Here is a 288358-nt window from a genome sequence, read left to right as displayed (position 1 = left end):
GCTACCTTTTTTTACTAGGAATACTTAAATATACTATAGTGATAAATATATGGACACCAGACTGATGGGACAAAATGTTGTACATCCTATCAATAAAACCACCACCCCAGAACTATTACAATAGTATTTCAGCCAATTGAGGTTCAGCAGCAACCATAATATGGCTATTATGTGTAAGTTACTCAAGTTGTACAAGTCATTTTTCCGTGCTACCTGTTTCCTCACAGCATAAATCACACACTTATTTCATTCAGCTCAGACCTCGTGTACCATTCATGGTTCATGATAACGAAAACTGGTTTTTCCAGTATTGGTTTAAGTTACACTAATCCATCAGCTCACTTGTTTTCAAAATGGTCTGGGGTCAAATAATTGTGGTAAACTGTAGTTAGTTATAATTACATGTTCCAGGGATCATTATGCACTATCAGTCAATGATGTCGAATGAGTCATTTTGCATCCATGTCAGAAATTAATTTGTACATATGGTGAGATTCTGCACATTTATGACACATAAAGATAACAAATGATATACAAATGTGAATTACTAATCCCTACTCACCTTCTTTTACACATTACCATAACAGAAATTCTTTGACAGAAGAGAATGAGCTGTCAAGAAGAAACATTTTCAACTTGTTTTCAAACATTATTTTGCTGTCTGTCAGACATTTTATACCACATGGTAGGTGATCAAAACATTTTGCTGCAACACTGTACCCATTTTTCTGCTAGAAACAACATTTATATGGACTAATAAAAGTCATTTTCCTTCTGGTATTGTTATTGTAAGGATCACCATTCCCTTTGAACTGGGATGATTGTCTATAATAAACTTCACGAAGTCCTTAAACGGGTGTCTACAAGATGATCATATATGAGCATCACTTATTACTGTTACATCACGTTGTTGAGAAATGATACAGGCCCTGCTTTCTTAAAGATGAGTTTCCAAAGAGCATTATTCCATACAGTACTATTGAATTAAAATTTGTAAAATATGACACCTTACTGATCTGTGTGTCTGCCAGACTTACAATTATTCTAACTGCACATGTGGCTGTTTTAGTAGTTCTAAAATGTGCTCTTTCCAATTAAAATTCGAATCACTACAGACATGTAAGAATTTTATGTATCCAACAAATTTACTATTGTTCAAACAAATTTCGGGCTTGCAGCCGGTCGTCGTTCAATACTTCGCACGGTATTAGAAATGGGTACCTGCCAGTCATCTTCAGGTGAGCCATTGCAGACTAGTGAAAACATCCTCCGTTCCGCAATATATAGCAATAGGAAGTCTGCTATTACTGAGCAATGTATTTCTACTGGACATTCAATGTATGAGAAATCAATGATTTTGTCCGCATCAACGTCTTTCTGGGACTCCATTATTAAAGAATCCGTAGAAATATGACTGGTGGACAATCTGTTAAACCGTGACAGTGGCTACCAGCTGGACAGTGCATGGAATCCCATCATCTCCACGATTTGCTCTAATCGTAGACGACAGAGTGCGCCGACGGCTGCGGCAAACAGCAACGCAGAGGGCGGCTGAGTTCCGCTATTCCACCACGGGGGGCACTGCCGGTGGGCAGCGTGGTTCGTCTATCAAGTTTTCCATGCATGCGCAGAATAGTTACAGTACACTACATATTGCGGAATGGAGGATGTTTTCGCCGTCTAGAGGGTTGGATCCCCTCCTCCGAAAACGTCAGATTGCAAAGCCGGGCTACTCTCAGGGTGGAATCTCCGTCTTGCTGTTGCTGTTGCTGTCTGTCTGTCTGCCTGCCCGTCACTCGCTGCTGTAGCTGCTCGTCCGTCCGCCTGCCTGCTCGCCATCCATCGTCGTTGCCGCTGACTGCTGTCCATCCGCTGCCGCCGCTGATGCCTGCTGTCCGTCGGTCTGTTCATCACCTGCCGCCGCCGCCTGCTGTCCGTCCATTTGTCGCCTTCCATCACCGCTGCCACCTGCTGTCTGTCTGTCCGTCGCCGTTCAGCCACCATGAGTACTCCCACCTCCCCTCTTCTACAGTCACTTCCTGGAGTGCCGCCCCTGGCCTCCCTCCTTACACCTCACCTTCCCTTCCCCCACTTACTCATTCCCCTATCTCCTCCCCTGCTGTATAGCCCCACCTCTACACCCTTGCTCCAGCCTCCACACCCTCAACAGCTCCCACTACTACCCCCGCCCTCACATACACCTCTGTTGCCACCCCTCAGGTGGTCGGCCTTCCCCCATCTCACCCACCCCGTCACTTCGTCATCTGCCTCTCCCATACACATCACGTCACGCCGAGCCACCGTCGCAACCACTGAACCGGCTGCTTCTCCCGGCACCTCCACTAGGCCACAGGGATCAGCCACCCACCACCTCCCTCTCCTCCCCGTCCCTCTCCCCTCCTCCCAGCCTCCGGTCTCCAAAAAACCCCACAAGCACATCATTACCGACTCTGCTCCCGCCACTTCCCACAATAAGTCGACACTACCACCCCCTCCTCCTGTCGTCTCCAGGGGCACCACCCCTCCTCCAGCCACCCATACCCCAGCCCCCACCCTCCACACCTTTGTCCTGTCAACTCCTGATCCTAAGTTCCTCGACGCTCGTACCTTCACCGTGGAGATACGAAAGTACTTACCTGATCTCCCAACTCATTTCCCGCAGGTATTCAGTCCTTACCGAGTCCCCGTCCCCTCCTGTCACACGGACCTCCTCTGTGGAAGTTATGTTTGGCCCCCATGCATCTCTGACACCCTTCCTTTCCTCTTCCACTCCTCGTCAGCCCCAGCCTCCCCATCGCCCCCCCCCCCCACCTACAACGCTGTGATCACCGAGCTCAGCCCGCTGATCACAAAGGATGAAGTGTTGGCGGAACTGAACTCCTACCCGGACCTGGAAATCTGCTCTGTCGGCCGTATCCACAATGCCTCTGGTCCCACCTACCTCGTGCGGGTCTTCTCTGAGTCCGTCCCCTCCATTGACCATCTCCTCACCCAGGCTGCCGTGATATACCACCATCGCCACCCTGTTGAATCCTCCCCAATCCTACCGTTGCCAGCGGTGCCTGATGTACAATGACCACCTGACTCCCAACTGCAACCCCCCCCCCCCCCCCAACTGTCCCCATTGCAAGGCCTCCCACTTTCTTAAGAACTGCCCCAACCTCACTGCTCCTCCTTCCTGTAACACCTGCAGGTGCCCCCATCCCACCTACTCCCACAAGTGTAAAGCCAAACCCCCTCTAGCCACCCCTGAGCTTACAGTCCCTGTTCATCCCGTTAATACCCCTGTTCACCCCAACAATTCCCTCCATCCGCCCCCCCCATGGCCGAAAATGTCATCTGGTTCCTTACCCTTGTAGTCCAAAACATTCATCCTTTTCAGTGCCCCCACACCTTCCAACAGATCTCCCTTGCCGCTCGCTCCATTTTCCACCTGAACACCTTTGCCGCTTACTCCCACAACCGAGCCCACTTCACCTTCACCCACCTCGATACCCTAGTTTAAGCCTTTTCCCTTCCCTCTCTTCCCGCCATGGCGCAGCATGAGTATCGCATTCTCTTCCAGAACATTCGATCTTTCCGCTTCAACAAATACCTACTCATGCACACCCTCACCTACGACCAGGTCGACAACTTCCTCTTGAACGAAACTTTTCTCCAGCCCCACCATTCTATCCGCACCTCTCCCTATAAACTCCACCGCACTGATGCTCCTGGTCCTCGTGCACAGGGTGGAGTCGCGATTGGTCACCTTAAGCATATCCCTGTCCGGCCACAACCTCTCCTCAATGACCCCAATGAACACCTTATCCTCAGCGTCTTCTTCCTCTACCTCACCATTACCTGTGCCACCATTTTGCCACCATCTATGTCCGCTCCACTGCTCCTCTTCCTTATGACTTCATCTCGCACATTGACCGCACCTTCTCCACCTATGTGATTGCCACTGACCTCAACATCCATAGCCGCACTCCTGCCGCCCTTCAGTGGTGGCATCAGTTTCTCTCCACGATCCAAGGTGACCTCGTTCCCCTTCTCCAGCACACCCGACCCGAAAGTAACTCCACCCCAGATGTTTTCATTGGCTCCACCAACATCCTTCGGTGTATAGGCGTCACCGTCCTTGACCCCACATGTAGCAATCCCCTCCCCGTCCTTCTCACCATAACGTCTGCTCCCTGCCCCCCCTCCGGCTCCCCACCCTGCACTCCACCCAAGGTCGTCCATGACTACCACCGTACCAACTGGGATGCCTACTGGGAATCCATCTCCACCCAGGTCGAAAGCCACCCTCTTACCTATCGCCATCCTGATGACATCATCCACGCCTCGTCCTTCCTTCAGAAGGTAATTACTGACGCCGTGGAGGCCCATGTTCCTACTAAAACCATCCACCCCCACCGTCTCCCTCTCCCTCCGTGGGCTGTCCTCCTCCTCCGTGAATCCCGCCACCTCTATCACTCCTTCCTGTGCACTCGTGACAGGGATACACTCCAACGCCACCGGCAAATACAGCGACACATACACAACCTTATTACAGCAACGAAATGCCGAGACTGGCGCCAGACCTGCACACGACTCAAGGCCACCATCCCTATCTCCTCCAAGTACTGGTCTGCCTTCCATCGCCTTACTGGTTCCCTTCCTGCTTCCCACTGCCCCCTTCTCCACAATGATCGCCCCCTTCCTGACAATCTCAGTAAGGCCAACCACTTCGCTTCCCACCTTTCCGAGGTCTTCTCCATCCCAGATGATCCCCACTTCGATTATTCTCTTTTCCCCACCGTCATGGAATGTGCCGATACCTCGGTCACCCCACTAGCTCCTAGTCTCCAATACTTGGGGCAGTTGCCCCCTTCCGTCATAAACACTCCCATCACAGCACAAGACATTAAACTTATCCTCCAGTCCAAATGCAACACAGCCCCTGGTCTCGACTGTGTCACCCACCGCCACCTTCGAGAAAGCCCCTATTTTTTCCTGACTCTCCTCGCCCATCTCTATAAATTCATTGTCTCTACTGCCTTCTACCCTGACTTGTGGAAGACCTCCTGCGTCCTCTTATTCCTCAAACACAACAAGCCCCCTTCTGCCACCTCTTCCTATCGTCCCATCTGTCTCACCTCCATCTTCAGTAAGGTCTTCGAATCCATCCTCTCCCACCGTACCCATTAGCATCTTACTCAACACCATCTCCTCCCCCTTACCCAGTGTGGCTTTCAACCCTCCTTCTCCGCTGAGGACCAACGCCTTAACCCTGTTCACCTTCTGTCCCTCCAGCTCAACTCCCATCACTCCGCCATTTTTGTTTCCCTTGACCTCCAAAATGCCTATGTATATGGCATCCCGGTCTCCTCTTCAAACCTATGCCTGCCTATCACATTTGTCCATCTGGTCGCCTCCTTCCTGTCACACCGTCCTTCCTATGTCACCCTCCACAACACCAACTCCCATATCTTTTATCCCACTGCCGGCCTCCCCCAGGGCTCTGTCCTCTCCCCTCTCCTTTATCTCTTGTATATGGTTGATATGCCCAAGCCATCCTCACCAGTCCACCTTCTCCAATATGCTGATGACACCACTTTCTTGGCTCTCTATCCTACCCTTCAACGGTCCCAACATACCCTCCAAGCCCACCTTAACCAGTTCACCTCTTGGTGTAACCAGTGGTTCCTCCGTCTCAACCCCTCCAAAACCAAGGCAATCACCATAGGCCGCACCACCCGCTCCTTTTGTCTCCATGATTTCTACCTTTATGGTCGTCCCATCCAGCTCACCCCCATCCTACCTTGGCCTCACCCTCGACCGACACCTCACCTGGACCCCTCATCTCCAGACCGTCCAGCAGAAAGCCCATTCCCGCCTTCTGAAAGTCCTGTCTGCCCGGACATGGGAATTGCATCCTTCTACCATCCTCCACACCTACAAATCCCTCATCCGTCCTATCCTCTGTTATGCCAGCATTGCCTGGATCTCCACCCCCACCCGCTTTTACAAGGACCTCCAAATCCTTGAACGCCATGTGCTCGGCCTTGCCTTCCTTCCCCCACACGGCACCTATATGAACAACTCCTTCCTCACCTCCTCTTGTTCCTCCAACATCTCCGCATCTGTCACATTGTCCACATACTTGATCCCCCCCACCCTCTGGTTTCCTCCTTCCTCTCCACCCCCCGCCCGTTGCTGCGCATCTATCACTGTATCCCTCCCTCTCTCTACCTCCACCTCATTCTCCTAGATGATGAACTTTGCCGTGACATCTACGCTTCCTTCCCAACTATAACCTGGCCTTGTTCCCCCCCCCCCCCCTCCCCAGGGCCCCTTTTTCCTCCCCCCTCCTTCTCCCAGAGCAGATTTTCCTCCTCCTGCCCCCCCCCCCCCCCCGAGACCATGCAGCCCATCCCTGCCTCTTTCCTTCCCACATCCCTCCATACCTGGCCCTCTTGGTCGCACCCCCCGCCCATCTCCCCCCTCCCTTCCTTGCTTCTTCCGGTCTCCCTCATCTCTTTGCACCTGGCAGATCCTCCTCCTTGATCATCGGCAGTGTGCCACGTCAGTGTAGTGTTTAGTGCTGTTCCTCCTGTGCGTCAAGAGGTTGACTTTAATTGTGTGGTGCCTTGAGGTTCACTGTCAGTGTTTGTTATGTGCTACACCATCTGTCGATACTTTTATGCTCTGGTCATACTGTGCCTTGCGTTCTTTTAATTGTCACAGTGTGTGGTTTTTCTGTGTGCGCTACTTTTTTACAGCTTTTATCTCCATTTTACAGTCGCCCCTTTTTTGTCTATTGCCTTCCATGATGTTCCCCCTTTTTTATATCTATGTTCACAACATTCTCTCCTTTCTATATTTTTAACTGTCCCCTATTGTTTGTTTCTATGTCTTTCGGCTGAAGAGCAGTGCACGTGCTGCTGCCAGCTGGCCCCGATGGGGAATTGAAAAAAAAAAAAAAAAACAAAAAAAAAAAAAACAAAAAAAAAAAACCATTTTCGTCATTCTGCGACGGCACACGTGAAGATGACTGGCAGAGGCCCAGTTGAAATATCGTGCGAAGTATTGAACGACGACCGGCTGCAAGCCCGAAATTTGTTTGAACAGTCAATTCGACAGGAAAATTTTAAAATTCAAACTTATTATTTCCTCCTCATGTGTTACACTAATCGCTGGTTTAGTAGCACTAGAGGAGCAGAACTGAATAAGTTGTTTCTTTTTAAAATTAGTGTTTGCTGATCTCATTACGATTGATATCTTTAAAAGTACTAAAATATGCAGTGTCAATTACAATTATTTTTAGAATTAAATGTTACTGATAATGGCAAAGCACAATATGCACATGTTTGATTAATACACAATGTCATTTTTCATCCATGGCATACCACTTACTGAACTGCTCGAAAATAATGAAACTTTTAATTTAAAACCTTAACATCTTCTCGTAGCTAAACTTACTTCACGCCTCATCGTAACATTTTCTTTAACTATCATGAATAACATTTTACAAATGTGTTGAACCTACTGTTTACCGTTGATATGGTTTGCTGTGATATAAAAACTGGGAAATTAAAAACTCGTTTATACTCTTCACATTACAGTAGCGTGTCTGTTACGGTTTTCATGTATTGCAATTCCTTGCCTAAAGTAATATACACTACACGCGAGTAAACAAATAAATTAGATACTGCACTATAAACAGACATGACAATCTGTTTTGTTGGCTTAGTCATACTACAGTCTAACATTTCATACGTTGTATTTATTGTATCTTGCAAAACTTACCACAAATAAAAACAACGGTTCGTCAAGACTTTCGCCTCACAACATTATGCAGCACCGTAGCAATTTTTATCTCATATAACTTCAAAGTAGAATACTGCATGTCTTTGCTACCTGCCATACGCCTCAGTGTACATTAAAACTTCTGATCTACGTTGATAGGTGAAACTTGTACTTACTGCATACAACAGAGTTTCTTTTGTCTGCTATCAAGTTGCTTTACACATTTTCGTCAGCCAGATTCCGATTTTTTGCTTTATCTGTCTGCGCTGGGGAAAATGCCGCCAAAGGAATAGCACTGTAGGTTTATTTAACATTAAACTTACGAAAATACACAACATATCCTATATTCAACGAACAACGTATACGACTTGCGTGGCTACAGATGTTGGGAACTGCTCAGCACCGACTCTTATGAGCTGTGCGCTGCAGAGTGCAGACGATGGAAACACCATACTTTGCAGAATGCGGGTCGGACTGCCATCTGTCGGCGACACCAAGCAACACAGCATTCAGGAGCTTCTCTCTAAACGATTCGATTTCATTCTGCAATTAGAAGATTTCCATGAGGACGTTGGAAGTGACAAGCATCTCCTTCGCTTTAAAAATCATTTTTTTTGTCATGTGTTGCTATAAACATACATGTCTTCTAACAACTTAGGAGAAACATTTTTCGTGTATAGCATTATTTGTGGTACACTGTTCTACAATTGTGTCATCGTCAACTTATATGTCATGTATCAAAACATTATCTTTGCCAATTTTTGCAAGGTTCGGATAACTTGTTCCGGACCGTTAAGTCGATTGTTCTGAAATATTGTAGAATGGAGCTGGGTGCTGATTGGCTTACGTGTTGAAAATATGGAAGGGTTCACTGCATATATACTAGAGTTGGGCAACGCGATTGTTTTACATGATTTCGATTCCTACGATTCAATATCACATTGCCAATCGATTCGTACGATTTATTCTAGTCTGCGATGACACGATTCTTACGGAATGCTAAAAGTTGTACATCTCACTCACAGATGGCAGGACTTGTCTGAAATTGTCAATAGGGTTAGAATCTAACTGTGACATGATAAGATATGCTAGAAAATAGTTTATTTATGAGTAAACATGCATATGACGTTACAGGTGTGATTTTCGATTTATACATGTAATGCCTTAATTGATGAAAGGTCACGTTTGATTTGATTGCATCTATTCTTTAATTTCAGTATGCCAGGTAAGAGGAGTCGATTTGTGCGAAATGTGGTGCATAATTACTTGGTATGCCAGTTTGGTTGTGTGGCTTGAACGTATCTAACTACAGACGTCTGTTTTATAGTAACAAAATCTAGCAGTGAGGCAGACGTGGCTTGACTCATATCATCCCATGTTTTTTTGTGCTAAGATGTCTTTCCAAGTCCACATCACCCTTGTAATTCATAAAGCAGCTGGCAGCCCTCCCACAAAGCAATTTTAGCTTAACTTTCATTTCTTCTTTTTGTTTTTAATTTGTCTGAGGACTTGCCGCTATCACTGCTATTTACGTGAGAAGACGACACCGCCAAGTGTCAGCTTGGTTTTCACGAGTAATTTGACGGCCCACGAACTTCGTTTGTTCGTTCCGAGCTTCCATTGTTCACACGCATCCTCCACTTGACTGCCATCTGTCGGTCGTAATCATTCGGCACGACTCGGCATGATTCGGAAGTTGCCATCGAAGCATAGCGTACAAAGAATCGATGAACCGTTGGAGCTTGGAGACGTCCACGGCCGCCTGAATTAGAGGCCGGTGGACTGAAAGGTGGCAACGTTACATTAAGGCCTACCGCATGGCTGTGGTTATAAGGTAGCGAATGGAAGCAGTTGTTTACGTACTTTCGCGGCATCTGTTTTATCCGACATTCCAGTCTAATTATGCTATACAGGACTCTGCAAAAATTATAGCAAGTAGTCGTGACTACAGTCTAAGATGTAACACAATGTAAGTATGCAATTCTGTGACGTTTGTAGTGTTTTTACATGTATATGTGCAAGTGTGCTACGCGAACGACTTTCGTCTACACAATTGCAACAAAAGTTCTATATTCTGGATACAATTTGAAAATAAAGTTTTGAACTCATAAGTTTAGTATCAGAATCTTCTCTTAAGTGATTCTGTGTTAATATTATGAATATTTCTACACATTTGATTCTATTTGAAGACTTGTGGTTCGTGATATCCAAGCAGGAGAAAAAAAACAGTCTACTCAAATTCTCATTTACTATTTTTACATAACAGTATTTTGATTTAAGATGTTACCAATTAATGCATCATTCTATTTGCAGATGCCAGAAAAAAGCAGTTACTGGTTGGCCAAGGAGTTGAATCACACGTTTCTCTGCAAATATTTGTAACAGATTCATGTTTCTATGGAAGGCCACTTACTGATATCTACAAAAAGCCGGTTTCCATTATGTTTAACATATTGTTAATTAATTGTACAAAACTCCAAAATGATCATTTAATATGTTCCAAGAAGGAGAGAGTTAATAGAAAATTTAAAACACTACATAACTTTTGACACAAAATTATGAAACTTCTTTCTTACCCATAACCTCAGTCCTTAAAATGCTCTGATTAGTACTGGCAAGGAGGAGGTGGCCACTATGAAATAAACTTTAATGCACTGATAAATTTCAGTCATGCTTCTTACGCAAATCCTACAGCAAGGTCCCCAGTTCATTCTGACTCAGAAAGACGTGTGAAAGTATTTAAATAGATTGTGTATGACCTGTGATTTTTTAAAAAAATCTAACATACTTATGAACAATACACAAAAAACGTTCGTTAAAAATTATTATTATGCCACCCTCATATACAAAGGTGTGAAAGATATGTTGCAGCTGACAGAAACTTTTATATTAGTTTGTCATTTATATAGGAAGGAACACGACAATACATTCCAAATAACAGACTGAAATAATTGCAAGTCTGCAAATAATATTAGTAGGCACCTCACAAAATTGTTTGCTGAACTTGTACCTCCAAATCTCGGGTAAGAAACGTCATAATATACTGCTATGAAGCACATGTAAGTTATCGTTGCGAGGAAACGAGAATGAAATGCGTAATGCCGACATAAAGTCGGCGTAATGCTGCGAGAAATTAGCTTATTGTTGTTATGTATAGGGACCAAATCTACAGAAAAAGAAAGTGATTGCGTATTTATGTCTGACACGTTGTCTGCATTCGACGAAATCTAAACTTCAGTCTCGGCCTAGCTGGTCACGCTAGCCGACCTGCTGACGTCACAGGCTACGACGTTGTCAGCTCGACGTCTCCGACCTCTAAGACAGGCGGCCGTGAATCGTCACGACTCGGGAAAGGGCAATCGTTCTTACGATTCTATTTGAACGACGATTCGTCCGTATCACGATTCGATTTCTACGATTCTTTATTTAGAGTCGTTCAAATGAACGACTCATTCACGAATCGCAACAACTCTAACATGTACAAAGAAACAGTAATGATTAAAGTTATTTATAAAATACACAAGATACATTCTTCTGAATACGTCATTAATTTACAAGAAAATTACAATAAGATGTTTACTGATTTCTATTCACATAATTTCACAAAGCATTTATAGCTCTTCATCTAAGTATGGTACTCTTCTAATGTGTAGAAAGGGTGTTTTACTAAAAATTTCTTAAGTTGGTGTTTCAGTTTAATTGTAGGAAGAGCCATGACTGCACTAGGCAGAGCATTAGCTAATTTCATACCTGCGTACTGAGGCCCCTTTCCGTTAAGTGCTGTCCTGTTGTTGCCAATGTAAAATCTTTCTTTATTTCTCATATTGTACTGATAGAAATCTGAATAAGTGTTTGGGTGCAGTCTTTTCACAAGCAATATGGCTTTTAGAATGTATGTGTTTATAACAGTTTACACCCCTGTTTTTGGAAACAAGTTGCGATAAGATTTCCTATATTTTGCTCCACAGATTATTCTCACACCCGTTTTTTGAAGAATGAGTAGCTTATCTAGATTAGCTTTGGTTGTTGCCTCCCAAATTTCAATACCATAGTTCAAGACAGAGGAGAAAAGAGCATTGTATGCAGTCCTTAGGACTACAGTGACTTTACAGAACTTGCCAATAGTACTGACTGCAAAAATATTTTTTGACAACTTAGTTGGTAGGTAGTCAATATCTCAGGTTGCTTTGGATTGTTACACCAAGGAATTTTACACTAGACTCTTTCTTTACCAATTCGTTGCCAATGTATGATTTAATTTCATTATTCAAACTACTTCTCTTTAACTCCATCAAACATGTTTTACTGGTGCTTCCACTTATGTGGCTTTCATAAAAAACTGAACAATTTCTATTGTCACATTATTACACGTGGCCTCTAATTCATTACATGATTCCTTTTTACACACAATGGGCGTGTCATAGGCGTACAGAACAATTTTGGAATTTATAGTACAGTATTTAATATCATTTACATAGATCAAGAACAGAAGGGGGTCCAACACCGAGCCCTGGGGCACGCCATATTTTATGTAAGTGATCTCTGATTTGTAGACACCACTTTTCGTTTTAAGCAAACTAAACTGTTTTCTATGCCTTATAATACAAATCAATCGATTTGATTATTTTTCTGGTTGTCAGATTCGAATGCCAATAGCTGTCGAAGCAACCCTCAGCTTTTGAATAGTATTCACATTTACATTAAGTCCACTGGCAAATCTTTTTGTTGAATGTCAAAACCTGTAATTCAAGTTTCTGCAAACTTCTCTTTGGGGCAATTCAGAAGTTCAATGATGGAAACCGTGTTGAGTTTACAGAAAAACCGCCCTCGTCATATTTACTCTTCTCTTTACTTGCTTTCCTGGCCACCCAATTAGCAGCTTCAGCTTCTGTAAACATAAAAAAATGATTTTTAGCTTCTATGACATTTATCTGTATCTTGCTTGTGAGTTACTTTAGTCTTACTATATTTGACTTCAGGCCAAAGACTAGTTTGATGCAACTCTCCAAGCTATTCTATCCTGTGTCAGCCTCTTCATCTTAGAATAACTGCTAACCTACACCTGGAATCTGCTCAATGTATTCATCTCTTGGTCTCTCTTTACTCTTTTTACATCCCACACTTCCTTCTAATAATACACTGGTGATCCCTTGATGACTCAGAATCTGCTTGTCAAATCAACTGATCCCTTCTTCTACTTAGGTTGTGAAAGAAATTTCTTGTCTCTCAGTTCTGTTCAGTACCTTCTCATTAGTTATGTGATCTACCAAACACTCTTCTGTAGCACCACATTTCAAAAGCTGCCAATCCCTTCTTGTCTAAGTAGTTTGTTGTCCATGTATCACTTCCATAAATTGCTGCACTCCAGACAAATACCTTTAGAAAGCGTCGCTTGTCATTACCAGTCTAAATTTTATGTTCTCTCCACTTTGGCCATCATCAATTATTTTACTGCCCAAATAGCAAAACTCGTCAACTACTTCCTGTGTTTCGTTTCCTAATGTAATCCTCTCAGCATCACCTAATTTAATTCGCCTACATCCCATTATCCTTATCATACTTTTGTTTGATGTTCAACTTATACTCTCCTTTCAAGACACTGTCCATTCCGTTAAGCTGATGGTCTCTTAGAGAATTACAGTGTCACTGACAAACCTCAAAGTTTTTATTCCTTCTCCCTGAACTTCAATCCCTACCTCTAATTTTTCTTTGGTTTCCCTTACTACTCGCTCAATGTACAGATTGAATAACATTAGGAAGTAGGCTACAACCTTGCCTGACTTCCTTCTCAACCATAGCTTCCCTTTCATGCCTTTCGAAACTTATAACTGCTGTATAGTTTCTGTAGAAGCTGTAAATAGCCTTCCACTGCCTGTATTTTATCTCGATTCCATGTGGCTTTCAAATACTGTATTCCAGTCAACATTGTCAAAAGCTATTCTAGGTCTACAAACGCTACAAACGTAGTTTTGCCTTTCCTTAACCTATCTTCAAAGATAAGCCATTGAGTCAGTATTGCTTCACATGTTGCTACATTCCCTGAGATCCAGTCTGTTCTTCTCTGACATCAGATTTAGTTTTACTGTACATCAATGAAATCGACGAGATCACTTTGTCAGATTGCACACGTCTGTTTGAAGGTAGTTGTGATAAACTGTTATTTACTAATTGATCCCAGACAGAGTTCCCACAGTGCTTGTATTTCAAGCTTGTCTGATAAAGTGGAGTCACTAGGCTTGTCTGCAGTGTTGCCAACAGTAAAATCGAGCTCCCCACTAGTTTTAAGTGCAAAAACCACCAGAAAACCACTAACGAAAATGCCCCTGCTCTAATAATCACTAAAATTTGCACAATTTTTTTAAAATTATTATAAAAGAAAACAATAAGTATATTAGCAATTAGAGTCCTTTATTATTAAACAACAAAGTATTCGCAGTCATAGATGAAAATACAAAAAATAAATGAACAAATCAAGGTCAAGGACATACAAAAAGTTATATAACAACAGATAATTATTTAAATGAATTCATCTTCTTCAGATAAATCATTTTTGTCTGCATCATCATCATTGCCGGTTTCAGATTGATACGATTCTTTGGTATCGATTTCTTTTACAACTTTTATTGGAATTTCATATTTGTTGCTGCATTTTTCTTCCAACCTCAAACCACAGCTTATTCTCAATATCGCAGTTGAGAGACTTATCTTCATTCTAGTCATTTGCTTGTTTTTTATGACATAGATATTGCTAAATAGTTTCTTAATATCAGCATTGGAATGAGGCAGTATTAGGATAGTAATCGCAAAAGTCGCTAATTCCTCATTCTGGATTCCCCTTGAGTATCGTTGATATACAATACTACATTGCAATTTTTTTTGTATCATTGGTCTCATTCCAGTTCAACAAATGAATTTCTCACCACTGATCATCCATTCTTGCTATAAATTCTACTCTTTTATTGAACCGAGCCATTATATCAATTAGATTTCCTTTGTTGTGATTAAGTGCTTGTTCAACATTTATTCTCAATTTTTTTATCAACATCATATTTTGTGGCGTACCGCTTTTTATTTCTTCAGACTTACTATAAATGTTATGCACCGATAATGCAACATCCCAGATAACATCTTCGATCGAAGAAATTACGAATAATTTGAGTAAGAATATTTACTTTATTTGCAGGTAATGGAACTTCCCTGACAAGCACATCTATCAGGATAGGGCAACTCATCAAAGAGTTTGGTGTGATCTTTATCTTTCGACTTGAACATTTTATTGACTCTGTTTATTTCATTGGATAGAAAAACGAAGTTAATGCTTAACTAATCTCGTTCATGTACATAGCGTTCAATAACACTGGCATGTGACACCTTTCGCGCATTTTAGCTACGGAAAAATATGTGTTTAACTCTAGCCATTGCGTCTATATTCTTGGTACAGCGGATTCTGTTGATAATCACCTTATCTGGCATGCTTGAACTATTTTTAACAGTTTCTGTCCATCGTTGATGGTCATGTATAGCTCCTTACAAACAGATTGTGTGGAAGAGGAGCGACTAAACCAATCGTATGTCTCTTTAATTAAAAACTCCAAATTTCTCGGTAAACATTCTTTTGCAACAACTGAAACAGCCAGTTGAAAGGAATGGCACAAGCAACTTGTTAAAATCAGGTGCGGTATCAATTCTTTCAATTTCTTATTTACTCCAACCATGACAGAGGCATTAACTGTGCCAACGCCCATTAAATTTTCAAGTCGCAAATCGAATCGCTTCAGCATTATACTCATGCAGTACAGAAAGGTCAAGGTATGTAGATACTATTTTGGTGTAATTTACTGTAATAAATTATACTTAATCCCAAGTACTTATGTACAGCAATATCAGTAGATTCATCAGTTAGTGAGGTAAATGGTTGATCATTGCAATCTTGTTTTAGAACGTCAGTGAAATGCAGTGCTAATACATTTTCTATAACTGAGATGCACTTAGTCCGGTGGAGCTGAACTTTTTCGATATTTTCTTCATGACTGTGATTAATTACCTCTCCCAAATTGTCAACTAAAAGTATTCTAGCATTCATGACTGTGAATAATGCAAGTCTTGCTTCTTCGTTTCTTTTATTCCCAATGGGCTCTGACTTAAGAGAAATTTTAGGCTGCATAGTTACAACCTGCAACAATTTACTTAATCAAAGAGAGGTCAAAGATGTAAAACCGATCAATGAATGACTAATCAATTAAAAAAGTTTCTTACCTTTTTATTTTGTAGACGCTCCTTTGACGTCCCATGAGACTACAAATCTCCATAGTAACTCCTTAAAACTGTACCACAAAATTTGCACTTCGCTACCTGTCCTATACTACTTTCAATAACTTGAAGCCGATATTGTAAATGTGGGTCCTGAAGCCAAAAATCCGGTAACTTTTGCGGATCCGCAGTCTGGAACCGTGCGACTGCTACGGTCGCAGATTCGAATCCTGCCTCGGGCATGGATGTGTGTGATGTCCTTAGGTTAGTTAGGTTTAAGTAGTTTTAAGTTCCAGGGGACTGATGACCACAGCAGTTGAGTCCCATAGTGCTCAGAGCCATTTGAACCATTTTTTTGCAGATATTTTGGTTTGGGCATTGTTATACACGTATGTCACAAAATAATACCATCCACTGAAAATCACAGTTGCATAGTGCATACCACAAACGACGACAATTGAGTTACTTTTTCTGCACATCTGACCTGATGCACAAGGCGTGAGCCAACAAGCGCTCAATGGTTACTCGAAACTACAGCTGTCTTCCCAGAAAAAGTTAAATACTCCTGAAATCAAATAAAGTAGAAATAACATATTTTGAAACATATAAATGGCTTAGTGGTTGAGAGATCGCATTTTCAGTAACTGGAACGGAATTCTACGAAACCACTATTAAATACAACACCCACTATAAGCAATATTCCGCCACTTAAAGGAGGGTAGAAACCGCTAGTTTTAATGGAAAATCCATTAAGTTGGCAACCCTACTTGTCTGTTGCGTAGTGTTTTGTTGTGAGGCACCAGTGATGCAGAGGCCTGTAGGACGAGACATTATATTAAAATTTTGTGCACTTTAATGTACTTTATCCTAAAGAATTTTAATTATACATGACATTATGTTCCTCTATTTAGTTCAGTAGTCTCAGGTTATGTATGTTATTACTCCCTGAATATTTGAATCTTCCACTCAAAGTTGTTTCTAAGATTTAGGGAAAAATCCAATAGAAAGTGGAAGACTTCAGAAATGACTTCTAAAGTTTCAAAAGACTGTAACTCATTTAATATATGCTAAATTTTTTTTTATTTTTAGTCACTCAGAAGCATCCTGCACCATACTGTATATCATCCTCTTGATCTTGTCCAAGTTTTTTCTTCTGTCTGGACTCCTTAGTGGCCAACTGTGGTGCACACTCTGCTTTAACAATGAGAACCTTGTCCATCTGTTCAAGTTCTCTGATGCAGTTTGCTTCAGGATTAATTCCCATATCCTGTAGCACTTTCACCCTACCTGATGCAGTTAGCTTCATGATTAATTCCCATATGCTGCAGCACTTTCACCCTATCGATGTTGCTATCATTAAAAGCAATAACAGCACCACTGACCTCCCCACATTAGTGTCTGCATTCCAACAAAAACATTTTTGGTAAGCGAGTTCATATAAGAGTACTGAATGACTCATTGGGATTTTGAGTCTGACAATGCAGACACTTCTACAGTAATTCAGGATTTGTCGGGTCTCTGTAAATAGGTTTTATAATATCCTTGACTGCTGATGAGATGGAATGGTTGTTGCTGTATGAACTGTCTGATTACTGGGCATTGCAGTAATTGCATCATGAATCAGGTCCAGGAGGCAAAGGTGGTGTACTGGTTTTTCATCAGTTGACAGTCTGTGGAAGTAGGTAGTCCATACTGCCTGCTTCATTTTCAACATATTCTCTGTATCATTTCCAATGGCCATCCCATAGTACTGCTGTAATTCATGAATCATTTTGTCTGACACCCTGTCTCTTATCGTTTCACCATCAGAAAAGTTTCTTGTCTCTCAGACTTTGTTTCAACTTCCTCAACCTTGTGCCCATCCTCTTCTGCACATGACCTTTATAACACAGCAATCCACAGCCTTCTATATAAAAAAAATACCGATTTTATTAGATCTTGAAGTAATGCACATAAAAATTTTAATGTTTTTAACTGGTGTAGACTATATTTAAAAAAATAAAATGAAATACTTCTCATGTGAGTTTATAAGTGGTATATATATATATATATATATATATATATATATATATATATATATATATATATATATATATATAATTTTATTAGGAAAATTGCAAATTTTATAATGAGATAAAAATCCAAAAATGTGAAAAAAATTCCGTTCTAACTCCCCGTAATCAGTGTAGGTCTAATGGTAAATTTGCAGACTGTAAATGAGTTTTAGACTGCTTTCTTCAGTGGCAAACTGTCATCTGCTATTTGTTTCCAAACACAAATCTCAAATTATATATGTTGTCATTCAGAAAGCTTAACACTGAAACTGTCAACAGTAATTTAGCCCATTTACTTACTCCATATCAAGTTTAAATCCATATAGGACTTCGACATTTTTCTGAATAAGGGTTCTTCATACTCCATAAAAGTCAGATTCATATATGGATTCAGTTGCTGCTTTATAAATTAGGCCTTCACATGAAACTGGTGACACACTTCCTCCATAAGCGCAATATTGAAAAGCGATATGTGTTCTTTTTAGACTGTCATTTGAAAGTTACTGTGGTGTTAATGATTTGCAGAGGGATAAGAAAAGAATGGTTTAACTTTACAAAGAGCTGTCCGAGAAATTTAAGATGGCGGAGCATCTGATTTGTGAAGCAATATTTAATATGATTTTTTAAAAATTAAAACTTGTTGCTACAGAAGTGGGTGGATGAAGATAGGTGATCAGTTTTTATTGTCGAAAGTAAGAACACATTCACTCTCAATCATACATGCGCAGGTGTTGCCAATATCTGTACATTGGCGGCTCACTGTAAACTTTAGCCAAAAGACTGCACTTCTGAGGTGAATCGCACAAAACACAAAGGTGATAATGAGGAGCTACTATGTCCCAAAAAGTAAATTTTTCAGGAGAGGCAGAAAACGTATACCGAGAAAATATTAGATTAATTTTTACGAATTTTACACCACATACTCAGGTAGGGCTGTTGATCAAAATGTGTTTAATACAAGGAAACTGTTTTTTGTATTTTCAAGCTATGAGAACTTTAGTGAAAGACAAAATGCGTTGGGTTTTGTTGGACAATCTGCCTTTTGATGTAAGCTATTTGGGACATAATGAGTTTTAATTAGTTTTCAGTGACATAGAACTGGTAAAAACACGCTTTAATGGTTTGAAAACACATTTTTTGGATTCATTAAAACATTTTAACACCAGAAGTAGGAACAAGAACGAATTTTTGTCCATTTACAATAACAAAATTCATAATATTTTCCCCAAAACAGGCTCCTCTACTAAACAACCACAAGTAGGATCTTGGGGAATAAGTTCATTACATGAGTGAAAAATTCAAGTATTTTCTTTTCTCTCCAGTTGTTTCCATATCTGAGGCTTAGTAGTTTTTCCACATTGCCTTTCTTTTTTGTTTCAACCTCATCAATAATGACACTTTGGAGATATTTGGTGCTTTGTTCAAGATGTATCCATGCTTACCTAATGGCAAATGGCGCTTTGAAGGATCATCAGATTAGTATGTGTTGCGCTTTTTGATTTCCACATCAGTTACCCTTTGACCTACCATATATTCCTTCAAATGGATCCTTATCAGATCACTTATCCCATCTACAGACCTCAAAATTGTGCTTACTTCCTTGAAATCAAATATTTCGCTGTCTTTCCCTAAAATCCTTATTTCGCCCACTTTTTCATGAACATCCTGGTACATATTGGGAGTCAATATTTCTAAAATTTCACTGAGTTTCTTTTCTACTCGCCCAAAAGCTCTGTCAGAAGATGAAAAGGAATGTCCTTGAACTGGAAAGTAGAGAAATATATCAGTCACATGCACTGGAGGTGCTTTGAATAACCAGAAAGCAATTGTATTACTAATGTGCTGATTTTTGTTTTGGCCAGCACATCAATACTTGGAGGACCTTGCCCCCCTTCTTGCAGCAGTGTACCGTAGGTCTCTAGAAGAGCGTAGCGTTCCAAAGGATTGGAAAAGGGCACAGGTCATCCCCGGGCAGAACTATAGACCTATATCTCTAACGTCGATCAGTTGTAGAATTTTGGAACACGTATTATGTTCGAGTATGACTTTTCTGGAGAGTAGAAATCTAGTCTGTAGGAATAGCATGGGTTTCGAAAAAGACGGTCGTGTGAAACCCACGAGACTCAGAGGGCCATAGACACGGGTCCCAGGTAGATGCCGTGTTTCTTGACTTCCGCAAGGCGTTCAATACAGTTCCCCGCAGTCGTTTAATGAACAATGTAAGAGCATATGGACTATCACACCAATTGTGTTATTGGATTGAGGAGTTCCTAGGTAACAGAACGCAGCATGTCATTCTCAATGGAGAAAAGTCTTCCGAAGTGAGAGTGATTTCAGGTGTGGCGCAGGGGAGTGTCATAGGACTGTTGCTATTCACAATATACATAAATGACCTGGTGGATGACATCGGAAGTTCACTGAGGCTTTTTGCAGATGATGCTGTGGTGTATTGAGAGGTTGTAACAATGGAAAATTCTACTGAAATGCAGGAGGATCTGCAGCAAATTGACGCATGGTGCAGGGAATGGCAATTGAATCTCAATGTAGACAAGGGTAATGTGCTGCAGATATATAGAAAGATAGATCCCTTATCATTTAGCTACAAAATAGCAGGTCAGCAACTGGAAGCAGTTAATTCCATAAATTATCTGGGAGTACGCATTAGGAGTGATTTAAAATGGAATGATCATATAAAGTTGATCGTCGGTAAAGCAGATGCCAGACTGAGATTCATTGGAAGAATCCTAAGGAAATGCAATCCGAAAACAAAGGAAGTAGGTTACAGTACACTTGTTCGCCCACTGCTGGAATACTGCTCTGCAGTGTGGGATCCGTACCAGATAGGGTTGATAGAAGAGATAGAGAAGATCCAACGGAGAGCAGCACGCTTCGTTACAGGATCATTTAGTAACCGCGAAAGCGTTACGGAGATGATGGATAAACTCCAGTGGAAGACTCTGCTCGAGAGACGCTCACTAGCTCGGTACGGGCTTTTGTTAAAGTTTCGGGAACATACCTTCACCGAGGAGTCCAGCAGTATATTGCTCCCTCCTACGTATATCTCGCGAAGAGACCATGAGGATAAAACCAGGGAGATTAGAGCCCACACAGAAGCATACCGACAATCCTTCTTTCCACGAGCGATACGAGACTGGAATAGAATGGAGAACCGATAGAGGTACTCAGGGTATCCTCCGCCACACACCGCCTGGTGTCGTGCCGAGTATGGATGTAGATGTAGATGTAGATCCATCCACGAGCAATCTGAGAAATGTGATAGATGCGTCAATGGTCAGTTTCTTTAAGAAATCGCTGATGGCCGAGGAATTTTCTTGTGACCCTCTATTGTCTAGGTTTCATTCCAAATGTAAAATTTAGGTTCGGTACCTGCCACATTTTTTACACAAAAGGAGTACAGAGATATCTGTCTTGTATAACATGCCTCACCAATACGATAATAATCTCCATCTCAGCACAACAACGTTTTTGCGTCTGACTTCCATAAGTCTAACAGACAGAATGATAAACGTTTATACACAACAATGCTGTAATACTTAAAACTAATATTAAATTGTCATTGTAGCTCAGTTTAAAGGTTTCGCTTTGGTCCACCAGTCTTACATTGTAGTCAACATAGGTTAATAAAACAAAATAAAGGCAACTGTTAGACTGAATGCAGTTTGATTCAATTATACTAAAGGACAAAATGCTATTTGTCGCATTTTCTACTTTTCAGCGCTGTTTTTGAAGGTATAAATGCGTTTGGAGACAATCTCATTGCAGGAGTGTGTAGACTGGTTAATAATATACCGGATTTCATATCAAACTCAATATTGTCCACCAGTGCACATAATGCGTTTTCAAAATTTGCTCCTCATATACTCGTACATAGTAGTGTCTCAGCATACCATGTTATCTCAGCTGCTTGCCAGTTTAGAGATTAAAGCACTCGCAACTTTCCAAATAGTGGAGACAGTGAGTGACCAAAGTGAAGTTTGATGGAAATTTAGTATTATGAGTATTCACCTTACTCAGACTGTGTATGCCCAATATATAAAAATCCTAAAAATTAGTGATGTGTTAACTTTGTCATCATTGACAGAGCCACAGGAGGTGTCTACAGTTTCCAAAGGAACTGAGAAGGAGTGCTGTCTCCTAAGGTACCATAATAATTGTGTCATCATTGACAGGACCACAGTAAGAGTCTATAGTCTGCAAATGAACTGAATAGGTTTGCTTTCTGCTAAGATAATAATTTTGGACACTTATGAAGGTGCTTACTTCAGTTATTACATCTGGAAACATGTATTTAAAAAATTTTTCTCACGATGGCTGCTAGTGTATTTTGCCACATTGTGCCAAAACTGTGGATTTAGAGTGATAGAACATAATTTCCTCAGTCTCTGTTCTGAAACAAGCTGTTTCATGATGAACATAGTATAGATGTATAAAAATTTGTTTGAGAGGGGGGCATTGCCTGTTCCATTCGAATTAATTGTGAAAACGGTATTAACCAGCTGATCAATGTACCCAAACACATTTTGCCATGTGGTAAAAAGCATTGCTAAAAGCTGCTTTCAGTGAAAGTTTTTAAGAATGCTGCACACTCAACAAAGTAATTTGGATACATTACGGCTGGTAACCTGATCCCTTGAAGTAATTGGATAGAGCGGTACAGTAAATGAAAGGACATTTCTTGATGGTATTAAAATTTTCCATTGCTTGCTTAAGTCATAATAAACCATACTAATGATATGATATTCATTTGCAATCTGATCAACATGTCAACATCTGAAAACAAAGTAACCCATTGTGGAAGAAGGATGGATCTGATATTCGCTATGTGCACAGTGCGAAAGTGTGTACTTATGGTCATTGTCATACATGCGACAGCAGAAATATTTTGAAACACTCTGCTGCTTTTTTATGTGTGGACATGGAAGGTGAATGTTATGTAAGTACTTGCGTTGTTTTCGGTCCATATGGTAAGACCTGTACATAGTGCAACAAATTGCTTTTCTTACTGTACAAAGTAAGCTGTTAAAAGCAAAGCTGGATGCCCTGTGTAGTAACAGTGAGATCAGTATTGCAGCATTCTAGCACAATTTTTGGAAACCACACCAATACATCTAGCACCCAAGAATCATCTGCTGTTCTCTATGAAATTACAGTTAGAACAGTCTGGAAATTAATGGCTAATACAATTTTAAAGACATCACTCATATTACAAAATGAAAGGAAGTCTGCAGGTACAGCGTTTGTTATATCCTGTGGTATATTTAATTATAGTGCGCATCTATAATGAACTGCTTTTTAAATTTTTAATCATGGATATGGTATATACAGTTATTTGTTTGTTGATGAACTCATTTGTTGAAATATACACAGCTTTGATATTGACAGAGGAAACAGTTGAGCTCTTAAAAAAATTTTCGTTTTCTCTATAAGCTTTTTTACCTTTGGGTGAGTGAAGATGCAATTGGTTGCGACAGGCAGAATTGCATACACCCTTGAAATTTACAAAACACTTTAACCTGTAATGAAACAGGTGCAGGTATTTTTCTTTAATTTGTTTTAATACTGCTCATATGTCACATTTTGGTCAAATATTTTTAGCGAGGCACACAAATTGATTTTTTTATGCAAAAAGTGTTTTTCAAAGCAATTAGCTTCACTGGCTAATCACTTGTTGAAACAAATTGTACATGTGTAGCTGCAAGAGAGCACGTGTTTAGTGAACTGAGTCACAGATTTTAGTAGTAGATTCTTTCATGGAGTCAACATGTCCTTTTTTAAGCTAACATATTCTCTATTTTGAAAGATTATAATGTAAGAGAAGTTCACCAACCTATGTTAACAACAATCTCCCATTGTCCTTTATGCTTCATACATTGCAGACCTTTATACGTAATTGTAGCTGTTTTCAAGATACGATAAATGGCTTCACACATGCACTATAAATTTACTTCTTACTGTAATAGGAATTATTTGCTTTCAATAAGTCAGTGATAAGAAGGAATATAATAAGAAATAAATGCTAAGATTTGTGAGGTGCTCTGTGAGGAAAAATTACATTATTCCCGCAATTGTTCTAAACATTCTGTAGTAAAATTGCAGTGGCAGCAAATTACTAAGGAACATCACTCTCAAGAATTCAGCCATTATTTACGTCAAATATTTACATCAAATTTACAATCACAGCACCAGTAGCCTTTGTTTTTGACAGACATTAAGTGTTACATTACATTGTAAACAACATTACTTGTACCCAACTGAATCAATTTATTCATTATAATAAATTTTGGTCACTACAGACCAATGTTAAGGTTATAACTCATGAAGAGATGTGCCTCATGTTATTCAGAATGTATTCAAAAGCAACTGTAATGCCCAATTAATCTCTATTTACAACTAATTACATTAGATTCCATTTCCTTGTCATTGAATGTTACAATTATGTTTGAATACATTCTGAATAACATGACTAGATGTACATAATGTATCATTATCTTCAAGGTGGTCTAGTGACCAAAGTCGATACAGTTGTGTACAAGTAATGTTGTCCAGAAAGATCTTAATAACTGTAAATCAGCACTTTTCAGTTGCTCAGTTCTTAACAGTTTATCTCTCAAGCTTCCATTTTAGTGTTCATGTGCCAGATGACTGAAATACACACGACACAGTTAATTAACTTTGAAGACAAGTAAAGTTTGAAACACAGGAGTAGAATTTATGAAGGTTGTCTGCGTGCTGCCATCATTCAAGAAGTCAATATTAAAATCGACTCACATTCCAAATACCTTAATCTGTAACGAGCGAGGTGGCACAGTGATTAGCACACTGGACTCGCATTTGGGAGGACAATGGTTCAATCACGTGTCCAGCCATCCTGATTTAGATTTTCTGTGATTTCCCTAAATCGCTTCAGGCAAATGCTGGGATGATTCCTTTGAAAGGCCATGGCTGATTTCCTACCCCAACCTTCTGGTGAGATTGATGATCTCGCTGTTTGGTCTCTTCCCGCAACCCAACCTAACCCCTTAATATGTGGTGATTTTCAAATAGACCTTTTGAATGATGGCAGCACCCAGGAAATCTTCATAAAGTTGATGAATTCTTTCAACCTTCATTTGTAAGTAAAATCTGCAACTTGAATCACATCCCATAGTAGTAGCTGTATTTACCAAGTAGCCACTAACATACAATGTGTTTCAAAGTCTGTACACTGATAGTTCTCAGATCACAATGCTATAATTATAAATGCAAAGTTACCACATAGGGATGCCTTAGTCAAAAAATTAAAGAATATTCTAAATTTTCTATCCCATATGAGTAAAGAAAACTGGTAGTCAGTCTTCCAATCACAAACAGTAGATAATAAGTATGAAGCCTTCCTAAACATTTTCTTCTATTACTTCAGTTACCATTATCCTTTAAAATTAAAAAAAGATATTCCTGGTTATTCCAGAAAGTGGATTACTTCAGGAGATATCCTCCAGAAGAAAGAGGGAGCTTTTCTCCCTGTGTAATACAAACTTTGGCAAGCACGTTCATTTTAAGAAATACTGTAGTCAAGGCAGCAAAAAAACTTCACTGCGATATACTTCTCAAAAACTCAACTAACAAAAGTAAATGTACGTGGCAGATATTTGAGACTGATACAGGTAGTACTAAAGATGCTACACGTAGCAGTTACCTAGAAATAAATGGAAGATTGATTACTAACAAAAAATAAATGGCTCATGAATTTAACTCTTCCCTCTAAAATTCTGTTGAAAACTTTACTAGTCATTTAAAGATTAACACTATGCCAGCCCGACTTGCGAGCAACCCCTACCACTTCACTGTTCTTATCACCAACCACAGAAGTGGGAAACGAAATTACAATCGGCTTCTTTCTGCTGGACAATACGTAATCCCTTGTTTCCTTATTCACAGCTGTTCAAGTATAATACGAAAGCCTCTATCACATATCATTAATTCTTCATTTTTTGAAGGCATATTCCCTAAATTACTTACCATAGCAAAAATTATACCAATACACATAAAAGACTCTGAACAAGATCCCAGTAATTATCGGCCTATAGCAGTCCTCTCTGTATTTAGCAAAATATTTGAGTATGTGGTGGTTGACTAACTAAAACCGTTTCTGAATAAATATAGTACACTTTCTCTAGCTCAGTATGGATTCCAGGAGGGGAAAACAACAGCAGATGCTGTTTATAAATTTCTAGATACAGCTCTCACTCTTGTAGATAAGAAACAGCCAGCTGTGGGGGTGATTCCTTGGTCTTACAAAGGCCTTCGATACTGAAAACCACAGAACATTATTACAAAAAGTACATAAATACAGTATATGGGACACTGCTCACAATTGGTTTGCAAGCTACCTGCTAAAGAGAAGACAGTATGTGCAGTTATGTGAGGTCACCCCTTCAGGAAAATCCACAGTTCCATGTTCTAATATGCAAACCATAAAACATGGTGTCCCTCATGGTTCAGTTTTAGGCCCAATCCTATTTCTTGTGTTCATTAATGATTTTCCTCTTCACCTACTTACTTGCAATACTTGCCTTTTTGCCAACAATATCAATATTCTGATTGAAGCTGCAGTCAACCAATGTACAGCTCTACTTCTTAATGCAAAAAAGACTAGGTCTAACATTTCATACAGTCCAGAACGGAAATCCCCTGTTCCAAAGAAACAAATAGGTGGGAATAGTACTGAACTGGAAAACTGTAACTAAATTCCTTGGATTATCTATCTCTGATACTCCAAGCTAGAAAAGGCACACTGACAGCTTAGCTACTATGCTAAGTATATTTTCTGCTTCTTTCACTCAGGGAAGTGAAGAGTATAAATATCCTAACATCAGTGTACCATGCTTTTTTTCACTCAATCCTAACATATGACCTCATATTCTGAGGCCACAGTTCTGAGTCAAATAAAATATTTAAGGGAGGGGGGGTTGATGAAAAACACACACTTTTTCAAAAGTGCACCAAATCCACAGTTTTGGAGATATGGCAATGAAATTTTGTACTACACTTTGCATGAAAGTAACACATTTACATATAAAATATTGTGAATATATATATTCAACTTTTTTAAATGAAATTACAAGTTTTATTTTCAAAAAGTAATGTATGTTCCTTTTTCTCAGAAAGTATTCAAGATGTTTCTACAAAAAAATTCACTGTTTAATCTCTTTATACGCTGTAAGCTTCCCTCATGAGGTTTTTGGAATAGGGCAAATAAGAGAATTTGATAAGTTTTTAATTATAATTCCACAAGTACACTATTAAATTCAACGAAAATTCCAAGCGATTTGCCCCATATCTCGGTTTGAAATCTGAATTTCAAAATTTCCTCTTGAGACAACGTTTATTAGGTTTACAGAAATATGTTTACAAAATTTCATAATTCTACCTTTCATAGAATCTGAGGAAAAGGTACATAAACTTTAAAAAACAAACTTTTCGTGTAACGCAATTCAAAGTTCAACCTAACTATTTCCTTATGTCACTTTTTCAGTAGGCTCCACATTTGTACTCTCGGTCGTCTTTCCCTTCACAGCTTCTCTTTTGGTTTCTTGTTGTCTGTCTTCTTTCCTTCACCAGGCCTTCAACTGACTATTCAGCTACAGAGAAGTGATGAAAATCTATTTTTCTCAGGATGTCTTGAGTAAAATCTCCTATATTGAGGCTCATTCTTTCTAATACCTTAATCCTCCCGACGTTCTCATCATTAAATATAATAACTGCATCATAAGTTGCAATTCTGACAACTGTAGCAGATGCAAATGTGTTTCTAGCGCATCGTTTCCATATGAGTGAATTTATAGACTCATTTTGGGTTTTGCCATGAACACACTTTTTGAGAAGAGGATCAGCCAGAGATAATCTATAAAACAAAAGAGTATGTGTGATGCCCTTCTAGATGAATCCCGCACATGTTTGGTTGAAAGTAATACACAGAATCGTTGTTCACTGAGCTAGTATTTAAGTGCTGCTTCAAAACGTGGGCATGGCAGTGAGGCCGCATGACACTCTTAATTACATTTCAGGCACTTTGGATGCAATTTCAAGCTTGCTGTGTTGGTCGAGCGGTTCTAGGCGCTTCAGTCCAGAACCACAGTGCTGTTAGGGTCACAGGTTCATATCCTTCCTCAGGCACATATGTGTGTGATGTCTTTATGTTAGTTAGGTTTAAGTAATTCTAAGTCTGGGGGACTGACCTCAGATGTTAAGTCCCTTAGTGCTCAGAGTCATTTGAACCATTTGCAATTTCAACATTGAATCTTTGGGAAGTTATTGTCCATGAGTTGTAGTAACAAATAAAAAGTAAATCTAAAATTGACATTTTTGGACAATTTCATCAACGCCCCCCCTCCCTTAAACTCCCAAAGAAAGCTGTCAGGATAATGTTATTTAAAAAGCAGAGAGAATTGTGTAAACAACTATTCCAAAAACTAGGTATTTTTCTACTTCCATGGCCGTACATATTGCAGATACTAAGTTTTACTAAGCTAAATATTGGCATCCTGAAGCAGAATCAGGACTATCACCAGCACAACACTAGAGGGAAATACTTGTTGACACAGTTTCCCCATTCCATCAAATTATATGCTCTTAGTGTAAAATGTATGGGTATCAAACTTTCTGATCATCGACCACTAAACGTAAAAAACATCAACAATCCGGCACATTTTAAAAGAAGGCTTAAATCGGTATTATTAAAATACTGTTTTTATAACTTACCTGAATATTTTGATTGTGATTTTTCTATGTCGTATGTTTGTACACTTTTCTTTCTGTACTATAATATATCTTCAAAATGTAAATTTCAGTAAGGTTTTACCGACTGTTAAAATTGATATAGTTGTATGAACTTATTATATTTATCTAGTAAATCTTAACTATTGTATAAATTGTGTAATGCTTATGTGTACTTAATTTGATTTTAAATGAATCCACAAATTTTAGTTTTAATTTAAGCCTTGTGGGATTGTGTAAGTCTAGGTTTATTTAATTAAGTGTTATGAAGTTTTTAGATGTTTAACAACTATAATGACTTATCCCATATCATGTAGTACTCTCTGCACACAAAATTATTTAGTGGATCAATAAAGACTGAATGAATGAATGAACATTTAGCGCCTGTAATAAATTAAAGAAATTCTGAAAGAATTCACTTACCATCACCAAAGATTGTTTATACCAACATTCATGTTATAGACTACTTGGGTCACATCACCTAACTGCAACTATTTTCCTATCACTAAGGTAACAACCGTATCTCCCATGGATCAATGAAACACATTAAATGATTTAATATTGAAGTCTCTTCAGAACACATTACCATTACATGCAGAAGTAACAAAAATGTTTGAATTCATTCATAAAGATAAGAAAACATTTCTTAATCTACAGAGGGAAATATCTGAATACATTAGATCAGTCATTCCCAAAATCAAAAAGAGCATAAATATATGGCAACCATTATGTTGTACATAAACCCACATTAATATCATACACATAGTTAGCAGCAGAAGAAAAAGCATGAACAGACATATTCAACAAGACAAGAATGTATGTACAATCCAACGAACAGATGTGTAACATTTGGAACAAGTGGGTGAGTTATCTTTACACACACAATAACAGAAAAAATCCCACCTGGAAAGAAAAGATACAATAATGCTTTTATGTGACATTTACAAACCTTAAGTTGAAGACTATTCAACTTATGTGACAGCATTATTTGGTGATTTATCTTATGAAATAATATAGATTATCACAACAAGAATGGTCAGGTAAGAAACAATGTTTTTTTTATATTTCATAATAAAAATACATAGTTAGTAGAAATCCTTACGATTAAATCAGGGTGGAGGAGATATCTTCAACAAACTTTCATCAGGAGACCAACAAAGTAAGAAAAAAGTCCTGTTGCTAACTAGTAGCTATGGAAGAGGTGTGGGCCAGTTCTTGCAGGAAAAAGTAGGTGAAAGGTACCAGGTCACATGTTTTTTTAAGCCCAGTGCATGTCATAGCCAAGTGACTGAGGATGTAGGATCACTGTGCAAGGGTTTTACAAAGTAGCATCATGTTATGATAGTGGGTGGGGCGAGAAACAATATTGATAGGGATCAGGGCTACCTGGTAAAAATGCCATCTGCAATGAACCATAGACATGTTGACTTGGTTCCTGCTCTCATACCGTGTGATCGGCCCCACTGAACAGCCCTGCCAGCAGGATCAATATGTAGCTAGATCAGCTGCTTCAGGGACCTACTTTGTCAGGCATAGGTTTGGTTCCTGTTGATGCTAATGTTAGATGGGACTTCACAAGGTATGGCCAGCATCTGAATAGGAAATGGAAGGGTAAACTGGCATGGATGACAGCAAAATATTTAAGGGGTGGGTGGGCAGGCACAAACTCAAAGGAGTAACTCAATTTTAGGCTAAGAACTTATGCTGCTGGGGTTATTGCAAATTTTTGTGATAAACATATGAGTAAATTAGCTTACTATTCCGATTTTCATTCACTGCTTTCATATGGTATCATACTTTGGGGTAATTCATCATCGAGAGAAGAATTTTTCACTGCACAAAAGTGCATAATCTAAATAATATCTCTAGCCCACCCAAGATCACCTTGCAGGCATTTATTTAAGGAACTCTTTTCAGAGAACCTTTGCAATACATATATTCACTTACGAAATTTGTTGCAAATACCCCATTCCTATTCAAATATAATAGCAAAGTGCATAGTTACAATAGTAGAAGAAAGTATCATCTTCAATATTCTGGGTTAAACCTGACTTTGGCATGAAAAGTGGTGAATTATGCTGCCAGGGGTGAATATTGCTGCCACAAAAATCTTTAGTCATTTGCCCAATACATAAAAATTCTGATAGATAGGCAACCAACATTTGAATTTTTAGATATGAAGCAGTAACTGTAAAAAATTGTGTAATAAAAACTTATGTTAAACTGATATGTTCCTCATCACTATGATATGCTGTATTCATAAACTATGGAATAAGTATTAATCTAATGTAATATAACCAGCAGCTCAGTCAAAAGGTATAGCGAAATCCCATGTGCTGAGTAACACCACTGATGACAGAGGATGAATCTGGTGCAAAACCCCCTGTTGCTTACTGCCTCAGTATACGCACTAAGCTTGTCCTACGCAGTTTTTTTTTTTAGATTAGATACAAAAGTTTATTAGAAACATCAAACGCGAGGCGAGGCAGAGTTTCATTGGCAAAGCTTTTATCAATACTGTTGGTAATTGTGACAGCTACTACAATGCCAGCAGAGTATAGTTGTGGCTTATAGTAACCACAGGTTATGTGCCTGGCTTGCTGACCATTCGTGGAGACAGAGGGCATGCACAAAATGCAAGTGGCTATTCGATGCTGAAGAGTACTGTATATGCATTTCTGAAAACCTTGCACTTAGAAGCAGAATAATGGAAAGACGCAGAGCTATTGCATGGTTTCCTTACTTGCATTTAGCATAGACATGGTACCAGCTACTATTTCCATTGGCCTAGAGGTCTTGATCAATGGCCTCATTTTCTGCATAGGATGGTGTGGCAAATGGATGTTGCTTCTCTCCGCATGTCTTCCTTACTGATTGCAACTGCCTCTGAATCTTGCGTGCCTCATTTGGTGGGGTTGAAGTTCTGGAAAAAGGGGATCGACAAGTTCTTTTTGTGATACAATGCCTGCCCTCATTTCGTTAATTAATTTGTTAAATGATGCAAGGAGAGACAGCTGTTTCGCTGTTAGCACTTGTCGCTGACTGTTGCACAATAGCCAGCCTGTCTTCCAAAACAGCTCAGAAGTCAACAATGCTGCCAGTAGCAGAAGTCTGCTGAGCAACTATTTGTGTTTACTCTTACAGAGATGACTATCTACTGAACCTGTCTTGCGTAGGGAGCTTTACAGTTCCTTTGCTGATTTTCACTGCATGAACGTGTCCACAGAGGTTGTCTTTGATCTAATTGTCTGTGCATGAACAAATGTAACTGTGCTTGCAGATCTGAAAAGAATTAGATTAACACATTATATGCACATGTGGAAGAACATATCTCACATTGGTATATATGGTTATTACATATAGGAATTTAACTGTTGAAAGTAAGTGTACATACCTTGCACTCAGGGCAGGACAATGGACATGCAGAGCTCTCTGTACAGATGACAGTATGTGGGGGCCAATCAGAAAGGGAGTATACATGGCGTGTGCCATCTGCAACACAGTGTATCAATTTCATTTTGATACCACAACCTCTTCTGTGACTCTTACTTATTTCAGCACTGCATGTAGTTTTCTTGTTCCGTTACACAGCCTCATTAATGTTTGAAAAAGTGAGTCCCTCATTTTGTGCAACAGGGCCTGGATACATTTAACTGACGTGTTATTTCTTTTCTTCAACAAGTACGAGTATGCTTTGCATCTAAGAACATATATGTATTAAGGCCAAGTCCAGTTCTGTAGCTGTACACCCACAATTGTGACCTTCATGCATATCTATCTTTAAAGTGAGTGCCAAACTCCTCAGTTCCTTCCTCCTCTGCACAACAAGTAAGAAAACCATTCAGCAGCTCTGAGAATTTCTCCCTCTCTATCTGTAAGTGCGAAGTTTTCAAAGCTTTGCATACAGTACCCTTCAGCATTGCATTCCCATGTACTTTTGCGCATATATTCCATCTCCAAGCACAATCAGTGTGCCAGGTACATAATAACCTATGTTCACTATGACCCATAACAACACTCCAGGCACTGCAGCAAACAATTTCTAATGAAACTGCCTTCTTACCTTTGTGTTGATGGTTCCAGTATATTTTTTACTCTGCTCGAAGAAAACTTGCATGGACTTTTGTCAGTAGGTGTACTGAGACAATTAGCGACTGGGCATCCAGCACCAATTTCATCCACGTTCAATAGTGCAGCCATATAAAATTTATACTATCATAAAGTCACTTTCTGATAATTTGTTTCCATGTCTATTACTGTCAGTGCCCAGGGCTTTGTAATAAATCACAGGGGAATATTTCCCTAGGCTCTGCTGTTGTTTCACCCACAGCTCAACACTGGTTGCATCATCTTGATGTGACCACCGTTGTCCAGCTTGTACTATTTCCTAATATTTCTAATATCTTGTTTGTTTAAAAGATGAACTCTTCTAAAGAATCCGAATTGAATGTTCTCTCTCACTTTCTTCAGGATTGTAGTATTGGGAACACCTTGGGCAATTAATTTAGCAGCCATTGCCCTGTCAACTGTGATCAGATGTAGGCTACCCACGGAGAGGCTGTGTCCTGTGTGTGTAATGTAGAACTTAACATTAACAATGTTAGATGACACATTTTTTACTACCAAACAGGCAGGGCAGATGTACGACCAACTTTGATTGAAGATTCCCTTAGCTTTCTGCCTGAAGCAGTTTTGTAAGCATATCCTGAGCAGTGTCAAATAAAATAATTACATTTCTGTTTTCCCCTTTGTCTTATGAACGAAACTTTCTCTTCATCTTCCATCTGTCGCTTCCACAGAAAGAACTCTGAAAATAAAATTACAATGCATAAGAAGTGCAGTCGTAACTACAGAATTTATGTGTTATTCTGAGGGAATAGTTTAGATAACACTGAGTAAGGTCATAACATATTAGCAGCTCAATAATAATTGAGGCTATCAGCGCAATAGTGGCTTAACCCACATTTTTGGGAAAAATGATATATTCACACAGAACATCACTTTACGCCCTACCATTACATTTTACAATTACCAGACATGTATTTGGACACAATGTGGCAGCGACAGTTGTTGTTGATGCACCGTGCAGTGCTGCCATATGAAATGGGGCGCAATAGTGGCCTATGCCAGTTTATTCTATGCCGGTGGGACAGCGTACCATTCGTCATAGAGCACGTTATACCAATAGAGCCTCCTCCCAAGATTATTATGAAGTGTCTGGTACCACATTTTTTTATATGCATCTGAGTAGTTATCGGACGATTCAGTGCTTCCTAAGGTCTTCTATGTGTATCTTTATAAATATCATTCCATCCAATTTGATAAAACACCTAATATTTTTAGTAAACACATATAAAATATTTAGGAAGGACGTACATTATCAAGATGCTCAATAGATTGTTATCATTAACAAAATTATGTACAAATGCTTAATTAAACATCTAATTGAGAATTTGAAGTAATAAATATTTATCAACAAATGTTGAGAGGCTGTGGAAATGTTGGTATAAACAACTAACACTTGTAATTATCATAACTGCAATTGATTAATGAGTCAACACAAAATACCTCATTCAGATTCAAATAAAAATAACAATTATTGTCTAGTGATTCGTTATTAATTTTTCGGTAATTCATTTTAATTAATAATGCTTGTAAGTTATGCAGATAGTTATCTCTGGTTAGTTACACTACTGAAATTTACTAAACTCTAGCATATAAGACAACAAATGTGTACCATACCTGGCGAACTATGATGTGTATAATTCAAATAAGTGTTAACAACAAACTTTGTTCAATCATTAATTAAGAAATGAAAATAAAATCAAACTACTTGATGAAAGCAGATTGTAAATTAGTTTTCCCACAAAAAACCAAAGATGAACGTAAAATAATATGTTACCGCATATTATATGTTATAACATGTAAAAATATAACAGCAGTTAGATTAGGTGAAATTGTTTTTACTTCTGAGTTACATTTTGTAATAAATTAACAATTTAGTAATTGTTAAAAATTGCATTTAAAGCGATATAGCGATTCTGTGGGAGGCCAGTCAGTGAAGTCAGTCAGAGGTCACTCAGTCAGTGTTTTGTTTACATGTGGAGTGTGCAGTTCGGTTGTCAACTAATGTAAATAAATTTTGTGAAGCTTGAAACTTTCGTCTTCAATCATCAATGAACCACAAGGCAAACGCATTGTAAGTTAGATGTTAATGATCTTATTAGAATGTTACATTTGGTGGAGTTGAGCTGGGACTGATGTTTGAAATGTGGAACTATGGTCAACAAGTGATGCTTTCAGGTGAATGTAAGACGACTGCCAAGCATAATTTATTTTGAAAAAAAATGTGTTATGGATGTAAAGAAAGAACTGATGTTGCCACATGGAAAGAATTGGTGAGAATAAAAAGGACAAAATTCTTGAACAGCACCATCAAACATCAGGTGAGTAACAGTTTATTCTTTTAATTGTGTACTGTGACAGTGATAAACATGTTTTGTATTTTACTATAGGTGATAAAGGGAATGTAAAAGTGAATGTGGAAAAACTTGTAGGCAGTAAACATAGGATCAAGTATCACTGAAATATCGTCCAGCAGAAATTCAAGTGTAGATCGAAGTTATGGTGGACAGGATTCTAGTGAAAATGTCACCACGATTACTCCAATTGCACAAGGAAGAGTAAGCAGAGATGGTTTGTTAATGTTATTAATACAACATATGAAAGAAGTGAAGGAACATATGGAACAGATTGAGGATATTGGTCAGTAAGTTTAGTCAACAATTCAGTGAAAAAATGGCAGAATTAAAGAATACTGTTACTGAAAATACTAATCAAATAAGGGAAATCCAGGAGAGTTTGGCAGCACTAAGAATTACTGTTGAGATAGGACAGGGTGAACTTAAACATGTAGCAGCAGAAAATTCTAAACTTATAGTAGAGGCTGTTCAGACTAGTGGAACCTTAGAAGAAAAAGTAGAAGCTTACAAAAGGAAATCTGAGTGAAAACTTACAGACATATCCAATCAAATAAGTAATGTAGAACTGAAGTTTGATGAAAAAATAGATTTGTGTAAAAATAACGTTGTAGATTTAAGTAAGAATGTTGTAGAATTAAAAAAGGGTGTAGCACAAAGAAATATTGTTAACAATATTAATTGTTTATGGGGTGGCATACCTTTAAAATGCATTCCAGGAGATGGGAAATTGCATCCTGTTGATTTTTTACAGCATTGTCGGGATAATTTTAGTATGACATGACAGACAATGTTAAAATTAAATTTGTTAAGTGATTCTTGCATGGAGAAGCAATCTCATGGGCCAGTCCGAAGGTAATTTCTACCATGTCATATGATGAATTTGAAAGAAGGTTCTTAAATAAGTTTTGGTCAAAATCTGAGCAAACTAGGATTAAGAGTGAGTTTTTGAATGGTTGAATGTATAGGGAAGGCGATGGTAGCTTGAAGTGTTTTTGTGACACCCAGTTGAGGGAGTTAGTACACTCAGAGAAAACTTTTGACGATCTAATACAGATGATGCCTTAAAAAGGAGATCACCGAAAAGACTACAGTGGGAGTTGATTTATGGGCCAGACGATGCTGTGGATCAGTTCTTGAGGTACATAGACAAATTTGATAGAGCTTCTGAGAGAAGTGGGAGGTTTAATAATGGCAGAATTGGCAATGAACGACCACAGAGGGGGGGGGGGGGGGAATCACAGCAGTAATCAAGGCAGGAATCGGAATAATAACATTGGTTACAATAAAAGTGATAATAGGTGGACCATTTGGACCAACCGTAGGAATGGGGATGGACACAGAGGACTTGGCAACATGGAGAGACCCTGGGAGAATAGCAACAGACAATTGGTTAATCACAAATCAAGATGAGGCAATTTAAACTGGTGGATACCTCATTGGGAGCCTATCAGTTTGGGGTGAGAAATAAGTACCAAGATCAGACCAAACACCACCAGCCTAGAGACATCGAAAATAATTACAAAATATTCGAGTGGAAATGAAAGAACTAATGTAAGAAGAGCACATCAGAGTAGCAAATTACAGTTTGTCATTAACTTCTGGAAAAGTATGAACGAAAGTGTTGAAGATAGAAGTATTAGCATCTGTAAGAATGTAGAAGAGCTTCTGTTAGAGGAGGAAACTATCTCAAGTCTATAGAATCAGTGTGGTGAAGACATTTGCAAAGAAGATGTTGGTTCTGATAGTAATCTTGATGAGTTAGGATTAGGTAAATTAATGGAGGGTGAATCTATCCCTGTTAAGCACTTAAGTGATGATACTTGTACTGGTGTACTTGTCAACAATTCTGATGATCGTTCTAAAGATGTTGTAGAAGTGTACAGTATTGGGGATGATAGTATGTGTGGTAGTACTGATAGTGAAAGTGACAGTAGTAGTGATGAACGGCAGGAAGAATTTCATGGCATGGTGTATATAGAGGTTAAAGAAGATTTACTTAACAGCGAAGAAGAAGATGCCACTAATATTTTTTGAAGAGTATGAGGACCATATTGTACCGAAGGAAACTGGGACAGTATCATCAGATAAGGAACATGTGGACAGCCATCATGATTTACATGTGATGCTAGAAGCTTTATGGGATACTTTCAAGGGCTATAGCGACTGACAGAGTAAAAAGGGTCATCTATTTGTGAAGGACAACATTCCAACTGAAAAGGTAGAACCAGTCAGCAGGCTTAAAGTAAGATCATTCCTGTGAAAAGTAGACAGTGTGTAAAAGAGAGACATGACATCAAGCAATCAATTGATGTAGCTCTGAGTAAAATACAGACAAGGAAAAAGAATTGTGCAGACAAAAATGGTGTAAATGACTTGGACTTTTGAGAGATTGCGGATGATTTATTGCATGAAGATGAGGAAAGCAGGAAGTAAAAGTTTTAGAAATGTGTACTTTTACAACACTGCCAGAAGAGTGAGGAAGCAATTATCTACATGTGACAGGTGACTGAGGGTAAAAGTTAGTAACCAGACCTGCAAAGGATATATGCAGAACATCTTGCCAAAAGAACAACTACAACCTGTATCAGTCGCTTTTCATGGATCTTTGGCTAAGGCTAAAGGAGGATTTTGTTACATATTTGTCATTGCAGATTGTTTTTTTTTTTTTCAAAACGGATTTAACTATATCTGTAGAAGAAAGCAACAATTAAGAACTCCTTTTTAAAATTAGAAGAGACTATTTGACAAAGGTAGGACAATCGAAGAGCATACTTTCTGACAATGGACCACAATTTACTTCACAACGTTGGAAAACATTTTTTGAGGATAAGAGCAAAAAACCATATTCTGGTATCTGCTTACCACCCATTAAGCAATCCAACTAAACGCTACACGAGAGAAATAGGGAGATTATTTAGAACTTATTGCAACAAAAATGATGTAATTTGGATAGAGTACATACACAGCTTTGAAGATATTCTTACCAGCTTACAGCATTTGTCTACTGGGTTTTGCACATATGAAATTAGGTATCACAAGAAACCACCAAATCCGATAAATGAAATAATTGAATAACCCAGCATGTAAGGCTATGAGTCCACAAGAAAGAGAAGAAATCGTCAAGAAAGGAATGGAGTCATACAATGAATGCTTTCACGACCGAATGTTTCAGCTGCTAAGAATTCTCCAGGTTGTATGTCCATAATCCATGGAACTCTACAATCCCTGACGTTTCGTCCAAGGCTATGTTGGACTTCTTTGGAGGTGCTTTTGGTTGTGCTGAGTCTTGACGACTAGATAGTCAGTTGGCAAGACTCAGCACAACCAGAAGCACCTCCAAAGATGTTCGAGGGACCACAGGCATACAACAGCGAAGAATTCTCAAAGTAATTGAACCACAATGGAAATTGAGGAAAAACAGATACCAGTATGATAAGAAGTTGAAACCTACAAATTTTGAAATTGATGAACTCGTACTGGTGATGTCACATAAAAAAATCCAACGCTGTTGTTGTTTTTGTTGTTGTTGTGGTCTTCAGTCCTGAGACTGGTTTGATGCAGCTCTCCATGCTACTCTATCCTGTGCAAGCTTCTTCATCTCCCAGTACTTACTACAAAGCTACATCCTTCTAAATCTGCTTAGTGTATTCATCTCTTCGTCTCCCTCTACGATTTTTACCCTCCACGCTGCCCTCCAGTACTAAATTGGTGATCACTTGATGCCTCTGAACATGTCCTACCAACCGATCCCTTCTTCTTGTCAAGTTGTGCCACAAACACCTCTTCTCCCCAATTCTATTCACTACCTCCTCATTAGTTATGTGATTTACCCATCTAACCTTCAGCATTCTTCTGTAGCACCACATTTCGAAAGCTTCTGTTCTTTTTTTGTCTAAACTATTTATCGTCCGCATTTCTTTCCATACATTGCTACACTCCATAAAATACTTTCAGAAAAAGACTACCTGACACTTAAATCTATACTCGATGTTAACAACTTTCTCTTCTGCAAAAAAGCTTTTCTTGCCATTGCCAGTCTACATTTTATATCCTCTCTACTTCGACAATTATCAGTTATTTTGTTCCCCAAATAACAAAACTCCTTTACTACACTATGGGCCATTAAAATTGCTGTACCATGAAGAAATGCAGATAACAAACAGGTATTCATTGGAAAAATATAATGTACTAGAACAGACATGTGATTACATTTTCACGAAATTTGGGTGCATATATAATAAGAAATCAGTTTCCAGAACAATCACCCCTGGCCTTGATACGCCTGGGCATTGAGTGAAACAGAGCTTGGATGGCGTGTAGAGATACAGCTGCCCATGTAGCTTCAGCACGATACCTCAGTTCATCAAGAGTAGTGACTGGCGTATTGTGACGAACCAGTTGCTCGGCAAACATTGACCAGACGTTTTCAGTTGGTGAGAGATCTGGAGAATGTGCTGGCAAGGGCAGCAGTCGAACATTTTCTGTATCCAGAAAGGCCTACAGGACCTGCAACATACGGTCGTGCATTATCCTGTTGAAATGTAGGGTTTCACAGGCATCGAATGAAGGATAGAGCCAAGAGTCATAACACATCTGAAATGTAGCGTCCATTGTTCAAAATGCCGTCAATGAGAACAAGAGGTGACTAAGACGTCTAACCGATGGCTCCTCATACTATCACGCCGGGTGATATGCCAGTATGGCGATGACGAGTACACGCTTCCAGTGTGTGTCACCGCGATGTTTCCAAACATGGATGCGACCATCGTGATGCTGTAAACAGAACCTCGATTCATCCGAAAAAGTGATGTTTTGCCATTCGTGCATAATCTCAGGTGGTCATGTCTGGGATGCAGCATCAAGGGTAGCTGCAGGCACGGTCGCCGAACTGATAGTCCGTGCTGCTGTAAACGTCGTCGAACTGTTCGTGCAGATGGTTGTCGTCTTGAAAACGTCCCTATCTGTCAGGGATCGAGACGTGACTGCACAATCCGTTACAGCCATGCGGATAAGATGCCTGTCATCTCGTCTGCTAGTGATATAAGGCCGTTGGGATCCAGCACAGTGTTCCGTGTTACCCTCCTGATCCCACCGAATCCATATTCTGCTAACAGTCATTGAATCTCCACCAACGCCGGCAGCAATGTCGCGATACGATAAACCGCAATCGCGATAGGCTACAATCCGACCTTTATCAATGTTGGAAACGTGATGGTACGCATTTCTCCTCCTTACACGAGTCATCACAACAACGTTTCACCAGGCAACGCCGGTCAACTGCTATTTGTGTATGAGAAATCGGTTGGAAACTTTCCTCATGTCAGTACATTGTATGTGTCGCCACAGCCGCCAACCTTGTGTGAATGCTCTGAGAAGCTAATCATTTGCATATCACAGCATCTTCTTCCTGTCGGTTAAATTTCGCGTTTGTAGCACGTTTAGCAATTTTAATGGCCAGTAGTGTACTTTAAGCGTTTCATTTCCTAATCTAATTCCCTCAGCATCACGCGACTTCATTCGACTACATTCCATTATCCTCATTTTGCTTTTGTTGATGTACATCTCATATCCTCCTTTCAATACATTGTCCATTCAGTTCAACTGCTCTTCTAAGGCCTGTCTGTTGCCGCCATAGGAACTGTGGCCAACGACGTCACGGTCAGGGCGCGCATGCGCGAGTTGGTTGGTTGGTTGGGTCCGTGGATACAACAAAGAAAATTATACAATGATTAGTTTATAAAGGAATCTAACAATAAAATGAATGGCTTGTGGACAGTTGTAAAAAATGAAACAAACAGTAAGCAGCATGTTATAAACAAAACATTAAATCTAAACTAAAATGATGAAGTCACTGGCGTATTTGCAGTGTCATCGGCGAACCTCAAAGTTTTTATTTCTTCTCTATGGATTTTAATACCTACTCCAAATTTTTCTTTTGTTTCCTTTACTGCTTGCTCAATATACAGATTGAATAACATCAAGGATAGGCTACAACCATGTCTCACTCCTTTCCCAACCACTGCTTCCCTTTCATTTCCCTCGACTCTTATAACTGCCATCTGGTTTCTGTACAAATTGTAAATAGCCTTTCGCTCCCTGTATTTTACCCCTGCCACCTGCAGAATTCGAAAGAGAGTATTCCAGTCAACATTGTCAAAAGCTTTCTATAGTCTACAAATGCTAGAAACGTAGGTTTGCCTTTCCTTAATCTTTTATCTAAGATAAGTCGTTGGGTCAGTAGTGGCCCACGTGTTCCTACATTTCTACGGATTCCAAACTGATCTTCACCAAGGTCGGCTTCTACCAGTTTTCCCGTTTACTGTAAAGAATCCGTGTTAGTATTTGGCAACTGTGACTAATTAAACTGATAGTTCGGTAATTTTCGCATCTGTCAACACCTGTTTTGTTTGCGATTCGAATTATTATATTCTTTTTGAAGTCTGAGGGTATTTCGCCTCTCTCATACATCTTGCTCACCAGATGGTAGAGTTTTGTCAGGACCGGCTCTCCCAAGGCCGTCAGTAGTTCTAATGGAATGTTGTCTACTCCTAGGGCCTTGTTTCGACTCAGGTATTTCAGCGCTCTGTCAAACTCTTCACGCAGTATCATATCTCCCATTTCATCTTCATTTACATCCTCTTCCATTTCCATAATATTGTCCTCAAGTACTTCGCCCTTGTATAGACCCTCTATATACTCCTTCCTCCTTTCTGCTTTCCCTTACTTGCTTAGAACTAGGTTTCCATCTGAGCTCTTGATATTCATACAAGTGATTCTGTTTTCTCCAAAGACATCTTTAATTTTACTGTAGGCAGTATCTATCTTACCCCTCTATCCATCCCTGCTTAGCCATTTTGCACTTCCAGTCGATCTCATTTTTGAGACGTTTGTATTCCTTTTTGCCTGCTTCATTTACTGCATTTTTATATTTCCTCCTTTCATCAATGAAATTCAATATTTCTTCTGTTGCCCAAGGATTTCTACTAGCCCTCATCTTCTTACCTACTTGATCCTCTGCTGCCTTCACTACTTCATCCCTCAAAGCTACCCATTCTTTTTCTACTGTAATTCTTTCCCCCATTCCTGTCAATTGTTCCCGTATGCTCTCCCTGACGCTCTCTACAACCTCTAGTTTAGTCCTTTTATCCAGGTCCAATCTCCTTAAACACCCACCTTTTTGAAGTTTCTTCAGTTTTATTCTACAGTTCATAACCAATAGAATGTGGTCAGACTTATCTGCCCCTGGAAATGTCTTACAATTTAAAACCTGGTTCCTAACTCTCTGTCTTACCATAATATAACCCATTTGGTACCTTCTAGTACCTCCAGGCTTCTTCCATGTATACAACCTTCTTTCATGATTCTTGAACCAAGTGTTAGCTTTGATTTAGTTATGCTCTGTGCAATATTCTACCTGTCGGCTTCCCTTTTCATTTCTTACACCCAATCCATATTCACCTACTATGTTTCCTTCTCTCCCTTTTCATACTATCGAGTTCCAGTCACCCATTACTATTAAATTTTCGTCTCACTTCACTATCTGAATAATTTCTTTAATCTCATCATACATTCCATCAATTTCTTCGTCATCTGCAGAGCTAGTTGGCATATAATCTTGTACTACTGTAGCAGGTGTGGGCTTTGTGTCTATCTTGGCCACAAAAATGCATTCACTGTGCTGTCTGTAGTAGCTTACCTGTACTCCTATTTTTAATTCATTATTAAATCTACTCCTGCATTACTATTTGATTTTGTATTAATAGCCCTGTATTCACCTGACCTAAAGTCTTGTTCCTCCTGCCACCAAACCTCACTAATTCCCACTATATTTAACGTTAACCTATCCATTCCCCTCTATTAAATTTTCTAACCTACCTGCCCAATTAAGAGATATGACAATTTCATCCGTTATTCATTTTCATGAATTCATTGTAATTAATGATGTTTGTAAATTACGCAAATATTTACCCCTTGTTAGTTGCACCACCCAAATTTACGAAATTCCGGTATTTGAGGAAATATGTATGTATTTAATTTATGTAACCTGGTGAAGCACGATGTGTATACTTCGAATAAATCTTAGCAACAAAATCCATACAGTCATTAATTACTAAATTAAAGTAAAATCAAAATAATTGTTGAAATCAGATTGTGAATTAATTTTCACACATAGTGTAAGACCAAGATGACGATAAAAATATTGTTATTTGACAATTATATTTTATAACCTGTACAAATTGTAACAGCAGTTAGTTTAGATGAAATTGTTTTTACATATAAGTTACATTTGGTAACAAATTAACGATGGTATGGTAGCGATTGTTAAAAATCTATTTAAAGCTATGCAGAGATGCCATGTGGGTTCAGTCAGTCAAGTTTTGTTTACATCAGGAGTCAGTGCAGTTCAGTTCGGTTTAGCTCAGTTTCGTCACTTGTTTTGCACGTCAGTTCAGTCGATCAGCTAATGTTTATGAATAGTGTGTCAAGCTTGCAATTTTCGTGATGTTCTCAGTATTCGCAGCATCCACAACACTGATGGAACCACAGGGCACCGCAAGATATGTCGTAACTTTTAAACATCGTTACACGTCAGTCTGCACATTGTCAGAGAAACGTACTGTGTGCAGGATTCAGGCTTGCCAATTTAGTCAGATCACTCCCGACAGCAAAATTTAAAGCCAGACTAGAAAGAATATTGATCGCCAACCCAAATTAACCACTAGATGAGGATCTCTATTTTGCACAGAATAAAGGCATTTTAGTATAGGCCTCATTATTTATGTACTGTATTGTATTGTATTGATCAAGGCAATCTAGCATTGTACAGTTGTACATATGATACTGGACAGGTCAAGAGAACATATTTGCAAGTAATTTTTAATAAATTGATTTTACATTATTTTGTAATGAGGAAATTATCCATCTTTAAGAAAACAGCAAATACACATGTTGTATAGTAAAATACAAACAGCTAATACAAATGTAATAGTAAAATAATCCAGTAAATTTCATAGACATGCACAGTATATAATTTTCAGACCTAATTGAACATTTATTATAAAATTGTTTACAATTTTAACCCCTTTCAAAAAAAAATGATCAACTGCATAGAAGCATTGGTCCAAGAGATATTTTTTAACTTATATGTGAAAGCTCTTGGTTTCTTTGTTGCTTTGATTTCATTTGGTAAATTATTATACATTTGTATCCCAGCATTTAGAACACTTTTTTGGCGGCAGGTAGTTCTGTACTAAATCATACGTAGGTCAGATTGCTGCCTTGTTGCATATTTATGAACATCTTCATTGAATTTTAATGTGCAGTCACTGTTTAACAGGTATGACTCGACAAATGAGACGATGTTATAAATGTAAGCAAAGCATGATTCGTTATGTCTTAGGTTACATATTATGTGTATTGCTTTTTTTTTTGCATTTTGAAAATATATCTACTTGCAGGTGAGTTCCTCCAAAATATGATTCCAAACTGTAATGTAGAGTGGAAGAAAGCATAATATACATGTATGAGAACAGATTTTGTGACAGATTTTTTGAGTATCCTTAAAATGTAACACACAGTTAACAGCTCTTTTGAGATATAATTCGTGTGAGTCTCCCACATAGAATTTTCTTCAAGCCATATGCCAATAAACTTGACAGTGTCCACACACGTAAGCTCTTGGTTATTTAGAATCACACTGGGCGTTTCTTGTTTTTGGGATGAGAGTCTGAAGTTGATGTACGTTGTTTTCTGCATATTTAGAATCAGTTTGTTATTGTTGAACCATTTGCTGAGTGACGACATAAGCAGTTTAATGTTTTGGTTGTGGTTCTCTGTATCAGTACCTGTTATTAGTGTACTCATGTCATCAGCAAATAGTGTGGTATGTCCTGTAGCAAGCTTCGTGCTTATGTCATCAATGTATAGCAGAAAAAGTATGAATCCCTGAATTGAGCCTTGTGGCACACCATATCTCATAGGCATTGTGTCAGAGGAGTTGACAGTACATTGATGGGTGGTTATATTCTTTTTTTTGAAATTAATTTCACATTTTTAAATCTGTTTGACAGGTATGATTTTAACCATTTGTTTGCAATTCCTCTTATACTTTTACTTACTAGCGTCTTAAGGAGTATGAAATGGTCGATTACATCAAAGGCTTTGGATAAATCTAAAACGATACCAGTCGAGATTTCCTTATTATCCAGTGCTTTTAAGGCTTTGTTGAAATAATCATAAATAGCTGTGGTAGTCGTCTTTTCTTTTCTAAAACCATGCTGGTGCTTTGTTAATAAGGATAGTTTACTAGTAAAGTCTCCCAATCTGGTGTAAAATAATTTTTCAAATATTTTTGAGAATGAGCTGAGTTGTGCTATGGGCCTGTAATTGGCTACATGGCTACATCATTTTTGGGTCCCTTTCTGTGAAGTGGTGTAATTTTAGAAGTCTTTAGAAGGTCAGGGAAAACTAAATTTGTAAAGGATGCGTTTGTTATGTGGGTTAGGGGTTCAATAATGGATTCTCCTCATTGTTTTACAATATAATCAGGAATGTTGTCACTGCCACTGGAGTACTTATTCTTTAGTCCTTTTATAGCTGGAAGTACTTCAGTATTGGAGACTTTGTGAAGAAACATTGATGCCTGTACTGGTATGGTTTCCGTTAGTGTTTGGTGTTGTGTATTTCTCTGTGGCAGTTCTTCTTTATCAGGTTTTCTGATAGTTTGCTAAAATAGTCATTAAAACTATTTACTATATTTTAAGGATCTGATGTGACTTCATCATTTTAGTTTAGTTTTAATGTTTTGTTTATAACATGCTGTTTACTGTTTGTTTCATTTTTTACAACTGTCCACAAGCCTTTCATTTTATTTTCAGATTCCCTGACCGTGACATCGTTGGCCACAGTTCTTGTGGTGGCAACAGGCGCAGCACACTGAACAGAAGGGTGTCGAGGTCCATATACACGACACTTGTCCGACCCCTGATGACGTACGCAGCCCCTGTCTGGGGATACGCTGCGCTCCTACAAAACAAAGTACTCAAAATCATAAGCAATGCTCCACGATACACGCGCATCGCGGACCTTCACCGGGAGTACAGACTTCACACTCTCACGGAGGTAATCCACAAACTCACCACAAGACTACGCAGAAACTCCAGACATTCGCAGAACCCGTTTATTCTGAATCTGGGGAACTACGACCCCCAACCATAGATGGAAACATAAAAGACCAAAAGACATACTTGAAAGGACCAAACATCTATGCCTAAGTATACGCAAACATAACGATACAGGTGAGCCCCTGTTAATCAGACGCCATTACTGGATATCCAGCTGGAATACACTGCTGAATAACTGGCACCACGTAGGGAAGCTGTACCGTACACTGCATGCAGACAAGCTCCACACATCCCCCACACAGTGAGATGATCTATGGCCGATCTCCCACTACTGTATTACGATCTTGATTGTTCCAGGAATGTAGCGGCTGTAGCAACTGGGCTACATCGCCATCGCTTGCCATGGTAATAATAATAATAATAATAATAATAATAATAATAATAAAGATTTTATTGTCTTTAGGCCATTACAGCAATTGAAAACGTCAAATGAAGTTACAATTTATAATACAGAGTGATAAGGTATTGACTACTGAAATATTTTAGCTCATATTACAATAAATGTACAGTAGGTAATCTGTTGGATTACTGCATTTTACAGTTGAAGAATACATTGATATCATAGAACAGGTGGGCAATAAACCATTCATGCTGTCTTTCTTTGAATGTATGTTCAGGAAGATCCTGTATAGCGTGTGGCAGCTTATTAAATAGTTTGTGCCCTGTGATTTCATGGCTATTTATTGATTTTGATAGTCTGTGGTAAGGTGTGTATATGTGTTTGATGCTTCTTGTGTTGTAACAATCTACATTTTCTCTACGTTGCACATCTTGTAGGTTCTTCTTCGTAAAGATTAAGATATTGTATATATAGAGGTTTATTACTGTCATAATGTTTTGTTTAGTAAATAAGGGTTTGCATTGAGCCTCATGTGAAGAATTTGTAATTAACTAATGGCTTTCTTCTGCAATAATAGGATGTCATGTATATGACTACAGTTGGCCCACAAGATAATGCCATAGGATATTATACTTTGGAAAAATGCAAAATGAGGTGATCTAATGTATGTTTGAGGTACACAATTTCTGAGTTGTCTTAATAAATAAATTACTCTAGATAGCTTACTACTAATATAGTTTACATGTTGGCTGCAGGATATCTTTTCGTCTAAATAAACTCCCAGGAATTTAACAGAACTAGGATCATGAGATAATGGCTTGTCTCTTAGAGTGAATATTATCTGCTGAGTTTTATTTTCATTTAGCAGGAAACCATTTGCTCTGAACCAATATGCTGCATGAGTGAGTGTATTTTCAGCACAGGTTTTAAGATCATTAAGATTGTTTGTTACTGCTATGAAGAAAAGTCGTATCATCTGCATACTATACAGTGGTGGATCTAATAAATGAGGGGAGGTCATTGATGATTATCAGAAACAGGAAGGGCCCCAGTACATGATGCATGATACCCATACTAACAAATCCAACCTTGCACGAACTATCGCAGTTAGTAAGCCACTTCTGCTGTTACTACCCATCCCACTGTCGCAGAGGTTTTTTTCCCACGGCACAAGCCACGGCACTTTTTTCCCGTCTACTCTTCAAATCGCTACCCTCACTCGTGTTTCGTCCACTACCTATCACCTGATGGACCGTGTTAATGCGTAGTCTTACCCAGATGCACGGATAACATCACAGCCCAGCATCCTGTGATCCACTTACTAGATAACTAACAAGTTTACGGAGGTGACGGTAGAACTTTTGGTTTGGTCACCCCGTTGGTGCGGGCGTGGAGGGGTCCCATATCTTGTTAAAAGGCCGTTGGCGGCTCACGGCGTTACCGCCGACGGAAGAAGTCGCGCCATGGCTGAGCTCAGGTCCGCAGAGCCCTCTGCCTTTTGCATATAAGGAAGAGCGCTGGCCCCGAGATGTACAGTCTATTGGCGATTGTCTGTTGCTAGCCTATCGTGGAGTTTATAGCGGAGCCATTGTAGTGTGAAGAAAGATTAAGGAAAGGCAAACCTACGTCTCTAGCATTTGTAGACTTAGAGAAAGCTTTTGACAATGTTGACTGGAATACTCTCTTTCAAATTCTGAAGGTGGCAGGGGTAAAATACAGGGAGCGAAAGGGAATTTACAATTTGTACAGAAACCAGATGGCACTTATGAGAGTCGAGGGACATGAAAGGGAAGTAGTGGTTGGGAAGGGAGTGAGACAGGGTTGTAGCCTATCCCCGATGTTATTCAATCTGCATATTGAGCAAGCAGTAAAGGAAACAAAAGAAAAATTCAGAGTAGGAATTAAAATCCATGGAGAAGAAATAAAAACTTTGAGGTTCGCCAATGACATTGTAATTCTGTCACAGACAGCAAACGACTTGGAAGAGCAGCTGAACAGAATGGACAGTGTCTTGAAAGGAGGATATAAGATGAACATCAACAAAAGCAAACCGAGGATAATGGAAGGTAGTCGAATTAAGTTGGATGATGCTGAGGGAATTAGATTAGGAAACGAGACACTTAAAGTAGTAAAGGAGTTTTGCTTTTTGGGGAGCAAAACAACTGATGATGGTCGAAGTAGAGATGATATAAAATGTAGACTGGCAATGGCAAGGAAATCGTTTCTGAAGAAGAGAAATTTGTTAACATCGAGTATAGATTGAAGTGTCAGGAAGTCGTTTCTGAAAGTATTTGTATGGAGTGTAGCCATGTATGGAAGTGAAACATGGACGATAGCTAGTTTGGACAAGAAGAGAATAGAGGCTTTCGAAATGTGGTGCTACAGAAGAATGCTGAAGATTAGATGGGTAGATCACATAACTAATGATGAGGTATTGAATAGGATTGGGGAGAAGAGAAGTTTGTGGCACAACTCGACAAGAAGAAGGGACCGGTTAGTAGGAGATGTTCTGAGGCATCAAGGGATCTCCATTTTAGTATTGGAGGGCAGCGTAGAGGGTAAAAATCAGAGAGGGAGACCAACAGATGAATACACTAAGCAGATTCAGAAGGATGTAGGTTGCAGTAGGTACTGGGAGATGAAGAAGCTTGCACAGGATAGGGTAGCATGGAGAGCTGCATCAAACCAGTCTCAGGACTGAAGACCACAACAGGAACAAACTGATTCGTGACGCAGTTAACTCAGAATGTGCTAGACATTCACGTAAGGTGACAGATTTTGCGGATCCCTGATCCCTCTCTACACCAAGTCGTATCTGTCTTGGAGAGTAGACATGCGTGTGAATGTGCTCAAAATAGTTTTGACTTGCCTACCGTTTGTCGTGTGTCGAACGGACGTTGCGTACAACACACCGACCGTCGTCGGGGGCAGTTGCCGCGTGCACCGAATTCTCCCAATCAGCAAGGCTGAAGTAGCTCGCATCCCCGCCAACAGCTTTTGCGTCCAAACAGACAGTTTGTTTCTTCGTGGGCACCTTTGAAATCGTGCCCAAACTATCATGTGCGTCACCACCGCGAAAACTGCCCATCACGTAATTATTCTTGCTAGAATTGTGGACAGGTTGGACATGTACAATCCGTGTTCGAACAGCATAAACGGAACTCAATTGCTTCTCGTGCTTCTGACACACACACGCTGTTCATGCTATTAGTTCGAAAGACAACAGTGTTGAAGACAGTGTTCGGAAAAATGGTTTGCATAGTAGTGTCAATGTAGTTAATAGTGGCTCTGTGGAACGCCGGCCGAACAAATTGTACATTGAGTTGCACATTGCTCCACATCGCGTGAAATTTCAGTTGGATACAGGCTCTTCCATTACACTGATAGCCGGTTGTATGAATTGCTGCTAGGAAAGCCTAAACTTGCTCAACCTTCTGCTCCACTTATGGCATATAGTAGCGAACGTATTATACAGGGCTATTACAAATGATTGAAGCGATTTCATAAATTCACTGTAGCTCCATTCATTGACACATGGTCACGACACCCTACAGATACGTAGAAAAACTCATAAAGTTTTGTTCGGCTGAAGCCGCACTTCAAGTTTCTGCCACCAGAGCGCTCGAGAGCGCAGTGAGACAAAATGGCGACAGGAGCAGAGAAAGCGTATGTCGTGCTTGAAATGCACTCACATCAGTCAGTCATAACAGTGCAACGACACTTCAGGACGAAGTTCAATAAAGATCCACCAACTACTAACTCCATTCGGCGATGGTATGCGCAGTTTAAAGCTTCTGGATGCCTCTGTAAGGGGAAATCAACAGGTCGGCCTGCAGTGAGGGAAGAAACGGTTGAACACATGCGGGCAAGTTTCCCGTGTAGCCCCCGGAAGTCGACGAATAAAGCAAGCAGGGGGCTAAATGTACCACAGCCGAAGGTTTGGAAAATCTTATGGAAAAGGCTAAAGCAGAAGCCTTACCGTTTACAATTGCTACAAGCGCTGACACCTGATGACAAAGTCAAACGCTTTGAACTTTCGACGCGGTTGCAACAGCTCATGGAAGAGGATGCGTTCAGTGCGAAACTTCAGTGATGAAGGAACATTTTTTCTTAATGCTGAAGTGAACAGACACAATGTGCGAATCTGGGCGGTAGAGAATCTTCACGCATTCGTGCAGCAAATTCGCAATTCACCAAAAGTTAACGTGTTTTGTGCAATCTCACAGTTTAAAGTTTACTTCCCCTTTTTCTTCTGCGAAAAAAAAAAAAAGAAAACGTTACAGGACGCGTGTATCTGGACATGCTGGAAAATTGGCTCATGCCACAACTGGAGACCGACAGCGTCGACTTCAGCTTTCAACCGGATGGTGCTCCTAGCACTTCCATCGTGATGTTCGGCATTTCTTAAACAGGAGATTGGAAAACCGATGGATCGGTCGTGGTGGAGATCACGATCAGCAATTCATGTCGTGGCCTCCACGCTCTCCCGACTTAACCCCATGCGATTTCTTTCTGTGGGGTTATGTGAAACATTCAGTGTTTAAACCTCCTCTACCGAGAAACGTGCCAGAACTGCGAGCTCACATCAACGATGCTTTCGAACTCATTGATGGGGACATGCTGCGCCGAGTGTGGGAGGAACATGATTATCGGCCTGATATCTGCCGAATCACTAAAGGGGCACACATCGAACATTTGTGAATGCCTAAAAAAACTTTTTGAGTTTTTGTATGTGTGTGCAAAGCATTGTGAAAATATCTCAAATAATAAAGTTATTGTAGAGCTGTGAAATCGCTTCAATCATACCCCTGTAGTACTGGATACATGCAGCATGCCAGCACAATTCCATAATATGACCAGGACAGTTCAATTGCATGTCGTCGCCGCACGTTCGTGCGGATACATTTTTGGACTGGGCTGTTTCGATTTGTTTGGCCTCAGCATCCGAGACCTCGTGTTAGCTGTCAGTGAATGTCCTACTCCTGCTGCTGTTGTTCCTCTTTGTGAAGAGTTCCCCGATTTGTTTGGCAGTGGTTTGGGCCACGTATGTGATTATGTTGCACACATCCCGCTTGTAATAGATGTAGTGATCGTATGTGTAAATATTACTTATAAAATTAAGTAAAGACTTGGTGAAGGAAGTTACAGGGACTCAAGCACGCTAGCAGATACACGGAAGTGGAGCAGGACCGCGGAGAGGTAATCGCCCGATCGAGTATGCGAACCAAGCAGTCAGCAGTCTACTGGGGGCGTCGTCCGGAGGACATTGCCCGCCCCGCTGGAAAGCAGGGCAGACTCATCAGGAGCCAGCATAAGTCACGTGTACGATACACGAGGGAACCTTCTAGCATCGAACCACAGTCACTGTGCTACAAACGTCACGTCGTCAGCAGGAACACGAAATAAATACCCCGGAAAGAGGCAGCTCCCTTTCGAAGTTTGCAGCTTCTTCTGAAGTCTGCTGGGAGTCTGCTCGAAGTCTGCTGGAAGTGCTGGTCAACTTATGGAGTACGCTTGTCATGTTCCGGAAGCCTCGTGACGTTTGCTGGGCGTGCTGATGTACTCCCGACGGTACGCATGAAGAAGAAGCGGCAGCTATGGAGGTCGTAGGACAGCATCGAACCTGATAGCAGCGTCTAGTTACCACGACTTGCGAAGAAAGAAGAAGATGTCGTCCCTTCGCCAGTAAGTCACAGAAGTCAAGTCTTCGTTCCGAGTAAAGTCATTAAAGTCGAAGTCTCACCAATAGCAACGGAGGGAGACGTATAGTGAATAACCCGGGTGACTGGAAGGGATGCGGCCGTACCAGTGAAGTCACCCGTGAATTGGGAAGAACTCCAGTTCAATGGACGCCGCCCAGAGCCGACGAATCTGAGAACACGGGTTCGCTCCTAGCACGAGGCAACTTTCGTCATCGCAGAAGCCGGCCAGCCGCCCGGAATTGCAGGCCAGTATACTCGCCGGCACACAGTCTTGCTGCGTAAGCAGCGCTTGCCACGTGCGGCCGTCGTCAGCTGCTGTTTCTGGGGCATTCCTTGCAGTCTACGTTAGCATCCCTCGCCGCCGCCAGCACCGAGGCCACTACGCCGTCTTGCTACGGAAGCGCTGAACCACGCGAGTAAAGTAAACCGGTTGAAGTCCGCTGAATGCACTGTTGTCAAGGAAATGTTTGTCAATAAATAACTCTTGTGAGTAAGGGATGTATTATTGTACCTCATCCCCTGAGCCAAGGGAAGAACCCATGTAGCCCAGCTCTCCATGCCTGACAAGTGACAAGTAATAAGGATAACAGGAAAGAAATAAAAAGAGACTCTACACGCTGAAGGATAATGCCCGACCAGGTTTTTCCAAAGCAAGACCAGTGCCTCACACATCGCGCGACCAAGTCGCAGAAGAACTCCATTCTTTCCAAAATGAGGGAGTCATTGCGCTCGTTAGTACCAGTCAGTGGGCCTCCGCTTTAATTGTACTAAAGGAACCCAATGGCTCCTTGCGTTTGTGTGTGGACTTCAAGAGTGCAGTGAATCCACAGACAATTGTCGATGGCTATCCTCCCCCTCGCCCTGAGGAATTAATGGACAAACTGCACATGGGCCGATACTATTCCAAGATTGATTTGCGGGATGTGTATTTGCAAATTCCTTTAGATGTACCATCCCAGGACATTTTTGTGAACAACACTCACTTGGGTCTCTTTAAATATTTCCGCCACCCCTGTGGCAGCTCCTCCACCCCTGCAATTTTTCAGCGCTACTTGTCGCAACTGACTGTCAAAGTACCTTTTCGCTCAAATTATCTGGACGAATTTAATTGATGAAAGGAGAAAATACAAAAATTCAGCAAGTGAAGCAGGGAAAAAAGGATACAGAAGTCTCAAAAATGAGATCGACAGGAAGTGCAAAATGGCTAAGCAGGGATGGCTAGAGGACAAATGTAAGGATGAAGAGGCTTATCTCATGAGGGGTAAGATAGATACTGCCTAAGGGAAAATTAAAGATACCTTTGCAGAAAAGAGAACCACTTGCATGAATATCAAGAGCTCAGATGGAAATCCAGTTCTAAGCAAAAAAGGGAAAGCAGAAAGGTGGAAGGTGTATATAGAGGGTCTATACAGGGGCGATGTACTTGAGGACAATATTATGGAAATGGAAGAGGAGGTAGATGAAGTTGAAATGGGAGATATGATACTGCGTGAAGAGTTTGACAGAGCACTGAAAGACCCAAGTCAAAACAAAGCCTCGGGAGCAGACAACATTCCATTAGAATTACTGACAGCATTGGAGAGCCAGTCCTGACAAAATTCTACCATCTGGTGAGCAAGATGTATGAGACAGGCGAAATACCCTCAGACTTCAAGAAGAATATAATAATTCCAATTCCAAAGAAAGCAGGTGTTGACAGATGTGAAAATTACCGAACTATCAGTTTAATAGGTCACAGCTGTAAAATACTAACGCGAATTCTTTATAGACGAATGGAAAAATTAGTAGAAGCCGACCTCGGGGAAGATCAGTTTGGATTCCGTAGAAATGTTGGAACACGTGAGGTAATACTGACCCTAAGACTTATCTTAGAAGAAAGATTAAGGAAAGGCAAACCTACGTTTCTAGCATTTGTAGACTTAGAGAAATTTTTTGACAATGTTGATTGGAATACTCTGTTTCAAATTCTGAAGGAGGCAGGGGTAAAATACATGGAGCGAAAGGATATTTACAATTTGTACAGAAACCAAATGGGCAATTATAAGAGTCGAGGAACATGAAAGGGAAGCAGTGGTTGAGAAGGGAGTGAGACAGGGTTGTAGCCTCTCTTCGATGTTATTCAATCTGTATATTGAGCCAGCAGTACAGGAAACGAAAGAAAAGTTCGTAGTAGGTATTAAAATCCATGGCGAAGAAATAAAATTTTGAGGTTCGCCAATGACATTGTAATTCTGTCAGAGACAGCAAAGGACTTGGAAGAGCAGTTGAACGAAATGGACAGTCTCAGGAAGTCGTTTCTGAAAGTATTCGTATGGAGTGTAGCCTTGTATGGAAGTGAAACGTTGACGATAAATAGTTTAGACAAGAAGAGAATAGAAGCTTTCCAAAAGTGGTGCTACAGAAGAATGCTGAAGATTAGGTGGGTATGTCACATAACTAATGAGGAGGTATTGAATAGAATTGGGGAGAAGAGGACCTTGTGGCACAACTTGACTAGAAGAAGGGATCGGTTGGTAGGAAATGTTCTAAGGCATCAAGGGATCACAAATTTAGCATTGGAGGGCAGCGTGGAGGGTAAAAATCGTAGTAGGAGACCAAGAGATGAATACACTAAGTAGATTCAGAAGGATGTAGGCTGCAGTAGGTACTGGGAGATGAAGAGGCTTGCACAGGATAGAGTAGCATGGAGAGCTGCATCAAACCAGTCTCAGGACTGAAGACCACAACAACAACAACATCATCTGGACGACATTGTGGTTGCCGGTAGTACCCCAGAGGAACCCTTACAGAATTTGCGCCACTTGTTTACAGTATTGTCGGAAGCAGGGCTCAAAGTGAACAAGGAAAAGTGTGTATTTTTTTGTACAGAAATAGAATATCTCGGATATGTTATCAACGCACAAGGTGTACATCCCTTGCAGTGCCACCTTCGTGCCATTTCCGGGCTTCCTTCGCCTAGGAACTAGTCTGAGCTGCAATCTGTGTTAAGCAAGATTACCTATTAGCGTAGGTTCATACCCAATGCTGAGCAAATAGCTGCCCCCTAGCACCGATTACGTCGGCGCAATGTTCCGCTTGTGTGGTCGGCCGAATGCCGAGAGGCATTCCCGAAACTGAAAGCAGCACTGTTGAGTGATCCTTGGCTTGTACATTTCGACCCTTCTAAACCAGTTGTCCTTGCTGTGTATGCTCCATCCTATGGGTTAGGTGCAGTGTTGTCGCATCGTGTCGGATCAGCTGATCACCCAATAGCTTTTGCTTCCAAATTGCTCACCACCGCACAACAGAACTGCTCCCAAATTGAGAAGGAAGCCTTAGCCATCATATATGGAGTAACGAAGTTCCGTGAACACTTGTACGGCAGGAAGTTTTTTCTCGTGACGGGCTATAAGCCGTTACAGACGTTGTTCCATCCTGCAAACCTGGTCCCCAGTACCGCTCAGAAATTGCAGCGGTGTTCCTTGTTATTGTCAAACTAGCAGTATGAAATTTTGTATCGCCCCACATCTCGCCATTGCAATGCGGATGTGTTGTCTCAGTTGCCAATCGCCCATGACACAGCTTCTGATGAATCAGACATATTTATTGTCACATCGACTCTCAAGACAGTGATGTCGTACTTAGTATTCCTCTGGACCTTCGCAAGATTGCACGGGCCACAGCTTCGGATGCTGATTTGAGTGAACTTTTGCATCTTGTTCGCACGGCACGGCCACGTTCGCCGAAGAACATTGCAAATCCCATGATGCGCCGTTACTTTGCTCAACGCCACGACCTGACAGTGCAAAGTGATGTTTCGCTCCTTCGGTCTCCGTCGGGACAAACTCGTGTGGTGATTCATGCGTCTTCGCGACGCAAAGTTTTGCAATTGCTGCATCAGGGCCACTGAGGAATGGTACGCACTAAGCAAGTTGCACGCCAGCATTGCACATGGGCAGGAATGCACAGAGATATACAACAGTTAAAGCGCTCAGTGCCGTTCGTGCATCGAACACCAGTCAGCCCCGCCCCAGAATTTTTGTTTCACAGCCCATACCCTCTGCTCCTTGCCAGCGCGTTCACCCCGACGTTGTGGGCCCATTCTGGGGTTTAAGAACATCGCAGCACGTCAGCAATCGTTGGTTAATATATTTAAAAAAACTAGAAACCCGCCTCGATTGCGAAAAAGCACCTAGTGTTGCCCTAGGTTTTGGCGTAGATAACTACACCTTCTTCAGAACAATAAAACCCACAAGTGCCTAAGGAGACCTTTTTCAGTGATTAAAAGAACACCGTAGCTATACATTTATAAACGAAAAAAGGGGAAAACACAAACAGTACATGTGCGCCAAGTCTAAAGTGTTCATGGTGTAATCTCCACCTCAGACCGGCCTATGTTCGATGGGCCATGACCCGCCATAAACTAGACCTCCGGCTTAGTCTCAGCGATCTCGGAGATGAAGTCCTCGATCATCCCGACGAATGCATCCTACAGGTGATCGTGGATGCTGCCTGTCCGTTATGCTCGTTTTACACTAGCAAGTTATTGCAGCAATTTACTTGCACGGAGGAACTTGCCACGCGGTTTGCGCCAAGTCGACTTGCGACCGTAGCAGTTAATTGCGCAAGTGACTTGCTGCACGTTTTCCGCTTCCAGTGTGAACACCATGCAAAAATTATCTGCAAGTAACTTGCAGCTTTTAGGATTTATTTCTATTTCCTGCAAGTGGTGGTGGTGGTTAGTGTTTAACGTCCCGTCGACAACGAGGTCATTAGAGACGGAGCGCAAACTCGGGTTAGGGATGGGTTGGGAAGCAAAATCGGCCGTGCCCTTTCAAAGGAACCATCCCGGCATTTGCCTGAAATGATTTAGGGAAATCACGGAAAACCTAAATCAGGATGGCTGGAAACGGGATTGAACCGTCGTCCTCCCGAATGCGAGTCCAGTGCTGCAAGTATGAAGCGCAAGTTATAGTAAGTATGTCGTCTGCATAACACTCATATTTAACATTTTACTTAATGTGGTGACTTAATTTTATGCAACCATCTTAAGTATTATATGCAAGCAAATTTCAGGAATGGGGGAGTAACGGGAATGGATGAAGCAGGATACAGAACATTTTATTGAAGCCGCGGAGGGCTACCCCGAAATACGGAATGTGCATAATCGAGACTTTAAGGATAGAGTAAAGAAGATGAGCGCATTGAATGAAATCGCGTCGATATTAATCTGTGAAAGAAGTACACAGAAAAAGTAGCATAACTTCAAGACACAATCCCTTTGCCAACTGCATCCACTCGCTTGTTGTTTTAGGAGCCTAGCAAAAGACGATGTGTAATTATTATATGTTCTATTTACTTAGCTTCTCTCTTTCCATTTTATGAACATTAGAAAAAAAATTATAAGCATATCATTCTGTAAAATGCAGTTTATTTCAATAAAAAATTAATTTAATTGTTGTGTTTTCACATACCTTCAAATAATTTTCCCTTTTCAAGACGTTAAAAATGGCTCTACATACATCGAGTACGACCACAGAAATCGTGCAGACGGGAATATGAAACAAGTACATTAGGGACTTGTATGAGTCTCCTACAAAGAAAAGATTTCAAAATTCAAACTTTTATTGGTTGTGTGTTTCACATAAATAAATTAAATGCCTATTTTATTCTTAGCTTACCGGTAGCTATAAATCATAGAGTGACTAGCAAACGTTCCTTTGCTGAAATAGCAGTAACAAAGTTTGTGTCTCGTTTTGGTATGACGGGCGCTATTAACATCAACAAATGATCCAGATCATTTGAGGACATGCTGCAAAAGTTTTCAGAAGTATCCATGCTCTCGATATTAAGTCCTTGCAAAATGTTATTACAGGCACCATATAGCGATCTTCTCATTATCTACTCTCTAACCCAAATACTTTCTTTCTTTTTCACGTTTTGCATTACAATTACAAGAGCTGCAGCACATCTCACCAGCCTACTTGTCATTTTACACTTCGGCTCACACATGTAGTGGTACTGAAAGCATATGTAAACAGTATCAGCAAGTTGTTGACGCAAGTTTCTTGCCAAACAACGTATGGAAAAGAATCTTGCTTGATTCTTGCGCTGCTGTGTAAACACAGCTGCAAGCGGCTAGCAGTAACTTGCAGCAATAACTTCTGCAAGCGACTTGCTAGTGTAAACCCAGCTTTAGCCGAGCGCCGGCCACAGAAGGGGAAGGGCGGAGCCTCCTCGGTTGCGCCCTGTCGGGAGGGTACAGGAGGGTCGTTGGGTTCCGTCGGTTATTACGCCGCCATCACCTCTTCTTGCTGCCGGATCTCGGATATGCAGCTGCAGTCCCTCCGTTCACGTCGCGCCGCTCCATCGTGCTGCCATCTGGCGTGCGCTGCGCAGTTCTGCTTTCGGTCGCCGCGCCGCTGACAGGTGGCGCAGCGGTTGCCGGTGCAGCTAGCTTGCGCCGGCCTGGCGCTCGGGTCGGGCGCACCGCGGCTGTTGTTCGCCGCGCCGCCAACAGATGGCCCGGTGGTCGCCAGCGCCCCGTCGCCGGCGCGAGACACACGTCGTGTAGCTTGCGCCGGCAGGCCGGACCCATTAGCTAACCCCGGGCCACCGTTACGCGGACTGGGTGCCCGACGGTCGCTAGCAGATAACGCTGTGGTCGCAGAGATGGTTGGTCTAAACTCCGCCGGCCTGGCGCCTTCGAGTGTAGCTCGCGCCCGCCTGGCGCTCGGGTCGGGCGTACCGCGGCTGTTTGGTTGCCGCGCCGCCAACAGATGGCACAGCGGTCGCGAATGCCCTGCCGTCGGCGCCAGGCACACGAGGTGTAGCTCGCGCCGGGGCGCTGCTATGCGAAGTGGGCGGTATGAAGCGCCGTCGCTTCGGAAGCGGCGGTCTCCGTCCTGCAGCACGGCATTCGTCTCTCCGTGGAGTGACTGTGTGCCGCTCGCAATCTCTAACAGCGGCTATTAGAAGCACTGCCTGCCTGAGCGGGGCAGAGGGAAGACGGCGCGTGTACGTCTGCGACCGCACGAGCACCACACCGTCCGGTGCATCCGCCGTGCGCGCGGCCTTTGGTCCATCAATCAGTGGCGCGGTTGCGGCTTGAGCGATAGCACCACCGGTCGCGGAAAGAGAGGCAGCCTGCCTGCCACCGTCCACCCGCATCGCAGAGCCACCTGTTGGAGGCGTAGCGAACCCGGGCGGCAGTCCCAGGCCGACGACAGATGGCGGGCGGGAGGCGCCAGCGGCAGCCGCGCCACTTGATATTAACGACCTCCCGACGGTGCCACATGTTACTGCCAGTTTCTATGGCGACGACACAGCGCTCCTGGCTGCAGGCCACCTCGTCAGAAGGGTGCAGCGCCAACTAGATTTAGTGGACCACTGGACCCACATGAACAAAATAACGTTCCATGCAGAGAAAATCAAAGTTATTGTCTTCACACGTCGGAGACCCATCGTCAATGAACGCCTACGGATATCAGACCAGCCACTCCCCTGGGCAACAACTGAAAATATCTTGGTGAGCATCTGGATGCCAAACTGCTGTATAGTCATCACATCATAGAGAAGAAGACGTCTGGCCTTAAAATGCTGGGAGCTCTCCTCCCATTTCTGAAGAGCTCGTACCTCAGCCAACGCACGAAATTCCAGTTGTACCACGTCACAATCCAACCGTCTATTTTGTATGGATCGACCTCTTGGGGTACTACGTGTGCCACTAACTACAAGAAGTTACAGGTTGTACAAAGCAGATGTCTACGTTCGATCACTGGAGCCCAATGGTGGATCCCAAATCGTGACATTCATCGAGCCTTAAGCGTATCTTACCTCTCAGGGAAGGTCAAGGAGAAGGCACGAACCTTATTTCGAAAGTTGTACATGATACGTGACAGTACACCACAAAATGGCTCTGAGCACTATGCGACTTAACTTCTGAGGTCATCAGTCGCCTAGAACTTAGAACTGCTTAAACCTAACTAACCTGAGGACATCACACACATCCATGGCTGACGCAGGATTCGAACCTGCGACCGTAGCGCCTAGAACCGCACGGTCACACCGGCCGGCCAGTACACCACAACTCACCACAGTAGGTACGATAGAACCCTTACGCAACCACAAATATAAAGTACCGAAGGCGACAGTATTTGATCCTCCGTAAATGATATCCCTACGTAGTTTTCCATAACTTAAGTACATACAGACCTTTAGCACTTGTACACACGTTTTCAAACACACGCGAAAAGTAGCGAGTTAAAGGACCCTTCTGTGTGCCCAAACTAAAGCTGAAAGAAGAATAAACAAATAAAGAGAAAATTTTTACCCTTTCCATTCCCTACAGAAGCAAAAATCAGCGAAGTTGATCAGACTTCAGCACCACCACCGAAAAAAAATAAAAACCGGTCGCGGCGAACGAGGCAGCCTGCCTGCCACAGTCCAGCCGCATCGCAGAGCCACCTGTTGGCGGCGTAGCGAACGCGGGCGGCAGTCCCACGGTCCCGCGGGAGGCGCCCGCGGCAGCGGCACCACGTGGCCAGCCTACGCCACTGGGTGCAGAGGCCTTTGCCAGACCCTGCGCCTCTGGCCGGAGCGACGCGTTCGGCGGCAGGCGTCGGCAGCGAGCTGCCCTCGCCTCCCGAACTTGCGCTCGCCACTCGTGGCCGACGTCGCACAGCGTATCGGCGTGCGCACACACACAACTCGTTCGACATGGGGCAGCAACCCACCGCCGTCCTGGGAGTCGCAGACGCCTGCACACTCACGCAGGGTGAGGGCAAGGCAGCCTGCGAGACCACCACGCTGCTGCGAGCCAGGACAACACCGACTCAAAGGAAGGCTTCGGCGGTTGTTGGTGGCGTCACGGCGGACGCCAGGTCTGTTGCAGGCAGAAACGCCCGGGCCTGCTTATCACTATGAATCTCCTATTTTTGGACAAAATGCTTGGTATTGTTTTGAATTCTGCAGTTTTACTTAGATGAGAGACTTTCTTGCTATCGTAAAGCTACAAATAAAGATCGTAGTTCTGTATTACTGAATCCTGTCGAAACAAACGTAGATCACTATGAGAAGATGCTTTGCCCCATTGCAAGCTTCGGAAATTTTACATTCCAGTAACTATATTTACTTGATCCATTTTGCTATCGAAACTTACCCCAACCCCCTTGCAATGAACTCGTTTCTCTTATTCATTTATTTATTTTAGTTTGACACCGTCACTGGAAATGTGAACTAATTTACATGTGTAAACGTCCAACTGTTACCAGTCATTAGATTGCCGTCGTTTTCAACGAAAGGAATTCTAAACAGGAAACAAAATAGCTTCATACATCAAAAATACAGCTGAGCTTAAACTTTTTTTAAACATGCACATTAGAAAAGATAAATATTCCCCTCTAGCAACTGAAAGGAGGAACTTTACAGGATAAAAAAAAAATTTGATAAATTAAGTATCTCTGTTTCGCCTCTTCTTCTGTCCCCCACCCCCTCCCCAAACGTGTACAATCGCAAGATATTTCATTAACATTCAGTTGCTCCTCACCCCATAGTCAACCAAGATACCTAAAGAAGAGCACCAATATGTTCACAAAAAAAAATTCAAATGGCTCTGACCACTATGGGACTTAACATCTATGGTCATCAGTGCCCTAGAACTTAGAACTACTTAAACCTAACTAACCTAAGGACATCACACAACACCCAGCCATCACGAGGCAGAGAAAACCCCTGACCCCGCCGGGAATCGAACCCGGGAACCCGGGCGTGGGAAACGAGAACGCTACCGCACGACCACGAGATGCGGGCAATGTTCACACTTCCTTGTAAAAGCAACCCAGTACAAACGTAACTTGCTCAGATTTACAAATAAGGTAAAGAAGCACGAATTCTGTTGCGGCTGAAGTTGTTTTTGTATGTCAATCCTTAAAACAGGTGGAAATTTAAGTTCAGGAGCACACTATTTCTTAAGAAGTGTAGTGAGTTGCAGAAATCTCACAGAACAATGTGTGTCAGAGAGGGAGACACCACCATTATGAATATGCCTGCAACAGACCTGGCGTTCGCCGTGCCTAGCTGGCGTGACGTCACCAACAAGTGCCGGGGCCTTCCTTTGAGTCGGTGTTGGTCAGGACCGGCGCGTAAGTTAGTCCTAAGTCCAGCCCGTCTGTCCTACTAGCTTCTACATCTACATCTACATCTACATCCATACTCCGCAACCCACCTGACGGTGTGTGGCGGAGGGTACCCTGAGTACCTCTATCGGTTCTCCCTTCTATTCCAGTCTCGTATTGTACGTGGAAAGAAGGATTGTCGGTATGCTTCTGTGTGGGCTCTAATCTCTCTGATTTTATCCTCATGGTCTCTTCGCGAGATATACGTAGGAGGGAGCAATATACTGCTTGACTCCTCGGTGAAGGTATGTTCTCGAAACTTTAACAAAAGCCCGTACCGAGCTGCTGAGCGTCTCTCCTGCAGAGTCTTCCACTGGAGTTTATCTATCATCTCCGTAACGCTTTTGCGATTACTAAATGATCCTGTAACGAAGCGCGCTGCTCTCCGTTGGATCTTCTCTATCTCTTCTATCAAGCCTATCTGGTACGGATCCCACACTGCTGAGCAGTATTCGAGCAGTGGGCGAACAAATGTACTGTAAACTACTTCCTTTGTTTTCGGATTGCATTTCCTTAGGATTCTTCCAATGAATCTCAGTCTGGCATCTGCTTTACCTACGATCGACTTTATATGATCATTCCATTTTAAATTACCCCTAATGCGTACTCCCACATAATTTATGGAATTAACTGCTTCCAGTTGCTGACCTGCTATTTTGTAGCTAAATGATAAGGGGTCTATCTTTCTGTGTATTCGCAGCACATTAAACTTGTCTACATTGAGATTCAATTGCCATTCCCTGCACCATGCGTCAATTCGCTGCAGATCCTCCTGCATTTCAGTACAATTTTCCATTGTTACAACCTCTCGATACACCACAGCATCATCCGCAAAAAGCTTATGTGAACTTCCGACGTCATCCACAAGGTCATTTATGTATATTGTGAATAGCAACAGTTGTACGAGGCTCCCCTACGGCACACCTGAAATCGCTCTTACTTCGGAAGACTTCTGTCCATTGAGAATGACATGCTGCGTTCTGTTATCTAGGAACTCCTCAACCCAATCACACAATTGGTCTGATAGTCCATATGGTCTTACTTTGTTCATTAAACGACTGTGGGGAACTGTATCGAACAGCTTAACACGCCATCTACGTGTGAACCCGTGTCTACGGCCCTGTGAGTCTCGTGGATGAATAGCGCGAGCTGGGTTTCACACGACCGTCTTTTTCGAAACCCACGCTGATTCCTACAGAGTAGATTTCTAGTCTCCAGAAAAGTCATTATACTCGAACAAGTTCCAAAATTCTACAACTGATCAACGTCAGAGATATAGGTCTATAGTTCTGAACATCTGTTGGACGTCCGTTCTTCGGAAACTGGGATGACCTGTGCCCTTTTCCAATCCTTTGGAACGCTACGCTCTTCTAGAGACCTACGGTACACCGCTGCAAGAAGGGGGGCAAGTTCCTATGCGTTTCGGGCCGACGTCACTAAGTATTATCTCGGAGATGTAAGATCTTGGTGTGACCCAGAGATGTATTCTGGCCAAGATAGGAAGAGTCATATTCTTATGTTAGCCCCGGTGGAGACCCAGACGAAGCTGGCTGGGGGGGGGGGGGGGGGGAGGGAAGGAAGACGAGCGGAGTGGAAGGCTGGTACGTCGCTACCACCTCTGCCGCCGATGTCGACAGCAAAGACTGGACACACACGACACCGGTCTGCATCTGCCTCCCTGTAGATCACTGAGCCTCGATCGAGGAAGGGCCATATGGGCCCTGAGCTTCTCGCAACCCTCAGTCATAATCGGGAAAAAAGAGGGAGAAGTATTCAATGCAGGGCAGGTCCGGCAGAAACACCAGCAGTTTCTGCCCTCACAGCAAGGCCGGCCACGTTCCGGAGCCTGCACGCTGCAGCTTCGTCATATTCGGCTACTGGGAGAGCAATGACTGGAGAGAATACATCGCATATCAGTGCGTATCGTATCCGACCTTACCAGCATTAAGCTGGTAAGAGCAGATATTTTTACTACACTTTGATCTTAGCCAAAAGGAAGCTGTGTATCGGACCACACTCGAGTATTAGTTAACACGTCAGTGCATGTCTGCGAAATGCAAAGAGTGTGATCCGCTGATATGTGACCGTAATGTGAAAGAAATGTGCCTGTTATCGCATGTACACTGCAGCGGAGAAATGAAAATGTGTTTATAAGTTACGTACAAGTAAATACAGATTCACAGCTTATCGGATTTTACCTGTTTCTTGACCATGCTGTGAGTGACGTGCTTATTGCGCTGGGGACAAAATAGGTAGCATAAAATGTTATACACCTAAATAGTAAAAGCAGTATTTCCGTAACACATTCCATAAACCATCAGGTACAGCCGTTGAGAGATGTTAAACATGGACATTGCTTACGAGAAATAGCATTTGTTGTCGAGTAAGCAGCTCATACTAGGGAAAAAAACAAACTTAAGAATAGTGTCATGGTAAGGCTATTAATTTTTATTTCATGTGATACGTAAGATTCCAGTGCACTTATGATGAAATATTAGTTTACCAAGAGCTGTTACTTGTGTTTAAAAATAGATATGTTTTCTAGATTATGCCTCACAGGAAGTTAATGCCTTTTGCAGTCTTCTCAGTTAATTGTTAAAAGAACTTCTCAGAAGAAGCAGTTATTGATATACATTTTAGTGGTGGTTTGTTGGCTACACATAGGACAGCTAATTTTGTATATTAATAATACTTTCTATGATCATACAAATGATCATGCAAAAACAACTTTGAAGGATGATGAAAGAAACCTCCAAGGGCACCACAAAATTCTTTAAAATAACTTCTTCCTGTGTTCATTATATCACAGTTAAATTAGTAAGAATGTTGGTGTGTTGTGCCTGAATAATGAAATGCAATGTCCTCACACAAAACTATATATTGATTTAAGAATAATGGGTAAATAATTTGACTGCACAAGAAACAAGGAAGTTTGCTATGGGGTGCACGGCTCACAGAGCAAGAAAGAAAAGCAAATGACAAGCTGTGTTACAAAGAGTGTTATCTTAAACTTTTCACATTATTTCAAATTTTCTTGCAATTTAACTATGCACACTTCACAGCTGAATGAAATATTTCATTTTGTATATGAATCTAGTTCTTATGGACTTTCTTCTCATATGGCTGCCACTGTCCAGTTTTTGAAAATTTTACCAAAAATTGACAAACAACTGAACACTATGAAGCTTTTCATAAAGCATTCTTGTAACCATTCTTACTGTGACAACATATAAAAATTTGTTCTGCACCCTTCCAGTATCACAGTACATCTACATCTTGAACCACATAATGCAAGATAACTGTAGATTTGATTCAGATGTTCAAATGATGAGAGGTGTAAGGTATTTAGTGCGCTACACGGTTTTGATTAAGAAATTGTCTCCAGGAAACACTTGTTTTACTAATGCTAATGCATCTGGTATCCTGTAACTAATGACAACATAGGATACACTACTGTCCCTTGATGCCTCAGAACATGTCCTACCAACCGATCCCTTCTTCTGGTCAAGTTGTGCCACAGACTTCTCTTTTCCCCAATTCTATTCAATAACTCCTCATTAGTTATGTGATCTACCTATCTAATCTTCAAAATTCTTCTGTAGAACCCCATTTTGAAAGTTTCTATTCCCTTCTTGTCCAAACTATTTATCGTCCATGTTTTGCTTCCACACATGACTACACTCCATACAAATACTTTCAGAAATGACTTCCTGACACTTAAAACTATACTTGACGTTAACAAATTTCTCTTCTTCAGAAACGCTTTCCTTGCCATTGCCAGTCTACATTTTATATCCTCTCTACTTCGACCATCATCAGTTATTTTGCTACCCAAATAGCAAAACTCATTTACTACTTTAAGTGTCTCATTTCCTAATCTAGTTCCCTCAGCATCACCCGACTTAATTCGACTACAATCCATTATCGTTCTTTTGCTTTAGTTGATGTTCATCTTATATCCTCCTTTCAAGACACTGTCCATGCCATTAAACTGCTCTTCCAAGTCTTTTGCTGCCTCTGACAGAACTACAATGTCATCAGCAAACCTCAACATTTTTATTTCTTCACCATGGATTTTAATACCTACTCTGAATTTTTCTTTTGTTTCCTTTACTGCTTGCTCAATATACAGATTGAATAACATCGAGGAGAGGCTACAACCTTGTCTTACTCCCTTCCCAACCACTGCTTCCCTTTCATGTCCCTCGACTATTATAACTGCCATCTGGTTTCTGTACAAATTGTAAATAGCCTTTCGCTTCCTGTATTGTACCCCTGCCACCTTTGTAATTTGAAAGAGAGTATTCCAGTCAACATTGTCAAAAGCTTTCTCTAAGTCTACAAATGCTATAAACGTAGGTTTGCCCTTCCTTATTCTAGCTTCTAAGGTAAGTCGTAGGGACAGTATTGCCTCACGTGTTCCAACATTTCTATGGAATCCAAACTGATCTTCCCCGAGGTCAGCTTCTACTAGTTTTTCCATTCGTCTGTAAAGAGTTCGCGTTAGTATTTTGCAGCTGTGACTTATAAAACTGATAGTTCGGTAATTTTCACATCTGTCAACACCTGCTTTCTTTGGGATTGGAATTATTTCATTCTTCTTGAAATCCGAGGATATTTCGCCTGTCTCATACATCTTGCTCAACACATGGTAGAGTTTTGTCAGGACTGGCTCTCCCAAGGCTGTCAGTAGTTCTAATGGAATGTTGTCTACTCCCGGGGCCTTGTTTTGAATCAGGTCTTTCAGTGCTCTGTCAAACTCTTCCCGCAGTATCGTATCTCCCATTTCATCTTCATCTGCATCCTAATTCATTTCCAGTACATCACCCTTGTATAAACCTTCTATATACTCCTTCCACCTTTCTGCTTTCCCTTCTTTGCTTAGAACTGGGTTTCTATCTGAGCTCTTGATATTCATACAAGTGACTCTCTTTTCTCCAAAGGTCTCTTTAATTTTCCTGTAGGCTGTATCTATCTTACTCCTAGTGAGGTAAGCCTCTACATCCTTACATTTGTCCTCTAGCCATCCCTGCTTAGCCATTTTGCACTTCCTGTCGATCTCATTTCTGAGACGTTTGTATTCCTTTTTGCCTGCTTCATTTACTGCATTTTTATATTTTCTCCTTTCGTTAGTTAAATTCAATATTTCTTCTGTTACCCAAGGATTTCTACTAGACCCCATCTTTTTTACCTACTTGATCCTCTACTGCCTTCACTACTTCATCCCTCAGAGCTACCCATTCTTCTTCTACTGTACTTCTTTCCTCCATTCCTGTCAATTGTTCCCTTATGCTCTCCCTGAAACTCTGTACAACCTCTGGTTCTTTCAGTTTACCCAGGTGCCATCTCCTTAAATTCCCACCTTTTTGCAGTTTCTTCAGTTTTAATCTGCAGTTCATAACTAACAAATTGTGGTCAGAGTCCACATCTGTCCCTAGAAATGTCTTACAATTTAAAACCTGGTTCCTAAATATCTGTCTTACCATTATATAATCTGTCTGATACCTTCTAGTACCTCCAGTATTGTTCCATGTATACAGCCTTCTTTTTGATTCGTGAACCAAGTGTTAGTTTATCTGTTATGTATTCACATATCTTTACAGTCCCCCAACATATGATCAGGGAAGTCTTATAGTCAGATGGTCTATGTTTTTGATGTTATACTTTGGCATATTCCATATCCAAGAAAACCATCACATTTTTGGTTCTATAGAATGAGAACTGAATCTAATGTAGTAAAATCCATACGAGGATGTTAAACATGGCTTCAGTTATCAGCATAGACCTGTAGCGATTTCAGTTGCTAAGCTGAGTACCTAATGATACCACTGGTATTCATTATGAGTTTAATATGTTGATCATATCTGTGTACACCCAATTCAATTGATAAGTAACTCCTATGGCTATAATTTATATGTAAAATATTGTCAGGGTAGAACAATTGTCATATCTAATGGCTCAATGAATGCTACTTTTATGTCAGATCTCTTGTTCCACTGTTGAATCTTCGAATTTTGGGTAATGAACTGGCAAGAGCTACATACAGTGCCATATATACAGCCAAGCATTTTAAATGCATGTTGAATCGTCAGAGCTTGAAGGTGAAACTGATGAGTTAAAAGCCTTGTTGAATTTGTATACCATTACTTTAATATTTCCGTTCCCCTCAAAAGATTGGTAATGCAATTCACAGTAAGGACTGTACAGTAAATTAACTCTTGAGCAACAGGAACACCCCCCCCCCCACCCTTTAAACACACATACTGTAAGCTGTGGTTCCGCCTTCTACAATACTTTACTCCCTTCCCAAGGACTGCACACTTTTCATGTCTTTACACATTACTGTTACATCAGTGTGCAAATTTTAGTCTTTGTATTTTATCCTTGCTACCTTCAGAATTTCCTAGTGTATAGTCCAGCCAACAGTGTCAAAAGCTTTCTCTCTATCCACTTGTAAGATTTTTCATAGGACCAATACTGCCTCATGTGTTGCTACTTTTTCCAGATACCAAAGGGATGTTTCGTGAAATCAGTTGGCAGCTACCAGTTTTTCCCCTCTTTAGTTAATTTGTGTCAACCATGACTTGCCACACTGATAGTTCTGTAATATTTACAACTTTCAGTGCCTAGCTTTCGTGGAATAATAATTATTACTTCCTTCTGAAACGTGAAGGTATTTCACTTCTCTTACCTTGCATACCATGTGGACTAGTTTGACTTGCTTGTCTGTCTGAAGGATCTCCACAAATGTGAGGGAATGTCAACTCCAGGTGCCTTGTTTGTGTGCAGGTCTTTCATCAAAAAATGGCTCTGAGCACTATGGGACTTAACATCTGAGGTGATCAGTCCCCTACAACTTAGAACTACTTAAACCTAACTAACCTAAGGACAACACACACTTCCATGCCCGAAGCAGGATTAGAACCTGCGACCACAGTGGTCGCGCGGTTCCAGACTGAAGCGCCTAGAACCGCACGGCCAGGTCTTTCAGCACCATGTGAAATTATTCTCTTAGTCTATCTCCCACTTAGTCTTCATCTGTCTCCTATAATATTATACTCTTAATTTCTCTTGTTATAGTGAACAGGTGAAGAAAGAGCCCATATTCCAACTTTACTGTTTTGATGAATTTTATATGCAATCTAATGTACCTTCGGTTAAAGGTAAGTTAAACAATCCCCATTCTTCCTGCTGCAATAAAAATATTCAGAAAGAATATGAACACTCTGAATGCCTTGACACAAAGTGTATTTTTTCGGTAAGTGTTCCATAAATGAAGGTAGTTACCAGTCCTTTGTGCATTTAATAAAGTTTTTCTGCTCTGGTCATGTAACACTAATGTTTTTGGTTCGTCTATTACACTTTGCTGTTACACAAACTGGATTCAAGACCAAGGCACTTGCAACCAGGTATTTATCATATCTCTACAGTAGGCTGCAGCTGCCTGAAATCTCCAGAGAGGATATGGAAAGAACTTAATCCAATGAAAGTGGCTGCTTATGGCACCCTTTATACTTTCGGGGAACCCTGCCTCCTTTTCACTAGTTTGTAAATGACTTTTCCCTTAATGTGGCACAAATCTACTCTTCCATCATAATAGTTACCAGCAACAACAGGGTGAAGCTGAAATAAGGTTGTTATACATAAGGAATATCAGTCACATATGATACGCATGTGAATTGCTAGTGTTTGTAACAGAAGAAATTTAATAAATCTAAAAGAAAAACTTAGCAGCAGAGTGCAAAATCACATGACATTCAAGGCTGAGAGGTTTCTTAGTTGCATGTGAAACATACCTTGAAGAATATACTTTGCTCCTGCTAAACTAAACCAGCTAAAGGGTTCAAAGTTCGACTGAGGCAACACCATTGCAGCATGTTTTGGTCGGCTTTGGCGAATAATCTTCAATAAAGACTTAACTAATTTTTATGAAGCTGGTATCTGTACAGATACCATTGCTGATCTTGCAGCTCTCGAAGAATGAAATCTAGACCTTAAGCTTCTTTACAGGCATTGATAATTAGGTATCTTCTGCACACAATTTCTGATCTGTTATTGCTACATTTCCCATGAAATGATGGTATCTTGCAAACACAACTTAGGTCACCAAGCTACAGGATTATTATACAGAAACAAAAAATAGATTCATAGTCATATTTTATTGGGAATTTACACATGATTACACCTTACCAAAATCAACGTTAAAAATGTTACATGAACTTAAATCCATCTTCCACACAGCAAATAATAAGCTTAAATGGATAATTTAAAATATAACTAATTTGACACAGAATAGCCTTCAAAAATTGTATTAAGTCTTGGAATAGAACAGTCTTGATGCAATCTGGTGTAAATTTTCCCATGGACTGAAGGCCAGAAATCCATCATAACTGAACCTAACAAATAAATTAACAACATTAAGACCAAGTAACTTAGTTACGCAACATGAAGATAACTGATACATATTAAGTTTTCAAGGCACAATTCCGAAATTGAATACTCACTTCTTTTGGTGCCCAATCACATTAATCACCAGCTGCTATGCCCCAAACTAATTTATAACTGAATTTAATAAACATTACTGGTATTCCAGTAACAGTAATTGCTTCTGTGTGGTATCTGCAGTAACTCTGCACAGTTATTATGAACATTAGAACCAAGGCGGTAGATCTCCAATATGTAGGTAACTGGTACACATTAAGCTTCCAAATCAATAAAAAAACTGAATACTTACTTCATTTGGTCCCAATGACGCTGCTGACCAGGTACCATATCTGTCACAGTGATACTGGACAATCTCACACGTTCATGAACAGGACAGTCTTCATCTTTTTCTCTGTTCCACGTGAATCACTAGACATGTATTGGAGCAAGTGAGAGCAAGTGCATTCTTACTTGGAAAAAGAAATGCAAAATCTTTCCTACATCAGTGATACGACATCTCAATGCCACTAAGATATATCTAAGTTCTTTTTTACACCTTTTCAACTGTCAACATTGTCCCATATTTGAATTAACATAACTTTAGTGTTAAAATCTTTTACTTCATATTTTAAAAATTCGCAAGTTCTACACTACCATCTTGTTTAATTCCTGAGAAAAATCTTTTCTCTGATGAACAATGAAGAATCCAGGATGGACTGCAACAATATTATGAAAAGGATAGTAGTTGCTGCTCACCAAATAGTGAAGATGCTGAGTCACAGAAAGGCAGGACAAACAGACTGTGGGACTGTCACCTTGCGCTTGCACACACACACACACACACACATACACACGCACACACACACACACACACATGCAAACGCGCACACACATATGTACCATCTATCCTTTTTATAATATTTTATCTATCGATAAAATCGAGTGATGCTGAGGGAATTATATTAGGAAATGAGACACTTAAAGTAGCAAAGGAGTTTTGCTATTTAGGAAGTAATATAACTGACGATGGTCGAAGTAGAGAGGATATAAAATGTAGACTGGCAATGCCAAGGAAAGCGTTTCTGAAGAAGAGAAATCTGTTAACATAGAATATAGATTTATGTATCAGGAAGTCGTTTCTGAAAGTATTTGTTTGGAGTGTAGTCATGTATGGAAGTGAAACATGGACGATAACTAGTTTGGACAAGAAGAGAATAGAAGCTTTCGAAATGTGGTGCTACAGAAGAATGCTGAAGATAAGGTGGATAGATTATGTAACTAATGAGGAGGTATTGAATAGGATTGGGGAGAAGAGAAGTTTGTGGCACAAATTGACTAGAAGAAGCGATCGGTTGGTAGGACATGTTTTGAGGCATCAAGGGATCACAAATTTAGCATTGGAGGGCAGCGTGGAGGGTAAACATCGCAGAGGGAGACCAAGAGATGAATACACTAAGCAGATTCAGAAGGATGTAGGTTGCAGTAGGTTCTGGGAGATGAAGAAGCTTGCACAGGATGAGAGTAGAGCATGGAGAGCTGCATCAAACCAGTCTCATGACTGAGGACAACAATAACAACAACATAGATACTTCAAAATTCAAATATGCAACAAAGTTTAAAATCGGAGACCAACATAAATACCTCATAGCATTCGATCTCTAGGATCGGAAATGACGAAGCTTATTTGTATTTTACATAGACAAAGAGCTACCTAAAATTTAAATGGAGCAGTCACTTCTTACCCTTAAAATGGAAAGTTATAATGTGTTTAAGACAGATCTTGTAAGGCTTTTGGCATCTTTCTTCTCTACTGTTTGTAAGGCTTTTGGCATCTTTCTTCTGTATTGTTTGGAAGTTGATGGCACTCATGATGGGAGACCACCAACTTCAGGATTTGCTAATTGCAAATCTTGCACACAGTTGCTGAGTGTCAAGTACTTTTTGTAATGTTTCACTGTTGTTGCAGTTGTATGTGAGATTGTAAATCTGTTTACACAGCTCCCTTGCTGCAAACTGCTGCAAAGGAATATTCAGGGTTTGAATGAGACCATCCATATTTGCTGCCTCGACAGCCTCCTCAACTGCTTCGTCACTGCTACTGCCTTCAAATGAAACTACTGAAGAGCCACTTCTGAAGTCAACCCCATACATTTTATCAAGGCAGATTAATGGGCTAGTCTTTTAACTTTCTGGCATTTTATCAAAACCCCACTCTGGGTAAAAAAAAATAAAGATTGCACAGAAATGCTTGTATGGGTATTTATATCTCCGAAAATCATCACACGTGCAATCTGGTATATCAAAGTTTACAACATAATTACAGTTTTTGGACTTTGCACTCTCCACACAAAATTAACCATGCGATCTCCTACTCACTGACCTTGCAGTTAACTAAACTTTTGCTGATTCGTATCGCTGCATGACATGTTTCACAAACTTGTTTGTTGTTTTTAATGCAAAGGCAGTGGAACATCTTTGTTATACACTTTGATGGCAGAATTCTGCAGACAGTACTTTCTAATTAGGCTTGGAAGAAACGGTTTATAATAACCTCAGTAAACCCCATTAAAGTCCTGTCTGCATTGTGTTTAAGGTAAAGGTGTTTTACAACCTTGTTTGTAGTGTCAATGGTTGCAAATCTGCCCTTGTCCTCATACGCTTTCGCCCATCTTTCACATACCGTTAGCCATTGCTGTTTAAAGTATGGTCATGCACGCTCATTTCTCTGAGAAACCTCACGTGTTCACAACTCTTCTATGTGTGCTCTAAATTCTCTCTCTGTTGGTGATTCTGAATTTCTTGCCACATATCCAGAAATGTCTTCATGTCATTTGGTGCATGTAGATTATCTTTTTTTTTCAACCATTTTCCCCATGCGTTTCTGATGGAAAACGCACAAGTAAACTTTTGTCTGAGGGAATGCTTGCTCAATTGCCTTTATCCCCAACTGAGAAATCAGTAACCCAATAGAGGGGATTCCAATCCTTGTTCCAGTCCTTGATAATGTCTAGCGCTGGATCTTGCATTTTCAACCCAAGTGGGAAAAAAACCAAATAACCCACATTACTCTTCACAGCTATAAAAAATAAAGAAATATCATATGTTGTTGTTCTGTATGTTGTGTCTAACAAACAACTATCCCCATACTTCTTCAAAAGATCTCTCTGGCAACTGCTCTGATAACAAAAAAGTAATGGTTTCACTTCTCCATTGGCTCCTGTACAATGTCTAACAAATCATGTCATTGCTTGAGTCTTTGTGGCCCTCATCAACCTGATTCTGCAGCCTAGTCTCGTCAAACAATACTTTATTTGTACCATATAGGGTCCGTTAAATGTGACTGCAAATAGTTTTCTCCATGATGTCAACAAATCTATCTAGAGCAAACTTAATTAATGACTTTGAGAGATGTCGTTCCAGTGAATGCTAAGTTTTTTATTTCCTTTACAAATGAAGGATATATGTACCCACTTGCTTTAACACTTTCAGTAGCATGTGTGTGTGTTCTTGCTGGGAAAGCAGTCAAGTAGTAACATAGGTAACTATTAGATAGACATGGCAATGCCAAATCCTTCTGTAGACTTGCAAGAATCTGTAAGACAAAAATGTATCAATTATTTAATTAAGAGCATTAAAAACAATAGATACCTCAAGTATGCTGTCAACTGATCATATAAAATTTTCTCCAAGCAGAACACCAAATTGGATACTCACTTTTGCCTTGGTATCCCCCTGTTCAGTTGATGAGTGCATACTGTAGTCAGGATACACCCTTATACACTTCATGTTTAAAGTAGCTGGGCAATTGCATTTTCTAGTATTCATGATCCTCAATCTCTTACGAGGAGTCACATGGTCTTCCTAAAGAGGGTAAAGAACTACTATAAAATTTATTTAATAAACTTTCCCTGTAAGGAACTTGTTCTATCTTAACACAGCATGATATTACCAAGTGCTCAGGTACACCAGACTCTACTTTTATAATATTTTGGCCCCAAAACACAGTGCCTCTACCACACACTCAACTGCAAATGACCCCGCACTCTCAACTGCAAAAGCAGAACCAAAAAAGGGGATAGGGGTTTTCCCTGTAACTGTTAATAATATACAGGGTGTTACAAAAAGGTGCGGCCAAACTTTCAGGAAACATTTCTCACACACAAATAAAGAAAAGATGTTAAGTGGACATGTGTCTGGAAACGCTTAATTTCCATGTTAGAGCTCATTTTAGTTTCGTCAGTATGTACTGTACTTCCTCGATTCACCGCCAGTTGGCTCAATTGAAGGAAGGTAATGTTGACTTCGGTGCTTGTCTTGACATGCGACTCATTGCTCTACAGTACTAGCATTAAGCACATCAGTACGTAGCATCAACAGGTTAGTGTTCATCACGAACGTGGTTTTGCAGTCAGTGCAATGTTTACAAATGCGGAGTTGGCAGATGCCCATTTGACATATGGAATAGCACGGGGCAATAGCCGTGGCGCGGTACGTTTGTATCGAGACAGATTTCCAGAACGAAGGTGTCCCGACAGGAAGACGTTCGAAGCAATTGATCGGCGTCTTATGGAGCACGGAACATTCCAGCCTATGACTCGCGACTGGAGAAGACCTAGAACGACGAGGACAACTGCAATGGACGAGGCAATTCGTCGTGCAGTTGACGATAACCCTAATGTCAGCGTCAGAGAAGTTGCTGCTGTACAAGGTATCGTTGACCACGTCACTGTATGGAGAGTGCTACGGGAGAACCATTTGTTTCCGTACCGTGTACAGCGTGTGCAGGCACTATCAGCAGCTGATTGGCCTCCACGTGTACACTTCTGCGAATGGTTCATCCGACAATGTGTCAATCCTCATTTCAGTGTAAATGTTCTCTTTACAGATGAGGCTTCATTCAACGTGATCAAATTGTAAATTTTCACAATCAACATGTGTGGGCTGACGAGAATCCGCACGCAATTGTGCAATCACGTCATCAACACAGATTTTCTGTGAACGTTTGGGCAGGCATTGTTGGTGATATCTTGTTTGGGCCCCATGTTCTTCTACCTACGCTCAATGGAGCACGTTATCATGATTTCATACGGGATACTCTACCTGTGCTGCTAGAACATGTGCCTTTACCAGTACGACACAACATGTGGTTCATGCACGATGGAGCTCCTGCATATTTCAGTCGAAGTGTTCGTACGCTTCTCAATAACAGAGAATTGCACAAATCCATTACCGCTGTTTTCTTTGTGCTGGCACTGTGCTGACTTTCATTGAGGTACTGAATTCAAAGATTAGCTAGAAAAATGTCTATGCAGGAATGTGGGGCTCTGAAATTTAAATGACTGCGATATTGAGTTTCCCATCTATATTTCCAGTAAGCTCAATTACATATTCAACTAGGAAACAACTTACATCAGTAGCACCGTAAATAACGCCACTTCATACAAATGTTGCAGCATGACCAAGTTTGGCCTCCATATTGAATTATGAGCAAATATGTATTGTTAATAGACGCTGAGTGAGAACTTTTTGTTCATGGCACCGTTGCTCAATAATAACTGTCCGGTAAATTAATACATGTTATGATGTTTTAACTATTACCACTTTTTAGGTGGCTGCTTAAGTACTGTGGATAATGTTGTAACTGTATAGGGATTACTGTATCATATCTGTAGACGAAGTCCGTCAGGATATAAAATTTTCTCAGCACCACACTGAAATTTTGATAATAGTGTAAGCTGTCTGAATCTTTAGAAATGCTCGGAGAATATGGGTCCTCATAGGGTATAGAACCTTAAGACACTTTGAAGCCCTCAGAGTTATAATTCTCTTAGAGGTGTTCTTTCACATCTACACTTTTCTCTTATTGCCCTGCTTGATTTTATTTTAATTTCTTCTATTGATGTGACTTTTACTTCAGATGTTGATGGCAGTGTGTAATTAAATCACTGATTTATTGTTCTGAGTTTTCCTCTTACAACGTAGAATTTGGGATGACGCGAAATGCCTTCTGCAGATGATATTTCAGTTCTTCTTCTGGCTGGTGTTGACTTCTTGAGGAAGAGGAATGTTGAGGTCTGCATATATAACCTTGTCTGGAACACCAATAGTAGAAATTGATGGTAAATTATTTTTAAGTTTGGAGTCTGTCAGTCAAATAAGCCTTAAACGTGCTATGTTATTTTTGTAGCTGCCAACTCCGCATTTGTAAACATTGCACTGACTGCAAAACCACGTTCGTGATGAACACTAACCTGTTGATGCTACGTACTGATGTGCTTGATGCTAGTACTGTAGAGCAATGAGTCGCATGTCAACACAAGCACCGAAGTCAACATTACCTTCCTTCAATTGAGCCAACTCGCGGTGAATCGAGAAAGTACAACACATACTGACGAAACTAAAATGAGCTCTAACATGGAAATTAAGCGTTTCTGGACACGTGTCCACATAACATCTTTCCTTTATTTGTGTGTGAGGAATGTTTCCTGAAAGTTTGGCCGCACCTTTATGTAACACCCTGTATATTATTAACAGTTGCAGGTAAAACGAAGCATTTCTTTAAGCAAATGCAGGGACATGTCCCTATACCCTTATTTGGTTCTGCTTCTTCAGGTTGTGTTTCTTAAGAAAGTTTATAATCCTGTTGTATATAACTTTCTCAACTATTTTGGAAAAGACAGGAAGGATTGAGACTGGTCTGTAGTTTTCTATTTTGTTGTTGTCACTTTAAAAAAAAATGGGTGTTACCTGTGCTGGTTTTAGTCTGTCTGGAAAGGTGGCTGATTCTATTATATTGTTGACTGTTACAGACAGAGGGACAGACACATTTTGGCTACAGGCTTTTAAAACATTAATATTTAGGCCATCGTGCCCAGCTGAATTAGGGGTTTTAGAGAGCTAATGATGTCCATTATTTCTGCACAGTTTGTGGGGGCTCGATATATACTATGGTCACATGCATTACCTTTAAAACTGTAGTGCATGTTTTTATGTTTGTCATTTATGGCTTCCCCTATGGAAGAAAAATATTCATTAAAAATATTTACAATTTCCTGTTGGTCTTTTATAAGCATGCCATTGTGGTTAATAGTAAAGTCCATACAGGATTTGTCATTGCAGGTTCTAAAACTGTTTATGATTTCCCCGATACCAGCAGTTATGTTGTGTGAGTTTTGAAGCTTATTTGCAACATAGTTGCTCCTGGTCTGTGTGAGTAAGTCCTTATAGTGTGCTTGATATCATTTGAAGGCTTCCTTTAGCTCAGGAATCTCTCTATTATTCATCATTCCACTGTGGAGTAGTTTTAATTTTTCCCTAGCTTCAGTGACATTACTATTTTCCTAAATATTTTTGTTTACATTTTTTGTTCATTTCATTTTTGTGATTACAACTGGGCATGTGGTTGTTATCAGAGCAGTAGTAGAAGTCAGCAGCAAAGCTATCATATGAAAAGTTATTATTTTCAAACCATTTTATATATGCAAGCATGCAGTTTAGTCTATTTATGATATCATTATACATTATTCTCTTAGTTACAAACTGTTGCTTTGTGGTGACAGTGGGGGCCTCATGGAGCTCAAATTTAAGCTGTACTGCATGGTAATCTGAGATGGCTAATTTTAAAACAGACGCACTGTGGGATAGGTGGCTCATGTCTGTTATTATGTTGTCAAGACATGTTTTACTATTGCCAATTTCTCTAGTGGGTTCCTGATTGAGCGGGGTCAGGTTAAATTCATTGCACAGGCGATGTAACTTTTTGGTGTTGACATTATATGTTAATAAATCTATATTTATATATGCCCTGTAACTATAATATTTACATGACCATTTGGCCCAGAAAATGTTGTGTCTATATATACAAGCAAATCAGAAAGATTTTTTTAAAAAAAAAGATACCTGTATTTGCTGCAGGTGGCCTGTAAACACTGATAACTTATGTTATCTCTGTCCCATGTTAAGTTTATTGCAGCAAATTCTGAGACTCCTTCCAAGCAGAAGGCACTCAAATCAGTAACACTAAAATTACTTTCATTTGCAGTGACAATTGCTACACCTCCCCCAGTCTTTTCTTTTCTACTGCAGGCTGTGCAGAATTTTATACACAGTGGTTGGACTAATGCTAATCAGAGCTTCACTGTACCAATGTTCAGTTACAACTAATATATCGGGTTTGTCAATCTGTGAAATTACATCTAGATCGTTATGCTTATTTCTAAGACTACCGAAATTTAGGTTTTACCTGCTGGACCACAGAGGATAATTTTGGATTAGGTCAGCAGGCTTTACAAGTTTCCCTAGCTTGCCAGCAGTGGCTGGTGTTGTGGCAGGTTTTGTTGAAGTGGGTTGTACCACCCCATGACAATGGACTTCTTTTCATCACTTTGTGAACAATGTTGCCTGACTTCCTCAGTAATTTGGCTACTAATAATCTTTTTGCCTCTTTTATTCATGTGCAGACCATGACATGTGTGCAGCTGCCTTTCTAGATAGCTGACATTTACTAGACACAAATTCTGAAATTTTTTACATAGAGCTTTAATCCTATCATTTTTTTATGAACTTCCCAGTTCACAATAGACTGTTTCATAAGATTAGGCCTCTGTGGAATGTTGACAACAATTTTCATAAGATCTGAAGATGGCTCTTTTAAACGACTATTTCTCATGCAGTATGAAAACTACACAGTTTTCAACTTATTGAGAAGAGTTTCCACCTGAGAAAGTGAGCAGTAGCATAAAATGATGGTAACTAGACTGAAGGTTAACTGGTAAAAATGAATGAATAGGGAAATTTTAGTCTTCACAAAATCCGGGTATTTAACGGACAAAGGCTTTCATCACATCTGATGTTTTTGACTGCTAAAGTAAGTAAGTGTTATGTTATTAACCACTGATGACTTATAAGATTTGGAGTTCAATTGCTTGCTCTTTTGCTTATATTCTATTGTTATTCACTGACCACGAATTATGTTACTGCTGACTTCAGTTAAAATTGTGATCATAAAATGTTCTTTCAGTTGTGATTATGATGAAAAATATTTTCCAGGCGCATATGAAGTAAAGTGACCTAGTTTTGGGGTTAACTGATCAGCGCTTCAGTTAACCCCACTACAAGCATGCATTGCCTTATGTCAACAGAAGATTTATTTAACATAATAATTAGGCGCTCTAAGAATTGCAGGTTTCATATACAAAGGATAAGACAATCACCAATGGAAGTTATCAAGTACAACTGAGTGAAGTTAATATGTCCATAAAAAAGTTTTTGTAGAAATTACGAAAAGATTTTTCTCCTAGAATTGAAAATATCAGTTTTATAGGCTGTCAAACTCATAACAAAAGTGGAAGAAAGACCTCTGACTACATTAATTTTCAATACAACATCCATTAAGCTTAATCACAAAATCTGCATGCATCTTCTCACATTAATTTGCGAAGGGATGGAAATCTGTAACAAAGACATGGGAAAGAGAACATGATAGGATTACAATTGCTCACAGAATTCATGAACCTTCCACTATATACATGAGACACTTCCATCAAGGACCACAACTTATGATTCTGCACACTTATCAAATGAAAAAAAAAGCATAATTTTGCATACTCTGCCACATCATACAAGCCACGAGCTGCAACTTATTGTCTTGAAGTCTTACTTAAATTATTGTATGATACAGGAAATTATTTAATGACATATAGAGCAAAATCAATCACGATCTGGGCTGGTTAGCACATAATTCCTCCTTATCACCGACAGAAATAAGATAGCACTTTTAAGGCTTATTTGACTGACAGACTCCAAACTTAAAAATAATTTGCCATCTATTTCTACTATTGGTGTTCCTGACAAGGTTATAGATGCAGACCTCAACATTCCTCTTCCTCAAGAAGTCAACACCAGCCAGTAGAAGAACTGGAATATCATCTCCAGAAGGCATTTTGCCTTATCACAAGTTCTACGCTGTAAGAGGAAAACTAAGAATAATAAATCAGTGATTTAATTACACACTGCCATCAACATCTGAAGTAAAAGTCAGATCAATAGAAGAAATTAAAATAAAATCAAGCAGGGCAATAAGAGAAAAGTGTAGATGTGAAAGAACACCTCTAAGAGAATTATAACTCTGAGGGCTTCAAAGTGTCTTAAGGTTCTATACCCTATGAGGACCCATATTCTCCGAGCATTTCTAAAGATTCAGACAGCTTACACTATTATCAAAATTTCAGTGTGGTGCTGAGAAAATTTTATATCCTGACGGACTTCGTCTACAGATATGATACAGTAATCCCTATACAGTTACAACATTATCCACAGTACTTAAGCAGCCACCTAAAAAGTGGTAATAGTTAAAACATCATAACATGTATTAATTTACTGGACAGTTATTATTGAGCAACAAAAAGTTCTCATTCAGCATCTATTAACAATACATATTTGCTCAGAATTCAATATGGAGGCCACACTTGGTCATGCTGCAACATTTGTATGAAGTGGCATTCTTTACGGTGCTACTGATGTAAGTTGTTTCGTAGTTGAATATGTAATTGAGCTCACTGAAAATATAGATGGGAAACTCAATATCGCAGTCATTTAAATTTCAGAGCCCCACATCCCTGCATAGACATTTTTCTAGCTAATCTTTGAATTCAGTACCTCAATGAAAGTCAGCTCAGCGCCAGCACAAAGAAAACAGCGGTAATGGATTTGCGCAATTATGCGCTCCAACTGATACTGCAATTAGAAAGAACTACGTAAAAATCCTGGGAAAATGTAGGATACAATTATGTGGAATACAGATGCCCACACTCTGGCAATCACATTGGTTGCAAATATATTTGCTTTTTATTTTCCTTTTGCACATCAGTTCCCGGGACCCGAGTCGCATTTTCATGTGTGTGTCTTCTAAAATATGCTTTTTACTCGAGACGATGTTTGTGTGTGAGCTGCTGCGATGTTCGGTTTCTTTTACTGTAATACATAGATGACTAACACACAAACGGCGAATTTTGAAACAAAGTTGCCATTAACTTCCTAAATAGCGATCATTAATTACAGTATTTTCACGTGAATATGTTGCACTAAAGATAAATTAACACTGGAACAACGCTGCACCTCACATCGAGAACAAAGAGAAACTGCACAGTACACAAAAAAAACCTCACTTAAAAATTGGAATCAGATCGCGGAAAGCGACATATGAAAGTTATCAAAATGAAATCTGAACTCGCAGCAGAAAAGAGTAATCAAAATGAAATCTGAACTGGCAGCAGAAAAATGTCATTTTCTAGAGTTCCTAATGTCTCTACAGGGGCACACTTTTGCCAAGCCCAATTCTAACATAAAATTATTATTACCTCCTCCAACGAATTACAACACCCTGAAATCAGGCCATCATCTGAAAGCTTTCAGAGCGTTTGCGGAAAATGGATTCATACACCTGACACACAACCTTATGCGATGCAAGGTCAGTAACTCAGTATGACAGTACAGAAGTGAAATGTGAAGAACATGGCAGACGCTTTTCGCGCTAACTCAATTCGATCACAGCTCACAGCTCTCGGCCAGTCGACAAGTGTGCAGGGCGTTTGCGTGTACGTCGTTTTGAAGTCACTTCCGAGTGGTTCTGGACCACAGTGATGCGTGTGTTAGGCTTCCCTGCAGACGACAGATCGCTCCTCAGGAAGCGTGTTGCACTGCCATCTGTCGGTGACGCCAAAAAACACTGGGTTCTGGAGCTTCGCTCAGTCCAAACGATTTGACTTCAGTCTGAAATTAGAAGCTTTCCAGGAGGGCGTTGGAAGTGACAAACATCTCCTTCGCTTTAAAAATAATTTTTTTTTCTAGTGTGTTGCTACAAACACACGTCACCCAATAGCTTTGGAGGATTATACTTCATATCTAGGATTATTTGTCATACTGTGTTGTACATTTGTCACCTTTGCAACGTGTTGGGCCTCTCCTTCATGATGATCACCCCTTCCGTGATAACCTTACTAAGGCCAATCACTTTGCCTCCTACCTTTCCGATGTCTTTACCGTCCCCCACGATCCCCAGTTCGATTATTCCCTCTTCCCGGATGTCCTCAAGCGGACTGACACCTCTGTCCTTTCCTTCGCCCCTGCTATCCAGTACTTGGACAACATTGCACACACCAAACTCAATGCCCCCACCACTACTTACGATCTCATCGCTACACTCCACACAAAACGCAACATCGCTCCTGGTCACGATCGTGTCACCTATCGCCACCTCCGTGGAGCTCCTGCCTCCTTCATCTCCAATCTGGCCAGGCTCTATACTGTGGTCCTGTCCACCAACTATTACCCCAACTTGTGTAAAACCTCCTGTATCCTGATGTTCCTCAAACCCGACAAACAGCGGTCCCCTGTCTCCTCCTATCGTCCCATCAGCCTTACCTCGGTCTTCAGCAAGGTCCTCGAATCCATCCTCGCCCGACGCATCCACCAGCATCTCCGCCAGCACCGCCTCCTTCCCGTTATCCAGTGTGGCTTTCGGCCATCCTTCTCTACCGATGACCTTCTCCTTCACCTCACTCATCTCCGCTCTGAACAGCTTAATTCCCATCGCTCCGCTATTCCCTCGACCTCGAACGCACCTATGAGCGTGTGTGGCACTCCAGTCTCCTCTTTAAACTCCTAACCTTCGCCCTTCCTATTAACTACGTCCGTCTGATTGGGTCCTTTCGTTTCCAACATCCTTCCTACGTCACCAACCATAACATGGATTCCTACACCTTTTTCCCCTCCGCCGGTGTACCCCAAGGTTCCGTCCTCTCCCCTCTTCTGTACCTTTTGTATATGGCGGACATGCTTCTGCCTTCACCCCCCATCCACCTTCTCCAGTACGCTGATGACACCGCCTTCCTTGCCCTCGCCCCCACCCTGCAGCGCTTCCAACACCTTCTCCAGTCCCATCTTGACCGGTTCACTGCTTGGTGCAACCAGTGGTTGCTCAAGGTCAATCCTTCCAAAACCCAGGCGATCCTTGTAGGCAAAACAACCCCTTCCTTCCGCCTGCTTGATTTCTATCTCACCATCTACGGCCGTCCTATCGCCCTCACCCCCACCCTTAAGTACCTCGGCGTCACCCTCGACTGTCTCCTCTCCTGGACCTCCCATTTCCGGACAATCCAAGCGAAGGCACGCTCCCGACTCCGTCTCCTCAAGCTTCTTTCTGGCTGTAATGGGGTCTGGACCCCTCCACCATCCTCCACACCTATAAATCCCTCATCCGCCCTAACCTCTGCTAGGCGCACCCTTCTACCTTTTACAAATCCCTTCAGATCCTAGAATACCATGCTCTTCGCCTATCACATCCATCTCCCCTCCCCCACTCGGATCCTGTACGACCTTATTCTGTTCCCCCCCTCCTCCTTTTCCTCGAACGAATATGGATCCTCTACACCTCCCGTAAACTCAATTCTCCTCATCCACTTGTCTCTCCCATCCTCTCCCACCCCCGCCTGCTGCCGCGCCTGTATTCCCACGTTCCACCTGCTCTCCATGTCTCTACTCTCCTTACCCTCTCCCAAGATGGCTTCCGCCAGCTCCCCCTCCCTGATGATGCCCTTCTCCCCTCCATCTACCCCTCCTACCAACTTTAATACTCCCCTCTCTCTTCCTGTGTTTGTTCCTATGGGCACCCTCTCTCCCTTCTCTCCCCCTGCCCTCCCTCATCCCTTTTTCTCCCCTCCTCCCTGAGCTTCCCCTACTCCCATACGTTCATTCCTCTCACCATCTCATGTGCCTTTGGCATCTCTGCTCTCCCCTCTCCCTCCCCCACCGCCTTCTTCCCCTCTTGGCAGGTCCCCAGACTCGCACACATTAAGTTCTTTTAGTGTGTGTGCCTTCGTGTTTGTGCCTCAGTGTTTTTCGCCGCCGGCACTCCATCGTTCACGTGTCGTCTCCGTAATCAGTGTCCGCGTGCAGTGCCATCAGTTTCTTTAGGTGTCTTCGTGTGTGAACGGCTATGTGTTAGTTGTTTCTGTGTCTACTGATTTTTGTCCCCCCCCCCCCACTTTGTTCTGTATACTCTGTGTCTCCATTGTATTTTCTTTGTAAAACTTGTGGTTGAAGAGCAGCATTGTGTGCTGCTGCCAGCCCACCTTTATGTAAGGTGTTAAATAACAATAAAGGATAAAAAATGTATTGGGCATAATCTGAAATAATAGTCACTGTTTATATACTATATTTTTGAAAGGTTTGGATTATGTGGTCCAAACTATCAAATAACAGAAATGATGTGGTAATGATCTGAGATGTTTCACGTTAACGGCGTTTGATTATCGTTGGGTAAATTTCGATGTTAGAACTCATTAACGCAATGTGGATGAATACCCTTAACTAACTTAAAGTGCTACAACTTCGGCAAAACACATATTGTTTTTTTGTCCCACCCACATCAATCCTTTTCTATAGTTATGTTAACCAGTACAAACAAAACAAAACAGACTCGTATGCCCATTGCTGTCAAAACAACCCTCAGTTTTGGAATAGTTTTTGAATTGGCATAAATGTCAAAACCCGTAACCCGAGCTTTTGCAAACATCCCTTTGGGACAACTCTGAAGTTCAGTGGTGGAAACCGTGTTGAGTTTACAGAAAAACGACCCAGGTCATCTTTACTCTTCTCATTACTCGCTTCCTTGGACTCACAGCTCAGCTTCTGTAAACATAAAGACTCATTCTTAGCTTCTATGACATTTATCTATATGTTGCTTGTAAACTACTTTAGTCTTGCTGTATTTGAGCCCGAAGTTTAGATTCAAACTCAGTATTTTAGCATCTTTCATTTTCTTGTTGTTCTGACCTTCAGTCCAAAAGACTGCTTTGATGCAGCTCTCCAAGCAATTCTATCCTGTGTCAGCCTCTCCATCATGAAATATATGCTGACCTACATCCTGAATATGCTTAATGTATTCATCTCGTGGTCACCATCTACTATTTTTACTCTCCACACTTCCTTCCAATAACAGATTGGTGATCCCTTGACGTCTCAGGAGCTATCCAATCAACCGATCCCTTCTTCTGTTCAGGCTGTGAAAGAAATCCCTCGTCTCCCCATTCTGTTCAGTACCTCCTCATTTGTTATGTAATCTACTAATCTCATCTTCGATATTCTTCTGTAGCACCATATTTCAAAAGCTTCTATTCACATCTTGTTTAAACAGTTTGTTGTCCATGTATCACTTCCATACATGACTACACTCCAGAGAAAAAAGCTTTCCTTGCCATTGCCAGTCTAAATTTTATACCCTCCCTACTTCGGCCATCATCAGTTATTTTACTACCCAAGCAGCAAAACTCATCAACTACTTTAAGTGTTTCGTTTCCTAATGTAATCCTCTCAGCATCACGTAATTTAATTCAACTACATACCATTATTGTTGTCATACATTTCTTGATATTCATCTTATATCCTGCTTTCAAGACACTGTACATTCTGTTCAGCTGCTGTTGCAAGTCCTTTGCTGTCTCTTAGAGAATTACACTGTCACTAACAAACCTCGAAATTTTTATTTCTTCTCCCTGGACTACTCTTAAATTTCCTTTGGTTGCCCTTACTGCTTGCTCAATGTACAGATCGAGTTACATCAGCAATATGCTACAATCTTGCCTCACCCCATTCTGAAGCATAGCTTCCCTTTCATGCCATTCAACTCTTATAACTGCATTACAGCTTCTGTAGAAGTTGTAAATTGCCTTTACTCCCTGTATTTTACCCTGACTCCACCTGAGTTTCAAATAGAGTATTTCAGTCAACATAGTCACAAGCTTTCTGTATGTCTACAAATGTTAAAAACAATATTTTGCTTTTCCTTAATCTATCTTCAAAGATAAATCGTAGGGTCTGTATTGCTTCACATGTTTCCATATTTCTCCAAAATTTGTTTGACCGTATCTCAATGAAATCGACAAAGTTCCCGTGTCAGACTAAGGACGTCTGTTTTAAAGTAATTGAGGTCTACTGTTCTTCAGTAATTGATTCCAGAAAGAGTTCCCGCAGTGTTTATCTTTCAATTCATCAAATAAAGTGGTATCACGAGGCTTGTCTGTTGTCAACCCTCACCACCCTGCCCTGCCTCCACAGGCCGTCCTTCTCGTTCGAGAGTCCCGCCGCCTCTACAGCTCTTGTACTCGTGACCGGAATACACTTACCCGCCACTGGCAATTACAAAAACACATCCTCAACCTGCTTACTGCGAAGAAACGCTGTGCCTGGCGCCACACATGTACTCCACTCAACACCATGCTTCCCATAAACTCTTCCAAGTATTGATCTGCTTTCCACCGCCTTACTGGGCCCACCCCCAGTAACCTCTCCTCCTTCATGACTGGCCATTTCCTGACAACCTCAGTAAGGCCAACCACTTTGCCTCTCACCTCTCTGATGTCTTTTCCATCCCCGATGATCCCAACTTTGATTATTCCCTCTTCCCTGACGTCATGGACTGTACGAATACCTCTGTTCCTCCCCTTGCTCCAAGCTTCCAGTACTTAGGCCACACACCACCATCTGTACTTTACATTCTCATCACTCCACAGGACATCAGCCTCACACTCCATACTAATCGCAACACTGCTCCCGGCCACAACTGCATTACCTACCGCCCCCTCAGACACTGCCCTCCCTCATTTCTTTCAGTCCTTGCCACCCTTTACAATGTCATCCTTGCCACTGGCTTCTATCCCGACCACTGGAAAACCTCCTGTCTCTTGATGTTCTCCAAACCCAACAAGCCTCCATCGGATGCCTCTTCCTATTGTCCTATCCGTCTCACATCGGTGTTCAGTAAGCTCTCAGAATCCATCCTTACCCGGCGCATCCATAACCACCTCCACCAAAACCACCTCCTCCCCAACACCCAATGTGACTTTGGACCTTCCTTCTGTGCCGATGACCAATTCCTCCGCCTCATTCATCTCCTCTCCCTCCAGCTTAACTCCCGTCGCTCCACCATTTTCGTCTCCCTCGACCTTGAAAAGGCCTACGACAGTGTCTGGCATCCTGGTCTCCTGTATAACTTCAAACCTACGCCCTTCGTGTCAACTACATCTGTCTGATGGCCTCCTTCCTCTCCCACTGCCCCTCCTATGTTACCATCCATAATGCCAATTCCCACACCTTCTACCTCTCTGCAGGTGTACCCCAAGGCTCTGTTCTCTCCCCTCTCCTCTACAAGGCAGATATGACCCAATCCCCCCCCTCTTGCAATATGCCGATGACACCGCATTCCTCGCCCTCGTTCCTACCCTCCACTGGTCCCAACACCTTCTCCAGAATCACCTTGAACTTTTTGCTGCATGGTGTAAGTATTGGCTCCTGAAAATCAATCCTTCTGAGATCCAACCCAGGCAATCATTGTAGATTGTACCTCTCGCTCCTTCTGGCTCCTGGATTTCTCCAGTACCATGTGCATCCGTCCTGTCAGCCTCACCGCTACCCTCACCTTCCTTGGCTCACCATTGATCGTTACCTCACCTGGATCCCTCATCTCTGCTCCATCCAGTCCAAAGCCCACAACCACTTCCGACTCCTCAAACTCCTCTCTGGCTGGACATGGGGGTTGCACCCCTCTACTATCCTCTACACCTTCAAACCCTTAATCCATTCCATCCTCTGTTATGCTAGTCCCGCCTGGATATCTGCCCCCTCCCAAATTCTATAAGCCCCTACAGATCCTTGAGTGTCATGCACTCCGCCTCGCCTTCCATATACACCTCTCGTCCTCCATGTGGATCCTCTATGACCTCATTCTTTACTCCCATCTGCTCCTATTCCTTGAACATATCTGCATACTCTACACCTCCCACTGCCTTGATCCCCCTCACCCCCTGGTTGCTCCTCTCCTCTCCCATCCCTGCCCCCTGCCACGTCTTCACTGTTAAGTCCCCCCTACCCTCCATCTTTACCCCTTTATCTCCTTTCCCAAGGTGGCTTCCATCAACTCCCCCTCCCATATGATGCCCTTTCTCCCTCCATTTATCCCTCCTATCAACTCTGATCCTCCCCCCTGCTTTCCTCTATCCTTATCCTGGGCTCCCTCTCCCCCCTTCCATCGTCTTTTTTCCCCACCTACCCTCTCTCTGCCCCCCTTCTCACCCCTGAGCCCTTTTGCATTTCTCTCCACTGCCTTCTCCCATTCCCTATCGCACCTGCCGTGCCCCTCCCCCCTTATGAGTCCTCCCCTCCTTTGCTTCCCCCCTTTCGTTTTTCCTCTCCTCCCTCCTTGTTCCCCACCCCCCATCTGTCTAGGTCCATCCTATCCCATCTGCCCTTGGCTATGGTGCGTCATCTTTGTGCCAACATTTTAGTGCAATGTTTACAGTGAGTGTTCAGTGTTGTGTGTCTTGTCCGAAGTGTTGTGAATGGACATCATCCTGCCACTGGGTGTGATTTTTATATTGCTTGTGAACGGAAACCAGACCGTCGCCATTTTTTTTTAATTTTCTGTTTACTATGTTACCTGTCTGCTTCCTGTGTATTTTATTAGCTTTGCCAAGCTTTTGCTTTATGTTTTAACTTCCCCCAATTTTCCGCCTTTTTACAATTTAAGTCGCCATTTTGTCACTTGCTTTTATTATTTCTTATTTACTTCTTACGTTTTAAAAAGTCTAGTGGCTGCAGAGCAGCATAATAAGCTGCTGCCAGCCTGCCCCCTTTGGGGGGGGGGGGGGAATCGAAATTTAATAAAGGGAAAAAAAAGAACTTGTCTGTTGCGTCGCATTTTGTTGTGGGGCACCAGCGATGCTGAGGCCTTTAGGAGGTGTAATGGCGGACACACCGAATTTGGCTTGATGGGTGTAAAGTGAGCGTCATTTATGTTGGCGGTCGAGTTTAGGTTCGTTCTGCGCATCTGACGTCACAAAACACAGCCAGCCAATGAACAGAGAAAGACGTTGCCAGATCTCGATTGCAGTGCAGAGCACGGAGGAGTGTGTTCAGTTTTAGAAACGTTCAGTCATAAATAAAGTAATAGAACAAAAGCAATGTCTTGATATCAGACTTTCTTTTATAGAAAGTTTGGAAAAAAGCATTCTTTATACCAACTGCTTCATATTCTATTAATTAATTAAACCAAACAAGCAATAACACTCCTAATTCAGGCGATAGCAAGGAAAGGTGTTTGTATCCATCTCACGAACCACTTTTTCGCAATAAGGAACAGCGGTAATTGTTTACTTCCTGTTGTACTTCGACGAAGCGTGAGTAATTCATAGCCATACCAACAGTGTTTGTCGATATTTTGCGTGATATTTTAAAGTCCTCCGGCAGATGTATTGAATGACGAGCTGTGTTTGCGTAATGGTTAAAGTGAATGGCTGCTATATAAAAGGTTATGAGGTCAAACGTTGTGCAGTGCTTAATATTTTCATTATTTAAAAACAATATCGAAGTGCATTACTTCACGAATTATATTCGTTTGAATGCGATGTTTTTAAATTTCTAGTGCTTTGTCTCTTCATTAGCCCTTTTGCTGCTGCAGACACGTACTCCCTGCATTCCGCGCTGTGCGCTATTTTGTCATCACTGCACTGCTCGCCTGTGCAGACACATCGTGTTCCGACTTCTTTGACACACTCACATTCGATTTAACAAAAACTATTTGGCCCAAAAATTTGATTTTACACATCTCCTTGACTGATACCTTCTCCCATAAATGACTTAATTTTGTTTCGATGTTCAATGCAGTTATTATGCAGCATTAAATATACTAAACCATTGCACGAAATTTTGAAGAGTTTGCACAGTAAAACGTCCATAAAGTATACTTTCCGTATGGTCTATTTTAGTTGCCACAATGTTGAGAATGAAAAGCTGCATAATAACTGTGTTGAACATCGAAACGGCATTAAGTCATTTATGGGGGAAGGTATCAGTCAAGGAGATGTGTAAAATCAAATTTTTGGGCCAAATAGTTTTTGTGGAATCTAGTGATAAGAGTGTCAAAGCAGTCGGAACACGATGTGTCTGCACAAGCGAGCAGGTCAATGATGACAAAATCGCGCACAGCTAGGAATGCTGGGAGCACGTGTCTGTAGCAGCGAAAGGGTTAATGTGGCCGTGGTGGCTTTACTTCATGAACTGCGCTCTACCCCCTAAACGTAATCTTGCGAACTGTGCTATATTATGGCTCTGCTTCCATTGGCGCGTGCGTCGTATGCAACTGGCAACGCAGCAATCTCCCGCGTCTGGGCGGGCATGCGCGAACCGCCAAGACAAAATAATTGAACCATATTGTAGGATAGCGACGCTAGATAGCACCAGCAGCCGGCGGTGACGAGCAGCCCGGCATTCATAGTATGGATTCCCACCGACAGAGGGTAGGTGCGAGCTGATGAACGTGCTACCTGCAAAACTACATTGTCCTGCTGCCATTGTCCTCCAGAGCACAGTGCAGCTACATGAACTTGTGCAGTACCCAAAACAGCTTTAGCGTGTGCGGTACGTAATTCTCTGTTTCTTTCAAGTGCATTCAGCTACAAGGTAAAACGTTTTCTTTGAAAGTGAATGTAATCTGAATGAAAAGGATGACTGATATAGAAAAAAAATCTGAAATACCCTTTCATATATATATATTATGTAGCGGTAAATATAAACGTTTTGTAAGTCTATTACTAAGTAAGAATAATTTGCTAGTAACAGATTTCTGTTGGACATCAATTTAGAGTACAGTAGAGTCCCGTTAATCTGAACTAATTGGGACCAGACCTTGTTTGGATTACTGATTTGTTTGGATTAGCCGGAATTATGGTCACGAGTTTCTAGAACGAAGTATACCGGGCAGATACATGGGCACACCATGGTAACAAATGGGAACCAGTGTAAGAACAGTGGCTCACTCTCACTCCCAGCGCCGGCCTCTGTGACCGAGCGGTTCTAGGCACTTCAGTCTGGAACCGCGCGATCGCTATGACCGCAGGTTCGAATCCTCCATCGGTCATGGATGTGTGTGATGTCCTTAGGTTAGTTTAAGTAGTTCTAAGTTCTAGGGGACTGAAAAAATGAAATGTCGTGTGACAAGGGCCTTCCGTCGCGTAGACCATTCGCCTGGTGCAAGTCTTTCGATTCGACGCCACTTCGGCGACTTGCGCGTCGATGGGGATGAAATGATGATGATTAGGACAACACAACACCCAGTCCCTGAGTGGAGAAAACCTCTCACCCAGTCGGGAATCGAATCCAGGCCCTTTGGATTGACAGTCTGTCGCACTGACCACTTAGCTACCGGGGCGGACAAGGGACTGATGACCTCAGATGTTAAGTCCGATAGTGCTCAGAGCCATTTGAACCATTTGATCTGACTCCCTGCCCTTGTTGTTGTGCATTGTTGAGACCTTTGTAGTGTCTAAGGTCAGTGCACTGCCAGTTGGCTCGCAAAGTGCTTGGTTATGTTAGTTATTGACCACTAGCACATGTAACAGTTGTATTCGTTCAGGTGTAGTGGTGTACATATTTTCGTGTTGAGTAAACGGAAACATACAATGTTAACTCTCAAAGAAAAAAATGAATGCTCTGAAGCGGATAGACAATGATGGGAATGTATCTAAACTGGCAACGAAACTGGGTGTTGGTAAAGCAACCATTTATGATTGGAAGAAGAACCGAGTTCAGCTTGAACAGTCCTGTGCAATGTTTTCATGAAAAACACTTGATATTCGGAGACTTTGAAAGAGTCTCAGTATAATAAAGTGGATGAAGCTCTTTTCCTTTAGTTTACGCAGGAAAGAGAAAGGGGAACTCCAAAGTGGAGCACTGGTTCAGGAAAAGGCTGTTTATGTGAACAAGTTAATGAATGGTGATGAGTCTTTTAGTGCGAGTACGGGTTGGTTGGACAGATTCAAAAAACGTCATGGAATCCGTCAGCTAACAGTTAGTGCAGAGAAGCTTTCTTCTGACCGTGATGCAGCGAACGAATACTTGGGTGAATTTGAAAAAATGATAAGAGAAGGAAAGTATTCTCCCGAACAAATTTATAACGCTGACTGGCCGTAATTTTAGGGCATTGCCAACAAAAAGCCTGGCATCAAAAGCAGAAGACCATGCTCCTGGTTTTAAAATTTGCAAACATCGTGTGACTTTATTAGCGTGTAGCAAAGATGCTGGTAATCACAAGCTGCCTTTAATGCTGATCGGCAAATCTGCTAGGCCCAGAGCTTCTAAAAACTGCAACACGAAGTCCCTGCCCCAGGGGCACCCGCGGATTTTTGTCTCACTAGGGGTAAAAAATTTTCACCACATATATACAGAGTGTTACAAAAAGGTACGGCCAAACTTTCAGGAAACATTCCTCACACACAAAGAAAGAAAATATGTTATGTGGACATGTGTCCGGAAATGCTTACTTTCCATGATAGAGCTCATTTTATTACTTCTCTTCAAATCACATTAATCATGGAATGGAAACACACAGCAACAGAATGTACCAGGGTGACTTCAAACACCCTGTTACAAGAAATGTTCAAAATGTCCTCTGTTAGCGAGGATACATGCATCCACCCTCCATCGCACAGAATCCCTGATGCGCTGATGCAGCCCTGGAGAATGGCGTGTTGTATCACAGCCGTCCACAATACGAGCACGAAGAGTCTCTACATTTGGTACCGGGGTTGCGTAGACGAGAGCTTTCAAATGCCCCCATAAATGAAAGTCGAGAGGGTTGAGGTCAGGAGAGCGTGGAGGCCACGGAATTGGTCCGCCTCTACCAATGCATCGGTCACCGAATCTGTTGTTGAGAAGCGTACGAACACTTCTACTGAAATGTGCAGGAGCTCCATCGTGCATGAACCACATGTTGTGTCGTACTTGTAAAGGCACATATTCTAGCAGCACAGGTAGAGTATCCTGTATGAAATCATGATAATGTGCTCCATTGAGTGTAGGTGGAAGAACATACTGACGAAACTAAAATGAGCTCTAACATGGAAATTAAGTGTTTCCGGACACATGTCCACATAACATCTTTTCTTTGTTTGTGTGTGAGGAATGTTTCCTGAAAGTTTGGCCGTATATATATATATATATTCCCAGATTTTATGTTTCTGAACCGTATTCTGCCAATAAATTGTTTTCTTACCTCTAATAATTGTTTAAGCGCTTAAAAATACTGCTCATGCAGTGAACGCAATTGGATTTAAATTAACAGACCACAAAAAAAACGGTTCACTACACCAACTGTGTAAACCTGGTCAAATTCACTTACGTTACTGTGAAAGCGTCTTTTATACACTTAACAATAGTGTTCTGCAGCTGCACAGTGTACTAACTAAGAACGATTCATTCATGTGATACAGCTCTATTTTGGAATATGCCTACGCATTCTGATATGGTTACTGAATTGCTATTGCTCTCTAACGAGCATTTGTCGCTTCACAGTAAGACAAATGTTTTCCCCTTATATGCAATTTAGAAAAACTGATGCACTTTTAGTACCATGACAGGGTTATGAACATAAAAAACCTATATTATAACCATAGTAAAACTTGTTGCCGCTATTTTCGTTTGGCCCTGTCCTAAGCTTTTTCTCTCTGAACTACTTATTTTCCTGCTATTAAAAATCGACATTCGGAAGTAACTGAAGGATATCTTGTTATCCTTCCCTTAAATCAACGTTTAGAAAACTCCATTCTCCTCTCATCTTAAATTAATTGGATGATGATCCCAAGTTATTCGGTTTTTCCTTCTCCTTTTCATTAGTCGACACAATAACAACACTTAGATTTTACTGTCTGTTCATTTCAAACAAAACTGTACGAATAAAAACAATGAATAATTTACATAACACATTAAAATTAAATGAATTGGTTTGGTGATGAAAGTACATTGTCTTTAATCTGCTGACTCGTGCTGTGGCGACGGTGATTTTACCGCCGTGTGTGTAAACACTGGACTTCTGGCAATGGCAACGGTCAATTGACCTGGCAGAAAATATCTGCTGTGAGTGCAACTGGCCTTAAAGACGTGGTCAGAAAGGGAGCGGCCTGGCGGTCCGACCTGTGGCCTTGAACAGCAACGGCAATGACCAGACCGCTTTTTTTTCCTTTACTGTAATTTTCAACACCTTGTACCACTGCCAGCAGTATAATACGCTGCTATTCAGCCGAGAGTAATACAAAATAAAACATAATGGAGGTACAGCTAATACAAGACAAATGGCGGGTAGAAAACCGTAGACACTGAGAAACAATATACACGAAGCCGTTCACACTGGACAAGAAAAAACACTAACAGCTGTGGGCACGGTGCACAAAACACAGACGACTGCGACAGCACAGGTGGAACAGTGGTGGTGTGATGACAAAAGAACACTAAACACAAAACAAAGGCACACACACACTAGACACTGATGGAGACGATCTCCGGCGTGAGAAAGTCCACTGAGCATGTACGAGTCCGGAGACCTGGGGGGTGGGAGAGGGAGAGGGGAGAGCAGAGATGCCACAGGCAGGGGAGATAGGCGGAGGGGAGGAAGGGAGGAAGGGGGAGGGGATGCCTGCGGTAAGAGGGGTGGAGGAAGGGGGATGGGGGGAAAAGAAGGAAGGGAGGGTACCCAGAGGAAAAGACACAGGAAGTGGGAGGCGAGGATCAAAACTGATGGGAGGGGTAGATGGGGGAAGGACATCATTAAGGAGGGGGAGCTGACACAGGAAGGGGAGGGGAGGATCAAAGCTGATGGGAGGGGTGGATGGAGAGGACATCATCATGGAGGGGGAGCTGGCAGAAGCCACCTTGAGAGAGAGTAAGGAGGGTGGAGATATGGAGACCGGGTGGGACGTGGGAATACAGGCGCGGCAGTGGGCGGGGGTGGGAGAGGATGGGAGAGACCAGCAGGTGAGGAGGATCGAGATTACAGGAGGTGGACAGGATCTGTATCCTTTCAAGGAAAAGGAGGAGGTGGGGTACGGAATGAGGTCGTACAGGATCCGTGTGCAGGAGGGGAGACGGATGTGATAGGCGAGGTGGAGAACATGGCGTTCAAGGATCTGAAGGGATTTATAAAAGGTAGCGGGGCAGAGATCCAGGCCGGATGGGCGTAACAAAGGATAGAGCAGATGAGGGATTTATAGGTGTGGAGTATGATGGAGGGGTCCAGACGCCACGTACGGCCGGAAAGGAGCTTGAGGAGATGGAGTCGGGAGTGTGCCTTGGCTTGGATTGTCCGGAGATGGGGGGTCCAGGAGAGGTGACGGTAGAGGGTGACGCCAAGGTACTTAAAGGTGGGGGTGAGGACAATAGGACGGCCATCCATAGTTGAACCAGTCAAATTGGGATTGGAGAAGGTGCTGGGAGCGCTGCAGGGTGGGGACAAGGGCAAGGAAGGCGGTGTCATCGGCAAACTGGAGAAGGTGGACGGGGTATGACGGCGGCGGCATGTCCGCCGTATACAAAAGACCAGGCCGCATCGTTGTTGTATATATATATACATGTGTCGGTCACACAGAGCGCAACTCTGGCCGGCTCGCAGCACCAGCTGACGTCGAGTTTCGACACAGACAGATTTGCAGCAGCCCGGAGAAGCTATTTGCATTTGCTGGCGCATTTGACAGCAATGGCGTGAGGCAGATCTTTGATACCACATTACACGTACAGGCTGCTATGTGGCAACTGATGCAGCAGCAACCGCTTTTGCCCGGGAGGCGTTTCTTGCCCCGGTCATCCGCCGTGCCCGACCCGCACAGGCAGGCTGCGGCGTTCTGTCTGACCAGGCCTTCGAGACGCTGAAAATCAGTTTTTATCTTTTCGGTATGTTTGTTTGGAAACTGGCACATCCGGGATATATTATAGGAACGAAGCCTGGAAACACGGGTGGTCCTTGTGACTTTTAAGGGATTGAGACCACTCATTTCTAAGTCATTACCAAACTATCACAAACAAGCCATCATTGTCTCATTAATCATCAGTCACGTATTAGTTACCATCTCTCTACAATATGCCATATCGATCAAATGCCTGGATGGTTAATGGCGTACCCTCGCTTGCAATACTGAAGTAAATGGCAACTGCCAAATGTTTCAAACTTGATACCAGTGTGGCGACTCCACGTGGTCATAGAGAGGAGACAAATAAAACTGGAAATGCATTTCCGAATAAAATTTGGCAGCTCTGCAAAGTTTAGATTCGTCTGCTATGCTGTATTCTTACCGGCAGACACCCTAGTGTCAGCCACATCGGTTTTAGAGGAATTCGCTGTCCCTCACACATTTGCTGTTAAGGTGTCTCATTTTAAGAGTTAATGTTGTGGGAATATTCTGAATTGCCCTCGTAAATGCACATTTTGAGGCACAACGCCATGTCAGTAAGTGCACCACTGCTGAGAGATGTTAATAGGTGCTTAAAATAAATAATAACAATTTCAGATTATTAAATAGGTAAAAATAAATTATTTTCTCTTTTTAAGTAAGAATAAATCGTTCATTTTCGCCTGCCTTAATACATTTTCTTGCTATTTACACTTTTCTCTGTTAGTCCCCTGAAAAGTGAAAAAGAAAACAGGGCTTTACTTTCTATTTTGTAAAGTAAAAACTAAATGTATACAATAATTTCCACAACCCATAACAGATTCATGTATTAACAAATTTTGTGAACTATGGTAGTAAGGATGATGTGACTGTTTTATTGTTACAAACATATTAATGTAGCTTGAAATACTGTTGTAAATTTAATATTAAGAACAAAAGAAGGCATACGATTGTGGAAATCGGTTCTGTGCACTGTTTCTTTCTGGCTCCGACTGCTGTTCGCTTCTGGCAATTGCTGATGTTGGTTCCGGATTGGCCGGGTTATTTGTCCAAGAAACATCGGAAGATGCCGGATCAGGGGGCGCTAAGCACCTGACTGACAATGACCCTGTTGGCTGCAGCACTGGAACATAATGCGCTAGGTTAAATGTATTTCCTCCTTTATCTGAAATACACTTAGAACAACAGTTGCACTTTGCTTTCCCACCACCTAAACCGGCGAAATTTCACTACTTTTACGCGATCGCGAGTTGCTAGCCATTGTATAAGAGTGAACAGAAGCAAAAACTGCTTTCTGAATAAAATAAAGAGGGATTTTACCTGAAATCGTACCAATGGCTACAGGTCACAGTTTATGTTTTGAATTTATAGGGTTATTATTCACAACAAAAATAAAATCTACACGAAAACTTCTGAATAATTACTTAACGTAGGTATATAGAATTTGTAACACCCTCATTCTGTTTTGCATTAAATTTTAAAAGAAACATAAAATTGGTCTGCATTTCGTTGGTAGCCCTAGTTTTCAGTCCATGAATACAACAAATAAGGTTTCACTTGGCGGATAAAGAGTTTTTTGGGCGCTTCATGAGAAAACGTCGAGCAGGATTAAATGTAATACCTATTTTATACGAGACAGGTTTCTGTGTTTATCTTTCCTTTGTCCCCTCAGACCATGATCTATTTAATTCTCAGACACTGTATGAGCGTAAAATGTTGTGTGCATGTAATTTGTTGATAAAATTATGAAGTATTACAAAGCTTTACTGTATGAGCGAGGCGAAGCGAGCGTAGCCGCGGCGAACTGGGCAACTTCGCCAGGCTTCCGTACTTCATGAATCAACTACTTCATTTGGACGCTTCACGGCACAGAGTGAAATGAATGAAGTAGTTCACGGGTATGAACGACTGTGACCCCTTTCTACTATAATACCTCATGTTTTACATCTTCCTCAGTCACAGGACAAGTTGCCTGCGCCTTCCAAAAATTGAGCAAAAGTAAGGCATAAACATCATTTCCAATTTTTTTTCTTTATTGTGATTTCATTCCCCTGCCCCATATGGGCAGGGGAGGGCTGTCAGCGGCACAGTCCGCCGCTCTTCAGCCGAGTGACACGACAATTAAAACAAGAATAAAATGATACATACATAAGGAGATAAAAAAGGGGAACATAAGACAGAGTAAGGGGACAAAATGGAGGTGAAAATACACTGACATGGAGACGTTCATGGAGGACAGTTAAAAAAAGGCACCAGAAAGTTAAAAAACACAATTGGTGATTCTTAAAACACAGAGAAGACAGTGAATGCGCAGGCACAGGTTAAAATTCGGCCACAGTAGTAAAAACACTCCAGAGCAACACACTTAAAACCCACTTGGAGCACACAAGACGAACAATAAAACTACCGAGGGAAAAGGTCAGAGAGTATGGAAAAGGAGGGGAGAGCAGGTGGCAGCTGGGAAGCGGCGGGATGTAGAGAGGAGGGGCATCAGTGGGTACACGAAGAGGCAGGAGACACGTGGGGTGGGAGAGGAAGAGGGAAGACAGGGCAGGAGGGAGTGCAGAGACACTGGAAGGAGGGGGAAGCCCCTCAGGAGGAGGGAGGGGAGAGAGGGAGCTCTGAGGAGGAGGCAGGAAGATGGGGCTAGAGCTGGTAGGAAGGGTAGATGTCAGGGCGAAGCTCATCATCCGGGAGGGGTAGACGGTGGAAGTTGTGTGGGGGAAGGAGATGGAGGGTGTGGAGATGGAGAGAAGGTGGGACACAACGGTAAAGGCACGGCAACTGGTTGGGGGTTGAGAGGATGGGAGAAACCAGGGGGTGGGGATCAAGGCGGCAGACAATGTAGAGCGTGCGGATGTGTTCAAGGAAAAGGAGAAGGTGGGGGAAGGGGATGAGGTCATAGAGGATGCGCGTGGGGGACGGAAGGTGGATGCAGAAGGCGAGGCAGAGCGCATGGCGTTCTAGGATTTGGAGGGCTTGATAGAACCGGGGAGGGGCGGAAATCCAAGCGACGCTCGCGTAACATAGGATGGGGCAGATCAAGGATTTGTAGGTGCGAAGGATGGTGGAAGGATGCAGACCCCACGTCCGGCCGTATGGTGGAAGGATGCAGACCGGAAGGAAGGATGGTGGAAGGATGCAGACCCCACGTCTGGCCGTATGGTGGAAGGATGCAGACCCCACGTCCGGCCGGATGGTGGAAGGATGCAGACCCCACGTCCGGCCTCCAGCCGTATGGTGGAAGGGAAGGATGCAGACCTGAAAGATGCAGCCCCCCGTCCGGCCGGATGGTGGAAGGATGCAGACCCCAGGCCGAATGGTGGAAGGATGCAGACCCAACATCCGAAGGATGCAGACCCCAGGCCGGATGGTGGAAGGATGCAGACCCCACATCCGACGTCCGGCCAGACAGGAGTTTCAGGAGGCGGAGGCAGTAGTGATCTTTGTTTTGGATGGTAAGGAGATGGGGAGTCCAGGTGAGGTGGCGGTCGAGTGTGAAGCCAAGGTATTTGAGGGTAGGTGGATAGGACGGCCATGAATGGAGAGGTAGAAATCATGGAGGCGAAAATCATTCCCAGTGAAGTTTGTCTTACATGTAGAACGCTAAAACACAAATGATGCTAGGTTCGAAGTATTGTCCTCATTAATTGTTGAGAGAATTGCGTGGTTGTAGTATCAGGCTGAAAGCAAGTAATTTAAAAATTGAACAGAATGTTTGTTACTTCTAATGTGTCCCAGAAAAACTTCCAATAGCAGACTGAAATCAAATCGCTTACAGCAAAACACTGGTCGTGACTGTTGCTTGGCGTCGCAGACAGATGGCAGCTCGACACGCGCCCTGGGAAGAATGGCCGTTCACAAGACCGCAACTCCCCCTACAGTCGGCAGTGCCCGAGTATTTGTAGCAGCACAGGTCGTGCACGTTGTTCATTTAACCTGGAACGTCTAGTGTATTTTCGTTATGGTGGGTAAACAAACAGTGCTTTCCCCAGACTAGGAGCGTAAGAAACATATGGCGTTCCTTTTGAAGGGACAGATGCAGCAAGAAGTCCCCCTGACGAAAATGTGCAAAGCAACCTGGTAGCAGCCAGAAACTCTATTGTGTGCAGTATGTACAACTTTCCTCTTTAAACGAAAATAACAAAATTTAAGGTACTCCGAGGAGTACAGCATACAGTAAAGACACGAAGCATTTTAACTTCAACTAACTCCTGCATGATGTTGTGGGGCTGAGGTCTTGACGAAACGTTGCTTTTCTTTGCGGTCAGTTGGAAAGATGACTGAGCCAACATGACAGACTGTCGTGTCTCTTTATAGTACGATGTCTAATTCTTGGAACACGCTTTTATCATTTGTTTACTTTCGTTTGGTGTATTATTAAAGTAAACAAGGAACGGCAATAAGATATGAAAACCATAACAGGAATGCAAATGTAACGTTTTTATATTACAGCAAACGATGTCAATTGCATATGGTAGGTTCATGACCTGTGCAAAATGTTGTTGTACATGACAGTTAACTAAAATTGCACACCAAGGAATGAATGTTAGCTACGAGGTACTTAATGAAAGGTTAAATTATTTTCAAGATCAGCAGGTACTATGCTACCGATGAGAAAGTGTCATTGTGTTTCACTCTGACATTGAGTGTAGCCACTAACAGTAATATTAATAAAGTTCTGTTGTTTTACATTTGAACATGTCATTTTGCTTATAAAGACAATTGCCATATACACCTTGGCAACTGGAGAACGTTCAGTGACATCAGATATAAGGAGATCTGGTAACACTGATTATAAAAGGACACAACATATTCAGTTTGGCACATGTAGCACATGTGAGGAAATATAAATAGGGCGGAGAACTAAAACTGCATCAGTGATTAGTGTAACACACAGTGAGGAAATACACTCCTGGAAATGGAAAAAAGAACACATTGACACCGGTGTGTCAGACCCACCATACTTGCTCCGAACACTGCGAGAGGGCTGTACAAGCAATGATCACACGCACGGCACAGCGGACACACCAGGAACCGCGGTGTTGGCCGTCGAATGGCGCTAGCTGCGCAGCATTTGTGCACCGCCGCCGTCAGTGTCAGCCAGTTTGCCGTGGCATACGGAGCTCCATCGCAGTCTTTAACACTGGTAGCATTCCGCGACAGCATGGACGTGAACCGTATGTGCAGTTGACGGACTTTGAGCGAGGGCGTATAGTGGGCATGCGGGAGGCCGGGTGGACGTACCGCCGAATTGCTCAACACGTGGGGCGTGAGGTCTCCACAGTACATCGATGTTGTCGCCAGTGGTCGGCGGAAGGTGCACGTGCCCGTCGACCTGGAACCGGACCGCAGCGACGCACGGATGCACGCCAAGACCGTAGGGTCCTACGTAGTGCCGTAGGGGACCGCACCGCCACTTCCCAGCAAATTAGGGACACTGTTGCTCCAGGGGTATCGGCGAAGACCATTCGCAACCGTCTCCACGAAGCTGGGCTACGGTCCCGCACACCGTTAGGCCGTCTTCCGCTCACGCCCCAACATCGTGCAGCCCGCCTCCAGTGGTGTCGCGACAGGCGTGAATGGAGGGCCGAATGGAGACGTGTCGTCTTCAGCGATGAGAGTCGCTTCTGTCTCGGTGCCAATGATGGTCGTATGCGTGTTTGGCGCCGTGCAGGTGAGCGCCACAATCAGGACTGCATACGACCGAGGCACACAGGGCCAACACCCGGCATCATGGTGTGGGGAGCGATCTCCTACACTGGCCGTACACCTCTGGTGATCGTCGAGGGGACACTGAATAGTGCACGGTACATCCAAACCGTCATCGAACCCATCGTTCTACCATTCCTAGACCGGCAAGGGAACTTGCTGTTCCAGCAGGACAATGCACGTCAGCATGTATCCTGTGCCACCCAACGTGCTCTAGAAGGTGTAAGTCAACTACACTGGCCAGCGAGATCTCCGGATCTGTCCCCCATTGAGCATGTTTGGGACTGGATGAAGCGTCGTCTCACGCGGTCTTCACGTCCAGCAGGAACGCTGGTCCAACTGAGGCGCCAGGCGGAAATGGCATGGCAAGCCGTTCCACAGGACTACATCCAGCATCTCTATGACCGTCTCCATGGGAGAATAGCAGCCTCCATTGCTGCGAAAGGTGGATATACACTGTACTAGTGCCAACATTGTGCATGCTCTGTTGCCTGTGTCTATGTGCCTGTGGTTCTGTCAGTGTGATCATGTGGTGTATCTGACCCCAGGAATGTGTCAATAAAGTTTCCCCTTCCTGGGACAATGAATTCACGGTGTTCTTATTTCAATTTCCAGGAGTGTATAAATAGGGTGGAGAACTAAAATTCTTACGTGTCTGTAGTGATGAAAATTTAAATTGGAAAGAGGACATTCTGAAACTCCTAAAACAGCTTAGCTCAGTCACATTTGCAGTTAGAATCAATGCAAGTCTTGCGGACACACTAATCCATAAGTTGGCACATTTTTAAACACGGTTTTAAAAATCAAGGAATATGCTAACTCACCGATGAAATTCACATTTACATAGTTTGGTTTGCAGATGAGACGCTATCAGTTCAGGACTAGTACGGTACGTCCTGCAAAATCACATAATGTAAAATCACGGTTAGAGCAAAACGAACAAAAACTGCCTCTAGATCGCACTTCTTTAAATCATTTATAACCTAAATACTTAAAATTTTGCTGATTATCTCCTTCTACAGGAAACTGATTTTAAAATTATCACGGCTTGTGTTGCCTCTTGGTTTACTTTCTGTTACTTTTTCTAATACTGATGTGAAATTATTATAAAAGAAATACGGGCTGCCCAAGGGAGAACTATAAAATGATATTACGTCGCCACCGATATCTTTGATTTCAAATGAGTGAGTGTCATATAAGTCTAGAGGTGAAGCCACAACACTGTCTCTTACAAATGTGCAGCTCCCTCCACCTATGAAGACTTTTGTTGATGAGTGATGCACTAGACTGAATTGTCATAACGCAATTGATTGTATTTTGAGAGACATCATAAAGTGTTCAACAATTCACAGGATTTGGGAATCCGAAAGTTCACTATTGATAGTCATTAAAAGTTCTAACTCGTTCAGCTTATTCTTAAGCCTATATATGTTATGAAAATAGATTTCGGGCAGAGTAATGTTTCACACTACGAGTATTATACGCTTCACGATAAGATTGTGGCACTGTGTTATTAGTCATAACAATGTTTGGATTTTTTATAGCATTACTGCGACTTTGCAATTTATTGAAGTTGTTATATCTGATCTTTTTTTGGTTTTGTAGCAGAAATCCTCCTCCTTTGTTGCAGGAGGCCTTGGCTTTGTGTCAGCACTTCCTGTGGCTGATGTTCTGGGTGCCTGTGCTGTGGCTGATAACGTCTGCTGTTGATGGAGGCGTTGGAGTTGCTGATGCTGATGGTCTTACTGCTGATAATTGCGGAAAATTCTGCCTTAGCTGTCCTTTATGGAATTTTTTTGTGGTACTGTTGACGTTGCTCTTCTTGATGGCTTCATTCGACATCAGATTTTTTTGTACAGAATCCACTTCTGCATATTAGGTTGTCAGTGAGAAACTGTCCTGTAGTTTTTATTTGCTTCTGTCGCTGTTTCCTGTGCTATCCTTGTTAGCGATATATGTGATGATAGTACTATTTACTTCTGGTTGTGTTGCTGTTAGCAACTCGTCAGTTCTCGTCAGATGTTTTTCTTTATATGCCTGGTGCTTCTTCTATTGATTGGACGTATTCGAAACTACAGACATCACACACGTAAATACAAATGCACTCTGACAGCCTTTAAAGATTATTTCCATGCGTATGCACTCTCTCTCTCCTCTCTCTCTCTCTCTCTCTCTATCTCTCTCTCTCTGAATATGGTGGCCAGGGACGCTACACAAGTAGTGTGCAACAGAAGTGGATGAAAACCGTGCTTCGATAGCTGCAGCAGTTACGGCAACTACTCATTTAAAGTGTCAGACAGTCTTTTCGGAAAGTATTTGTATGGAGTGTAGTCACGTATGGAAGTGAAACAAGAACGATAAATAGTTTAGACAAAAAGAGAATATAAGCTTTCGAAATGTGGTGCTACAGAAGAATGCTGAATATTAGATGGGTAAATCACATAAGTAATGAGGAGGTATTGAATAGAATTGGGGAGATGAGGAGTTTGTGGCACAACTTGACTAGAAGAAGGGTTCGGTTGGTAGGACTTGTTCTGAGGCGTCAAGGGATCACCAATTTAGTATTGGAGGGCAGCGTGGAGGGTAAAAATCGTAGAGGGAGACCAAGAGTTGAATACACTAAGCAGATTCAGAAGGATGTAGGCTGCAGTAGATACTGGGAGATGAAGAAGCTTGCACACGATAGAGTAGCATGGAGAGCTGCATCAAACCAGTCTCAGGACTGAAGACCACAACAACAACATGTGAATGTTTTATGTGCAGAAGGTAGTTTTGGCTATGTTGTTGATATTGCTGGTGTTGTGGAGATGGGCATTTATGCAAACTGTGAGTAATTGCGAAATTTTTCTTGTCATTAAACACTAAGTGAAGCCCATTTTTTTGTAGCCACTTCATCTGAGGAAGACATAGACGTCCGCTATAGTAGCATGGTTATATGACAACACTGCTCCTACTCAATAGCTGTTCATTGGAGAAATTGTGCCTTTCCATTCTGGTATGTCATGTCTGTATGGAATAGTGCATACATACATTTTGGTGTGCATCGCCATTTTAACGATGTCTGTCGTCACCATTTTTAAGTCTGTGGCTGCATTCATCATACCATACAGGCTGCCTAAAAGGATCAGACTGGCGGTCTTTTTAGACTTTTGTGTTCCTCTCGATGTTACGGGGAATGTTCTTCAGTTGGGCAATGATAATTAGAAGCTGATTTGATTTTCCTTTTTGTGAAGTTTTTGGGCCTTAGGAGAATTAAAAACCACATTCATTAAACTTTTAATGCAGTTTTAGGCCACAGGACGATTAAAAACCAACCCGGTTTTGCCTCAGGACAGTTAAAAATCGATCCGATCCGGTACGACCTTGTGTAGGGGATGGGCTTACCTAACAGCGCCACATCAGTTGACTGCTGAACTTGAGCAGTCATCCACATTGTACAGAAAGGTTCGGGTAATGTGCAACACAAACCACAGTCATCGTATTAGGATACATCAGCCATTTGTTGTTGACCCCATTTACATTAATACACTTACAGAGCCTTCTGTTGGTAAAAATGTTTGCTACTCTCCGTTCCTTGACGTTTTCCTTGTGACAATAACATGCTGTTCAAATTTGACAACATGCTGGCAGCGTTTTGAAACTGGAACTTTAATTACGGACACCGTGTATGTAAAGAGTCTTACATGCAGTATATAGCTGACAGAATTAGTTCTTGTTGCAGAAGACACTGGTATGGCAATTAATCCAAGCGTACATACAGAAACAAAAGAATGGTAAACATTCTGGAAAGAATCATTGACTGGTTTTCTGTGAATGGTAGCCAGTGTCTCTCGGTCTTGGCCTGCAGCGCAGAGTGCCAAGAGGATTCCCTCAGAACACGGGCTGTCAACTTCGTCAGCATGTGTAAGAAAACACAGCAGGAGGAGGATTCTCATACAGTGATTAACCACTTTGATGACATCACCTTGAAAGTACTGAGCAGCAGATCCAACTTTTGCAGCAACTATTGGAACTGGGCTCATTTCTGGTTACATCAGTACAGTGGACCAAGAAGCCGACACACATTCACCAAATGTGGCAGAAGAAACTCGATGGAAAGCCAGCAGGGTGGTCACCAGGACAAAACCTACAAACTGGAACAAATCAAGTGATCAGAAGTGTGCACTCAGTAGGAAACAAGAAGAGAATAGCATCATGTTGTTTACAACAAAGGAAGGGATATCTACAGTCTTTTGGCTGCAGACTAATTATGATCAGAAGATGAGTTAGTTACTGCAAGGCCCTGGTTACAGACTTTTGGAACGTGACTCTACAGACAAAGTGAACAAGAAGACTAGAAGCTATGAGAGGGCCACTGCTGCCAAGATTATATGGACTGTATAGTATTCATTACATCTGCATCTTCGGGGCATTTTTGCAACATCTCAAGCAACCACATATCATACGTAACTGATACAATTGTCAGCTTTGATGTTGTACCTCTGTTTGCTAAGGTACCAATGAAAGTCTCATTCGGCAGGGTCAGGGATTTTCCCTGCCTCGTGATGACTGGGTGTTGTGTGATGTCCTTAGGTTAGTTAGGTTTAAGTAGTTCTAAGTTCTAGGGGAACTGATGACCTCAGATGTTAAGTCCCATAGTGCTCAGAGCCATTTGAACCATTTTTTTTAACCTAATCTTCAGCATTCTCCTGTAGCACCACATTTCGAAAGCTTCTACTCTCTTCTTGTCGAAACTATTTATCGTCCATGTTTCACTTCCATACATGGCTGCACTCCACACAAATACTTTCAGAAACGACTTCCTGACACTTAAATCTATACTCTGTAACGTTGCGAGTCAATACGCGATACATTTACAGCAGTAAGCTACTTTGCAGAACAGCCCATAGCATTGGAGCCATTGGCTGTGAAGTAGACAGCCAGTTGTGTCTTAGCAATGACCCATTCGCACCTGTCGCTATGCTAGCCGTGGGAAGCGGTATCTGTGTCACTCCGAGCGACTGAATATTCAAACCCTTAAGAATCTAAATAAACTATATTAAATATTATTTAATATAGTTTAAAGTCTATACTCTACCTTTTGTTATTCAAGAGAATATGGTATATACATTTCAGCCTTCTATTTGTCGTAGTTTCGGAGTTAGAAGAAATTACCTCAAACACCCCAAACCGACACTTGGACTAAAAAACTCAGATAGGCATCATAACAGTTTGTCTTTTAGTATCATTTGAAATCATTACTGGAGTTCACAAGATGTCAGGTCAATTTATTTGGATTTTCATATTAAAAATGTTAACTACTTTTCATTTTCATAATATAAAATCCAGAAAAGTTTATTATTTAATTAATATCTATTTGTTTTGTTGTTGTGGAATGAATGAGAATGAGTGAGAGTTTGTAAGTTGGACATACGTAGAAATTAAATGTTGTATATTGTACCACATTATGCAACTGTGTAGTAGGAAAGTTGATTTCCCTTCATTGCTGATGACGTATGTCTAAGAGTACTTCCTTTTGTAAGAGGGCAGCCAGAATAGCCGTTTGCAGAGTAGCAGTTTTTTAAATTAATTGCCAGATTATTTTTCTTTTCGTTTGGTTTTGTTAAGCATTATATTAATATTTGCATATTGAAACGACGTGAATGCAGCTGGGAATAGTGACTGGCGTAGGACAGTTTTGGGGAGAGAATGATCTGGAATGATTGTTCTGATTGGCTGGTCATTTTGATCAACCAAGCAGAGTTTAGCAGTTCCCGCGCACTGCCAGGTAGTTACAGGCTGTGGGAAGAGCAGGACTGAGGAGTCGCTGGGTAGCTATTGAATGGGTAGGTCATGTTGAACGTGTCCGTTTGCATAATGTGTAAAATGATGAAGTTATTGGAATTTCGCGTCTGGATTGTGTTGCCGTAGAAGCAGTTGCATTTACGGACAGTTTTGTGAAGTTCAGAAGTTCTAGAATTGTTTCGTTGGAAAGATAAACGCTAGTGAACTTTTGGCCTTAGTAAAAGATTCCGCGTGGCATGTTTCGTACCATTATATGTAATATTTAGCGAGCAAATTCTTTAATAGAAATCCACTGAAAAGGACTGAATGTGAAACTCAGATATAGTAATGGAGTATTGACTATGAAATCGCGTAATTTTTCGGGTTGGACTTAATTACATTTCTGGCCTCCTTGCTAGTGTACTGGGTTGCATGAACTGTGAATTGAGGACAGTTATACTGTATTTTTCGTTAATTACATGTGGGCTGATGGCAGGTATTTTTTTAAAAACTGAAATGGAACAGAAGACTCGTTTCAAAATTTTGACATTTTACTGAGAAAACGAAGCAACCACTCTCCGCTCGAAAAGTTATATAAGAACTTACAGGATAGCCTGCTACCACAGTTTACACGGACTTTGCAACGTAAGTATTGATGGCGTTTCCTTGAAGGCTGCTTTTACGTCGTCAGCGCAGTACATACTTATGCAGAGAAACGGGCTGGTGATCTGCTGCTGTACTGAGGCAGCTGGAACAATCATCAGTTATTTAGCTCCCCAAATAGCAAAACTCTTCTACTACTTTAAGTGCCTTACTTTTGGAGTGTACAGCACGACGAACGAGCAAACATCAGTAACCCCGCCCCGCCGCAATTGGTTCTTTCTCGGCCGGGAAAATCAATACTAAAGATCAGATGTGTAGGAGCTTTATAAAAGGAGCAGTGTCCAGTCAACTCGTGAAGTATTCACATGTTTGGGTAAAGGAACTATGATAGGACAATGGGCGCGAGTAAAATGAAATATCGTCTAGAAACGGCAGCAAGTGGAATTTGGTGGCAAGCGACGTCAGCGGCTGCTGAACTTGGAGAGACGGCGTTTCTACAGTGGCAGCCAGTCAGCAGCCGTGTATGGAGTGCTGGCTGGCAAAACTGGATCGTTGTAAGCAGGGCCTGGTGTACGGACCCGCTGTTGCATCCCACCGTGTCAAAGACACGAAGAAAAAGTGTTTTGTGTGTATATGACAATGACAAAATGGCTGAAAATAATCAGGCGATAGTAGATGAGAAACTGAAGGTATCTTCTAATAATTTCCGGGTATGCAGCCGGATCCCGTCGACATTCTGCCACGATATTTCGGCCCAGAGACGTCCGGCCATCATCAGGTGAGTACACAACTACTGAAGAGCCCAGTTTTTTTTTTTTTTTTTTCCTTTATTGTGATTTTAATACCTGTGACAAACAGGTAGGCCGGCAGCGGACCAAGTATGCCGCTCTTCGGCCTCAGAGTATACACAGAACAGAGATGAGTGAGATATAAAAACAATCAAGACGGCGGGGTACAAACAGTAGACAAAACAGAGTTAATACGGAGTCGGTCACGTGCGTAGCACAATGGATAAAAGCGGAGAAACACGGTGCACAAACGCAGATGGCAGATGGCCACACGTGAACCAGCGGAGCACAAACGACGAAACACAAACACACTGCAGGAGAGTCGAGGCACAAACACATGCGATGGTCTTCGGCGTAGGACGATGAAAGTAACTGATGGAAGACAGCAGAGTCGTGGCCTGCCAAGGGGAAAAGGTGTGGGGAAGAGGAGAGAGAGGGGGAGGGGAAGATGCCAGTGGAGGAGAGGGATGGAGGAGAAGGGGGAGGGTAGGGGGAGTGGAAGCCCAAGGAGAAAGGGGAGGGGAGGGAGGGAGAGAAGGGAGAGAGGGTGCCCACAGGAAAAGGAGAGGAGAGGGAAGGTAAGGCTCAAAGTTGGTAGGAGGGGTAGATGGAGGGGAGGAGGGCATCATCAGGGAGGGGGAGTTGACGGAAGCCACCGAGGGAGAGGGTGTGGAGGGTGTAAAGATGGAGAGCAGGTGGGATATAGGAATGCAGGCGCGGCAGCGGGTTGGGGTGGGAGAGGATGGGAGAGACAAGAGGGTGTGGAGGATCAAGCTTGCGGGAGGTGTAGAGGATCCGTAACCGTTGAAGAGCCCAGGTGCAGTCGCGGTATTTATACCGATTCTCGCGCACGTGTTGACATGCGCGGCATAGCCGAGTTGTACGTGCTGCCCTCGGTGGTGAAAGTAAAAGATCATCTAGTCATTGAGTATCGAATGACGCTGTCTATTCCGCTGTGAATGTATAATTTTAATAACAGGATTCCAAGTTTTATCCAGTTGAAAGCCGTTGTCACGATTTATAAGATTATCGGCAAGACGTATTTCCACTGATTCCTTGATTACGGAATCCCAAAATCCGGCAGTAGCAGAGCACTGCATTTCATTGGGACATTCAATGGAATACAATGGAACAAAAATTTTAGCTCTGGTTTCCGGATTTTGGGATTCCGTAATCAAGGAATCAGTGGAAATACGTCTTGCCGATAATCTTATAAATCGTGACAACGGCTTTCAACTGGATAAAACTTGGAATCCTGTTATTAAAATTATACATTCACAGCGGAATAGACAGCGTCATTCGATACTCAATGACTAGATGATCTTTTACTTTCACCACCGAGGGCAGCACGTACAACTCGGCTATGCCGCGCATGTCAACACGTGCGCGAGAATCGGTATAAATACCGCGACTGCACCTGGGCTCTTCAGTAGTTGTGTACTCACCTGATGATGGCCGGACGTCTCTGGGCCGAAATATCGTGGCAGAATGTCGACGGGATCCGGCTGCATACCCGGAAATTATTAGAAGAACAAATACGCCGGGAAAATTTCAGAAGTCAACTGAAGGTATATTTGGGAAATGTAAACTATGAAGATGCTTCCATGACAACAGGTAATTTCAGTTTTGACATGTCACTAGCTAATTATAGTGGTTCACCTGAGCCGGTGTCTTCTGATTAGGGAATAGAAAACGAACTGATTACAGTGAAAGCCGATGCTAAATTTTTACCTGTAACTGTAAAAGAAAAGATACAGGAACCAGTGTCAGTTGTGGGGGAATCAAGGGCTAGTGTGTCGGAAATGTTAATGAATATTATGGCAAAAATGAATGGATTGGGCTCCGAAATTAAAACGTCATTAAGTTCTGAAATAAATGAATTGCATCCTGAAGTTGATCAGGGAATTAATAATGTGTCAGTTGAAATGGAATCCAAAATGGAACATAAAATTTCGAATGTGAGAGATTCGTGGAAAAATGACCTGCCTTTGTTTAGCAATAATATTAAAAGAGAAGTTGATCAGGCAAATTTCGAATGTAATACTGCTATTGTAACAGTGAAAAGTGAACTAACTTCACAGATTGAGCAAGTTTCTGAGAACAACCAGCAGTTAAAGCAACAATTACATTCACAAATAGATAAAATTCAGGAACAGATTCAAAATGTAGAAAAATGCTGTGAGGACAGTCATGTTGTCTTATAAAATAAAGAAGGAAAAGATGTATGTACAAAGTTTGGTTTGCAAGTTCCTAATAAAATTACCAGCATTGAAACCAACATCCAGCAATTCAGTACCAGTGTGAATAAACAATTGTGTAACCACGAAAATAGACCAACCAAGGTAGAGGAGAATGTTAACAGCAGTAATGGTTGTGTGGTATCTAATGGTGTCATAGAGGCACCTAAAATTGAGTATTTACATCATAGTCAATTTTTGAAATTTGATCCAAGTAAAATTGTTCACCCTAAAGAATTTTGGAGTTATTTTGACTAGGTTTTGCTAAATGTATGGAGTGATAAGCAGAAGACTGGATGCAGTACTTCAAATTTGATGGGAAAGGCAAGAATTTGGAGAACCTTGGCATCAGATAAATAAGATAAATTAGTTGAATTTAAGCAAGTCTTTTTTAAGAGTATTGGGGAAAACGGAAACAAATGAAGGTTTTAAATAAATTTAGGTTAAGGGAAAAGTATGATCCGCACAGAGAGGGCATTAAGAGATTTGTACAGAAATGGGTAACTTCTTTGTCAAATTTAAACGTCAAGGTTGAAACAGAACAAATTATTATGGGAATTGAAAACAAATTCCCATTTTATTGGAGGAACAAGATCATATCAGCTCCTCGGGATGATATTGATACGTTCGTTCACTATCTTGAGAAAGTAGAAAATATATTAAAAGAAGAGGAAAATAATAGAAGAGAATATAGGCCTCCTATTAGATCAAATGAAAACAGAGCCGAGGTACAGGTGAACGGTATGGGGATACAAAGTGGTAATGGTTACAGAGGTAGAGGTCGAGGGAGAGGTGCTGTTGTGAACAGGTTGAAAGACCACACTCAATACTTAGACTGCCGACAGGTGCAGTCACATGTAACAAATAGACACAGCCCGTTCGGTGACCAGAATGTCAGAGGCAATGACGTCATACAGGAGGGAAACGAATAGCAGTCTGTAATAATGCTAGCGTTTGCAGACTGAAGCAGTACAAATTACTCACTAGTGACACCATTTGCAAGAGTGGTATCCATGGAACATCATAGGAATATCGTTATAGAAATCGGGAGAGCAGTAAATGACACTGCAAAACAATTTGGCTATTTGGGAAATCACGTAGCATTTTGTGAAAGGGAAAGTACCAATAAAGATTACAGGAACCATGTTAAAGAGGTATATACAGAAAGTGAAGACTCAGGAGGTGGGGGTGAATCAGCACTGCAAAGCAGACGTAGATTTAACTGTAAACTGTGGAACTAATGTAATAACTGGTGAAGCCAGGTCAGAATTGCAGAGGGGAGAATATGATACAGCAGAAGCAGCAGTGAACAGATTAAATGAAGTAATCTTAGAAAGGGAGGAAGAAGAGTCGGAAGAGGAAGAAGAATGAGATCATTTAAACAATTCTGACAACGCCTTGGACAGGTTGCAGGAACAAAAATTATTATTGAGGGTGAGAAGTTAGAGAGGTGTTTTGATTTGTTTATAGTGGACAAGATAGTAAAAGCCGACGCTACTAACGGAGTGAAAGAGGATCCAGTTAAGGTATGTGCACTTTCCACAGAAGGGGTATGTTTTGACAGGCGTGAAGTACTGCAGGATTTGTTAAAATAGCCTGAGTCTGTAAACAGAAGAGAATATATTGGGAACCTATCATTGAAGTAACTGTATTTAAAGAAAGGATTCCTTGTTTAATAGATACTGGTTCTGAAGTTTGTGCAGTTCTCAGAATTTTGTTAATGCTCTCCCTGAAAGTAAGCAAACAGTCATAATGACAGTAAGGGGGCTGAAAATTAATGTGGCTACTGGAAAAAGTAAGAAGATGGTTAAACAGGAAATATTGTTACCAATCATTCCAAGTGGAGTACAAATAGAACTAATTTTTTTGATCTTTAATGGACGCAGTGTTCAGATGTTGGTAGGTGTCGAATTCTTACAGAAATATGAAGAATCGTTTAATTTTGGGACAAATGATGTGATTATTAGAGTAAACGAAAAACTGGTAGTTAACCCCTTTATAGGATAAAGACAATGTACAGACGATGAAGAAATTGATCCTTTCGATAAGATACTGTAGGGCCGCAAAGTTGATTGATGGTTATAATGAACGTGGAGAAAGGAAGGAAGTGGATCCTTCTGAGATGAAAAATGTCAGGATTAGGATTAATGAAAAACTAAAGGAATTAACGGAATTGTCAGAAGTACAAAAATAAGGTTTGAGACAAATTTTGAACAAGCATTGTGAAGTGTTTTCTGACCAACCCAGGCTAGTGAGGGATTATGAGTGTTAAAGTGGCTGCCCATTTTTTCCGAAAACAATTCGCTAATCCAGAAGTACCTAAGGAAGCAGTTCGAGACTTGATACAGAAAATGCTCGAATGGGGAATAATAGAAAAAGCGATTAGTGTATATAATAACCCATGGTTTGTTGTACCTAAGAAGGATGACACTATTAGGCTTGTCTTAGGGCACTGAAGAAAATTATATTACCAGAGAGTAACAGGCCTGAAAATATTGAGGAGCTATTACGCAAATTTAAAGGGGCATTTTTTTTTTACTTCTATGGATGTAAAGTGTGCTTACTGGAATCTACCTCTGGCTAAGGAATCCAGAAAGTACACAGCATTCCTGTTTGAAGGGCGATGTTATCAATATAAGATGGTACTTTTTGGTTTAAACATCAGTGTTTGTGCTTTTGTTAGGGCAATTTCACAGGTTTTACGTGATCAATTATTAAAGAGGATTACTGTTTATGTGAACGATGTATTGCTCTCAACTCTCACTTGGGAAGAACACTGCCTATTCAGAGACAAAGTATTAGAGGCAATTACAATAGGGGAATGAAACTGAAAGTGAACAAAACAGAATTCGTTAAGAGAGAAATTAAATTCCTGGGACATATAGTTAGTAGTGAAGGAATTATGCCTGAACCGGAAAAGATAAAGGCTATTAGTGATTATGCTGCACCAACAACATGTAAAGAATTAAAAGAAATGTTTGGGTTTTATCGCAAATTTTTGTCTGGGCATTTATTTAATGCACCTTCTTTGAGGGAATTCCTTAAGAAAAATATTCCCTATAAGTGAACCCAGCAGTGTGAAATAGCATTCGAAGAACTTAAAGAAGCACTGGTGAATAGTCAAATATTGAACCATCCTGATATTTCTAATCCTATTTGTCTGGGATCAGATCCATGTGGTTACGGTCTGGGGTGGAATTATTACAGATCGAAACATTTGGAGAAGAGCAGGTCTATAAAACGATTGCATTTTCAAGTCGATCGTTGCAAAAAGCAGAGAAGATTTATAGTATTTCTGAACTGTAAGCATTAGCCGTTATTTTCGGATTGTAGAAATTTGATCAATAGCTTTTGGGACATAAAGTTATAGGTTTTACTGATCATAGTGCTTTTATATATTTAAAAACTTGTCAACTTAAACTCATCAGACTGAGGAGGTGGTCTATGTATTTACAGCAATTTGATAATGGCATGAAATACATGAAAGGTTCTGTAAACATTGTGGTCAATGCTTTACCCAGAAGCCTAATAGAAAAGGAGCAGGAGGTAGATCCATTAAGGAACTGGGAATGTGGTGACATTTTGCTCATGGTCATTCAACTGCAGGAAGAGGGACCAATAGGGTGTATCTGTAAAAATCTCAGATGGGAACAAAATCAGGATGACAATCTGAAATTAGTAAAAAGTAGGATAGGTCACTCAGATTTTCCAGTGTTAGCCGAATATTACCAGATACACAAGGATATTCTGTTTAGGAGAGGAAAGAAAACGAATGAAGATTAGCGTATGTAGATTTATTAATTGATTTTATACACGGGAAATATGGACATTACCGGGTCCATAAGTGTATTGCTAAATTATTCAAGGTAGTGGTTTTTGACAGCATGTGATGTAGAGTTCAAAAGAGGCTAGTATCCTATGACAAGTGTCAAAAAGTACGAGCAAGTAACAGAATTATACAGGGACATATGTACTCTGTGGAACCTCAGAATAAACTAGATTTAGTAGCTGTGGATCTTTTCGGGCCTCTGCCACTTTCAAGGGAGGTTGTGAATATGTGCTTGTATTGGTGGATGGATTTTCAAATTATATGAGGTTTTCTCCTATTAAGAAGGCTAATTCCAAAGTAATTGTGAGTAAATTGGAGAAAGATTATCATGCAAACGTTAGGATCCCGAAAGCTATTTTATCAGATAATGGGACACAATTTATATATAAACGATTTGAAGAATGTTTGAATAAGAGAAACATTCCGCAAGGGAATATGTGTGAAAGGATAATGAAAGAGCTAAACCATCTCTGTAGAACATGCTGTTACAAGAAGCACACCTCTTGGGCCAATTACTCAGCATATTTCGAAGAAGACAACGCTTTGTATCGGCAAAACACTTACAGGACCCAACAAGCTGAAGTGACTGGCTACACTACGTTTGTTGGTCCCCTTTTGGAAAATTATTATGCACTTTAGGATCTTTACCAGATGGCATTGACTGAGGACATCCAAGAAATTCAAAGAAGGCAGCTCGATTTATATTAATGCGAAATGGACTCGTTGGAAGAGATGGTCATTAACACGAACGTATTTCTACGAAAACTTAGTCGCCAGCTGACATCTCAAAAAGTGAAAATACTTTCATAGCGAGAAACTATGGTGGTAATGAAATAAGAGAGATTAGAGCTCGCACAGAAAGATCAGTGTGTTCGTTTTCCCCACGTACTGTTCGAGAGTGGAACCATAGACAAATGGTTCTAAAGCAGTTCGATAAGCCCTCCGTCTGGCACATAAATATGAACGGCAGAGTAGTCATGTAGATGTAGGTGTAATACTTCTCCAAACTACTGGAAGGTGCGTGGAAGAAGTTACTTGGCTGTTGTACCACTGTTAGGTAGAGTGATGTTGTTGGACCACACCTCCCCCCCCCCCCCCCCTTAACACGCTTTGATATCTTGATTGTGGCGACAGTTTGGTCAGTAGCGTAGCTGATGTCTAGGTTAGGATGAGAAGTGGTAATCTGGTTGAGAGTTGATAAATGACAACTAAAGGTTGTGGTGTGCAGATGGACCTATAGTTAGCCTCAACAGTTAAATATGCACAACTCACTTCTCATCAGAAAAAGTAGAAGTGCAGGGTAAATTCCGAAAATCTGTATTAGATAATGGACAACGTTCCGACGAGTATTTTGATACGTATTATAGCCATATACAGTACCTAAATTAAGACAAATGCAAAGGTGTGGGCGTTCACTACTTATCTTATGGATACCTTTGCCAACACCACAATCTATATGCAAACTTTTTGCGTGTGTCTCCAAGTATCGCAGTTCGACTTTTAAGTGGAATATCTGTACATCCCTCTCTTTTCATTTGTATATGATCAATGTATAACCGAATCTTTATCAAGAATTACTTGGCAGAAAATTTAGGGCTATGGAATGGCTATAACAGCGACAGAGTGCAAATTCCAATGTGCTGTCAGAAGTTAGTCACTTACCAATTTGAAAAATGCATAACTAGTTGAAAGAAACAGCGAAGAAGTAATCAGTTTTCGCCCTTTACAGGCGGCAACATGGGAGTTCCGTTGCACTGAGAGGATCACCTGGCCAGAAATAGCAGTTAGCACAAGGAATGTCGGTTATTACTGAAGCTATCGCATATTAGTTATACCAGTATTTTTCATCTCCAGTTTAACCAGACACACAATACTGCTCAAAATAACCAAGGTCAGAAAGAACTTTCGATTTTTGATTGTTACCATTTCGAGCAATAAACGTAGACATCGAATAAATATTCAAAAATTCTAAGACTCTTATGCATTATTCGTTCCAAGGTACACACAATCGTTATATCAAATGAAATAGGTAAATGAAAGAATACTTAGTCCATCCACAGTCCGCTGCTTTTCTCGAAAAGTAAGGACGGGTTCACTACTTACTGATTTAAGTTTTTAAATGATTAGTGTTGCCACAACTTCCTTTCTATTTCATTATTTCATAGAAATAGCAAATAATAATGCTTTGTGTAAAATTTGTATCATTTCCTTTGATTATTTCGAATGAAAAACCAATTTTTCGTCAAATACGTTTTCAATAATTAATCGGAATTTGAATGCAACTGATCTTTGACAAAACCAAAAGAGCTCTTACAAAAAATTCAAATGAACAATTCAGATAGTAGACAAAATTCAGCATTATGTAGTAACACTTACGTGGAGTAGTTAAGAAAACAATAATTAATTAATCCACTGGACAACATTGAATATCTGTTCATAAACACTTGCTCCCTAATGTGTTGATCTGCAAGACGAGTTCATCTATATCATTCGAAAATGATACGTATCTTTTATAAGCCAAACTCGTTTTCTTAAAAAAAGTTTATTTAAAAATCCAAAATTTTAACACCACTCGTATGGCCAACAGAATTTCGGTTTCACAATCGGTTATCGGTAAAAAATAAAAACCCAGTTATACAGAACTAAAATACCGGTATCCATCTTATCGAGACGGTTTTTTGCATCTTTAGTTAGCACACTTCCTTGTTAGCGCCTGTCAGATGCTTCTTGTAACTAAATTCAGAGTAAGAGGATGAAAGGGCGTGTTATCTTTGGTACGATGCTACATGATGTGGATAAAGTATTTATAACCTACACCACTACTAATCGCTTTTAAGCAACCGGATGTTAACATACTTAACCCCTAATCACAGATCTCAATACCATATTTATATCTCAATTACGTGACAGTTGACGTGTTGAGTCTGATTTACGTATATACAAACCAAGTCCAGTAAAGCATGTGAAACTTTGTATCAGCACTTATGTTATTTACCTTACTGAGCTTGATCCACAAACATGTTGACCAAGCCCCTCAAAAATTGTGGATATTTTATGAAATTGTACAATACACGTATTACATCAAACGTCGCACATCATTTATAGCAGTCATCATGGAACGGGATAACGAGTGAGAGACTTTGCCGTAAATCGCTGAAGTGCAAGAACATTCATATGTAATTCATCAAATAGCTAAAATGCATAGCCATTCGGATGAGCTTTAGTTGAACTATTCTTTCATGAAACTTTAAACTGCAGTAATAAACTCTACTGCCACAATAGCCTATTATCGAACGGCGCGGCCGCCATGAAGCTTTTGACGTCACCAACAGATGGCAGTGCGGTAGCTGAGCGACAGCGGCAACCGTTTTTCGCGGTGGCGTGATTGCTGGATGAATTGGTGTTCCCACCTGGAAGCGCCATACGCTGGCGGCAGCCAAATGGTGCTTTGTTTGCAATATATTCTTCGATGTATTTCAAGATTCATGTTCCCTTTTTTCACCGTAAAGAGACTGGAAGAACTTCAAAATGGCACTGAGCACTATGGGACTTAACTTCTAAGGCCATCAGTCCCCCTAGAACTTAGAACTATTTAAACCTAACTAACCTAAGGACATCACACGCATCCATGCCCGAGGCAGGATTCGAACCTGCGACAGTAGCGGTCCCGCGGTTCCAGACTGTAGCGCCTACAACCGCTCGATCACTCCGGCCGGCTGGAAGAAGTACAGCCCATGATTGTTCATTGTTTCGTTGTGTAGTGGATAACATTTAGAAAACCAATGGTCACAGAACAGTAACTTTCTCTGGCTCTAATATCAACTTTTAGTATTGACAGTTGCAGTACCTAAATACAGGTCGCTAGAATGATAATACATTACCTTTTATACGGCAAACAGTGACTTATTATTGAAGACGAATTGCAGTTGATCCTGTGTTTGCGATATTGAGATCATATATTCTTATCGCTTTCAAACAATGAATGAGCTACTATGACCACACTCAGCTCCTCTATTAATTGACATTAACGTTTTCATAACGAAGGTAACATGTTATTCAGATAGTTAACGAACAGAAAAATTTAAAATGTAATGAGAGACTGGAATTCTGCACCAAAGACCGGAAGAGAAAACAGGACAACAACATAGCCTCGGGGTAAGGAATAAGTGCGGCAGGCAGCTGGCAGATTTTTGCACAGAGCGTAAATTTGATCATCGCTAAAATTTGCTTAAGAATCATGAAAAAGGATGCAAACGTGGAACAGAGTTTTCGAAACCAGTTTTTAAATTGTATTGCACGAGCAGATGCTGACTGACGATAATTTATTGATTATAATGTATAGAATATAACCACAGACAGCAAAAGGTAATTAAAGTGCTGCAATGTGAATAAGTTGTCGATACCCTTAAATGAATCATTTGGCAACGATTGGCAGAAACAGAGGAAGGAATACACTACGAGACGAATGGGTTCGTTTGGGAGTAGTAGTTGAAGACAGTAGAAGTAGAAAATGGAACATTGGCGCAGCAGAAATCCTCAGACAACAAACGATACACTGAATTAAACTGACAACACTGGAAAATGCTAAAACGCAGTGATAGGGAACACAGATGTCTAACGGTGATTTGGACAGAAGGTGCAAAATCGCAGATCACGAATAACTAGGAGGGGAATTCAACAGCCTTATAGTTTTCTTTTGCCCTTTCTTGCGTTAGGATTTTGCACCTGGATAAAATAAATGCGGTATACAGGAAAATTAATATTATAAATGCTTTGGAGTAATGAAGTGCAACGGTGCAAATATCAAGAGCTTAGTTGGCATTCCAAAACTACGCATGGAAGTGAAAGCTGGAATCTGTAGGGTGGAAGTATATTGGTGAGGGGCGGTATACAAACGTACTTGAGCACAATTTTCATACCTGAGATAAGTCTGAACACGAGAGACAGTACTGATGCTACCATTTCTCAGTAGACAGACAGAAGGGAAACAGACCTGTGTCTGTAGGACTTCTAGATTTAAAGTAAGCGCTAGACAAATGCGAGATAGACACAGGGACACGAGATTTTCTTTAAATAGTACAGAAACTGGACTAGAGTTGTAAGAGTACAAGGACTCGAATGGGAAGCAGTAGCTGAGACAACAGAAGCAGAGAGGGTATAAAATGCAGACTGGCAATAGCGAGAAAAGTGTTTCTGAAAAGGTAAGGCTTGCTGACATAGATTATAAATATAAATGCTGGGAAGTATTTCACGAAGATATTTGCATGGAGTGTAGCGTTATATGTAAATGAAATGTTGTGACGAGAAGACAAGGGATGATTTTGAAAGTGACGCTGCAGAAGGATATGAAAGACTAGATATGTAAATCTCATAAGTAACGAGGACATACTGAATCCAACTGGAGAGAATGAAACTTCGGCATAACTTGTCTAAAAAAATAGGTTGGATTGACAGGATATGTTCTGAGGTATCAAAGTACCGTCAGTCTGATAATGGAGCCGAAATTGTTGAGGGACGCCAGGCCTTAACAAAGGCAAGCAGATTCGAAAGGATGTAGGATCAGGAGTTATACAGAGGTTAGGAGGCTAAGCCCGCTCACCCACCACCGTTGCAACTGCACTGATATCGCTTCCACGCTTCCGCCTTCGGCAGCGGAGCTGATCTCACAAACACACACACACACACACACACACACACACATATATATATATATATATATATATATATATATATATATATATATATATATATATATATACCGATTTTTGGCTCGTATGTCATTTTGTATTACAGAATTTAATCTAATATTCGTTTCTGTATAGCCACTCTCTAAAGAGCGGTTACTAGGCTCACCCTTCATCAGACAGGTCAGTAACGTATTTGTTTGCTGAATGTCTGTATAGTATAGGCTCAAGTAATATATCACTTGTCATAGACGAGGGTCACTCAATACACATCGCAACACATTTTTTCCCTGAAAACAGATTCTTATTTTCGATTCCCAAACCCCATGCTATTCCTAACTCTTGTGGATACAAAACGTTTGAGCACCATTTCTTTCAATGGGGCACTTTACTGGGAGGTCCTGTGTCCCGGCACAGTACCACTCTACTGGTCAACATCGGAACCAACGTCATGCTGCGTCACTAACCTCCCCAACATCCACTGCTTCCTGTGGAGTGCAGCCTTCATTAGGACATTGGCTATTGATTGGTCTACTGTCTGCGAGGAAACCAGCAAACACACACCTCTGCTAACACTAACTGGTGGACGAGTGTCAACACTAGAAGTAGAGACGTCCAGTTGTCCAACGATTTGTTCGATTTTGATTCGTGGATCACCTCGAATGATAGTGTCCACACGTTCCAACATTACAGGTGTCTCAGCCAGCCCGCCCTCGGGACACCGGACAACTTTGTGTGACCCTGTTGAGACGATGACAGACGCTTCGCCCAAAGACTCAACATGCTTTTGTTTACTGCTGGATTTCCGTAGACATACTGCAAGCGCCTACGAATATCTCTGGGATGCTCGGTTTCCCCCCAAAAGAAACACAACTACACCTCTCTACTTGGAACACACTTCTGTCACAGATGCCATTTGGAAGGCTATGTATAGCATCACCACCTATCGGAACTTCGTGAAACTATAGGGACTGAGACGAGAATATTCCATGAAGGACCAAATAAATACCACATTTTTTCTGCCAATACTGGCAGAGAAAAATAGTTGGTGGCATTTCTTATTCTACACCTGTTGTATGTTTTGAGCATGCCCCCCCCCCCCCCCCCCACCATCACGACCTCTGAAAAAATCTCAGTGCTGTATTGAAAGTGGCTGTACTGTGGATGATGTAAGGCACAAATTATACGGTCTATGCAAGGAGTCGACAGATGTCACCACAATCCTCCAGAACATCCACCCGTTCCAGCGACCCCACACCCTCCAGCAGATCTTCCTCAAAGCCTGTTCTGTTTTCCACCTTAACACCTATGCCATCTATTCCCATAACCAAGCCCACTTCACCTACTCTCGTCTCGACCCCCTTCTCTACATTCCTGTCATGGCGCGACAACACCGTATCTTGTTTACTAACATCCGCCCCTAAAGGCGGAAGAATCAGCAATGATCAATGACATGAGGATGCAGAAGGCAATGGAAACCACTGCATTAAAGACACGTAACGTGTATCCACAGTATATGTGGCCTGTAGCTGAAGAAGTGTCATGATGATCTCTCCATTAGCAAAAGATTACGGAATAGTCCCCCATTCAGATCTCCGGGAGGGGACTGCCAATGGGGAGGTTACCATGAGAAAAAGATTGAATAATCAACGAAAGGACAATGTTCTACGAGTAGGGGCGTGGAATGTCAGAACCTTAAACGTGGTAGGGAAACTAGAAAATCTGAAAAGTGAAATGCAAAGGCTCAATCTAGATATAGCAGGGGTCAGTGAAGTGAAGCGGAAGGAAGACAAGGATTTCTGGTCAGATGAGTATCGGTTAATATCAACAGCAGCAGAAAATGGTATAACAAGTGTAGGATTCGTTATGAATAGGAAGGTAGGGCAGAGGGTGTGTTACTGTGAACAGTTCAGTGACCGGGTTGTTCTAATCAGAATGGACAGCAGACCAACACCGACAACGATAGTTCAGGTATACATGCCGACGTTGCAAGCTCAATATGAACAGATAGAGAAAGTGTATGTGGATATTGAAAGGGTAATGCGGTATGTAAAGGGGGACGAAAATCTAATAATCATGGGCGACTGGAATGCAGTTGTAGGGGGAGGAGTAGAAGAAAAGGTTACAGGAGAATATGGGCTTCGGATAAGGAATGAAAGAGGAGAAAGGCTAATTGAGTTCTGGAACAAGTTTCAGCTAGTAATAGCGAATACCCTGTTCAAGAATCACAAGAGGAGGAGGTATACTTGGAAAAGGCTGGGAGATACGGGAAGATTTCAATTAGATTACATCATGGTCAGACAGAGATTCCGAAATCAGATACTGGATTGTAAGGCGTATCCAGGAGCAGATATAGACTCAGATCACAATATAGTAGTGATGAAGAGTAGGCTGAACTTCAAGACATTAGTCAGGAAGAATCTATACGCAAAGGAGTCGGATACGGAAGTTCTACGGAATGATGAGATATGTTTGAAGTTCTCTAACGCTATAGATACAGCAATAAGGAATAGCGCAGTAGGCAGCTCAGTTGAAGAGGAATGGACATCTCTAAAAAGGGCCATCACAGAAGTTGGGAAGGAAAACATAGGTACAAAGAAGGTAGCTGCGAAGAAACCATGGGTAACAGAAGAAATACTTCAGTTGATTGATGAAAGGAGGAAGTACAAACATGTTCCGCGAAAATCAGGAGTACAGAAATACAAGTCGCTGAGGAATGAAATAAATAGGAAGTGCAAGGAAGTTAAGACGAAATGGGTGCAGGAAAAATGTGAAGACATCGAAAAAGATATGATTGTCGGAAGGACAGACTCAGCATACAGGAAAGTCAAAACAACCTTTGGTGATACTAAAAGCAACGGTAGTAACATTAAGAGTGCAACGGGAATTCCACTGTTAGATGCAGAGGAGAGAGCAGATAGGTGGAAAGAATACATTGAAAGCCTCTATGAGGTTGAAGATTTGTCTGATATGATAGAAGAAGAAACAGGAGTCGATTTAGAAGAGATAGGTGGTCCAGTATTTGAATGGGAATTTAGAAGAGCTTTGGAGGACTTACGGTCAAAGAAGTCAGAAGGGATAGATAAAATTCCATCAGAATTTCTAAAATCATTAGGGGAAGTGGCAGCAAAACGACTATTCACGTTGGTGTGTAGAATATATGAGTCTGGCGACATACCATCTGACTTTCGGAAAAGCATCATCCACACAATTCCGAAGATGGCAAGAGCTGACAAGTGCGAGAATTATCGCACAATCAGCTTAACAGTTCATGCATCGAAGCTGCTTACAAGAATAATATACAGAAGAATTGAAAAGAAAATTGAGAATGCGCTACGTGACCATCAGTTTGGCTTCAGGAAAAGTAAAGGCATGAGAGAGGCATTCTGACATTACGGCTAATAATGGAAGCAAGGCTGAAGAAAACTCAAGACACGTTCATAGGATTTGTCGATCTGGAAAAAGCGTTCGACAATATAAAATGGTGCAAGCAGTTCGAGATTCTGAAAAAAGTAGGGGTAAGCTATAGGGAGAGACGCGTCATATACAATATGTACAACAACCAAGAGGGAATAATAAGAGTGGACGATCAAGAACGAACTGCTCGTATTAAGAAGGGTGTAAGACAAGGCTTTAGCCTTTCGCTCTTACTCTTCAATCTGTACATCGAGGAAGCAATGATGGAAATAAAAGAAAGGTTCAGGAGTGGAATTAAAATATAAGGTGAAAGGATATCAATGATATGATTCGCTGATGACATTGCTATCCTGAGTGAAAGTGAAGAAGAATTAAATGATCTGCTGAACGGAATGAACAGTCTAATGAGTATACAGTATGGTTTGAGAGTAAATCGGAGAAAGACGAAGGTAATGAGAAGTAGTAGAAATGAGAACAGCGAGAAACTTAACATCACGATTGATGGTCACGAAGTCAATGAAGTTAAGGAATTCTGCTACCTAGGCAGTAAAATAACCAATGACGGATGGATCAAGGAGGACATCAAAAGCAGACTCGCTACTGCAAAAAAGGCATTTCTGGCCAGAGAAGTGTACTAATATCAAATACCGGCCTTAATTTGAGGAAGAAATTTCTGAGGATGTACGTCTGGAGTACAGCACTGTATGGTAGTGAAACATGGACTATGGGAAAACCGGAACAGAAGAGAATCGAAGCATTTGAGATGTGGTGCTATAGACAAATGTTGAAAATTAGGTGGACTGATAAGGTAAGGAATGAGGAGGTTCTACGCAGAATCGGAGTGGAAAGGAATATGTGGAAAACACTGATAAGGAGAAGCGACAGGATGATAGGACATCTGCTAAAACATGAGGGAATGACTTCCATGGTACTAGAGGGAGCTGTAGAGGGCAAAAACTGTAGAGGAAGACAGAGATTGGAATACGTCAAGCAAATAATTGAGGACGTAGGTTGCAAGTGCTACTCTGAGATGAAGAGGTTAGCACAGGGGAGGAATTTGTGGCGGGCCACATCAAACCAGTCAGCAGACTGATGACCCAAAAAAAAAACAAAAAACATCTGCTCCCTTCCTGCAAACAAAAACCTCGTCCTGCACGCCCTCACAACCCACTGTGTGGATGCCTTCTTCCTAAACGAAACCTTTTTCCAGCCCCAGCATACCGTCCACACAGCACCCTACCTCCTCCACCACTCCGATAATCCTCTCCTGATAGCGCATGGCGGAGTAGCCATTGGTCACCACCGCCAGACCCCTGTTTGGCTACAACCCCTCCTTCCTGACCCCACAGACCTGATCCTCAGTTTCTTCTTCCCTGGCCTTACCATTACCTGTGCAACCATCTATGTCCGCCCTAATGCCCCTATTCCTTTTGATTTCCTTTCCCACGTCGACCGTACCTTCTCCTCTTACATGATTGCCGCCGACCTCAACGTCCTTAGTCGTTCCTCCACCCAGTTGCGGTGGTGGCATCGGTTCATCTCCACCCTCCAAGGAGACCTGTTTCCCGTTCCTCAGCACACCCGCCCCGAATCCAATACCACTCCAGCTGTCGTCCTCTCCTACCATAACCTCCTCGACTGCATAGCGGTGGAAGTCCTTGACCCTGTTGGTAGTGACCATCTCCATGTCCTCCTCATGCTTCAGACGGTCGTTGACCCTATCCCGATCCTTGCATCGACCCTCCCCCGAAATACATTCATGATTATTCCCGTGTCGACTGGAATGCCTACCCAGGTCGATAGCCACCCCCTCACCTACCACCAACCTGATCATGCTACCCATGCCACCAACTTTCTCCCGCAGACCTTGTCTGAGGCCACGGAAGCCTGTGTCCCTACTGTCACCATCCACACACACCGTCCCACTTTGCCCTCACAGGCCACCCTCCTCCTCCTCCTCCTCCTCCCTCTGTGAATCAAGCCGTCTCTACTGTGCCTTCCTTCACACGTGTGATCTGGCCGCACCACGACACCACCGCCAACTGCAACGACACCTCAGAAACTTGCTCGCAGCTAAGAAACGCTGGGACTGGTGATAAACATGCACCCATCTTAATGCCATCCTTCCTATCAACTCGTCCAAGTACTGGTCAGCCTTCCACTTCCTTATCGGATCTAAACCCCCCATACTACCCTCTCCATCAGGATGACCAACCCTTCCCTGACAACCTTAGTAAGGCCAATCAATTTGCCTCCTACTTCTCCGATATTTTTACCCTCCCTGACGATTCCCAGTTAAGATTACTCCCTCTTCCCAGATGTCCACCATCGAACTGACACCTCTGTCCCTCCACTCGCTCCTGTCTTCCAGTACTTGGACAACATTACTCCCAATGAACTCAATGCCACCATCAGTACTCAGGATATCGTCAATTCACTCTGAATGAAATGCAACACCACTTCCAGTCAAGGTTGTGTTACCTATTGCCACCTACCTGAACCTCCCGCCGTCTTTCTCTCCACCCTGGTCAGGCTATATAATGTGGTCTTGTCCACCATCTACTACCCCGACCTGTGGAAAACCTCACGTATCCTGATGTTCTCAAACCCAACAAACCACCATCAGCTGTCTTCTCCTACCATCCCATCAGCCTTACCTCAGTCTTCAGCATGGGGCTGGAAGCCATCCTTACCCGACTCATCCACAAGCATCTCCTCCAGCACCACCGCCTTCCTGCTACCCAGTGTGGCTTTTGACCAAGCTTCTCTGCCGATGACCTTCTCCTTCACGCCACTCATCTCCTCTCTGAACAGCCCAACTCCCGTTGCTCCATCATCTTCCTCTCCCTCGACCTTGAGCGTGCTTAAGACTGTGTATGGCATTCCAGTCTCCTATTCAAGCTCCAAACCTTTGCCCTTCCTATCAACTATGTCCATCTGATCAGGTCCATTCTTTCCCAACATCCTTCCTATGTCACCATCCATAACACGGATTCCTACACATTCTACCCCTCCACTGGTGTGCCCCAGGGTTTCGTACTCTCGCCTCTCTTTACCTTCTGTATACGGCGGACATGCCACCACCTTCACCCCCCATCCACCTTCTCCAGTGCGCCATCGACACTGCCTTCCTTGCCCTCGCCCCCACCCTGCAATGCTTCCAACACCTTCTCCAATCCCATCTTAACCGGTTCACCGTATGGTGCAACCAGTGGTTGCTGAAGATCACTCCTTCCAAGACCCAGGTGGTCATTGTAGGCAAAATCACCCCTTCCTTCCGTCTCCTCGACTTCTGTATCACCATTTATGGCCATCCTGTCACCCTCATCCCCACCCTCAAGTACCTTGGCGTCACCCTTGACCGTCGCCTCTCCTGGACCCCCCCCCCCCCCCCCAATCTCTGAACAATCCAAGCCAAGGCACACTCCCGACTCTGTCTCCTGAAGCTCCTTTCTGGCCGCACATGGGGTTTGGACCCAACCCTCCACTATCCTCCACACTTATAAATCTCTCATCTGCCATCCTATGCTGCACCTACCTTACCTCGATCTCTGCCCCTCCTATCTTTTACAAGTCCCATCAAGTCCTAGAACGCCATACACTCTGCTCCACCTCGCCTATCGCATCCGTCTCCCCTCCCCCATGCAGATCCTGTATGACCTCATTCTGTTCCCACACCTCCTCCTTTTCCTCGAATGGATATGAATCCTCTACACCTCCTGTAAACTTGATCCCCCTCACCTGCTTGTCTCTCCCATCCTCTCCCACCCCAGTCTGCGCCTGTATTCCCACATCCCACCTGCTGTCCATCTCTCCACTCTCCATACCCTCACCCAAGGTGGCTTCCACCAACTCTCACTCTTTGATGATACCCTCATTCCCTCCATCTACCCCTTCTACCAACTTTGATCCTCTCCTTCCCCACCCCCTGTGTTTTTTCCCTAGGGCACCCTCTCCCTTCTCCCTTCCTCCCCCCCCCCATGGGCTTCCCCTACCCCCTACCTTGTTTCCTCCCCCTCCCTTCTCTGTCCCTGGCATCTGCACCCTCCCCTCTCCCTCCTCCCCCACCTTTTCCCCTTTTGGCAGGTTCCCAGACTCGTACACCTACAGGCAACATTCGCGCGCCAGATATCGTCGCCCTTGTTTGTGTGTGTCGTGTGTTAGTGATTCAGTGTTTCGTCATTGTGCCCCTTCGTTCACATGTGCCATTTCTGTCGTCTCTGTTCGTGTCAGAGTGCTGAACGTTTTTATTTGGACATTGCACCTGTGAACGACTTCATGTATTTTAAATTTGTGTGTCTACTGTTGCCTATCCACCGTGTTTCGTTTTTTGACGTCTCCAATTGTAACTGAATGTATTCTCTGTGGCCGAAGAGCGGTGTAGTCTTGCCGCTGCCGGCCTGCCTTGTATGAGGTTTCGAAATGACAATAAAGGAAAAAAGAAGAGTCTACAGAGATGTGGAAAGACGTGTTGTCTGTAAAATGTACTTAAGTGAAATAAGTGTACTGAAGCTACTCTAAATAACCAAAACTAACTTTCATAAACTTCCTCTCAATTGATTCATATATTGGTTCACATCTTTCTGAAATAACACCTGAAATGTTACACTGTGGGATTCGATAGCTATACTACTAGCTGAAATAAGTTTCCCATTTGGTTAATATACTTAACCTAACCATTAGACGATCTTTGGCAGAACTGACAGTGATGATTTAAATAATGAAGCACTGCAACAGGTACATACTGTTTCGCCCTGAGCACGACACATTGAGAATTTATTCCCATTAGGAACTGCAAAGGATTGCAGAGGTATTTCATGTGATGTTTCTGAAAAATCGGATAAAATAAGTCTGTCCTCTTAAAAGAAACCATAAAAGAAACTGCACAGCAGAAACGGCAGAACTCACACATTCAAGCATCTCACAAAATACCTAAGTACATACTTGCTGTTGATAATGAAAATAAATACTCGAAACGTGATGCGTTATACTCAGAGTGCAATTACTTCCTGACTTCCGTTTTAGCGAGTCGAGAAAGAGATTACTGCATAATAGGTGTGAACCAAAGCGTAGTGCAATAGACGGAGAAATTCCGAATGAAATGCGTTTGGCTGTGAAGAGAGCAATGTGTGATCGCTTCAGTGACTGCTGTAGCAGAATATCGTTAAATTATCTTTCACAAAACCCAAAGAGATTGTGGTCGTATGCAAAGGCTGTTAACGGTACCAAAGTACCAAAGTCCCTAGGAGATGAGATATGAACTGAAATTGAGGATAGCAAAGCGAAAGTTGAAATGGTTAACTCTGTTATCAAATTTTCGTTTAGAAATTAAACCCCAGGACAAATGCTCCAATTTAGTCCTTGTACCCCCGAAAAGGTGAGTGAAAGAAGTATGTAAGCAGTGTTGAAATACCTGAAATCGACAAAACTCGACAAAGGTCTAGGATACGCTGGAATCCGTACTAGATCCTATAGAGAATTTGCGGATGAGTTAGCCCGTCTCCTAACTGTAATCTGTTGTAGATCCCTTGAACGAAACACCGTGTCCAGTTCTCTCATAAAGTGACAGGTGACACACGTCTACAAGAAGGGCAGTAGAAGTTATGCACTAAACTAACGTCCAGTTTCCTTGACATCGATCTGTTGTAGAATCTTAGAACATATCCTGAATCAAACAAAGAGATATTTCGAACGGAATCACCTCCTCCATGCCAACCAGTGTGGATTCTGAAAACACCGATCATGCGACATACAACTCGCACTTCTCTCCCGTGACACACTAAAAGCTTTGGAGCAAGGCGAACAGGTAGATGCAGTATTTATTAATTTCCGAAATTATATTTGACTTAGTACCACAACTAAGCTTGATGTGAAAAGTACGAAGCGGAATCTGTGACTGGACTGAGGACTTCCTGGTAGAGACGGCGCCTGGCGTTCTCAGTTTGGAGTTCCCTGCTGCGTGGCGTAGCTCAGGGCATCACTTGATAGCGCGGTTGAACGGCATTGTTTCAGGAGGTGGCTTGGTTTCTGTTAATTTGTAATTATATAACACGAAAAATACCTTTGCTCTAATTTTTTAATCCATTATTCATTTTGTATTTCCGTTTGGAGACCCTTCTTCTATGGTACAGTTTGGCGTATCAAGTTGAAATTTGTCACACACTAAAGGTCGATGGTTCGTTGGCGTTGTAAAAGTTTTATACCTTTCAGTGAAGTCACTCGTAATAAGTTGGGCCACTTTTGTGACACGTTCTGATACTCGGAAACACGCACGGTCAGCAGTAGTGGCGTACTTTGTGTTGACCGGAAACCATGAGACATGGAAAGAACCATGGTTTCACAGTGCAATTAAAGGAAAGTATTGGAAAGCGTTTAATTTGTAGTTATATAAGACAAAAAATAGCTTTTGCCTGTTTTTTATGTGTTTTTCGGTTTGTATTTCCGTCTTTGCTAGGGTTTTTGTCCGGGACAATTCGGTGTATCAAGCTTAAATGTGCATCACGTGCTAAGGTCGATGGACGCTTGGCGGTGTACAAGTTTTAAACTTGAAAGCCAAGGCAGTCTGGAGTTATGGCCGTTTATGCGACATGTTTTGTAACACGAAGAGACGCGCCGTCTACCCCAGTAGCGCAGACCAGATTAGAATAAATTAGATTAGATTCGGATTTCGTTCCATAGACACAAAAATTGAGATGATTCTCGTGGGAAAGTATAATATAAACACAAAAAATATTTGGATGTAATAATTAATACTCCTACCATTTATCAGGAGATTGTTGAAATAGGTGAATAAATTGCGGTAAACTGGAACAGCTAATATTTACAGAACAGGCACTCTGTCAGAAACATTTTTATGCTTTATCAATAAATTTATCATAAAAAAATACCTCATCTAGACTGTTGTGACAAAGTGCTGTCAAAATTGAAACCTAAGAGGCATTTTTACTTCATCTGGCTAAACACACTCTGTTAAGATATTTATCTATAGAGTGGGAGTGGCCTATTAAAAAGTCTGTCTAACTCTGTTTAGTGCTTTATCAGAAAACAAGATTTTAATGGTTGCTGGCAATTTATGGAAAATATGTGTTCCTTAGTATTTGACCCCCCTTTGAACCAACGTAAGTGATTTTAGGTCTTTATGTATATTGTTCTTATACGTAGAGAGAAAGAGCAACAAGACCTCTTGAAATTGTACAAACTGATATCTGTGGAGAGATAGAACCCCCAACATTTAATGGATGTAGGTACTAAATGACAGCGTTAGATGATTTCACTCATTTCTGTGTAACCTACTTGTCAAGATATAAGGCAGAGGCTGAAAGGTTCATAAGAAAATATGTGTTAGAAAGAGAATATAGGTTCAATAGAAAACCATCAAAAATAAGATGTGATAAAGGTGGTGAATACACCAGCTGTAAGTTTAAGAATTGGTGTGAAGAAAAAGACTATAGTATTTTTTATAGCCATCAGGTCAATGGGAAGGCAGAGAGAATAAATCTGACAATAATGAACAAGGCAAGACCTATGATATTCGATAGCAAACTAAAGAAAGAGCTATGGGGAGAGGCAGTGCTCACAGATACATACTTAATCAATAGAAGCCCAACTATCAATCAAAGTGCCACAACAGCAGAGAAGTGGCTTGGGAAAAGACCAGATCTGTCGAGACTTCAAATTTTTGGATCAAAAGTTTTTGCCAAAAATTTAGGCTATTTGAAGAAACTTGATGTAAGAAGTAATGCATACATTTTTCTTTGTTATGCACCAAATGGCTACAGACTGTTTGATGCAGAAAGAAGAAATATTGTTGTGTCAAGAGGTGTTGAATTTGAGCAGAAAGTGACAAAATAAACTCTACAGAAGAATCAAGAAAATGAAATAGAAGACCATGAGAATCAAGGAGAAGAAAATCAAGAAGTAATAACATGCAATGAAGACACAAGAAACTACAACCTTAGGAAAAGAACTAGTTTGGAAAAAAACCTGTAAAATATAATTATTATGAAACAGCTTTACTTACCTATGAACAATGTATGAGTGGTCCATACAAAGAAAAATGGTTAATAGTAATTGAAGAAGAAAAGAGATCTCTTCAACAGAATGAAACATGGAAGTTGGCTAGTCCAGAGGAAGCAAAAGGGAAAGAAATCTTAACAAGCAAATGGATCTTTAAAGTCAAACATGATGGACACTATAAGGTCAGACTGGTTATCAGAGGTTGTCAACAAGAAAAGGATATAGATTTCAAGGAATTATTCAGCCCAGTAGTAGATATATGTTCATTGAGACTGTTGTTTGCACTTGCAGCAGAGAAAAGTTTCCATATGAGAGTATTTGATGTCAAATCAGCACTTCTCTATGGGAAACTGGATGAAGAAATTTTTGTGAAGATACCTGAAGGATACAAAGAAGCTGGAAAAATCTGTGTTTTGGAGAAAGCTCTGTATGGACTTAAACAAGCCCCATCCAGATGGAATAAAACTTTGACAGATTTCCTAAAATCAGAAGGACTAAATCAATTGAAATCAAATCAGTGCATAATTAAAGATGCAACTGAAGAAATGTACATGGTTATGCATGTTTATGATGGAATCATAATAGGAAAAGACTTGGAGAAAATTTAAAATATCTGAAAGAAACTTAAGAAGAAATCTGAAATGGTTGTGGTATTGTGTTAGAAAATCCATATATACTAAGAGAAACAAATAATGAACACAGAGGATGACATATTTTTACACCAAGAACAGTAAGCAAAGAAAGTACTAGGAAAATTCAATATGACTGACTGCAAGGCCATGCAGTCTCCATGAGTTCCAGAGGGAAAGACAAATGAAGAAAATCAAGAGAATGAACACATTGAATGTGCATATCATGAATCCACAGGAAGCCGTCCTTATTTTTAATGTAAAACCAGGACAGATCTTGGATTTACAGTAAACTATGAGAGCCACTTCACAGAAGACCCCAAGATAAGGGATTACAAAAATGTAAAAAGAACTCTTAAGTATCTACAAGGTTCTAAGAATTATGGTCTTTTCTATAAGAAAAAAGAAAGTGAAGAAGATGACAGTATTCTTCTCAATGTTTATTGTGATGACAATTATGCACAAGATTTAAGAGACAGGAAAAGCACAAGTGCATCTGCATCTACATCTACATCTAAATCCATACTCCACAAGCCACGTGACGGTGTGTGGCGGCGGGTACCTTGAGTACCTCTATCGGTTTTTCCTTCTATTCCAGTCTCGTATTGTTCGTGGAAAGAAGGATTCTTGATATGCCTCAGATTTTATCCTCACCGTCTCTTCGCGAGATGTACGTAGGAGGGAGCAATATACTGCTCGACTCTTCAGTGAAGGTATGTTCTCGAAACTTCAACAAAAGCCCGTACCGAGCTACTGAGCGTCTCTCCTGCAGAGTCTTCCACTGGAGTTTATCTATCATCTCTGTAACGCTTCCACGATTGCTAAATGATCCTGTAATGAAGCACGCTGCTCTCTGTTGGATCTTCTCTATCTCTTCTATCAACCCTACCTGGTGCGGATCCCACACTGCTGAGCAGTATTCAAACAGTGGGCGAACAAGTGTATTGTAACCTTCTTCCTTTGTTTTCGAATTGCATTTCCTTAGGATTATTCCAATGAATCTCAGTGTGGCATCTGCTTCAACGACGATCAACTTTATATGACAATTCCATTTTAAATCACTCCTAATGCGTACTCTCATGGTAATTTATGGAATTAACTCCTTCCGTTGCTGACATGCTATATTGTAGCTAAATGATAAGGGATCTTTCTTTCTATGTATTCACAGCACATTACACTTGTCTACATTGAGATTCAATTGCCATTCCCTGCACCATGCGTCAATTCACTGCAGATCCTCCTGCATTTCAGTACAATTTTCCATTGTTACAACCTCTCGATATACCACAGCATCATCTGCAAAAAGCCTCAGTGAACTTCCGATGTCATCCACAAGGTCATTTATGTATATTGTGAATAGAAACGGTCCTACAACACTCCACTGAGGCACACCTGAAATCACTCTTACTGTGGAAGACTTCTCTCCATTGAGAATAACATGCTGCATTCTGTTATCTAGGTACTCTTCAGTCCAATCACACAATTGGTCTGGGAACCCGTGTCCATGGCCCTCTGAGTCTCGTGGTCGAATAGTGCGAGCTGGGTTTCACACGATCGTCTGTTTCGAAACCCATGCTGATTCCTACAGAGTAGATTTCTAGTCTTCAGAAAAGTCATACTCGAACATAATACGTGTTCCAAAAATCTACAACTGATCGACGTTAGAGATATAGGTCTAGAGTTCTGCACATCTGTTCGACGTCCCTTCTTGAAAACGGGGATGACCTGTGCCCTTTTCCAATCCTTCGGAATGCTACGCTCTTCTAGAGACCTACGGTACACCGTTGCAAGAAGGGGGGCAAGTTCCTTCACGTACTCTGTGTAAAATCGAACTGGTATCCCATCAGGTCCAGCGGGCTTTCCTCTTTTGAGTGATATTAATTGTTTCTCTATCCTTCTGTCGTCTATTTCGATATCTACCATTTTGTCATCTGTGCGACAATCTAGAGAAGGAACTACAGTGAAATCTTCCTCTGTGAAACAGCTGTGAAAAAAGACATTTAGTATTTCGCCCTTTAGTCTGTCATCCTCTGTTCCAGTACCATTTTGGTCACAGAGTGTCTGGACATTTTGTTTTGATCCACCTTCCGCTTTGACATAAGATCAAAATTTTTTAGGATTTTCTGCCAAGTCAGTACATAGAACTTTAGTTTCCAATTCATTGGACGCCTGTCGCATAGCCCTCCTCACACTACATTTCGCTTCGCGTAATTTTTGTTCGTCCTCAAGGCTTTGGCTATGTTTATGTTTGCTGTGAAGTTCCCTTTGCTTCCGCAGCAGTTTTCTAACTCGGTTGTTATACCATGGTGGCTCTTTTCCATATCTTACGATCTTGCTTGGCACATAATCATCTAACGCATATTGTACGATGGTTTTGAACTTTGTCCACTGATCCTCATCACTATCTGTACTTGAGACAAAACTTTTGTGTTGAGCCGTCAGGTACTCTGAAATTTGCTTTTTGTCACTTCTGCTAAACAGAAAAATCTTTCTAATTTTTTAAAAAAATATTTCTATTTACGGCTGAAATCATGGATGCAGTAGCCGCTTTATGAACGCTGATTCCTTGTTATCGCCACTGGATTCTTTGTCCCTGCCACCCGTTATGAACGTTTGAGTCTCCCAGTCTATATCCAGCAAATAAAAATCTCCACCCAGAACTATAACATGGTGGGGAAATGTACTCGAAATATTTTCCAAATTAGCCTTCAGGTGCTCAGCCACAACAGCTGCTGAGCCCGGCAGCCTATAGAGACATCCAATTACCACGTCTGAGCATGCTTTAACAGTGTCCTTCACCCAAATTATTTCACATTTCGGATCTCTGTCAATTTCCTTCGATACTATTACACTTCTTATCGCTATAAACACGCCTCCCCCTTCACTGTCCAGCCTGTCTCTGCGGTATACATTCCAATTTGAGTTTAGGATTTAAATTCCTGTTAACGTCTGGTTTCAGCCAACTTTCTGTCCCTAGTAGTATGTGGGCATTGTGACTGTTTATTAATGAGAGCAGTTCTGGGACCTTTCTATAGACGCTTCTGCAGTTTACTATTAGCACATTAATACTGTTATTCGTTGTTGCATTTTGCCACTCCTACCTTGCCGCGTCTCAGGAGGTGTCTTGTCGGGCCTAGGGAGGGAATTCTCTAACCTAAAAAAAACCGCACGTGCACTCCACACGTACCCCTGTAGCCGCTTCCTGCGTGTATTGCACGCCTGACCTATTGAGGGGGACCCTACATTTCTCCACCCAACAGGGAAGGTCGAGAAATTTGCACCCCATATCGCAGAATCGTCTGAGCCTCTGGTTTAAGCCCCCCGCTCTGCTCCAAACCAGAGGACCGCGATAGGTTCTGGGAACGATACTACAAGTAGTTAGCTCAGATTCCACCCAGCGAGCGAGGCTCTGCGCCTTCACCAACTCCGCCAACTGCCTGTACGAACTGAGGATGACCTCTGAACCCAGACGGCAGGAGTCATTGGTGCTGACATGAGCAATAATTTGCAGTCGGGTGCACCCAGTGCCTTCTATCGCCGCCGGCAGGGCCTCCTCCACATCTCGGATGAGACCCCCCGGCAAGCAGACAGAGTGAACGTTGGCCTTCTTCCCCGACCTTCCCGCTATTTCCCTAAGGGGCTCCATCACCTGCCTAACGTTGGAGCTCCCAGTCACTAATAAACCCCTCCCCCTGTGTGCCTGCTCTGACCTTGCTGAAGGAGCAGCCACATGTCCACTCACAGGCAGAGCAGGCGATGCCACACGGCCAGCCTCCACATTGACCCTCCGCCTCGTGTGCCAATCCAACATAGTTCTTTATAATGGTGCTACCATTAGTTGGTGTTCCAAGAAGCAAAGTGTGACAACTACTTCATCAACTGAAGGAGAATACATTTCAGCAGCAAAATGAACCAAAGAAATAAAACACATCAATACCCTAATACACCCCCAATGAACCATGGACCTTGCCGTTGGTGGGGAGGCTTGCGTGCCTCAGCGATACAGATGGCCGTACCGTAGGTGCAACCACAACGGAGGGGTATCTGTTGAGAGGCCAGACAAACGTGTGGTTCCTGAAAAGGAGCAGCAGCCTTTTCAGTAGTTGCAGGGCCAACAGTCTGGATGATTGACTGATCTGGCCTTGCAACATTAACCAAAACGGCCTTGCTGTGCTGGTACTGCGAACGGCTGAAAGCAAGGGGAAACTACAGCCATAATTTATCCCGAGGACATGCAGCTTTACTGTATGAAACATGGAGAGCTGCATCAAACCAGTCTCAGGACTGAAGACAATAACAACAACCCTAATACAAGAGTTAGCCAGAAGAAAAGTGAAAATCATTCGTCATGTAGACAATCAAAGTGCTATCCAAATGACCAAATCAGGACAGTTGGTTAGACGAAGCAAACATTTTGATGTAAAATTTCACTATGTTAGCAAACAATAGAGAGAAGGTTTGTTCGAGATAAAATATTGTAATTCGGAAGAACAGTTAGCAGACATACTGACCAAAGCTTTACAAAGATCAAAGTTTGAAAAATTTAGAAATGCTATTATGAAACAATTACCATGACTGTGTGATAACGAAATTTGTAAAGCTTGTGATTTGTACTTTAAGGGGGGTTGTCGAAAGGTGTGGAGCAAGTAAAATACAATGTTCACTGTGTGTGCTTAAAAAAATGTCTGTAAGGTAGGTTGACATAGCAACATATCAAGTGTGTATAGTGCTTTTTTTACTTTGCATCTATTTATGTGTGTTATTACATTCACATAAAGTTACAATAAAATTTAGATAAAAATCACAGCATGCATATAGAGGCTACTCTTATAATCTAAACTTTCTTTTACACAAAACAAGTTCCCTTCAGGTTTTCATTTTATTCTACAAAACCAGTCTGTATACATTTTTTGGACTGGTAATACTCATTCTGTTGCCAATGTTCACATAAAAAGAGAATTAAAACATACATCCATTACTTGATGCTAAGAAGTACTGTTTATATCGGCAACTTTATTTGTAAATGGCAGTACATTCTGGTGCACAATCCCAGTGTGTGTGCATCGTTTAGTTCTGCATCACTTTTTTTATGATACAGTCTACGTCCCCCATAATATTGCTCAACCTTTTAGCAAGAGTTAGAAACTTTATTAATGACCCAATAGTAGAAAATACTTCGAGCTGCTTTCATGCTATGCCTCTAACCCATGCTGACTAAATGACAGACTTCTTTTAGTCAACAATTATTTACCATTGTAACACATGAAAGCCGTGGCCGGTATGGGTGGATCTATCTAACGTGATTACATCTTTCAAGTTCACCCATAGAAGTTTTCTGTGCACTTTATTCATCTCTCTGCTCATTTATTCTATTAATTTATTTACGCACGACCAAGCGATCAGAAAAACAGTGTAAGTGGATTGCTGGTCACGCCGTGATTGACCGAACTTGAACTAAACTTTTCGTCTTCAGAAGATGCTGTTTCTACTGTAACCACTGGCTAGCAATTCTGCCACAGGACATATGCTTTCAACTTTGAAGATTCTGATCAGAAGGTCGAGCACGAGACATTTCCGAGTACACGGTGTCGAATAAAACTACGTTAACATCCATACTCTGCGAAAGCGTTACAGTCTACAAACCACTGCGAAAGTGTGAGCCGGCCGTGGTGGCCGTGCGGTTCTAGGCGCTTCAGTGCGGAACCGCGTGACTACTACGGTCGCAGGTTCGAATCGTACCTCGGGCATGGCTGTGTGTGATGTCCTTAGGTTAGTTAGGTTTAAGTAGTTCTAAGCTCTAGGGGACTGAGGCCCTCAGATGTTAAGTCCCATAGTGCTCGGAGCCATTTGAACCATTTTGAAAGTATGAAATGCATGACGTTTTCTATAAACATAGGAAGTCACCCTGCCATGCGTAACAGAAGCAGTAAATGGGGACTCGAAAGAATTTGAAAAAACAGTCCCGACAAAAATCCTCTCTTCCATGTCAGTGAGAGAGTGCTGTTCGAAGATGTAAAATGAAGATACAATAGGTTCATTTAATTTTAGCGCCTGTAGAATTGCCATTTATGTTTGTTTCAAAATAAAAATTGAAATTTGTGATATTGTGGAGAATGTAGTGGTGCTTTGATCTGCCTGCAGCTGTTGGCTAAAAATCGATAATTTTGTTTTTGTCGCCAATGCTACGTTGGTAGCTTTGTTCTCTGTTCGTTTGTTTTGGGGTTATTGCGTGATAATATGTGGAGCGACATGTTTGTTATTGGTTACAAACAAATTAATAATAATAGTGTGTTAACGGGATTACTGTGATCAGTCATGCACGATTTGAATTCAAAAAACGTTACAGAAGATCCTGTAAAGGTATATGCAGTTTTTATATATTTTAATTAAGGGTTGTCATTGGTTGTGCATCAGTAGTGTACACTTTTGCTGTTACTCAAGGCCAGTGAACAAATAACACAGTATCCGGAAGAATGAGCATGGAGTGCGATGTTAGTATTTGTCATCTTTGTTATTTGTTTATTTATAAATCTGTATCAGGTACGTCACGTTATATTGAAAAATCCATATAAGCGTTGCAGAGACATTAGAGATGCTTTCTGTTTTTCTGTAATTGAAGCTCATAATATAAATTTGAACTTCATCTCACCGATACCGCTTCTCCAACACTTCATCCAGTGCATTAATTATGCACCCGGCGCAGCCTGTATCAGATCAGAAGTTTTGGACCTTGATGTCTCGGATGTGTCAGATTTTTTTTTAACATCTGACCGTACCCAGGTAGTTAACAAATACTGCAAACTCCAACAGCGTTTCATTATGCCAGATTTTTTTTCTTGGAAATCGTGGGAAACTGCCTCATTTGCCACAAAAGTTTTGAGAAATAATTCTGTGTTTGACTCCAAAACTATTGAAGCTAAATAGTTGGCTCTCATGCCAGTTGAAAGCTCTTGAACTATGCATTAACTACTGTGATATAAGTTTTTTCTTGCAAAAACTAAAGAAAAAATCTGTTTGAAACTCTCAAAAACACCCTTTTTATTTTTCTCAGAAAAATATGTGTATTGCTGCCATGTTTCTGATAAAATTTGAATGTGGGAACAGGATGAGTAGAAAGTGGAATTAATTTTTAAAAATAGAAGCCTACTGCTTCACGTTATTTTTTCTTAAATTGCAACGGATCATCAATAATAAAATGTGGAATTTTTGTTGGAGCTTCTATTCGACTGTTAGGTGATAGTTATGCTGGTATGTTATTGAGTGTGCTGTGTGCAGTACAGAGTTTTAACCACTCAAGTGTGAGTTTATTCATTTAGCCTACATACTTAGTGATGACATTAAATTAATCTTCACTGAGACTGGCTTTTAAATTAATTGATGTCACTTTTTGTTTTAATTTGTGTTTGGTGTGTAAAGGGTCGAACAGTTTTCTTACAATACAGAATGACTCACAAGAGGCACAAGTTCTCATAACCCATAATTTTGATGAAAATTACTAATTTGTGCTTTGATATTTGAAATTTAGTCCTGTTGCTGGACTGTCGGCCAATCTACAATGCGTCCATTGGTTGAATACTGTAGTAAGGATAATACTCAACTCAAATACATTAATTACGCATAGACATTTCAGAATGCTTAAAATGCAGTTCAGTGATGTTATCCGCTCAACAGTGATCTCACTCTCAAAGGAAAGATTGCCTGTGGAAGATTCCATTGTGATTTAAGTTACATTTTGAAATCAGTGTTTTATTATGTTGACTTTTTATCAACCTATAAACCCATATTTTCTTTTATAAGTCTTTATAAATTGTGTTATTCAGGCAAAGGTCATGGTGTGTTATTTAAGCAGGGAAGAGCATTAAAATTAAAGAACAAAAATTTAATTTATGTTGTTAATCATATTACAAATTTGGGACATCCTGTTTCTAATGTGCATTTTGGGTCCAAAGTGTTCTCTAACCTGGAGTATGGTTCTGGTTTTTATCACAGAAAATGCATATTATGTTGGCATTCAAATGTCAGAGTTACAGATTTCAAAAAATGTTTGTACCATGTTAAATATTGTAATATATCAAAACAGGCGTGTGAGTCAGTGTTACATATAACTTATGTTTCTTGCTACTTCTTGTTGGAAAAACTTTTTTCCTGCAAGCAGAGAAATGAAAATATGACATTATGTGCCAAATAAGATAAACTTTACACTAACATTTCACTTTTCAAACACAATGAAAAATTATAAGAGCTTGACATCTTGGAAAATGGGCTGTAAATTCAATTAAGTCAGAGAACTGAAAACATCCTCTTGTGTTAACAACATCAAGCTGATTAATTTTTTTTTTTTTTTAATAATTTCATCACATTTTACAGGCCATTTCAAATAGTGACAAACACACTCCATTGCACTGATATAGGTAAGAATTTCCAAACACTGCACATACCTCCCCAGAATTGAATTTAGTGTCATGCTCTGCTTTGTACCAGTCTCCAGTTTTCACACTTTCTGTGGTTTCTTCAGTATGATGATCTGCAGCAGTGAAATTCTTTGCAGACAGCAGATATGTTTGTAGTACTTCTCCCTTGTAGTGAAAGCAGTGAATGCTTTTTATGTTTGGTACTGATTGTGCTGAAGAAAATATTTGAGCCAAATGAACTTTCACATTGATTATTTGAATTTCATCAATGGACATATGAAAAACCTGCATAGTTGGAGCTACCTGAGTGAAAGTTGATGGATCACCTACTATGAATTTTTACTTTTTTGCTGCATTCCACACCAGTAATTCCGCAAGAGGACCAATTCCATCTACGGCTCCTTTACCAAGGGATGTAGCAGATATGTTCCAATAGATTTCCACATTATGAAATGATTGAAGTTGAAGTTCAGCAGCAGAAATAATTTGTTTTTAAATTGAGAGGCAGGTCCATCTGACCAGATTGAAACTACCTTCACATTTTCAGGTATAGTTGACAGTACCTTTCTAGTGTAAGCAATTGCAACACTTGAGCCATGGCTTTATCCAGAGCACCATATGACTTACACAGTGACCAACCTCCTTTACTAGGTTGGTGATCTCGCATCAGGATTACAGAAGCATCCGATTTCACCCGTCTGCTTTAGACTCATGATGTCATCAATATGTCGGAAATGGCTATTCTAAGTGTCTCCAATATGGGGCCTATGATGTCACTACATACACACAGCAACAAACACCAAAATGTGTATAAATAAGACAATAACATCGCCCTCCTAAAATACAATCAAACTAACATGACAACAGTGGGATATTGGGGTTTTAGGGAGGGGACAAGCTAAATATAACAGTAAAAAACACACCATGATCCTAAAACACACAAAGTAACGAACAAAGAAAAAATTACAAAAATCTACAGGAATCGGACACTTCCCTTGACCTGTATACGTCAACCGCAGCTGACGATACCAAAAAACCTAAGCCTACAGCAAAAACTATGGAAATTAGAATCAGACATTTCCCTTGAACTATAAAGGTGAACCACAACTATCGATACGAAAAAAACCAACACCTCAAAAATTCAAAAGCCAAACATCCCTACGTAGATTAAAACACATTCAGTGCAGAATAAATGCACAAAACATTACAACTTGAGGGGGGGGGGAGGGCGGGGGGACCAGTTACCAACAACAAATTTTGGCATTGCAAAGTAGGTCGGCCATCCCAAAACCAAAAAGCAAGCGCGCGCGCGCACACACACACACACACACACACACACACACACACACACACACACAGAGAGAGAGAGAGAGAGAGAGAGAGAGAGAGAGAGAGAGAGAGAGAGAGAGAGAGAGAGGGCGGCATCAAACACAACAAGACGACATCTACAAACAGAACCAACCCAATCTCTGTGCCTTAATGATGTCACACACCACAACACCCTTATGTTATGGGTCAAAGCAGACGGGTGGAATCGGATGCTTCTGTTGCTCCTCTTGCATCTTGTCTATTTTCTAACTCTCTCATTGTTTTCAGCTCTTCTTTTTTCTAATAACAGTTGTTACCTGACTCGACTGTAGAAGCTTTTGTTTTTGCTTCTGCTGGCTTTTTATAGCTTCTTCCAGATGCTTCTGCTTAAATTCTTCATATTTTCCTTCAGTCTTTAACTGTTCCCTCCTCCTACTCTGTCTTTCTGCAGTTGCTAAGGGCATCCTCTTCTTCTAACCTTAAAATTATACCACTGTGACATAAATTACATGACTCATGTCACACATTTAATTTTCTGTTTTTACAATATTGGTTGAAATTGGGAAATTTTTAGTAGTGATATTAGTTACACATTCACACTAAGAAGTAAGTACTGAACAAGATAACTTTATCTCTAATATCTTTTGTCGTATAAAAACTTAATTACATTAAAGTGACTCATATTAGGCCTACATGAAAGTTCATGCTGTCGTATTATATTATTTACCCTAACCTATAATCTACCTACTTCAGTTTTCCCCTACCTACTTCAGTTTTATAGTCTTTATACTATACATTAGGGTATGTAACAGTACTGTAAATAATAATATGCTAATTCTTACCTGCCAGTTAGTTGAAATGAATGTCCAAAATCTCCGATACTTCTCATTCTCATCATATGAAAAGAAATATGGGATTAAAAAATGGCTTCAAATTATGGAAGGCAAGCAATAATGGGACAAACACCATTGTTGCCATACAGTGAAAGGTCCAGCCTTGCTTGTGTCTGTGTATTTGCGGATGGATATGTGTGTGTGTGTGTGCGCGCGCGAGTGTACACCTGTCCTTTTTTTCCCCTAAGGGAAGTCTTTCCGCTCCCGGGATTGGAATGACTCCTTACCCTCTCCCTTAAAACCCACATCCTTTCGTCTTTCCCTCTCCTTCCTGAAGAAAGCTAGTAATTCTGTGTGTGTGTTTGTGTGTTTTGTTCATGTGCCTGTCTGACGGCGCTTTCCCGCTTGGTAAGTCTTGGAATCTTTATATATATATATATATATATATATATATATATATATATATATATATATATATATATATATATATTGTGAGTGGGTCCTTCTTTACATCTTTACATGGAATATCCCATAGTGAGTATGGCTACTAAAGTTAATAAATCAGTCAAGAAGGCTAGGAGAGTATTTCTGGTAAAAAGAGCAGATAAGCAGTTGTTAGCATCACACATAGAAAAAGTGACATCATTTAATGCCAGTGTGTTGGACATACAGGAATTATGGGCAAAGTTTAAACAGATATGCCGAGTAGGTGAATTAATCGTGGAAAAGACCCACCATGGTTTAGCAATGAAATTCGGAAAGTGGTGAGAAAGCAAAGGCTGTTGCACTCTCGGTTAAAAAGAGAACACACAAATGATGACAGGCTGATAGGGAATAGGGAAAGGGTTCACCTTACAACAGGATAATGACCGAAAACATCGGTTGGCATACTGCACCAAATACATTGCATCAAAGGAAAAACAGGACGTAATCAATGATATGGTATGGCCACCCCAAAGCCCCGATTGTAATCCCATTGAAATGGTCTGGGATGAAGTAGACAAATGTATTAGTGAAGTAAATGTATGCAGCAAGGAACATATCTGTAATTTTGTTAAGGGTGTATGGAATCGTATAGATTCACAATACCTACAAAAACTGATTGACGACTTGCCTCGAGTTTGTTAGGCAGTCATTAAATCCAAAGGAGGATACTTTGATGAAAGTAAAATGTAATGACTGTGATTGTATTATATATGTGGAAGACAATTATATTATCTTTTGTTAAAAAATAACGTTTGATTTGTGTTGTAAATCTGAAATACCAGGGTGTATTGAAATTAATGAGTGCTAGTGTCTCTCTGGCATGGAGAAACAAGTCAAACAGTTGAAAACAAATAAGTCACCAGGTATAGATGGGAACCCAGTTTAGCTTCAAAGAGTACTCTATGGCATTGGTCCCTTACTTAGCTTGCATTCATCACGAATCTCCTGTCCAAAGACCAAAGACAAAAACGTGCAAATGTCTCCCGTGCATAAGAAGGGTAAAAGAAGATCCACAAAATTTCAGACTAATATCCTAACATTGATTTGCTGCAGAGTTCCTGAACATATTCTCAGTTTTAATGTAATAAATTCCCTGAACTGAAAATCTTCTGTCCATGAATTAGATAGTTTTAGAAAGCATCACTCACGTGAAACTCGGCTTTTCCTTTTCCCGTATGATGTCATTTGAACTGTGGATGAAGGGCAGGAAGTAGATTCCATATTCCTAGATTTCTGAAAAATATTTGAGACAGTGCCCCACTACAGACCGTTAACAAAGATATGAGCATATGGATATGTGAGTGGCTCGTAAGTAACAGAACACAGTATGTTGTTCTCGATGGTGAGTGTATCATCAGGAGTGACCCAGGGAAGTGTCATAGGAGCTATGTTATTTTCTGCTTACAAAAATGGTCTGGAAGATAGGGTGAGCAGCAATCTGTGGCTGTTTGCAGATGATGATGTAGTGTATGGAAGAGTGTCATCATTGAGTGACTGTAGGAGGATACAAATGACTTAGACTACATTTCTAGTTGGTGTGATGAAAGGCAGCTACCTCTAGAAGTAGAAATATATAAGTTAATGCAGATGAGCAAGAAAAACAAATGTGTAATGCTTGATTACGGCATTAGTAGTGCATTGCTTGACAGAGTCATGTTGTTTAAATATCAAGGTGTAACATTGCAAAGTGATCTGAAATAGAATGAGCATGTAAGGATTGTAGTAGGAAAGGCAAATGCTTGACTCAAGTTTATAGAGAGAATTTTGGGGAAGTGTGGTTCATTTGTAAAGGCCACAGCATATAGGACATTAGTGCGGCCTGTTCTTGACTGACCTATTCTAGTGTGTTTGGGATGTGCACCACGGAGAATTAAATGAATACATTGGAGCAATGCAGTTGCAGGCTGCTAGATTTATTACTAGTAGGTTCGATCAACCTGCAAGTATTATGGAGATGTTTCGGGAACTCAAATGGGAATCCTTGGAGGGAAGGTGACATGCTTTTTGAGGAACACTGTTGAGAATATTTAGAGGACTGGCATTTGAAGCTGACTGCACAATGATCCTACTGCCACAAATATACATTTCATGTAAGGACCATGAAGATAAGAGAAATTAGGACCCATAAGGAGGCATACGGAAAGTCATTTTTCCCTCACTCTGCTTGTACGTCTAGAAGGATTATGGATATCTCAGCCCTCTCCCTGGGGAACCATAGCCCCCATCGCCAGAATACCGGAAACCTAGTGTAGCACCCACAATGGTGAACACGAGAAGGACACACATGTGGTCAGGAAATGATACGCAACAAGGTTTTTTGCTACTGTGCGTTTCTTATATATGAAAAGGTTTTTAAAATACTGGTGCCAGTCACCAAATTTGTTGACTACTTAAATAATTTAATGAGCAACATACTTTGAGGTTAGACATCATCATTGAGCTGCAGTGGCAGTAGAAAAATATTTAACACAAGTTTATGTGTGTAGTCTTGGCAGCTGCTGTGGGCATCCTGTAGAGAAACAGAAGTATAGCTTAATAAGAGGTGATGCCTCTTTGTCTGTTGATAGGCTGCTCACATGAAAAATTTTAAATAACAACTCACTTTGTTCATCTGAAGTGGCTGTCTTCTTACGATGTGTTCAGCAACCTCAATTTCTATGCGCATTTATGTGAATTTGCTAGCCATCATTCATAAATTCCTGAAGGTAACTCGAAAAACAATATCACAAAAGAACTCAACTGTGGAGCAAAACAAGATGGCAGTCAAACAGATTGTGTTTCAATTTAACTATCAATATGTCGATCCTGCTGTTCGCAGTCACTTGCGATGTTGTCTGCATGTTATACTGCCTCATCACACATTGCTGGACAACATATATTACAGAATGAGAGACTGTGACAATTTTATATTACAAATGACAGTATAAAATATTATTTCAAAGAATTACAAAGATATTTCTGGGACCTACATTTGTATATGATGTTAATTTGTGTGTGTTTTATATTTAATTGAAATTGATCAAGGAATGTGAGCTCTTAAACTCCACTGTTTTATTTACGATCTTGTTTTTCAACTTTTATCTTGGATGAGTCATCCATTTCCTTCAAGATAGCCATTTACCAGCTCATTTCGAAATTACACAGTACTATAAGGTTGTTTCCAGAATGAGATTTTCACTGAGCGGAGTATGCGCTGATTCGAAACTTCCTGGCGGATTACGATGTGCATTCAAGTTCTAAGGCCTCCGAGTTTGTTTCTATTTAACTACTCACCCCAAATTGATGAAACTGGCATTACTTCTCGACGTAATCGCCCTGCAGACGTACACATTTTTCACAACGCTGACGCCATGATTCCATGGCAGTGGCGAAGGCTTCTTTAGGAGTCTGTTTTGACCACTGGAAAATCACTGAGGCAATAGCAGCATAGCTGGTGTATGTGCTGCCACAGAGAGTGTCTTTCATTGTTGGAAAAAGCTAAAAGTCACTAGGAGCCAGGTCGGGTGAGTAGGGAGCACGAGGAATCACTTCAAAGTTGTCATCACGAAGAAACTGTTGCGTAACGTTAGCTCGATGTGCGGGTGCGTTGTCTTGGTGAAACAGCACAGGCGCAGCCCTTCCCGGACGTTTTTGTTGCAGTGCAGGAAGGAATTTGTTCTTCAAAACATTTTTGTAGGATGTACCTGTTACCGTAGTGCCCTTTGGGATGCCATGGGTAAGGATTACGCCCTCGCTGTCCCTGAACAAGGACACCATCATTTTTTCAGCACTGGCAGTTACCCGAAATTTTTTTGTTGGCGGTGAATCTGTGTGCTTCCATTGAGCTGCCTGGCACTTTGTTTCTGGATTGAAAAATGGCATCCACGTCTCATCCATTGTCACAATCGACGAAAAGGAAGTCCCATTCGTGCTGTCGTTGCGCGTTAACATTGCTTGGCAACATGCCACACGGAGGCCGTGTGGTCGTCCGTCAGCATTCGTGGCACCCACCTGGATGACACTTTTCGCATTTTCAGGTCGTCATGCAGGATTGTGTGCCAACTCTGGAGGTGATCTGTTCAACAGTCATTTGGCGATCCCCCAAAACAATTCTCTCCACTTTTTCGATCATGTCATCAGACCGGCTTGTGCGAGCCCGAGGTTGTTTCGGTTTGTTGTCAGATGATGTTCTGCCTTCATTAAACTGTCGCACCCACAAACGCACTTTCGACACATCCATAACTCCATCACCACACATCTCCTTCATCTGTCGATGAATTTCAATTGGTTTCACACCACGCAAATTCAGAAAACGAATGATTGCACGCTGTTCGAGTAAGGAAAATGTCGCCATTTAAAACAGTTCTCATTCACGCCACTGGCGGTAAAATTCCATCTGCCGTACGGTGCTGCCATCTCTGGGACGTATTGACAATGAACGCGGCCTCATTTTAAAACAATGCGCATGTTTCTATCTCTTTCCAGTCCGGAGAAAAAAAATCGGAGGTCTTAGAACTTGAATGCACCTCGTATAAGGTTGTTGTCTGTTGCAACAGTGTCCATTTTGTTTATGTGTTTTGCAATGACTGACTTCTTAGATTCGTTAAGTCAATGTGTTCTTTATAACGGGTTTTAGAATTTGTGCCCATTTAATCGATGTAGTATTACAGTAGTTGCAATGACTGCTTGTAATTTGCTCTGTTCTTCTGTTGGTTGTGAGGTGTCATGAACCAGATTCTCCATTACATTGTTGCTGCAGAAGTGATCCTGATACCTCTGGTTTTGAACAGCTTGGCTATTTTGTATAAAATGGCTCTTAATTATGGTATTGGTTAAAAACAGTCTTGGTTGCAGTTTTATTTTTTTATTTTTCAACGACGTGTTTTGCCTTATTTAGGCAACTTAAGGTTATCTTTTCTAGACGGACGCGAGAGGCACCAAGATCTGCATAACGCGTTCCCCTTCACTCCTGTGAATGGGAACCCGTTATGCAGATCTTGGTGCCTCTCGCGTCCGTCTAGAAAAGATAACCTGAAGATGCCTAAATAAGGCGAAACACGTCGTTAAAAACATAAAAATGTAAAACTGCAACCAAGACTGTTTTTAACCAGTACTGTTAAGCACTGGTTTGCTGTATGCCACATACGGAGCGAAGAATTTCTTAATTACGGTATAGCTATATAGCTGGGTTTTTCTATGTTGGCCGATGGCCCTGTCAGTTTGTTTGGTTTTGTTTTCTGATATGTGTTGTAATAGCGCACCTAGTTCATATTCATCATAGTCATTGTTCTGTGAAATGTATTTGATTGTGTGTATTTATGGGTCATTGTTGTCAGCATGAAGTGGGAATTTCTGTATTCTATTTAAGAAAGGACTGAATTCAGATTTTTTCACTAGTGGGTGTGTATGTTGGTTATTGCCGTGTCAGAGAAGTTTATATTGTTACCTTTCTGGTGTTCTGTGGTGAAATCAATGTTTTTATGCAAACTGTTGAATCTATGAAACAACATTTCTATTTGCTCTTCAGTTTGATTATGTATTATGAATGTGCCATCTACGTGTCTATTGATTTTGTTACTGTTAAGTCAGGTATATGTACAGTGCTTAAGTTGCAATGCAAGAAGTAGTACCATGACCTAATAAGTACCCCATGTGCATGCCAAAGAAACCGACCCAACTTTCCCACCGAAGGGGTGACTGAACGACCTAATCATTAACAGCTGGCTCTTCTACTGAGGGGAGTGGTTGTCCACCATTGCAGTTATGTCCTTAAGTGCACATTTTAATTTTAAACAAGTAGCCAATGAAATACAGTCAGTGAATAAACAGCTGGAATCAGAGCAATTCTGATTAATGTAAACCAGACTTTTGAAACACTTGATATATTCACAATATTTCAGATTTCGAGCTGTGACTCGACATAGGGCTCATCGACACCAAATTTATTGTGAAATATGAGTTCCTTTGATATCAAGAATCTGGAACTTTTCATTATTATATCAAGAACAAATGAAATTGGCCACATGTCTAGCAGTGCATGTAGAGCAGTCTTCGGACAAACTATACACGTGAATCCAAAAAAAATTATGTCGTGCTCAAAAGGGTACCATATACTGATATCTCAAAACCATTGAATGAAACACTCAGATATGTTTCAGTTTGAACATAAAAACATTAACTTCCAAATTCTTTACTCAACACTCGTGCGCGAGCAGTATTTTGCTGCCTAAACAACATTACCAGATTGGTGTCCACTGACAAAAGACCCCAAAACACCTCACATGCTCTCGTCTTAGCAAGTCACCTGAGCAAATTGCCATAGTCGGAAGTCCATTGTGGTCACCACATTTGGTTGCAAAAAAGTCATTTATGCTTAACATTTAAATTATAGACTGTCCACTGAGAACGATTTATTACAAATATTAAAACATCCTTTAATTTCATGCATAATTTTTATGAAACTCACTTATTTTTTGTGTCATTATATAACTGGAATACACACAGTAGACAAAACTCTTACTTTAAAAATGAATTAAAAACAGTTTTGATTGCAATAAAACATTTGTTTACAATGTTTATCAGTTTTGGTCGCAATGTGACCATCTTCAGAACATTTATACCACGCTGCTAGGTAGTGGCGATGAATGGAGCTGGTGTTATGACTCCACGAATGTCAATTTCTCACTTTGTGGAGTCACAACACCTGTCTCGTTCAGCACTGCCTCCGGCTGTTGTCGTATAAGTGGTTTGAAGATGGTCACATTCTGACTGAAACTGGTAGCAATTTTAAATAAATGTTTTATTATGGTTGAAACTGTTGTTTTTTTTTATCCATTTGTAAAATACTGTTAGCCAGTCTGCTGTTTCTCCACGAGAGATGTTCTCAAAAATTTCTAAAAGTCCTTACTGTGTTTACTCCTGCAGTTTCCACACTGCATTGTTCAAATATTATCTTTGTAATACCAATTTCCAAATTTTTGTTCAATAAACATACAGGTAAATCTTGTAAGGGTTAATGCAGAACTGTAACTGTTTCTCGATAGATGACTTGAATTCGCACTTAAATTTTGAAATCAGTTTCCTCTACTCTTCTCGGAAAATTCTCAGTAAAATTTTCCCAAAGTACACAGGGTCAGCAGACAGCAGTACCACAACTCTGACAGCTTGTTATTATGTTACACTGTCGGCTGTTATCTTACAAAGTCACTTTCTAAAAACAGCTGGTGAATTAAATTGAAATTTAGTTTCTGTAGGGAGTAATTCAAACTCTTAGAAAATAGGTTTCCACGACTGCTACAGGAGCTCTGTGGTACTGACAGTGGGGAGATCGAGTTCCGTAATTAAATCGATGAAGACTGTGGATTCCTGTGGATTATAATGGGATGTCAGCAGGATATGTAAGCGTTGTGTCACATATGTTAGCCCAGTAATTAGCCACATTTGTAATTTTTTCTTTGGGAATGGTGAGTTGTATGAACTGCTCTATTAAAAAAAGGAGAAAAGGATAATGTAGACAGTTTTAGATCTATTCCTATGCGATCTGTGTTTCTGAAAAGGATGTGACAAACAGCACTTGATTTTCAGTGAGCCTTAAGAGCACGGAGGGAACTCACAGGCTGTGAGTTTGTGAACAGGTGTAGAGGTTACGATGACCGTCAGTAGGAGGATGGGGAATGGGAGGCGGGCCGAAAAGTAATTGAAAATTCCAATATTATCAGGGTTGCCACAGGTTATAGAAATTGGGGAATTACAAACACATCAGAGAAATCTGAAAAAAAAAAAAACTGGCAAAATCTCATTTTTGTCCCAGTAGATGAAATGGTTTGTTCACTGAGGTGTCATGCATCATCAGTGGCTAGGTGCAGCTGAGCACGTGCGCCACTTCCCTACTCCCTCATTCCTACCGCTTCTCCCCTTCCTACCAGCCCCCATCAGCTTGCAGTCAGTGCTGCCACCATTTCTTGCCGCTAGCCTGGCAGCTGCCAGTGAGAGCCAGGGAGGCAAGAGCAGCGGTTTGTTTGGATCTCGTTCTCAGAGGCTGCAGATGCAGTGGCCAGAGACGGAGGTTATGGGAGACTCGAGTTACAGGTTACGTGCTGCACGGATTGATCATCGTGGTCTCATTTCGTCAACTCGCTGTCAGCGGTTCACAGATACCGTATTTACTCGAATCTACGCCGCACTTTTTTTCCTGTTTTTGTAATCCAAAAAACCGCCTGTGGCTTAGAATCGAGTGCAAAGGAAGTGGAAGTTCTGAAAAATGTTGGTAGGTGCCGCCAATAACTTCTGCCATCGAATATATGTAGCGCTACATAGGCATGATTTGTAGGCACAAAGATAAATACTGGCGCCAAAACCTCTGCGTCAGTAAATAAATTTAAAAAAAAAGTGGTAAACGAGTTTTTTTTTCTCCTCTCCGAGTTTCGACTACTGCATTTTCGTGCATTATCCAACAAAGCAAATACAAACTCCGTATTGTTCATCTTCAGATGTAGCAGAAATTCAATGTACTATGAAAATCCGACTGGCAAGACTGTTCGGGATGTTTGTCAATATGGCCAACTGTACGTTCTGAATTTTTTTCCTACCTGTGAGAAGAGATGGTTGCTAATAGGAACTTCTATGAATTGTGAATCACATGCAGTATTCTTTTCACCATAAGAATAATACGAATATAAACTTTTTGCCATGTATTCTTTCGTGTTTGCTGCTATCTCATTTAAATCCTGTCTGCCTAATAAACTACGAAACTAGAGTGAGACAACAGCAAACGCGGAAGAATATACGTATCGTGTCATGTTTATATTTGTATTATTCTTTTGCCTAGTAGTGATATAGTCAGAAATGAAGCACAGCAACTGACTAGATTTTTAAATCTAAGATTACCCTAATTTCTGTGTAGAATTTGATGTACTAAAGAAGCGGCCGCAAAGATTTTCAAACGGAAATTTTTTTTCGCCTAACTCTCGTTCAGAACATGTTCTATCAGACGCGGTCTATTATTTGGTTCTTGTTGATCGTTATCAAAGAAAGCAGCAGTGTAAGTAACAACAAATAGCAGTTTCTTGCCATTGTTTCGCTAATGAAACGATTCCTCTCTCTCTCTCGCTCTCTCTCTCTCTCTCTTCTTTTTTTTTTAAAAAAAAAAAGAAAAAAAGAAAAGCGGCGGTAGCGTGCACAAAAGCAAGCCATGCTGCTTGTGGCAACAGGCCGTAAACACTCATTATCAGAATGCGACAAAGAATGCATGACACAGTACAGTAATGCATTTTCAGCTTAGTGACGTAAACACCTATTACAAAGAAAACTGCACCTATCAGATCAAAGCAAAATAAGCAATCGATTCAAACCAGACGAAGCACGTGAAAAAGGAAGGGTATGCGTATAAATACGAACGGAGTGCTTGATGCATAGCAACGGCTACCTGGTAAAGCTTAACTGCTGAGCTTACGATTCGAACCAAACTACTGTAGGTGTATCGTCATTCATTCGACCTAAATTGTGTCTCATATTACAATGGACCAACTTTGTTCCGATTTGGAGGTGTGGCCTAAAACTTTTCTCTCCCCTCGAATTTCGTGTCTAAAATTTCAGGTGCGCCTTAGATTCGAGTAAATGCGGTAGCTGGCCACACGAGTGGATTTCTGACACGGGCCAAAAGCGCAGGCTGCTCCTGCGGGTATGTGTAACGGATCGGGCCTGCCGACCTAAAGCAATTTGGTACCCACCGATGTGCAGGCCCTGTCTGTTGGATTGAGTCTCACCGATCTCCCCGCAGGATGGGTGTAATGTAATGCAGCAGATTTTCACGGTTTACCCGCGGTCCCAGGACTGTGGTGTTCCCCGGCAGGCCAGAGGCAGTGGGCGATGGATTTCAGGAATTATGACTTGTCTCACCATGAGTACGTTGTACAGTGTGGCGTTTTATAGACATTTTATTTGTTATAGTACATTTCGGCACTTCAGAAGTACTGTATATATATTAGAAAGCGTGGAAAATAAGAAGAAGAAAATTATGTCAGTTGCTGGCAGTTTGTACTCGTATATTTCTCAAAAGAAAAATCACACAATATCTCGAAAATAATAGATTTAGCACAGTGGGTAATGACTGACAATAATGAACATTTTAGAACCAACCTTTTGTTAACGGTCCCCTGCAGTGTTTGTTTACCCAGTTCTTTCGCACCTTATACACTTCTTTCTTGAGGCCTCCTTTTTCTGCGGTTATTTCTGAAATCGGTGGAGGTATTTTAAATCTGTCGTGCAGCTCCAAGGAAATAAGCATTTTTATCACAAAATTTGTTCCGTTTTATTGAAATCAAATGACATCAGTGGTCTTAATGAAACACATTTACCATTTGGCTTGCCTTCTCCATCTAAAAGCAGTTCGTTACAAAAGAGGTTGATATTAGTACTTAAGATTTTTGCTCACATCAGGAGACCCTGTCTGATTGCTAGCTTTTTAAAATATTTCCTCATTTGCACTATTGTATCGTAGCTGCAAAGACAGATTGTCAACTTACGTCTTAACTTGCCTTTGAGATCTCAAAATTTGTCATGGAAAAATGCTAAAACTTGAAACTTCCTGGCAGATTAAAACTGTGTGCCGGACCGAGACTCGAACTCGGGACCTTTGCCTTTTGCAGGCAAGAGCTCTACCAACTGAGCTACCAAAGCACGACTCACGCCCCGTCCTCACAGCTTTACTTCTGCCAGTACCTAATCTCATTCTGGAATGCTAAAACTTGTCTGGAAATCAGTGAAATATCAGGAAATTTGTGGCAACCCTGATTATTGTCTGTTAGTACTTGGGGGCTGATGTATTTCACTTTGTTACAGCTATGGACAACGTTCTAGAAGTGCTGAAATGTAGATGCCTTTTTTTTTTCTATTTTGGTATTTACTGAGAAAGTGTTTATCTTCGTAACACACAGGCATAGGTAAACCTACATTTATACTACATGTAGTTGATATGGGGCCTGTGTTAAACAAGAAACTATAATTAAGTGGAGAAGTTGGTTTATGTGAACAACTATGGAAAGCCAGTCTTAAGCAAAGAAGGGAAAGGCGAAGGGTTATACAGAGGGTCTCACAAGGGAGGTGAACTTGGAGGCAGTATTACAAAAACAGAAAATGACGTAGATGAAGATGAGATGGAAGATACGATACAAGGAGAAGAATTTGACAGAGCACTGAAAGACCTAATTCTAAACAAGGCCCTGGGATTAGATGACATCCAGCTACTGATAGCCTTGGGGGAGCCACACATGACAAAACTCTATCTGGAGTGCAGGACATGAGACAGGCGAAATAACCTCAGACTCCAAGAAGAATGTAATAATTGCAGTTCCAAAGAATGTAGCTACTGACAGGAGCTAAAATTATCAAAATATCAATTTAATAAGTAATAGTTTTAAAATACTAACACGAATTCTTTGCAGTAGAATGGGGAAACTGGTAGAAGCCTACATCGGGGAAGAACAGTTTGGATTTGGGAGAAAAGTAGGCACACATGAGGCAGTACTGACCCTGTGATTTATCTTAGAAGATAGGTTAAGGAAAGTCAGATGTACATTTATAGCATTCGTAGACTTACAGTGTTGACTGGACTACTCACTTTGAAATTCTGAAGATAGCAGTGATAAAATACAGAGAGCAAAGGACTATTTACAACTTACACAAAAAAGAAAAGGCAGAGAGCAATTATAAAAGTCTAGGGGCATTAGAGGGAAGGAGTAGTTGGGAAGTGATGGAGACAATTTTGTAGCCTACCCCTGATGTTATTCAGTCTGTACATTGAACAAGCTGTAAAGAAAACCATAGAAAAATTTGGAGTAGGAATTAAAATCCAAGGAGAAGAAATAAAAACCGTGAACTTTGTCTATGAGATTGTATTTCTGTCAGAAACAGAAAGAACTTGGAAGAGCAGTTTAATGAAATGGACAGTGTCTTCAAAGTAGGATATAAGATGAACACCAACAAAAGCAAAACAAGGACAATGAAATATAATCAAATTAAATCAGTTGATGGTGAGGAAATTAAATGTAGTCAAATTAAATCAGTTGATGGTGAGAAAATTAGATTAGGAAATGGGACACTGAAAGTAGTAGATAAGTTTTCCTATTTGGGCAGCAAAATAACTGAACACTGTCATACTAGAGAAATGCAAGAAAGGCTTTTCTAAAGAAGATTATGAAAAGGAAAGTTGCTACTCGCCATATAGTGGAGATGCTGAGTTGCAAATAGGCACAACATAAAGACTGTCACAAATAAATAAAGTATCTTGGCTATATAGTGAGTAGCAACTTTTTATAATACAAGGTGAGTCAAAAGTCCTGTGACACCTTCATAAGTTGGAAGATTAAAGGGAAAATTGAAATGTGATGATGGGAACATAGGTTTGATGTGAGGCTGCAACTTTCGGAGTGAATGTCATTCGTGGCCGCCATCTTGAAATCCGCCATTTTGGATTCAAGTCTTTTTTAAAGGGGAAGGGGTGTATGACAAACCAAATAACACTCACTTGAGCTCTGGAATGTAGTGGTGTTTTGTTTTTGTCTGTCTTGTACAGTTTAGAGGTTATTAATGTTCAAAGTTGGGAAATTACCTTCATACCGACTGCTACAACACATGTTCTACATGTTGTCCATCCCGAGCAATGCACAACTGTTATCGCCGCAGGAGAGTGTCTCCTGCAATTTGGTCACAGGGGTGTTGTATGCGTTCCTCCAGGTGTCTCAAATCACGGATGATCTCGGCATACACTATCTGCTTAAGATGTCCCCATAGATAAAAATCGAGGGGCGTCAAATCGAGGGAACTCGGCAGCACTCCACGGGGCCACGGCGTCCGATCCACTTCCCCGGCAGTTGTTCCTCCGACAATTTACGGACACCAATGCCATAGGGTGGAGGGGCTCCATCGTGCTGAAAATAAGACGGGAAACACAAGGTCCTGCAGTAGGTAGCATTAGATACTGTGGTGCAGTCAACGTGTTGTAAATGAAAAATGGCCAACTGATGCGGGTGGCCCATCTGCCACACCACACCATCACCTTCGCTGGACTATGTTCTCGAATTGGGGCAACCCAGTTCAGATTTGCGTCACTCCAGTATTGACAATTATGTTGATTAACCTCCCCATTCAAAGTGAAATACGCCTTGTCACTGAATAGCATGTCCTCGGAAAACGAAGGATCCTGTCCATGTTGTTCAGTAGCCCCCAGGCAGAACTCCAACTGGTGATCGGGGTCATCCTTGTTAAGTCAATGTTGCATCTGCAGCTTGTAAGGATGCCACTTATTGGTGTGCAATATCTGGACAACGGAGGTTTGGCTCTTTCCACATGCTAGGGCCACACGATGGGTACTTCGTTTAGGACTTTTCACAAACGATGCAACATCCTCAGTTTCAGTTTCCTCTTTGGTGGCAGTCCTTGGTCGCCCATCTCCCGGAATTTGGTGATCACGTGAGTGACCATGCCATGCAATACCGGTTCCCTGTCTGGATGCCGTCTGTTGTAGTCAGCTGCTACTGTTCGGTAGCTGCATTCCCCTGATATAAGCATGATTTCGATCTTCTGTTCACGTGTCAGACCCATTTTACATTACCTGGAACAAAGAGAGACATGAGTCGGTATCGAGGTAACTTTGAACATTAATAACATCTAAACTGTACAAGATGGGCTAAAACAAATTACACCACTCAATTCCAGAGCTCAAGTCAGTGTTGTTTGATGTGTCATACACTCCCCTTTCCATTAAAAAAAATGATTTGAATCCAAAATGGCAGATCTCAAGATGGTGGCCATGTATGACATTCACTCCAAAAGTTGTGGATCCACGTTAAACCTATGTTCCCATCATCACATTTCAATTTTCCGTTTAATCTTCCAACTTATGAAGGTGTCCACGGACTTTTGACTCGCCCTGTATTGTTACATTCCATCCTAGATTTTCCATTGTTTGATTTTCTGAAGAAGAGAAATTTGTTAATATCGAATATAGATTTAAGTGTAACGAAGTCTTTTCTGAAAATATTTGCCTGGAGTGGAGCCGTATACGGCAGTGAAAAATGAACTGTCAACAGGTTAGACAAGAATAGAAGTTTTTGAAATGTGGTGTTACACATGAATGCTTAAGATTAGGCGGGTAGATGATGTAACTAATGAGGAGGTGCTGGATAGAGTAGGGGAGAAAAGAAGTTTGTGGCACAACTTGACTTGAGAGTAAATGTTCTGAGACATCAGGGGACCACTTGAGAGCAGGGAGGGGGGGGGGGGGGGGTTAAAATCGTAGAGGGAGACCGAGAGATGAATACAGTAAGCAGATTCAGAAGGATGTAGGTTGCAGTAGGTACTGGGAGATGAAGAAGCTGGCACAGGATAGAGTAGCATGGAGATCTGCATCAGACCAGTGTCCAGATTGATGACCCCAACAGCAACATGTTGCTTCTGTAAAATTTAATTTGCGCAAAAATTTATATATTCTTCTCCCAGAGAGGAAACTAAAAATCTTGTTTGTAGTCAAGTTTTATGTTATAGTGCATTGAGCATGTAGAATGTGTTACCTTATAATTGGTAGACAGTACTTTTCAAAATTGTTAAAAAATCTGTGACCATTCGTGCTGCCCTTCTCTGTATACATTATTATCCCTCGTTAGTCCTCTGTGGTATAGGTCCTACACATGTGATCAATATTCTAGAACCAGTTGCACGAGTGATTTGCAAGCAATCTCCTCTGTAGACTGATTTGCGCTTCCCCAGGATCCTGCCACTTGCTTTACCCGTGACTGAACCTATGTTACCATTCCATTTCATATCCGTACAAAGTGTTGCTCCCAGGTATTTGTATGAGCTAACTGATTCCCAACAGTGATGTATTGATAGTATAGTCATAGAGTACTAAGTTAATTTGTGAAGTGCAAAATTTTACATTTCTGAACATTTAAAGCAAGTTCCCAATCTTTGCATCACTTTGAAATCTTATCAAGATCTGACTGAATATTTATGAAGTTTCTTTCAGACAGTACTTCAACATAGGTAACTGTAGCTTCTGCAAAAAGTCTGATGTTACTATTAATTTTTCCTACTGACCAAGTGGCGGCAGGGGGCATACACGCAAAAGGATTGACTTTTACAAGCTTTTGGAGCCAGTGGCATTATATTATATGGTCAATAATTGATTATTTTTGTTGTTATATTGTCTGAAATGTCATTGATGTACAACACACACAGAAAGGGTCCCAACACACTTCCCTGGGGCATACCCGAAGTTACTTTTACATCAGATGATAATTCTCCTTCCAAGATAATATGCTGTGTCCTCCCTATAAAATGTCCTCAATCCAGTCATAAATTTTACTTGATACCTCATACAATTGTTCTTTTGATAACTGTAAACAATAACAATCATTCTAAACCACTTTACCCATTGAACGCTGTGTATGAAAATTTGTAACTGCACATCTAAATTCCCGTATAATATTGTATAATGTTGAAAAGAATAATACCTAATCCATTTGTAAGATGGCTGTATGGATAAAACCAAAAACCATTAAAAAAAAGAATGAAAAGAAAAGAAAAATTGGGACAGATAATTGACTGACAGTTTTGTTTCCCCTGCTTTCAGATATCCGGCCAGTCAGATGAAGTCGTACCACTTACATCGGTCCAGATATTTGTCAAGGAAGAGCAGTTTGTAAGTATTCTGAAATATTGAATGTCGAGTATGTACTGTAGTAAAGTGAATATTGACTGAATTCTGTCATATTGAGAACGTGGATGAAACAGTCTGTTTCATGAGGGGAAAAAGCTTTCAGTAGCAAAGATCACAGAAGTTAGTCTGTATTGCTGACAATAGGTGTCAACAGTTGTAATTATCATCTTCTCGTCTTAAAAAAGTTCTTTGATGAAATGTGCCATTATGAATTTGTAACTTCTGGACAAAACGCAGCACATTATACATAGGTTTGTCAAAAACAAAACCATTTACAGTTATAATATTACTTGAAAATACAGCTTTTCAGTTTCACAGGCTGTGCAACCGAAGAGCTGTATTTTCAAGTAATATTATAAATTTTGTCTATGGTTGCTGCATTATCGGCCACGTTCAAAATTGCATTTACAGTTAAAAAGCACCTTGTGCACACGAGGATGCTCGCATACATAGCACACACAGAGACAACAAAATCTTAAGGCATACAGTATACAGTAAACTGCAGTTGCACCATACACACATTTTATAACAAACCTTTTTTGAAGACCAGAAGATCACAGAACAGTTGAAACCAGTTGTCCACAATAAAGACTAATTTATGTGATCTTGGGTATTTGAAAGTTTTTCTCAAGAAATGATTATTACATCTGTTCCGTTTAGCTATTGCAGAGAAGCTGTATGGATGCAGTTTCGTATCATACCTGCTACAGTGAAACACTGAAGTGGAAACAAGGTTGCTGGATAGATGCAGGGTGGATATATCCCAGGCTAACTGGGAAATCCAGGGAGAACACAGGCATCTTTTAGATTTATGATAATTTGTCATTGTTTTAGTTTCCAGTTAAAGTTTTATAATTTTGACCTGTAAGGACTGATATTCTCAATAAAAATTTTACTTTGGCCCACTACTGCAGAATAATAATGCAGAAAGAAAACATAAATGAGAGGATAATGCCAAAATAAAATTTTAGTTGCAAAGAAAGTACACCATTTACTACAAAACAAACTGCGCGCACAAGCATCTGGCAACCGTGAAATGTGTTGAAGGCTTTAGGATGAAGACTGTGTTATATTTTCTAACAGCAAATTGCTTTCAATGAGTATGATGTCACAACAGTTTACTCTTATAACAGGTAACGGGAAAATATTGAGGATGGTGGTTTGAGAAGCATTACTTTGTTATATGTTAGAATGTGTGATTAATTTCTTAAATCACAGTGTATTTGACTCTCACTCAAAACTTAATGCTTTGAGGAACAGCTTGTGTAGAAAAATTGCAAACCCAGAAGACCAGCCATTTATGCCATTTTTTAAAACTTTGCAGCATATTTGCGTTTGATGTATGTTGAAAGGTAACACACTAAAAAAGACCAAGCTTCAGGATTGGTTTTTCATATCTTATTTTATTTCTGTCATACTGTATTTACTCGAATCTAAGCCGCACCCGAACCTCAGCCGCACGTGGAAAATGAGACTCGAAATCAAGGAAAAAAAAATTTCCCGAATCTAAGCCGCACCTGAAATTTGAGACTCGAAATTCAAAGGGAGAGAAAAGTTTTAGGCCGCATTTCCAAATCAAAACAAAGTTGGTCCATTGTAATATGAGAGACAATTTAGGCCAAATGAATGACGATACAGCTACAGTAGTTTGGTTCGAGTCATAAGCTTAGCAGTTAAGCTTTACCAGGTAGCCATTGCTATGCGTTAGGCGCTCCATCTGTATTTATACGGGTACCCTTCCTTTTTCACCTGCTTTGTCTGGTTTGAATTGATTGCTTACTTTTCTTTGATCTGACAAGCAGCGTTTTCTTTGTTATAGGTGTTTACGTCACTCTAAGCTGAAAATGCATTACTGTTCTGTGTCATGCATTGTTTGTCGCATTCTGATAATGAGTGTTTACGGCCTGTCGCCACAAGCGGCATGGCTTGCTTCTGTGCACGCTACTGCCGCTTTTCTTTTCTTTTTTTTTTTTTTTTAAGAAGAGGAGAGAGACAGAGAGAGAGAGGAATCATTTCATTAGCGAAACAATGGCAAGAAACTGCTATTTTTTGTTACTTACACTGCTGTTTTCTTTGATAATGATCAGCAAGAACCAAATAATAGACTACGTATGATAGATGATGTTCTGAACGAGAGTTTAGCGAAAATTCTTCTCCATTTGAAAATCTTTGCAGACGCCTCTTTAGTACATTATATTCTGTGCAGAAATTAGTCATCTTAGATTTAAAAATCTAGTCAATTGCCGTGCTTAATTTCTGACTGTATCACTATTAGGTATAAGAATAATACAAATATAAACATGGCCAGATATTTATATTCTTCCGAGTTTGCTGTTGTCTCACTCTAGTTTCGTAGTTTATTAGGCAGACAGGATTTAAATGAGATAGCAGCAAACACGAAAGAATACGTGGCAAAATGTTTATATTCGTATTATTCTTATGGTGAAGAGAATACTGCATGTGATTCACAATTCATAATAAAAGTTCCTATTAGCAACCATCTCTTCCCACAGATAGTAAAAAATTCAGAACGTACAGTTGGCCATATTGACAAACATCCCAAACAGTCTTGCCAGTCGGATTTTCGTAGTACATTTAAATGCTGATACATTCGAAGATGAACAATGTGTAATTTGTATTTACTTCATTGGATAATGTATGAAAATGCAGTGGTCAAAACTCAGGGCAGAGGAAAAGGCTCGTTTTCCACCCCCCCCCCCTTTTTTTTTTTTTTTTTTTTTAATTATTTGCTGACTCAGAGGTTTTGATGCCAGTATTTATTTTTGTGCCTACAAAGCATGCCTGTGTAGCACTATATATATTTGACGGCAGAAGTTAGTTATGGCAGCACCCACCAACATTTTTCAAACTTCCTCTTGCTTTGCACTCAATTCTAAGCCGCAGGTGGTTTTTTGGATTACAAAAACCGGAAAAAAGTGGGGCTTAGATTCGAGTAAATACTGTAGATTACAGATCATGCAATAACAATGGCAAAATGTATAATTATCCTTCAAAAAAAGTCTGAGGTGAATTCTTGAGCAATTTCACATATAATTGGCTTTTCTATGGAAAAGTCGAAGTGCTCAACAGAATATTTATTCAGCCAGCTAACCCGCAAAAAATTTCGTGCAGAGCAGTGAAACTTGTAATTGTGCTTGTTAGGAATATTCAGCTGCTGCAATTTAAGCTATGCTTTTAGGATCCTCCCGAACCACAACTTGAGAAAAGAACAGTAAAAGAGCTTTTGATAACCAGTATGTCATAGGTGAAAGCTTAGCTTTTCATGTAGCTATACTGAATGTATATTAATTTAAACCATTAACTTTTCCTATTTGTGTGTTCGTGCTACTTAACAGTGATGTTTCTGTTGGCCGATTACATGACAGTGATGTCTCTATTGGTCGACTACATCAGAAGGCCTATGCTCTAAATATCTGCTGTCATTGCCTGGGTAGTACTGTAACATGAGCTATGACTGGCTGACAAAAGATCATCACAATCTCATTTTCAGTGCTTTGAAAGCTACTATGCCTTAATTGGTGGAATTCATATTTGTGCTTTCATAATTTGAAAATATGCCATGTACACGATGCTGCGCATCAAAGATTTTTCCAAAACACATTATTTTTTTTATTGGGTTTCGTTTCATAAAATACCGGGAAGTTCTACACTGGTATATAATACCTTTACAATTCAAAGGATTTGTAAGTTTTACAGCTCCAAGGGAAAGTATATTGTCACTTAACATGGAAAAAGTTTATTTTAGCTTGGGAGAAAAATGTATTTTTAGCTGGGGAATCGGGAGAAACACCGGGATTTTTTTTTTATTTTATTATTTTATTTTTTTTATTTTTTTATTTTTTTTTTCTTGTCCAGGTCTGTACCTAGAGACAACATTGCCCCAGAATTACAGAGATGTTTGACAGAACTAGTCATTATAAAATTATTGCATGTGGCGTGCAAGATACGAGACAGACAAACTGTCAGTTTAATAATTCACGAAACTTCCTGGCAGATCAAAATTTTGTGCTGGCCAGGACTCTAACCAGAGATCTTTGCCGTTTGTGGGCAAATGCTGCACCAACTGAGCTACCCAAACATGACTCGTGATCCGTTCTCAGAGCTTTACTTCTGCCATTATATGTCCTGCCTTCCAAACTTCACAGAAGTTCTCAAAATCTGCGGCACTATCACTCCTGGAAGAAAGGGTATTGCAGAGACATGGTTCCTTCCTCAGGAAGTTACATAACAGTGCACATTCCACTGCAGAGTGAAAATTTGCTCTGGTTAATAATTCATGATATTGTCACTAATAATTTACAGAAGAATGGAAAAATTGGTAAAAGCTGATCCCAGGGAAGATAAGTGTAGGTTGTGGAGAAATGTAGGAGTAACGTGAGGAAAAAATGGCCCTGTGACTTATATTAGAATATTGGTTAAAGATAGGGAAACTTGGATTTAAAGCATTTGCAAATTCAGAGAATGCTTTTGACAAGATGACTGGAATACACTCTTCGTAATTCTGAAGGTAACAGGGATAAGTTATACTGACCAAACAGGTATCTGCAACTATTACAAAAACTAGATGGCAGTCATAAAGAGTTGAACAATGTGAGAGGGAGGCAGTGGTTGGTAATGGAATGAGGCAGGGTTGTAGCCTATCCCCCATGTATTTCAGTATGTATGTAGAGCATGCAGTAAAGGTAAACAAGGAGAAATTCTTAAAGGAAATTAAAGTTCAGGAAGAAGAAAGAAAACTTGAGGTTTGCCAAAGTCATTGTAATTTCATCAGAATCAACAAATGAGTTGGAGGAGCAGTTTTGTCGAATGTCTTCAACAGAGGCTGTAAGATGAACATCACTGAAGGTAAAACAAGGTCAGTGGAAGGTAGACAGATCGTGATGTTGAGGGAGTTAGATTAGGAAATGAAATGATATGTTTTTCTGTCTGGACAACAAAATAGCCGATTATGGTCAGTGAGGGAGAATATGAAATGCAGATTGTTAGTAGCAAGAGAAGTGTTTTGAGAAAAGAGAAATTTGTTAACATCAAAATAAAAATATAAGTGTTTGGAAGCTCTTTCTTGAGGGTATTTGTCTGGTGTGTAGACTGGTACCGAAATAAAACACGGTTGATAAACAGTTCAGACAAGAAGCGAGTAGAAATGTTTGAAATGTGGTGCTGTTTAATAATGCTGGAGATCAGGCGGATAGATAGAATAACTAATCAAACTGGGGAGAAAAGAAACTTGTGGCTCAGTTTCACTAAAAGAAGGGTATGGTTAATAATACACACACTGAGCAATCATCAATTTGGTAATGGAAAGTAATTTGGGTGTGTGTGTGTGTGTGTGTGTGTGTGTGTTAGGAATTGGAGAGGATGACCAAGGTTTGACTACTGCAAGCAGGTTCTAATGGATGTGGGTTGCAGTATCATGCATAGATGAAGAGCCTTGCTCAGAGTGGACTAGCATGGGGATTTGCGTCAAACCAACCTTTAGACTGATGACTACATCATCATCAACAACACACTTAATGTTGAGGAAATTTAGAAACCACACGTTACAATAATTTTAGATTCTTCTTTTTAATTTTATTTCACCTGACTGGGAAATGTTAAATCAATCACTTTTTAATATTCTGTGTCTTTCTATTAGCAGCTCAGTATTGTTTCATTCCTTTGACTTTGTTTTCCTATCTCTTTCAGAGATGTGGATGTTTGTTTGGTTTTGACCCACTTCTCTCTCTCTCTCTCTCTCTCTCTCTCTCTCTCTCTCTCTCTCTCTCTCTCTCTCTCTCTCTCTCTCTTTTTCTTTTCAGTTTTATTTTTGAACATAATTCTTGTGATTTGGAGTCCGTTTCCACTTCACTAGACCATTTTTTTTTCCAGAAGTAGTCATAATGTTTTTCAGTTGATCTATTTTGGTTGTTTTTGAAGATGTATCCATAAAAATCAATTCTTTTTGTCCTAATTGTCTGAGAGTTTCCGGTAGTTTGGTAAAGGGTTTTATTTTTGGTGTGGATTAGTTGTTGTGAAATCTGGGATCAAGAATTGTTTGTAATATCTTTGTTTCTTCTGTCTCCCGTCTTTCAAGTGGGCCACGGTTGTTGGTAGACAGTGTTTTGGCTCCATACAGTACTTCTGGTTCGATTAATGCACTGTTAAAAAATCTCATTTTTGCATTGTTGTATGCATTTTTTTGTGAGATAGAAGGCTAGTTCAACTTTACTTCTTATAATTTCCGTTGCCTTTTTCCTAGAGCTCATTCCAGTTGATGCATTCTCCAAGGTATTTGAGTTCTTTGATTATCTCTTCTTTTGTTCTCCCACTTTATAATGTTTTGGTGGTTCTTTTATGTTTTCCATTACATTGGTCTTTTTGAAGGTTTTGAGACCTGTTTTTTGTACTTGTTTATCTGTTAGAGTGTCTGTTTTTTTGTTTTTTTGTCTTCATTGCAGTTCTCAGCCAGTAGGGCTATATATCTGCAAAGACTAGATAGTAGGCTTTGGTGCCTTTTGTTTTGTTCACCAGCAGATTCCACTATGGATCTCTGTGTTCCAGCCCTGACCAAAATTTTTTGGGAGCAGTTAACTAACAGTGGGGGAGTCTATCTCCTTAGCTCGCACCAGTTTTTATCTCAAAAGGGTTAAAGTGTTCTCCCATGAATTTGGCCTTTGAATGTGTGGTGGTAAGGGTTTCTGAGATCGGATTTATATTTTTTGATATCTGTTGTTTTGTTGTTGTTGTTGTATTCTTTTAGTATAGAGATGAAGTCTTGGCCTGTTAAGTTGCAAGTTGCGTGATTTTAAAAAGTCAGTGGCTGTCATAACATATCATTTTGCTCTTGAATTTTGGTAGATCATGAGATTTTTGAGGCTCTTCCTTTCCTGAAGCCAACTTTTTGTACTTAAAGTTAATTGTCTAACTGGGAATTTGGTCTGTTTAGAAAGACTTTAGAGAATATCTTGTATGTTATGTCTAGGGGTGAGATCCCTCCATAGTTCTGATATGCTTGGACCACTTTCTTATGGAGTGAGTGGACGAGGGCCATCTTCCATTCATCAGGGGTTTTTCATGTATTCATATTTCTTCGAAGATGTTGCGGTGAGTGTCTGTGGCATTTTTCCCCCAAAGTTTAGGTGCGTTTGGTCTTCTCTGAAACCTTATAGTATTTGATATTTGAAATGACTGCAATTCCTCAGTGGTGGGTGGTTCAGAGTTAGGGTTGGTTATTGAGGTCTTAAAGACCACTTTTTGTGTGTTCTTCATAGTTGAGATGGTTTCGTAAATATTCTGCCAATGTTTGCAATGATCTCTTTTGTTGGGGCAATATTTGCATTTTTGTCTTCAGTTTCCAAGTTCAGTGGGCTGTATTTGGTTATTTTGTTTAAAAGTCTTATAAAAGTTTCTTGTGTTGTTTTCTATGAAGTTCAGTGACTAACATTTGTTTTCCACTTGCAGATACATGACCAAGTAGATGAAGCAGCCACACTCTCACCGGTCCAGATATTCCTCAAAGAAGAGGAAGGTGTAAGTATTTCTGAAATACTGACTGTCAGTTATGCACTGAAGTAATGAATATTTCATGTAAATTTATGTTAAATGTGAAATAGACACGAATTCTGCTTCATAATGTGAAATTACATATTAGATGCTATTTTGTAATGAATTATATCCAGATGTGAACTATTTTATGAGAGAGTTTGAAATAGCTTTATTTCTGCATATAAATACTGAAAATGTAACCAGCTTTTCGTTACCGTATTTACTCGAATCTAAGCCGCACTCGAGTCTAAGCCGCACCTGAAATTTGAGACTCGAAATTAAAGGGGAGAGAAAAGCTTTAGGCCGCACCTCCAAATCGAAACAAAGTTGGTCCATTGTAATATGAGACACAATTTAGGTCGAATGAATGACAAAACAGCTGCAGTAGTTTGGTTCGAGTCATAACCTTAGCAGTTAAACTTTACCAGGTAGCCATTGCTATGCATCAGGCGCTCCATCTGTATTTGTACGGGTACCCTTCCTTTTTCACTTGCTTCATCTGGTTTGAATTGATTGCCTACTTTTCTTTGATCTGATAAGTGCCGTTTTCTTTGTTATAGGTGTTTACGTCACTATAAGCTGAAAATGCGTTACTGTACTGTGACGTGCATTGTTTGTCGCATTCTGATAGTGCGTGTTTACTGCCTGTTGCGGCTTGCGGCACCGCTTGCTTTTGTGCGCGCTACCGCCGCTTACAATTTAAAAAAAGAGAGAGGAATCGTCTCATTAGCGAAACAATGGTAAGAGACTGCATTTGTTGTTACTTACACTGCTGCTTTCTTTGAAAATGAACAACAAGAACCAAACAATACACTGCATATGATAGATGATGTTCTGAACAAGAGTTTAGTGAAAATTTTTCTCCGTTTGAAAATCTTTGCAGGCGCTCTTTAGTACATTACATTCTGCACAGAAATTAGATTCATCTTAGATTTAAAAATCTTGGCAATTGCCGTGCCTCATTTCTGACTGTATCACTACTAGGCATAAGAATAATACGAATGTAAACATGACATGATATGTATATTCTTCCGCGTTTGCTGTTGTCTCATTCTAGTTTCGTACTTTATTAGGCAGACAGGATGTAAATGAGATAGCAGCAAACACGAAAGAGTACATGGCAAAATGTTTATATTTGTATTATTCTTATGGTGAAAAGAATACTGCATGTGATTCACATTTCATAGAAGTTCCTATTAGCAACCATCTCTTCTCACAGGTAGGAAAAAATTCAGAACGTACAGTTGACCATATTGACAAACATCCCAAACAGTCTTGCCAGTCGGATTTTCGAAGTACACTGAAATGCTGCTACATTCGAAGATGAACAATAAGGAATTTGTATTTACTTCGTCGGATAATGTAGGAAAATGTAGTGGTTGAAACTCGGGGCGGAGAAAAAAAGCTCATCTTTCACCCGTTTCTTTTTTTTATTTTTTTTTTAATTATTTACTGACTCAGAGGATGCGGTGACAGTATTTATCTTTGTGCCTACAAAGCATGCCTGTGTAGTGCTACATATATTCGACGGCATAAGTTAGTTGTGGCGGCACCCACCAACATTTTTCAGAACTTCCGCTTGCTTTGCACTCAGTTCTAATTTAAGCGGCAGGCGGTTTTCTGGATTACAAAAACCGGAAAAAAAGTGCGGCTTAGATTCGAGTAAATACAGTACTGGTATTGTACATTTCCCGGCGAAGCCCAATTTGGAAAGATAATGTGCGTAAGAACCTTTTTGCATAATGAAAATGTACAAATCCAACGACATATCAATGCACTCAATGATCTGATGTCAAGTCAGTTGTGGGCGGTTGAATGATCTGTTTAAGATACGTGCTGTGTAATACAATGTAGTACTCAGCTGTGAGATCTAGTATTTTATAATAAAGAATGTGTACATTTGTTTGTTAAAAAAGCCCAAAAGACTGTATAATGTTCACGTTTCTTAAATGGCAAATTAGGTGGTGGATGTTTCGAGCAGTGGTTGTATCGAATGCTGCTGGGTGTCAGGCCTACAGGGAGTTGTTAACAATAGTCTGCTATTATCAATGAGCAATTGAGCTGCTGCTTTTCACCCAATGAAGAAGAAGAAGATGATGATTATTTTGTATGGTTTGTGGAGCACTAAACTGCACGGTTATCAGCACCTGTACAAATTCCCAACCTTTGCTCAGTCCAAACTTGTCACATTCATGAATGGTGATGAAATGATGGGGACAACACAAACACCCAGTCATCTCGAGGCAGGTGAAAATACGTTAGATGAGATGTGTGATCCCTTTGGCAATACTTTAGGCTGCTGCCATGTGAAAGGGAGGTGGGGTTTGTTTCCTGCACCACTCTTCTCCCCTCTGGCAGTCAAAATTCTAGTTTGTTTACACTTGTGGCCATCTGTCACTATAGCCTATAGTGAAATTACAATGAAATGAACACCCTTAGCTGCTTAGAGGCGTCGACATATGTCAATGGAGACAGATGAAAATGTGTGCCCCGACCAGGACTCGAACCCGGGATCTCCTGCTTACATGGCAGACGCTCTATCCATCTGAACCACTGAGGACACAGAGGATAGTGCGACTGCAGGGATTTATCTCTGGCACACCTCCCACGAAACCCACATTCTCAACGTATTGTCCCGCACTACATACGTAGTGCCCCGTCCATTATACTCGTTACTCGTGCTGAAGTAGTACATTCCATGTTTTTGAATGTAAATAAACTGATGTCATTCACAAAGAAAGTGTTTCTAAAGGCTCCTGCATGCATCAAGGCCTACAAAGAAAAACTACCAAAGGTGCTTTTACCTCCCAAATCAGTCACAACTCATTGGGGTATGTGGGTTGAAGCTGTGTTGTTTTACAGTGAAAATTTTGAGGCCATTAGGGGGTTAGTAAATGACTTCAGTAGTGCAGGGGCTTTGACAGTTGCCAGTGCAAGGAAGGTTTTAATGATTCCGATATTAAAAAACGCACATTGCTGTGATTAGCACTCATTTTCCCATACACCTGCAGTATTGAAAAGCTTGAAACTCAAGGTTTGGCGTTGAGTGAATCTATTCAGTTAATGAATAAAATTATTCTAGTGAACTGCTCATTGCCAGAGATATTTCCAAGAAAACTTAAAGAAAAGTTTGAAAACATTTTGAACAATAACCGAGGCTTTGAACCCTTGTGCCAAATTGATAGTTTTATTAATGGGATGGGTGAACTTTTACCAGGAGCAGTAAGTGCCAACATAGCACCCAAATTCAAATACTGCCCAGTTACCACAGTTGATGTAGAACAGTCCTTTTCTGCTTATAACAATGTTTTGAGTGATCAAAGACACAGTCTTACTACCAAACATTTGGAACAGTACTTGGTTGTTTATGTTTACAGAAGTAGAAAAATGGAAAATAAATTATAAATGTGCTTTGGTCCATTAGTATTAATTAAAAGTTAATGCCATTAACAAATTCATGATTGTATTTTGTTTTTTAAACAAAATATTACAGAGTTTTTGATCATGCCCCTCTGCTTGCAATATATCTCGAAGTTGGTCCTGTACATATCGATTGTTTCGATGTGACTCACTCACATTGCACCCTCTTGTTACTGACAACAATAGGAAAGAATGAACAATTCTTGAGACACAGTATGCATCCCATTTTGCAAAGTTTTAAAAAATAATCCCTGAAAGGCCCCCCTTCTTTACCTCTACCAGAAAGTATTCCAGGTGTGAATTTGAGATATAATGCACGCAGTAACTACCATGTTTTTTTATTATTTGGCCTTGCATATTTAGACACTTTTTGTGCATTTTTTAAGCATTTTGCATGCACATTTTAAGGTTTTTATGATACATATAATTTGGTCTCTAGTGATTACAAAGACACAAGAATAGCATTTTAGTGCAGTTTTGAAAAGATTGTAAGCTTTCATCAGCCTGAATGTGGGTTTGAACAGCACAGTCCTGCTCAAGGCCAGATACCATTGCCCTCCTCTGACCTTTTAACTCATTCATCTATTTGCTTATAGGGCTACCTACAGTTTAATGTCAACTCCAAACTGTGATGGAACTTGCCAATTTTCACAATAACAGATCTATCAGGATGTGAAAGAAGTGATAAATGACAAATAAAAACCTGTAGCAACCTCAGCTCTTGCACCACTTCCCACCTATCTGTCAGCAATGTGGCGAACGACCGACAGTGGAAAGACGGTGTACTCCAGCAGTCAGTACCCCTTTACCTGCTGTGGCATGAGCATCAGTGTGTGTGTGTGTGTTTGCAGTTAATGGATGTGCATTACGTAAAATAGCAAGCTGGACTACGGTGTTACATGTGGTATCAGTTGCTTATCTTGTTGCTGCGCTGACTAATAAAACATCATTATCTCGAAGTGTAGTGTAATGTTTGAGTACCGTATTTACTCGAATCTAAGCCGCACCTTTTTTCCAGTTTCTGTAATCCAAAGAACCGTCTGCGGCTTAAAATCGAGTGCAAAGTAAATGGAAGTTCTGAAAAATGTTGGTAGGTGCCGCCACAACTAACTTCTGCCTTTGAATATATGTACCGCTACACAGGGATGCTTTGCAGGCACAAAGATAAATACTGGCACCAAAACCTCTGCGTCAGCAAATAAATTAAAAAGAAAAGATAGAAAAATGTAAACATTATGCCATGTATTCTTTTGTGTTTGCTGCTATCTCATTTAAATCCTGTCTGCCTAGTAAACTAGGAAACGAGAGTGAGACAACAGCAAATGCGGAAGAATAGACATATCATGTCATGTTTATATTCGTATTATTCTTATGCTGAATAGTGATACAGTCAGAAATGAAGCACGGCAACTGACTAGATTTTTAAATCCAAGACGACTCTAATTTCTGTGCAGAATGTAATGTACTAAAGAGTGCCTGCAAAGATTTTCAAACGGAGAAAAATGTTTGCTAAACTGTAGTTCAGAACATCTTCTATCATACGCAGTCTATTATTTGATTCTTGTAGATCATTATCAAAGAAAGCAGCAGTCAGTGTAAGTAACAACAAATAGCAGTCTCTTGCTTTTACTCCTCTTATGAGAACATTCCTCTCTTTTTTTTTTTATTGTAAGCGGCAGTAGCACGCACTAAAGGGAGCCATGCCGCGAGCGGTGACAGGTCGTAAACACTCATTATCAGGATGCGACAAACAATGCATTTTCAGCCTAGAGTGACGTAAACACCTATAACAAAGAGAACAGCACTTATCAGATCAGAGCAAAATAAGCAATCGATTCAAACCAGACGGAGCACAAGAAAAAGAAAAGGTACCTATATAAATACGGACAGAGCGCCTGACACATAGCAATGGCTACTTGATAAATCTTAACTGTTAAGCTTACGACTCGAACCAAACTACCGTAGCTGTATCTTCATCCTTTCGACCTAAATTGTGTCTCATGTTACAATGGGACAACTTTATTTTGATTTGGAGGTGCGGTCTAAAACTTTTCTCTCCCCCTGAATTTCGAGTCTAAAATTTCAGATGCTGCTTAGATTCATGAAATTGTTTTTTCCTTGATTTCGAGTCTCATTGCTCAGGTGCAGCTTAGATTCGAGTAAATATGGCAGCTGTAAAGGTGTCTCTCATACTGGCATGCTCCCAGCTATATAATATATTTACTTGAGTGTAAGACACTCCTGACTATAAAATGGCCCCCATTTTTTCTTCTTCTTTCTTTTTCTTTTCTTTTTAAGAAAAAGAAAGAGGCTCTTTGATAAAAATTTATTTTTAACAGTGTCTGATTAATTAGAATTACAAACTGTTTTATTACCTTCATTGTCACAAACATATGGCTGTTTCTTCAGAATACATGGCTGTTTCTGAGGTTGTTGTTATAGTGGAATTTGAGAACACAGCTGCTTTTTTTCTGAATACATGTCAGCTGTCACCTCTATCCTGACATGAGGATGTTACAGTGTCTCTTTCTTCCAAACATGTCAACTCCCCTCCCCCTCCCCCCCCCCCCTCCCCCCACTCTGTGTAGAACCAGCTGATATACCCTACTTTTATTCTTATATGTCATGGAGAGTGTTGACAACATTGCAGCAAGAAACACGTAAATACACAACTTGGCTATATCTAGACTTTTACTGTCTCATGCAGAAATTAATACTATTGAATACCATTGATGAGTATTTGTCCAATTTTGAAGTCAGTTCAATTCCAACTGCAAATGCATTTAGGCAAACTCCAATTTAAACACAGTAGATGTTCGTACCCCGAAGAGCCAAAGAAACTGGTATAGGGATGCATATTCAACAAATACAGACATTTGTAAACAGACAGAGTACAGCGCTGCAGTTGGCATTGCCCTTACAACACAACAAATGTCTGGCGCAGTTGTTAGATCAGTTACTGCTGCTACAATGGCAGGTTATCGAGATTTAAATTAGTTTGAACGTGGTGTTATAGTTGACGCATGAGTGATGGGACACAGCATCTCTGAGGTAGCGATGCAGTGTGGATTTTCCTGCACGATCATTTCACGAGTGTACCGTGAATAACAGAATCTGGTAAAACATCAAATCTCTGACATCCCAATAGCCTAAAAAGACCCCACAAGAACAGGACCAGGAACAACTGAAGAGAATCATTCAGTAGGACAGAACTGCTACCTTTCCACAAATTGCTGCAGATTTCGATGCTGGGCCATCAACAAATGCCAGCGTGTGAACCATTCAACGAAACATTATCGATATGAGCTTTCGGAGCCAAAGCCCACTCATGTACCCTTGCTGACTGCACGACACAAAACTTTACGCCTTGCTTGGACCCGTCAACACCAACATTGGACTTTTGATGACTGGAAACATGTTGCCTGGTCGGACGAGTCTCGTTTCAAATTGTATTGAGCGAATGGACAACCTTATGAATCCACGGACCCTGCATGTTGGCAGGAGACTGTTCAATCTCGTGGAGGCTCTGTAATGGTGTGGGGCATGTGCAGTTGGAGTGATACAGAACCCCTGTTAAGTCGAGATACGACTGATAGGTGACACATATGTAAGTATCCTGTCTGAGCACCTGCATTCATTCATGTCCATTGTGGATACCGACAGACTGGGCAATTCCAGCGCATCAATAGGAGACAATTCCAGCAGGATAATGCGACATCCAACATGCCTAGAATTGCTACAGAGTGGCTCCAGAAACACTCTTATGAGTTTAAACACTTCCACCCCATGCATGATCATTATTGAGCGTATCTGGGACGCCTTGCAACATGCTATTCAGAAGAGCTCCACCCCTTCGTACTCGTACGGATATATGGACAGCCCTGCAGGATTCATGGTATCAGTTCCCTCCAGCACTACTTCAGACATTAGTCGAGTCCATGCCATGTTGTGTTGTGACCCTTCTGTGTGCTCGCAGGGGCTTTACACAATATTAGGCAGGTGTACCAGTTTCTTTGGCTACCTGCCAGGGTAGCCGAGAGCACTAACGCACTGCTTCCTGGACTCGGGTGGGCACACCGCCCACGGATCGAATCCGCCCGGTAGATTAACGATAAGGGGCGATGTGCTGGCCAGCCTGGATGTGGTTTTTAGGCGGTTTTCCACATTCCACTAGGTGAATACTGGGCTGGTCCCCATGTTCCGCCTCAGTAACACTGTGCGCAGGCATCTGAACACATTCACACTATTCCACAGATTACACTCGACGCAGACAGTCGGGGTACACTAATTCCGTCCCAGGGGGTATGGGATGGCGGCAGGAAGGGCATCTGGCCACCACTTAACCATAACATGCCAAATCCGATTAACGATGGCTGACCGTGCATAACTGCGGGACAAGGCTCAAGTGATAGATATTTAGATAGCAGATAGGTAGATAGATAGATCAGTTTCCTTGGCTCTTCATTGTAGAAAGCCAAAGTATGTGGTATACATTCCCACACGTGACAACACGATGAAATTTGCTGCAGGCTCATTACTTTCCTCCGTGCAATCATCGTAGCTCTCAGCCAAGCTGGTGTCACTGTTCTCCTTCAAAGCCTTCAGTAGTGCTAAGCTTGTGCGACTGTCAAAAACAGACTGCAATATCTGCTAGTGTGCAGGTCATATGTAACAACACCAACTAACACATAAATAAAACATTGCAATTAAGATTCCCCTCCACACTCAAACTTTTGCTCGTCCCATGATCTACTGACATCTGTCGCTGCTATCTCCACAACAGGCCTTGCCAGTGTAATTTATTTTTGCTATAACAATTACAGTCTGTGTGATCTACTTTCTTTCTTAACCATGTCGTTCTAGATTAATTTTCCTCCTTGTTTCAACTGAATTTCACCATCATTTTCTACAGCTGATTAAAACCTGGTTTTTACATAGTATTGTAAAACATGAACAGTGGCTAAATTTATCGTTGTTGGGTGCTCTGACATATGCTTTGCAGGAAAGTGCTATTTTTGTTAGGTGACAGTGGCAGCTTTAGTTTAACAACTGTGCCTTGAGAATATAACATGCTAACATGAAATGTTCTAGGAAGAGTTTTACCATTGATGATTATGTCTAATGGCATAGGAACTTCGAGGTATATTACACTATGGGCCGTTATAAATACTTTTGTATGAGTCACTATGTATAGGGTTGCAATTTATGGATATATGTGTTGTGGTAAAAATAAGACACAGTGGTGTAACATTGTCAGTGCCATAGGGGACCAGCGTGAAACAAAAGGCTTCCGAATGAAGACTGCAACAACATACAGTTGATATTGATGAAGTTATAATAAGTGGCAGATTATTGACAGATTTTTTTTATTTTCCGCTTGCAGATACATGACCAATTAGAGGAAGTAGTGCCTCTCTCACCGGTCCAGGTGTTTCTCAAAGAAGAAGAGAGTGTAAGTATTTCTGAAATATTGAAATTCATCTACACTCTGAACCAATGAGATAACTATTAATTGCGTGTCCTTTGCCTATAGCAGAGAAGGACTGTGGATGCAATTCCTTATCTACTACAGTTGATAGTTCGTGAATTTAAGAATACACATTATAATGAGTCACAGCTATACTTTGCATAAATGTACAGGTAGGCTAACTTGCTAGCTATGTGAAGCTCTTTGCAAATGTTGCCATTGTGTACAGGGATTTCATGTTATTGTTGTGGTCTTCAGTCCTGAGACTGGTATGATGCAGCTCTCCATGCTACTCTATCCTGTGCAAGCTTCTTCATCTCCCAGTACCTACTGCAACCTACATCCTTCTGAATCTGTTTAGTGTATTCATCTCTTGGTCTCCCTCTACGATTTTTACCCTCCATACTGCCCTCCAATACTAAATTGGTGAACCCTCGATGTCTCAGAACATGTCCTACCAATCAATCCCTTCTTCTAGTCAAGTTGTGCCACAAGCTCCTCTTCTCCCCAATTCTATTTAATGCCTCCTCATTAGTTATGTGATCTACCCATCTAAACTTCAGCATTCTTCCGTAACACCAAATTTTGAAAGCTTCTATTCTATTCTTGTGTAAACTAGTTACCGTCCATGTTTCGCTTCCATACATGGCTACACTCCATACAAATACTTTCAGAAATGACTTCCTGATACTTAAATCTATACTTGATGTTAACAAATTTCTCTTCTTCAGAAATGCTTTCCTTGCCATTGCCAGTCTACATTTTATATCCTCTCTACTTCGACCATCGTCAGTTATTTTGCTCCCCAAATAGCAAAACTCATTTACTACTTTCAGTGTCTCATTTCCTAATCTAATTCCCTCAGCATCACCCGACTTAATTCGGCTACATTCCATTATCCTCGATTTGCTTTTGTTGATGTTCATCTTATACCCTCCTTTAAACACACTGTCCATTCCGTTCAACTGCTCTTCCAACTCCTTTGCTGTCTCTGACAGAATTACAATGTCATCGGCGAACCTCAAAGTTTTTATTTCTTCTCCATGGATTTTAATACCTACTCCGAATTTTACTTTTGTTTCCTTCACTGCTTGCTCAATATACAGATTGAATAACATCGGGGAGACTCTACAACCCTGTCTTACTCCCTTCCCAATGCTGCTTCCCTTTCATGCCCCTTAACTCTTGTAACTGTCATCTGGTTTCTGTACAAATTGTAAATAGCCTTTCGCTCCCTGTATTTTACAGCTGCCACCTTCAGAATTTAAAAGAGAGTATTCCAATTAACATTGTCAAAAGCTTTCTCTAAATCTACAAACACTAGAAACGTAGGTTTGCCTTTCCTTAATCTTTCTTTTAAGATAAGTCGTAGGGTCAGTATAGCCTCACGTGTTCCAACATTTCCAAGGAATCGAAACTGATCTTCCCCGAGGTCGGCTTCTACCAGTTTTTCCATTCGTATGTAAAGAATTCACGTTAGTATTTTGCAGCTGTGACTTATTAAACTGATAGTTCGCTAATTTTCACATCTGTCAACACCTGCTTTCTTTGGGATTGGAATTATTATATTCTTCTTGAAGTCTGAGGGTATTCCGACTGTCTCATACATCTTGTTCACCAGATGGTAGAGTTTTGTCAGGACTGTCTCTCCCAAGGCTGTCAGTAGTTCTAATGGAATGTTGTCTACTCCTTGTTTCGACTCAGTGCTCTGTCAAACTCTTTATGCAGTATCATATCTCCCATTTCATCTTCATCTACATTCTCTTCCATTTCCATAATATTGTCCTCAAGTACGTCGCCCTTGTATAGACCCTCTATATACTCCTTCTACCTTTCTCCTTTCCCTTCTTTGGTTAGAACTGGGTTTCCATCTGAGCTCTTGATATTCATGCAAGTGGTTCTCTTTTCTCCAAAGGTCTCTCTAATTTTCCTGTGAGTAGTATCTATTTTACCCCTAGTGAGATAAGCCTCTACATCCTTACATTTGTCCTCTAGCCATCCCTGCTTAGCCATTTTGCACTTCCTGTCACTCTCATATTTGAACATTTGTATTCCTTTTTGCCTGCTTCATTTACTGCATTTTTATATTTTCTCCTTTTATCAATTAAATACAATATTTCTTCTGTTACCCAAGGATTTCTACTAGCCCTCATCTTTTTACCTACTTGATCCTCTGCTGCCTTCACTACTTCATCCCTCAAAGCTACCCATTCTTCTTCTACTGTATTTGTTTCCCTCATTCCTGTCAATTATTCACTTATGCTCTGCCTGAAACTCTGTACAACCTCTGGTTCTTTCAGTTTATCCAGGTCCCACCTCCTTGAATTCCCACCTTTTTCAGTTTCTTCAGTTTTAATCTACAGTTCATAACCAATAGATTGTGGCAAGAATCCACATCTTCCCCTGGAAAAGTCTTACAATTTATAACCTGGTTCCTGAATCTCTGTCTTACCATTACATAATCTATCTGATACCTTCTAGTATCTCCAGCGTTCTTCCATGTATACAACTTTCTTTCACGATTCTTGAACCAAGTGTTAGCTATGATTAAGTTATGCTATGTGCAAAATTCTAGCAGGCGGCTTCCTCTTTCATTTCTTAGCCCCAATTCATATTCACCTACTACGTTTCCTTCTCTTCCTTTTTCTACTTTCGAATTCCAGTCACCCACGATTATTAAATTTTCATCTCCCTTCACTACCTGAATAATTTCTTTTATCTCATCATTCATTTCGTCAATTTTTCATCACCAGCAGAGCTAGTTGGCATATAAACTTGTACTACTGTAGTAGGCATGGGCTTTGTGTCTGTCTTGGCCACAATAATGCGTTCACTATGCTGTTTGTAGTAGCTTACCCGCACACCTATTTTTTTATTAATTATTAAACCTACTCCTGCATTACCCCTATTTGATTTTGTATTTATAACCCGGTATTCACCTGACCAAAAGTCCTGTTCCTCCTGCCACCAAACTTCACTAATTCCCACTATATCTAACTTTAACGTATCCATTTCCCTTTTTAAATTTTCTAACCTTCCTGCCCGATTAAGGGATCTGACATTCCACGGTCCGATCCGTAGGACGCCAGTTTTCTTTTTCCTGATTAACGACATCCTCTTGAGTAGTCCGCGCCCGGAGATCCGATTGGGGGACTATTTTACCTCTGGAATATGCCATCATCATTTAACCATACAGTAAAGCTGCATGCCCTCGGGAAAAATTACTGCTGTAGTTTCCCCTTGCTCTCAGCCGTTCGCAGTACCAGCACAGCAAGGCCATTTTGGTTAGTGTTACAAGGCCAGATCAGTCAATCATCCAGACTCTTACCCCTGCAACTGCTGAAAAGGCTACTGCCACTCTTCAGGAACCAAGCGTTTGTCTGTCCTCTCAACAGATACCCCTCCGTTGTGGTTGCACCTACGGTATGGCTCTCTGTAACGTTGAGGCATGCAAGCCTCCCCACCAACCAGGTTTTAAGTTGTAAGACATTTCCAGGGGCAGATGTGGACTCTGACGACAATCTATTGGTTATGAACTGTAGATTAAAACTGAAGAAATGACAAAAAGCTGGGAAATTAATGAGATGGGACCTGGATAAACTGAAAGAACCAGAGGTTGTACAGAGTTTCAGGGAGAGCATAAGGGAACAATTGACAGGAATAGGGGAAAGAAATACCGTAGAAGAAGAACGTTCAAATATGAGAGTGACAGGAAGTGCAAAATGGCTAAGCAGGGATGGCTAGAGGACAAATGTAAGGATGTAGAGGTTTATCTCACTAGGGGTAAAATAGATACTACGCACAGGAAAATTCGAGAGACCTTTGGAGAAAAGAGAACCATTTGCATGAATATCAAGAGCTCAGATGGAAACCCAGTTCTAACCAAAGAAGGAAAAGGAGAATGGTCGAAGGAGTATATAGATGTATACAGGGGCGACGTACTTGAGGACAATATTATGGAAATCGAAGAGGATGTAGATGAAGATGAAATGGGAGATACGATACTGCGTGAAGAGTTTGGCAGAGCACTGAGAGACCTGAGTCGAAACAAGGAGTAGACAACATTCCATTAGAACTACTGACGGCATTGGGAGAGCCAGTCCTGACAAAACTCTACCATCTGGTGAGCAAGATGTATGAAACAGGCGAAATACCCTCAGACTTCAAGAAGAATATAATAATTCCAATCCCAAAGAAAGCAGGTGTTGACAGATGTGAAAATTACCGAACTATCAGTTTAATAAGCCACAGCTGCAAATACTAACACGAATTCTTTACAGACGAATGGAAAAACTAGTAGAAGCCGACCTTGGGGAAGATCAGTTTGGATTCCGTAGAAACATTGGAACACGTGAGGCAATACTGACTGTACGACTTATATTAGAAGAAAGATTAAGGAAAGGCAAACCTACGTTTCTAGCATTTGTAAACTTAGAGAAAGCTTTTGACAATGTTGACTGGAATACTTTCTTTCAAATTCTAAAGGTGGCAGGGGTAAAATACAGGGAGCGAAAGGCTATTTACAATTTGTACAGAAACCAGATGACAGTTGTAAGAGTCGAGGGACATAAAAGGGAAGCAGTGGTTGGGAAGGGAGTAAGACAGGGTTGTAGCCTCTCCCCGATGTTATTCAATCTGTATATTGAGCAAGCAGTAAAGGAAACAAAAGAAAAATTCAGAGTAGGTATTAAAATCCATGGAGAAGAAATAAAAACGTTGAGGTTCGCTGATGACATTGTAATTCTGTCAGAGACATCAAAGGACTTGGAAGAGCAGTTGAATGGAATGGACAGTGTCTTGAAAGGAGGATGTAAGATGAACATCAACAAATTTGTTAACATCGAGTATAGATTTAAGTCTCAGAAGTCATGTCTGAAAGTATTTGTATGTAGTGTAGCCATGTGTGGAAGTGAAACATGGACGATAAATAGTTTGGACAGGAAGAGAATAGAAGCTTTTGAAATGTGGTGCTACAGAAGATTGCTGAAGATTAGATGGGTAGATAACTAATGAGGAAGTATTGAATAGGATTAGGGAGAAGAGAAGTTTCTGGCACATCTTGACTAGAAGAAGGGATTGGTTGGTAGGACATGTTCTGAGGCATCAAGGGATCACCAATTTAGTACTGGAGGGCAGCGTGCAGGGTAAAAATCGTAGAGGGAGACCAAGAGATGAATACACTAAGCAGATTCAGAAGGATGTAGGTGGCAGTAGGTACTGGGAGATGAATAAGCTTGCACAGGATAGAGTAGCATGGAGAGCTGCATCAAACCAGTCTCAGGACTGAAGACCACAACAACAACATATACATCTGACTGCATTTGCAAGGTATTTTATATACTCTTTCTTTGTCATGTGGCAAGTGTTCCTTTGCAGCGTTCAAATATTGTTGTGGTACCAACGTGAATGCTTTTTGGAAGTTTAGAAATAAACTGTTCAGCTGTTTGGCCCAATCTGTTGCTCTCACAGTGTCATAAGAAAAGAATGAAAGTTGGACTTTTCACTGCTGATCTTTCTGGAATCCGAGCAGTTTGGCAAGGAGGAAGTAGTTCTGTCACAGTCAGCCATTGTCATGCTAAGAGACCCAATGTAGGGTAAGTTCACGTGAATATGTTGTGGGCTTGGACTCGTTGTCAAACCACAAATGGGGTCTGCTTAGCAGCACGCTCACGCACTCTCCTGTCAAAATTGTGTACAGTTAGTACCTATTGTGCATTGGTAGGACTGAGGGTGTTGCTCAGTGTGTAATTGCATAGGTTGCCTAACTTGGCTTTTTTTTATTTTAGTTGTGATGGAGCTCACTTTTGTTTGGATTAAAGTTAATGCTAACTAGTCACTTTTAATAGTTAGTGTACAGAAATACAGGTTTAATTCTTTTTTCAGGCATATTGCAAGACAGAAGAGCCTGTACTGGTTTCACTTGTCCCACTGCTTCCCAAAGAAGAACACGTGGTAAGTTTTGTTATTAAGACATTTGCATTTAGTGGCGAACTGGCTTAATTGAAACAATAATGAACCCATGATGTATCGTAGAAGATATATTGAAGCATACATTTTAGATGGATATGTAAGTCTCCGACACTGTTGACTGGAATATACAGAGTGTTACAAAAAGGTACGGCCCAACGTTCAGGAAACATTGCTCACACACAAATAAAGAAAAGATGTTATGTGGACATGTGTCCGGAAATGCTTACTATCCATGTTAGAGCTCATGTTAGTTTCGTCCACCTACGCTCAATGGATCATGTTATCATGATTTCATACGGGATACTCTACCTGTGCTGCTAGAACGTGTGCCTTTACAAGTACGACACATGTGGTTCGTGCACGATGGAGCTCCTGCACATTTCAGTCCAAGTGTTCGTACGCTTCTCGACAACAGATTCGGTGACCGACGGATTGGTAGAGGCGGACCAATTCCGTGGCCTCCACGCTCTCCTGACCTCAACCCTCTTGACTTTCATTTATGGGGGCATTTGAAAGCTCTCGTCTACGCAACCCCGGTACCAAATGTAGAGACTCTTCGTGCTCGTATTGTGGACGGCTGTGATACAATACGCCATTCTCCAGGGCTGCATCAGCGCATCAGGGTTTCCGTGTGACGGAGGGTGGATGCATGTATCCTCGCTAACGGAGGACATTTTGAACATTTCCTGTAACAAAGTGTTTGAAGTCACGCTGGTACGTTCTGTTGTTGTGTGTTTCCATTTCATGATTAATGTGATTTGAAGAGAAGTAATAAACTGAGCTCTAACATGGGAAGTAAGCGTTTCCGGACCCATGTCCACATAACATTTTTTTTTTCTTTGTGTATGATGAATGTTTCTTGAAAGTTTGGCCGTACCTTTTTGTAACACCCTGTATATTTAATATTTATATTTATATTTAATATATCAACAAAATTAATCAATTTTTGTAAATATAATGTAATTGAATAGATAAAAAATCTACTCACCAAGTTCCGGCAGGAGAAAACACGTACAAAGATATTGAAATTTGCAAGCTTTCAGACCCAGTGGCTCATTCCGCTGACAGAAGTATTGAAGGGGATGGAAAGAGGGGTGAAGGAAAAGGTCTGGTGAGCTTTAGGCTGCACAATCGATTCAAGACTTCCATTCATCAGGGATTGAAGCTGTGCCGAATAAATTGTTGGAGAGAGCCTTGCATAACTTGTATTTGCTGAACCTAATTAAGATATATACAGTGCTGTTTTTCTGGGGGAATGCTGGGGGATGCGTACCCCTAAACTTTTCCGTTGACAAAGTAATTTTTACGATGTTGAGAACTTGGAAGAGTACCTAAGACTTATTATTTCATGGACGTAAATTTTTTATTTCATTTTTTCGTGTTGGTAATTGCAATACGAATGATACTGGTGCAGTTTTTGGTGGGAAAATCGATGTCATTGACTGTTTCGAGCATTTTGAAACTGCGACAACCGTTCTCGACAACTGAACCGCTGGCAGCCAGTTCGACAAGCATGTAGTGCCCTCGCCTGCTAATAGTGGGCAATGGTGGTGCTAAACGGATATGTGTACGCTCAAATCGCATGCTTCATTTAAGGTGATGTAAATTGAAGTGTTCGATACCACATGTTTGTGTGCCTTTCAGTATCGCCTGCTTCATTTGAGCAAAGTCAACTGAAGTGTCAGATACCATTTTTTTTTGTAGTTCGACATGTTGATGACGTCATGTCTAAAAGCTGACGGGTGGTATCCCATGCTTCAGTTATAACTAATTTCCGCTGCATTATATCCTAGCTCGGAGTACTCTCAAACTTTTTTTTAGAAAAAAGCACTGGATTTATAGATACCAAAAATGGAATAAAAGTACTATAATTGAGAGGAAAAATTTTAAAAATAAAACCAGGTTTAAGTTATTCACTGGTGAAAAATATGCATTTCCTCTGCTCCATCCCTTGTACAATGACATGGTACAACAAGCAGAAGAATTTTAATCATTGCAACATTGGCTGCAGAAGCCTGTGTGGTTAAGACCTTGTGATACTTCTGTACAGACTAACCACCTGTGGTCGTCACGTCTGCAGTGTCGAGCAGTCCGTCTGCAAATACACTGAGTGGCCCACCCAGACCTTCACAGACGAAAATTACCCTCCCAAACTTTTAGAGAAATGGATCTCTCTTGCCCGGTATCTCCAGCCATCTACCACCCCCTGCTTACCCACCGTCTGTCTACGAAGGAGCATTCCTCTCGTGCCTCGGCACCGTGCAGGACGGGAGCGAAGGTTTCCACTACCTCTCACTGTGCCCCGATATGAGGAATATTCTACCCACTACCATTCCGCCCTCGCCCACAATCCATCGCCTCGATGCTCGTATCCCTGGAATAGACCTCGAGGTAAGACGTATCTCGTACATCCTCCTGACCACCTACCCCAGTCGGGCACCTTCTACCCCGTCAGAGGCAGGGTTACCTGTGAAAGCAGTCATTTTATCTACAACCTGAGCTCCAACTGCTATGTCACTTTCTACGTGGGTGTGACAGCTAGAAAGCTGTCTGTCCACACGAATGGCCACCGGAAACCTGTGGCCGAGAGACAACCGGACAGCCCAGTTGCCGAGTATGCTGCCTGACATGGCACGCTTTACTTCATTGATCACTTCACAGCCTGTACCGTCAGGGTCCTTCCTACTGACACCAGCTTTTCTGAACTGTGCAGGTGGAAACTCTCCCTGCAATATATCCTATATTACTATAATCCCCCTGGCCCCAGCCTTTAACAGTCGCTGTCCGCCACGTACCTATCCCCTTCCGTGCTCACGTTCCATCACTACAGTGTCTTCTGTTCCACCTGCTAGTCACTAGTCTTTTTCTCCATTGCTTCTTCTCTCCTCCTTTCCCACTTGCCTTCCCTCCCCCTCAGCCCACCACACACACACACACACACACACACACACACACACACACACCTCCCAGCTGCATCTAAATGCCCTACCATCCCCTCTGTGCCCTCGCATGCTCCCACAAGCAGGATGACACCTACCCCTGCTGTCCTCCCTCCGCACCCCATGCCACCTCCTTATCATCACAGACCGAGCGAGGTGGCACAGTGGTTAGCACACTGGACTCGCATTCGGCAGGACGACGGTTCAATCCCGCGTCTGGCCATCCCGATTTAGGTTTTCCGTGATTTCCCTAAATCACTCCAGGCAAATGCCGGGATGGTTCCTGTGAAAGGGCATGGCCAACTTCCTTCCCTGTCCTTCCCTAATCCGATGAGACCGATGACCTCGCTGTCTGGTCTCCCCCCGCCTCCCCCCCCCCCCCCCCCCCCCCAAAAAAAACAACCTTACCATCACAACTGGACAGCTGCTTCTGCCAGGCACATATACGACTCGTCTCAGCCACAGCTGACAGACAGTGGTCACGTTTCTCTCTCTCTCTCTCTCTCTCTCTGTGTGTGTGTGTGTGTGTGTGTGTGTGTGTGTGTGTGTGTGTGTGTCCTTTATACGAAGAATAGCAATGTATTCTTTTCATAATATTGTTAAAATAAATAAAGTTTTTATTCAGGAGAACTGAGCAGCAAGAACATTGTGTAAAGTAGACAGCGATACGCCTTGCAGGGGTTGCTTTAAGGATCTCGAAATTATCCGCTGTCATCCTGGTACATTTACTTCGCAACAATTTTTGTTGCTTATAATAAAAATTGCCTTCAGCAGAAAAGTGATTTGCACAGTCACTAAATGACACACAAATAATTCTCATGTTGACACTTTTCCTTCTGGTCTAGCATACAGAGTTAAGTTACGTACTCTGGTGCAAAGTATTTCAACATATCCTACCAGACATAAAGAAAGATGTTTGGGCAGGAATATTTGGCAGTTGATAAGAAAATGGAAAACGTTCCTTGTTGGCCATTCCTTCTAAAATTATCTTAATCTGTAGGTGCATGACAATAGGGTGTATACAACCCGGGACAACCGGGAAATCCGGGAATTTTTTCATCCGGGAGAAAACCGGGAAAAGCCCGGGAATTTTTCGGAATTCCGGGAATTTTTCATTGTTTTAGCTTTCAGTTAAATTTTTGTAGTTTTGACTGCAGAATTGATTCTCTAGAAAAGAATGTTACTGTATCTTGCTACTGGAGAATGATGATGCAGCAATAAAATATAAACAAGAGGGAAAAATATAAAACTTTAGTGGCAAAGGAAATGTACAATTTACAGCAACAAAACATCGTGCACGCACAAGCGTCTGCAAATAGCAAAAATATGTCAAAGGCCGTAGGCCGCAGACTGTAATTCTTCGTAACAATAAACTGCTTGCTATGAGCATGACGTCACAACTGTTCACGTTAGGTTCGTTTGACCAGTTGACAGAGGTCTGTTGCGCATGTGCATTTGACTCGCGTATAAACAGTACCTTCTCCCGCTTCCTGCTACTTGTAATTTGGCTGTTACCTGTATCGGTAGTAGCTGCAAGCAGCCAGATGCAAACTAAAAAAAAATTTTCTCGCGCGCCATAGCTGCCAGATTCACGCTTGCACATAGTTGTAGTGGGGAGGGGGTTAACCTCCACGTGACCCGTGTTTACGTTAAGTGGTTTTGCTGCTTCTCTTCGTGTACAGCTGCCACTTCAAATGAAAACAAAACGGATATCAGGTGAATTAAAATACATTCACATAATTACGGAGGGCAAAAAAATATTATTAATTTCAGTTTTCTGATTTTATTTTATTTCCAAGTTTGTAGCAGTCAAGCATTAATCACCTTGCAGAACAGAGAAGTTAATTTTGCAAGTTTGCTAAAGAAATTTGGCTTTATTAATCTTTCCGCCGAGGCGATCATTTCATTTGAAACGAAGTGTTTCATTCTACAGTATTTGCTAGTTCCAACTGTTTGCTGAATTTCAAGTGCACGGTATCATCTTCTGCCATGAATGGCATTATGCCATAATAAAGAACCAAAAATGAGATCGTAGAGTACTGGTACTTCCACAAAATTTGCATCCCAAAAACCACACTGAAAAGCTTAATATCAGATGGGACCTGCTTCATTGTGAATCTGGAAAAAGCCAATTTCCGCTTCAAGCCAAATTATGCATTTTAGTATGGTTCGCGAAATTCCGATGATCTTTGGACTATCCTCTGATGCCCTGTTTCTTTTATTGTACAATGTAAGCTCTCTTAGTGCTTTATACACACGAACATGCGGCCTCCTACACCACTGTAGTTGCAGACGCACAATAATGCCTGTTTTCTGGCAACTGGTAAATCGAACCTATTTCTAACAGTCTCCGGATAGTATTGTGAACGGTAGTTAGAAAAGCTTTACTTTCAAAGTAAATCTCTTTTTACTCAAGATGAATTATGTTACGTGTGAGAAAGTGGGATGGATTTCTAAATCACAGAGTGTTCGAAACTGAACTTTTTCAGGACCAGCCACTTACAAGAATTTCGAGCCGAGACATTTATGTCATAATTTTAAATTTACGGGCACATTTGTGTGATGTATCTTAAAGTATAACACACACAAAAAAGATAAATATTAGATGTGAAAGCTTAGCTTCTGTTGTAGTGTGTTAGAGACCAATATTATATGTGAAAGCTTAGCTTTTCTTGTAGATATGCGGTACTGTGTACATTAATGTAAACCGTTAACTTTTCCTCTTGTGTGTTAGCATGTAACCAGTGAGCTTGCTATTGGCTGACTATAACACGTGTCCTATGCTCTGAATAGCTGCTGTCATCGGCTGGCGAGATGTCTTGGCTTGAGATATGACTCGCTTACAAAAGGACAACGCAACCTCGGTTTCAATGCTCTGGAAACTAATGCGCTGTGTTTGGTGCAATAAGAATTTATACTTTCGTAATACAAAACTATGCAGCGTATATGTTGCTGCAAATCAAAGGCCTTTCCAGAACTTCTCTTCTTTTTTATTAAAAGTCTCTCCAAAACTTCTCTGCTCCTTTTTTTCTTTTTTTAGAAATTTCTCTGCGATTGTATAAAACGTTAACCATTCAAAGGATTGATAAGTTTTACAGTTCCGAGGGAAAATCTACTGTCACTTAGCACAGAAAAAGTGTGTTTCCGCCTGGGAAAAAGCATATTTTTTAAATGGGAATTTTTTTTCCTTGTCCCCTCATACATCCTGTACAAGCAACAATGTTCATTGGAATCTACATCTACATCCAGATTCCACAAGACACTGTATGGTGCGTGTTGGAAGGTACCCTGTTCTATGACTAGTCATTTTCTTTCCTCATCCACCTACAAATATAGTGAGGGAAAAACAACAGTCTGTATGCTTCTGTATGGTCCCTAATCTCTCTACTCTCATCTTCGTGGTCCTTCCGTGAACTGTACACTGGTGGCAGTAGAATTGCTCTGCAGTCAGCCTCAAATAGTGGTTCTCTACATATCTAAATAGTGCCCTTTGAAGAAAATGTTGCCATTCCTCCATTGATTCCATTTAAGTTCTCAAAGCATCTCCATAATACTTGATTGTGGTTGAAACACATTAGTAACAAATCTAGTAGCCCGCCTCTGAATTGCTTCAGTGTTTTCCTTCAATCCGACCTGGTGCGGATCCCAACCATTCGAGCAGTGCTCGAGAAGAGGTTTCACTGGTGTCCTACATGCGGTCTCCTTTACAGATGAACCTCACTTTCCTAAAATTCTCCCAATAAACCAAAGTGGACCATTCACCTTCCCTACTGCAGTCCTTATATGCTCATTCAGTTTTGTATCGCTTTGCACCATGCCTAGCTATTTAATTGACGTGACTGTGTCAAGCATCTCACTATTTGTACACTATGGGTTTGTTTTTCCTACTCGTCTGCAATAGCTTACATCTTTCTACGTTTAGAGGTAGCAGCTATTCATCACAGCAACTAGAAATTTTGTCTGAGTCATCTAGTATCCTTCTACAGTCACCCAACAATGGCACCTTACCGTACAGCAGCATTAGCAAACAACTGCAGATTGCTGCCCACCAAATCAATTACATATGTAGGAAAATAACAACTTTTCTGTCACATTTTTCCGAGGCACTCATGTCTGAACACACACCATCAGGGACACCATACTGGGTTCTGTTACTCAAGCAGTTTTTGAGACACTCACATAACCTGGGGACCTATTCCGTATGCTCATACCTTCATTAACGGTCGGCAGTGTGGTGCCATGTCAGATGCTTTACAGAAATCTAGGGGTATGGAGGGCTGCGCGACAAACATTTTTTTGTTTTAAACAGCGCTCTGTTGTGACCCCTGACATTCTCTCAGCATGATTGATCAAAGGTGTACATCCAGGTGTTTTGCTAAGTTGTCGTTTCTATCTCGTGCACAATATTTCAACAACTAGACGAGACGTCGTCTTTAGGTGGTGTGAGTTTTACTGTTTTGTGTGCACTTACTGGCTGGACTCCACAGTCTGGATGGAGTCTGGGAAGTGAGTAACAGCAAAACTCACAGCACCTATGGAAAATGGTTTGTGCATAAAATGGAACAGACAGTTCGGCAGAATGGCTGGTAGCACACAGTAACAGATCTCGTTATTAGCATCTGCAGCTGTTTTCTTTGAAAATTGACAGTGTAATCAAGTAAATCACTCACAGAAAGAGCAAGCACCAGTCTGATACTTGTCAACCGTCGTGGTGATGTTGATCATGTAACAGTTATTTCATGATGAATATTTCATTCCATTTTGAACTGGCATCATCAAAATCAGAATGGGTGCAATATAGTCAATTTCTTGTGGCATACGTTTATTCATAAATAAAAGCTTATCTAGTTTTGATGGTGTTCCAGTAGAGCACTAAAGATTTATTCCCACACAGTAAGCCTGCTATTATTGGAAATATGTAATGCATCACTGATTCAAGACATTCTTCCAGAGAAACTGAAATACACCATTGTTAACTCTTCTTTAAGTAAGGTGGTAGGAGAAGTCAATAACTGCTGACCTGTTTCATTGTGACATCATTTTCCAAAATGTAGTTGAATACCAGCAGTTCTCAATCTTGTAATGGCTTTTGTTACCACTGGAAAGTTCGCATTGGTGATGCTAAGTTTCCAGACAGGGTGTGTGTAAAGACCTCTTTCACAGGTTTGATAGCACTTGATTCATAGCTGTTGAGCTCACGAGAGATTACCTTGCTCTTAGTGTGTATCGTCCAGTAATATTCAGCAGCATTAAGCCAAGAATTCAATCAGGGTGAGGGAAGGAGGACAGTGAAGGTGCTCATTCCTTGAATTTCTGCACCCTTAGTGGGGCGTTCGCATTAATTGTCTGGTCCCAAGATATTTGTTTGCCCACATCAGAGCAAGTTGATTGCACATCTTCTGCAACTCCACATGCTTGAGGTAAGTGACATAAACCATACTACGGTAGAGAATTTGAAGCCCTTGGCGGCTTTAGCCCTGTGCTAAGTACCGTATGTTACCAGCAGCATAACATTTTCTCTGTTCACAACATCTGGGCACAGTAGTTACATAAAGTTGTGAAACAAAATGGAAACTCTTGAATTTTTTACTCTCTTGAGACCTTCACATGTTAGGAAAAACATTTTTCCGGGCCTGTCAACTTTAAGAACACCACCATAACATTTGCAGCATAACATTTTCAACACAATGTCCACCCACATTGAGAGTTTTGTATAGGGACGTTGGTCTTTCGGCCAGCAATACTAATTCACACACTCCTGGAAATGGAAAAAAGAACACATTGACACCGGTGTGTCAGACCCACCATACTTGCTCCAGACACTGCGAGAGGGCTGTACAAGCAATGATCACACGCACGGTACAGCGGACACACCAGGAACCGCGGTGTTGGCCGTCGAATGGCGCTAGCTGCGCAGCATTTCTGCACCGCCGCCGTCAGTGTCAGCCAGTTTGCCGTGGCATACAGAGCTCCATCGCAGTCTTTAACACTGGTAGCATGCCGCGACAGCATGGACGTCAACCGTATGTGCAGTTGACGGACTTTGAGCGAGGGCGTATAGTGGGCATGCGGGAGGCCAGGTGGACGTACCGCCGAATTGCTCAACACATGGGGCGTGAGGTCTCCACAGTACATCGATGTTGTCGCCAGTGGTCGGCGGAAGGTGCACGTGCCCGTCGACCTGGGACCGGACCGCAGCGACGCACGGATGCACGCCAAGACCGTAGGATCCTACGCAGTGCCGTAGGGGACCGCACCGCCACTTCCCAGCAAATTAGGGACACTGTTGCTCCTGGGGTATCGGCGAGGACCATTCACAACCGTCTCCATGAAGCTGGGCTACGGTCCCGCACACCGTTAGGCTGTCTTCCGCTCACGCCCCAACATCGTGCAGCCCGCCTCCAGTGGTGTCGCGACAGGCGTGAATGGAGGGACGAATAGAGACGTGTCGTCTTCAGCGATGAGAGTCGCTTCTGCCTTGGTGCCAATGATGGTCATATGCGTGTTTGGCGCCATGCAGGTGAGCGCCACAATCAGGACGGCATACGACCGAGGCACACAGGGCCAACACCCGACATCATGGTGTGGGGAGCGATCTCCTACACTGGCCGTACACCTCTGGTGATCGTCGAGGGGACACTGAATAGTGCACGGAACATCCAAACCGTCATCGAACCCATCGTTCTACCATTCCTAGACCAGCAAGGGAACTTGCTGTTCCAACAGGACAATGCACGTCCGCATGTATCCCGTGCCATCCAATGTGCTCTAGAAGGTGTAAGTCAACTACCCTGGCCAGCAATATCTCCGGATCTGTCCCCCATTGAGCATGTTTGGGACTGGATGAAGCGTCGTCTCACGCGGTCTGCACGTCCAGCACGAACGCTGGTCCAACTGAAGCCCCAGGTGGAAATGGCATGGCAAGCCGTTCCACAGGACTACATCCAGCATCTCTACGATCGTCTCCATGGGAGAATAGCAGCCTGCATTGCTGCGAAATGTGGATATACAGTGTACTAGTGCCGACATTGTGCATGCTCTGTTACTGTGTCTATGTGCCTGTGGTTCTGTCAGTGTGATCATGTGATGTATCTGACCCCAGGAATGTGTCAATAAAGTTTACCCTTCCTGGGACAATGAATTCATGGTGTTCTTATTTCAATTTCCAGGAGTGTATTTTTTGAGCTACTCTTCATAGCAGACAAAGAAATCATTCTTTCTCAGTATAGATTCACCTGGAACAGGATGTTTTCTGTACTTCTCAAGAACTGTCTGAAATGTGGATTCTGCAGCTTCTCCAATGGGATGTTGCAGGACACCACCATTTCACCTACATCTTTGAATGATTGTACAATTGAAGATGAACCTGTCTTCTCAACTAACAGCCTGTGGCTAAGCCATGTCTCCGCAATATCCTTTCTTGCAGGAGTGCTAGTTTTGCAAGGTTCGCAGGAGAGCTTCTGTAAAGTTTGGAAGGTAGGAGACGAGGTACTGGCAGAAGTAAAGCTGTGAGTACCGAGCGCGAGTCGTGCTTCGGTAGCTCAGATGGTAGAGCACTTGCCCGCGAAAGGCAAAGGTCCCGAGTTCGAGTCTCGGTCGGGCACACAGTTTTAAACTGCCAGGAAGTTTCATATGTGTGATGTTTATTACGTTGGAAGCTGCCTTTGTTGGCTTTGAGAGTGTTTTGTTGACCCTGCCCAGCAATGTCTTACATCAGCAAAATGACTAGTGTGTAACGCTGCTTGTCTACTGTTGCCGTCGTTGTCATCGTCGTCTTCGGTCCAGAGACTGGTTTGGTGCAGCTCTCCATTCTACACTATCCTGTGCAAGCTTCTTCATCTCCAAGTAACTACTGCAACCTACATCCGCCTGAATATGCTTAGTGTATTCATCTCTTGGTCTCCCACTTCCACGGTGCCCTCCAATACTAAATTGGTGTTCCCTTGATGCCTCACAACATGTCCTACCAACCAATCTCTTCTTCTGGTGAAGTTGAGCCACAAATTCCTCTTCTTGCCAATTCTACTCAGTACCTCCTCATTAGTTAAATGATCTACCCATCTAATCTTCAGCATTCTTCTGTAGCACCACATTTTGAAGGCTTCTATTCTCTTCTTGTGTAAACTAGTTACCATTCATGTTTCACTTCCAGACATGGTTACACTCCATACAAATACTTTCAGAAAAGACTTCCCGATACTTAAATTTTTACTTAATGTTAACAAATATCTCTTCTTCAGAAACAGTTTCCTTGTCATTGCCAGTCTAAATTTTATATCCTCTCTACTTCGACCATCCCCAGTTATTTTGCTCCCCAAATAGCAAAACTCATATACTACTTGAAATGTATCATTTCCTGGTCTAATTCCCTCATCATCACGTGATTTAATTCGACTACATTACGTTAGTGTCATGTTGCTTTTGTTGATGTTCATCTTATATCCTCCTTTCAAGACAATGCCCATTCCATTCAGCTGCTCTTCCAAGTCCCTTGCTGTCCCAGACAGAACTACAATGTCATCAGCGAATCTCAAAGTTTTTATTTCTTCTCCACGGATTTTAATACCTACTCCGAATTTTTCCTTTGTTTCCTTCACTGCTTGCTCAATATACAGATTGAATATCGGGGATAGGCTACAACCCTGTCTCACTCCGTTCCCAACCACTGCTTTCCTTTCATGCCCCTCGACTCTTATGACTGCCATCTGGTTTCTGTACAAATTGTAAATAGCCTTTCACTCCCTGTATTTTACCCCTACTACCTTCAGAATTTGAAACAGATTATTCCAGTAAACACTGTCAAAAGCTTTCTTTAAGTCTACAAATGCTAGAAACATAGGTTTGCCTTTCCTTAATCTATCTTCTAAGATAAGTTGTAGGGTCAGTATTGCCTCAAGTGTTCCAACATTTCTACGAATCCAAACTGATCTTCCCCAAGGTCGGCTTCTACCAGTCTGCTATAGTACTGATAAATAAAGCTTTGTAGTAATTGTTGTGTTTATTTCTGACAATATCATCTGAAACATTGTCATACAAGCAACATTTTCATGTTTTTATTCTTGTGTCCATAAAGATACAACAAATATATGCACTTTTTCAAAATGGGGCGGAAATATGACCTGTTACTTAAAAAGGATTAAATATGACTTTGTATGCACAATAAAAGTAGTTTTTTTTACACTTCAACAACTGAATTTTTGCACAAATTGTTGTTAAATTCACCATGAAGTTCAGGAAAAAATATGACTTGCCATTAAAATGTGTGTCCTTGTTATGATTACTTGAAGCGAAAAGTGAAGTGTCAAAAAAATTCAATAATGTACCGTAATGAAACAGAGAATTATACCTTTTAAACACAATTTCCGTCACCTACTTTTTATACTGATACATTATAAATCTGACGTCTGTCGTAAATTTTTCCAGGTTGATGAATCGCCGGAGGACTTTAAAGAGGGCAGTGGTCCATTGGTAATAAATCTGGTGAGTCTTAAGTTTTATAATATTTTTACTGCTTGCAAGTAGAATACAAAATTGCAGTAAACTCAGTAAGAAGGCCTGACTGCAACTCATTTTCTCAAGGGAATTTTGATTCTGTTCTTCTTCTTCTTCTTCTTCTTCTTCTTCTTAGTTCTTCAATCACTAGGTTGGTTGTCGGCAGCTCACAATGCTTTTCTTTCTTGGGCCTCCATCTTGATAGTATGTGCTGCAGTTGTTACTGTTCTTGATCTAGGCAAACTATTTCAAGTCTAGGTCTACCACTTGTGTTCTTTTCTTGTACTGTTTGTTCAATGATACATTTAATGACACTACCATGTCTTAGCACATGGCTGACCTGTGTGTCCATTCTGTGTTGGATAAGCTTCCAAAGTTATGGCTTCTCTTCCTTCACTCTGTGGAGCCCTTTTCATTTGATATCTTTTCTACCCAAACAATCTTTAGCATTCTATGGCAGCACCACAACTCAAAGGCTATTATTTTCTATTTTCTCCTACTCAGAGTGCCCATTTTTCACTTCTGTATAGCGGAACACTCCAAACATGCCTTTATATCTATGTATGCAGCTGGGTGTAAAAAGGTTCCTCACTTTATAAATATTTTAGCATAGAGTCACAAATATTAGGAACATGTTCACAGCAATGTGTTTCAAGAGTCGAGCTCTCATCGTAAGGTTATCTAAGTTAACCCTACATAAAATGCACTTCAGAAGCAGTGGAGGTCAAAATATTAAATTATTCAGACATGAAGACATCATCTTAATTTAAAAATGGTTGCACCAACATCTGCATTTTCTCCAAAACATTGCTGATGTAAGGCAGTAAACATTAGTCACACCAGGTGCCTCTCAGTGCACATCAGAGCTGCACACATGTTTACAAACAAATGTTGCCTTAAAGAAGCAGCACTTTGAAGGGTGTGCCATAATATGGATAAGGAAGCAGGGAATCTGATGCTTCTATTTTTCAAGTAAGACGAGGACTTCATATCTGAGTAATTTTATTTCTTTTTCTATTTTGATCTTCAGTGCTTTGGAAGTACATTATATGTAGGATTAATTTTGAAGCCAGATGACGGCAGCTTAACTCCGAAAAAATGTTTCTGTAGATTATATTCCTAAAATTAGTGGTTGTATGCTCAAATATGTATAAAGGTTACCTTAAAAACAGCTGCCTTTGGTCCTTAAAATGGACAATATTGGAAAGTTTCTTCTCTTGTTAAAGCCAGTTTTTGTGTGGTAGATTTGGCATGCAATATTCTTCTTTGATCTTCCATTTTATGTAATTTTACTCCCTCGGTAGGTGAAGAATTCGACGGTTTCCGGTTGCTCATTGAGCTTTGAGCAATGGTATTTTGTTTACGCACCACAAAGATTTTTTTTTAGCTTCATTAATTTCCACGTTACAAGAAAAGCTGGGTGTGGTTCCATCTGGGCCAGCATCACTTCTAATTGAAGGGATTGGTGGAAGAAAGTGCTAACTCATGGTAGCGTAATTTGAGTTATTGCATGTTGTTCGATTAAATTGGAAGATGACAGAAATATAAAATAAGACCAAGCAGTTGATGTAGTGGACAGTGTCTTTTAGCAGTATGTAGTGATTTATTTTTTACTGTGGTAGGGTGCAGTAGAAAACTTGTCTGATTATATGCTAAGACAAATCTTTACTAATTTGAGGGTTCACACCTTCTTTTCTTCTTTTGCTGACCCCCTCAGTATTTCCACATCCTCACTTAAAACTGCAATACCACCAGCAAATCTCGCCATGTCCATTTTCTTACCATAAATTTTAATTGCTCCTGTAACTCCTAGTTTCTACATAACTTCGTCTGTTGCCTTCTGAATGTATCCATGGAACAAGACTGGAGACAGTCAAAATCCCTGTCTGGCACCCTGTTTAATAGTAGCTGCTTCTTGATGTTCTCGTTACCTTATCACAGCCACAACTTTATACAGTTTCTGTCCTTACACTTCATGTCTCTCTCTCTCTCTCTCTCTCTCTCTCTCTCTCTCTCTCAGCGTTTCAAGAACCTGTCACCAGTCTACTACGTCAAATGCTTTTCCTAAGTTCTTTCACCAAGAATTAATGGTATGCCAAATGTTGCTTCTCATGTGCCCACACCTCTTCTAAAGACAAATTAGTTGTCTGTACCTACAGATTGGAAACTTGCGCAGGTTGCACCAGTGTTTAAGAAGGGTAGTAGGAGTAATCCATCTAACTACAGACCTATATCATTGACGTCGGTTTGCAGTAGTGTTTTGGAGCATATACTGTATTCAAACATTATGAATCACCTCGAAGGGAACGATCTATTGATACGCAATAAGCATGGTTTCAGAAAACATCGTTCTTGTGCAACGCAGCTAGCTCAATATTCGCACGAAGTAATGGCCGCTGTCGACAGGGGATCTCAAGTTGATTCCGTATTTCTAGATTTCCGGAAAGCTTTTGACACTGTTCCTCACAAGCTTACACTACACTCGTTCGTCCTCTGTTAGAATATTGCTGCGCGGTGTGGGATCCTTACCAGGTGGGATTGATGGAGGACATCGAAAGGCTGCAAAAAAGGGCAGCTCGTTTTGTATTATCACGTAATAGGGGAGAGAGTGTGGCAGATATGATACGCGAGTTGGGATGGAAGTAATTACAACAAAGACTTTTTTCGAAGTGGTGAGATCTATTTACAAAATTTCAGTCACCAACTTTCTCTTCCGAATGCGAAAATATTTTGTTGAGCCCAACCTACATAGGCAGGAATGATCATCAAAATAAAATAAGAGAAATCAGAGCACGAACAGAAAGGTTTAGGGGTTCGTTTTTCCCACGCGCTGTTCAGGAGTGGAATGGTAGAGAGATACTATGATTGTGGTTCGATGAACCCTCTGCCAAGCACTTAAATGTGAATTGCAGAGTAGTCATGTAGATGTAGATCATTGCATCTACCCTGCCTTCGATCCTCCTCAGAATGATAAAGGTCAGGATTTTGGAGGCACGAGTTACCAAACTGAAGGCCCTGTAATGTTCACATGTGTTTGCACTTGATCAGGTTTCGTGGTGTAAGGATGCCTCATAATACCGTGATCTTTGTACAGCAGCCCTCCTCCATGCTAGGCTCCATCAGTTGAAGTTTCTGACGAGATGACTTCAGCACGTGTTGTGCAGTGAAAGTTAGTGAAATGCTCAGGAATCTCTTTGCTTTGTGAGCACTGCTGAAGAAATAATGAACTGAGAGGTAAACATCAGTGTAAAAATGTTATACTCGATAAATATACAGGGAATCAATGCACGTTATTTTAGAATAATCTCGTGCTTACTGCTGTCTGCTATCCCGTATTGTGCTTTATTTTCAATTTTGTGCAGTACCAGGGTTGCCATGTAAATGTAGACAAAAGAAGTGATTAAATAAAATGCAGTAGAGCATCGATTATCCGAACGTCGGTCAACCGAATGACCACTTAACCGAACTCTGTACTCGCTCGCGCACCTGTTACTCTCCCACCCTACTGTCCGTCGTCCCCCTCACTGCCTGGACGGATAGTACGATTTTTATGAAGTGGTTTCTGGATGTTTTCGTGCCCTCTGTAAAAGCTCATCAGCTAAAGAATGGGAAGAGGGAGAAAACACTACTTCTCCTTCACAATGCACCAACCCATCCGTCATGCGATTTTTTAAACAAAAAAGACTAGTTCGTAAAGGTAATATTTCTTCCACCTAACGTAACCTCCTTATTACAGCCCGTGTTGCGTAAGTTATTGTTAGAAAGAGAAGAGGATGGAGAAGAAAGTCTCTTAAGAAATTGTAAGAATATTGACTTGAAAGACGCGCCCTACATGATCAGCGCAGCATGGAATAGTGTAATGGAAGAAAATTTGAAGAAAACCTGGAAAAAAAATTTTGGACACAGAAGAAAATTCACAAGGTATGATTGAAAATGACAAACAGAATGATATGTCCAAAATTCTCGGTAAGCTAAAAGATATAGAGTGCCATGAATGTGATGAAGACGACGTTCACAAATGGATGAATATCGATTATGCAGATCCAGGACACCAAATCGTGCAAGACAGCGAGATTGCAAATGTTGCCACTGATAAAGATGACGCCGCCAGCATCTTATCAGTGATCCAGAAAGTGAAGATGAAAGTATACAGGCAGCTCCTGAGGCGTTCACTTGTTTAGATACTGCCTTGCGATGGTTTGAAGCCCGAGATGAAAGTGACCAGTTTCAGATATCTGTAATGAAAAAAGTACGTGACTTAGCTGTTCATATACGTGTAGGCTTGCTTAGACACATCAAAATAAAGAATTTTTTAAATGGTAATTTTGTATACTGTGTGTATTGTTCATGCAAAATGCATATGTAAGACAGTATGTATATATTTTTGTTTAATAAACTGTGCCACATACTATATATTCCTACTGAAGTTGCCTTTGTATGTTACTTTCTAATACTAAAAGAGATGCCTTTTTTTATGAATAAATTTACTGTACAGTACTTTTTTTTGGCAAATAAACATGTATAGTTCGATTATCTGAACAAACCAGTTTCCTGAACACCCATGTCCCCCAATTACTTCGGATGATCAACGCTCTACTGTAGTTCATAATATGATGTTGCACATACATATACACTCTGTGAAGTGTATAGGCAAGTAAACTTACAATTTTCATCAATTATTAAATAGTGCAAACTCCAGATAGGAATATCAACAGTGTAGCAAAGATAGATTACTACTTATCGTAAAGATGACATGTTAAGTTGCAGACACGCACAATTAAAAGACACTGGCTTGAGCTTCCGGAGTAGGCAATCATCTGTGTGTGAGGTGTGCTTGCTTTTATGAATGAATTGTGTGTGTTTCTTTTTCTGACAAAAGATTGTGGTAAGTGTCGTTTATTTGTGCCTGTCTACAACTTAGTGTGTCATCTTCAAGGTAGTAGCAATCTGTCTTTTCCAACATTGTTCATTAATTATTATGCTGCTAAAACGGTGGAAAATATTGTCAAGTAAACCTTATTATAATGCCCTTTTAACAGAGATGTAGTTGCACCAGAGGCCCTGGCATCTTCTTCAGTCTCCGATAAAGCAATTGAAGTTAATAAACCATCAGAGAAAGAACAAAGGTCCCGAGTTCGAGTCTCGGTCGGGCACACAGTTTTAATCTGCCAGGAAGTTTCATATCAGCGCACACTCCACTGCAGAGTGAAAATATCATTCTGGAAACATCCCCCAGGCTGTGGCTAAGCCATGTCTCCGCAATATCCTTTCTTTCAGGAGTGCTAGTTCTGCAAGGTTCACAGGAGAGCTTCTGTAAAGTTTGGAAGGTAGGAGACTGATACTGTCAGAAGTGAAGCTGTGAGTACCGGGCGTGAGTCGTGCTTCGGTAGCTCAGATGGTAGAGCAGTTGCCCGCGATAGCCAAGGTTCCGAGTTCGAGTCTCGGTCGGGCACACAGTTTTAATCTGCCAGGAAGTTTCATATCAGCGCAAACTCCACTGCAGAGTGAAAATCTCATTCTGAGAACAGATACTGTCTATAGCTGTATGTGAACCATCCCAAGTGAGGAACATTTGCACAAAATCACAGTCTGCATAAGATCATGCCATATCCCGAGCTACACACAATACTGATCCTGAATCTTGCCCACCTTCTATAAATCCCACGCAAGTAAGACTTGCACACCATGAGTTCTGTACAAACTTACATATGTTCCTACGTCCTGGGAATTGAGAATTTAGATAAATTTGCCTGTTATCAGTACTGGCAAAATGTCAAAAATGTAACATAAATGGCCATAATTTGATTTCATTGACATAGAAGCTTAAAGATTTTACACCTACAATGGACCATAGGGCTCAGTGTGCGACATCAATTTCAACTCGATATGTCGATCCTCCCCTGAGAAAATGGTGTCTCGTAACACAAGGACACACACACAAAAAAGGGTTGTTCACTTGATATAATTACAAATCGACAATTTTTGGATTTTTCCCTTTACTTTTATTGTAGATGCTTGCTTCCTGTCAAGTTCCATGATTGTAGAGCGATGAGATGTACCTATTGGTTTTGATGAGTGAGTTTGTAAGTAACAAAATACACTACTGGCCATTAAAATTGCTACACCACGAAGATGATGTGCTACAGACACAAAATTTAACTGGCAGGAAGAAGATGCTGTGATGTGCAAATGATTGGCTTTTCAGAGCATTCATACAAGGTTGGCGCCGGTGGCGACACCTACAAAGTGGTGACATGAGGAAAGTTTCCAACCAATTTCTCATACACAAGCAGCAGTTGACCGGCGTTGCCTGGTGAAACGTTGTTGTGATGCCTCGTGGAAGGAGGAGAAATGCGTACCATCACGTTTCCGACTTTGATAAAGGTCAGATTGTAGTCTGTCGCGATTGCGGTTTATCGTATCAAGACATTGCCACGTGTGTTGGTTGAGATCCAATGCCTGTTACCAGAATATGGAATTGGTGGCTTCAGGAGGGTAATATGGAACGCCATGCTGGATCCCAACGGCCTCGTGTATCACTAGCAGTAAAGATGACAGGCATCTTATCCTCATGGTTGTAATGGATTGTGCAGCCACGTCTTGATCCCTGAGTCAACAGATGGGGACATTTGCAAGACGACAACCATCTGCACGAACAGTTCGACGACATTTGCAGCAGCATAGACTATCAGCTCGGAGACCGTGGCTGCGGTTATCTTTGATGCTGCTGCATCACAGACAGGAGCGCCTGTGATGGTGTGCTCGAAGACGAATCTGGGTGCACGAATGGCAAAACGTCATTTTTTTTCAATGAATCCAGGTTCTGTTTACAGCATCACGATGGTCACATTCGTGTTTGGTGACACCGCGGTGAACGCACATTGGAGGTGTGTATTCGTCATCGCCATACTGGTGTATCACCCTGCGGGGTGGTACGGGGTGCCATCAGTTACACGTCTCTGTCACCTCTCTTTCGCATTGATGGCACTTTGAACAGTGGACGTTACATTTCAGATGTGTTACGATCCGTGGCTCTACCCTTCATTCGATCCCTGAGAAACCCTGCATTTTAGCAGGATAATGCACGACCGCATGTTGCAGGTCCTGTACGGCCTTTCTGGATACAGCAAATGTTCGACTGCTGCCCTGGCCAGCACATTCTCCAGATCTCTCACCAATTGAAAACGTCTGGTCAATGGTGGCGAAGCAACTGGCTCGTCACAATACGCCAGTCACTACTCTTGATGAACTGTGGTATCGTGTTGTACACGCCATCCAAGCTCACCCAACTTGATTGATATTTTGAATCTACTTTTGCTTTCTCTATTCTCTAATTACCTTTTCCAAAACATAGTTAAAAATTAATCTACCTGCCTGACACCAGTCTCTATTTCAAATGGTTTAGAAATCTCTCCCATGAATTTAACTTTAGATCTTGTGTCGATTAATGTTCCCTTAATCAGTGTTAAAGTTGTATTATCTAGCTCTTGTTCCTTTAAAATCTGGAAAAGAGATTAACTATCAACTGAGTCATAAGCTTTTTTAAAATCCATAAATGTATATACCACATTGTTACTAGAAATCCTTTGGTGTCTTCGGATTAGTTTTAAAGTAAGAATTTGTTCCAGACGGGATTTGTTTGGTCTAAAGCCTGCTTGTCATTCACCAATTTTAGGTTCCAGCTGTTCTTGGGCTCGATCAAGTAAACACTGAGAGAGAATTTTGTATGTGACTGGGAGCAGAGAGATTCCTCGGTAATTATTAACATCGGTTCTATCCCCTTTTTTATGCAGTGGATGAATTAAGGCAGTTTTCCAGTCCTCAGGTATTTTCTCTGTTTGCCATATATGGCCTATTAGTCAGTGATCTCTTTTATAGTGTTAGGGCCAACTGATTTTAGTAATGCTGTGATTGTACCTTCTTCTTTGGATGCTTTATTGTTTTTAAGTCTCTTAATTTATTTTGTTATTTTGATTTCATCAGGTACTTTAGAGTTAGGGTTGGTGTTATTAGTTTGCTGTGATTGTAATTTATTCGCTGGTTCTGGAAAGTTCAATAGTTTTTCAAAATAATTAGCAAGTACCTTACAATTTTCCTGGTTGTTAAGAGCGAAATGCCATTTTCTTCTTTGAAGCAAAGACTTTGAGGTTGGTAACCGGCTAGTTTTGTTTTTGAATGTTTTATAAAAGTTTCTTGTATTGTTCTTTTGGAAATCTTTTTCGATTACCAAAAGTTGCGCATTTCGGATTAATATTGTTGAGATTTATCAGGAAGGCATCCATCTCTTTGGCAACATGTGTCCATACCATGAAACTATCTCGACACAATGGTACCACCTGGCTGATCGATTTCTCAAAGGTCTCCATAAACAAATTGGACACAGCCAGACTGAGAAGACTGCCCATAGCTACCCCATCCATCTGTTCATAAAAACCATTATTATATTAAAAATATGTTGCAATGAGACCATGTCTGAATAATCCAACTGTATGTGTTATTCATATGGGCTGAGATGATATCCTTGTTAGTTTTGATGTTGTATCATTATTTATTATGACTCCAGTGAATGAAGCTATCTAATTCAAGAAGAATGGTTATTTTAACAAGGAGATAGATCAAGCACTTCACCCTGTGGAGAGAATCAGGATCAATGAGGAACAATGGCCACACAAGGGAAAGTTTTCCTACTATTCATTAGTAAGATTAAACATTGCATTGGGAAAGTGTTGAACAAGTATGGTTTGGAAACTATCTTCAGACCCATCAGGAAGATAAAACAATGTTATGATTGGCAAAAGGTATAAGACTTGCTTTGGTTATAGTGGGTGTATATAAAATTCCTTGTAGATGTGGACTGGTTTATATTGGTACCACGAAAGAAAAGTTAACACTTATCTGCTTGAACACAAGAATTGCCTCCTGGGACATACGGGTAAATCAACTGTAGCTGAACAAGTTTACTGAAAGGGTGGTCGTGAAATAAAATTCAGTGAGACGAGTGCCATATCGAAAACATCGCATTTCGTGCTTGCGTTCGTAGAGCGGCTATTGAGATTTATAAACATCATAATAATTTTCTAAATTGGATCAAATTTGGATGTGTGCCAAAGTCCTGGTCTCCCTATACAATTTCTATCCCACACACTTCCCTATATTACTAAACTCAATTTTTTGATACCTCCGGATTTGACCTATCAACCAACCCCTTATTTGACTATATTTCTTAGCCCTTACTTTACGGATGTTGCTATTCATCTTATAGCCTCTTCTTAAGGCACTATCCATTCCATCAGCTGCTCTTTCTAGTCCCCTACTGTCTCTAACGGTATTAAAATGTCATCAATAAAGCTTAAAATTTTTATTTCCCCTCTCTGAACTTTGCACTCTTATAACTGAAGTCTGGTTTCTGTACAAGTTGTAAATAGCCCTTCACTCGCTGTATTTTTCCCCTGCTCCCTTCACAATTTCATAAGGTTGTTCCAGTCAGCATTTTCAAAAACTAAGTGTGCAATTGCTGTATGCACAGGTTTACCTTTCTGCCTTTCTTCATTGTACACGGTCCATTCACATTAATTTGTAGGGCTTTTCGGGGGTACCAGGAAAACAGTGCAATCGTTATTGTAATGCAGAAATGGACTCATGTGTTTCCAGATGAAAGCTAGTTATGCCTCTGGCGATGATGGCAATATGGTGATTATGAGGAGGCAGTTGAGGACATGCAACCAATCTATGTGCTACACGCACTGGACCTAGAGCTGGAGCTACGGTCCGGAGTGTGATTTCGTACGTCATCGCGAGCACACTCACGGTTATCCCACACACTCCAACCGCAAATTTGAATGTCGGTCTGGTAATTCGACCTGTTGTGCTGCCATTTATAGGACAGTATTCTGGAGGGTGTTTTCCAACAGGATAACACTCGCACACATATGGCTGTTGTAGCCAGACATCCTCTACAGTGTATCAACATGTTGCCTCGACCTGCTCCGTCACTCACATTCTGGCCAAGAGTAGAAGCATTTTCAACAAGGTTGTTGTTGTTGTTGTTGTTGTTGTCTATAGTCCTGAGACTGGTTTGATGCAGCTCTCCATGCTACTCTATCCTGTGCAAGCTTCTTCATCTCCCAGTACCTACTGCAACCTACATCCTTCTGAATCTGCTTAGTGTAGTCATCTCTTGGTCTCCCTCTACAATTTTTACCCTCCACACTGCCCTCCAATACTAAATTGGTGATCCCTTGATGCCTCAACACATGTCCTACCAACCGATCCCTTCTTTTAGTCAAACTTCTCTTCTCCCCAATCCTGTTCAATTCTTCCTCATTAGTTATGTGATCTACCTATCTAATCTTGAGCATTCTTGTGTAGCACCACATTTCAAAAGCCTCTATTCTCTTCCTGTCCAAACTATTTATCGTCCATGTTTCACTTCCATACATGGCTACACTCCATACAGATACTTTCAGAAATGGCTTCCTGAAACTTAAATCTATACTCGATGTTAAATTTCTATTCTTCAGAAACGCTTTCCTTGCCATTGCCAGTCTACATTTTATATCCTCACTACTTCAACCATCACCAGTTATTTTGCTCCCCAAATAGCGAAACTCCTTTACTACTTGAAGTGTCTCATTTCCTAATCTAATATCTTCAACATCACCCGACTTAATTCGACTACATTCCATTATCCTCGTTTTGCTTTTGTTGATGTTCATCTTATATCTTCCCCTCAAGACACCATCCATTCTGTTCAACTGTTCTTCCAAGTCCTTTGCTGTGTCTGACAGAATTACAATGTCATCAGCGAATCTCAAAGTTTTTATTGCTTCTCCACGGATTTTAATAGCTACACCGAATTTTTCTTTTGTTACCTTCACTGCTTGCTCAATATACAGATTGAATAACATCGGGGAGATGCTACAACCCTGTCTCACTCCCTTCCCAACCACTGCTTCCCTTTCATGCCCCTCACTCCTGCCCTTTGGTTTCTATACAAATTGTAAATAGCCTTTCGCTCCCTCTATTTCACCCCAGTCACCTTCAGAATTTGAAAGAGAGTATTCCAGTCAACATTGTCAAAAGCTTTCTCTAAGTCTACAAATGCTAGAAACGTAGGTTTGCCTTTCCTTAATATAGCTTCTAAGATAAGCCGTAGGGTCAGTATTGCCTCACGTGTTCCAACATTTCTACGGAATCCAAACTGATCTTCCCCAATGTCGGCTTCTACTAGTTTTTCCATTCGTCTGTAAAGAATTCACCTTAGTATTTTGCAGCCGTCACTTATTAAACTGATAGTTCAGTAATTTTCACATCTGTCAACACCTGCTTTCTTTGGGATTGGGATTATTATATTCTTCTTTAAGTCTGATTCAAAACGGTTTAGTCTGTAAACAGTTCGTGTGCCGCCACTGTCGAAGTATACCATTCGTGGCAAATAGCAATATCTGAAACCTGACCGAGGGTTGTCGTGTTGCACCACGGGCCACAGATGACCGGGCTGAACGACAGTTGCGGAGATTTGTAGAGTCAAACAGACATGCAACTATTGAACAACTGACTGCACAGGGGCACCGAGGGGTACCGACGGTGTCTCCTCAGTGACAGTTCGGCAAATGTTGCGTAGCAGACACGCGGTTCGTGCACCCGTATCGATTGTTGCTCATTGGCGACGAAGACGTGAATTCGCACGTACGTTCTGCAACAGGATGTCCAACGAGTGGGGACAGGCGGCCTTTTCGGACGAAATTTGTTTTACGCTCGATCTGATAATTGACTGTTGCTGCATGTGGCACGAAACGTCTCGAAGCAAACACCCTGCGGCGGAGGGGAATGCTTTACTGTCTGGGGAATGTTTTCAGGACATTATCTCACTGATCTCGTCATTCTAGAAAGCACAGTGGATTGACAAAATTATGCATCTATCCTTAGGGACCCTGTCTGTACCTACACGCAGTTTGTTTTTTTTTTCGGCTCGGTGGCATCTACCACAGAACGGTGCGACGTGCTACACGGCTCGCAGTGTATGCGCGTAGTTCAGAGAACACCAGGATGAGGTTACCATACTCCCCTGGCCACCAGACTCACCAGATTTAAATCGAATCGAGAATCTGTCGGACCACTCAATCGGGCTATTCACGCTGCGGACCCTCAACTGAGAAACCTAGTGCAGCTGACTGCGGCACTGGAGTTAGATACCATCCAGAACCTCATTACCTCTCTTCCTGCATACTTCGCTAAGATCCGCACTGTGAAAGGTGGTTCTTCAGGCCTTTGACAGATGGTCACGTTATTGTGACTGGACAGTGGAACTTTTAAGATAAGTTGTAGTGTCAGTATTGTCTTGGATGTTTCTACATTTGTTCAGTACTCGAGCTGGTCTTCCCTAAACTCAGCTTCTACTTCTTTTTCCAGTCTTATGTATGTAATTAGTGTCTGTATTTTGCAACCATTACTTGTTAAACTGATGGCTGAGTAATATTCACACCCGTCAGTGCCAGTTTACTTTGGAATGGGATGATTGTTTTTGAAGTATGAAGGCTTCTCACCTGTCTGTTATATCTTAAAGTTAAGGTGGACTCGTTTTGTCGTGGCTTGGCCTCCCAAGGGGCTCAGTAATGCAGATAGTATGGTACCTACTCCAGGGGCCTTGTTTTGGCTTATATCTTTCAGAGTTCTGTCAAATTGATCAGGCAGTATCATGTCTCCTATTTCATGTCCATTTACTCCTCTTTCTACAGCATTGTATTCTAGTTTGTTTCCCCTATTTTGAGCCTCTGTATATTCCTACCAACTACACACCTGCATATGTAATGTTTTTCAGCTCATAAGCCCATAACTTCCATCAATTCTTTTACAGGAAAATTCTTCATCAGAGGACTGGAGTAACCACAGTGATCCACTGGCGATAGAACAAACTGTGGTGAGTTCATAAACTGGCTCTCATTTATTCATATTATTTTGAGAACGCAATGACTGACAGCTTTTAAGTACTTTTTCAGTATTCTGGTTTGGAACAATGGTTATATGTCACATCTTTATCGAAACACTATGATTTTTGGTGACATAGACAGTTTCCAGGCATCTGTATGCAGCGTATTATGGGTACAGTTTGCTAAGCAATTGTGAATGTTACCCAATATGTTTTATAAATATGACGTATGGCATAATATATTGCAGCACTAGTGGTCTTACATACCTTGTAGGTTATAACCAATGGTAATTGTTATTCTTTTTCTTTTATTTAAAGATGAAATACAAAATTGTTGACAAACTGCCTGTTGGCTTCTGTCTCAGGTTCTTCAACCGATGTTTTTTTTTTTTGATAATTCTTCTGTCATTTTGCCTGCATTGTCCACCACCAGGAATGGATGGTGAAGTTTTGACAATGCCAGCCCTCATTCTGGCGAAACATGAGAAAAATCATCAGACAAACGTTGGCCGAAGAACCAAAGACAGAAGCCAATGGGCAGTTTGTAAAGGTGAAATACTGTTAACTGTTTTCTGCTTATGTTCCTCAAACTATATTTTCATATATTTATACTTATTTGTAACTATGCATAGAACCAGGTGTTATACTTTGCAAATATTGAATATGTTTGTGTTTTCATAACTTGAAATATGTAAAAGTTAAAAATAACTGTGTATATTACTTTAAGTGTGCATGTACTCCCTTTTTCCTATTTCTTTACACTACATTTCAATATTTTTGTTGTTGGTGTTGTGACATCAGAGATACACCATGTATGAGTATCAATTTATTTCTGGGGATCATTTTTTGGTTGACTTCTGCGTTTATATATATGAGAGAACAAGCCACTTCAGTCAGTCTTTGTGTTTTGTCCTGGAAACATATTGTAACTCTGTCGGTATGATTTTGATCCCGCAATTTCACTGCAAATGATCATTTTTGGACATGTGACGTGTAATTAATGCCATCCTCAATAAGCATAAGTGAAAAATGTTTTGTGGTTACGCACTCTCTGAGCAGTAGTATCTGGACACTCGTTAGTGAACATTAAAATGGGGTAAGTCCACTCTCCACTTGTATGATAGCTTGAACTCTGCTGGGACCAATTTCAGTGAGGTGTCTGAATGTCTGTGGAGGAATGACAGCCCATTCTTCTTAAGGTCCCAGTAAATGTTCAAACATTTTGACAAACCTAACTATGCTTGCCAAATATTTGACATATACAGTTCAGTTTGATGTGTTTGTCAACTGTAGATCCTGTTTGATGAGTTGGGAGAAATTCTGATTGACAGAAAGTTTGACGAGATGTCAGGTGACGTTTGTGTGAACATTTCACAGCAAATGTTTATTGAAAAATTGGTTTATTACAATTTATCTCACAGTATCATGAGTTTCCACTACTGTGAAAACCATGATAGAGCATAAAAACAAAATAGCACTAACAATTACCAAAGTGGTAGAGGTATACCAAATCTTTCATAGCCAAATATTACGCATGAAGGGTTATGAACAAAATGAAATATTTTATGCATACGGTAACATAGGCAGCTGGAGTGGGATGAAATAAAGAAATTGAAGTTATCCGGTTCTTCTGTGGACAGTGTGGTATTAGGTTTCCAGGTTGCGGTATTTTAATGACTTTTCATTGAAGAACCAAGTAGGAGAAAATAAATTTTCGTTTACTTGTGTGTCGTCTTTTTCACTGTCAGGTTGAAGTAATGATAAACAAGTTATTAAATGTTTCAATGTTCATCTGCAGAAAGCTAATGTAATCATTAGAGTCTGAGTGAAACATTCCCATTAACAGGTTTCCAGTTGCATATTTTTCATTTTAAACTATTCCCTGGACAAGCGTAGTGTTATCTTTTTCTTTAAACACAGTGCTGGATGAAATGTTAGAATTGCATTATCTGGGTTTGTAGCTATTTTCACTAGTGCCAAAATACAACATTCACGAACATTGTTTGCTTCGGAAGTGAGATTAAATTGGCAAGCTCACCTAGTACGTGGACAGGCTTCTTTGGCACATCCGTGGCTAGATAAGAGCGAGCTTGAGAGGCAATTTTTAAAAAGCTTCATTGTCCATTTGAAGTAAGTTTATGTAATTGTCAGATTCTGAGAGCAATATTTCCTTTAGCATACTTCCATGGGTGAATCTCTCAGTTTAAGGTATTCTCTGGACCAGAGTCTCATTTTAATCTTCTTCTTCATCATGATCATTATCATCATCATCTTCTTCTTCTTCTTCTTCTTCTATAAACACAGTGCCAAAGTCAATGCCAGGACTGTTTTGTTTACATTTGTTGCCGTTCTCACTACTTTAAAAATACAAACGAACACGAATAGCGTCTGCTTCGAAGTGAGGTTAAACTGACAAACATTGTTTGAACATATATGGGCTTGTAATACTTCAGGCTTTCCCAGCGATAACTTGACATTTGGAATAATCAGGTCTACTGCCGGATGTTTGTGTTGCTCTGACACAATATTTTGCCCACATGACTCGTTGCCTTCTTCAAGTGGTACCTGAGACTGCCGTATTGGAGGATCTTGTCCAGTATTTATGTCCAGAGGGCACTGGGTGCTCTCTCTGCCGTCCACTCCCGCCTGGTGCTGCTGGTAATGTGTCGTCTCTTCCCCGGTCCTCCCTCGGACGTCCGCGCCTGACTGTCGCTATCTGTGGCAGCTGTCCGAGGCCTGTCCCGGGTTGGGCGTTCCGTTCGCAGTCCACGCCCGCCTGGTGCTGCTCCTGCGGTTTTGGCCCTTCCCTGGTGCTCCCACGGACGTCTGCACCTGGCTCATCCACCATCTGTGGTCGTGTCAGCTGTCTGGTGCTGGACCCGCGTTGCCATTCCGTTCATGGTCCCTGCCCACTTGGTGCTGCTCCTGAGGTGTTGGCACCTCCCTGGTGCTCCCATGGACATCCGCACCCGCCTCGTCTACCATCTGCAGTTGTGGCAGCTGTCTGAGGCCCGTCTTGAGTTGGGCGCTTCGTTCGCGGTCCCTGCCCGCCTGGCGCTGCATGTAAGGTGTTGTCTGTTCCCCGGTGCTCCCTCGGACGTCCGCACCCGACTTGGTCTTCATCTGTGGCAGCTCTCTGAGGCCCGCCCTTTTTTGGGCTCTCCATTCATGGTCTGTGCCTGCCGGGCACTACCCCTGAGCTGTTGGCACCTCCCTGGTGCTCCGACGGTTGTCCGCGCTCGGTTTGTCCATCATTTGCAGTCATGGCAGCCGTCAGAGGCCTGTCCTGCGTCTGGAGTTGCGGTCGCGGTCCACGCCCGCCTGGCGCTGCTCCTGTTGTGTTACTACTTGTTGAGGAGTTTCTCGGTTCCCTTTGTTGGGCCCTGATAAGATCCAGAGTCAGACTTCACGCCGAGTTGAGCTGGTAAACGCTGTCTCGGTTTATTAGGTTGTCTGTGACCTTGATGTCGATGACCTCCTTTATGACACTGTCCCAAAATCTTGTAGTCTGTGTCACAATTTTGGTGTTGTTGTATTCCATTGAGCGACCGAGCTCCAGGCAGTGCTCCACTATGGCAGATTTGTTTGCCTGTCCGAGTCTGGTATGCCTTTGGTGTTCTTTGCACCTGACATCCACCATCCTGGTTGTCTGGCCAATGTATGATTTTCCACACTGGCACGGGATGTTGTAAATGCCTGGTTTACATAGCACCAGATTGTCCTTCACACTCCTTAGCATTGTCCAAATTTTGGAGGGTGGACAGAAGATACTCTTTATATCATATTTTGAAAGAATTCTGCTGATCTTTGCAGAAATAGGTCCAGCATATGGCAGGTATGTCACCTTCTTCGCCTTCTCTGGCTCCTCTTCTGTACCCTGTGGTTGGCTGGTAGCTCAAAATACTCTTTGGATGTCTGATGAGGAGTATCCATTTCTGCTGAACACCAGCTGTAGATGTTCTATCTCTGTGGCGAGACTTTCCGTATTCGACAGAGCCTGAGCCCTGTGAACTAACGTTTTCGAGACTCCATTCTTCTGTGCCGGGTGGTGGCAGTTACTGGCTTTGAAGGTATATGTCAGTGTGGGTGGGCTTACGATACACACTGTGCCCCAGAGTGCCATCTGCCTTCCTCTTGACCAGGACATCCAAGAATGGGAGCTGCCCATCCTTCTCTAGCTCCATAGTAAAGTTTATACTTGGGTGGCTTAAATTTAGATGTTCCAAAAGTCATCTAGCTTCTCCCTGCCATGGGGCCAAATGACGAAAATGTCATCGACATACCTAAGAAAGCACTTGGGTTGGTAAGTGGCTGATGCAAGTGCCTTCTCCTCGTACTTTTCCATGAAAAGATTGGCTACCACTGGTGATAAAGGGCTGCCCATCACCACTCCTTCCGCTTGCTCATAAAATTGACCCCTGTAAAGAAAATATGTTGAGTTCAGTTTGTGCTCGAACAGGTTGAGAAGGGCACCGTCTAACTTCTCTCCACTGATACTGAGTGAATTGGTCAGTGGCACTCGTGTGAAGAGCGACACCACATTGAAACTGACCACGGTGTCAGAGTCCACAGTGTGTAGCTGCCTTAGCCATTGTAGGAAGTCCTCAGAGTTCCGAATGTTGGGTGCACATTTGCCCACATATGGTGCCAATACCTTCTTCAGGTATTGTGCAGCAAGATACGTCGCTGCGCTGATGTTACGGACAATAGGTCGAAGAGGGACCCCCTCCTTGTGGACCTCGGGGAGTCCATAGTGTTTGGGTGGTACAGGTGCTTTGGGATGAAGCTTCTTGATGACCTGCTCAGGTAGATCTGTCTCCTTCAGCAACTTCCGGGTCTCCTTGTCGTGGACAGTGAACGGAGCACCCGACACGAGACTGGCCTCGGACAGCTGCCACAACTGCAGACGGTGGACGAGGAGGACACGGATGTCCGTGGGAGCACCAGGGAAGGGCCAAAACCTCAGGAGCAGCACCAGGCGGGCGCGGACCGCGAACGGGACACCAGACACGGGACGGGCCTCGGACAGCTTCCACAGATTGCGGCCGAGTCGGGTGTGGATGTCCGAGGGAGCACCGGAGAACAGACGACACATTACAAGCAGCGCCAGGCGGGTGCGGACGGCAGAGAGAGCACCCGGCATCCTCTGGGCATAAATACTGGACAATATCCTCCAACACGGCAGTCTCAGGTAGCACTTGAAGAAGGCAACGAGTCACGTGGCTGAAATATTGTGCCAGAGCAATACAAACATACGGCAGTGGACCCGATTATTCCACAAGTCATGTATGAGCTTGGTTGGCAAATCCGTGGCTAAATAAGAGCAATTTGGTCAAACGTGTTTGATATAAATGTAGGATTCTGCGGCCATTGTCGCATACAACAAAATTTTTCTGGGTTTGTCGCCACATTGAATACATATATATATAAAACTACTGATATTTCGATACAAGCGACCTTCTTCAGGGTGTTTTCGTTTACTGTTGAATGAGAAAACTTTGTTTCATTATATACCTGTAGATGTGCCTGTTATCTAATTGGGATAGGCTGCATAGGGTGAAGGGGAGGGATGTTAGAAGTCCTTATTGGTGTTATTATTATTTCTTTTCATTGGTGGAAACCTGACGATTTGATTGGTGCCTGCATCACTGCTTGCAGTTGGTGGAAATCGACAAATGGATAGGGTGTATACGGCCCGGGACATCGAGAGATCCGGGAAAAATTCGGGAATTTTTTCATCCGGGAAAAACCTGGGAAATTTTTAGAATTCTGGGATTTTTCATTGTTTTAGATTTCAGTTAAATTTTTGTAGATTTGACATGTAAGATCTGATACGCTGATAAAGAACTTTAGTCCACTAGTGCAGAATAATACTGCAGCAATGAAGCATAAATCAGAGAATAACATCAAAATAAAAGTTTAGTTGCATAGAAAATGGGTAATTTACATAATGCAGAGACCAGTTTGTTGACACTGGAAAGTGTCAAAGTCTTTAGGTCGAAGATTATGCAGTACGTCCGTAACAACTAACTTGCATTCGATGTGTGTGACGTCACAATTGTTTACATTTCTAACAGATCACTGTTAAATATTACGAACAGTGGCTTGAGGTGCGTTGCTTTCAAAGTAAATTTCCACGCAAGGTGATTTATGTTACATGTGAGAATGTACAGTGAATTTCTTAAATCACAGGGCGTTATAACTCTCATTCAAAACGTAACACTTTGAGGATCAGCGATTTGAAAAATGTCGGGCCCAGAAGATAAGTCATTTATGCCACTATTTAAAATTTTACCGGCACATTTGTATTTTATATGACTTAACGAGTAACACACGCTAAAAAAAGACTGAGCTTCAAGTTAGTTTTCATATTTAATGTTGTTCTTTCATAGATAAAAAATTATGCAATCAATGTAAAAAGTGTAGTGACCTTCAAAAAAATGTGCTTAATGTGTTACTGACCAATGTCACAAGTCTCTTCATGCCAGAACACTTCGACTTTTCTACGCAACTGATAATCATTATGGCGTGATTTTAATTGGCAAATTAGAGTCTGTTAGTAGGCCTACGGACTTCCTACCATTGTAGGACTAAAAACAGTGGATGCCAATAGACGATGCAATTCTCGTTCGTACATATACATCTAATTACGAGTTAACCGGTGTAGAAACGCATTTTGCTGAGTTGAGCGAGCTCGGCCTACCTTCGTAACGTACGCGCCGCGGCCTTTCTTTCTCGTAGGCCTCGTGCTCTGAATAACTGCAGTCATTCGCTAGCGAGATCACGTGACATGAGCTATGACTGGCTGACAAAAGTGCATCGCTCAACGCAATCTCTATTTTAGAGTTTCGGAAGCTACCGTGCTCTAATTTGTGGAATTTGTGTATATACTTTCGCAATACGAAAATAAACTCCGTGTATATTGTCTCGCATCAAACAACTTTCCAAACGCATTGTTTTTCCTGGATTTTGATTCCTAAAGTACTGGGACATCCTCCGCCGGTATAAGACCTTTACGATTCAAAGGACTGATAGGTTTTACAGCTGTGAGGGAAAGTATACTGTTACTTAACACGGATGTATTTTCACCCGCTTTATATGTAATTTTATCCGGGAAAAATTCTGTTTTCAACCGGGAGATCTGGGAAAAATCCGGGAATTTTTTTTTCTTGTCCACGTAGACACCCTGAATGGAAAACCGGGCGGCAGCTGCGATGTGGTGGCATTTTCCTGCTTTCTAGTGCCGGTCGAAGCACACTAGTACTCTACTTATCTGCAGTCGTTGGGGTCTCCTGTGCACCTGTATGTGCTGCTTCAAGTGAGCTATCGCCCCGTAACACGGTTATTGCTGGCAACCGAAACGTCAGAAGTCGGTTCCCGTCTTCTCTGTTAGTGTTGGCCGGTCACTTGGCTCTTTGTATTGCCTCTCTAATTTTCCTCCTGAAAGAAAGGGGCTGTTTTTCCAGCACACATCCTCCGCTGGTATAAGACCTTTACGATTCAAAGGACTGATAGGTTTTACAGCTGTGAGGGAAAGTATACTGTTACTTAACACGGATGTATTTTCACCCGCTTTATATGTAATTTTATCCGGGAAAAATTCTGTTTTCAACCGGGAGATCCGGGAAAAATCCGGGAATTTTTTTTTCTTGTCCACGTAGACACTCTGAATGGAAAACCGGGCGGCAGCTGCGATGTGGTGGCATTTTCCTGCTTTCTAGTGTCGGTCGAAGCACACGAGTACTCTACTTATCTGCAGTCGTTGGGGTCTCCTGTGCACCTGTATGTGCTGCTTCAAGTGAGCTATCGCCCCGTAACACGGTTATTGCTGGCAACCGAAACGTCAGAAGTCGGTTCCCGTCTTCTCTGTTAGTGTTGGCCGGTCACTTGGCTCTTTGTATTGCCTCTCTAATTTTCCTCCTGAAAGAAAGGGGCTGTTTTGCCAGCACACGTGCTTCAACAAAATCAGTCTGTTTGCCGGCCTCATCCCGGTGTTCTGCTACCGCTGTCTTGGCGTGCTGTCTTAGTTGGATATATCTTTCGTGTTCAGATATCCGTGTGCAGATGGGTCTCGCCTAGATACTCTAATCCACATCTTCACCTGATTTCGTTAACTCCAGTAGCATGTAGTTTGTCAACTGTATCTAATAGCACAATGTTGCAAAACAGCAACATGTATTTTTTTCCATAAAAATTGAGTTTTGCAAAAGAAATGAACATTTTGTTATTTCTCCTCCATATCATGTGTACAGAAGAATGACGAGTTTTACTGTGCCACTTAAAATTTTCCAATAGTGAATGAAGAGGAGAATGTCTTGTTTCTGGAACAGAACAGTTGCTTCTGTGATACTCTTTGCTCCACAGCTTTCGGCTTGTAGTGTCAGTGTGGAGGTGAGCATTGCTGTACAGATTTCAGAAGAAAGACATTTCCTTTGCACATGCAAAGGCAAACAGAGCTTGCAAACTAGTACTTTAAATTACTGGACAGTTCTTGCTTATGTGTTGTTCGTCTATAAATTAGTATTAATACCGTCGACTTCTTTATTTTCCCTTCCTTTATACTCGCTCTTTGAAATTTGTGCTTACATTCAGGTTACGAGAAATGTGCACAAAATATACTTTCTGATGCACCTGATTCCACACGAACAGAACAGTCTGGAGGTAACTGATGACTGCTTGGCTTTTAGAGATTGTGTCACATTATTTTCCGAGAACTAACTCAGACTTGTCCATCTTCGTTCATAAATCTGTTTATCAGTATTACAAAACAGTGCACAGTCTCAGTGTATCTAATGGCTTCCAGGGGCAACAAAAATACTATACATATTGTTGACTGAATTAAAAATTTTAAATGCTGTCTTAATCTACTCTCTAAGAAGTTAATCTTATGTTAAAGGTTTAACACAACAGGACAAGTACAGAAGGTGGATGCTTTGTGTATGTCCTGATTCAGTGAAATTCACAGCATCCAAAGTACCCTCATTTTATTCATCCAGTATTTGAAAATGAGAGGACTTGGCAACTTCCAGTGAACTTTGCATGTAATTTCAAATCTTTTCCATACATTTTCTTTCTGGCAACCCCCCCAAATCCCCGTCTTCCCCCCACCTTCCCACCCGCTCAGCCAGCCACACACACACACACACACACACACACACACACCAAATTTTACCTGTAACAAATTTTGCAGACAGTATCTCCATATGCAGTTGAATATATCTGCAAAATCATACAGTGGAAAATCCAGGATGGAATGTAACAGTTATGGAAAGGATAGGTTGCTTCTCTCACCATAGAGTAGAGATGCTGAGCTGCAGGAAGGCACTACGAAAATAATATCGGAAAGCAAGCTTTTGGCCAAAAAGACCTTTGTTAAAAATAGATAACACATGCGAACTCACACTCTCATGCAAATGAAACTCACTTGCACTAGACCACAGTCTCTGGTAGCTGAAGCCAGTCTGCCTCCAGCTGCCAGAGGCTATGGTCTCGTGTGTGTGTGTGTGTGTGTGTGTGTGTGTGTGTGTGTGTGTGTGTGTGTTTTGTATGTTGGCAAGAAAGGCCTTGTTGGCTGAAAGCTCACTTTCCGACAGTCTTTTTATTGTCCTATCTGCAACTCAGCATCCCCACCATATGGTGAGTAGCAACTATCCTTTTTATTGAATGTATGTGCAAAATTACATCATTGTACAACATACAGCTCACGAGACATGATGTTATAAACAGTGAGATGTGCAAAAAACTATCTTTTCTTAAAATATGGACTTGGATTATTTAAAGAATCGTGGTGAGGTGCGGGAGGGGGGGGGGGGGGGGGGGGTGTTACTACTATGAATATACTGCTGGAATGAAATGAAACTTCCTGGAAGATTAAAACTGTGTGCTGGACTGAGACTCGCACTGGGGCCTTTGCCTTTCGCGGGCAAGTGCTCTGCCGACTGAGCTACCTGAGCCCGTCTCACAACCTGTCCTCACAGCTTTGCTTCCACCAGGCACCTCATCTTCTGCCTTCCAAACTTCACAAAAGCACTCCTGCGGATATTGCAAGACTAGCATTCGTGGAAGAAACAATATTGCAGAGACATAGCTTTGCCACAACATGGGGGATATTTCCAGAATGAAATTTTTGCTCTGCGACGGAGTTTGTGCTGATAGGAAATTGCCTGGCAGATTAAAACTGTTTGCTGGGCCCAGATTTGAACTCGAGACCTTTGCCTTTCATGAAAGCGTGAACCAGTGAGGGCAGGTAATGAGTCGTGCTCTGGTAGCTGTCGGTAGAGTACTTGTCCACAAAAGGCAAAGGTCCTGAGTTTGTGTCTCAGCCTGGCACACAGCGTTAATCTGCCAGGAAATTTCATATCAGTGCACACTCCGCTGCAGAGTGAAAATTTCATTCTGGATGCTGCTGGGATGTTTTCAGATTTCCCATCCTTGTGAAGGCTGGAAATTTGAAAGAATGTGCCATCCATCTGCATCTGTGCACGTACTTTGCATTCGACTGTGTAGCAAGTGGTGGAGTGTAGTGTGTACCAGTATCAATAACTTTCTCTCCTATGCCAACTGCATACAGAATGAGGGGCAAGCAGCTGTCCTTACGCACACACTAAGCACTGATGTTATACCCGTGCTCTCTAAACGGGATATACAATGGTGACAGTTGAATTTTACACAGCCTGTGTCGAGTATCTGTTCAGTCGTACAGTAAGAACAGTGTTGCCTTTCCTTTGAACATTTCCGACTGAAGTTGCTTAAAGATATCTGTCACACTTTCCTCACAGACCTGTCGCCGTTCTTGTCGTGTATCTCTGCATTACTTTGATGTCTGTTATTTTTCCTTCTTCCTAATAATGAAGCAGTATTGTAGAATTGATTGCACTATCATTCAGTATGCCATTGTCTTTGTAGATACCCTCTGCATAGCTCTCCCAGAACTTTTTCAATCGTGCCTCAAAAACATCAGAAACCGTATATTAATCTGTATTAATAATAGATCACCTGGTGCCCATCGTACGTGAGTAGTGTAATGGAAGCACATACTGGTTACTTTTACAGTTTGTATTTTTACCTTAACTGACTGGTGCCGGTTAGTTAGTATTTCCTCTTTTTCTACAGGCAAATGCATCGTATGTCGAATATGTGGAAACCGACGAACCCGTCCTCGTGGACTTGGTGAGTCTACACTTATAGTATTTTTTCCTATTTTTATGTTGTTTCATATATGTAGCTATAAAAAATTATTCAGTTCACAGTGTTTGGTCTTGCAATAGTTTTACATCTGATTCTTTATTTGTATAAATGAAAATTGTTACGATAATAGTGTGTCTGTGAGTCCATATATGCCGTGAAATAGTTTCAGTGACACTTTCAGTTGAAGCTGCTAAATGAGGCCTTTCAGTAAGTAATGAAACACATTTTTTTAACAATTTTGGTTGAAAAAATGCGGTATTTTTGTGAGACATTGTGGAATATTCCTGCTTCAGCTCCTACAGTTTTGTGCAGTTCCGATAGGTGGCAGTGCTATATGTAGTCTTCAAAATGATAACTGTAACAGAGGTGCATTCTGAGCAGAGAGCTAACATTCAGTTTCTTTTTGTGGAAAACGAGAGCATTACATACTCGTAGGGGCTCGCAGATGTCTACGGAGAGCTGGCAGTGAACGAGAGTGCGGTTTGTCGTCGGGCAGAGTATCTGTCATCGTCACTACCAGGTTGCGCAAACCTGTCCGATCTCGCACGTGGCGGCCGGCAGCGCACAGCTGCAATGCTCGAATGCGCGGACACTCTCGTCTCAGGAGATTGACAAGTCACAGTCATACAACTCGCCGCTCGACTGGATGTCTCTGTCAGTCGTGTAGATCCACTCGTCCACCAGTACTCGGAGGTGTGTGCCCACTCGGTTTCTCGGTGCCCAGCAGAAGACTGGTAAAGAGCACAAAAAAACAACTTGTGTGGAATTTCTTGCGCATTACGAGGCTCATCGTGACAATTTTTTGTCGGGCATTGTCACAGGTGATGAAACATTGCTTTATTACTTTGAACCGGAAAAAAAATGTCAATCTGTGGAGTGGCGTCACACTACCTCTTATCCGAAGAAAAGGCTGCTCCCTCAGCTAGTAAAATCGTGGCGACGGTCTTCCGGGATTCTGAAGGGTTTATTGTTTTTCGATATCCTTCCTCGTAGTGCGGCAATCAACTATGTGCTACCCTCAGAAAATTGAAGGAATGACTTCAGCACGTTTGTTGCCATAAAAATGCCAGTTAACTCCTGTTCCTCCGTGTGAATGCAAGGCCTCACACAAATCTGGCTTCCCAAGAGGAGCTCTCAAAACTTCAGTGGACTTTTTTTTCTCATCCACCCCATAGTCCACATGTCGCACCTTTCAACTTTTTGGCCCAATGAAGAATGCATGCTGCAGGATTGATGGGGAAATTGTTGATGCAGCAAGATGTTGGCTGCGATGCCGACCAGTTGAGTGCTACTAAGAGGGTAAGACAATTATTATCCACAATTTAGTTATATTTTTCTTTATTTTGGTAGTACTGTTGTTTTATGTTGATGACAATCTTTGTTTGTTTGTTGTTATATGTTTGCAATTTTCGAGCTGCTAGGTTAGTTTAGTTATCACTGCTCCACTGTCTATTTACACCAAAGAAGATCAGCGTGTTCAGTGATCTGTTTTTTTGCGGTCGGAAGGCGTATCGGGGCCGAAATTCATTGAAGAGATTCGGTACAGTACGGTAACAGTGTTTTGCCACTACGGAGTATCTACGAACGGATTGAAAGATTCCGAAATGGTCGCACGAATGTTACCCACGATAGGGGAGCCGGATGACTGTTTACCGCCACAAATGAAGAAACCATTCAGCATTTAGGTGAAGTGATTCTCTCGGACAGACAATTAACTATTGATGAAGTGGCACATCGTCTGCAAATTAGTCATGGTTCTGCCCACAAAATCAACCACAACAGAAGTGGGTTTCATAAAGTTTCTGCAAGATGGGTTCCAAAACAACTCACACAGTTGCATAAACAAACGTGAACGAACATCTGCAAAAAACATACAAATCGCTATGGTAACGAAGGGGACAACTTCTTAGACAGGATCATTACTGGTGACAAAATGTGGATCCGTAATTACGAGCCAGAGAGTATATGGCAGAGTATGGAATGGAAACGTCCAAATTTGCCGTGCAAGAAAAAGTTAAAGACCCAACCGTCCACAGGAAAACTGATGCTTACGGTTTTATGGGGCACACAAAGTCCAGTACTGGAACATTATGGGGAAAGGGGCACAATAATAAACAGTGTATGTTAGAGTGAGATGCCTACTGCCAGGCTAAAGCCTGCAATTCGAAGTAAATGCCAAGGATTGCTGTCAAAAGGTGTTGTTTTCTTGCACGACAATGCCCATATGCGTACTACCTCCCACACTGCCAAAACGCCCCAGAAACTCAAATTTGAAGTACTGGATCATCCTCCATGTAGTCCCAATTTTGCTCCTTCTGACCATCACTTGTTCGGTCCACTCAAACGGGCATTAAGGGGCTATCGATTTGCCTCGGACGAAGCAGTGAAGCATTCCTGGCTCTCAACTCAACTGAGAACCTTCATTTATGAGGGCATCAGGAAGCTTGTTCAATGACGGACCAAGTGTGTTGAACCTCACGGAGACTATGTTGAAAACTGATGTTCTTGTAAGTTTCCTGTTTGATTACAATAAAATTATATAACTATTTTGCGTATAACAATTGACTCACCCTTGTATGTAGGCTTACAGGCCCTCCATGTAGGTGATGTCAGGTCCACACAATGACAGAGATTATGTTGAAAAATAGGGTGTTGCAGCCAAAAGAGTGGGGAACGACATGGTGTACTGGAATTCTGAGTAAAACCAACCTGCATTCAGAAAGAAAATGTGTTGCTTTACTTATTGAACATCCCTCATATGTTCTTCTAAAATGAGCTACAGTATTTTTCAGTCCTTAAGCATGCTTGACATAAAATTATTTACACCCTGGAGACGTGATGCTAATACTGTTCAGCACCGCCAGTAAAACTCCTTTACTACTTTAAGTGTCTCATTTCCTAATCTAATTCCTTCACATTACCCGACTTAATTCGACTACATTCCATTATTCTCATTTTGCTTTTGTTGATGTTCATTTTATACCCTCCTTTCAAGACACTCTCCATTCCGTTCAACTGCTCTTCCAAGTCCTTTGCTGTCTCTGACATAATTATGATGTCATCGGCAAACCTCAAAGTTTTTATTTCTTCTCCATGGATTTTAATACCTACTCCGAATTTTTCTTTTGTTTCCTTCACTGCTTGCTCAATATACAGATTGAATAACATTGGGGAGAGGCTACAACCCTGTCTCACTCCCTTCCCAACCACTGCTTCCCTTGCATGCCCCTCGACTCGTATAACTGCCATCTGGTTTCTGTACAAATTGTAAATAGCCTTTCGCTCCCTGTATCTTACCCCTGCCACCTTAAGAATTTGAAAGAGAGTATTCCAGTCAACATTGTCAAAAGCTTTCTCTAAGTCTACAAATGCTAGAAACGTAGGTTTGTCTTTCCTTAATCTTTCTTCTAAGATAAGTCGTAAGGTCAGTATTGCCTCACGTGTTCCGATATTTCTATGGAATCCAAACTGATGAGTACTGTTTGCAAAAATTCATTTGCATTGCCAAAAACGGACTTTCTCAGAGTTTTTTTCTCTTTCACTTTTTTCTTTTCTTTTTTTTAGTCGGAAGTCAGAAATTTATATAAAGAAATGTTTAATGCAGATGCACCATATGTTCCAAACCCCTGCGGGACTTAGCGAATGCTACAAGCAGCGGGGCTAGTAAAAGATATGCTACGTTTACGTGACAGGTGGAAAACAAGGGTTGGACGTTAAGTTGTTCTGCATGGCAGAGGTAGTTAAGGCAATCGTTCTAGAGAAGCAGAGTATCGGGGTTCGAGTACTGGTTTGACAAGTTTTCCACCTTCTCCATTGGTTTACTTCAATGCCTGTTGATGACTGAAGCTCTGATTTCTCGTGATTACAAATCAAACTTGCGGGTGTGTAAATATACCTAACACATATCTGTTTTCACAGTTTCACAAAAACAGGTACTTAAAATTTCTGCAGGTTGGAAAGGTCGCACCAGATAAACAGGGGAGACCCACACTTACCCAACCGTAATATAGCTACCATCAGACATAGTGGGGTACCGCAGTTATTGTGGCTACTTTGTGTTTCCACTCGAAAAAAGTGTGCGGGTGACGGTGGGCAGGCACTGCAGAGGCCATATGTTGGAAAGGTTGCACTGAGAAATGCCTTCGGGAAAGCAACAGTGAAAGGCACAGTACAATAATGCAATGTTTCAACTTTGAGTGATGTATACAGACCTAATGGAGAGGAGTACTTATTTGGACAAAACAATATAAGAAACCGATTTAAAACAAGCATAGCATTTGAAATTGAAGACAGTGTTAAGATTGCGCTATTTACCAGGCCACTTGAGGTGCAGTGGAGCGCCCGGGTGTTTGTCAGACCGGAAATGTATGCACACAGCCCTGTAAGCATGACTGTTGTCATTTTGGAAGACTGTGAACTGTCCGCAGCACATTCATCCCAAAGATTGAAAAAAAAAGGGCTAAGATAATCATCCTGGTTCACATCCACGTTAATTTGAACGATTGGGTCGGAGCCACAGTGCAGTAAACACCACTACACCATCACAAATCCACCTGTGGCCTGAAGTACGGTCTAGGTGCACCCAATTCCTCGCATCATTAGAAAAGAGGCAAAATCTCAACTTGTCAGGTCACACTACATGTCTCCAGTTAACTGCTTTGCAATCTCTGTGCCGATTGACCCACTGATAACATGCAGTCATATGTGTCACTGTAAGCAGTGTCCTTTTGCAAAACTTCAAATGTCAGCTGTATGTAATTAGCTTCACAATGTTTGCTGTGGGACAGGTGTAGGTGAAATGTTCCTTTACTGATTCCAGCAATTTCTGTCACATTTCAAACAGACTGACACTGGCAAATCATTACATTTATCTCCAATCACCGTCATTTAGGATCATTTTATGACCACTTTCCACTGCTGTTAAGTCACATATGTGGCTGTGAGTGGTACATTTTAGTAGAGGGTGTATGGGCATTCAGCTGCTTCCTGAGGTCACACCTCAATTATTCTGATCCATTTTCACTTTTAAGCAATTGCTCTCTACTGTTAACACAAGTGTTACACCATCCATTGGCATAAGTGAGCCGAGAGTAACAAAGGGCATGTGACTTCACAAACTATTTCACAACAATGCATGAGCTCTGACACCCTAAGTAAATATCATAATTTCATGTAAAATTGACAACAAGACAGGGTAATTGTATGAATTTCACAAGAACACTTAAGCTCTGGAGTCCACGTCATGTAGTTCACAACAACGCTTAAGCTCAGAGGCTCCTGTATTGAAATTTCATCCATATATTATGGCAATGAGATGTTTCCTATACATGTGTTGACATTTCACCAATGTAAGTGGTAAGATTTTCCACACATCTTCAATGTGAGAAGGATGGGGAAGGAAATTGGCCATGCCCTTTCAAAGGAACCATCCCAGCATTTGCCTGAAGCAATTTAGGGAAACCATCGAAAACCTAAATCGAGATGGCCAGAAGAAATATTTGAACCGTTGTCCCCACAAATGTGACTCCAGTGTGCTAACCACTGCGCCACCTCGCTTGGTCGTACACAGTTCTGAGTAATTGCGGTGCATACATTAGTTCTAATGGAACCAGTTAATGTTTTGAAAAGTTTGAGAAATTGTTTTACACAGTAGTTTTGTCTTTGCACTTATAAGCATAACGGAAATCTGTTACTCCACATGGGAAATAGCAGATGTCATGATTTGTTGTGGTCTAGCAAATGGAAGCATCTGTGAAGCCCATGTCTTGTATATTGGCAAATATCCGGACTGCTCAGTACCAATTGTGCAGTTATTCATCAGTCTTTTCCAGAAACTAGCATTTCACAAGCCGATTGCAACAAAAACTGATTCCACTAGCATTAATGTACGCATTGCACTTGCCCAGAACTGTGAAAATGGGCTATAATAATAACACTAACAGAAGTTTCCATGGACGGTAGGAGAGCAATGTGTCCTTATTGTTTACCGCATTCTGTAGGTCGTTTATAATAGCAAAGAGTTTGCAGTAGAAGAGATATTACTCACAGGAGTGAAATTACGTACTCTTGCTTCTTAAGCTTTGCATTTTAGAGCACACGTTTACTGGATATTTTTGCCTTGTTTTGGTCAATACCAGCATCTCGTAATATGTGATCTACTTTTTTTAATGTGTGTGTGTAATATAACTTCTTCTTCTTCCCCCCCCCCCCCCCCCTCTCTCTCTCTCTCTCTCTCTCTCTCTCTCTCTCTCTCTCTCTCTCTCTCTCTCTTTGCGTTAACTTATAGGCACCCCTTTTAGTAATAATTTCCTTACCTGGAATGATACTCAGATCTGGTTGTGCTTAAAAATAGGCAGCATTACTTGTTCGAACATTTATGAATTACCTTGAAGAAAACTGTCTATTAACATACAGTCAACACAGGTTTAGAAAACATTGTTATTGTGAAACACAACTAGCTCTTTATTTGCATGAAGTGTTGATTGCTGTTGACAAGGGAATTCAGATTAATTCCGTATTTCTGGATTTCCGGAAGGCTTTTGACACTGTACCACACAAGCGACTTGTAGTGAAATTGCGTGCTTATGGAAATCATCTCAGTTATGCGACTGTGTGTGTGACTTCCTATCAGGAAGGTCACAGTTCGTAGTAATTGAGGGAAAGTCATTGAGTAAAACAGAAGTGATTTCTGGCATTCCCCAATGTAGTGGTGTAGGCCCTGTGCTGTTCCTTATCTATATAAATGATTTTTGAGACAGTAAGAACAACCGTCTTAGATTGTTTGCAGATGACGCTGTCATTTATCGACTAATATAAAGTCATCAGAATATCAAAATAAATTGAAAAACAACTTAGAAAAGATATCTGAATGATGCGAAAATTGCCAGTTGGTCCTAAATAACGAAAAGTGTGAGGTCATCCACACGAATGCTAAAAGGAATTCGTTTAACTTCGGTTATACAATATATCAGTCAAATCTAAAGGCCAAGAATTCAACTGAATACCTAGGAATTACACTTACGAAGAACCTAAATTGGAGGGAACACACTGAAAATGTTGTGGGGAAGGCTGACCAAAGATTGTGTTTTATTGGCGGGACACTTAGAAAAGGTAACAGATCTACACTATACTTGTCCATCCTCTTTTAGAATACTTCTGCATGGTGTAGGATCCTTACCAGATCGGACTGATGGAGTACATCGAAAAAGTTCAAAGAAAGGGAGCACGGTTTATATTATCACAAAATATGGGAGTGTGTGTGTCACTGAAATGATACAGGATTTGGGTTGGACATAATTTTATAATAGGCATTTTCCATTGCTATGGAATTTTCTCCTGAAATTCTGAACACCAACTTTCTCTTCCGAATGCGAAAATATTTTGACGACATTGACCTGCATAGAGAGAAATGATCACCATGATAAAATAAGGGAAATCAGAGCTCGTACGGAAAGATATGGGTGTTCGTTCTCTCCGCGCGCTATACGAGATTGGAATAACAGAGAAAATTGTGAAGGTGGTTCGATGAACCCTGTGCTGGGCTCTTAAATGTTATTTGCAGAGTATCCATGTAGGTGTCGATTCAAGGGGATTCAATGATAGTTCCCCCATTTCAAGGCAGAGCATACAGGAAGTCACCCTTAAAAGTCTAAGAGACATTAAACATTAAGCTGAAATCTACGTATCATCACGATATTGTCAGTCGGAAGTGGGCTGCTACTACCTCTCTTTCAGCCTGTAAACCCTGTAGGATGGTGTGGTGGTGCAGCGAGAAGCATTTTAACGAGGTTGACGCCGTGTGCACCGAAGGCTACTGTTTATATTTCCATGATCATCTGTTGTCTTGATACATTGTGATTCACAAAACCTTCCATTTGGGGAAAAATGTGTCAGGAAGGGGGAGGAGCAGCCACACCAGTTTGGGAACTTGATCAAATTTCTCTCCCTCTGCCATGCAGTGCACAGTGTCTTCCACACTATCTATGTGGTTGTAGGTATGTCACCAGATTCTAGAAAGTTTTTTTTTTCTCTGTTTCAGGGAGCAACATCCTCAGACGGCTCTTCACACCCTTTACGGTAAGATCCTGCATTCAAAATATGTCTCTGCATATCTCGTTTCTTATAGCATAGCTGTATAATATCTCTTTGTTAGGAGAGCAACAAATAAAGTTTATTAAACTTTCATTTAATGAGGGTGGTCCCACTCCGGATTCGATTTTGCATCAAAGAATTGAACAGTCGCATTCTCCGAGTGGGACTCGATCTACTGACTGACGTGAGAGGGAGAGTGTGTTCCTAAACTGAGGTGCTGTTGTGACAGAATGCAAAATCTAAAATGGTGTGCAGAATTCTGCTCGTAAACATCACAGGGGCTTTTATCCGAACTTAAGTGGTAAGTACTATTGACAGTCTAAAATGCCACACGCTAATCAAATACTAAACAATACATCCCTGGCCAAACAGTTTTTGGTGCGGGAGAACCTGGATTCTCTTCGCGGTACCACCTCAGATTTTCCCCGAGGTAGGGAGGTCTGGAATGGCTTTCGCTCCGCCTCGTGAGGCCAGATGAGGAGTTGCTAGAATAGAGAAGCAACGAGACTACTGGTATTCGTATGTTGGCAGTAACAGCTGGAGGGATCGGCGACGTGGCATTCGCTTTTCCCTAGCATTGCCTCTCATAGTCAGCAGTCAGCCAGTCAGAACGTGCCTAAGGTGTAATCCGTGTGTGGTGGTGTTTTCACAGAAGTGCATGAACGCCTCAGCAGCAGTCTCCATCTCGTGCTTCAGCAATTACTACTCTAACTCTGTGCACACCTCGTTTCAAGGTTTAATATATTGCTGTTGAATAACTAATACTGCGTAACTGACTTCAGATTTAGGCCAGTTGACCTACTTGACTCAATGCACTCAGTGTTACAGTGGGTATAACAAATTCCAATTCATTACAATGGAAATGGAGCTGAAAAAAACCACACAAGTCATGGAAGATTAAAAAAAGGTGTAAATTCTGAAGTGGGAAGACAGTGAAATGAAGGAAGGCCGCAGAGTTTCAGTATCTGAGCAGTTTCTAGCTGGTGTACATCACTCTCAAAAACAAGTCTCAACTTTTGCACACTACTTTCAAATGAGCCTGATTTATCTCAGAATAAAAAGATTGTCTTGTGAATCACTGTTTATTCCCATCAGCTGAAGCTTTTTCTTGAAAACTGGTGTCCGACACAGATAGATGCGTAACGAGGAGCAAAAACGTGCTGTCTCTGTGTGTCCTTTTGTATTTACCCAGAAATTGACAGAGCATCAGTTACTCAACATTGCTTCTACAATGGTGAAATAAACTAAGTTCTAGTGGATTTATGCTGATAATAAATAAAAATTAAATGTGATTATGTCATTCAGTTTATACTAATGTAATTTTAGATAATAAATAAAGTAATTAACAGGGAAGGTATGTAGGACTATTGGGTCAGTGCTGCTCGAGATACATGCTGGCGCCCTGAAGCTATATGTGTAGTGATATCGATGGTCTCCCACCAGTTAACGTGTGTATGTGACTGTCTTTATTGTATGTATCATCGGCATCCAACAATTTGTAACCAAATATATGACATTGGATTGAACTAACAGTTCTGTTGTTGCTAACAGTTGCAATGAATAGTGTGTTTGTGTCCACAGATGTGCACCTATTATCTCTTAACAAGAGCGTAGGAAAATTGTCAACCTTCATTTCATCCCCTGAAGTACCACACTTACCTAGCATACAACTTGTATCTGTTAAAGTGGTGTTAGAACAATATTACATGTCTTGGTAATGAAGGACACTTCAAAACATTGTTTTTTTCCCCTAACATTGCCTACAAATCAGAAGAATTTTGTGGATATTGTGGCTGTTGACAAAGAATTGGAGGTAGATTAAGGTTGATAGAAGTGGAGTAGACACTGACAGAAAGAGAGGGAGGGCATTCTTTAATCATAAAAGACGCTGTAAATATTCCAGAATTCAAGTCGAGAATAGTTGCTAGCATGAGTAATTTTCAAGCAGATAACCTCAATGTAGCAAAGTCATGTCACTTAAAAAAGTCTAGTCTTCCAGTCCAGATTGTGTACCTGTTAGAGTGCGCTAATGAATTAGCTGTGTTGATAAATGAACAGCACCAATTTGCTTTTGTTCTACAGTATTCATTTTTATTTTGTTAACCGGTTTTCGGCGTAAAAGGCCATCTTCAGACACTTACCGAGTATCGTCACCAAAGAAGTTAGTGTTTGCAAACGACATTGGAAGAGAACTAAGATATCTAGACTCAAGCAGAAACATACAGTAACATATATGACAGTGTAGTGGTAATGCAATGAAAAAGTAAAAAAATTGAACAGTAAATAGATAAAAATGGAGTAGACAGGAAAAACTTTTAACACAAAATAGGAACAGCATGCCTACGTAAGTTTCTATTAATAAACAAAACTAATAAAATAAAATTAGTACTTGACAAGGCTAAATCAGGAGGTACAAAACATGGAAAGTGATACACAAACCAATTAAAAGAAGAAACAATTATCAGTGTAACTACAGAATACATAAGGAATTTAAGCAACATCAATAAGATAAACAGAAATAAATAAATAAATACAAGAAAATGGAGGCGTTTGAGGGAAAAAATTGCAAATGCAATCTTTGAGTGTGTAGTGATACTGCATTTTAACATTAACATTACATTCAAAACTGTGGCTACGTAACAGTTTGCATTAAATAAATGAACCAAGTAAAATATTAACAATATTTGATGAGACAACAACAGGAGGTGTTAAACATGGCCATGAATACAAGTACCAGTGAACAGAAGGCCTTAACACAATAAAAATTAATAAATACTGTACAACAAAAGCTAACTGGTGTTTTTCATTTATTATAATGTTGTTCTACCAGAAACTGATGGAAGTTTCTGTTAAAATAATTAGCTATGTTTTCAGCAGTCATACACATCAGCTCACTCAGCAGACCTAAAGACTGTAAAGTCACACAGGTCACGCCAATATGCAAGTAAGGAAATAGAAGTAACCCACTGAACTGTATAACTAGATTGTTCACATAGATCTGTAATGCAGTTCTCCACTGTATTTCAACTTTATGAAATATCTTTAACAAAATCGGTATGTGTATGACAACATGTGCTTCCAATATGTTCCACAACATCACACATAAAACCAAGATTTGTCCGGGACTCGTACGTCGGGTTCTATTAATGATAGAAAGGTAGTCACCTATTGTGGATAGCATTTGGGCAAGGAACCGTTTGTATACCCAATGGAAGGATCATCTTACTGTAACTATTGTACTTTACAGGGTCAAAGTTTGGAGATTACACATGTCCTCCAGCATAGGCAAATGGAGCAAATCAGCTGGTACTTTCTGCACTAAAAATGGTCTCTGTTGTACTTTAAGGAGCTCGTGGAAACACCATTTAGTTCATGGATAGTCCCTGAGAAAACCCAAAAAAGTACTTTTTACAATTTCTTCACGGTTGGCAGGAGACACCTAAATAACTAATGCAACAAAATGCTCGTATTTGAACAGTATATTCCTTAGGCCAGAGGTTCCCAACCCCTGGGCTGTGGCTGAATTGTGGGCGGTTGCACTGGGCCATTAGTGCTGGACCGATAATCGAAGACAAGATGAAAATTATCAGGAGTTTCCGGGTTTCACTCGTCGGTCATCAAGATCGGCAAGTGCAGAATCGAATAAGAGTTGAAATGCCACATCACTCTCCTATAAAAATCACAAACGAGTGGTCCATATTGTCATGTCGGAAACTACCCAGTTTAAAAAAAAGTAAAATGTAAATAAAAAAAAGAATAAGAAAACCACAGAAATAATAGATGAAAACAGGCTGCATAGGTGGACTGCCAGTATTTTTTTATATGGAAAATTATTAGTTTTTTGTGCCACCAGGTGCCTAGAAGTGTACACTCCTACTGACAGCACTACAGGGCTAGTAAGAGGCTGGAGCTGCCTGCTTGTGGTGTAAACAAAGTGTGTGCCACAATCCAATGCAATTTGTTGAGTTGATAGTTTCTTGGACACAGGTGTTCACAAGAACAACTCACTTGAATTTTGCTCAGTTAATATTGTGACACAAGAAGAAGGAAAGATGGTCAGGTATTACGTCTTGTCCACTCCCGGCTTTTACGTGGAGTGATGTGGATGACAGCAGGAAACCTATTATCTGGATGGCCAACCTGAGAATTTAACCCTAGCTTCTCAAATGTGAGTCGAGTACCTTAGCCACTACATTGCTTAACTTAGTCCTCATGGAGAAGTTGCTGAATTACTGTTCACTGAGACACGTGATTGGGATTTTCAACAAACTATCTATGTGAATGAGCCTTTTAAGTGTTATGTCTTTTTGAAATTAAGTACAGCAATATATTGAATCTAGATAATGATTTGAGGCTAAAACTAACCAGTTGTAATCCAGATATTGGTGGTCTTGCAGATTACAATGTCAAAAATCCCACCGAGTTCTCTTTAACATTGATCACTCAATTTTGAGTTCTCATATAATTGTAAGAGAATTCAACCTTAGTCTCTCAACTGTGAGCTGAGAGCATTAGCCAGAACTGCCCAACAGAAGTTTGGAATACTATCATAAAATGTAGTCTATTTTGCTAAAGGTATCGTTGACCTAGGCACTTCATGAACTATCCAGTTAGAGCCCATATACAGGGTGTTACAAAAAGGTGCGGCCAAACTTTCAGGAAACATTCCTCACACACAAAGAAAGAAAATATGTTATGTGGACATGTGTCCGTAAACGCTTACTTTCCATGTTAGAGATCATTTTATTACTTCTCTTCAAATCACATTAATCATGGAATGGAAACACACAGCAACAGAACGTACCAGCGTGACTTCAAACACTTTCTTACAGGAAATGTTCAAAATGTCCTCTGTTAGTGAGGATACGTGCATCCACCCTTCGTCGCACGGAATCCCTGATGCGCTGATGCAGCCCTGGAGAATGGCGTATTGTATCACAGCCGTCCATAATACGAGTACGAAGAGTCTCTATATTTGGTAACGGGGTTGTGTAGACGAGAGCTTTCAAATGCCCCCATAAATGAAAGTCGAGAGGGTTGAGGTCAGGAGAGCGTGGAGGCCACGGAATTGGTCCGCCTCTACCAATCCGTCGGTCACCGAATCTGTTATTGAGAGGCTTAAGAACACTTGGACTGAAATGTGCAGGAGCTCCATCATGCATGAACCACATGTTGTGTCGTACTTGTAAAGGCACATGTCCTAGGAGCACAGGTAGAGTATCCCATATGAAATCATAATAATGTGCTCCATTGAGCGTAGGTGGAAGAACATGGCGCCCAATCGAGACATCACCAACAATACCTGCCCAAACGTTCACAGAAAATCTTTGTTTATGACATGATTGCACAATTGCGTGCGGATTCTCGTCAGCCCACACACGTTGATTGTGAAAATTTAGAATTTGATCGCGTTGGAATGAACCCTCATCCGTAAAGAGAACATTTGCACTGAAATGAGGATTGACACATTGTCGGATGAACCATCGCAGAAGTGTACCTGTGGAGGCCAATCAGCTGCTGATAGTGCCTGCACACGCTGTACACGGTACGGAAACAACTGATTCTCCTGTAGCACTCTCTGTACAGTGACGTGGTCAATGTTACCTTGTACAGCAGCAACTTCTCTGACGTTGACATTAGGGTTATCGTCAACTGCACGAAGAATTGCCTTGTACATTGCAGGTGTCCTCATCGTTCTAGGTCTTCCCCAGTTGCGAGTCGTAGGCTGGAATGTTCCATGCTCCCTAAGACACCGCTCAATTGCTTTGAACGTCTTCCTCTCAGGACACCTTCGTTCTGGAAATCTGTTTCGATACAAAACATACCGTGCCACGGCTATAGCCCCGTGCTAATCCATACATGAAATTGGCATCTGCCAACTCCACATTTGTAAAGATTTCACTGACTGCAAAACCATGTTCGTGATGAACACTAACCTGTTGATGCTCTGTGCTGATGTGCTTGATGCTAGTATTGTAGAGCAATGAGTAGCATGTCAACCAAGCACCGAAGTCAGCATTACCTTCCTTCAATTGGACCAACTGGCAGTGAATTGAGGAAGTACAGTACATACTGACGAAACTAAAGTGGGCTCTAACATGGAAATTAACTGTTTCCGGATACGTCTTTTCTTTATTTGTGTGTGAGGAAAGTTTCCTGAAAGTTTGGCCGTACGTTTTTGTAACACCCTGTATACTGGATGGTGTTTACTACTGACATGCTCTTTGACCATTTCCCAGTCATGTGGGAGGTGCATTCAGAAAATTCTGGAACTTTGTCCACAAAATTTTTCTAATCTTACCTTTCACTTATTGTGCGCGATCTCCCTCGAAATACTCTCCTCCACAATACACCACCCCCAATGCCGTCTGCTCTTCTGGAAGCTGCCTTGGTACATCTCTAGCTGGATTGCATGTGGCACTGTCTGCAAACTTTATTTTATCTCGTCTATTGTTACAAATTGTTGTCCTTTCAGTGGAGTTTTCAACTTTGGAAATAAAACAAAGTCCACAGGAGCCAGGTCTGGAGAGTACGGAGGATGAGGCAGCACAGTGATTTCATTTTTTGTACAATAGTCACGTGGGTGTGTTATTGTGATGTAAGAGCCACGAATTGTTTCGCCACATTTCAGGCCGCTCTCACATTTTCTCGCCAGCTTTGCAGTATGTCCCGTTAGTAACATCAGTTAACAGTGTCCCCCTATGGCACGAATTCATGATGAAGTAATCCTTCAAAATCAAAGAAAACTATCAGCATGACTTTGACATTTTACCTGACCTGACAACCTCCCAACGCTTGCACCCCTCCCAGAACCTTTCCTGACCCATTGTGAAGATTGAATCTTTGTCTCAACATCCTAACTGTAGACCCACGTCTCACCACCCAGTCAGGATTCTCAAGGAACATCTCATTTCCATTTGCACGGTCCAAAAGCTCATCACATATAGCGAGACGAGGGTCTTTCGAGTCTTGACTCGTGAGTCGTAGGACGATCTAGGCGACAATACTGTGTGTTCCAAAATGCTGTGTCAGGATTTTGTGACATGAACCAACTGAAATGCTACATTCTCCTGCAACCTCTTGAACAATCGATCTGCGATTGTCATGCACAATTTCGTTGACATTCCTGACATGAGCGTTGTCAGTAGAGATCGAAGGGTGTTCTGAAGTAGGGTCATCTTTAACATCTGTCCCGCCATTTTTTAACTGTGTGAACCATTTGTAACACTTGAATACTGCTTACACTGTCATTACCGTATGCTTCCTGCATCATTTAGTTTGTCTCTGTTAAGGGTTTTTTGAGTTTCACACACAATTTCATGCAGATGCATTCATTACTCCTCTGACTCTGACATCTCAAACTTCATAAACTATATGACATAACGTTCTACTCAACACGGCACTGAACTATAATTAACAGACATACAACAATGAACCTTCTGGCACTTACATATTAAATACAGGCATGTGCAGAGATGCCAACAGCACTTGAATTGAATTGAATTTTATTTGATCCTGTAAGATTACATTTTGTGCAGTAAATGTACGTGTAATATAGGACATGTCAAAGTATTAACATTCATTACCACTTATTTTGCTACACCTTTGGCTTACATTTTTACATCACTGATAATGAATAACAATATATACAAATTTAATGGCATAAGTATTGTGTAAAACTCTTTTTCAATGAGATAGTCTTTAAGTTTCTTTGGAAAGTCATTGTGAAGTACACTATCTTGCAGGTTTTTGGGCAGACTTCTTAGTAGTCTGATACCAGAGTACTGGGGTCCTTTTTCTAGCATTGCCAGTCGGTGGGGTATTCTCCGTACTTCATTCTTCCTTCTTGTATTGTGCGTGTGCACTAGCTTTTGTAATCTAGTCCTCACTACCTTTTGTGATGTACATTATTGTTTTGTATATATACAACGATGAAAATGTTAAGATACCTAAATTCTTGAAACAGTTTCTGCACATTTCAGAGGTCTTTCTTTTTAAAATGGTCCTAATTGCTTTTTTTTGCAATGTGAACACTCGTTTTGTCTCTTGTTTGTTTGAGTTTCCCCACACAGTCACTCCATACTGTAAGTATGGTTCGAAAAGTCCATGATACACTGTACACAGAAGTTTCTTGTCTGAATACTGTGATAGCTGCATCATTAAGAATATGACAGAGCTCAGTTTCTTACAGACATTATTAATGTGTTTTCCATTTTGGTTCATTATCCACAAGAATACCTAAGAATCTAGCAGATTCTACTTCTTCAAGCCTTGTTCCATCAACATCTAACTCCATGTCTACAGCCTTTTCTTTGTTTTTAAACACTGCATACATAGTCTTTTTTTTAGATTTCACTCCAACACACCATTGGTGTGAAATTATGAATGTTTTTTGAACAGATCTCGTAAACAATCTGTTGCTGCAGCATCACACAGTAAGCAATCCAGTGTCAACAACAGCTACATTCATTTTGTGTTCAGCACTGCAGTAACATGCCACGTTGAGGCATACAGTACTTTGATAGAGTCAGGGTAGTGGCTTTACGTTGAGCAGGCCATACATAGCAAGATGTTGCCGATCAGTTACATGTCACTCAAAGTGGTCTAAGGTGTGGAGAAAGCACGGAGTGATGGGAAACGTAAAGGACGGACCTCGCAGTGTTTGTCCTCGTGTGACACCACCAACGCAAGGTGATTACCTCGAGCTGTCGAGCTGCAGGCACCTGACATCAGGTGCCAGAAATAATGGAAATGACTTCTCTCAGGCAACGGGCATTCTTATCTCAGACCAAATAGTGCGTAGAATGTTGCATCAGGGTGGTCTTCATTCGAGAAGAGCAGTGAGAAGTTTTGCACTGAGCCAACAAAACTGATGCCATTGAGGGACGTGGGCTCTTGCACGTCAACATTGGACCATTGGAGAAAGGAGTAATGTCATATTTGCTGATGAGACCAGGATTGGTTTGTGACCAGACACTAAACTTGTTAGGGCGTGGAGGACTGTTAGATGGCACCAGGATGCTGATATGTTCAGGAATCCCATCCGTTTGGAGGTGGGAGTATAATGTTCTGAGCGGCAATAATGATAGGATGGCGTACCCCGTAAGTGACACCTGCATCAGTTTGACTGGTTTCTGATACCTCCGAGAGGTCTTCAAAATGATTGCAAGACCCTACAGGTGTGAAGTCAGTGACAACTTCATCCTAGTCACTGACAGTGTGAGGTCACACCATACTCTAGCAGTGTCTCAGTATCCTCAAAGATGCTTCATCAACAGAGTGCATTGGCCAGCACAGTCCCTAACACAAATGCAATTGAGCACCCACGGGACCTGTTGAAGGTGGCCATTGCACCGCATCCAAATCAACTTGACGATCTTCAGGACCTCACTGAAGCTGCCATTGAGGAAAGGGACGTCATACCCCAAGATAAACTTGACGGTCTCATCCAGATTATGCCTCGCAGAGTGGAAGAACTCGTCCGTGTGTGGGGACGACATACAAAAGACTGATAATCACATCATGTTGCTTGCTTTGTTTTGTAATGATTTTTTGTAATTAACCAAAATTGTTCTTGTTTTCAGAAGGAATTATGTTTATTTTGTTAATAAGATACTGTACATACCTCAATGGGTGTACTACAGGAAGCCATTGTAGTAAACTCTATGATATTACAAACCTTTTTTGGTGTGTGTGTGTGTGTGTGTGGTGGGCTAAGGGGGAGGCAAGGCAAGTGGGAAAGGAGGAGAGAAGAAGCAATGGAGAAAAAGACTAATGACTAGCAGGTGGAACAGAAGACACTGTAGTGATGGAGCGTGAGCAGGGAAGGGGATAGGTACGTGGCGGACAGGGACTGTTGAAGGCTGGGGCCAGGAGGGCTACAGTAACGTAGGATATACTGCAGGGAGAGTTCCCACCTGCACAGTTCAGAAAAGCTGGTGTCAGTAGGAAGGACCCTGACGGTACAGGCTGTGAAGCGATCAATGAAGTAAAGCGTGCCGTGTCAGGCAGCATACTCGGCAACTGGGCTGTCCAGTTGTGTCTCGGCCACAGGTTTCCGGTGGCCATTCGCTGGGAACTGCTGCTTTATGCATTTACCTAGAAGTGATATCTTTCTGTTTTGATAAATCCTTATCTGTTATCAAGACCAAAACCGAGCCAGAGTTTCCAAGACAGCTGTGCACAGCAGATGGTTTAATTTTTTACGATATATTCCTAAGATCACGATCTCTAACAGACTTGAAAATTTTCTTGATATCTTTATCCATTTCCCAATACAGAAGTTCAAAGTTGCCTAACTTGTACATGTAAAATATGCACCTAAAATCTAGTGTGAGGAAAAAATGTAGTTTATAAATTAACCGAGTATGAAGAAATATGTTTTAAAGTGGGTCAGTTATCATCAGTAGGGTTCTGGGAACCCCATGTTGTAGTACTGAAGTATACAAAATTTTTGTGCAAATAAAATCTGGTCACTGGTGTATAGTTAGTTTTGCACGGTTTCAGTTTCACATAAGTAAACTATCAAAATTTTACGTACCCGTAAAGTTCTTTTCGTATGAATGACATGCCCTGCTGTAACAGTGAAAATAGTGAGAAGCAGTGGAAAAATGCTTCTATTGGAGTACAAAAAAGGCAAATGTGCACCTTGTTATTAAAACACTGACTGAAAAGGTGGTACCAGGCACCTCATTCTACCTCCTTCAGCACCTTCAATAATTTTTCCAAAAATTTTATGTTTCTGTATGTTGAGAGAGAAGGCAATAGCCGTGGGAAAGAGGCAGAGAAGTAATAAATACTGAAAGATTGTAGATAGTGGTGGTTGTATAGAAAAACTGAAGGAGACAATGGTGGTGTAAGAGAAAGAGAGGCACACAGTGACAGTGGAACATAGCAGTCCTAGGAAAAGAGTGGAAGGAGGCAGTGCCAGTGGGAGAGGAATAAAGAGAAAGAGAAAGAGAAAGAAAAAGTTAAGTATGTGAGAGCCAGATATAATGAGATACAGAGTCAATGAGAATGAGGAAGAGAGAGATAGTGACAGTGAGAAGTGACAGCAGCTGTGGGGAGGAATGAATGAGATAGTAGCAGTAAGAGAGGGCAAGAGGGAGACAGTGACAGCAGACAGTAGTAGTAGGACAGAATGAAGGAGAATGTGGCTGTGATACACGAGACAGTAACAGAAAGATACAAAGAGATAATGACAATGAGTTGGGCCGAATGAGTAAGAGAGAATGGGCAAGAGGGAGTGGATGTGTACGAACGACTTGCAGTGATCGACTAGTGGGTGTGAGCAAGTTACAGTTAGGGGAGCCTGTGAGAGTGAAAGGTGGGTTTCATGTTAAAAAGAGTGTGATTATGTTCGCATGTCAAAATATCTGGGAAAATTTTTAAAGGTGCTGGGGAAGAGAAATGAGGCAGCTATTACCCCACTTTTCAGTCAGTCTTTAAAATAGGAGAGTATTCACCTGTTTTGTGCTCTGAAAGGAGTATTTTTCTACTGGTGATCTATTGATGCACAACCAGCACAGATTCAGAAGATATCACTATTGTGAAATATAAGTGGCTGTACACACAAAGTAACGAGTGATATCCGTCGGGGATCTCAAGTCAATTCCGTATTTCAGATTTCCGGAAGGCTTTGGACTCTGTCCCTTCGAGCAGCTTCTGATCAAATTGCACATCTACAGATTAATGATTTCCTGTCAGGAAGATCACAGTTCGTAGTAAATGACGGAAAGTCATCGAGTGAAACAGAAGTAATATCTGGCATTATCCGAGGAAGTGTTACATGCTCTTTGCTGTCGTTACCCTTTGTAAACAATTTAAGAGATTATCTGACTTGAGTACTAGTACTGTCTGGTAAAGCCATCTGAAGATTAAAACAAATTACAGAATTATTTAGACAAAAATATCTGCACATTAAAAAAAATTGGCATTTGATCCTGAACAATAAAAAGTGAGAGGTCCTCCACATAAAAAAAAATTTTGTTAAATTTCAGATGCATAATAAATTTAAAGGATGTCGATTAAACTGATACCGAGAGAATACAATTATGAACCATTTAAATTAGAACTGTCACATAGGAAAAGTTGTGGGGAAGGCGATTAGAAGACTGTTGTATTAGCACACCACTTAAAAGGTGCAACAAATGTACTAAAGAGATTGTTTGCAGTACACTTATCCCTTTTCTTTTGGATGGTACGGAGTCCTTACTCGCTAGGATTTATGGAGAATGTTGTCACAGTTCAAAGAAGGCCACTCATTTTATGTTATTGCGAAATAGGGGAGAGGGTGTCACAGATGCGATAGATAGTTGCTGTTTTGACCACATTAAAACGAAGACATTCTTCGTGGTGGTAAGATCTTTTCATGAAATTACAATCACCAACTTTGTCCTCTGCACAGTAAAATATTTTGTTCACTCCCACCCATATAGGGAGAAATGACCATTGTGCTAAAATAAGAGAAATCAGAGCCTGCACGGAACACCAACTTTCAGCTGCAACATGATAATACACCAGTTTTGTGACTACAACTTATTGCAAAATTCAGCTGGACTGTCATACCACATCCACTGTAAAGTCCCAGTTTAGGGCCTTAACGCTTCCATATTCTTGGGCCTCTGAAAGATTGACCGTGAGCTTTTCAAGGGTGAAGTGGTAGAGGAATAGCCTGAAAGTGTTTCTGTGGGACCTCAGCCAAATACACGGGTTTAACACTCACGAAGACGTAGCGTTTTCATCCCATACTTCAGAAGTGTATTACTCTTGAGCTGTAGCCTTAGGATGCTGAATGGCATTAGGTTAAATTGTATTTATAGTTTAATTTTTACAGCAGTCTGTTGTGCGATGAATTTGGAAGATAAATTTCGTTTCAGGAACCACTGTCTGGGACACTGTGCGTCGTAATATCGCCAAAACTGTGTCAGACTTGTCTCGGTGTTCATCAAATTATTTTTATGTCACATTATATAATTTGGAGTATACTGCACATCATTATTGATATTCGTTCTTAAAGAAAATAATGATTAGGTGAAACAGTTCTTTTAAAATTCCTCAGACATACTTCTAATTATAAAATGTGAGGCATAAACTAATTCTTCGAGTGTCAAGAGAGGCACGACACAGTTCGAGTGATATTAGATACGTAATGTCCCGGATAATGGTGCTGAAAACTAAATGTGTATTCAAAATTGATTGTATAAACAAGTTGTTACGGTTACTTAAACTGTTTATAGGTAAATAAATAAATGAGAGAGGTCTTCAATAAGTGGTGTAACACATCTATTTTCTCATCCAATTTTGGTTGAGAAAATCAACATTTGTTGCGGGGTACTGTGGAATATTTGCACTTCAGCACATTTATATGACATTCTAACAGGTAGTAGTGCTATACGTAGCCTTCAAAATGACGTCTGTAAAGGGAGGTGCATTCCGAGCAGAGAGCTGTCATCGAGTTTCTTTTGGCGGAAAATCTGAGCATTGCAGATACTTGTAGAATCTCTACAGAGATACGGGTGAGTCATCGGGCGAGGCGTCTCGTCATCCCGGCAAGGTCGTGCAAACCTGTCAGATCCTAGTATGCTGGCCGGCCACACACAGCTGTGACTACGGCAGTGTCGGAATGTGCGGACACTCTCATTCAAGGTGATCGACGGAACACAGTCGAACACCTCGCTGCTCGACTGAATGTCTGTGTCGGTAGTGCTCGTTCACCTGTCGGGGTACTGAGAGATGTCTAACACTGGGTTCCTTGAAGCCTAGCGGAAGACCATAAAGAGCAACTCGGGACCGTCTGTACGGAATTGCTCGTGTGTTAAGAGGCCAATCGTGACAACGTTTTGTCTACCGTCGTCACGGGCGATGAAACGTAGGTTCGTCACTTTGAACTGGGAATAAAATGTCAGTCTGTGAAGTGACACCACAGCACCGTCTCCTGCGAAGAAAAGGTTGGAAGTTGTGCCCTTACTCAGTTAGTCACGACAACAGTCTTCTGAGACTCTGAAGGGGTCGTTCTGTTTGATGTCTTCCCTTGCGACGCAATGGTCAACTCGGAAATGTACAGTGCTACTCCCAAGAAACTGAAGAAACGGCTTCACTGTGTTCGCCACCAAAAAACTGGGAACTGATGGTTCCTTCTCCGTGGCAACACGAGGCGCCACACAAGTCTGCACACCCGAGAGGAGCTGACAGAGTCCCATTGGACTGTTCTTCCTCACCCACCTTATAGCCCGGATCTCGTACCTTCTGACTTCTGTCTGTTTGGCCCAATGAAGGAGGCACTCTGCAGGAAGCAATAAGTGGATGATGGGGAGGTTATTGATGAAGCAAGATGTCGGCTCTGGCATTGACCAGAGATTACGTTGAAAAACAGGACTTTGTATCCAGATAAATGCAGGATAATATGGTGTATTGGAATCCTGAATAAAACCGGCCTGTTTTCAGGAAACAAGTGTTGTTACTTACTTATTGGAGTCCCCTCATATAATTTATTCTATTACTTAACATAGTGTCATACAGTGTCGGCATAAAACACCGGCATTCTGAGTGATACAGATGAAGAGTAACGAACCCTGAAAGTATGGGATGAAAATGCGACCTGTTTAGGAGTAGGACCCCTTATTTATAAGAGTCATGGGGTATGAAAGGGAAGCAGTGGTTGGGAAGGGAGTGAGACAGGGTTGTAGCCTGTCCCTGATGTTATTCAATCTGTATATTGAGCAAGCAGTAAAGGAAACAAAAGAAAAGTTCGGAGAAGGTATTAAAATCCGTGGAGAAGAAATAAAAACTTTGAGGTTTTGCGATGACATTGTAATTCTGTCAGAGACAGCAAACGTAATGGACAGTGTCTTGAAAGGAGGGTATAAAATGAACATCAACCAAAGCAAAATGAGGATAATGGAATGTAGTCAAATTAAGTCGGGTGATGCTGAGGGAATTAGATTTGGAAATGAGACACTTAAAGTAGTAAAGGAGTTGTGCTATTTGGGGAGCAAAATAACTGATGATGGTCGAAGTATATAAAATGTAGACTGGCAATGGCAAGGAAAGCGTTTCTGAAGAAGAGAAATTTGTTAACATCGAGTATAGATTTAATTGTCAGGAAGTCGTTTCTGAGAGTATTTGTATGGAGTGTAGCCATGTATGGAAGTGAAACATGGGCGATAAATAGTTTAGACAAGAAGAGATCAGAAGTTTTCAAAATGTGGTGCTACAGAAGATTAGATGGGTAGACCACATAACTAATGAGGAGGTATTGAACATAATTGGGGAGAAGAGGAGTTTGTGGCACTACTTGATTAGAAGAAGGGATCAGTTGGTAGGACATATTTGGAGGCATCAAGGGATCACCAATTTAGTACTGGAGGGCAGCGTAGAGGGTAAAAATTGTAGAGGGAAACGAAGAGATGAATACACTTAGCAGATTTGGAGGGATGTAGGCTGCAGTAGGTACTGGCAGATGAAGAAGCTTGCATAGGATACAGTAGCATGGAGAGCTTGCATCAAACCAGTCTCTGGACTGAAGACGACAACAACAACAACAACAACAACAACAACAACGATGTGGATGTAGATGTTCCACTTGTGAGAAGATTCAGGGGAGGCGAATCCAGAGAACAGCGAAAACTGTTTCTACAGTGGTGCAGCTAACAGCTGCAGGAATGCCACTCTTGAGTACCAGAGGGATCTACTGACGGTCTTCCTGGATTTAGAAAAAACATATGGCTGTATATCCAGAAGTGAAACCTGTGAAGCTCCTGGTAGTGAAGCATGCTGTACTTGGGATGAAAGAATTGTACCTCGGAAGTGCAGGTTGGTTGCTCTGGGAGCTGGTGGAGTGGAACTACAACACATGAAATATTAATTCACCGTATTATAAGAATTTTTAAATCTGATCAACACAGTTTGATTTATGAACGGTATATTTTCTCAGGACACAGCCACATACAGCATTACTTTATTACTAAAAATTGACTTCAGAGATGGTATAAAAACAATGATAATTTTTCCATTTATCATTTCCGTTTATCGCAACACCACCTTAAAAAAAAAGAATTTAATAATAGCAGTCAAATAAACAAGTAAGGGATTACTGTTTGACTTCCTACATGCCAATCTCTGCACTCATAAGTACCAAATTCTGCCTTACTTGCTACAACAGGCTTTATCAGAAGATCCACTAACTGGCTCTTTTCATCTACACATTCCAACATATTTTCAGCATTCAGAAATCCACCACGTGTATAGAAGGGGACGGATGACGAAACTGCTTCATCCTGGAGTTGAAATCATTTAGTATTCTGCCATTCAAAATTTTTCCAATATTTGTTTCATGTATTTCACTTGACTTACCATAATTGCTTCATTTTCATCCCAAGAAAATTGTCAGAGGGCTCCACCGTTGCATCAAATCCACATTGTAAAGTGTTCAGAAAAGCTGTAATTTCTTCTTTATCATTGCCAACAATTAGACCATCATCGACATAAATCGGCACATGAAATCTGTTTTTGTTGTATTTACTATAAAACAGGGGCGGGCAGGAATCCTGCACATGTGCAGTGCACTTGCTCGTGTGCAGTTAATAGGTGTTCTGCGTGCACACAAGGGCAAGCTGGCCGCCCGTTTCTCTCCCTTCCCCACCATACCGTCTCTCCGCTCCTTTCTCTGTAATGCATTTTGTTTCCTAGCTTGCTTTATTGAATGAAGGCATAAAGTTAGTAAGAGTGCTTGAAAGAAATCATGCTTTGAAAGAGTACCTATTACCTATGATACATTTATTTAATTACCACAGGTGGCGTTTACAATATGTTTAATGTCTGGAACAAAATTTCTACGTACAGACAGATGCTACAGTTACGTCAATTTTCATCACTGATGTTTGCTCTTAACTGAGACTTATTAATTTACATAACTGAAAAACATTGACATTACCTTTGCAGCTTCACTATGGAGACAACGAAACTCTTGCCGTGGAAAGTCTTGATAAGAATCTATTACATGTCTTGCCAAAAGGAACTAGTCTCTCAGACGAGAATTACACTGCAGATCTATTAATTCCATTTGCAAATTGGGATGAATATCATCTACAGAAACAGCAAATGGTCTCGAGAAGTATTTAAAAGCTTGGGATAAATATGATATATCCCCAAATTGCTTGAGAAATTCCTATTTTATTGCACTAAGTACAAGAACATATTCTTTGCATTCGCACTTACCGCTGGGCTATCATCGTTGTCGTCCTGAAAAATTGAAAACACTGCTCCATAAAATATTAAATCAGTTAGATGAGAGACATGACAAAAGAAAGTCACAGATCTCTCGTGACAACAGCAACTTATGTCAGATTCATCAAGTATCGTCAGGTCCTTCTTCTTAAGGTCAGTCAATTTCCCCATCCGCTCAGAATTCGACAATAAATTGTACTCGTCCTTGTGAAATTTATTATAATGGCGTTCAATACTAAACTTCGCTGAGCAGCGAGAATACTGCCACATATTAAACATTTTGAATTTTCCCATTTTTGCACAAAGAAAAAAATGATTCTCCCATTCCTTTTTAAAAAGATAGCAAATCTCCACTTCTCCGTTTCCTTGATTCACACCAAGCAAGGTGGAGCAGTGGTTAGCACACTGGACTCGCATTCGGGAGGACGACGGTTCAATCCCATCTCCAGCCATCCTGATTTAGGTTTTCCGTGATTTCCCTAAATTGTTTCAGGCAAATGCCAGGATGGTTCCTTTGAAAGGGCACGGCCGATTTTCTTCCCCATCCTTCCCTAACCCGAGCTTGCACTCCGTCTCTAAAGACCTCGTTGTCGACGGGACGTTAAACAACACTAACCTAACCTTGATTCACTCTGCATTTTCTGGTTCTTGAAATACAACATTCACTACGTAGTGGTCACTTCGCATCACGTCCACAGCTTAGCCTGGTACTACACTACTGCAACCTGCCGGCTGTCCCCACTGCCCCAGTCAACGATTGCACGCGAGCAGCACAAGTGTAGCACTGTGCGCTCATGAGCCGCGTGCACCATTTGCCCGCCCCTGCTATAAAACAAACAAGGATTTGCAGCTCTGTTTGCAATATATGCTGTATTCGTGACTCCCATAAAATGACGGTTCCAATAGTGCGGCCCATAGAGACTCCATTTCAAGAGACTTACGAGTTGTTTATTATTGTATTCCTAATGATAAAAATCTCATTTGTGACATGTTCTGACTAGACGATGTCGTCTGCTCGACTGAAGGTCACAAACTGGACTGGGCCCTCCTCTCCCCATCTGTGTTTCGACCTCCACACAGTGGCACTGCTGCACTAAAAAAGGGGCCGTGGCTTTGCCAGTGCCTACCGATTGTCATTGCGGAATTTGGCGAGACGATGTGAACATCTGTGTCATCGGTGCAAGGTGCGTACTTTTTTATGGCACTGCAATTTTTGGATGATACTACACAAAAATTGAGGGAAAAGAATTGAAAACAGTATGGAATGGATGAGATGATGATGACTAGGAAGATGTTCGAGGTGAAGATGGACGATGAGAGACTGAGCAGAGAGTTGAGGGGCGATTGACTGAAAGTAGAGGAACGGAGAAGGGTACTGGGTCAGTGTGGCAGCAGAGAGGAGAGTAGGAGCTTGTGATTCTAACGGACTGTTGTGTACATAGTTGCGCGTAGTCAGTGCGTACACAACTATCCCACTAGAGCGCGCCCCGCTACGCACAACAGCACAGGCGCAGCGCTCGTCCGTCTCCACACTATGAGATGGCCCTGCCTTACAGACGGACCAAATTCTGCTTCCCCGATGCGCGTATTAATATGTAACGCAGCCAATGAGATTGCTGCTAACGTAGAACCTTTTCTCCTCGCAGATCACACTCGCGCAGTGATACCTGGACGCGCGAGGTATTATAATGAGTGTACAGACCTCCGATCAGCCGGTCTGCATTTGTGTGCACCAGTCTGTACGAGTTCTACATTTGTCTGCACCAGTCTATAGTCAAGTTTCAGTCTGGGCCTAATAAGATTGTCATATTCCTGTACGTAGCCTTGAAGAGAAATGTATAGACACTTTGTCAAGTATCAGAGATATGTGAGAATAAGATTAACGTACCAAGACCAAAGGAACTTCAGATTGTCAATTGTAAATAGCATCCAGAATCAAGTTACATAAGGTTTATGCTTTTTACTATTTTAATAAATGTGTGTGAAAATTAATCAAGTTCTGTTCAAAGTTGGTCACCGTCAATCTGCTACTCTAAGCGTGCAAGTGGCACTTCTATCCTCTGACCTAATAGCAGAAGATAAACACACCACGATAAGACCACGAGACATATTGCTGACACTCGCCTACTTCGTTAGAGCGACAAGTCAAATAATCTGATGGCGTGTGTGTACCGAAGGTCTTACAGTACGCACACCACATAGACCTTGCCAATCACGAGGAAGTGTGTGAGATGATGATGAGCCTGTTGTAGCAAGTGAGGCAGAATTTTTTGCTTATCAAGAGTCATTAACATCTGTGGGATTGCTATTTAGCTAGTGACACATTGATTGTATGAGAATTTTACTGTCTTTTCACTGAAATAGTTTTAAAATGTATTCATTTAAGGACAGTGAGGACTAGCCTAAGAGGAGAAAGGTGAATTTGTGTTGGAAGGACGAAAGAGCCATATCCATCAACGTAGTGAAGTGGGTGACTCTTACCAAATAAAGAATAGCTGCATAAAAAGTGCAGCTATTATATTTGAACACATTACAAAAATGGGAGAGGTTATGTTCATTGTGGACTGGTTCTGACAAACAGTTCTTCATTCCAGGGGACAGTCTACTAAACTCACCATTCTTGAGAAGCTGGGGTACTTCATTCCTCACTAAATCAGAATGAACTTTGAGTGGCTTTTTCCCCGGTATTGTAAGTTCAATTTCCGGGTATTTCATATCTCACAAGGGAATCCACATACTGACCGCCTCTGATTTTCTTTCGACGTGAAGCTCAGTTGCCGGGCGATTTCGTAAGTATCTGTTTACACGTTCCTCGAAATGAGCAACTTATTGGTAAAGTGAACGGTAAAAGTTGTGAGTGGTCAGGCAGACCACGAAGCACACAGTACTGAATATGCAGAATTAACTATCGTGACTCTGAGTGCCGACAGCAAATTGGCAATTCTTGCTTTCTCTGTCGCTGTTACATTATGTGCCGTGTTCATTATTGACAAAAAGTGGGGGGAGGAAAGGGAAGCGTGACATTTCTTCAGAAATAACTTATTTCAGAGAACGAATAATTGAAGTTGAGCGGAAATAATTATCGGTTCATACTGGACATTGTGCAACAGAAATTAATGAAGCGGAACACAGTATTGAGAAAAGCAATTACTTCTTCTGAGATTTTATCGGCTCATCTTAATATTCCATTGCACTGGTGAATCGAAGTCTGCCAAATAAGTATACATGTGGTAAATAAATGCGCTCGCTATGAGCAGCACTTCTTTTCTGTGCCAGGCTGTGAATAGAAAGTTTTTATTTTCAGTTTCCTCCGCTGTTGTCTGCAACCTATCCTCTTCTATCACAGAGCATATTTTGTGGAATACTCTATCACATTTGTTGTTATTGTCATAATCTTTACTTCTATCAAAAAGACATGCCTCCAGATCATATTGTCAGAACAGCCACGTGTTCTTTGTAGCAACTTGCCATATTACACCTGTCTTTCTTCTCAAAATCACTTTGTCAGCATGCCACAGGAACTGTGTCCAGAATTTGTAATATTTCGTCATTAAACTGTGAGCCAGAACAACTTAACAGCAGTTTCTTTCATTTGGGTGAAAATTTTCCAACCTTTCACAGCATTTTAACTAACATGTAGGTCAGTGAATGGTAACTTCAAGCATCCAAATTAGAGAAGGGCTCTTCAGCAGGTGTCCTTCACTAGCTGACTCTGTCATATACACAAAGTAATGGTATAAAGTCATTTGCAAAATTAAAATCTGATCAACCTTTTTAAAATAAAAAACTCTATACTGTTTTCCTTGTTCTATGCTCCTAAAAAGCTGAATATTACAGAATAGCTCTTGCGTTTCATTTAAGGTACAATGAAATTGACAACAGTTTTGACATATTATCTTTTACAGTGATCACAAAATTCATTTGATCACTAAAAAGCAATAACTCTTCTGGGTGTAGTGATGTCTTGGTGGAAGTACCAAATATCTTGTGCCGACTCACTAAGGCCATGACTTGATTACATCTGTAATCTGTCAGTGAGTCATGGTGCATTTAATGAAAGACTGAATTATGCCATAGTAACACCAGTACAAAAAGTGGAGTTTAGCAAATGATCCCTAGTCACATCAGGTCAACAAATTGAAACTTTTTTTCTGCATTTGGTTTCTGTGTGGGTAGATTTGTCCAATTTTAGGATGCTGAAGTGAGATGCAACAAGGTTTTCTCAGTCGTGTGACATTTTTGGTATACAGAATAATAAAATCATATAGATCTTATTTCCAATATGTGATGAATATTACAATCCAAAGTATGACTTACACAACCAAAAAATTATTCACAAACTTATTGTAAAACCCCTTGTTACTTAATCTCTGGGGGATGCTAATATTTTTTCCTTCAATAGGGTCTTGCCAGAATACATATAAGGAGTGACCCAGAATCATAATTGAAGCATGTTTAAGTGATAAAAGTGTCATTTAATTAAAAAGTTACTGATATACTGTGCTACAAATTTAAATACAATAAATAACACTGGGCAACAGTGATTTTGTTGCCAATTAATTGACAGTGAATTTAGGGTAACTTTCTGGCCCTGAATTTGAATATGTCACTCATTTTGTACATTGGCTCAATTTGTTGTGGTAATGTACAATATGTGGATAAACAAACAAACAAGCAAACAAAAATTCAAAGTATCAATTGAGATACATGAAACATATAAAAAGCATCAAAAAAATGCCATTTCATTGTTGATTCAGCATGTACAAGGGTTGACTGAAAACTAATGCCTCCACTTTCGTAACTCTTCAGCAGTTTGCAGCATTGGTATGTGGCAGTTACTGGCTCCCCCCCCCCCCCCATCCCCCCCCTCACACACTCACACACACACACACACACACACACGCACACGCACACGCACACGCACACGCACACGCACACACACACGCACGCGCGCGCGCGCGTGTCAAGAGTTCTGGAGGACCAAATTGAGGAGCAAATCTCCAAGGTCATGGAATGTGTCAGTACATGAAGTTACAACATAAAAGTAATAACAGAGAAAAATAAATGTTTGTGAACCTGAAAAAAGTCAGTCCATAAGTTTAAGTAAACACAGTCAACAATACAATGAGAATCAGCTTAATTTTTCAAGGAACTCTTCGACAGAACAGAAGGAATTGATCCATGAGGAAACTCTTCAGTTTTGATTTGAAAGTGCGTGGATTACTGCTAAGATTTTTGAATTCTAGTGGTAGCTTATTGAAAATGGATGCAGCAGTATAGCACACACCTTTTTGCACAAGTGTTAAGGAAGTCTGATCCAAATGCAGGTTTGATTTCTGCCGAGTATTAACTGAGTGAAAGCTGCTGCTTCTTGGGAATAATCTAATATTGTTAACAAGAAATGACAGTAAGGAATATATATATTGAGAGGCCAATGTCAAAATATCCAGACTCGTGAACACAGGTCAACAAGAGGTTCGTGAACTCGCACCACTTATTGCCCGAACCGCCCGTTTCTGAGCTAAAAATATCCTTGTAGAATGGGAAGAGTTACCCCAAAATATAATACTATTATGACATAAGCCAATGAAAATAAGCAAAGTAGACTAATTTTCGTGTCGAAGTATCACTCACTACTGATACCATTCAAATAGTAAAAATGTCAGCATTAAGTGTTTGAACAAGATCTTGAACAAGGGCTTTCCGCGACTGTTTACTATCTACCTGAACACCTAGAAATCTGAACTGTTCACTTTCACTAATCATACGCCCATTCTATGAAATTAAAATGTCAGGTTTTGTTGAATTGTGTGTTAGAAACTGTAAAAACTGGGTCTTAACTGTGATTTAGTGTTAGTTTATTTTCTGCAAACCATGAACTAAGGCCATGTACTGCATTATTTGAAACCGAGCCAATGTTGCACACAACATCCTTTACTACCAAGCTAGTATCATCAGCAAACAGCAATATTTTAGAGTTACCTGTAAAGTAGAGGGCATATCATTTATATAAATAAGGAACATGAGTAGCCCCAACACTTATCCCTGGGGCACCCCCCACTTGACAGTACCCCACTCAGACCCCACATCACAAATGTCATCAACATTGTGAATAATGACCTTTTGCTGCCTGTTGCTAAAGTAAGAGCTAAACGAATTGTGAGCTATTCCCTGTATTCAGTAATGGTCCAACTTCTGGAGCAATATTTTGTGATCAGCACAATCAAATGTCTTATTTAAATCAAAAAATATGCCAAGCATTCGAAACCTTTTGTTTAGCCCATCCAGTACCTCACAGAGAAAAGAGAATATAGCATATTCAGTTGTTAAACGACTTTTAAAACTGAACTGTACATTTGATAGCAAATCGTGTGAAATAAAATTATCAATTATCCTTACATACACAGCCTTTTCAATAACTTTTGCAAACACTGATGGTATAGAAATGGGTGTAAAATTATCTGCATTATCCCTTTCTCCCTTTTTATAAAGCAGCTTTACTGCTGAGTTCTTTAATCGCCCATGGAAACTGACCATTCCTAAAGGAAAAATTACAAATATGGCTAAATACAGGGCTAACGTGTGCAGCACAGTACTTTAATATTCTGCTAGACACTCCATCATAGCCATGAGAGTCCTTAGTCTTCAGTGGTTTAATTATTGACTCAATCTCCATCTTGTCTGTCTCACAGATGATATTTCAGACATCAATCTAGAAAAGGCATTTGCAAGAAAATTATATGATTTCCTGTAGAAATTAAATTTTTTATTTAATTCACCAGCAGTGCTCAGAAAATGATTTTAAATACTGTACATATAACTGATTTAACAGTAACAGAAATATTTTTACTGCGAAGTGACTTTATATTGTCGACCTTGTGCTGCTGACCAGACATTTCCTTCACAACTGACCATTATGGTTTAAATTTTATCCTGTGAATTAGCTATTCTATTTGCATACCTCATACTCTTTGCCTTCCTAATAACATTTTAAGCATCTTACAATACTGTTTGGAACGGGCTACTGTAGCTTGATTGGGACTACTTCTAACATTTTGAGATAATTCCCGTTTTGTTCTGCAAGATATTCTTATCCCACTAGTCAGCCACCTGGGCTAGTACTCCATTTAGAATTGGTTGGGTTGGGTTGATTTTGGGGGAGGAGACGAGACAGCAAGGTCATCGGTCTCATTGGATTAAAGAAGAACGGGGAAGGAAGTCAGCCGTGCCCTTTCAAAGGAACCATTCCAGCATTTGCCTGGAGCAATCTAGGGAAATCACGGAAAACCTAAATCAGGATGGCCGGACGCGGGATTGAACCGTTGTCCTCCCGAATGCGTGTCCAGTGTGCTAGCCACTGCGCCACATCGCTCGGTTTTAGAACGTTGTAATGCAAAGCAACTAAGAAAGAGCATGAAAAATGTGTTGAGGAAAGCATTGTATTTATCACCTATGTTATCGGCACTATAAACATTCTGCCACTCTTGTTCCTTGACAAGGTTTAAAAAACTCTCTATTGCTGTTGGATTAACTTTCCTACTTAGTTTTAATTAAATACGACATTGGTTTGAGTACAGAAGCTTTAAAATTTGTGCATCATGGTCAGAAAGGCCATTCACGCATTTACTAACAGAATGCCCATGTAGTAATAGAGAATCAATAAAAATATTGTCTATGGCTGTGCTACTGTTCCCCTGCACCCTAGTTGGAAAAAACACAGTCTGCATCAGATCATATGAATTTAGGAGATCTACCAACGTCCTTTTTGTTGCACCATCATAAATAAAATTAACATTGAAGTCACCACATATAACTAATTTCTGGTACTTCCTAAAAAGTGAATCAAGAATCCTCTCTAGCTTCAGCAGAAATGCTCTGAAGTCGGAGTTAGGGGACCTATAAACAACAACAATTTAGAAGTTTAGTTTCACTAAATTCAACTGCCCTTGCACAACATTCAAATATCTGTTCAGTGCAGTGTCGTAATATGTCTATGGACTTAAATGGAATACTCTTTTTTACATACATAGCCACTCCCCACCTTACAAGGAACTCCTTGAGAAACAGCCAGCTGATCTGTATCCTGGTAAAGGAAGCCTCTGAATTGTCAAATTATTGAAGTAGTGCTCTGATAAACCAATGGGTAACGGCCTTGCCACAGTGGACACACCGGTCCCCATCAGATTACCGAAGTACTGTCGGGTGTGGCCAGCACGTGGATGGGTGATCGTCCGGACCGCCATGCGCTTGTTGGCATTTTTCAGGGTGCACTCAGCCCTGTGATGCCTATTGAGGAGCTACTCAACCAAATAGTAGCGGCTCTGGTCACAGAAAACTATCATAACGACCGGGAGAGTGGTGTGCTGACCACACGCCCCTCCTATCCGCATCCTCCACTGAGGATGACACGGCGGTCGGATGGTCCCGATGGGCCACTTGTGGCCTGAAGACGGAGTGCTGATATACCAATAATTTCAGAGTCAACATCTATAAGCAGTTCAGTAACTTTATCTCTAATACATCTTATATTTTAATGAAATTTGCTAAGTCCTTCTCTAGTTGGAAACATTACATCCTCAGGTGATGAGCCCTTAGTTAGAGAGACTTCGTTTAAGCAGGTATACCTATAAGCTGACTTCAGTCTAAAAATGTGCAGCTCAAGCCTCTTCTCTACAGCTTCAGTTGGCAGGAAGCCTTAGCATTGAAAGGTTGTGTCGTTACAGTGTACAGTATGGAACCCTGCACAGACAGTATGTCAATGCGATTTAAGCAACGTGCAGTCATTGAATTCTTGACAGCAGAAGGTGTCACTCCAAAGGAGATTCATCAGAGAATTAAAGCAGTTTATGGTGATTGTGTTAATGTGAGTAATGTGCATTGTTGGGCGAGTAAGACTAAAGTTATTGAGGTCGGAACATCTGACCTTCATGACAAACAAAGAGTTGGACATCCTGTGACAGCAACCACTGAGCTTCACGAGCAGAATGTTGACAGATTGATTAGAGATGATCGTCATATCACTCAGAGAGAAATGGCAAGCACAATCGGCATTTCACAAGAACGTGCGACCAGGATTTTTCCAGCTGAGGGCTGTGTCTTGAATTTTTTTTCTCTGGGGTGAGTCTTTGTGTCAATATTCCATAGACTGATGTTTTGCCTCCGGATCATAATGGTGTACCCCAGTTTTGTCTCCTGCCACAGTTAAATGGAGGTGTCATTCTTGTAATGCGAGAGGAGTTACTGGAAAATTTCAAGTATGTGCGCTTTCATTTCAGGAGTCAGCATCTGGGGTAACCATCATGCACAGATCTTCCGAAGAATAATGTGAGCCACATGTTCATGTGAAATGCCGATAGTGCTTGCAGTTTCTCTCTGAATGATACAGTGATTGTCCTGAATCAGTCTGTCAACATTTTGCTTGTGAAACTCGGCGCTTGCTGTCACTCTTTGTTTGTCAGGCAGGTCAGATGTTCCCGCCTCAATATCTTTAGACTTACTCCCCCAATGACGCACAGTACTCGTATCAACTGGAGCTGTAGTGAAGAGGCTACGGAACAAGCCAGTACCTGCTGCATACCTATGCTGCCAAATGTTAAAGAGTTACGAAGGTGGTAGCATTACTTTTCAGTTAACCCCCGTATTAGAAGAAGAACAGAAAAAACAGACAGTCTTTTAAAAACTGTACAATTAGCATATGGAAAAACTCCACCTGTATGATTTTCTCTTGTGTTGATCGTCATCACAGTCACGCAGGAGATTCCAGCAGTAGTCTTCCATCACGCGCTTGTCCCATCTACTTTGATATCGTTCTTCCATCACCTGAAAATGTTGATGAAATCTTTCACTTTGTTCCTTGCTGTAGCCACTAAGATTGTCCGGAAATCTATTGAGATGGCCGTGGAGGCAGTGAATCTTAATCCTCATATTAGGCCCCCAAGCTTTTAAAGTTTCTGAGCATGTTTTGCACCAGTTCCTCATAATTATGTGCTTTGTAGTTACCCAATAAATTTGTGGCAACAGAGACAAAACTGCTCCAGGCAGACGCTTCAATGCCCTTCATAACTTCAATGAATTCCAAGTCATATATAGCTTCCGAATTTGGAGACCATCAAATATACCAGCTTTTAATTTTTCATTACTGAGTCCAGGGAAACAGCCACTATTCTTGTCCAGTGCTTTCACAGATTTTCATTAGACCAAGCTTGACATGAAGTGATGGAAGAATGATTTTGTCCCTGTCAAAGAATGGCACTTTTAAGATATTAGCTGCTCCTACAGTAAAGCTATCTCTTGATGACCTTGAAACTTTTACCCAATGATCATGATTTGCTCTGCTGTCTCACATGCAAACAAAGCAAGGGAATTTTGTGTATCCATTTTCCTGTCCAGGCAAAAAGATAATTTTTAAATCAACACTGATAGGCCACCGGTGTTGACTACACGGTGTTACAAAAAGGTACCGCCAAACTTTCAGGAAACATTCCTCACACACGAATAAAGAAAAGATGTTATGTGGACATGTGTCCGAAAACGCTTAATTTCCATGTTAGAGCTCATTTTAGTTCTTCCACCTACACTCAATGGAGCATGTTATAATGATTTCATACGGGATATTCTACCTGTGTTGCTAGAACATGTGCCTTTACAAGTACGACACAACATGTGGTCATGCACGATGGAGCTCCCGCACATTTCAGTCAAAGTGTTCGTACGCTTCTCAACAACAGATTCGGTGACCGATGGATTGGTAGAGGCGGACCAATTCCGTGGCCTCCACGCTCTCCTGACCTCAACCCTCTTGACTTTCATTTATGCGGGCATTTGAAAGCTCTCGTTTACGCAACCCCGGTGCCAAATGTAGAGACTCTTCGTGCTCGTATTGTGGACGGCTGTGATACAATACGCCGTTCTCCAGGGCTGCATCAGCGCATCAGGGATTCCATGCGATGGAGGGTGGATGCATGTATCCTCGCTAACGGAGGACATTTTGAACATTTCCTGTAACAAAGTGTTTGAAGTCACGCTGGTACGTTCTGTTGCTGTGTGTTTCTGTTCCATGATTAATGTGATTTGAAGAGAAGAGAAGCTCTAACATGGAAAGTAAGCATTTCCGGACACATGTCCAAATAACATATTTTCTTTCTTTGTGTGTGAGGAATGTTTCCTGAAAGTTTGGCCGTACCTTTTTGTAACACCCCGTATAACGAAGTTTGTGGAGAATGTTCTTGATATTTTCATATTCCTCATGAAGATTCATTGAGTGGCCAATTGGAATAGATGCATAGCGGTTACCATTATGGAGCAAAACATGTTTTAGGCTACTGGTTGAGCAGTCGATAAAAATCCTCCAGTCTTGAGGTTGATATTTTGGTAGTCCCACTTTTAGTAGTAAACCAGGGATGTCACTGCAGTAAACAAGTGCATCTTGACTGAAGTACGGAAGTAGATCTTCTTCTCTTGTCCGGCAAGTTGTGGTTGTAGTTCCTGGTTGTAGACAATTTGTCTTATTTAGTCTAGATGTCAAGAAGATTGTTCATAAAGTCCAAGGTCTCTTATCAAGTCATTAAGCTCTTCCTGACTGAAGAGCTAATGTCATGTGGAACTTCCTTCGTATTCAGATTCACTACTACTAGTGTTGAAGTCCTGCAAATCATCATCATCTTAAGGAAATAGTTGTGGCAGAGTGGTGAACACCAGTATGGGAATGTCATCGCTATGTGGCACAGGTCGCCTTGCTGATTGTAAATGGGGATACCCTGTATCTAAGAAACTAAAGCCAATTGGGGAAATATGTTTTCAGATTCAGCATGCCAAATATACCCAGTATAGATTCAAATATCACTGGCAACAAGATTTTTTTATGTTTTTCCCCTTAGAGCTGTGTAGTTATTACACTTTTCACAGAATACATCTTTCTTTTCTAAATCAGTTAATCTTGTTTCCTTTGTCCTTCCAGCATATTGTAGCGAAAGAAGTTGTCACTGTAGCTGGTTGACATAAGCTAGAATTGATTTGTCTAACTTAAAAGAGGAGAAACAAGTTCCTAACAGTATAAATTCCTTGCACGACAGCTTTGAAACTTGATGCAAAGCCCTCCTGATCTTTGTCTTATTCATATTTGTCACCACCAGCTCCTATCTGTAATCCTTAATAAGCGTTTTACTTGCATCAATCTCAGTTATGAAAGTCAGGATGCCATCATCACAACAAATGACATCCTAGAATGTTGCATTTTCAGAAATATTAATTTCGTTACTCCATTCTTCTGGAACAACATTGTCTTCAACTGCACCTGATATACTGCAGCCAGCCATTGTGGAACAGCTTAACACAGTCTGTTGTGTTACAGAACTCCAGGCAGCTACAAACATATGTACAACACTGAGCCCCAACAGTTCCGCCCAAAGAATGAAATAGGCTGTTACACAACTGCTACTCTATTTGGTGAAATTGCTCAAAAAGTGAAATTTTCTGTTTATTATCACTTAATAATATTTTATCTCTCCTGAATAATTTGATGCATCATTTGCCGATTAATTCCAGTTGGAATTGTATTTTTTTTATTATTATTTCAAAGTTAATAGTGCCAGTGCAAAAAAAATTCAGTCATTCTGCACCAACTTCCTGAAGTATCTCTATCTCTGGAACTATTCAGTCTAGAAAGCTGTGATTTTCATCTATTTACTCCTTGAATTCAAACGAGAAAGGACCAACCATCATAATGGAAGAAGTAAAGTCTGCCATAGCTGCAATGAAAAATGGCAAAGCGGTAAGGTACAGATACGGTACTGGGAGAAATATTAAAATGCTTGAACCAAGATGGAATAAGAGAAATATTGAGATTATGTTATAAAATATATGACAGTGGTGAATGACCTGAGGACTTTCTGAAAACAGTAATGATTCCATTACCGAAAAAACAAGGAACCAAGAAATGCAGCAATCACAGGACAATCAGCCTCATTTCACATGCAGCTACAGTGATGTTAAGAATAATAAATAGAACACTTGAAAATGTAATCCAGGAGAATCTTGGCCAGGAGCAGTTCGGCTTTAGATGGAATACGGCCACCGTAGACGCAGTGGGGCTCCTACGAATCTTGGGAGAAAGGTTTATTGGGAGAGACCTATATATGTGCTTCACCGATCTAGAAATGGCATTTGACAATGTGGTTTTGGACAAGATGGCGACTACAATGAGGGAAAAGAGAGTGGACTGGTAAACCAGAAGACTTGTTAACTTATTATATATTAATCAAAAAGGTTCAATTAAAGTGAGAGGAGAAAGTACAGACTGGATCGGACTAGGAAAAGGAGTAAGACAAGGATGCTGTCCATCACCTACTCTTTTCAACCTCTACTTGGAAAATATGATTGACCAATGCTCATTAGAAGAGAAAGGAGTAGAAATTGGAGGAAGAAGAGTAGGGTGTTTGAGGTTTGCTGATGACATGGTGGTTCTAGCCACAGGGGAAAAAGAATTACAGGATTTGGTGGACACCATTGAAACTAACGGGAAAAAATATGGAATGAGAATTAACACAAATAAAACAAAAGTATTGGCACTAGGAGGAAATAAGGAAGTAAAAATTATGCTTGAATGGAGAAATACTAGAACAGGTGCAAAATTTTAAGTATCTTGGAAGCAGGATAGACACCGACTGGAAGTGCACCACAGAAATTAAAACAAGGATAGCAATGGCAAAATAGGTGTTTTATAACAAAAGGAGAATTTTCTGCAGCGGTCTGGACAGAGAACTCACGAAGAGACTCGTAAAATGTCTTGTATGGAGTTTTCTCCTATATGGCGCTGAAATGTGGACTATGGGGAAGAAAGACAGAGAAAGGCTGGAGGCTTTTGAGATCTGGACATGGTGGAGGATGGAAAGAATAAGTTGGATGGACAGAGTAAAAAATGAAGAGGTATTGAGAAGAGTGGGAGAGAAAAGACAGTTACTAGATGTAATAAAAAGAAGAAAAAGAAATTGGATTGGGCATACATTAATAAAGAATGACAGACTGATTAAAACAGTTTTAGAAGATTATGTAGAAGGGAAAAGGAAGCAAGGAAGGAAGAGATTCCAGATACTGGATGACATGATGGATGGTACAACGTACAGCAGCCTTAAGAAGGAAGCAATGGATCGCAGAAAATGGAGAGGCAAAGGACCTGCTAATATAGCAGATAACTGATGATGATGAATCCTTGAATTCAAGTCAGTGTTCATGTTAGGAGATTGGATGCAGTGTGTAAACAGGAATGGTGGTACTGCACATGCATTTTGTGGAGACTATAGATGGTAAAGACTTACAGACAAAAACATTGATGAACCCCAACATCATTATGAAATGGCAGTAAGAAACAATACTCATGACCTACAAGGGATGAAAAGAGCAGCTCGGGCTACATTCTTCCACATATTATCCACTGATGATACACCTATATATCGTCTTTGCCCACCTGGTGCTGATTCATGGTGCAAGTACTGCTAAGCTCAGGCAGTGGGTCCAGAGAATGATTTAGGCACAATAACAGCAAACGTTCTGCAGTGATGGAAGCTATTAAACTGATGTATAGAGAATCAGGTTATCCTGATCTTTTCAAATGTCTCCATAGTCAAATGCAAAACTGGAATGAGTCTTTAAATAATGTGATTTGGACCCACATAACAAAAAGAATGTGTTTGTAGGAATGAAAACTCTATGCTTGGGTGTTTGTGACACTGTGATAACATTTAATGATGGTGTACGTCAGAAATCGAGCCCACATATACTTAGAGACATTTATTTTACGTGGATTAACGTCAGAAGTACAGCTCTGAACAAACAAAAAAATTAAAAACCAAGTATAAACATCAAATCATAAAAATCAGCAACTTGTCGAAAGAACAAACAGTGCACTTCACTTGTCGGCCTCTTGTTCCCACACAGCCCCCTCCCCCCCTCCCCCTTAAAGTGCGGAGCACCTGGGATGTAGGGGTACTTGAATTTGGCTTTTTGTGAACTTGTGCATCAGCTGAGTATATTAATATATGTCATATAAATATGCAAAGCAAAATGACAGGCCTTGTAACATTGTGTCAGTGAATCTATGCCAGGTTTGGGCTGCATTTTTATGACCAAATGGCATAAACAAAAGCTCAAACAGGTCAAAAGGTGTAATAACTGCTGTCTTTAAGGATGGTTTGAATTGGCTGAAAGCGTTACTCATTTATGGTGTCTATTTTAATAGTCTCTTCTGCTTAGCATACTTACCCGCAAGCGTGTCCATTAGTGGTACGTGGGTGGCAGCTATTACTGGAAAATGGCGACAGTAAAAATTTACTATGCCTAAAAATCATCTAGGGTGCTTATGGTCTGTTGGCTTTGGTAGAATACGCAATGTGGCAACCTTTTCTGGCTAAGTTCGGATCCCATTGGCCGAGACTCCGTGGCGCAACGGTAGTGCATCTGACTCCAGATCAGAAGGTTGCATGTTCATATCACGTCAGGGTCACCGATTATGTAGGTCAGAAATCAAACCCACATATACTTAGAAATATTTATTCTACTTGGATATGTATAACTAATGAGGTGGTACTGAATAGAATTGGAGAGAAGAGAAATTTGTGGCACAACTTGACTAGAAGAAGGGATCGGTTGGTAGGGCATATTCTGAGGCATCAAGGGATCACCAATTTAGTATTGGACGGAAACTTGGAGGGTAAAAATCGTAGAGGGAGAACAAGAGTTGCAGATTCAGAAGGATGTAGGTTGCAGTAGGTACTGGGAGATGAAGCAGCTTGCACAGGATAGAGTAGCATGGAGAGCTGCATCAAACCAGTCTCTGGACTGAAGACCACAACAACGATGTCAGCAGTACAGCTAAAAAGACCATAGAAATAAGCTATTCGTTCAGAAAACAAACAATGCACTTCATTGATCACACTCTTGTTCCCACAATGGTAAAGGGGAAGAATTGGGTACTTGAGCAGCTTGGTATCTCTCCAGGAGCCAACACACTGCAAGTCTTTCAGCGAATGGATTGACTCAGAAGTATGAAAGCCCAGTGTGCAACAAAGGAAGTGACTAAAGGAGCAAGATGCAGGAAAAGCAAGAAGCTTTTAGTTTTTGCAGGATGATCAAAGGATCCAGACAATGCTGATCATGAACCTGACTGTTTCTAGGAACTGGCATGCCTCAGTGTGCGAGTTAATATAAAATGAAACATTTAAACTTTGTTTCCCAAAAATTACTTCTTTAAATATTTGACCCATTATCTCAGGAACTATGACACATTTATCTAATTTTACAATGTTACCTCCTAGTATACTGCTGCTACTGGACCACAAAAACATTTCTGTCTATACTGGTTTTTTACTTACAGAAGCAAAAGTGGATTTTTAGACAATTGAACTTAAATTTTTAAAAAAATGATAACCAGCTAATTATTTGTCTGTATTATGATTCTGGATCAGTAATGTGAAAAGGAGTGAAACTATACTCCCAAAAATTTCAGATCTCTATCTGTCAAGGGTTCTGAGATAATGGGTCATCAGTATTGCATATTTAACATTGTAGGTATAGGCTGTACGTACTCCCCTTAACAGAGCATATTATGCGCAGGTCCAGAGACTGCAGATGACTGGTGCAGTTCAGGGAAAGATACACAATGTTTACATTTCTCGGAAATTGTGTTTCCTTGGGATGTACTGGGCATAGGTCAATAATAAGTAAATTTTTCTGCCTTGTAACACTCTTCACGGCATCTAAGCACCTGAGAAAGTTTTTGTACTTTGAAGTAAAAAATAGAGTTTTTATGTTTCGAAAATACCTGTGCATTAACAGTGACATAAACTTTTCACTTCTATGACTGTTTTGTCTACACAATAGTGCCATATCCTTTCTCTGCTTTTATCTCCATGGCATTTTCCTCCCTTCACAGAATATGATTTTGCAGGAAGTATATTATAAAAGATGCCACTTGTCATTAGCATTGGGCTCATAACCCATTACCAATCGTGGCAATGTTATGTTATTCCAATATTTTATACTTTCTATGACCAGAGTCTCACTTTTCCCCCCTACACTTCGAAAAAACAGATTTTGACGTGTTTTATAATGATTTAACCGGCCTTTCGGTGCTCTGAATTTTTCCTCCTGAAAACAATTAGTATTCATTTGGAAGTCCAGAATACTGTACATTTTGCTATTGCGTGAATTAAGAACTTCTGGACATTAAGTATACTAAAATAAAGGACGATTGATTCACAGATCCAGTTATATGGCTCCTTCTGTGTATAGCAATTTTACGACTATGTCGAGTGGGGCCTGAAGATGGTATGAATGTAATGCCGAAACTGGTGGCACATAGAAGTTCATAAAATAAAATAAACTTCTACAAATCATACAGCTGTTGGTAATTTATTGTATCAAGAAGTTCATTCCAGCCGTCGTGCCATGTTCCATAATGGATCAATGAAGATTAAAATAAAGGAATTATCATCACCAACATGTAGTTATTTAATATAAAATGTATTTTGAACTTTTGAGTCAACTTCAACCCCAGCGGTCAGCTTCACCCCATTTCATGGTACTGACTGTACTCTGACTCAAACTTTTGGGACCCACACCTCCCTTGACCTGAATATGAACACGTGTCATTCCTTTCGCACAAGACATACAACTCGAAGTAAACATAAGTTGAGAGAGAGTTGTTCTTTCTTTGTTAACTGTTGACATAACACATTTTAATCAAATTAATATGTTATTTCATCTGGCAAAGAAATCAATGAGAAGGTTCAGATTTCTTCATTATCATCAGTCCATCCAATCTTGGCACAAGAATGGAAACTGCGACTCCCGTCTATTTGTCCACATTCAGTGAAAGTTTGTATTTTGTATGGATGGCTGCCAGTGCTGAAAAATCTACCCTACATAAGTAGGACATTGCAGAAGGTATCAAAACTTGTAGGGCCTTGTACCTGTGGACACTCCTACTTCACTGTGTGCCAAAACTCCAGCAGTGATGTGGAAGCAATCTTGGATTTCAATGTGGAGTCTGAAGACACATCAATAAATTGCTGTTTTCTTCAGTGGTAAGAGTGAAGGTCTGTTCTGAAGGATCTCAGATCCAGTAGGTTTGATCAGCTTCTTCTGGAAAATATTTCAGAAATTAATCACTGAGCTCAATTAAGTAATCCACAAACACAGACTTCAATTCTTCTTTCAGCTGGAAGTTATTGTCTTCTAAAACCTTTTTAAGAGCAGGGGGAATGTAACTTATATCTTTATCATCCAACTTTTTCTTCCACAACAGCAGTTTCTTTCCTAGGGCTGACATTTTGTGTGACAGTTGCAGAATGGTGGTATCATTGAAGGGGTATAAGGGTGTATACTCCCTGGGGAATCCAGGAAAAGCCTGGGAGTTTTTTCATCCTGGAAAAACCCGGGAATTATTTGAAAATCTGGGAATGTTTCACGGTTTTAACTTTCAGTTAAATTTGTAATTTTGACTGCCGAGAACTGATACTCTAACATATAATATTAGTGTATCCCACTACTGCAGATTAATACTGCAGCAATAAACATAAACGAGAGAAAAATATCAAAATAAAACTTTAGTTGCATAGGAAATGCGCCATTTGCAACAACAAAACACTGTGCCCACACAAGTGTCCGCCAACAGCGTAATGTGTTGAAGGCCTTATGATGAAGACTGCAAGATGTCGTAACAACAAGCTGCCTCTCTAATGAGCGTGACGTCACAACTGCTTACATTAGGTTCGTCTGAGCAATTGCCAGTGGGATCGTGTGTGTGCACATTTCAGTACCTTCTCCAGCTACTTTGAGCCAGATGCTAACTGCAAAAAAAATTACTGGGATGCCTGAGCTGCCAGATAGGCACAATTGCAGAAGAGTCTGAGCTACAAAACGACATCGCAATCTCGATTTCAATGGTTTGGAAACTAACGTGCTGTGTTTGGTGAAATTCGAATTTATACTTTCGTAATATGACAACATGCAGCGTATCGTAATACAAAAGTATGCAGTGTACGTGTAGCTGCACATCATCAAAGATCTTTCCGAGACCTTTTTTTAAGGGGCGGCAGGAAGTTCTGTGCCAATGATGTGTAAAACGTTAACGATTCAGAGGATTGACAAGTTTTATAGCTCGGGCAGTATACTGTCACTAACACACAGGAAAAAGAAAGTATTTTCACTCGGGAAAAAGGTGTATTTTTTAACTGGGAAAAATCGGGGAAGGTTTTTTTACCTGTCCACGTATACACCCTGGATAGACTCAGTGAACAGAGTTTTTCAACAGTATCAGGAAGATTCACCAGCTCAAAACACAGTTTGCAACCTTCGTGGAACTCAATAGTAAAAAGTTCATTCCTGAGTTCGTACACCCTTTGCAAGACATTACCGTGTGAAAGCCAGTAAGAGTTACTGTAACAAATTGGGAAAATGTGCTAAGTCCCTACACCAACTCACATTTGTTGAAAACACCTTGACTTGTGTGAAGTTCATCACTTTGGTAACTGATTGCAAAACCACACGAAGGACAGGACTCGTGCTTTTCGATGCCAGTTTCTCTCGATGACTAAACTGTGTGCTCCAATAACATGAGAATCAGAGTTTGCAGCCAGCCATACTACAACCTCCATCTCTAAACACACCTACACAGTTTTCCCACTTGATGTTGTTTTCTCCCATAAAATAAAGTATTCCAAAGAGGTCTGTTGATTTTGTTCCAAGAGTTATTTTCCTGCAGAAAAGAAGTTCTTCATGAAATTTGTCGTCACATATACACGGCACGTAACAAGCTAGCTGTGCATCGTCTCAGCTGTCTGTATCGTCATTCAACTGAATAGTGAAATCTTTACCGTCTTTTGAGTTTTCAACCAACTAAGCATTAATGTTGTCACCTGTATTGAGTATTTGATGGCTAATAGTGTTGCCTTGCAAAGGAAGACTTGGCAGGGGCTTGGCAGCCAACTAACTTATCATAATAGATATCATGCCCACACATTGGCTGTGACAACAACTAAAATTCTTCTCTGCTGCCAGCTATCGAGGTCTTGTGAAGAGCAGTTTACAGGATGAATTTTGACTCTGCAGTAGAGTGTACGACGATGCGAAACTCTGTTGCAGATTAACGTACTGGGACTCGAACCCAGGATCTTTGTATTTTGTGGGCAAGCACTTTACCAACTATAAAGAGATGGGATATGTGTCTGAATGAATGTCCAGGGTAAATATGTGGAAAAGTGAAATAAATTCCACGAAGTTACATTCAATATTGCCGCTTCTATCCTGTTTTGGAACTTATTTAGTGACCTACCCTCATAAATTTACAAAATTGAGACACTGAACAAAATTTAAGATACACCTTTTCAATTTCCTTTTACAGAATTGCACGAGAGCCCACAACCGGTGTCGATAGCGGAGAGCTCTACAACCTGACCGGGAGTGACGAAGTGGTGCAAATTTCCGAGAATGGCGAAGCTGCCCGCGACGGGGACACTGACGACGAATGTGTGGAGATAACGGGTGTGTCACGTGTGCCGAAAAAGAGCTTCCAGTGCGGGTATTGCAGCCAGTGGTTCCCTACTGAGGGCCAGATGCAGATGCACACCCTGACACACACAGGCCGTACCACAATCTGGCGTGAGGTGCGGGAAGCGAAACAGGTGAAACTCAAACCGAAGCCCGTCTGGACACTGAGGGCACAGCACACCTGCGGAGACTGTGGCGAGGCGTTCGACCGGCTGGAGCATCTCATGCGGCATCGCCTCGGCCACATACGGGCTGCGCTCAGGAAACCGTTCAGCGTGCCGAAACTGTTCGGTCTGCCGAAACAGTCTGGTGTGCCACAACCGCAGCCGCAGGTATCGGCGACCCCTGATTCCCGCCACACAGTTGCAGCCGTTTCTACAAGGACGTCGCCAAAGAGAAGTAAACAAACTTTTTTGTGCTGGGCCCGCAGTCGCAAAATATTTTTAAAGAACTATCTTTCCTGTTTGAAGCTGTCATTTATTTACTGTTAATCATTGTGTTCTGGTATCACATGAGAACTTCATCTCGTGTCCTCTTTTTGTATTTCTTATTTTCTAGGCTTGTTGTTCCTGAGTTCTTTGTTTCTTTTTCAAAATTAAAAGAACAAAATTCTTTCCATGAAACTGGACCTATAAACTTAGGCTCATATTTAATTTTTAATGTTATTGAATTGCTTCTCTTTATAGAACAACAGGATAGGAATTCATGGCGGGCCACGTCAAACCAGCCAGAAGACTGATGGGGGAGGGGGGGGGGGGGGGGGGGGGAGGGACGACACATTGCACTGACTGACTAACACCGATTCCCACCCTACTTTGTGCTTAACAGCTTCCCTGAAAGATCTATGCCTAATTTACATTCACGTTAGAGGAAATCAGAGAATACACTACTGGACATTAAAACTGCTACACCAAGAAGAAATGCAGATGATAAAGGGGTATTCATTGGACAAATATATTATACTAGAACTGACATGTGATTACATTTTCACGCAATTTGGGTGCACAGATCCTGAGAAATCAGTAACCAGAATAACCACCTCTGGCCGTAATAACGGCCTCGATACGGCTGGGCGTTGAGTCAAACAGAGCTCGGATGGCGTGTACAGGTACAGCTGCCCATGCAGCTTCAACACGCAACAGTAGTGACTGACGTATTGTGACGAGCCAGTTGCTCGACCACCATTGAACAGACGTTTTCAATTGGTGAGAGATCTGGAGAATGTGCTGGCCAAGGCAGCAGTCGAACATTTTATGTATCCAGAAAGGCCCATACAGGACCTGCAACGTGCAGTCATGCATTATCCTGCTGAAATGTAGCGTTTTGCAGGGATCGAATGGAGAGTATAGCCATGGGTCGTAACACATCTGAAATGTAACGTCCACTGTTCAAAGTACCGTCAATACGAACAAGAGCTGACCAAGACATGTAACCAATGGCACCCCATACCATCATGCCGGGTGATACACCCGTTATGGCAATGACGAATACATGCTTCCAATGTGCGTTCACCTTGATGTCACCAAACACGGATGCGACCATCATGATGCTGTAAACAGAACCTGGATTCATCTGAAAAAAAGACGTTCTGCCATTTGTGCACCCAGGTTCATCATCGAGTACACCATCACAGGTGCACCTGTCTGTGATGCAGCGTCAAGGGTAACTGCAGCCATGGTCTCCAAGCTGATAGTCCATGCTGCTGCAAACGTCGTCGAACTGTTCGTGTAGATGGTTGTTGTCTTGCAAACGTCCCCATCTGTTGACTCAGGGATCGAGATGTTGGTGCATGATCTGCTACAGCCATGCGGATGAGATGCCTGTCATCTCGACTGCTAGTGATACGATGCCGGTGGGATCCAGCAAGGCATTGCGTATTACCCTTCTGAACCCACCGATTCCATATTCTGCTAACAGTCATTGGATCTCGACCAACACGAGTAGCAATGTCACAATACGATAAACCACAATCGCGATAGGCTAGAATCCGACCTTTGTCAAAGTTAGAAATGTGATGGTACACATTTCTTCTCCTCACACGAGGCATCACAATAATGTTTCACCAGGCAACGCCGGTCAGCTGCTGTTTGTGTATTAGAAATCGGTTGGAAACTTTCCTCTTGCCAGCACGTTGTAGGTGTCGCCACCGGCGCCAACCTTGTGTGAATGCCCCCCCCCTCCCCCCCCCCCCCCCCCCCCTCTCTGTGAAAGTCGGTTTGCTTGCCCCAGCGCACTAATCAAAAAGATGGCGGTCACATTCAGGGCGGTAGCCCACTGCTGGCCACGGCGTCCCTGGTACACCTTCACCGATCGACGAGGCTCAGTTCCGAAGCAGGACTCGTCACTGAAGGCAATTCTATTCCATTCTGTGAGGAGATTACAGGCTGAAGGTGTCTCTGCAGACGTCCCGGACGCTAATGGATACCGACCTGACTGTTGCCTGTGATACGGTCTGACAACCAGGAGTGATGGTTTGGGGTGCTACTTCTTTTCATAGAACGACCCCTTTGGTTGTCATCTGTGAGACTCATACAGCACAGCAGCACGTCTGTGATATTCTGTGCCCCGTTGTTACCCTTCACGACAAGCCACCTGGGGCTTACATTTCAGCAAGATAATGCTCACCTGCCCACAATGAAAGTTTCTACTGCCAGTCTCCATGCTTTCTGAACCCTACCGTGGCCGGCAAGGTTGCCAGATCTTTTCCCAAATGAGAATGTTTGGATAATTGCAGGCAGGACCCACAACCCATCTCAGGATGTTGACCATCTAACATGCCAGTTGGACAGAATTTGGCACGAGATCCCTCAGGAGGACATCCAAAATCTCTGTCGGTCATTGCCCAGCTGAATATATGCTTCCATAAGTGCCAGAGGTGGACCGACATGTTACTGACTTGCTTAGTTTGTGACGCTCTTTCTCATCAATAATTCCTCTATTTTTTCTGAAATTGTTGTACATCACATCTACCAGCTTCCATCCATTTTTGTTTTTTTCTGTAACTTTTATTAACATACACATTTATTTTCATATTCCCAATTTTTTCATCACACTGCAGTTCTTTGCCTACTTCTGTAATCTGTACTGTTGTTGAATTTTCTGACAAGAAATACATGATCTGGGTTAGCCTGATCTGATTCATTCTGTAGATATGTTCAAATAAGATTAATCTTTACTTTGCCATTACTTTTAGTAGTAAAAAGTTCCGTAATTTTCATGTTATTACATCTTCTTGACGAGTGACGGTGGCTCAGCAGCAGAATAATGCCGCTATTCAGCTGAGAGTATTGTCAAAGCATTCTAGCTTATTCCGTGAGGTGCCGGGATTGCGGACAGACGACAGCAACATCTTGGCACGATATTTTGGCTGCCAACCGAGCAACCTTCTTCAGGTGAATTGCATGCCAGTGTGACAAACCCCACACTAGCAAAGAGATAGAGGGGCTGGCCAGTACTTACCTCAGCCCAGTACAGCCGATAGAAACACAAAAAAACAACCGAAAATTTAAGTTCCTAGCTTTCGGAATAAATGTTCCTTCATCAGGGAGGAGAGAGGGGAAAGAAAGGGAAGAAGGGAAAGTGGATTTAGTTACTTACAACCCAGTGAGTAACTAAATCCACTTTCCCTTCTTCCCTTTCTTTCCCCTCTCTCCTCCCTGATGAAGGAACATTTATTCCGAAAGCTAGGAACTTAAATTTTCGGTTGTTTTTTGTGTTTCTATCGGCTGTACTGAGCTGAGGTAAGTATTGGCCAGCCCCTCTATCTCTTTGTTAGTAATTGTTTCACATCTTTATATGAGATTTTCCATTAATTAGTTAGATCACCTATATAAACCCCACACTAACCAGACCACAGGCAGAATGCATAAAAAGTGTGCGGAACACAGTTGACGTACGAGGTCTGTTCAGAAAAATCCTTTTTCTGAGCATAGTTTTACTTATTGTGCATTGTCTCTTTGAAAATACTCCCTCCACAATTGATCTCCACTTTCGACACTGTTTGCACTTCCTCTTCCTGGACCGGCTGAAGTACCGTTTGTGGATTTACATTTATCTCGTCTATTGTTGCAATCTTGTCCTTTCATCAGAGGACACTTTGGAAATAAAAAAAGTCCCCAGGGACCAGATCTAGAGAGTGAGGAAGATGAGACAGCACAGTGATTTCATTTTTTGTGCAACTGCCGCACACGAACAGGAATGATTGTGCATCTGCTTTATCACGACACAAAAGCCACGAATTGTCTCGCCACATTTCAGGCCGTTTCCTTCTCACATTTTGTTGCGAGCGTTCCAGCTTGTCCGATAGTACCACCAATTAACAGGTGGCATGATGAACTAATCCTACAAAGTCAAAGAAAACTGTCAGCACAGTTTTGACATTTGACCTTACCTGACAAGCTGTTTTAGTCTTGGAGAACCTTTCCCGAGCCCTTGTGAAATTTGAACCTTCGTCTCAACACCCTAATCGTAGACCCATGTCTCATCACCAATTATGATTCTCTTAAAGAACATTACATTTTCATTTGCACGATCTAAAAGCTCTTCACAGATCGCAAGGCAATGTTATTTCTGGTCTCGACTCGTGAGCCGTGAGACGAACTAGGCGGCAACACGATACATTCTGAGATGCTGTGTCAGGATTTTATGACACGATCCAACTCAAATGTTACATTCTTGTGCAACCTCACGGATAGTCAGTCTTCAAATGGTATGCACAAGTTCATTGATGTTCCAGACGCGAGCACTGTCGGTAGATGTCGAAGGGCATTTCAGACTTCCGTCTGGCCATTTGTAAACTGTGTGAACCATTGGTAAGACTGAGGACGGCTTAAGTACTCATCATTGTAGGCTTGCTGCATCAATTATTGTGTCTCTGTAAAGGTTTTCTTGAGTTCCATGCAAAATTTCATGCAGACATGGTGTACTCTTAACTCTGCCGTCTTGAAATTTGCAAACTGTGCGACACAACACTCTACTCGATAAAGCAGTGAACAGTAACTAACAGACCAACAACAATGAAACTTCTGGCAGTTATACAGTGATCACAGGCATTGGCAGGGATGCGAACCACATTTTGCTCCAACAGACCATTGATGTAAAATTATGAATGTTTCCGAATTTTGAAAAGCCCAGTAAATCTGCCATAGCTGAGTCCTCTATTTCCACAGGAAATTTAGTAGGTTATTCTGCCACAAAAAGCTTGGACATGATGAGTACATTCTGGAATTCAGCTATTACAGACTCTATGGAAACACATTCGGCAGGCGTTCTTATTAATTGTAATGGTGGTTTTGGACTGGATAATATGTGGGACCAGTTGATTTCTTTAATTTCTTGACAAAGACAAAATATTACTCCTGGTGCCATATCCATGAACAGTTAACTTTTTCACCATTGCCTCTCAATTTTACCTCTGCTGTTTGCCTGCGTGGCTGAGATGATGATAACATTCAACAGAGGAGGTAGTGGAGCTGAGATCTATGCATGCCAATCTCAGGCATAAACTGGGCAACATTTGCTCATCTTGAGCAAAGTTTTGTAAGAAAAATATATATACTAGGGAGGGCCCAAAAATAACCGGAATTTCTTTCTAGAAAGCATATACTATATTGTTTTCAAATACAACCTTAATCTCCTTTGAAGTACTCTCCATTAGCATTAATACACTATTCCAAACGTTCATTCCAGTGTTCAAAGCACCTTTTAAATTCGTCCTCTTTGATACCTGCTAGCACTTTCATGACATTGCGTTTTACGTCTTCCACATCCGCAAAATGCTTCCTTCTCAAGTCTCTCTTCATCCTCGGGAATAGGAAGAAGTCTGAGGGTGCTAAATCTGGCGAACAGGGTGCGTGGGTCAAGGTAATCGTCTTCATTGAGGCCAAAAACTGGCAAACGCTGAGAGCTGTGTGCGTGGCAGCATTGTCGTGATGCAGGAACCACACGCCACAATCCCACAAAGCTAGACGTTTTCGCAACAAGCTTCTGTGAAGCCGTTTTATAATCTCCAAATAGAATTGCTGGTTTACTGTCTGGTTTTCAGGGACAAATTCAGAGTGTACGATCCCTTTGATATCAAAAAAAAAAAAAGGTCAACATTGTTTCCACATTCGTTTTCACTTGTCAAGCATTTTTTGGTCGAAGTGAGCCAGGTGATTTCCATTGTGATGACTGTAGTTTACTTTCTGGATCACACCCATAGCACCATGACTCATCACTTGTAATGATTTTTTTGAAAAAATGTGGATCATCTTTGAACATGTCCTTCATTTCGAGACATGCTTGAATGCAACGATCCCTTTGATCTCCGGTAAGAAGGTTTAGATCTCCAGTAAGAAGCTTCAGCATGAATTTTGCTGCAAATCTTTGCATCCCCAAATCAATGGTCAAGATGCACTGAATTGAGCTCCCAGACAAGTTCTTGAGTTGGTCGATCTTCACTGATGAGATCACGGATTTTGTCGATGTTGTCCTCGCTTCGAGCAGTTGAAGGTCGACCGCAACGAGGCCGATCTTCAACCACCATTTCTCCCTTTTTAAACTGAGAAAATCATTCGTACACTTGCGTTTTACTAAGAGCAAGGTCTTTGTAGGCTGTCTGAATCATCAACAGTTTCTGCTGCGTTCTTGCCGAGCAAGAAACAAAACTTCACTGCCCCACCTTGTTTGTAAGAACTAGCCATTTCCTCGTGTCACGCCTGCACCGTACGCACAATCAAAGAACTGCCAAAGAAACCACACTTCTCACTGTTGGGTGACGCCGTGTGGCAGAATCACTCAGCAGAGCTCCTACTACAACCCTCTGACGGCGCAACCTGCTACTACAAGTACACAATGGGCAGCATTACGAATCCAGTTACTTTTGGGTCCCCCCTCATGTTAAATAGGAACCCCCATTTTTTATTACGTATCCGTGTAGTACGTAAAGAAATATGAATGTTTTAGTTGGACCACTTTTTTCACTTTGTAGTAGATGGCACTGTAGTAGTCACAAACGTATAAGTACATGGTATCACGTAACATTTCGCCAGTGCGGACAGTATTTGCTTCGTGATACATTGCTCGTGTTAAATGGACCATTTACAAATTGTGAAAAAGGTTGATAGCGTGTTGCTGTATGGCTATTGTGATCAAAATCCCCCAACGGGCGTGTGCTATGTATGCTGCTCGGTATCCTGGACGACATCATCCAAGTATCTGGACCGTTCGCCAGATAGTTACGTTATTTAAGGAAACAGGAAGTGTTCAGCCACATGTGAAATGTCAATCATGACCTGCAACAAATGATGATGCCCAAGTAGGTGTTTTAGTTGCTGTTGCGTCTAATCTGCACATCAGTAGCAGACAAATTGTGCGAGAATCTGCAATCCCAGAAACGTCGATGTTGAGAATGCTACATCAACATCAATTGCACCCGCACCAGTAACCGCATGGTGACGACTTTGACTGTCATGTACAGTTCTGCCACTGGACACGAGAGAAATTACGGGACGATGACAGATTTTTTGCACACGTTCTATTTAGCGACGAAGCGTCATTCACCAATAGCGATAACGTAAACTGGCATAATACGCACTATTGGGCAACAGAAAATCCACGATGGCTGTGGCAAGTGGAACGTCTTCGACCCTGGCGAGTTAATGTATGGTGCGGCATTATGGGTGGAAGGCTAATTGGCCCCCATTTTATTGATGGCAGTCTAAATGGTTCAGTGTATGCTGATTTCCTACATAATGTTGTTCCGATGTTACTACAAGATGTTTCACTGCATAACAGAATGGGAATGTACTTCCAACATCATGCATGTCCGGTACATAGCTTGCATGTGGTTGAAGTGGTATTGAATAGCATATTTCATGACAGGTGGATTGGTCGTCAAACCACCATACTATGGCCCTCAAGTTCACCGGATCTGACGTCCCCGGATTTCTTTCTGTGGGTAAAGTTGAACAATATTTGCTATCGTGATCCACTGACAATGCCTGACAACATGCGTCAATGCATGTGCCTACATTACGGGAGGCGAATTACTTGCTGTTGAGAGGAATGTTGTTACACGTACTGCCAAATGCATTGAGGTTGATGAACATCATTTTGAGCATTTATTGCATTAATGTGGTATTTACGGGTAATGGCGCTGTAACAGCATGCATTCTCATTCTCAGAAATGATAAGTTCACAAAGGTACATGTATCACATTGGAACAACCAAATAAAATGTTCAAGTGTACCTACATTCTGTATTTTAATTTAAAAAACCTACCTGTTACCAACTGTTCGTCTAAAATTGTGAGCCGTATGTTTGTGACTATTACAGCACAATGTGACTATTACAGCGCCATCTACCACAAAGCAAAAAAAGTGGTCTAGCTAAAACATTCATATTTCTTTACGTACTACATGAGTATGTAATAAAAAAATGGGGGTTCCTGTTTAAAAAACGCAGTTGATATCCGTTTCACCTACGACAGTGCCATCTAGCGGGCCAACCATAGTGCCATCTGGTTTCCCATTCAAGCTAGACGAGTTTCGTTCTTTGTAGTTTTTTTGTTTGATGCTTATTTTGTGAGATATTTGGCCCAGTCATGATCAATGGACCACCCTGTATATATGATTTTCAGATTATTGGTATGGTTGGAAGATTTAAAGTAAAAGTTGGAAGTCTTCCTCTTTAAATCATGGTAAACTTAAAAAATCCAGAGCACTGTTTTCGCTGCACTAAGTTGTAGGAGGTGAGCAGTAGATGAGGGTGATTGTGGGAGGGGGAGTGTCAAGGACAAAATGTGAATGAAGGTCCTGGACCAAGCTTTTGGAAAGAAAAAGAGGAGTCTGTGTAGAAGAAAGATGTGATAAATAAAGAAACAGAAGTTTTCTATTAAAGACAAGAGTAAACAGGTAGTGGGGAGGTGGCTGAAGTTTTGTTGTGATTTGATGTGGAGCTTGTGTAGGTGTCAAGGTTTTGGGATTACGCTGATAACGTGTGCCAGGTGAAATTATGTGCTGGCTGATGTCAAGTTTGTGGGGCGGGACAGAAAGGATATCCAAAAGCAGACAGTCTTTACTTTAGGTATTACAGTAATACTGTGATCATACAGAATCTCAAGTGCTGGAACAGTGGTATTTTTGTGCAACAGCTGGTAAGCTCAGATTGCAGTGTCAAAGAGTTCCAAAGCAATTGTAACATCAAAGATGCTATTTTCCCAGCTGAAATTGCTTGGACGTATGTTAAAAATACTACATTGCACAGCATCTGGAGAAAACTATAGCCTAAGCTGGTTAAAGGAGCCGAGGTGGAACGCAGTGTAAATAATTATTAGTCGACAAGTATTCGCTCTTAAATTGCACGAGTGATAAATCTTGCATTCACTGATCAACTGCGTGCATTTTCAACGGAAGTAGTTGCCAAGTAGATAAACATTGACAGAAATTTAGCTATCAAAGTGTTTTCAACCCATGGGCGGCACTAGAAACTGAGAGTGATGAAGAAGAAATGCTTACAATTCACATTTCTTGGCCTGGGGCTTCAGAATTCTTAAACATTTTCATAAAAATTGGTGAGAGCAGCCAAAAGTACAACGCTTCTGACGATATGAATCGGCATATCATTACCCTTTTTTTTTAAGTGTTAAATCCAAGAAACAGTTTAACATTCCTGCATTGTTCCTGAAGACTCGGAAGCCATAATTGTTAGATACCAGTCCAACATATTCCACATCCTAGATAATGCGAGATATCTGCTCTTCCTAAAACCACTGATGCTAATTAAAACTGTGCCAGTTTATTGGTAACAATTTTTATTAATTGCCCTGTTCTGGATCTTTTCAAATCAGTAGTGCTTATTTGTATATATCCATTGTAGATATTTCATTTCATAACTGGTGTTTAAAAAATTGTTTACGTACATTGAACTTTTCTGAAACTCTGAGCCTTAAACTGATTTAATAGAGCAGTACAGTGTTCTTTAATTGAATTTTGTTCTTATAGAAAAGTAGTACGTGCTTTTAATTTTTTGTATAGTCTCTCAAGTTCTTTTTAATAAATAATAATTGCTTGTTTTTCTGAGTTAAAACAATAGGTTTTTGCTTATATCACTTTTTGTAAAATGAGGTTTTTAAAATGTCCTTGATAATCCAGCACAATTGAATATCCAGCATTGACAGACCCCTGAGCATGCTGGATTATCATTGCCCTCCTGTACTCTTTATTTTACAGTAAAGTTACTATTTTGGTTTCATAATACTTCTATCATTTGTGCTCCCCTCGAATCTAAGCCCACATGCACTACGTCATATGTGTCGGCGCAGAACATTTCTCAAGTATACAGTGCGGGTTTCCACAGATGGTTGTTTATATGGGCTTAGCCTGTGGCCTGAGGTGTGTTTGTGTGCTTAACATTTAATCTTGTAATGTGGAGAGGTTACAAAAACTTTGCTAGTTCGCTTTTGATCTAAGATGAGGTCAGCAACTCAAACCACTTATTTTTAACTGCACAGTGGTCAGGTTGTAACATCAAAATCTGGCTTACAGAACATGAGAGCTGTAGCAGATCATTCATTGGTACCACTAAAGCACAAAATTTCATACTCGGGTACTTTGGTTTTATTGAGTTCTGATCGTTACTATGCTAGAATGTACAGATGCCCGAGAAATTCAAAATACAGAAACAGCTAGGACAGAAGAGGAGGAGATCCATAATTAAACACATTTGGGCATCAGTACTAAATAAAGTGAACTCTGTGATCTTTGGCAGTGGTCTAATTATGTCGCGACACTACTATTGTGTTATCACAGATAAATAGGCTTGCTGAGATCATTTGACTAGCGGACTGGTCCTCTTCTTCTTCTTCTTTTTTCCTTGCAGGATTTGTAAGTCAACACCCAAACATCAAATTCCTAAAGCAGTACAACACAGTCGCCTTTGAAAATTAGAAGATTTTCAAGTCATTACAACTACAAAACACTTCCAGCGGTAGGTGAATAGAAGTCTTGTGATTGTGAAGTCATTTGTTTGATTCTCACTAGTTAATTTCTCAATTCAATATCCCTTTTTCTCTACGTAGACTAAATGTACAGGGATTAATGAGGTATTGTTAGAAAGGTTTTTTAACGGGCTATTGATATTGCGTACTGATTTTGCACTTAAGTTTAATAGTTGTGGAAAATTTTTAACATAAAAGAGTTAACTACAATAGGCAAAGTGCATCACGGATGCCCAGATTCATACCCATAATTTATGATAATTAATCATGAATAAAAGACTCCCTTTTTGTATTATCTTATTATAAATACAGTTTCATTTGCCTTAAAGTACCCATTACTGGATAATCTGTATACAGCATTGTCATAGATACTAACTGTAACTACTGCGGTAGTCCATTTCATCTGCCTGACCAAGCGAGGTAGCGCAGTGGTTAGCACACTGGACTCACATTCAGTAGGGCGATGGTTCAAACCCACGTCCGACCATCCTGATTTAGGTTTTCCACAATTTCCCTAAATCGCTTCAGACAAACGCCGGGATGGTTCCTTTGAAAGGCCAAGGCCAACTCCCTTTCCCATCTTTCCTTATTACGATGGGACCAATGACCTCACTGTTTGGTTCCATCCCCCAGACCAACCAAACCAAACCATCTGCCTGTTGTATAAGTTGACTTTACTAAATGAATATAACACTCAAAATGACAAACACATTCGTCACTGTCACTTTGAATTGTGATTTACCTATTGCTACTGTGCCTTAACATGCTTACGGTAAGTGAAAATGTTTGTGAAGTTAAAGTTATAAGTTATGTTGCCCTGCTGACAGTCCCTGATCTCTCCCTATCATACAAGCTGTGACGAGCATTCCGAAAGCAAAACGCATTTCTGGACACATGGAAATGTATATGCAAGGATGTATCATATATTCTTGATTATTATTTCACATTGCTCAGTTCATTTTTTAAAAATGGTTTCACTTCATTCCCACAACTACCCTCATCCCGGTGACTACACTTATTCCAGATACAGTCGTTATCATAAAAGTGCAAAAGTTTTTGCATGGTTCGCCTAGTAGTAAGTTTTATATTTATAGTGAAATGGAAATGTTAATGGACATTGAGCCTCAATTTTTTAGTAAAAAAGGACATCGTTTTATTTTTAATTATCTATCACGTCAAAATGAGTGTTCGAGATAAATTATAATTTGGTACAAAAATGCCTAACATCAAATAGCAAATGAAATACTTTTCAATTTCCTCACACTGAACAGTATTACTGATATATATAATTGCTAGTAGTGATAATCAAACCAGTGATATTGTGCTCGCAAGACTTGCACACTATGCATTCAGCTACTAGCAAATATTTTAATATGCTCAAATTTCTTATGATTAACAATGCTCGAAACTCTCCGAATCTTCAAAGGTAGGTCGTCCCTGCCTCCCCCACCGTCACCACTAGACTGCTTTAGGAAAATTTAGGTCTGGGCACTGACCTTCAAATTCTGCAAGTATGAAGAAAACGGAAGAGGGCAAGCAGTCTTTAAGGTCCTCTCACGAGTCCAAAAAGGACTAATGAAGTCATTATGGCCCTTCAAGATGACTACGGAAATATGCTCGTTTGAGATCAATTTTTACCACATTTCTGAAGCGTCTGTCCACAAATCATAGATGGAACTTTGAAAATTTTCAGGTCCTCAGCGAGCTGTGGCAACATCTCAGTCGAAGAGGTGGGCGCGAAGGAAGAAAACACGCCGTCGGAGGATTTCATGATTGCAGTAGTGAGATGTGGAACACACGACCAAGGCCGCTGAGCAGGTGTTTTTATGCACTAAGTCTTAACTTGAGATGTTAGTCAGCAACAGCTGACTAATGGACAGAAAAGTTGTTTTGTACAGAAATAAACATCAGAAAATATTTTATGATTACTTCATTTGTGTTACTGATTTCAGTGTAACAATGTAAAGTGGTGAGAAAAATATAAATACTTCTCAAGTCTGACCACTTTTTTTTATAAAAAGTGTTATATTTTGCTCCACATTTGCAGCAGCATTCCAGAAAACAAATAATGCCAGCAGCAACAACTCTATGTCTAGCGACACACATGATCTTCTTAAAAGGAACTTGACAAACTGGATACACATTGGTGCGATAACTTAGGATTGCCAGCAAATGACTACCAAGAACATTTTTTTCAGGGCTGTCCAGAAAATGATCTCAGATTGATGTAGCATGGGAAAAATGGGAAGGAGGGTGAGGGCCAGGGCCAGGGGCAGAACAGCCGTGCAGGTAGGGCAGTGAGCTTAAGGTGCGATAATGAGGAAGCCACTGCTTTTGTTTGCCTTCTAATATGATTTCTAGTGGCAAAATTTTTCTAAATCTCTTGACATTAATTATGAGATTTGTGCTATGTAGAGACTGAACTTGATGAGCTGATATGCAGCGGTAGTAATTTCATTCATCCTTTGATGACTTTTTTTTAATAATACATCTTGAATTTAGTTAAAAAATTATACGCAAGGGCATTTACAGACTTACTGGTCTAATTTGACCAGAATGGGTCAAGTAGTCAGCTGTGTGGCCTTATACGAGGACAGTTTGACATGTCTGGTAAATTTCATTGAAAGAAATGAACATTTTTGTTGTGCCTTCATGGTCGGTAAGCTGGATTATTTCAAGGGTTGTATAAAGAATTTCAACAATGTATAGTGTGCAGTTCATTGTTGATAGCTGTCTGGATTGTTCAGTGTGTTGACTGAGACTGAAAATGGAGAAAATCGAGTTTTTTGGTGTTATCAAACATTTTCATTTGAAGGGTTAGACTGCCGTACAAGTCAAAACAGGACTGGGTGAACTTCTCACGGTCTCTGCGCCATCACTGAAGACTGTTTACTTTTGTATTTATGGATGTAAACGTTGTCAGAGAAGTACCGAAACAGCGCGTGCTCTGGCTCTCCCGTTGGAGTTACCACAAAGGAAACCATTGATAAAATCCATGATATGGTAATGCAGAATTTCTGAATAAAAATTCTTGAGATTTCTGAGACTGTAGGCATCTCAACTGAGTGAGTGCTCAATATACAGCATGGAGAGTTGACTACAAAGAAGTTTTGTGCGAGGTGGGTGCCGCGGTTGCTCACCCAGAAAAAAAAAGTCAATGTGTCTCCACAATGACTCATATCTTGAGCTCAGAAAAAAGATGAGATATTGGTATATGAATTGAACTTAATTATTTCGTGGTAGATTTAAGTTTAGATTTGTTGTTCCATGGCGGTGAATAGAGCTTTTTATGCAGTAATTATCAAGGTTATTCTTGATGTTGATGCCTACGGTAATTGGTGAATGCACTGATATGGTGAAGTAAAAATCTGTAATGGTTTAAACAGATGTTTTTAAATGAGACCAGTTATTATTTTTTGTTATTATTCTTATCGGCCTAGTCTGTTGTCAACAGCATCTTTCGTTTGAGAGAGGAAGGACAAATGTTTGTGAAGATGGGAGAAGTGGCAGTCCATTTGCAGTCAATGATAAACTGGTAAAAAAATTTGCCAAAATTGCCATTTCATAATACCTCACTTGTTTTACACCTTCTGTGGATTTCCCGAGTATGCTGCAAAGCAGTGTTACTAAATAATTAGCATACCGCAACCCCTGCACTTCCAAATGCTATTCCTTGGTAATTTCCCCCCCCCCCCCCCCCCCATGTTAGTGAGGCCATTAACTCTGAAACGTGGCAGCAGCCCAGCAGGTAGCTGCACGGCATGCAAGAAGGATTTCTGACATTCCTATGTATCACGTGAACAGTAGATGCTTTCACTGAGAAAGGTGGTGATCGGTAACATGAAGTCATTTCTGATGAGTGGCAGCATGCTCGTAATGTAGAAAAATGTAAATTAATGCAGACTATTAAGAAAACAATCCCATAGGCCTGATATTCGAAAACAGCATTAGTAAGTATTCCGCATGGTGTAGTCATGTCACTTACATCTCTAGGCACGACATTGCAAAACAGTATGAAATGGAATGAGCAGCTAAGGACAGTTGTGGGGAAGGCAGTTGGCAGACTTCTGTTTATTGGGTGAACTTTTAGAAAAGTGTACCTAATCTGTAAAGCAAACCACATATAGAATACTAGTGCAACCCATCCTTGAATACTGCTCGAGTGTTTGGAATCCCTATCAATTCGAATTAAAGAAAGACGTCAAAGCAATTCAGAGGCGAGCTGCTAGATTTGTTACCAGTAGGTTTGAACAAGCCACGAGTATTACAAAGATACTTCACGAATCCTAAAGGGAATCCCTGAAGGGAAGATAACGTTCTTTTTGTGAAATACTATTGAAAAAATTCAGGGAACCAGCATTTGAAGTGGACTACAGAACAATTCTTCTGCCACTGATATACGTTTGGTGTAAAGACCACGAAGATAAGAGAAATTAGAGCTCATACAGAGGCATATAGACAGTTGCTTCTCCCTCACTCTGTAAGCGAGAGGGAACAGGAAAGGAAGTCACAAACGATAGTACAGAGCAGCTACGCCGTCCACTGTACGTGGGTTGCGAGTGTATGCATATGCAAGAAACCAAGAGGCAAGCTTCTGTATGAAAGCTGATGACTTTCGTGATATGGAAGGTCCACTGCTGATTCATTACTCTCCTTTAGTTCAAACAGAGGATGATGACACTACTATGAGATCAGAAACCCAAAATCAAAGTGAAGAGCAGAGAAAAAAATTTCAAATGTGTCATTTTGCTGGGAAAGGAATATATTGCACTCAAAAGCTCTGCTTCGACCTGCTGTAGCTCACGGCACACAGTCCTGACCTGGCTCCAAATGATTGTCACCTTTCCAGTCCGTCAAAGAAGCTCCTGCAAGAATCCGAGCTCTGTGCCGGGTCAGCATTCGGAAGCTCCTCAGGAGGTGGACCGAGCTTTAATGGAATTTGTGATACACAATTTCTTTGTGTAAACATACATGTACTTTTCAACACTAATCTTTGTACAGTGGTACCATAATTACTTTGTTAAAGAAAGGAATTAATGAAAACAATTTCATTTAACAAAACGGATTGTTCATAAAGTACACGACTTTTGGTTTATTAGTCTTCAGTATGTGCTGGAATGGTGCCTGTTGTATACAACAAAAAATCCTTAGCAGTAGTGTCTCCACTACTGTAGGTGAGTAATATTAATTTGTTTTTAATGAAAACTCACATATTGTATTATTAACTGTTAAAAATATTCATCATACAAAATCTGTCCAAAAAAAGGTTCTGCCTTTAAGGAAACAGTTTATTTAAAAGATGCCCATGTTCTCTGCTGAACTGGATGTCATATGTGAAGTTATTTATATTCATCTGTTGTTACTGGAATTGCCATATGACATAAATTGTAACAAGAGCTAAAATGGAATGCACTTTCGAGGTGATGCGTAAGTGATGGTGGCTGTGACCACACGGACAGTGTCAGTTTAATTGAAACAGTACTGCACAGATGCTGACAAGTCAGTTAGAAGAAGTCATCAGATGGTGAAGGAATGACTTTAATATTGTGTATTTCAGGATAACCCGTCATCAGTATCAGGTAATCAATGTGTACAAATGCTCTGAACTTGTACGTTACACACGCAACTGTCACAGGCAGTTATGTAAAATACAAGTTCAGTTCATATGTACAACTCGATGTATCTTATATCTGCTGATGGGTTATATAAAAATGCATAATATTAAAATACTTCATTCGTCGTCTGACGGTGTTTCACTAAGTGACCTAATCAGCATTTGTACAGTACTGTTCCAATTATATAATACATTCACGCACATCTTGTACGACTTCTTGTCACATCACCGGTCTTACTTTTGTTCTATCTTACTTCTGGTCTAAATTGTCATATTTTGTATTGCACTGTGATGTCAAAGATTGGATTTAGATTTATCAGCAAAGTGGAATTCATGATTGTGAAAAATTCTAAATTTGTCAGTTACACCAGGAAAGAATAAATTGGTAGGGATATAGCAATACTGTCAAGTTATTATTTTTATTCAGCACAGAAGATAAATATTCTTGTTTTGATGATATCCGATTAATTTCTGGTGTGTAGTGATGTGTTTAGGGTTCGTGTACTAACAAAATCACCTGCCAAGTGGCACTGCAGTCAATGTTTTTGCAAAAGTCTGTTAATTACTAGACAAAACAATTGGATATTTATGTTACAGGGTTCACACAAGACAAAGGAGATTAATTAGAGTAACTAACTATATTAATTGCAATGTTGTTTTCCAAAATAACAACTTTCTTTCTAAAAAAATAGCTTGTATTATTTTGATGTGCCCTCTTATACCTGTAAGGACCAAGAGCTGCTTTATTTCGAAGTTACAAATCTTTAAGTTACGGAAGCTGTTTTCAATACACAAGTCATTTGCTGTATTTAATGAATGATTTATACACGATACCTCACAGAAAGTGCTCACCAACTCCCCAAGCACAGGGAAAAATATATCTTTAAAACAAAGATTATTTAACTTGCCAAACGAAAGCGTTGGTACATTGATAGACACACACACACACACATACACACACACACACACACACACACACACACACACACACACACACACACACAAAATTCAAGCTTTCGCAACCCACGGTTGCTTCATCAGGAAAGAGGGAAGGAGAGGGAAAGACGAAAGGATGTGGGTTTTAAGGGAGAGGGTAAGCAGTCACTCCAATACCGGGAGCAGAAAGACTTACCTTTTTTTTCCATCAGTCTACTGACTGGTTTGATGTAGCCCACCACGAATTCCTCCCCTGTGCTAACCTCTTCATCTCAGAGTAGCACTTGCAACCTACGTCCTCAATTATTTGCTTGATGTATTCCAATCTCTGTCTTCCTCTACAGTTTTTGCTCTCTACAGCTCCCTCTAGTACCATGGAAGTCATTCCCTCATGTCTTGGCAGATGTCCTATCATCCTGTCCCTTCTCCTTATCAGTGTATTCCACATATTCCTTTCCTCTCCGATTCTGCTCAGAACCTCCTCATTCCTTACCTTATCAGTCCACCTAATTTTCAACATTTGTATATAGCACCACTTCTCAAATGCTTCGATTCTCTTCTGTTCCGGTTTTCCCACAGTCCATGTTTCACTTCCATACAATGCTGTACTCCAGACGTACATCCTCAGAAATTTCTTCCTCAAATTAAGGCCGGTATTTGATATTAGTAGACTTCTCTTGGCCAGAAATGCCTTTTTTGCCATAGCGAGTCTGCTTTTGATGTCCTCCTTGCTCCGTCCGTCATTGGTTATTTTACTGCCTAGGTAGCAGAATTCCTCAACTTCATTGACTTCTTGACCATCAATCCTGATGTTAAGTTTCTCGCTGTTCTCATTTCTACTACTTCTCATTACCTTCGTCTTTCTCCGATTTACTCTCAAACCATACTGTGTACTCATTAGACTGTTCATTCCGTTCAGCAGACCATTTAATTCTTCTTCATTTTCACTCAGAATAGCAATGTCATCAGCGAATCGTATCATTGATATCCTTTCACCTTGTATTTTAATTCCATTCCTGAACCTTTCTTTTATTTCCATCATTGCTTTCTCAATGTACAGATTGAAGGGTAGGGGCGAAAGGCTACAGCCTTGTCTTACACCCTTCTTAATACGAGCACTTCGTTCCTGATTGTCCAATCTTATTATTCCCTCTTGGTTGTTGTACATATTGTATATGACCCGTCTCTCGCTATACCTTACCACTACTTTGTTCAGAATCTTGAACAGCTTGCACCATTTTATATTGTCGAACCCTTTTTCCAGGTCGACAAATCCTATGAACGTGTCTTGATTTTTCTTTTGCCTTGCTTGCATTATTAGCCGTAACGTCAGAATTGCCTCTCTTGTGCCTTTACATCTCCTAAAGCCAAACTGATCGTCACCTAGCGCATTCTCAATTTTCTTTTCCATTCTTCTGTATATTATTCTTGTAAGCAGCTTCGATGCATGAACTGTTAAGCTGATTGTGCGATAATTCTCGCACTTGTCAGCTCTTGCCGACTTCGGAATTGTGTGGATGATGCTTTTCCGAAAGTCAGATGGTATGTCGCCAGACTCATATATTCTACACACCAACGTGAATAGTCGTTTTGTTGCCACTTCCCCTAATGATTTTAGAAATTCTGATGGAATGTTATCTATCCCTTCTGCCTTATTTGACCGTAAGTCCTCCAATGCTCTTTTAAATTCCAATTCTAATACTGGATCCCATATCTCTTCTAAATCGACTCATGTTTCTTCTTCTATCACATCAGACAAATCTTCACCCTCATAGAGGCTTTCAATGTATTCTTTCCACCTATCTGGTCTCTCCTCTGCATTTAACAGTGGAGTTCCCGTTGTACTCTTAATGTTACCACCGTTGCTTTTAATGTCACCAAAGGTTGTTTTGACTTTCCTGTATGCTGAGTCTGTCCTTCCGACAATCATATCTTTTTCGATGTCTTCACATTTTTCCTGCATCCATTTCGTCTTAGCTTCCCTGCACTTCCTATTTATTTCATTCCTCAGTGACTTGTATTTCTGTATTCCTGATTTTCCCGGAACATGTTTGTACTTCCTCCTTTCATCAATCAACTGAAGTATTTCTTCTGTTACCCATGGTTTCTTTGCAGCTACCTTCTTTGTACCTATGTTTTCCTTCCCATCTTCTGTGATGGCCCTTTTTAGAGATGTCCATTCCTCTTCAACTGTGCTGCCTACTGCGCTATTCCTTATTGCTGTATCTATAACGTTAGAGAACTTCAAACGTATCTCGTCATTCCTTAGAACTTCCGTATCCCACTTCTTTGCGTTTTGATTCTTCCTGACTAATGTCTTGAACTTCAGCCTACTCTTCATCACTACTATATTGTGATCTGAATCTATATCTGCTCCTGGGTACGCCTTACAATCCAGTATCTAATTTCGGAATCTCTGTCTGACCATGATGTAATCTGAAACTTCCTGGCAGATTAAAACTGTGTGCCCGACCGAGACTCGAACTCGGGACCTTTGCCTTTTGCGGTCAAGTGCTCTACCAATTGAGCTACCGAAGCACGACTCACGTCCGGTACTCACAGCTTTACTTCTGCCAGTATCCGTCTCCTACCTTCCAAACTTTACAGAAGCTCTTCCGCGAACCTTGCAGAACTAGCACTCCCGAAAGAAAGGATACTGCGGAGACATGGCTTAGCCACAGCCTGGGGGATGTTTCCAGAATGAGATTTTCACTCTGCAGCGGAGTGTGTGTTGATATGAAACTTCCTGGCAGATTAAAACTGTTTTAATTTGCCAGGAAGTTTCATATCGGCGCACACTCCGCTGCAGAGTGAAAATCTCATTCATGATGTAATCTAATTGAAATCTTCCCCTATCTCCTGGCCTTTTCCAAGTATACCACCTCCTCTTGTGATTTTTGAACAGGGTATTCGCTATTACTAGCTGAAACTTGTTACAGAACTCAATTAGTCGTTCTCCTCTTTCACTCCTTGTCCCAAGCCCATATTCTCCTGTAACCTTTTCTTCTACTCCTTCCCCTACAACTGCATTCCAGTCGCCCATGACTATTAGATTTTCGTCCCCTTTTACATACTGCATTACCCTTTCAATATCCTCATACACTTTCTCTGTCTGTTCATCTTCAGCTTGCAACGTTGGCGTGTATACCTGAACTATTGTTGTCGGTGTTGGTCTGCTGTCGATTCTGATTAGAACAACCCGGTCACTGAACTGTTCACAGTAACACACCCTCTGCCCTACCTTCCTATTCATAACGAATCCTACACCTGTTGTACCATTTTCTGCTGCTGTTGATATTACTCGATACTCATCTGACCAGAAATCCTTTCCTTCCTTCCACTTCACTTCACTGACCCCTACTACACTCCTGGAAATTGAAATAAGAACACCATGAATTCATTGTCCCAGGAAGGGGAAACTTTATTGACACATTCCTGGGGTCAGATACATCACATGATCACACTGACAGAACCACAGGCACATAGACACAGGCAACAGAGCATGCACAATGTCGGCACTAGTACAGTGTATACCCACCTTTCGCAGCAATGCAGGCTGCTATTCTCCCATGGAGACGATCGTAGAGATGCTGGATGTAGTCCTGTGGAACGGCTTGCCATGCCATTTCCACCTGGCGCCTCAGTTGGACCAGCGTTCGTGCTGGACGTGCAGACCGCGTGAGACGACGCTTCATCCAGTCCCAAACATGCTCAATGGGGGACAGACCCGGAGATTTTGCTGGTTAGGGTAGTTGACTTACACCTTCTAGAGCACTTTGGGTGGCACGGGATACATGCAGGCGTGCATTGTTCTGTTGGAACAGCAAGTTCCGTTGCCGGTCTAGGAATGGTAGAACGATGGGTTCGATGACGGTTTGGATGTACCGTGCACTATTCAGTGTCCCCTCGACGATCACCAGAGGTGTACGGCCAGTGTAGGAGATCGCTCCCCACACCATGATGCCGGGTGTTGGCCCTGTGTGCCTCGGTCGTATGCAGTCCTGATTGTGGCGCTCACGTGCACGGCGCCAAACACGCATACGACCATCATTGGCACCAAGGCAGAAGCGACTCTCATCGCTGAAGACGACACGTCTCCATTCGTCCCTCCATACACTCCTGTCGCGACACCACTGGAGGCGGGCTGCACGATGTTGGGGTGTGAGCAGAAGACGGCCTAACGGTGTGCGGGACCATAGCCCAGCTTCATGGAGACGGTTGCGAATGGTCCTCGCCGATACCCCAAGAGCAACAGTGTCCCTAATTTGCTGGGAAGTGGCGGTGCGGTCCCCTACGGCACTGCGTAGGATCCTACGGTCTTGGCGTGCATCCGTGTGTCGCTGCGGTCCGGTCCCAGGTCGACGGGCACGTGCACCTTCCGCCGACCACTGGCGACAACATCGATGTACTGTGGAGACCTCACGCCCCACGTGTTGAGCAATTCGGCGGTACGTCCAGACGGCCTCCCGCATGCCCACTATACGCTCTCGCTCAAAGTCCGTCAACTGCATATACGGTTCACGTCCACGCTGTCGCGGCATGCTACCAGTGTTAAAGACTGCGATGGAGCTCCGTATGCCACGGCAAACTGGCTGACACTGACGGCGGCGGTGCACAAATGCTGCGCAGCTAGCGCCATTCGACGGCCAACACCGCGGTTCCTGGTTTGTCAGCTGTGCCGTGCGTGTGATCATTGCTTGTACAGCCCTATCGCAGTGTCTGGAGCAAGTATGGTGGGTCTGACACACCGGTGTCAATGTGTTCTTTTTTCCATTTCCAGGAGTGTATATCTAGATTGAGCCTTTGCATTTCCCTTTTCAAATTTTCTACTTTCCCTACCACGTTCAAGCTTCTGACATTCCACGCCCCGACTCGTAGAACATTATCCTTTCATTGATTATTCAGTCTTTTTCTCATGGTACCTCCCCCTTGGCAGTCCCCTCCCGGAGATCTGAATGGGGGACTATTCCGGAATCTTTTGCCAATGGAGAGATCATCATGATACTTCAACTACAGGCCACATGTCCTGTGGATACACGTTATGTGTTTTAATGCAGTGGTTTCCATTGCCTTCTGCATCCTCATGTCGTTGATCATTGCTGATTCTTCCGCCTTTAGGGGCAATTTCCCACCCCTAGGACAAGAGAGTGCCCTGAACCTCTATCTGCTCCTCCGCCCTCTTTGACAAGGCCGTTGGCAGAATGAGGTTGACCTCTTATGCCGGAAGTCTTCTGGGGAAAAAGAGGACAGGTATACACACACACACACACACACCCATCCATCCGCACATATACAGACACAAGCGGACATATGTAAAGACAAAGAGTATGGACAGAGATGTCAGTCGAGGCAGAAGTACAAAGGCAAAGATGATGTTGAATGAGGTATGAGCGTCGGCCAACTTGAAATTAGCGGAGATTGAGGCCTGGTGGGTAACGGAAAGAGAGGACATATATTGAAGGGCAAGTTCCCATCTCCCGATTTCTGATAGGTTGGTGTTAGTGGGAAGTATCCAGATAACCAGGACGGTGTAACACTGTGCCAAGATGTGCTGGCCGTGCACCAAGGCATGTCTAGCCACAGGGTGATCCTCATTACCAACAAACACTGTCTGCCTGTGTCCACTCGTGTGAATGGACAGTTTGTTGCTGGTCATTCCCACATAGAAAGCTTTACAGTGTAGGCAGGCCATATTTATACAGGGTGTTAC

At 41.2% G+C, this 288358-nt stretch overlaps 1 protein-coding gene across 3 annotated transcripts; it reads left to right on the top strand.

Annotated features, from left to right (window-relative positions):
- Positions 1 to 139745: 139745 nt before the first annotated feature.
- Positions 139746 to 278099, top strand: LOC126295221 (zinc finger protein 697-like). Of its 3 annotated transcripts, XM_049987561.1 has the most exons (11): positions 139766 to 139942; positions 160228 to 160296; positions 167776 to 167844; positions 176663 to 176731; positions 182630 to 182698; positions 195079 to 195135; positions 208004 to 208066; positions 219188 to 219244; positions 227301 to 227338; positions 264975 to 265519; positions 277792 to 278099. In XM_049987561.1, the coding sequence occupies exons 1-11, from the start codon at positions 139898 to 139900 to the stop codon at positions 277869 to 277871; spliced, it is 1161 nt and encodes a 386-aa protein (XP_049843518.1). In that variant the 5' UTR covers positions 139766 to 139897; the 3' UTR covers positions 277872 to 278099. The 3 variants fall into 3 exon arrangements, with proteins under 3 accessions (XP_049843520.1, XP_049843518.1, XP_049843519.1); XM_049987563.1 differs by lacking the exon at positions 208004 to 208066 and having other exon boundaries at positions 139746 to 139942; XM_049987562.1 differs by lacking the exon at positions 219188 to 219244 and having other exon boundaries at positions 139768 to 139942.
- The last annotated feature ends 10259 nt before the right edge of the window (positions 278100 to 288358 follow it).

This window comes from Schistocerca gregaria, chromosome 11, assembly GCF_023897955.1.
Source record: "Schistocerca gregaria isolate iqSchGreg1 chromosome 11, iqSchGreg1.2, whole genome shotgun sequence".
Taxonomy (NCBI): domain Eukaryota; kingdom Metazoa; phylum Arthropoda; class Insecta; order Orthoptera; family Acrididae; genus Schistocerca; species Schistocerca gregaria.
This window is presented reverse-complemented; position numbering and strand designations above follow the sequence as displayed.

Excerpts from the sequence above, each read along its gene's own strand:
- LOC126295221 (XM_049987561.1), top strand. The coding sequence starts at position 139,898 with ATGCACGATTTGAATTCAAAAAACGTTACAGAAGATCCTGTAAAG. Across the intron at positions 160,297-167,775 it reads TTGTCAAGGAAGAGCAGTTT|ATACATGACCAAGTAGATGA; the intron begins GTAAGTATTCTG and ends TTCCACTTGCAG. Across the intron at positions 227,339-264,974 it reads GGCTCTTCACACCCTTTACG|AATTGCACGAGAGCCCACAA; the intron begins GTAAGATCCTGC and ends TTCCTTTTACAG.